The sequence below is a fragment of the Phocoena phocoena genome, chromosome 7, assembly GCF_963924675.1.
Source record: "Phocoena phocoena chromosome 7, mPhoPho1.1, whole genome shotgun sequence".
NCBI classification, from domain to species: domain Eukaryota; kingdom Metazoa; phylum Chordata; class Mammalia; order Artiodactyla; family Phocoenidae; genus Phocoena; species Phocoena phocoena.
Genome location: NC_089225.1, coordinates 79152076 through 79440433, shown reverse-complemented (window position 1 = coordinate 79440433; position 288358 = coordinate 79152076). Strand labels below are relative to the sequence as shown.

At 39.6% G+C, this 288358-nt stretch overlaps 1 protein-coding gene and 1 non-coding gene across 3 annotated transcripts; both read left to right on the top strand.

The window, feature by feature from the left end:
- The first annotated feature begins 29273 nt into the window (after positions 1-29273).
- Positions 29274-29380, top strand: LOC136126214 (U6 spliceosomal RNA). The gene has a single exon (XR_010656102.1). It is a non-coding gene; the product is annotated as a U6 spliceosomal RNA (small nuclear RNA).
- Positions 29381-67282: 37902 nt separating this feature from the next.
- Positions 67283-257463, top strand: SATB2 (SATB homeobox 2). 2 transcript variants are annotated; one of them, XM_065880456.1, is made up of 11 exons: positions 67283-67292; positions 71676-71903; positions 93426-93602; positions 142545-142671; positions 143793-143916; positions 157648-157750; positions 178913-179385; positions 200621-200833; positions 205049-205204; positions 221903-222100; positions 257002-257463. In XM_065880456.1, exons 2-11 carry the CDS (start codon positions 71735-71737, stop codon positions 257461-257463), a joined length of 2202 nt encoding a protein of 733 aa, XP_065736528.1. In that variant the 5' UTR covers positions 67283-67292; positions 71676-71734. The 2 variants fall into 2 exon arrangements, with proteins under 2 accessions (XP_065736528.1, XP_065736527.1); XM_065880455.1 differs by lacking the exon at positions 67283-67292 and having other exon boundaries at positions 71735-71903.
- Positions 257464-288358: the final 30895 nt, after the last annotated feature.

Sequence of the window (288358 nt, the reverse complement as noted above, 5' to 3'; positions counted from 1 at the left end):
TGGCGATGCACATTGTGTATTCTTAACTGCTCATTTAGATACATTTGGGACTTTCAGAAGTCCTTTTTTTTTTTCTTTTCATTGTAGATGCCAATAAATATGTCTGTAGAGGGAAAGGAATAAACTGTACTTTTATTCCTGGTTTGGGGATCCTAATAAGGTTTTAAAAATGTATAACCTAGTAACGAGCCATGTCTACCACTGCATCATATCAAAAGATTTTTATTTTCCTTAAAAGGAAAGATGCAGGATTTTTTAGTTTAAAAATGACCTGCTATAGTTTCCCATCTGGAAATTCTAACTGCCTTCATTGTTGGTATTTCCCTATTGTCTCTGCAAATTAAAATTATGGACAAGCTCCATTGAATGAGAGCACAAGATTCCTAGTTAAAGTACTTTCCTTTGGACTTCCCTGGTGGCGCAGTGGTTAAGAATCTGCCTGCCAACGCAGGGGACATGGGTTCCATCCCTGGTCCAGGCAGATCCCATATGCCGCAGATTAACTAAGCCCGTGAACCACAACTACTGAGCCTGTGTTCCACAACTACTGAAGCCCTCACGCTTAGAGCCTGTGCTCTGCAACAAGAGAAGCCACCACATGAGAAGCCCGCGCACTGCAGGGAAGAGTAGCCCCCGCTCACTGCGACTAGAGAAAGCCCACATGCAGCAACGAAGACCCAACACAGCCAAAAATAAATTTAAAAAATAAATTAATTAAAGAAAAAGTACCTTTTCACTGATAGCTAACTTCATCCTAACACCACTACATCTTTGTTCTTTCTGCCCCTTGACTTGCAGGTACAGTATTATATTTTCTCTTTGACATTGTAAGTATTAGTGAATGTTTTTGCCGTCACAGAGATTCCCGAAAATGCTCTATAATGAGTGAATAGGAATCAAGAAGAGCCAGAAGGGACAAGGAAGCTGCCAAGATGAAGCATGGTGCACAGAGTATTAGGGCAATGGACCCATCCTGGACAGGAGATAGAGGGGTACGGGTGGGCAGAGCTTAGGAGAACCTGGAATCCATCAGACCCAAGCAATGGGGCCTGACCTCCCTGGCTTCAGGTTAGGAGCCCCACGCTCTGAGCGCCTACATCTTAATCATGTTTGCATCCGCAGAGACTATGAGAGAACGTAAACAAATGGGTAGGACAATTGATGCTTAACGCTAGCCAGCGACCAAGGTCCCATCAGCTTTGAAGTTCAACCTTCTGACCTTTGAGTTCATTGCCTAGTGCTTCCAGTTCCTCCTTCATTTGGATTCCTACTGTCGCGGAGACCGTTTAAGTTAATCGGTGACACTTTGATGACTTGGCATATTTTTAGCCTCTGGAGCTTTGTGTGTGAGGGCAGAGGAGGGAAATTGGGATTGTGGTTGGGCCTTACTGCCAAGCATAGCATCGTGTGTTACCCTGACCTTTTTCTGGAGTTCTCGAGACCCTAATCGAGTAATCCTATTAGTGGTATCTTTTAGGAGAAAATATAGCAGAGGAAAAAACAAATACTGTTCCATAATCATGTAGATTAAACTTAATATTATAATAATCTATTGTCAATCATCATGCAAAAATGATATATCTTATTGACTTGGAAAACAAATCATTTGGAAGGTTTATTCTTTTCATTTTTTGCTGTTTGGAATTTTCTACTTCACGAATTTTAGTCATCCTTTGGGTCATGTCAGATTTGAACTGTCTTATTAAAGAAAAGATTTTGTCTTTTTTTTAAAGCTGATTTTCTACTATCTTTGGACTTTTATAGGAACGTTAATAGTCATGGTAAGGAGATATTCTTTCAGATCATATTTGATTCAGCTAGTCAGCTCCTGAATAAGAGAGTTAATTTCTGTTGATAACTTTAGGAAAACATTTTGTCCTTTGTTCAAAACCCTTTCACATTTTCTAACAAGTTATGTCTGAATTCTAGAAGAAGTAGAAATTTCAGAAAAATCAAATAGATAAGTGTGTGGATTTATGGAGACAGGAGATTGCAATTTCTTAGTTAACATTTGAGTGCATCAAATTCCAGACAAGAAAGTCTACTTTGAATATTATTGTGTAGACGGAATGATTGTATGTAAATTGCTTGGTATGTTTCTCTGTTTATATGCATGTATGTGTATGGAATCTGTGGGCTTTTTTGTGGGGGTGGATATGTGGTCAAATTATGTGGATGGTCTTGTTTGTTGGGAAGTATGGGTGTATACAGGAGATTAGGAATTAGAAGCCCTTACGGTTTTACTTTAACAGAGGTAAGGATGGATCGGAGTGGCTTTCATTTTTCATATAAAATCTTTTAGGCTGGCGTTATTCTCATAATATACCTCAACATGAATTCAAACCGGTTTTAAGAAATGAAATTCTTGCAGAGAAGGTAAGCTTACAAAACTGTGGAATTAGTGTGCATATTTTTTTAATTGGAACTATCTCACCCGGCACGTAATAATTATATATTTATAAAACTGACTCCCCTGTCATTGAAGAACAACTCTTCTACACCTTAAGTTCTTGAAAACCAGTCTGAATAATTTAGCCCGTTTCAGACAAATAGTTACATAGCCATCTGCCTAGATATGCTTTAACCCTAAGCCAATGAGTGTGGTAACCGTGCAGAGCTCCAAAAAGAGTACAGTCTGCACGTAGTGTAGAACTGAAAAAGGACACCAACATCCACAGATGGATTTGCCTACCACATTGAAATCAACATGGCAAAGAGGAGAGGAAACGAAAAGTGTTTATTTCCTCAGGAAATCACATATATTCACTCTGATGGGAACACATCCATGCAACAAACATTTACTGAGAGCCTACTATGTGCCAGACCCTGTTCTGTGTGCCAGAGAAGATTCCTAAGAGAGCCCCTCCTTGTCTGTAAGGATCACCATATACCTGGTATGTGTTTTGACAGAGTCTGGGCAGAGCCTGATTGCACCTCCTCAGGCAAGGTGAACCTCCCCAGGGCTGGGTCCTGACGGATGAGTAGGAGTTTCCAAGTGGAGAATGAGGAGGGCATTCCTGGCAGCAAGGTCAGTGCTGAAGAGGGGTACAAAGCACATGGCATGTTTGGGGAATGGCAGGAAGTGTAGTGTGGGTAGAGCAAAAGGCTAGGTAGATAACACTTTCTGGCTCTTACCAAAGAGGTCACAGTCTTAGCTGGCAGACATTTTTTTTTTCTTTTTGGCCCACACAGTGTTTTAAAAATATTTTGAATTAGTTGCCAAGATTTAAAAATTGGAAGATTTCTCATAAAATTCCAGATTTCTGGCTTCTCTTGAAAAAAAAAAATCAGAAGATCTGGCAACACTGGGCCCACATTCCCACATGGCAACAAATGACTGGAGCTGAGTAGCAGTTCCTGTGGCTCCTCCCTCTGTGAAAGAGGCATGTGCTTGCCGGTTCACACCCCCGCCCCCGTTTCCCCCCTCCACTGTCTCGTCTCTTTCATGTTATGTGCCTGGACATCTCTGAACCTGCTCTTCACTAGGGTAGAATGCTGAACAAAATGCCCATGATTCTTGTTTGTGTGGAGCCCAGACAATAGAAGACTTTCTGGAGAAAAGTGACAGGGCAAAGGGCCTGTATATCTTGCTAAGGAATTGGGGTTTCATCCTATAGGCCCACAGGGAGACAAGAAATATTCTTAAAACGGTGATGCGGTTGTCTGTCCTGAACTCTGACAACAGAATGAAAGATGACATGGACAGAGAGAGTCCAGGGCAAGGAAACGAGTAAAAGGCCATCACAGCAGCCAAGAGAATTCCAAACTAGGCCATGATATCCTACTTATGACCCTAAAAAAGCTATAATCAAACTTTAAAGCATTCTCCAGAGAGAGGTCTTGTAAAACTTCAAATACAGTAAAATGTCAATGTATGTATTTTCAATGTTCATGTATAAAAAGGAAAAAGAAACTTGACCAGAGTAACATGGCAAAGAAATGCCAACCTTTGAAGTTTTGTAATGAGTAGCAACATAAAGCCTCAGGCCTTCAGATTGACCCCACTAAACAGTCTCTAGACAGCCCCATGGGTCTTTTTTTTGCAATGCATAATTCACAGTATAGCATGATCTAGCGCCGCATGGAGGGATTCAGATATTAGACCAAGTTGACCCAATTGCAGAGGGAAGTTTTAAAATGATAGACATATTCCTTATACTTTTTCTAGGATTCCCTCAATGAGAGAATATATACTCTTTAAATTAACTACTTATTTAGAAGCCAGAATTCTGTTCGTCTTAGAAACTCTTTAGGACACAAGTAATTTAAATCTCTGCAAAACGTGCTCAATTTCATTCGTGTTCTTTCTTAGGGTTCTATTTACCTTTACCTGGAGTTGTCCTTTTATCATTCTCTTCATTATATTCTTTTTCTCAAACTTCTGTAAGTAAGGAAGGGGGAGAAGAAAGTTAGGAAGGAACAAAGATCGTGATGCCAATGGATCTTCCACTTCGAAAACTGTAAAGTTTTACACAAATGTACAGTTCTGTGGTTAAAAGGGAAAACAGATTGCTGGAGCGCTTTCTTGTAATAACTAAAAATTCTTCAAAACCCTAATGCTTCTACTCCAAGGGGCTCATTGTCAAATAAAGCGGCTCATAAACGCCTAAATCCTCCATCCATTCTGCCAAGCATTCCATCCTCTAAACAGCCTGAAACATGCTTCTTGTGTTTCCTGTCAACATTTTTCACAGAGAGATAAGTTCCATGTCTCCTGTATAGATGCATGGATCTACCTTGAATGAATGAGATCTCAGAACATATAACTACCCCAAGAAGAGGAGCAAAAACACCTCCAAAGGTGCCTTGTGACATTGTCAACACTCTGTGGTTTTTTTAATAAGATAGTAAAGCCTTAGAATGTTTTATTATCAACTAGTTATTAGATCAACATTCCTTGACAGACATGACACCCAACAGCATATAATGCAAATCAGTGTTCAGATTCTTTTTCTAAATTCTTGTGTGCAAAGGAATTATATGAGGCTTTTCAAAGTCGAAGCCTAGAGCATGATAATAGCAAATGCTTACTCTCTACCAGTAATATGTATGTATCAATTACTTAAACCTTACAACCCTATCAGATGAGGGTGCTATTAATACCATGGTCCCCTTTAGCGGATGAGAAAACTGAGGCACAGGGAGTTTTAAGTAGTTTTCCCAAAGTCTCTCAGCTGGGAGAGCTGGGGTTTGAACCCCTGCAGTTTGGCATTAAAGTCTGGGCTTGTAAGCACTGTGCTTCACTTCCACGCTATACAGATGTGTCTGCTTAAACTTCCAGAGATATTGATGATGTACAAATGCCAACCCCACCACTCCCAAATCTCATCATTTTGGTTAATCTGGAGACAATTTCAAGGTCCCTAACATCTGTCGTCTGAAGCTATGTTGCAAAACCCAGTGAAATTTCTTATAAAAATACAATATAAAAAATCCTTCTCACATATTTATATCTGGCATTGGTGCATCTAGTACAATGGGAAATAGCTTTGCCGTTAGTTTATTTAATGTGAAAGATCATGATAAATAATCTCTTCACTGTGCCATGGTCAAAATAAGCACCCATTGAGTATTTGCTGGATTTTATCCATAGTGAGGAAATGCAGGAGATTATCTCAACCCAGAGCAAAGTTTATCGTGGCTCCCAGAGTGATCTGTTATCCTACATAGAAACTTCGTGGCATTCTCAACCTAATTTTTTGTTTTCATTTATCTTTTTTCCCTAAAGCCATCATGTATTTTTCTTATTCTGTATAGTGTCTTGAAATTTATAGATTCAATTTAACACTTTTATTCAGAGTTAAAATACTTTCCTTTTAACTTAAGGTACTCAAACACAAGATTGTAAATCGATTAAAAGTGAAATTTCAGAAAAATAATCACTTGACTTTAATAAGTATCTGTAGTAATAAGTATTCATTAGTGAAAAGAATAATGCTACTTAAAATAAGACACGTGGTGTTTAACTTTTATCTCTGATAAATGATGATGCCTTTTAATATATGCCAAGATAAATACATTTTCTTCAAAGAGGAGTCTGAAATGAGATTCTGTAAGTGCTCAGAATATTAACTTCTGATGACATTAAGACTATCAGTGATTCAGAGAACTTTGTGGAAGCAGTAAAGTATATTGAAAAAGCAAGGGTTTAGAAATTCAGATTCCTAATCAATAGCTCAGTTTTTTCATATGATAAATGAGAATAACAATGCCTACCTCGGAGAAATGTTGTAAGACTAAAGACACTGCAGTGTGCTAGGAAGTCAATAAGTAGGGCTCATTATTATTATTATTGTAATCATCATTATCTTTTGATCTGAGAGATGTTTGATTTTATTTCTAGTATGAAGTCATTAATTATATTAAACTGTTCACTAAATTGTGTGTTCTGTCTTAGGCAGCCATTGGTATCATCTAGGAAACTAAAACACACTAATGTCAGTGTCCCACACTCAGAAATTCTGAATTACTTGGTCCGGCATTCAGGAGTTTTAAAATATCCTCAGGCAATTCTAATATGCAGTTAAGATTGAGAATCAGCTCTAAAATAATTCAACTCAAAAATCAACATACAGAAATGAGTTGCATTTCTGTACACTAACAATAAACATATCTGAGAAAGAAAGAAAACAATCCCATTTACAATAATATCAAAAACAAAATACTTAGGCATAGGCTTAACCAACAATGTGCACTGAAAACTATGACACTGATGAAAGAAATCAAAGAAGACACAAATAAATGGAAAGACATTCTGTGTTTATGGATTGGAAGAATTAATATTGTTAAGATGTCCATACTACTCAAAGTCATCTATAGACTCAATGCAATCCCTATCAATATCCCATTGTCATTTTCCATAGAAATAGAAAAAATAATCCTGAAGTTCGAATGGAACCACAAAAGACCCCAAATAGCCAAAGCAATTCTGAGAAAGAAGAACAAATCTGGAAGTATCACACTTCTTGATCAAAATATGTTACAAAGCTATAGTAATCAGAACAGTATGGTACTGGCATAAAAATAGAAACATAGACCAGAATCAAGAGCCCAGAAATAAACCCTCACATATATGGTAACTAGTGTTTGACAAGGGAGCCAATAATACTCTATGGGGAAATGATAGTCTCTTCAATAAACGATGTTGGGAAAACTGGATAACCACATGCAGAAAAATGAAGTTGAATCCCTATCTTACACCACTAACAAAAATAAACTCGAACTGAATTAAAGACTTCAAAACAGACCTGAAGCTGTAGAATTCCTAGAAGAAAACATAGAAAAAAGCTCCTTGACATTGACCTTGACAGTGATTTCCTGCATGAAACACCAAAGCACAAGCAATGAAAGCAAAAATAAATAAGTGGGACTACATCAAACTAAAAAGCATCTGTTCAGAAAAAGAAATGTTCGACAAAATGAAAAAGCCACCTATGGACTGAGAGAAAATATTTGTAAGCCATTTATCTAATAAGGGGTTAATATCCAAAATATATAAGGAACTCATACAACTCAATAGTGCAAAAATAAATAAATAAAAATGGGAAGAGGACCTGAATAGACATTTTTCCAAGAAAGACCTACAAATGGCCAGCAGATACATGAAAATGTGCTCAACATCACTAATTATCAGGGAAATGTAAATCAGAGTCACAGTGAGATATCACTCACCTCATACCTGTTAGAATGACTGTTATCAAAAAGGCAAGAGATAACAAGTGTTGCAGAGAATATGGAGAAGAGGGAAACCTTGTGCATTGTTGTCGGTAATGCAAATTGGTACAACTACTATGAAAAAAAGTAAAATATTAAAAATCATATTATCCAGCAATCCCTCTTTTGGGTATATATCCAAAAGAAATGAAATCAGGATCTCAAAGAAATATATGTACTCCCATGTTCATTGCAAAATTATTCACTGTAGCCAGGATATGGAAACAACCTACATGTCCACCCACAGGTGAATGGATAAAAATGTGAGATATATATGATATTATTCAGCTATGAGAAAGAAGGAAATCCTGCCATTTATGATAACATGGATAAAACCTTGAGGGTATTATACTAGTGAAATAAGTCATACAGAAAAAGACAAATACTGTGTGATCTCACTTATATGTGGGATCTAAAAAAGCCAAACTCATAGAAACATAAAGTAGAATGGTGGTTGCCAGGGGCTGGGGGTAGGGGAAGTTGAGAGATGTTGGTTAAAACATACAAAATTTCAGATAAGATGAATAAGTTCTGGAGATCTAATGTACAGCATGGTAACTATAGTTAGCAATACCATATTATATACTTGAAAGTTGCTAGGAGAGCAAATCTTAAACGTTCTTCCTGCACAAACAAAAAGAAAATTACGTGAGGTGATGGAGGTGTTAGCTAACCTTATTGCGGCAATCATTTTATAATATACACGTGTATCAAATCTTCACATTGAATACCTTAAACTTACACAATGTTACATCTCAATTATATCTCAATAAGGCTGGAAAAAATACAGTAAAATAACTCAACTCAGCAGTAGACATTCTTGTATACCATCAAACATTGCAATCAATATTCTAGTGACATTAGGACTTCTGGTTTAAGGTGGTACCAACTAAGCAGCCTCTGGTACACAATCCACCAACTGTCCATTTAAAATACCTATTTGGACACCTAAAGTTATGCAAACTCATATTACAAAGGAAAATAAAAGTTTACCACATGCCAGAATCTTCCTGGAATTTTCACAAGTAAGAGTGCTGGGGGCCAAATTCACAAACACAGTGGCTTTCCCACTCTGTCCCACTTCTGAGTCAGAGTAACACCTTTGGCTATTGAGTAGGTAGAAGAATGCTATATTGTTATTCTCTCTTCAGTGAGGCAGAAGCTAGCTCTATCAGAAAATAAGGCAGAAACTACTTCCCTACAACCAAAACATTTCCCTTAGAAGACCAAAACTAAATTTTACCTTCCCTCCAGCATCCGTGCATCGCGTTTTACGTCCATTCAGAGACCATTACATGGTTTTTGTAAAAAAGGGAAGTGATTAGGGTGCATTACTCTCTGAGAAGAATGTCCCTTTAGATGAAGTGTCCCAACAGGGCCAAGGAATGGTATGTGCTCTAAGACTACAATGCCCAGTATGAAGATCTCTAGTCACATGTGACTATTTAGATCTAAATTAATTAAAATTATACAAAGTTAAAACTTTAGTTCCTGAGTCATACTAGCCATATTTCCAGTACCCAGTGGTCACACATGACTACCAGCTACTGTGCTCAGCAGTGCAGATTATAAACCATCTCTGTCATCAGAGGAAGTTCTGTTGGACAGTGCCACTCTAAGATAAAATCTTCAATAAAATATGGAATAGTAATAATACCAATTTCATAGAATTTTTAAAGCCTCCCAAACAAAGACCACCAGGAACATACTTAAAGCCAATGTTTGTTGAGCTTGGTGAATAGGGAAGGAGGTATTTCAGAGGAACCCTGCGTTATTTCAAGAGAGAGCAGTTAAAGAGTACTTGCAGCATATGGGGGATTGGATTAATCAAAGGATGGCCTTGACAGGGTAAATTGCTGAAATAATCCATGGTCTTTAAACACATGAGTTTGTGCAGAGATATTGCCAGATCCCTTTGTCCATGACCTTATCTCAGAACATACGGGTCTGAATGAGCTCGTCATAAAAAAAGTTTGAACCTAGATACCCTGTGATGCCCAAGATGGTTCCATGCAGTTTATTTGTTTTGCAGTTTTGAAAATTGTGCCTTCTGTCTCAATTCTCAGTATCTCCCTCCCTCCACCACAGCCTAACTACCAGTAAGGACATTTTTCACTTTCTTGGCGATAGATCATTTTCTTTTGGGAATATGATCATTTTAGTTCTGCACCTCTGTTGAAAGTGTAGTACCTAACAAACTCTTAGGCAAAAAAATGAATGAATTTTGAGGATCTGATGTACAGCATGGTGGCTATAGTTAATGCCACTGTGTTGTATATTTGAAATTTGCAAAAAACAAACAAACAAAAAACCCCAACTATATCTCAAAAGAAAAAGGGGAAGAAAAGAAATTTGCTGAGACTAAGAGAGTAGACAGATCTTGTGTTCTCACCAAAGAACAAAAACAAAAACAAAACAAAACTATGTGAAGTGATGAGTGTGTTAACTGACATGACTGTGGTAATCATTTCACTAGAGATATATATATATTACATATACATAAAATCATTATACTGTACACTTTAAATATATACAGTTTTGTCAGTTATATATCTCAATTTTTAAAAAAGAAAGTATGACAAAAATTATTTAAAATAAACAAATAATAAAAAAGAAAGTATAGGATCTGAATCTATTAAAAAGGAGTGAACATTGATAATGGTAGTTGTTTTGAGAACTGTGCGCATTATACTTCCTAGCTATTTTTGTTGGATGATTATTTATTGAATCATTTGGTATGACAGTGACTATGCAGCAGTATTTAAGACTCTGGAGATTATGCACTTGGCAACTATACCAGAGATAAACATGGATACAAGGATTATTATTAATGGTTGAAACATGTCCCACATGTCCCACAAACTACTTGGATCTTCCTTAGATGATCAAGTGATTTTTCTCTTTAATTTGGATATGGGTTGTTTAGCTTTGCCAGTAACTAGAGATGTGGTCCAGTATCTGGAAATTATCAAGGATAAGGGTGTTGGCATGAATGAGGGAGTAGAACCAGCAAGGGAGAGTGAGATGGCTTAGAGGATAAAAAGCAAATGTGTAAAGAAGCACAGTTCTAGTGGCTTCTGGCCCCTGGTTTGGTGGGGAGGGATGGTTTTGAACCAAATCTGTCTACTTTATGAAGCCATATGCTTGTTCTAAGGATCTTGAGCTAGCTAGCTATTCCCATGAACCATCTGCTTCTGAAGATTCTTCAGCTTAATGTTTCCATTAAGTGTGGAAATTTTTTTAATGCTGGAGAATGGATGATGTTGTTTTATCTGGAAAACCTATCATTGGAATCTTAGTGCTGTGTTAGATGTTAACAGCACATGATAAGTTCTTTTCTGGTGAGGTTTAAGTGAAGTCTTTATGGTGATGGTGTTTCCAAAATACCTAAATACCTGATCTGATATGTTGAAGCTGATTAGATAGCTGGCAGGGAAGGCTGTTCATATCTTTTGGTGATAAAAAAGAACATTTCATGATAATTTATTATACTACACTACACTATTTGAATAGAGGAGAGTAGAATTCTCCTTTGAGGTATCACACAAAATTAGCCTATAGTGATTTAGTCTTATTCCTAGGAAGAAAAACATACGAACAACGAGAACAGTGATAAATATCCAGTGTTTTAATTTATCCAAAAATGTATACTATGAAAATCACCAATTGACATTTCCTATGTAAATCTGACAAAATCTTTATGTAGGCTGTTATTGTATCTATGTGTACCTATAGATACATACATTACATTGTATCTGTATGTTTTCTTTAATGTGAAGAGTACACAGTAATTGATACATATTTAGAACACATTTTATTTATACTTAACATAGAAATGCTGAATTTCTCTTTGAATTAGTCAACTTAGAAGAAATTTATCCTAATTTTAATAAAGAAAAATATTCTCATAATAATTTTGAGTTAATTAAAATAAAAATTGGCAGACAAATGGAGTCATTCCTATTACCCTTTCCTATATAAAGGAGAAAATCTTTATGTTACCTGTATCTGTTGATGAAATGCAAAGGTATTTCAGGGGTAAAAGGCTTCCGTGGTGGGGCAGTGGTTGAGAGTCCACCTGCCGATGCAGGGGACACGGGTTCATGCCCCGTCCCGGGAAGATCCCACATGCTGCGGAGCGGCTGGGCCCGTGGAGCCATGGCCGCTGAGCCTGCGCGTCCAGAGCCTGTGCTCCGCAACGGGAGAGGCTACAACAGCGAGAGGCCCACATAACGCAAAAAAAAAAAAAAAAAAAAAAAAAAAGCTCTCATGACATTTTTATTATTCTAACTTTGATGTCTAAATTTGAGAAAGACAAAATCAAATAGAGTCATCATAGGAGACAAGATATGCTTAAGGCAAGTAATAGTTAAAGCAGTAAGTGTAAAGCATCAGTTAGTGAAGGTCATCATTAAGAACTTAAACTTTTTCAAAAGTGAAAAGCTTTTTAAATTATTTAGAATACGTCAAAAGCAAAGAGAGTTAGAATAATTTATTTTATTAAATAATTTTATTATCTAGGCACAGAATAATTGAGACATTTTTAACGGAAAGAAAATCCATTCTAGTTTGAGCTTTTAAAAATATCATCCGTGGGGCTTCCCTGGTGGCGCAATGGTTGAGAGTCCGCCTGCCGATGCAGGGGGCGTGGGTTCATGCCCCGGTCCAGGAAGATCCCACATGCCGCGGAGTGGCTGGGCCCGTGAGCCATGGCCGCTGAGCCTGCGCGTCCGGAGCCTGTGCTCTGCAGCGGGAGAGCCCACAACAGTGAGAGGCCCGCGTACCGCAAAAAAAAAAAAAAAAAAAAAAAAAAAAAAAATCATCCGTGATCAATTTACAGATAAAGACCTGTAAGTGTTTTTCTCTTTTGAATAAACCTATCAGTTTAAACATCTTGGTAAAATTTTTAGCACATTTTTTTCCAACTCCTTACTTATAGATATTCTAATCCCAAGCTAATAAAGTTTACTCTTCAGGAGAGATTTTCTACACTTTTAAAATATGCTAAAAATCTGTCTTTTATTATTTTTTTATTCTGACATAACCAGATATTTTTTACTTTAGGACAAAATTATTTCTTTTTTTAAAAAAATAGTAAACTGAAATATATCCATTACTCTATGGAAACATCCTCCACTATCACATACTTTTATTTTAAAATGAACACATATGTTAAAATAAATCAAATGTATTTGTGTGTTTTTTAACCTTTTAATTAAAGACTGCTCTACATGTATTAAATAATAACACAAATATATTAAAATTATATGCTCAAGTATCTAAAGATTATTTCTCAGTAAAATCAAAATAATATTAAGATTTTAAACTGAGGGTCTTGACAAATCTTATGGTTTCTAGCTTTATATAAATTTATCTCTTTTCATAAAGCCTCTACCTATTATGATACAATATACTTAAATATATAATATTCAATTTTATATCTTAAGGGATTAACTAGCAAAACCAATAAAGTAAATTTAGGGAATTCAAATTAGACATTTTATGAAAAATAAAGTCTAGCATAAACTAGAATATTTTGTTAACATTGTTTTTAATATGGTGGTGAAATCAAGGGAAAAACATAAAGCAGTATTTAAAAAATTTTTTTATTGGCGTATAGTTTATTTACAATGTTGTGTTAGTTTCAGGTGTACAGCAAAGTGAATCAGTTATACATATACCTATATCCACTGTTTTTTTTTTTTTAGATTCTTTTCCCATATAGGCCATTACAGAGTATTAAGTAGAGTTCCCTGTGCTATAGAGTGGGTTCTTATTAGTTATCTCTTTTATATGTAGTAGTGTGTATATGTCAGCCCCAATCTCCCGATTTATCCCTCCCTCCCAACCGCCATCTCCTGGTAACCATAAGTTTGTTTTCTACATCTGTGACTCTACTCCTGTTTTGTAAGTTCATTTGTACCCTTTTTTTTTAGATTCCACATATAAGCAATATCATATGATATTTGTCTTTCTGTGTCTGATTTACTTCACTCAGTATGACCATCTCTAAGTCCATCCATGTTGCTGCAAATGGCAATGGAATATTACTTAGCCATAAAAAAAACAAAACATAAAGCAGTTTTTAAACCTGAAATGATTAAATCAGCTATTTGCCCAAGGAATCATTTTGATAAGAATATTACATGAAGTTTTTAAAAATATAATTTATAAATGTGTACACTTACAAGCCAAAAATTTAAATATTATAAATCATAGATAAAAGCTCTTGGCATTTTTCTTTCCTTCTTGTCTTGTTACCCAGAAACTAAGGCCACGTAGTTTGGGGTTTTTTTCAAGACCTAAATATATTGATGTTGTTTTTAAAAGTCAGCAAGAACTTGTTCCATTAAACCTAATTTCTGATATCTTTCCCTTTTGGTTAGATCTATCTAAATTAAACATTCCTAGAGTGACATATAGTGACAACTTTTTAAAGTAATTAGTGTTTAGAGTTTCCAATGAGATGGGGAAAAAATTAAATGAGCCAGCTACAAATATGGAAGAAGTCATTATAGATTGGGTGAAAGGGAGGGTCTGAGGGGTTTAAATACCCCTGTCAGCTACATGTAGACACTATGGCAGGACTTCTAGTTGAAAGTGCAGTGTCTGAATCTACTAAAAAGGTTTGTTTCTGTCCTCCTATCATTGGAGATAATTTTCCTTGCTGGTTTAAGGGGTTCGTTGGAAATTAGGTGCTGAAGTCTTGCTTGAAGCCTCTTTATTTTCCCACAGAATCTTCAAGTTCCTTTTTCTTTTTGGTGGAGTTCAGGGCAGCCTAAAGAATGTAACCATGATAAGTCTAAACTTTTAAATAAACTTTTCTTTTAAAACTGTGGCTATTGGCAAATCTTTTAAGGGGACCATTTTAGAATCCTAATTGCATTTGGAAGTTTTCCTATGTCAATTTAAAAAAATAAAGACCGATGGATAGTTAAGATTTTGTTTCCTTTTCTGTTCATGTTCAAAGTTCTCCAAAGTGGCCACTGTAAGTACAAATTGTCTTTGATTAAATTATGAGAGTAGCATTGACATACATACACTACCAAATGTAAAATAGATAGCTAGTGGGAAGCAGCTGCATGGCACAGGGAGATCAGCTCTGTGCTTTGTGACCACCTAGAGGGGTGGGATAGGGAGGATGGGAGAGAGACGCAGAGGGAGGAGATATGGGGATATATGTATATGTATAGCTGATTCACTTTGTTATACAGCAGAAACTACCACAACACTGTAAAGCAATTATGCTCCAATAAAGATGTTAAAATAAATAAATAAAGACCGTTGGATAGTTAAGATTTTATTTCCTTTTCTGTTCTTGTCCGAAGTTCTCCAAAGTGGCCACTGTAAGTACAAACTGTCTTCGATTAAATTATGCCATTTTGAAAGGTGTGCATGAGTTAAAAGTATAATTCAAAAAATATTAAGAAATCAGACGTTTGACCCAAGGTGACCAGCGACTTAGATCGAGACCACCCCATGTGCACTGCAAGAGTAAGAATGGTGTTTCTACAATCTCAGGTTTCTGGAATGTAAACAAAGGCCAGCCATCACTAGTGGTGAGATTGACAAATCCATAGCTCTGGGCAGATGAAACTGAATAAAATAGTTCTCAGGGGCACAAAGACAAGACTGAAGAAGCCCTTATAAAGGTTTTGAAGGATGACTCAAGGCAAAGTTTGTCCAAAGGATGCCAGTGTGATGCCAGCTTCTGAACTTGTCAGCCTTGGAGCCATCTCAAATATGAATGCATTGGGCCTATGTCTGTCGTGGCTGCTGGGCCTTATGTGACTGACCCAATTCTAATAAATCAAAGACCTTTCTTCCTGGACGGTTAGAAAAGATCCATTCAGGAGAAAGCAGAGACCAAAGATCAAATTTCTGTTCAGGCATATTGACATTGGAGATTTGCCACATAGGTTTATACTCCAAATGTCCAATATTTGAATTGCAATGTAACAACAGAGGAGAAATCCATATGAACCGGGAGTGAATTATATCCATAAATGGATATAAAAATCAGGGTCCCCACGTGTTGCTTTTTAGGCTACCTGAATAGCAGTTACTGTGTCCTCTTGTTTGGAATTTGTCTTTTAGTCTTGGGTAGTATACGATTCATTGTGCTTGACCTAAGTGGAGGAAAGAATTGCAGTAAATCTTAGTATCTCAACCTAAAGGCTTATGGAGTAATTAATTTTTTAGAGCCTGAGTGCTATTTAAATTTACTCTTGGAAGATCTGTTTTCATGTACCTGTGATCTGTTTGGACTCCGGGTCATGTGGGCTGGCCTCTGACTCACATGCTGAGCCAGACATCTCCGGATTCCCAGGGGAAGAAGGGAAAAGTTAACTACTCTCCTAACAGCACACGTATAGCAGCCACTGCCTGTGTCAGTTACATGTCATAAGTCTGAGCTGGCAGTCTTTGAGAGCAGAGTTTTTGGCATCCTTGACCGATCTGTTCCAGATGGCTCAATGGTCAACACTACCTCTACAGTGCTGCACTGAGGGTCAGGTCAGGGGATTCCAGTCTTACTTCCTCTTCACTCTCTGTGACCTTGAAGTTACCAAAGGGAAAAGAAAATAATCATGCACCCTCACCAAGCCCCCACTGACTGCTGGTTTCCCAAGTTTCCCAGCCTGGATAAGCAAATTCTTCACCTATCACCTTGGCTTGTTGGGATGTTTATTTAGCAAGAATGAGACCAGCTTCCTAAGTGGCTATTATTTCTCTGCACAGGAGGAAATAGAAAGTTGATTAGGAGCAGTTATTAACCTATTGTTATAGACGCTCTTAGGGCAAAGAGAAAAATGGAGTTGTCAAAAACCAAAGAGCAATATATGCAATAGACTATTACTCAACCATAAAAAAGAATGAAATATTGCCATTTGCAACTACATGGATGAACCTAGGGAATATTATACTTAGTCAAGTAAGTCAAACAGAGAAAGACAAATGCTGTACGATATCACTTATATGTGGAATCTAAAAAATGATAGAAATGAATCTATATACAAAACAGAAACAGGGCTTCCCTGGTGGTGCAGTGGTTGAGAGTCCGCCTGCCAATGCAGGGGACACGGGTTCGTGCCCCGGTCCGGGAAGATCCCACATGCCGCGGAGTGGCTGGGCCCATGAGCCATGGCCGCTGAGCCTGCACGTCCAGAGCCTGTGCTCCGCAAAGGGAGAGGCCACAACGGTGAGAGGCCCACATACTGCAAAACAAAAACAAAAACAAAAACAAAACAGAAACAGACTCACAGACATAGACAACAAATTTATGGTTACCAAAGGGGAAAAGGAGGGAAGGAGGGACAAATTAGGAGTATGGGATTAACAGGTAACAAACTACTACACATAAAATAAATAAGCAGCAAGTATTTACTGTATAGCACAGGGAATTGTATTCAAAATCTTGTAATAACCTATAATGGAATATAATCTGAAGAAAATATATATATGAATCACTTTGTTGTACACGTGAAACTAATATAATATTGTAAATCAACTATGCTTCAATTAAAAAAAGAAACTAAGAAGCCAAAAAAAAAAAATCCCAAAACAAACAAAAAAAAACCAAAGAGCATATCTTGCTCTGAAGCCAGTGACCTTCACTGTAATCACCACTGTGGCCCCTGTCCCGTGTGCAGAAGGTATGGAGACCTAGACTGGAGGTTAACTCTGGCTTCTCTTCTCTACGTCATGAAGGAAGCAGCACAGTCTTGTCACCATGGATGGCTGATGGGCCCTGGAGTCAAGGAGCTTGAACTTGGAGCCATCTCCACCCTCCTCAGATTTTGGATTTGGAGTTCCAGGGTGAGTGTTCCAGTTGTCCTTTCCCAGTGGAGTTATGCAACAATGTCTGTTTCTTGTAGCAACTATGTATGGCAGTACACACAGAATGTTGCCAACCAGAGAAGCTCACTTGAGCTTTGGTGTCCACAGATTTTATTAGGGATCAGTCATATAAACATGGTTGACTGGCTCCATCACTGACCTTAGCCTCTAGCCCTTTCAGAGGTTGAGCTAATACTGCATGGCTATATGGTGAGCTGATACCCCACCATAAATTACATTGTTAGCATAGACTGTTGTGGCTCAAGGGACCAAATAAACAAAAACACTTATCAAGCAGGACATTCTGAGGACTTAAAGGTTGCTTCCCAAGAGCAAAGGCCAAAGGTACAAAGGCCAAACCTCTCTTAGGGCAAAGTTAATCCTTTACTATAGACTATTGATAACCAGACCTCTTTTGCACTATCCATAAAACACTAAAATAAGACTTCAAATACAAAAATTAATTAATAATTAATTAATTCTTCTGATAAAAGGTATGTTTTTAGCACTTACTATGATCCATGTATCCTGATGGGCAATGGAGATTAAAAAAAAAAAAAACTCACTAAGCCAATGCCTCCCTTAATGAACTATTGGGAGAAAAAGATGTCAAGACCAATAATTACAATATAATCCACCAAAGTCTTCTAGGAGTCCAATGAAGAAAACACTTAATTTTGCTTGGAATTGTAGGGAAAAGCTACTTATTTCCCTTTGGGAGAATTTTATTTTGATGTTTTTAGCTTGAAAATTTGCTCTTTCTACATTGAAAAATGGCTTACCTCTGAATTATATTCCTAATCTGTAAGCGAGGACTGACAACAATACTCCAGTGATTGATATGGGTAGTCCCAACTTTTCAAAGCTTCTCACTTCATTGCTTCACCTATTGAAAACTCTAATTAATTCCTGTGCTTCACTTCCCAATATTTTTATGGACTGCTTCAGCCAAGTCCTTTGCCTCTGCTCTTGGGTAGTGGCTCAGGAATAAAACAGGAAGAAACACTATTTGTTACGTGTTTAGGAGGAAGTGATCCTCACAAAATACAAATATTTGCTCCTTTTTATATATTGACTATCTGGATCAAGGATCAGCAAACTCTTTCAGTAAAGGGCCAGATAGTAAATAGTTTAGACTTTGCAAGCCAGATGGTCTCTGTTGCAGCTACTCAGCTCTGCTCTGGCAGTGTGAAAGCAGCCATCTGCAAACATAAAGGAATGAGCACAGCTATGCTCTAAGAAAACTTTATTTACAAAAATGCGGCTGGCCAGGTTTGACTATGGGCTCTAGTTTGCAGACCCCTAATCTAGGTCGTTCATTATCACGTGAGTATTTGTGGACTTACCTGATGTAGAAACACTGAGGGATAAAGAAGGGTTTTCTAATAAACGCAGAAACATAAGTAGGCCAGAAACTAGGACTGTAGTTCTCAGCTTTCAGTGTGTTGTGCTAAATGAGATGGGATTCAGGCTATGTGAGTGAAAAGAATGACTAAGGCAAAAGAGCCCAAATCATCTTTCTGACCCATTCTGGCAAGCTCTGCCCTTTCTGCAAACTCCATAGGAAACACATGGGAAGTCCCTGAGGCTGTGTCTAGGCCTGCAGGAAAGAATGGAGGATTTGAGAGCTAAAGCTTGTTGTTGTGATATAAATTGTTTTGGGATCTTCTGATTATAGCAGGTCATATTTGAGGCTGAATCTATACAACATGAATGAAGTAAAGTAGAAAATGGGTCATTTATTTGGTCACCATAACGAGCCACATCAGACGTTTCAAGCACTCTTACTTGTCTACCCAATTTCTTTTTTCCTCCCTTCATCCTTACCAATGGAGAATTGATTTTATTGGGGGAAGCAAAGTACTTAACAAAAAGGAAGTTGATTTTCCAAGCTACCCTTTCAACTAGTGGTGGCCTATGTGAGACGGTTCTGGCCATTGAGATATAAGCAGAGTTCTACTGGCAGAGCTTCTAGGAATGCTGTGTTTGCCTTGTTAAAAAGGGGCAGACTCAGCTGGCATGCACTTCCTTCTTCCAGCTAAGGCCACAGATATTATGCCTAGAGAGGGAGCCACCATCTTGTAATCGTGGAAATCAAACACCATGGAAGATGGAGCAGGAAACTAGAAGGAACCTCAGTCTTTAGTGATTTCTTTAATGCTTGTAATGCTTCCTTCTGGACTTCTAATTTATTTGAGAAACAAAACTTTATTGTTTAAGCCACTGTTGGTGGGGTTCTGTTAAATTTAGCCAAATACAACTCTGATTGGATTAATTAGCTTCCGGGTTTTCAAAGCCATGAAAATTAGTCCATTGTCAGTGTTGAAATGCTGTCAAGGACAAAGCATAAAATCTTGGCTTTGCTTTGTGTAGTATAGACAGTAGAGTTAAGAGCAGGAGAGTGCTGGGTTGATCAATGCTCTGGTCCAGATCTTGTTACTCTTCATCAGCTCATTAGCAGCAGTTTGGGGATTCCTAGTGGCTACTGAGAAAGGCATTTATGATGGTGGAGTGAGTCTCATTAAGGAGTCTGGTTGGCTAAACGCAATCCAGGCTCTACATGTTTAATACAAGCAGTTTCATAAAAACTTGGGGAAAAAGTAGAAAATCTCGGTGTTTGGGAATTAGTACATCACGCCCAAGAGTGTTCCCATATTTTTTGCTGTTATCTATGAGGTGACCATTTCATATAAAAGGAAAACATATTTTGAAAGTTTTAATTATCCATTCCTTTTTCTTTCCTCAGCTTTATAAACAAATTCTATTGAAACCATGTTTATGATGAGTAATTCTTTGAAAATTTTCTCTTAAAAGCCTTTTGTCATTAATATTTCAGTTTATTAAAAATGCATTATGCCTTAATCCTTTGTTAAACGTACAACAGAATTAAACAGCATATAATATTGAAGTTGAAAGTTTCTTTGGAACTGGATGGTTGAGCTTACAATTGATGGTTTATTAATGTAAACCTATTAGGGGGTAAGCCAATGAACATTTCATGTTCTAATGTTTGCAAAAGAGATCAAATTTACAAGGACATTATTTTTTTCCTACTGAATTCCTAAACATTACTATTAAAAGACATAGAATATGTGTAATACAAACATGTGTATCCCAAGGGACAGTTCAAAAAGATTGCTAAACATGGAAAGTTTATGGAGGAATCCAAAATCAAATTAATATCCCAGAGCTTAGATACTAACTTGGATTTTGGAAATGTTTTCCCAGATTAAAAAGGAGTTTTGGTGTAGGGCCACATATGGAAAACATACATAATTTATTTAAAAGTCCAAAGCAAAAGTGAATTCACAGTTTGAAATCTGGTAATTATGCTATAATTAAAGGACTAGTTTGTTTTTTGTTTTAAAATTATTGTCTTCAGAGTCTCTACCAACCCCCTTCCCTCTATTCAGGGATTCAAAAGTTTAGAAAGAATTTTCTTCATAGAACTGAAAGTTATTATCTTTTCACTACAGTACAATAATGAAAATCTTTCTATCCCTTCACTCATTTTGACTTTCCACTTTATAGATTATATTTAAATAAGGCTGCAAAATCAATGACATTGAGTAAACTGGTTTGGTTGGCTACTTGAGTAAATGAATCAATTCCATACAGAATCATTATACAAAATCATTCATTCAAAGAAATTTTCCTATTTTAGGTATAGCAGTGTGTACATGTGTACCCTGCTATATTGAAAATAGATAACTGGACTTCCCTGGCAGTCCAGTGGTTAAGACCCTGAGCTCCCAATGCAGGGGGCACAGGTTTGATCCCTGGCCGGGGAACTAAGATCCTGCATGCCGCATGCCATGGCCAAAAAAAAAACGTTAAAAAAATAGATAACCAACAAGGACCTACTGTATAGCACAGGGAACTCTGATCAATATTCTGTAATAACCTAAATGGGAAAAGAATTTGAAAAAGAATAGATACATGTGCATGTATAACTAAATCACTTTGCTGTACACCTGAAACTAACACACCGTTGTTAATCAGCTATACTCCAATATAAAATAAAAATTTAAAAAAATGTCCTGAAATACTTTTGTATGTTGGCTCCAATGGCTACGCATTAAGGATCCAATCCTTGATCCCAGGAGCTTTACAGCCATAGTTGTATAAAAATTCCAAAATACTTCATCAATCACACAACACATCTTAAGCACAATAGATCTTCAGCAGAGACTAAACCCTCAGCTTATCTTCTCCCCACATTGTATTAAACGACAAGCAAACAAAAATGCATTTATGTGAAGGAGGAATAGGAAAAATTTTTTCCCAATATTTTAAGATTCTGTGTAATAGATTCCAATGATTAAACATATATTTTAAAATTCTTCCACAACCATAAAGAAATGGAAGTAATTATATATTCAAATGTAAAAACTAGTTTTGAGGATACATATCCAAGACTCAAGAAAGTTTAGGTCATATACAGTTGTGGTAGCAAATGAATTTTGGTTTCCACACTTCCACACTCCTTTCTCTCTTCTACATATATATGTCCAGTGCATATGTACTCAAATCATACAACAATTCTTTATCTATGAGAGTAGGTATTCTGTTAAATGCCCACACAGGTAAATTTTACCTGGAAGGAGTAGTTCATATAGTCTTTCTTTTGACATAAATCCTGGAAGAGTTTCTTTTCAGAGAACCAAACCAAGAATATAAAGTATATTATTCTGTGGTTACTGTTCCTGAAATCAATTTGATCTAATGCACTATAGACTAATGTCCCCTCTCATTGTTCAAACTTGAGTACAAAAGTATGCTACATGATTAAAAAGTCTGATGATTGAGCATAGGAGAATATAGTTGAGAGATGAAATAAAATATAACATGTAAGTAATGTTAGTCTGCCACATATTTAATGGTATGCATAATCATCTTTGTACTGCATACAGAACAGTACATAATGCATAAGCGGCTCTTGTAAGGGACAGTAATTAGTATTTTAAAAAACCAAACCTAGCATTTTGGGGGTCAACTGAGAACAGGGAGGAAGACAAGGAACTAAGAGGTGGATGTTGGAGGATGTCCTGAGATTCCTATGAGGACCTCGAGGCTCAATCCCCACGTGGGGTCCACATTCTCCCTTCTCTTGGCTGAGAGCCTCCAGGGAGATGGTATTTCCATCGCTGCTAGTTGGAAGATTCCACCAAGCTGATTATATTGGACTGGGGGAGGCAGCCCCATTCTCTCTCTCTCTTAAACAGAGAGAACCTGAGAACTGCTCAAGGACAGCACAGTTATACTGTACAACCCCTAACAGCTTGGTTCACAGTGGGCACTTGAAACATTTTTGCTAAAGGTTTGAATGAATGCAGAGTTGCCTCTTTTCATAGAGAAGCTGATTACCCTGAGCAGCCCAGTTTCAAGTTCCAGACAGGAACCTAAGGAGAAACATGCAATGGAGCGATGAACCATCCCTCCTTAGCCCCAAGACAGAGACCTGAGTTCTTAAACTCCTGCTTCTTCATCCCCATTCACAATACCCACATGGAGATTGAAAAGGTTGTCTGCCAAATTGCTTTATCCTATAGCGTCAAAAAGTCCTCTCGTTAAGGGACAAAACCACCTGTCTTTATGTCTGAACAAGGGAAGTAGATTGCTGGTTGGGGGTCTTAGGACTTGAGATAAGAGCCCGGGTTTAGGCTGGGGTTGTATTAAGGATCAGACAAGGGCTCTGTCCGCCAAAAAACACCAAAGTAAGAGGAGACCAGGAGGGAGATGAGGGGCAGAGCAAGTGAAGAAGGGAACAAAGGGAAGAGGAAGGGAAACTTAAGAAATCAAGAAGAAACAAGAAAAAAAAGTGCAAAGAGAGACAAAGTAAGTAATGAAGGAATGGTTGTAGGGGCAGCATGGAAACAAAGGAAATGAGAACAAGGAGAGCGAGGAAAATAGGAGATACTGAAACAGGCCAGTCCTGAATTATGAGTAGCAAGAGAAGGTATCCTCAGAGTCTACACTGTATGTATCTGCTTGAATGAAATTGTTATTGCATTTGACCTTACCCCTTTCATATGACTACTATTTGCTCCCATTTTATTACTTTAATAATATAAAACTCAGAACTTAAATAATTTTTAAAGCTGATTTTAAATTTTCCTACATTTTCTGAATGCTGCTGCTTTCTTATCAGTTGCAGATTGGATTTTAAAAACTATGTAAACCAGCCTTTTAGGTCCTGCCAAAGTTTAAAAAACAAAACAAAACAAACAAAAAGCTAAACTAAAATACCCCGCTCAAATATTTCAGACATTATACTGGTGGCTTTAATTATATTTCTAGTCTCAGAAATATAAATGTTTAATAAGCTCATGTCGATAGAATGACATAATCTTTGCCATTTATCAAGCTTTGTTTAAAAGCAACACAGGTGATATTATACTATAGTATTTATATTATAAACTGGGCATCAGCAAAGTAATTCCAAATTGAAATTAAGAATAAGAACCCTTTCAGATTGAAATTAGAAAGGATCAAATTGTAAAAGATGAGCTGAGTCATTGGTAACGCAGTCCCAAAGCAAGTCAGTAAATATGTGGTTAAAAGAGCATGCAAAACATAATCAAATTGACCTCAAGAAGGCAGGACTAAAGTGTGATTATAATCAAGAAAGCTTGAATCAAAATAATTGCATTGTATTCCATCTGAGAACGAGTAAGTTAATCTGGATATTAATGCACTGAACCTTGCAAATCTCTGAGTCCTAATAAAGATGAAGTTCCTGCAAAGCCCTCCCAGGAGGTTCCTCTCAGTTCTCTCAGGCATATTCACAAATAATTTTTGTTTGAAGATATGTTCACAGATACTCTTCTGTTTGGTATTTTAAAGCATCTCAGACTGGAGATCAGGACCTAGGTTTTAGGCATGTGTCAAAAGATGGGCTCTCTGCATTTTGGACTTTATTTTTCCATCTGTGGAATGGGCAGGTAGAGCTAAAAATTGCAAAGACACCTACCAGAGGTGTTGACTCTCCTTCCTTCCTTTTGCTTTTCTGGACTCTTGGAGCTGTCTTCCTTTCCTTACTGCCAACTTTTCTTTTATTCTATTCTGTCTGTTATGAATGCATCTCATTAATTCATAACAAAAGTGGCTGTTGGATATTAGATGAGTACTTGCAATGTGCCAGGGAGCACTTTGTCTGCTCTATTTCATTTAATCTTCACAGTAACCAATTACATTGTTTCATACCAATAGGTATTCATCTAAATCATTTCCTATATTGTATCACAACAATATTCCATATTCTTAAATGCCCAAATGTTGGCTAATCAGTTTCCCATATTATAATATTAGAAGGATAAATATTGACACGTATATGTGTTTGTGTGTGTGTGTATATATATATATATATATATATATAAACAATGCTATAATAAATGTATATATACATGTGTGTATACATGTATATATGTGTATGTGTATATATATATATATGTATATATATACACACACACAGTTCATTCATTCAACAAATATGTGATAAATGCCTGCTATGTGCCAGGCATTCAAGTTATGATGATGATCAAAAAAATCCTGTCTCTTGGCTTCGAGGACCTTACAGTGCATTGGAAAATGTAAGTAAACAGAGAATTACATGACAGAGTGAGTAAATAAATGGAGTATAAAAGAGGGGTGATCAGGAAATGCTTCCTGGAGTGGAGCCCTGAAAGATGAGAGACTACTGATAGAGATATATGACAAAAGGTTCCTGGAGAGGAGAAATGAAGGGTTTTACAGAAACTGAAAGATCTATAGTAGAGCTAAAATGTTTTACAAAGTGCTGGTTGCAACCCATTAGTTATAAAACCAATTCCTTTAGTCATGGCCAATATTTCATGTAAAATGAGATAGAATAAAAGAGAATGGAAAATACCAGAGTGTATCACTGTAGAAAGGTTAAATCTTGTTTTAAAAACTTTTGTTTCATTATGTGTAGGAGCCAAGTCAAAAATATTTGAGAAACACTGAGCTAGATAGAATGTCAAGAATGTGTAGGGGAGACAGCTTAAGGAGTGTCAGAGATGTGATCTGAAATGAATCTTACTATATCCTGAAGACAATGGAAGCCAATAAAGAGTAATTCAGGGAATGTTGTGATCACATTTGTGTTTTGGAAAGATCCCTCTAGAGAAAAGATGAAAGAGGAGCCAGGAGACTGCTCAGGTAGCTACTGCAGTAATGCACAAGAGATCAAGATGGGCTGGACTGGGACAGCAGCAATGGGGATGGAGAGAGAGCCCACTTAAGGTTGGCCCTCAATATATAAAGATACCAAGCTGTACTGCCGCATAATTAATTCCCTTCAGGTGTAAACAGTAGGTGATGTGCAAGGCAGAGAAGTCAGAATGATTGATCTTCACTGGGGATTTGACCAATAAGTAAGATGAGATGACACTGGGGCTTGGGACTACTAAGAGAGAAATGGAATTATTAGGCTGTAAAATCTAATCTGGATTTTAAAAGAAATTAAATCCAGAAGCTGATTTAAGTTAAAAATAGTGAGAACAAGACACCTACCAGAATAGCTTAAATTAAAAGGACTAGTATTGGTGAGGATGTGAAACAAGTAAAGTTCTCATATACTGCTGGTGGAAGTAAAAATTGGTACAGTCAATTTGGAAAACTGGTTGGCAGTATCTACTAAAGCTTATCATATACAAATCTTATGACCCAACTATTCTACTCCTTGGTCCTCCTCTTCCCCAAAGAGAAAAGCATGCATTTGTCCAAAAAGACATGGACAAGAACGTTCATAGCAGCCTTATTCATAATAATAAAAAACTGAGAGCAACTTGAAGTCCATCAATAGTAGAATGAATAAATTGTGATGTTTGAACATTAAAATATTATACTGTCTCTCTCCCCATTAAGTGTGATTACCAGTTATCAACTGACAACAGTATAGCAATCTGTAGTGCCTCAGTGCATGGAACTGCAGAGGATTACTTTTTTAATATGAATAGTACAAGATTACTATTCTGTTTCTTTTGATGAGTTAATTTTGCCATTAAAAAGTCATTTTATTGTTGTTCCTTACCAATGTACACTTTTTGATGGAATAGAGTCAGCAATTCAGTGAAGCAAAGTGAGGATTAGAAGGTCATTCACGTGAGCAGAAGAAGAAGATGCACTTAAGTAGAAGAAATAGGCCGGTGCCTTTGCTGAGCCTGACACTATGGTCCTGAACAGAGGAGACTTTAAGGCAAACATTTAAAATCTATATACTCATTGCATGAACGAATAGCCTCAGTCAGCGTAGATACTCTTATTGAATCAAGTAGGGTTTGAAAACAGAAATCTAGAAAAAAGCATGGACTTGTTCTTTGTTCTTCCATTACTGTAGATATTAACCGGTTTTGGTCTTCAGTTGTAAAACAACCGAGTAATGTAGCACCTGCAACCAGAGGGAGGTTACATATGATGTCTGTGTTGAAAGAAGCCTGGTTTGCATGTTATTGTCACGATATCACTTTGGGCCACAAGTTCTTTGAGTCTAGAGGCTATGTGTTGTCTTTGTATCACCCCATGGTCTGTTACAGAATATCTAGCATAGTCTCATTATCTGTAGGCTCTAAAGCTGTTATGTTAGTCTTAGCGACTTCTTTATTAGAAGTACTTGCATTTTCAGGATTCAAAGTTTGTTTTTAAAAATTGGCTATTATATACTGTGCTGGGTTTTAGTGACAATATAAGAACTATTTATAATTGATATGTTAGGTGTCCAAAACACATTAACATACCTAAGAAACTTTGGAAAGTTTCTTGACTATTTTAAACATACTCAAATTAATCCAGTTTACATGGTTAAAAAAAAATTATACTGTCTCTTGCAAAAACATGGGTTAATCTCACAAACATAATAGAGAAAGAAAGAAGCAGACACAAAAGAGATACCATTTATAGAAAGGTTAAACAGATAAAACTAATCTGTGGTGTGGGAGATCAGAATAGTGGTTACCTTTGATGGAGGCCAGTAATGGCTCAAAAAACTTCAAGGAATTGAAAATGTTCTGTTTCTTGATCTGGGAGTTGATTATATGAGTGTGTTCCTGTGTGGAAAACCATCAGGCTTTACGTTTAATCTTTGATCAAAATCAAAGATTTTTGATTGTGAAATATGTTTTACTGCAGGCTTTTAAAAAGTAGAAAATCAACAGAGACTACCTATTGTCATAGAATAAATTCTAGCAGAAGTACAATTTCTGGTTCCATGGACAGGCACCTCAGCTGCCCCAAGTTGAGTTTCTCACACACTTCAGTTCATGGCTTAGTAGTCTAAGTAAGACTTCTCTTATATGTTATTTCATGCTATTTTTATTCTCTTTATCCCCCATCTTCCTCTCTCCCAGGTACCCATCCTAGTGTATTTAATATCTATCCTTTAAATTCACTGTCCATTCTTCTATGTAGAAATATGTGTATCTGAAAAACTCATCGTGGTGTTGTATATATGTACTTTTAAGATATACAAGTGATGCTGCGCTAAAAATCTCATTTTGTTTCTTACATGTTAACCTTAAGTACTATGAATTTGAGATATGATCATGTTATATGAAAATATTATAATTGCTGCATGGCATTCCACTGTATGCATGCTTTTTTTTTTTTTTTTTTTTTTTTTTTTTTGCGGTACGCGGGCCTCTCACTGTTGTGGCCTCTCCCGTTGCGGAGCACAGGCTCCAGACGCGCAGGCTCAGCAGCCATGTCTCATGGGCCCAGCCGCTCCACGGCATGTGTGATCCTCCCCGACCGGGATGTGAACCCGTGTCCCCTGCATAGGCAGCCGGCCTCTCAACCACTGCGCCACCAGGGAAGCCCTGTATGTATGCATGCATTTTACTTCTTCATTCCCTAATAATGGACCTCCACGTTGCTTCCCACTCCTCACTCCATCCCACAAACTGTACACGTTTACTCATGGATCTGTGTGACAGTTAATGAAGCACATTGTACAAGCTTGTCATCTTTATCATCAATTTTTTTCCAGGAAGATTCAATCACATTCCTATCAGGTTTTATAATTCTTTTTAATTTTTTTCCCCAATCTGATAAGCAAAAATTCTCAATATATCTTAATTTGTATTTTAAAATAACTTTAAAAATTTTAAATAAAAAAAAACTAGTAAGATTCAATCTTTTTTTCATATGTTTTTGTTCATTTGTATTCTTCTTAGTCAACTGCTCATTCATGCCTTTAATTCATTTTTCTTCTGGGATTTTTTTCTTTTCCTCATTGATTCTTAAGAAAGATTCATATATTAACAAAATTGACCTATGTTCATACATTGCAGATATTTTTCTCATTTCATTTTGCCTTCTAACTTTGTTTATTATGGTGCTGCTTGTGGTAATTGGGGAGTTTATTTTGGTTTTTTTGCTGTTTTGTTATTTGGTTTGGTTTGGTTTTGGCCTTATAGCTGCCTTTTTGTTTCCTTTAAAAAAATTTTTTTTTTGTATTTGTATAATGCCTTCTTATGGTTTTGGTTTGGGGGTAATACTCAAGAAGAGCAAAAAAACCTTCTAATTCAGTTATACGTTAAGAATTATGGGAAATATAAGCGAGGGAGACTATGGTTGAGAGGAACATTAATCCTATCACGACACATCAGGGAAGAAAGTAACCAACCAAACCAAAAGGAACTGTGTTTGCAAAACAAGTTTTTGAAGTTAGAACCCACTTGGAATGTTTAAGATAAGCCAAAATAGTGCTGGCTTCAGCAGCATATATACTAAAATTGGAATAATACAGAGAAGGTTAGCATGGCCCCTGTTCAAGGATGACTTGCAAATTCGTGAAGTGTTCCATATTGAGGGGAGAAAAGGTATTTGGACCACAGTAAGAATTCAATAAATGGTAGCAGTTGTTAAGACAAAAGAAGACAAGATAGACCAAAATATACCCAGGATGTTGTTTTGATTGTACCTACCCTCTACTCACCTATACACTATGATAGTCTTGTTAGGCACTGAAGTCAGGGTAGGTTCCAACCGTCGTGACTTGAGATCCTGGGTCCTGTGTCATGCAGTGTCAAGAAGCAAGAAGTGGCAGCCTCTCGCCACATTGGCTGACTAGCATTGGTGGGAATTTTAGACCAGCAGGCTGATATCATCTGCAGTGTGTCACATGGTGAAGAAAGCAATGGTTCTTCTCTGGTCAGCATAACTGCTGAAGAAGTACAGTTACTTCTTTTTCTAGACACTTCAGTTAGAAATTCAAACCATGCCTTATTGAAAAGGGGATTTGAGATTGCCTACATGCAAAAATATAGTGCAAGATTTAAAGAGTAGATGAAGAAATTATGGAAAAGGAAAAATTAGAGTAAGACAAATAAGATAAAACCAGGGATAACATTATTACGCAAAATGCATACCTAAAAGTTGAGTACAAGTTGTGAAATAAGGGCAGGAGTTTGAGCTGCCTCACGTTAAAAGCAAAAAGAGTGAAGCCTTTTCATGAAAGTTGTTAATGAAAATTACAATCATTCCTGATACTGAGTTCTGAGAGAAATTTCTCCACTGAGTAACCATAAAGAGAATACTGCCCTATGACCTAGTTAATAAAACCCTCAGCAACATATAAGCAGCAACGGTATAAGCCCTCCAATGTAGGCAACTAAGGGGAGTACTTGATATTTTTACATCCAGTGAGTCTCATACAAAAAGGGTTGAAAATGTCTCCCCTTTCTTGATTAGAAGATTCTCTTAGATAAGGAAGAAAGATGTTATGAATGTTCATAACATTCGGTTCAAAATACACGTGGCAAATTTTGTTCCTTTGAATTTCTGTAGTCAAATTTTCAATGTTGCAGGGCAGGCTTGGATAGGAATTTTGTAGCAGAAAAGGACTTTCACATTAAACTGTGTAATTCCTTGCTGGCTTTTTATTCCTACCCAGTGCAAGCTATCCTTTTTATAATTCTGCAGGGTACTTAATAAACAAAATTTTATTGTAATAATGATTTGAACTACACAGTTGATTTGCTACCCACAATGACTACTTTTCTCTTCCTTCTATTAAGAGTGGTTTTGTATATGTTTTCAAATAAGTCGATTGAGCAATAAGAGTGATGAAGAGGGTAGCTTAGAGGAAAAGAGTTAACAGGAACTAAAGGGAGGGTGCGGCACGCATTTTTGTGTCATCTTATTTTTGTCCTGGTGCTCTTATAGACAGAAGTGGAGCGAATGCACACTTTATGGAACACAGTCGGCCTGGGCAAAAACTGTCCTGTATTTGGAATGAGTTTTGGAAGCAGAACAGAGGTGTGTTTTTCATTATGCCACATTGGATTTTTGCATTCGAGAGTATAATTACCAAACCCAGCCCTCAAACCACTGCAAAAACATCACATGTTTCTTACACACATTTTTTCCCTTCAAACTAGCACTCAAGTGCCCACCAAGGGCCCTGCCCACAGTAGGGTTCGTTTAAAATTCTTTTCAAACACAGTTGTAACATGGCCCTCATCCACAAAACAAGTATTATCAGCAGTTAAATCATAGGATTATTCTTACATTACAGATAACTAGGTACATTCAATGTATAATAGTTGTTATATTAAGACCTTGGGCCAGGCTCTCCCTGTGTATAAAATTGCCATCCAGACGGCAAGCTCTCATCAATGCACCAGTATCTCTTTCAAGCTTATAATGAACCCGTGCTATAAACTTGAAGTTTAGAAGGTCAATTCAGTTTGGAGTTTAACTTACATTTAAAGTTTAGAAGCAGTGCTAAGGAGAAATAAAGACAGAAAGAGGTAGATATTTTATGCTTCTTTTTTTCCCAGAGAGCTCTTTTGGGGTCAGTGAGAAATTCTAAGCATCAAGCCCTCTTACGATCCCCCTTCCTTACTGCATGTTGCAAACCCATGATTCTCCCCACTCACCCCTGCAGGCTGGGGGACAGCAGTTACTGAGGCTTCCTGGGCAGGAGGAGTTTCTAACTGAATCGTGTTCTAGCAGCTTAAAGATTTAATGCAGCTTTTTGAAGAACCTTAGTCAAGAGGAGTAGCATGGGAAAGGGAGTCATTTATCACCTATGGGTTAGTGTGGAATATACACTAATATAATGCAAGAAGCTTACAGGTGTTACATTAACAAACACTTATTTTAATAGTTAAGTGTTTAAAATAATAATAATTATTGCATTTAAATAGTACTTACTATGGGCCAGACATTATGCCTTATCTCTACTAACTCATTTAGTCCTCAGAACTCTAGGAAGAGGGTAGGTAATATTATTGTCCCCTGTTACAGATGAGGAGACCAAAGCACAGAAAGATCAAGTGATTTGTCCCTGGTTGTTTAGGAAGTTACAGGTAAAGCCTGGATCTGAACCTATATAATCTAGCTCCAGTGTCTATGCAGTTAAGCCCTCTCCAGCTCTTCTCAGCCGTATCGAGGGCATCCATTGTGTGTAACGAATTGCCTCCTCACCTATGCGTCTAGAATAGTGATAGCTAAGTACCATCCTTGGGTGCATAGTGTCTATCTAATGACTTCAGAAAAAGTCACTTAAATAACTTTCTGCTTAATTCTCACACACAACCCTAATTGGAAAAGGCCATTCGATTATACAGTATAACACGTATTAGAGAAATACATGACTAGCTGTATTAATTATTGCTATGGACTGAATGCGGCTTCCCCTTCATATGTTGAAGCCTAATCCTTAATTTGATAGTATTTAGAGGTGGGGCTATGGAAGGTAATTAGGTTTGGATGAGATCATGGGAGTGGAGCCCCCATGATTGTATTGGTGCTCTTGTAATGAAGAGCCCAGTGCTCGCTCTCTCTCTCTCTCTCTCTCTCTCTCTCTCTCTCTCTTTCTATCTCTATCTCTGCCATGTGAGGACACAGCAAGAAGATGGCCATCTGTGAAGCAGAGTAGCCCTCACCAGACACCAAATCTGCTGGCACCTTGATGTCAGACTTCCCAGCCTCCAGAACTGTAAGAAATAAATTTGTTGCTGAAGCCACCCAGCCTATAGTATTTCTGTTATCGCAGCCCAAACTAACAAAGACATTTAACCATTATTGTATTAAAGATTACTCCAAAACTTAATGGCCAAAACAGCAAATATTTATTATATCATAATTTATATGGGTCAGAAATGAAAACTTATGTTTACACAAAAACCCATACACAAGTGTTCCAAAAACTGGAAATAACTCAAATATTCTTCAGAAGGTGAATGGTTAAGCAAACTGTGGTAAATCCATACTATTGAGTACTAATGAGCAACAAAAAGGAGCAGACTACTGATACATGCAGCAACTTGGGCGGGTATCAAGGGAGTTATGCTAAGTAAAAAAAGCCAATTTCAAACGGTTACATGACTTCATTTACATAACATTTTCAAAATGACAGAATTATAGAGGAATTTGAGAACAGATTGGTGGTTGTCAAGGTCTAGGGAGGGCGAGGAAGAATGGTGGCTGTGTCTGTAAAAGGGTAGCACGAGAGATCTGTGTGATGGAACTGTTCTGCTTGATGTGACGGTAGTCATGTGCATCTACACACGTGATTCCAATTACACAGAATGAAATACACACAAAAGGAGTGCATGCAAATCTGGTGGATGATATCAATGTCAATTTCTTGTTTGGGATATTATTCTATAGTTATGCAAAATATTGTTGTTGGGGGAAACTGGGTGAAGGGTATATAGCATTTCTCTGTATTATTTCTTACAACTGCATGTGTAGCTCATTTAGATTAAAAGTACAACAGTCAACTTATTTTTTTAATCAATAAAATGAATAGGATGAGTACATTCTGAGAAAATCTACAGAAAGTAGGACAAAAAAAGTAAAGATGCAAAATATAAGAGACAAGAAAAATGATTATAGAATCAATCCAGGTGGGGAATAAGGAATGGCTGTTATTATGTGGTTTCTTTTGGGGGTGATGAAAATCTTCTAAAGTTAGTTTATGGTGGTGGTTGCACAATTCTATGAATATACTAAAAAATGATGAATTATACACTTTAAATGGGTGAATTTTATGGTATGTGATGCTTTTAAAAATAAAGAAAAAAGAATCAATCCAGGAGCGTTAAGACCAGACTAATAGAACTTCCACAAAAAGATAACATGAAAAATACTAGGGAGGGAATTTTCAAATAAATATTTCAAGAAAATTTCATAGAATTAAAAGATATGCTTTTATAGATTTAAAAGACCTATGTAAAAGACTTAGAACAACGAAAATAATATGCATACCAATGCACAACAATGTGAAATTTTAGAATACTAGGCACAAAGAGAAAATTCTAAGTTTCCCAAAAGAAAAAAAGTCACAGACAATGGATAAAGAGTAAGGATGTTAACCAGATTTGTTTAAATTTATTTTTGAAATTTACACACAGTAAAATTTGCTTCTTTTGGAGTATAGTTCAATGAATATTGACAAATGCAGAGTCATGTAACCACCACCACAATCGAGATACAGTTCTATCACCTCACAAATTTCCTTGTGCTGCCCCATTGTAGTCAGACCCTCCCTCACCAGTGTTCTCTGACAAGCACTGATCTGTTCTCTAACACTATAGCTCTGCCTTTCCCAGAATGCTATGTAAGTGGAATAGTGCAGTATGTAGCCTTTTGAAATTCATCCATGTTATTGCATGCATCAATAGTTGATTCCTTTATGGGGCTGAGTTGTAATCCATCATATAGATGTACCATAGTTTGCTTATCCATTCACCAGGTGAAGGATATATGGCTTCTTTACAGTTTTGGCTAGTATGAATAAAGCTGCTAAAAACATTCACGTATGGGCTTTTGTGAAAATATAAGTTTTCATTTCTCTTGAGTAAATACCTAGGAGTGGAATTACTGGGTCCTATGATAAGTGATTGCTTATAAGAGACTGATAAACTGTTTTCCAAAGTAGTATATATTTCCACCAATAGCATAAAAGAGTTCTAGTTGTTTCCCATCATCTCTGTCACTTGGTTTTCTCTCTTTGTTCTGTTTTGTTAAATTTAGTCATTCTGAAAGATATGTACTGGTTTCTCAGAGTGGTTTTGATTGGTATTTCCTAACGACTATTGATGATCAGCATCTACTTTGAGGAAATGTCTCTGCAAATATTGCCCATTTTTTACCAGGTTGTTTGGTTTTTATAGTAGAGTGTTGAGTTCTTTTTATATTCTGGGCACAAATTTTCTGTCAGATATATGTTTTGCAAATATTTTATTCCAGTCAGGGAGTTGTCTTTTCATTCTCTTGTGTACTGCATGAAGTAAAGATCTAAGTGGTTGTTTGTTTTGCATATGGCTAGTCCATTGTCTCTGCTCAATATATTGAAAAGATTATCCTTTCCCCATTCCATTGTTTTGGCATGTTGTTTGAAAATTGACAAATCATAAGTGTAAGCATTTCTTTCTGGACCTTTTATTCCATTCCACTGGTATATATATATATATATATATATATATATATATATATATATATATATATATTTTTTTTTTTTTTAGAAGATGTTGGGGTAGGAGTTTATTAATTAATTAATTTATTTTTGCTGTGTTGCGTCTTCGTTTCTGTGCGAGGGCTTTCTCTAGTTGTGGCAAGCGGGGGCCACTCTTCATCGCCGTGCGCGGGCCTCTCACTATCGCGGCCTCTCTTGTTGCGGAGCACAGGCTGCAGACGCGCAGGCTCAGTAGTTGTGGCTCACGGGCCTAGTTGCTCCGCGACATGTGGGATCCTCCCACACCAGGGCTCGAACCCGTGTCCCCTGCATTAGCAGGCAGATTCTAACCACTGCGCCACCAGGGAAGCCCCCACTGGTCTCTATTTTTATCCTCAGACACTATCTTGAATATATAGCTTTATAGTAAGTTCAGGTAGTGTACCTCTTCCAACTTTATTCTTTTTCAAAATGGCTTTGGTTATTTTAAATTCTTTGCATTTCATGTAAATTATAGGATTAGCTTGCCAATTTCTTAAAAAAACAAAAACAAACAAACCTGCTGGGATTTTTATTGGGATTGTGTTGAATCTATACATCAATTTGGGAAGAAATGACACCTTAACAATATTTCATGAACATGGAACATTTCTCCAGTTATTTAAATCTTCTTTCATTTGTCTTAGCAAAGTTTTGTAGTCTTTAGTGCACAGGTCTTGCACTTTGTTAAATTTATTCCAGAGTATTTTATTCTTTTTGATGCTATGGTGAATGAAATTGTTTTCTGATTTTCTCTTTCAGATTGTTTGTTGCTAGCATAAAACAATTGAATATTTATATTAATCTTGCATGCCATGACCTTGTTAATCTAGTTTCTAAGTTGTAATTGTATCATAGATTCCCTAGGATTTTCTACCCAAGGGATCATATTGTTTGTGAATGGTTTTATTTCTTTCATTTCATCTGCATGCCTTTACCTTTCTCTTACCTTGTTATACTGGCTAGAACCTCTAGTACAATATTGAATTTAAGCAGGGAGAGTGGAAATCCCTGCCTTGTTCTTGATATCAAGGAAAAGCATGTAGTCTTTTACCAGTAAATATAATGCTAAGTGTAGGTTTTTCATAGATGCTTTTTATCTGGCTGAGGAAGTTCTCTACTATTCCTTGTTTGCTTGTAATTAAGAGAGGGCATCCTATCTATATATGGGAGCTCTTTTCTCTCTCTCTCCTGGATTCAGCATAATTTCTTCTGCCTGTTGTCATTTGCCCGCAGTTATTCATGAGAATTCAACCTGGAGTGCTAAATTCAAAGAAACAGTCAAGACATTTTCAGTCTCTTCACTGTGGCCAACATGGGCTTCTAAAGCAAAGACAGTCTGTTCTTCTACAGCTTATTTTTCTTTAACAAAATCTAGCTTGTATGCAATTAGTAATTAGGATAAGGATATCAATATAATGCAGAAGTTGTGTTCACTTAAATGGGATTTTCCCTAGGTTTTTAACATTTTGTGCCAACAAGTAACAGCAATTGAAACTAAAGCACTTAACACAGCTGAAGACAGGAAAGCCATGGGGGTACAATCGCCCCACAGTCGTCTCCTTGGCTGAGTTTTACCTGATTGCCTGTTTCTCCCCATCACGGTATATTTTTCATTCTTTGCTGTAGTTCAGCAACCTCAACAATTCCTTTCAGATATGTTTCATTTATCTATTGCTGTATAACAAGCCACCCCAAAACTTAGTGGTTTAAAGCAACATAAATGTTTAATTTACCATTGTTCTGGCAATTTGGGTGAGGCTTGGAAGGAACATCTTCTCTTTGTTTCACAGTATCTGGGGCCTCAAGATGACTCCAGTGGATTGGAGGCTGGAAGAGCTGGGAGCTGGCTGGGTTTCTCTATTTCTGTCTCTGTTTCTCTCTCTCTTCCCTTTCCACATGAATAGTTCAGACTTCCTCATAGCACGTTGACTTCAGGGTGGTTGCACTTCTCACAGAGCAGTTGACTTCTCCCAGTGGCAGCATTCCCAAAGTCCGTGGTGGAAGCTCCAAGTTTTCTTATGATCTAACCTCAGAAGTACTAGAACATCCCTTTTGCTGCATTCTGTTGGTCAAGCAAGTCATCAGGGCCAGCTCAGATTCCAGGAGAGGGAACTAGACTCCGCTTCTCAATGGGAGGAATAGCAAAAAAACTGTAACCATCTTGCATCTACCTAAAGCCCCTTTCATCAAAACTCTTTGACTTTTTTTTTAAGCTTAAATTCCATATTTACTGGAATACTTTTATTAGGAATTTATCGTATCTTTTAAAATTTGGCTAGTATATTCATTTTAAATTGTGCTCGTTATTTATTTAGATGGTGCTCTAATTATCAAGTTCCATAGATTTTGGGTGGTTTATGCCAACTATATTTTGTCCACAAACTTTGTTGTTTTGAGTGCAAGATTTCACAGAACTCAACATTTTCAGGAGTACATATATCATGTATACCCCATTACAGCAGAAACACCTGTAAATCCATGTACTTACAGTCCTAGGGTCTTCACTGAGTGTTCCAGGCCTCTGCTTAGACCCAAAATTTCTTAAGGAGCCCCAATTTCTTATTTTACCCCTTGATCCCAATGCAGCAGGACATTGTTACATCAAACAACACTCATTCTTCAAGCAGAAACTGCCACAGAGGCAGTAATAAAACTGATCTTCTGTGATGAAAATGCAGGTTGACTTCAAGGCAAAACTGGGAAAGTGATTTTTTTCAGATTATTGTTGTTTCTGTTTTAGTCATTTAGCACATTGTTACGTATGTGGCATGGCAGAGAATCTCATGCAAGATTAGCTGAAGACATGTAAGGCATTCAGTGGGCATAATGCCCAGAGGAATTTGTGTTTGTGTGTGTGTGTGTGTGTGTGTGTGTGTGAGAGAGAGAGAGACAGAGACAGACAGAGACACAGAGAGACACAGAGAGAGGGAGAGAGAGAGAGGCTGGCTGATTTGTCATTCAGAGCTCTGCTGAATTCTTTCCATGCCTACTTGCATCTTCATCACTTTTTTGTTAAGTACTTTTCAAAACACAGGAACACTGTAAGGAAACCAAATACCATTTACAACTAAAGCTAAGATTGACTTTTCTTCCGGCCACTTTCTCTGTGGAAATAAAACCACACGCACGTACGTGCACATGTGCACTAGCGCACGCGCGCACACACACACAGAGCGTAGCGCTCAGAACTTGAGCACCACCAATGAAGGGTAGGTCCTAGCACCAGAGTTCTGACATAAAATTCCATATCAAGATAAGAGCGTTCATCAAAATGCCATATGATTGACTAAATTAGTAGCACTATTGAGATGAAAGTCAGGACATCTTATAGTCGCAGACCAAATTTCAACAAAAATTTCTTGACAACCTGCTGTATATTAAGCACCATATGAGAAGGATGTATGAAAAGAAACAAGAATTCATTTCCTATTACTCAGTTGCTGAGGCCGAAAACCTAGACTCCCCTTTGACTTCTCTCTTTTCAAAGCTCTCAGTAACTGCTGTAGAATCTACCATTCAGAACATATCTAATCCGGACGCTCCTCACCACCTCCTTGTGCTGCCTTCTTAGTTCAAACCACCTTCTCTTCCACGGACTATAGCAGGAGCCTTCTAATTGTTCTTCCTTCTCCCACCCCCCTTGGACCACATACTGTCTACTCTCCACACAGCAGCCAGGATGTCCTTCTTAAAAACAAAATCAGAGGGACTTCCCTGGTGGCGCAGTGGATAAGAATCCGCCTGCCAATGCAGAGGACATGGGTTCGAGCCCTGGTCCAGGAAGATCCCACATGCCGTGGAGCAACTAAGCCTGTGTGCCACAACTACTGAGCCTGTGCTCTAGAGCCCGTTAGCCACTGAAGCCCTCACACCTAGAGCCCGTGCTCCACAACAAGAGAAGACACTGCAATGAGAGTAGCCCCCACTCACCACAGCTAGAGAAAGCCCGCACGCAGCAACGAAGACCCAACGCAGCCAAAAATAAATAAAATTAAATCTTAAAAAAAAACAAACTCAGAAAGCTCCAACAACACTCAGAATAAAATCCCAACTCCTTACCGTGTCCTTCAAGGCCTCTGTCTCTCTCCTACCTCATCTTTTGTACTTTGCTCCTTGCTCACTCCAGCACACTGACTTTGAACGTACCTAGTTCATGTTCAGTTCAAGCCCTTTGCACTAAGCTATTTCTTCTGCTTGGAGTCCTCTTCCCCTCACCCTACCTCCTGCCCCAAGACATTCACTTGATTTGAGTCTCTACTCAAATGTCACTTCCTCAGAGGGGCCTTCTCTGACCTAAAATACCATAGCTTAAAATAGGAGAGGCTGCCAACTCCTCGCTCTGTCCCCTTACCCTGAATTGTTTTTGTCTTCCTAGCCTTTCATATTAAATATTTATCTTTGTTGTCGTTTTTCTTCCCCACTAAAATGAAACCCCAAGAGCTTCGTCCGTCTTAACTGCTATCATCCCAATGCCTAGAACAATGCCTGCCACATAATAAATAATAAATATTTGTTGAATGAATGCATGCATGAGTGAAAACCTGTCCTGGCAGAGCTCTGATCTGTATTAGAAGGCAATCTTGGAGACAGCCATGGTCATACAATGTGATTGTGCTGTGACAGGTGCATGTGCAAGGTGTTTGGGGAGCTCAGAGGACTGAGTCACTGGCTGCTTAGGGAGGGAAGGGCCAGAGTTTTTTCACCTGAATCTTAAGGATTCATAAGGGCTCACCAGATGAAGTCTGCAGAGGACATTTCAAGCAGAAGAAATAGTGGATGCAAAGGCCTGGATATAAAAACATAACACACAGGGAAGCTCGTCATTTCATCGTGCCTGGAAAGCAGGATGTGCAAACGTGCCGCAGAGGGAGATGAGAGACGAAAGTCGCAGAGGTGAGTTGATCAGCTCAGAGCCAGAAATGACTCTGCGAGAAACCTGGAAGGGCCATTGGATTTGAGGAAGATAAAATCATCCTCAGAGTTTCAGAGAGAGTTTACTGGCCTCTATGTGGTGGATAGTGTGAGGCAGAACAGTCATCACAGGGGGAATGGAGACAAGGTGCATTTTGAGAGAGTGTGGAGGGGGCTTGGTGACCTAGTTGTGGGGGACAGTGGAAAGGGAGGAACAGGCCAGCAGCATTTTAAACTTGGGTGACTTGATGACTGTATCCTAGTAAGGAAACCCAGATCTGGGGAGTAAGGAAGAGAAATAGTTTCCGCCCACATTTGCCCAGTGTTCTTCCTCTCCAAGCCCCTGGATAGCCATCTTCTACTTTCCAGCCGTCCATTAGTGGGGGAGCCCACCTGCCGGGTTCCACAGCAAACTGCACAGGGCTGGGCTCACACCTGCTCATCTCTTCCACCCACTGAGCCTCGGGGATTAGGTCACACATGTGTGCCTGCCTCTCTCTTGCCTTGAGACAAAAACCTCTCTCAGGTGGCTCTTTGTCTCGAACATAGATTCCTAGCAATTCTGCTCAGACAGAGCAAGTTCCAGCAGGGCGAAGACTTAAGCTCAAGCCTAGATCCACCCAAACTCAAGTCTAATATTACTGAACTTTTGTTATTATTTTACGTAATTTTTAAATTATACAACTAATACATGAATACTTTACCATTATAAAAAAATTCAGACAATACGGAAGTACACAAAGACTTGAGAGTTCCTTTCATGGCCACCCCTTGAAAAAGAAAAAAAGTACACTCCCCCTCCTAAGAGTAAGATGTTTCTCTTTTTCAGTCCTTTATTACACGCACACACACACACACATTTATATACACACATGCATACATACATACATACATATATACATATAGAAACAATATATGGTTTTATATGTTATCTTTGGGCTCAGATTATTTTGAAAACTTTTTCACTTAAATATATGTCTTCTAAGATTTTCACAGCAGTAAATTTAAATCTACTTCTTTCTTTGCAAACTACTGAATAGTATTCCATGGCAGAGATGTATATATTTGTCACTGAATCATTCCCCTTCTCATGGATACTTGGGTTGCCTCCAAGTTTGCAAGATTTTAAACAGTGGTACAGTGAGTATCTTTATACACTCTATTTTGTACACGTTTGCAAATGTTTCTCTAATGTGGGTCCCTGGAAGCAGAATTGGTGGGCCATCCTAAAGGTATTCCATTTTAATTTTGCTAGAGGCTGCCAGTTTTCCTATTCTATTTTATTAAGTGCTTCCAGATGTACTAAAACAAGAAAATTTCCTGAAATTTTCAGTTATATCTTGACAGGATCCTTAACTGAGGCTAACATCAATCCAGGGACAAGCCCAACACTCATGCTCATAGATGTGCAGTATCCCAGAAGGCTAGGGATGATGGGCTACAGGCACAGTTCTTAGGGCGTTATAGCTTTTCAGGGGCCTGCCAAAAGGTTTGGAATCTGAAAAAACTGTTTGCTTCAGTAGGTGAAAAGAAAAAGAGAACGTTGAGGTTAATACAGATTTATTAACTAATTATAAAATGTAGCATGTGTCAACTTCATGGCTATTAGATTTAGTATTCACAAACGTTTCCTTACTGAGCAACCTGGTATTCTCCTGAATTCTTTCCCTGACCTTCTCTACTCCCTAGTTTGAGGGACCAGCCCAGCCCTCCCTCTTGCCTTGTCTTTCTCATGTTCAGGGAAGATATTCACCCAGAAAATATTATCAGGGCTTCCTTTTTTCCCTTCCCTGCTCTGGGGGTCTTTCCAAGGGGATTCCTTTGTGATCCTCTTCAGGAAGGAGGCAAGTTTAACTTGGACAGCAGATTGAGGAAGGGAGCTCCTTCTCCAGGAGGGGGCAGTATTAGGGAAGGAACTGCATTTGTCAGGTGTCAAACACGGCGGCGGGCGGGGCAGGGTGGGGGGAAATTTTTCTCTCATCTGCGGGAGAAGACGAAAGGCAGTGAGGGCCTGGAGGGACCAGTCCCAAGCACTCAGTGGGTGGGTGGGGCAGGGCCTCTGGGTCACAGACTCTCTGCTATAGGGATGAAGAGGCAGGTAATAGTCGGGATCTCTCTCTGACCTCAGCTTTTATTCTGAATATCAACCTCTTTTTCAATGAATTTATTTTCCGCTAGTGCTTAATTCCTGGTGTGGCAGTGACATTGCACCTTACTATTTTTCATCACTAAAGTATCATATTTCAGCAGTACTGTGGGCTAAACAGTCCTTGCAGGACATGATGGGGACCTGATCCATTATAATGTTTCTATGGGAAAATGCTTTGGGGTTTCCAACAGTGGACTTAACAGAGGAACCTCCGGAGTACATCCATTCCTGACTGAGTGCTGTTCACGTGGCCCACATATGAGATGATCAGACGTTTCTGTTTTCCAAGGAAGTTCCAGTTTGTGATTCCCTGGGAAATGTCCCAGGTCAGGGAGTTTTTTATTCAAGTTTCTCTGTACTAAACTACATAGTACTGTGGATGTGAGATGCCTTATGGATTGACCTGGCTAAATTATGTTGTTTTTTTAAGCTGGTGACTTTGTAGTTTACAAAATGACCCATGGAGTTTGGCAGTGTGCAAGCCTTGAAAGCTCAAGATGCATTTCTAAGAGTATAAACATTCCCTTTGGCCACTTGGACTATAAAACCCAACAGGTTCCCCTGCTGGGGATTGCTGGTGGGCTTCCTTTCCTCCTTTTCTATTACTCCTTTTTTTTTTTTTTTTTGCGGTACACGGGCCTCTCACTGTTGTGGCCTATCCCATTGCGGAGCACAGGCTCTGGACGTGCAGGCTCAGCGGCCATGGCTCACGGGCCCAGCCACTCCACGGCATGTGGGATCTTCCACGGACCGGGGCACGAACCCGTGTCCCCTGCATCGGCAGGCAGACTCTCAACCACTGCGCCACCAGGGAAGCCCTCTATTACTCCTTTTTTCCTGCAGCCCAGCCTGGAGCTCTGGGGTCTTTAAAGATGTAGTGAACTAAGATCTGTTGAAATTCTAGCAATTGCCCAACTACTCGTCCCGATACCCTCCCCGCCCTTCTCCCTAGGAAAATGACCTGATTATAAAACTCTCTTTATAGATACATTCAAGATGTGGTGACCTCAGTTCCCTCCTTTGTTAGACAATGGAGGTTGAGTCTAGGTCTTCACCCTGGAATTCCCTCCCACACACACTCAGGAGAGCTCCATGTGGGCACGAAGGGTCCACTAACGAATTTCATGTTTGAGAAAACCTCCCAAATGTTTAGTTATCTGAAATAAAGCCGCACAGGAAAATGAAAACATCAAATGTCTTTTGCTTTTGGCTGAAATTGTATAAACTCACCAGTTGAGACATTGACCATACGGAGATGTGGAAGAGATGGACCTATTTTCAGAGTTTTCACTGTCTAGCAGGATACTTGGTAAGTACTAAACACATGCTTGTTGAATTAAACTGAGAGCCAAGAAACACTGGAGGTGATTACATTCACCAACTCTGCCACCCTGAAATTTCCAGAACCCTCAGTTATTCTTTGTCTTGGCCACTGCACTCAAAAGAAGGTAGCTGCCCATACCTTTTGCTCTGAGGAGCCCTCCAAGGGCTTCCCATACTCCCAGCACATCGGTCACTGTCTCTGCACAACTTGACCTGAAATTCTCACCTTAATACCACTTTGGGGGGTTAAGCCACTGTTCCCATTTAAATATCTACATTACCAGGAGGAGAGGGAGGAACCTGCGTGGTTCAAGTATGTGTAGAGATGCGTGTGTGTGGTGTGTAGTGGTTATTAAGGGAAAAGGAAGAGTAGAGAGGTAGAGAGGCTGGATGCCTGTAGTTCCCTCTTTTTACCATTGAGCCAAAGACTGTTTCTGTCAGGTTATCTCATTAGACCTTTGGAAGCCCTAGAAACTTGGCTTTGAGGATATAGAAAACGAAATGGCACTGGTGATGCACTTTAGTGCTACACTCTCCAGTCCAGTAGCCACCAGCCACGTGGGGCTCTTGAGCTCTTGGAATTCTGTTCCAAATTGAGATGTGCTGTACATATAAAATACACCAGTTTTCTAAGACGTAGCATGGAAAAAACCCCATAAAATATCTCATTAGTAATTTTTTTATATTCATTACATGTTGAAATGAAAATATTTTGGATATATTGGCTAAATAAAATCTATTATTAAAATTAGTGCTAATTTGTTTCTTTTTATTTTTTAATGATGGCTACTAGAAAATTTTAAGTTATGTATATAGCATTGTATCACTACTGAACAACACTGCTCTAGTGGTAGGAGGAAATATCCCACCCGAGAGGGCACTGAAATCCAGTGCACCGGCAGAGGTGCCAGAGGGATGAGACTGCAAAGGCAGAAATGTCACTAGGGGGAAAGGGTGGCCTCAAGGCAGGGGGAGTAACAAAGACTCCCTTGTGTGTCTTGTTGGCATCCTGGCTAAGCACACAGGGACTCCCACCGTCCCTTTGCATCCCAAGGTCTTAAATCGGTTGGCTGATCTCCCTCGTGTTGACTCCCGTGGCAGGGGAATGGGGCAGGGAAGAGGAGAAGATCCCTATGGCTCTAAGATTTGGCTCAGGGTTAGCTTCTGGGGTGATCTCTGTACCTTCTGATTCCCGGTTCTATATGTAGAACTTACACTGTAGGTTACTGACATGTTAGTTGTGAGCTCGATATCCCAGTCAGGCTTGGGAAGACTAATAATTCTATTGACTTGACTGATTTAAAAATTTCAGATAATACATTTTAATTGTAAGACCTTGTTTTACTGTTTTCCTAAACTGACTTTGCAGATTAGTGCATAGACTTTGGTATCAAGGCAGGAATAACTGGATTTTTCATAGTGGTTTACAGTTTTCAATGTCCTTTTCAGCAAATTATCACTTTTTATTGTCACAACATCTTGCAAGGCAGGCGAGGCATGTATAGATTTTTATCCATATGTTATAGCTAAGAAACCAAAAAAAAGGTTGCCTTGACCAGCATTTGAAAGCTGTTAAGTGACAGAATTAGGAATGGATCATGGATGATCTCATTGAAAACCTTGGCTCTGGTCTTTGGTGGTTTCTTCTGGTGTACAGAGGATCACTGAGTTGGGCCAGGGCATGAGTAGTTAACAGCTTCCTGAATTCAAGCAATTCTGCCCCCTTAAAGATCAGGAAAGTAATTTACAGGGCCTGCACATGCAGATTTGGAAAGATGCCATTTGGGGATCCAGAGAAGGAGACTAATTGGAGTACCACCTTCCACTCAGTGCGAATGCCTTTGAAGTCGGTGCCTCTGCTTAATTCCCTCAGGTGACCTCCCTGGTAGCACTGGGAGAGGCCCAGCCAGTTCCTCTGCAGAGAAAGGTTCTGAGCTGCAGGCAGAGCCCAGCAGAGGGTGCTGAGAGCCTACTATTTCAGGGTAAGATTGGTGGTGGGGGCGGGGGTGGAGGACTGTCTGCCTTGCAGGGATGGACGCTGGAAGAGGAGGAAACTTAAGGAAACAATGGTTATAAGAGATTTCCTATCCAGTAGAGCGATGAAGACGATGGTGAGATGTGATGATGATGATGGTGATGGTGGTGGTTGTGGTGATGACAATGATGATATAAGTGGTGGCCAGGACTCACCTGGTGGATGTGGTGTGATTTGGAAATGTTAGAGGATCTGGAACAAGTACTAAGTTTCCACCATATGTTTGAGTTAAGACACCTAGTTCTGAGTTGGCAGCCAACAACAAGCAGGAAATGTGAGGCAGAGAAATTATAGAATCAGAGGGCTGGGGGGAATAGTACAAATGATCTCTGGGTCAATGCCACAGAGTATTTCATTGGTCTTGACTGTACCTTTGTGATATTTTTAGAGATCACCATGATCACTGACATACTCCATGCTGGGAAAATAGTTTCAGTTATTTGTCTAGATACTCACAAATCATTGCACAACCAAAATTAGAGCCACAGTTATTCAACAGGATGACAGGGGACCCAAGTGACGTCCAATGCCTTCATTTTATAATTAAGAAAATGAGATCCAGACATGGGAAATAACTTGCCAAAGGTCACATAGCTAGTAGTGACCTTGGATAAGAACTAGAGACAGTGAAGTATCAATATCACAATCAGGAATACAGGCTATGGAATGAGATCTGGTTTCAAATCTGGGCTCTGACAATTATTTCTTCTGTAATTCGGGCAAGTTATGTGACTTTTCTGATCTTAGTTTCCTCATCTGTACAATAAGGATTTTAAAAAAGTATCTAGGGCTTCCCTGGTGGTGCAGTGGTTGAGAGTCCGCCTGCCGATGCAGGGGACACGGGTTCGTGCCCCGGTCCGGGAAGATCCCACGTGCCGCAGAGCGGCTGGACCCGTGAGCCATGGCCGCTGAGCCTGTGTGTCCGGAGCCTGTGCTCCGCAGCGGGAGAGGCCACAGCAGTGAGAGGCCTGCGTACCACAAAAAAACAACAAAAAACAAAAAGTATCTACCTCAAAAGTATTAAGTGGGATAATAGATGTGAAGTATTTACATATTATATGTTAATTGCAAACATTCAATAAATAGTAACTGATATTATTATTAGAATTCAATTTTTCTGACTTCCAGGTCAGAATTCATTCTTTATCAGGCAGCCTTCCCCAATCCTCCTCAAGTCTTTGGCATGCTTATACAGTTCCCTATTTATAAGTTCTGCTGTGATATCTCCATGGAGGATTGTTTGAATGATATTAAGGAAGTTATTTGACTTCACAGTTTCCTTACATACAAAATGGGAGAAAACTATCTGGGCTCAGGCCAGCTGATATAACAAAAAGACTCCTAAATAGAGTGGCTTAAGCAGAATGGGAGCTTGTTTCTCTTTCATGTAACAGTTCAGAGGTGGCAATACAGGGTTGGTATCTGTCACAGAATCCCAAGGGCCACCCCTAGAGCAGTGGCAGTGGGAATGGGGAGGAAAGGCTGAATTTGAGAGACCTTCCAGAGGAGGTCACCAGCAGGCATTCTTCTGATAACTGAAATGGCACAGCAAGTCCCCTGAGCCTACTGGAGTCCATCTTTAGCTTCAAAGTGACTTCTCCAGTTCTTGTATTTTCTCAGGCAAATGGGACCAGAGGGCACATGCCTGACACTTTCACCATCATTTCTCTCATTTATTTTTTTAATTGAAGTATAGTTGATTTACAATATTACATTAGTTTCAGGTACACAGCATAGTGATTCAGTAATTTTAGTTTGTACTCCATTAAAAATTATTACAAGATAATGGCTATAATTCCCTGCACTTGTACAATATATCCTTGTTGCTTATCTATTTTATACATAGTAGTTTGCATATGCTAATCCCCTACCTCTATCTTGCCTCTTCCCCCTTCCCTCTCCCCACTGGTAACTACTAGTTCTCTATATCTGTGGGTCTATTTCTATTTTGCTATATACATTCATTTGTATTGTTTGTATTATTTTTTAGATTCCACATATAAGTGATATCATATAGTATTTTTCTTTCTCTGTCTGACTTATTTCACTAAGCATAATATTCTCCAACTTCATCCATGTTGCTGCAAAGGGCAGAATTTCGTTCTTTTTTATGGCTGAGTAATATTCCATTGTATACCTATACCACCTCTTCTTTATCCATTCATCTGTTGATAGACGCTTGGGTTGCTTCCATATCTTGACTACTATAAATGGTGCTGATATGAACAATGGGGTGCATGTGTATTTTTGAATTCGTGGTTTGTTTGTTTCAGATATATGCCCAGGAGTGGAATTGCTGGGTCATATGTAGTTCAATTTTTAGTTTTTTAAGGAACCTCCCTACCGTTTTCCATAGTGGCTGCATCAATTTACATTCCTGCCAACAGTGCACAGGGGTTCCCTTTTCTCCACATCCTCACCAACATTTCACTTCTCTCATTTAAATGTCCAAAACTTAATCACATGCTCACACCTAGCAGCAAAGGGAGCTGGGAAATATAGGCTCCAGCTGGGCAGCTGTGTGACAGGAAAAAGAAGAATATTACACGAAAACCTGAAATTTGTCACAAGGTCCTTACTGTTACAGACTTGGGAGTTGCTGCTAATATAAGTGCCGATATTTCTAAAGATCTATTCACCCCACTTTTCACAGAAGAACCTAGAAAATTCTCTTCTCTCAAAATCTTCTGATTTTTGGCTTGTGATTCAAAAGAAATTTACAAGCAAGGTGGTTGCTGGTGGTTATAGAAAGAGTGATCAGGGATTACTAATGTAAAACTGAGCTGGAAAAGGAGTGGGGAAGTCATGAAGCAATTGAGAGAGGTGATGTTTTGATGGAGAGGCAGAGAACAAACAAGGAGGTGCTGTGCTGTGTTATGAAATACAGAGGCTGCTTTGACCGTTTGGGGGATACATTCCCTTCCAGGAAGGAGAGGATCCAGCACATGGCTGACCCAGAGACCCTCTACATCTGCTCAGTCTGGAGAAGGCTTCTGGAGGCCACTCCAAGAGTCTGGATCCATAAAAATTTTTCTGAAATGCTGGAAAATATTTTCCAGTATCTCTCTCAAGTAGATAATAATTTTCTAGAACTTTAGCACCCTTTTGACCTACTTTGGGGCCACCTAACCAGGATCAGACCAGTTTGTGAGATGCTGGGTGATCCAGGCTCTGGAAGAAAATGATTGGGATGGGAAAATCCAGGTAAGGATTCCGGAGGGTATGCCCTGGGGCTGGACTCCAGTAGGCTCAGGGGACTTGCTGTGCCATTTCAGTTATCAGAAGAATGCCTGCTGGTGACCTTCTCTGGAAGGTCTCTCAAATTCAGCCTTTCCTCCCCATTCCCACTGCCACTGCTCTAGGGGTGGCCCTCGGGATTCTGTGACAGGCTTGTTATCCTGTTTAACTTGTCTCCTTGCTACTTGCCGTTTGTTCCTCAAAGCCATCCTGCACATTCTTGCCATGATAATTCTCCAAAATCCTTTTCATGATGAGCCTTCTTTACCTTAGAATTTACCAAGCAGAATTATTAGGGTTCTTTTATATTTCTCTCTCTCTCTCTCTCTCTCTCTCTCTCTCTCTCTCTCTCTCTCTCTCTCTCTCTCTCTCTCTGTCTCTCTCTCCGGAGCTGGACTTTTTCTTATATGTACTTTTAAAAGCCTCTACAATAAACATGTATGATTTCTGTAACAATGAGAGGACAAAGTCAGTTTTAAATGCCTTAAAAATTGGGAGGGAGAAGTTGGGAGCCACTGTGACTCTCATTTCTTCTTCATCAAGTCTGTATCCTTTGGGGCACTATTTGAGGCCTCCATAGATAGTCCTACCCTAGGCTACCAAACACACTCTCTCTCAGTTCTTCAAATCTAGGCTGTTATACTTTCTACATGGCACCCAGCTTCTGCTCCTGTCAAAACCTGTCTTCTCAGCCCACTTAAGTTTTAGCCATCTTTCCAGAGCCAGTTAAAATTTCACCTTCCTGGGCTATTTTAATTCTAAAACTTATCTATCACTTCTTTGACATTTTATTTATGTCTGTACCTCACCCCTAGAAAACTGATGATACCCTTTTCATTGTTGCCAACTATTTTACGTGCGTGAATCTTGTCCCCTAAGTGAATTCCAAGTTCTTTGAGGACAAGGGTGAGCTCTTGTAAATTCCTTGCTTTCCTCTCACCATCTGGAATAATTCTAAATACATAATAGGTAATCCATTTATAATTATATTTTGAGAACTTTATTCACATCTTAGCTAAATGATTTAACATGTGTCAGACCACTTCCTACAAAATATTTGAAGGAGGATTTCATAGGGGTGGTAATCAAGAATACAAAGGAGTAAAAAGTTAATGGGGGAGTTTGGGGTATCAGTAACAACCTGACGGTGTGGCCTTGGGAGAAATCACCTTTGCCCTGACTTGCCAGCCAGTCGCTCTCTACGTAACTTGTTTGTTCTTCTGACCACTGCCCCGATGAGTTCCTTAGCAGATTGGGAACTCACTGTGTACACCAAGTTCCTGCCTCTGCCATTGTGGACAGCTCTGTCTATTCATTTGTCTCAGTTCCATCAGCATCTGAGGTACCCCTTTCTCCAAGAGGCAAGCTCGAAATGACCTCAGTGATCACACGTCCTCTAAGCCCGAATTTCCAAAGAGGCTACTCTTCTGCAATTGTCACTCAAAAACAGGAACTTGTGTCAGTGTACATTTGGATATAAAATCTGTTTGCTTACCCATATATTTTGTCCATGATCTGCGTGGTCAAGCAGGATATGGTTCTATTAACAGTTAATCTTAGATTGTCAGTTCTTAGAGGGTATTCAGGTTGTATTTTTTAAAATGCCTGGCCTATTTCCTGACCTGAAAACACCCTTCCAAAAGATTGGTAAATGGTGCCTTTAGAAAAGGTCACCTGCATAAAAACTCATCTCTGACTCTTCACTGTTAGGCTGATGATGGAACCAGATAGAAAGTCTAAGTAGCTCAGACCTACTCATTAAAACCACTCCTAATTAGCAGTGTGACCTTGTGACAGTTATGTAACTTCTCTGAACTCACTTTTGAAAGTGAAATGTGGATGATAATAGTACCTATCTAACAGTATTGTTTTAAGGATTAAATGAGATAATACATGTAAAGCATCTAGTAACATTCATAGCTCTTATTTTTCAAGTTGTTTCAATTATTCCTTGAGATAGAAGATAGCTGAACGATGGAATGTACAAACCAGTAGCTTCTCAGTATATTTGTTGAACTGATGTGGCTCTGAGTCCTGGGTTTTGAAGTCCCCAGTGTCAGCAGAGACCTGAGCCTTTCGGTCAATCCAGTTTGGTGGCTATCATTCCAGATCCATTTCCTTTTGCTTCTCCTTCTCCCTTCCACAGGACTGAAAATATAAACAATACAGGCACAATAAAAACAAATGGCTGTTATGCAGAAGGGGAGGCAAAGGGTGAGAGTTGCTACCTCAGGCTCCACAGCTGGGCTTCAGTTTATAATAACCCAACCCACCCCAAAGAGCCTGAGGGGTTTCATCCAGGGACAAGGGCTCCCCGTGTGTTAGTGGTGTCTGCCCTTAAGCTGCTGTAGAGAATTGATTGGTAAAAAGCAATCAATTTGTGTTTGGTTTGTGGGAGTGAACACACCGTCTGGAAGGTCATTGAAATTTTATTGTATGAATGTTTCAAACTAATGTAAATATCTAGGCAGAGCTCACAAAGGACAAAACATTGAATCAAAGAGAGAACCATACAGAACAGCGTCTTGGGTGTTTCCCTTCTGAAAGCCTCTTCCTGGGCCTCACGACTCTGCATTTTAACACTTACATCTGAAGTCAAAGGCAATGGTAGGCCAGGTGTCTAACCAACCTGCCGCAAGCTGATTTGGCCTAGTGTGTAGACTTCGAGAAATCCTCAGGAAAAGAGACACAAAGCCACAGGACAGAAGAAGGGGGTCTTTGGTGGTAGCCCGTACAATCTGCTCTGCTTTTGCGAAAGGCTGGAGAGGCCGCTCCTCTGAGGCTTCAAGCATGGCCCCCACGGGTTTGTGCTTGGTCTTCCAGGTAAGTGAAGAGAATTCCGATTTGGTGTTGCTGCCCCTGAAGGCTCTACTTTGTCATTGTGCCCTTCTGGGGCTGCTGGTGGCCTCAGTGTAGCTCAAAGAACACAACCCAGAGAAAAATCTGACCACAGTGAGAACAGCAGAGGAATTTATAAACCGGATGGAGAATACCGCCTCACCCAACAAGGTATAACCATTTTGTTCCCTAAAATCAGATGACTGTAATAGGAAAATGGCAATATTTTATTTCTTTGTCAACAGCAAACAAACAACACCGGTGCCTGGGCAAATTTAATGCAGAGAGATGTTTCTCATAGTAAGCCTAGGTCTTCTCACCATTTGGTATGACACCCTGTGTCCCTGTAGCAGGAATCAAAGAATCTTGCATTTCTTTTTCTTTACCCTGAACCAATATAATATCACAACTCTGAGGCCATATGATAAGTTCTACCTGCCTGAGCACAGTCCTCTGAAATGACCTCTTGGAAGAAAGTCCTGCTAACCTCTGCCCGTCTTGCCCAGCTGAGGAGCCTCCAGCGTAGGGGAAGAAAGAGTACAAAACAGCTGAGGAGAAGGCTCTAGACAGATGCTTAATACAGTTCAGAAAAATCTCACTGGTGATGAAGTGCTATAAGGTCCTTTGCATTATTTTGTCTTAAAAAAAAACTGGATCTAAGAGAACAATGTGATCTAACCTTCAACTCCTTGCTCACTCAATAATTTTTCAGTATGAATTAAGAGAGAAGGCCAATTGGATTAGGAATTCCCACATCATAATAATAGAGTAAACATTCTCAAGGTTTTTACTATGTTCTAAAAGCTGTTTTAAGCAACTTACATAGAGTATTTCATTTAATCCTCTCAGCTTTAGGAGATAGCTGTTAGTATCATGCCCATTTGACAGATATGAAAAATGAGGCTCCGAGAGGTAAGTTAACCTCCCCAGGTTTACACTGCTAGTTAAGTGGCAATGACAGAATTGATGTACACTATAGGTTTAAAATTCCGAAGCATAATGCTTCTTCCCCCCAATATTTACATTATTTTTAAGAATTTTTCATAGTCATTAAAGTTACCATTGCAGGAAGATGGATACTGTTGTTTAAATACGTTTAATCTTTTTAAAAAGAGACTTGTTTCCTGCACCAGCTCCCAGCACACACTGGCATAACCTCCTTAAGGGTGGTCAGAGTTCTCCTTTCCTTTCCATCATACTCCCTACCCAACATCTTATTCACCACCAGTCTTCTGGGTAAGGAAAGAGGTGCAGGCAGTATTCCAGATCCTTCTTCACAGGCCTCTCCATCCAATGTCTCTTTGAGAAGAGAATGCCTGGAGTCTAGCCTCCAGGAAGGGTGAGGGGGCACGACCAGGGTAAAGTGAATCACCTGTTCTGGAAGCTCACCCCTGTGCTGGGGGAATGAGAGAGAGAAACTCTTCACCGTAGACTTCCACCCACTCCCACAGACACAGGTGGAGAAACGTGGACTCACCTTAGTGGGAAGGGATTTCCTAGATCATGGTGCTAAACCCAGAGGATTGAGCTAAATGAATAGAAAGCTATGGAAGGCAAAGAGGTTCAATTCTTCTTGGAGTAGGAGAGGGAACAGGAAAAACAAAGTAGGTAATATGCAGTTGTGTTTAGAATGCATTCGAGTAAATCTTCCCTGTTATTCAACGCAGCTCACCCACACGGAGTGCCAAGGGAGAGGAAGTCTGAGGTTTGTTTTTATTCGTATAGTTTCAGCTTTGCTGTAGATACTGTTGTGTGTGGTAATTCCTAGGCAGAGGTTACAATGTAGAGTTTCTCCAGGCGGTTTAGTTGGTATTTTTAAGAGGACTCGGATTAAAGTCTTTCTCCTCAAAAACCGGTTCAGTGATTGAGGCTGAAAGGAGCCAGGCTTTGAAATCCTCTCCTACAGAACCAAAGACAATCAGAGCAGCCTTATATTCTTTTGCCATGAGTCTGCTGTGAACCATCACAGGTTTAGGCCACAGGAATCTCTCAGACCCCCCAGGTGGGAAGTCACTCCAGCCGACGGACCATGGAGACCCCTTGTGAGATCCACAGCAAGTGTCAGTCTTCAGGGATACAACAGAGCTCACAGGGCCCTAGAGCAGGGCTAACGGGATTGTGTGTTTGAAAGCAAACGTGTCTATTCTGTTCCCTTCCCAGAGAACCTCTTCTTTTTCTCTTGTTGCCATTGTTGTATGTAGGCTAACTGAAAACTTGGTGCTTTTTAACTTCTAAAAGGCTGAAATGGGAAGGGCAAATGACTGGGTTGGGGGGTTAGCAGGTCGATGAGCTGAGTTGCCTTAGTGTCATTCCATTATGAATTTCTATAAGCAGTGCTTCTGAATTGTCAATTTTATCAGCCAAATATAATTTTTGTATGTGTATGATAGAATAAGTATCGCACATCTCAGCCAACCTATGCTTTTCCTTCTTCTCCCCAATTCCCAAAGGACTTTGAAGAAGGGAAATCAATAAATCAATTGGTACCTTGTCCAATACCCATTTCAGTGACATAACAGCGCCATTTGCTAAAGATCAGACGTTAGTTATGGAAAGAGACAGACATTTCCATTTGATAATGTATCTCTTTGCCTTTGTGAATCAGATACAAAATAGGAATAGTGGAGTGTCCTTGTAAATAAGTATTTTGGTGCTGACCTTATCAAAAATTAATCAGAGGGTAATTATGGAGAGAATGATAAAATATCATTTATATCTCAGGGTTTATTACAAAAATAGTTGGGAATGTTTTCTAGGCTTATCTGATAATATTTCATTCAAGAGATGTCCCTACTGTCGCTAAATCAACTTTTTAGTAATTAGATTTTAATTTTTTTTCAAATCTGATTTTAGAAATGTATGTATTCTTTCCTCTTGGTCCTTAAAAATGACACCAGAATTTAACATTTACAAATCTATAAACAAACACTTAAATGCACTAAATTAGCTCTGATTTTTGGAGAAAAACTATACAACTTGAAAGAATGCGTTTATAATACCAGGAATCCCACATTTTTTGTTCTGTTTTGTTCATTCAGACACATATTTGCACATATCCAGTGTTCTTAAGTTGGGATAAAACAATACTATTTTTGTTTAGTCTTTCCTCCAAATGCTTCAATGCTATATGTAACTTCATTTCCAAAATTTCCTCCCTTTGAGCCTATACTCTTTTCACACAGACCTTGAAGATTTTATTATCAATATATTATTAAAGGAGTATGCCTTACTAAGAACCCTAAAATATGTGGGAACATAATAATTACAAGGATAATAACAAAGCCCCATAGTCAAACTGGACTGGACTGAGGGTCAGAAGAGGCGACTTTGAGGCATTTGGGCTTTCCCACCTGGCATGTGATTCTTTGCCTGTATTCAGCTCAAGTTCCTCACCAGCAAACTACAACTGTAAGAATAGATGGTCTTTAAGTTTGCTTCCAAGAGTGAAATTCTTTGTGTTTGTGGTTCCCCAAAGAGACTTTGATGACTTAGCATTAGGAGAGCTCTTAGAGGGTAGTGGTGAGTTCCTGGGGGAAGGCTGGATTTTGTATTGGAGAGCTTGCAGGCTTTTATCTGTGGGAGTATTGACCAGGAAGTCTCTGGTCCCTCAGCACTCCTGTGCGGCCACACTGGGCACAGTGTGGTGGTCTGTGGGCTAACAGTCCAGCTAACCTGGAATAGGGTTGTTCTCTAAACATTGGTCATATCTTAAAATGAAAGCTTCCAAACCCTTGCTTAAGCATATGGAGTCAGAAAGAAAAAGAGTCTGTTGTGATACTACTACAGCAAAGCCAGCAGGTCTCCTCTGAGCTCCTAGTTTGTGCTGGGACCATCTAAAGCTCCTGGAAATAAAGGACTTGGAAACACAGTGAGAAGGGATTAGATCACCTCAAAATTTGTGGAACTAAGGACAGTCCGTAACCACTGGGGGCGGGGGGTGGGTGGGAGATGGGGGTGAAATCTATATAATGAATATATTTCCCATTGGATATGGGCAAAGGTGATAATCTCGTCACCTACAAAGTTATTTAACTACATCTGGATCTAAAGAATATACTTCGGTCTCGCCTATGTTCTTCGCTATGCAGCAACCGGGAATTAGTGGGCTTGGCCCTGTGATCCCTTCTCTACTGGCAGCTCGCACCTGGAGAGCAGGTGAGGCGGCCACACGCGCTCCGCGTTCCGTTTGCCGCCGGCGGTGGGGCCAGCTTGAGGCCGGGACCCGAGCTGGCCTAGCGCCTGAGGCGGCTCCCCCTACCGGGAATCCGGAGCAGCGCCGGTGGCTGAGCGCAGGGTGGCAAAGCCGCCTCCCCGAAGCCCGTTCCTTCGTGGCTTCGCGGGTGGGATCCGCGAGCTGCCGCCGGCGAGGTCCGCCAGCGCAGGGCGGAAGCGTTCGGTCTGGGTGACGAGCATTTTCCTGCATAAGCACTTAGCTATGAATAAACATCTGAAACGATGGCTCCTTAAACCGAGTGGCTGCCGCGCGCCTCTAAGTGGTGTGGCCGCGGTTGGGCGGGGGTGAGGGTAGGGGTAAGACAGGAGAGTGGAGGGAAAGATGCGAGGCAAAGGAAGGAGGTGCATGCGTGCGTGTGTGCGTGTGTGTGTGTGTGTGCGTGTGAGTGTGTGTGTGTGCGTGTGCAGGGAGCTGCCCCAACACGCGGTCCCCGAGTTCAGAGGCGCTTAAGTTACTAACAAGTCAGGGCCGATTCCTGGAGAGGTAGCCGACCATCCCCGTTACACGGCGCCCTTTTCTCCGGCCTGCGATCCGCGCGCGCTGCAGGTAGTCAGCACAACCCACCTCGGGTCCGGATGCCCTCGGAGACCCGGCCCCCAGGATCGAGGGCCTCGGCCGGGGCGCAGCTACCTTGCACTCCTAGGCTCTGATACAACCGATAGTTCACTGGGGCCTTCGAATGTCTCAAGTTCAGGTGAGCAGAGGAGTTCCCAAGCTCCAGGCCTCGCCTTCTCCTTCGGGACTTCTCTCCCGGGTCTTGGGTCCTAGCAGTACCCCGAAGGCAAAGCCGTTTGGAGTGAAAGACAAGAGGGCGAATTGATTTCAAAGTGGGAGAATGCTTGCACGTGCTCGGGGCCCCCAGCTCGTTTAGGAGCGCGCGGTGCAGGAGCTCAGACTAGGGTGCATTTTGGGCGCGCAGATTTGAGCGATGCACACTCTGCTGGGCCAGAACAGCCATCAGTTCTGCCTGAGAGCTGCCGTGGGAATCCACGTGCGAGGTGGGTGGGTCGAGAACCGAATCTTGAAGATTGGTCACCAGGGAAGCCGAATTTGCAAAGCCTAGCCCAATCCTTGAGGCATTTTATGTAGGCTAAGACGCTGGAATATAGCAGCCATACACCTAACAAAGATGGGACATGAAAAAAAATGATAGGGAGTAAAGGGGTGAGGGTTTGACCTGCCACGGGGCATCTTGCCCTTGCCTCCTTCTCCTCAGGCCGAGGGCAGCCCTGGAGGTAACGCGAGGCGCAGTGGATGTCACCAGACCGCGCCCGGGGTTCCTGAGGTCGCACCCCCCTCCCCCCCACCCCAGGCAAGAACCTGGCAGTCTCGGAGCAGCCAGAGGCCTCCTAGGCATCCTCGGCCGAGGCGGGGCCTAATCTAAGAGCCCGGGTGGGTGTCTGCAGCCAGACTCATACCGCAGACCAAGCTCCAGGGAGTCTAGGGAAAGGAGGCCCAAGCTCCGGGCACTGCGGGCTGCTTCCCGGGAAGTCTCAGGCAGGGGCTTCGACCTGTGAGTGGAGAAGTCGCCTCAACGGCTTTAGCTGCAGGGAGGTTTCGTGGGTCAAGGGTGCCGCAGGAGACTGTGACGACCTTCTCCAGCCGCCCGCGCTTTCTTGCCCACCTGGGGCTGAGCCGGAGCGGGGAGAGCTGATGCTCTCCAGCACACGCCCGGTTCTCTGCCCGGGCGCCTAGGCTGAGGGCGCTGGGAGGGAGCTGGCGGGGAGGAGGAAAGGATTCGTTTCCCGCCTGCTTCCTCTTCCTTTTCAGAATAAGCCAGCGATATGGTGGTTGTGCTGTTACAGAGACTGACTTTCTAAACTCCCCTCCCTTCCCAGTTTTTCTTGAAGGTCTTGCAATATCCACCACCCCCCTAAAACACGCGCGCGCGCACGCACACACCTTTCTCCAACCTGCTCCTGCCCCCACTTTCGCCGAAAATGTAGTATGTGTGAAAGGCAGCTCAGTCCAGTGTCTACAGCAGAGCCGAAAACTAAGTGCTTGGGGAGGGGGCTTCCCTGAAGGGTTTGGTGTTTCTGAAGTTGCTGATATACCCCCTTGCAAAGGAGCTCGGCTAGTTGGAGAGTAAAACTCGAGCCCCGGGGTGGGTGGGGAGGGGAGGCTGTGTGCGCCTCTCCAGAGCACTGTCTGACCTCCCAGTCTCTGGGCTGGAGGCCCCTAGGCTCAGCCAGGGGCCAGGATCAGGTTCCTAAGGTAGCAGATGAATCAGACAAGTAATCTCGCTCCTTTATCCTCCCCCGCCTCCCACCCGCCCCACCACTTCTCCTTTTTTTCTTTTCGTAGACGGGCTGTGCAATAGGCAGGTAGCCAGAAGCTGCGATGTAGGAGTGGTGAGCGATCCCGGGTCTGGCACTGCCCTCTTGGATTTAGGAACCGTCTAGGGATGGAGGAGGGTCAGAGGAATATCCGTTTCTTTTGAACGAGGACGCCGTTTACTTCCCCTAGACTGCTCGCGCGGGGAAGAGCTCGGAGCGGAGGGCTCTCTGGGATGGCTCTCTGAGCAGGTAAATCTGCGGCGGGGTCGAGAGCAGGTGACTGACATTTTCGGTGATGGCAACCAGGCCGGGCAGCGCCCTTTCCGGTTATCAAGAGGATTAACCTCGGGGCCTTGCCTCTGGTGGGATCTCTGCTCCCCCTCGCAGGGATTAGGGGGCGCTCCTTTCAGAGGAGGACCCAAGGGTCGCGGCCTGGGCCCTTCCTTACCTCCGAGCGACCTCTCCTCTGAGCAGGGCGGAGAGAGGAGGGGGCGGCACGCAGCCCGGTCCCTTCTTGTCGCCCACCTCGCCGAGTAGGGTTCACCGGGCCGGTCCCCCGCGTTCCCCCGGGTCACCTTCCCCGCCCCCACCCCGCAAACACTTGTCTGAAACTTACCAGATTCCAACCTTTAGGCAGGAAAAAAAGTGTTTCATATACGAACCGATCAGGGTATTTGCAGATAATTGCGAATGTCAAATACTCGGGCGTGATGACAAAGTGCAGAGATTGCCAGGGCCCGAGCTCCGCCTGAGGGGCGGGGGCTGCTGGCGGGGCTCCCGGGCCACCACACGCCTGCTCAGAGGAGGGGAGGGGGCAGTCGGCCGCAGCTGCCCGCAGCCCATTTAACCGGGGCGGCTATTCCTTAGACCTCTCCACCGTGGAGCTGCTTCATGAATTCATTCACTGCGTCCTTACTCGAGCCCCGCGCGGAAGGGCAGTGCGAGGCTGGGGACCGCACCAGCCCAGCAGCCCTCACAGCCCCAAGAATGCACAAACACCCCAGGCAAGAGGCACACACGAGCGGGGCTACTGGGCCTCAGTTGGACGCCGAGGCCCAACGCCCTGCCAGGCTGCGTTCCCAGAGCTACTGCCAAACTGCCACCCTCTGCTGCGTGACGCACGGGAGAGGGGCGAGTCGCAGGTTACTCTGGGGCCAACTGCTGCACAATTTTAGCGCCAGCATCAGCCCTCTACAGAAGTAAAGACAAACTAAACTAAACTCAAATAAAAGACGCCCCCCCCACACACACCCTCAATTCTCCAACCCAGTCCTCCTATCCTGGTTGCAGGAGGCCATGGTGTCGGGGGAGGGGGGGTGTCCCTGGAGCCACAGCACGCAGCCTGCCAGAGCTGAGCCTGTCGAGAAGGTGGCTGCTCTCAGCAGCTTTCGGGACAGCTCCTCTGAGACCTCCTGCGGGCACGCTCAGAATGCTTCAGGCGCCCCAAATCCTAACATACTAAAGTTACCCTCGTTAAATTCCAGATCTACTGCAAACCGAGAGGAGCCCTTATAGATGGGATGATACAGTTAGTGGCAGATCTGCAGCTTCCCGGCGGTCAGAACAGCAGGGGTGGTGGGGTGATAGGGATTTGGGCGCTGGCCCCGGGGGCTGGAGAGGAGAGGAGAGGAGCAGTAGAAGTGCGCACAGTGCGTAAGGCATCGTAAGGAGCACCTCAGGCAACCCGGAGCTGGCTCTTGTGTTCTGGGAGGAGACTGAGAGACCTTGGTGCGATCGGTCCCTTTCCTTTCCGAGGGCCGAAGAAGTGGCGGGGATGCTTCCGAAGGCCGGGCAGAGGGGAGGGAAGGGTGGAGGAGTGCGTGGGCGTGTGCAGCTGGGCTACAGACGGCGGCAAGTCCAAGAGAGCGCGTTGGGACGTCTGTCCTGGGCGTCCCTGTCCCCGACCCTCACCCCGCCCCCGCCCCTTCCATTGAATGCCTGAAGTCAGCATATCCCTGGAAGCCCTTGAAGTTTTACACTACAGTTGTCTGAGGTTTCCAACGACGACAAATTAGAAAAACGCTTCGGCTGCAACCCAGTACCTCAGTCTGAGAGTTGGGGGGCGGGGACGTTACTAGATGCAGAACTGGGGAAAAGGAGAGACTGGCCTCCCCAGCTTTCTCTGCCTCTAAAACTGCAGGGTTGGGGTGAGGGAGGGCAGGGGACTAAGGCCTGGGGCCGGAGAAGCTCTTCCGCAGTTGGGAAGCCAGATCTGCAGAAGCTGGGCGCTTGGCTACTTAGCCAAGGGCCACCAGGAGTGCTCCGGGAGCTCAGCTTTCCATGTCCTTACCAGGAAGGCCTCGATCTTGCCGGAAAAGCCGACTGGAGGTCACCAGGGACAAACAGGGTGGCAAGCTCTGCAGGGGACTCATCCAAGTCCAGTGAGGCTGGTGTAGACAGACAACACTGTCTGTCCCCAGCCTGGGTGGCAAGCTGGGGCCCCACGAGTGCAAGATGTGATTCTATTTGACTTTCCAAATCAAAATGCATTGACTGGGGCCCAAAGAGTTCATGGCACATAACTATCTTAATTAAACCTGTTATAAACAGACAAATCACTTCTCCTCTTGCACATAGAGCTCTGGGAGGTCGCATGGGGTCTGGCAGAAGCCTGGCTTGGGAGGATGCTCTTTTTTTAAAAAGGAGCGTGAATGAGTCAAAGAGAAAAAGAATAAGAGTGGAGTTTCCACAGCCTCAGAAAACAGGTTAACTGAAACCAAAACATAGGATGGCAGGGAGGTAATGGCGGGGGTAAGGGGGTACTTAAAAGCCTAGGGACCACTTGAGTTCACAGAGCAGCTCTGACAGGAACCCGCAGCCCAAGGTGGGACCTGAGTGGAAGGGCAGGGAGGGAAGGGGAGGCCCTGGGCTTTTGGGGGAGGCGGGGGTGCCCATTGCTGAGATTCTAAGTTACCCTACTCAGCCCTGCTCTTTCCTTGCTAATCCTTCCATCTTTCTCTGCCACTGTTTTCAACTGCCTGTCACTCGGAGGACTGCACCAAGAGGACACATTCTTCCTTAATATGGTCAGCTTGGGGGACAAGGGAGCACCCCTGTGAGTGCCCTGAGCACTTGGAACCTGGATTTGGCAACACCGGGGAGGATGGGCGGGAACTGGAGGCTGGCCCACAGCAGATGGTAAGGAAAGTTGTCTGTAACCTTCTGGGAAAGCAGGGGATGGCGTGTATACACCCACAGCTCAAGGTTCGCTCCCTCTGCAGCGAAACACCAACACTGGGGCATTATCTGGAGAAGGGAGAAGCGGGTCGGGTGCTCTGATGCCCTCAGCCTGCGGGTGCGGAGGAGAGGTTGGGGAAGTGGTGGCTCAGAGAAGAGTCGGTAAGACGCCCTTCTCCGCTGCGAATGCTCAAAGGGCTGAGTCTATCACCAGGTAACTCTGGTCCTCCGGAAGTTACAAAGCAGAAGGCTACCTTCCGCTGACTTTGGGTCTCACAGACTAAAACAAGCTGAGCTAAGGAAAAGCTCATCAAGTTTTAAACTAAAAGTGGAAAGCAAAAGTTCTCCACAGTATGTAAACACTGAAGGTGTGAGCGCACAGGTTGGGGTGTGTTCCTTGGAACTTCAGAAGCCGATTTTCCCCTCCCCCCAACCTGGTTTGCAAACATGAATTCTCTTTGCTTTTCATTGAATAGCTTCTGACCTCAACAATAATCTGGTTCAGCAGTACTCTTCATTTCGTTTAGGCTGACGTTGGTGGGCACTAGCTATGTTGTATCTAGTGGGGAATTTAAGTTCAGGTAAATTTTAGCATAACACTTTTCTTTAAAGTATTTTAAAATACTTCTTTACTTCCATACAACAGTGATGAAATATATATATTGCTGTGATTGTAGAGAAACATGCTTATATTGCCTTTAGATTTCCGAGATTTTGTGTAGGCGCCAACACCTCTGTGGACACTAACGAATGGGCTATTTGCAGTTATTCATGAAAGGTCTTTTATATTTTTTAATTGAGACTTGTTCCCAGGTGGAAAAATTCCTTATGACTAAGAATATGCTTTCAAAAAGATTAGAAAATCAAAACAAAAAATTAGATGGCATTATAGTATAGAAGTCTTTACTGAAAACAACAGATATCATTACAATCTAGGAGTTGAAGTTAAAATGTAGTGAGACTTAATTAAAATGCAAACTATTACGGAAGCACTGCAAAAGTCTTTGTCACATTCAAAGGGAAAAATCTTAAGGACCCCTGCCCTTCTTATATTATACGTGTATTGTGAGACTTGAATTGTTGTTAACATTTTCCTCCTCTGAAATAACAATTCACCTTTCAAAACTCTTCACCATAGAACGACAATGATGATTGTTCTCCAGGAAAAGGACTTTTGAAACAACTTCTTTCACACACTCGCACACCCGACACAAACGCACCCACAGTTGCCGGTTTTTTAAAACGTTGCTTCTGAATGAGAGAGAGAGAGAGAGAGAGAGAGGGAAAGAGAGAGTAAGAAGGAGAGAGAGAGAGAGAGAGAGACTGGGAAACTCGAGCTTAGGTAACAACAAACCCAATTACTAGGCTTTATTGATACTAAAAGGAAAAGTTCCCCTCGTAAAATGTCTCTGAGCTTATTAGTTATTTAAATCAGCCCCAGGGCCGGACGAGCGACGCCGCAGGCTCCCGCTGTCTACTCCTGGAGGAGAGCAGACGGCGTCTGCGCCCTGACCTGCCGCCCCTCGCTCGGTCCTTGGCACCGGGGGTAAAGGCAGGCGCCGTAAGCAGAGGTGAGCCACTTGGCAGGGGTGCCGGGCCTGGCCCGCTTGGAGACAGCTCCGCGTGGCCTACGGGGATTAGATTTCAGAAATTAGAATTCAGAGACAGGTGATGAAGCGTGGATGAGCAGGCCAGGCGGACGCCCAGCCCCGGAACTCAGCAGGCTGGCGCAGCTTCCCTAGGGCGCCGCTGGGCACCGGCCGGGGCTGGAGCGCGCGAACTGGCGCGGCTGGCCGGGCGCCCCGCGAGAGTGCAGCTTCTGGCCGCCTCCCGAGCGGCCCCTTGGGCGTCCAGGGCTCGCTCCTCTTTTGTGTGGGGCTGGGAGCTTTGTAACAGGGTGGGGACCAGGTGAATTTCCACCTTTGCGTCGTTGTCCCTTTCCATAACTGACAGTCTCAAAACGTCTGTGCGCGTGTGTGCGCGCTAGCGCGCGCACGGGGAACAATTGAATTTGTTTAGGATAAGCCCCAGCCTACCCACTAAAGTCCTCTAAGCCCGACGTGGTGGCTCTGGAGTCCTGACGTAGCGGCCGGGCAGCGCCAGGTGACGCCCGGTTCGGCGGGGCTTAGCCTCTGGGCTCGGAGGCAAGGCATCGCGGGGTGGGGAAGAACCGAGCCCCAGGGCACTGTGAACAGAGCCCCAGGACACTAACGCTACCTGGGCCTTAGCCCGGGGGTCAAGCCTTGCCGGACTGAGAGAGTGGGCTTTGGGGTTCGTGAGACCGAGAGAACTGGCGAGTCGCCAGCCCAGAAAGCCCTCCAGGTTCCACGCCACTCCGGACGGCTTTGGGCCGCCGGATAGACCGACACCCGCTTGGTCCTCGGTCCCAGTAAGTGCCTGGGACCTTGGGTCTCGCAGCAAGCGCTCTCGCTCTCTCTGGCGCGGTTCGAGACCGGCGTGGGCCCAGAGCCGCGAAACGCTCCTGGAGCCGCTTGGTCTTGGGCTGCCTCGGATTCGGCTTCCTCGGCTCGCTCGCCCCAGCTAGGGGTGGGCGCGGATTTCACGACGCGGGCCAGCCTGCCTGGAGTTTGGGGTTCGGGTGGGGCGCCGCGGCCTGGACTTTCCAGGTGTACTTTTCATTACAAGGGGTTAGGGCAAACTGAGGGCGCCGGTGTTCTGTCTGCCGGGCGCGTTTTTGTGTTGGGTGGTCCGGTTGTGCCCGGGGCCGGGGACCTGCCCCTGCCCCACCGCGTTCTGAACCCCAGGACTTGGGGCGACGTGTAAGGCCGGCTCCGGGACGCAGCGGACTGAACCGGCGCCGCAGGTTCGGGCCGCAGCCCACGCGGTGGCGCTGTCGGGAGAGGACGCCTCAGCTCAGGTCTGGGACACGGGCCTTGACCCGGGCTTGGGGGTGACGGGGCCGCGATGACGAGTCGAGGCCGTGGGTTTCTTCGCCACCACCTTGGGCCCGGGATTTGGAGATGGGACCGACCATCTTCTTCCTGGCCCAGTGTTTCCCGACAGAAAAAGCAGCGGGTCCGGAACGCGACTCTGGGCTCCCATCCCGGCTGCCCCGGGGTGGGGGCGGGGAGGTAGCGGCGGCTTCTTTGGCGTTTCGTTTTCTTTCCCTCTTTGCCTTGTTACCCCGTGGTTGAAAGTCGATTTCTACTTAAAAAAAAAAAAAGAACAACAACAACAACAAAAACCCCAACTAGATTAGCAGGGCCGTCGTTCTCTCGCTGCGCGGCTGCAGCAGGAGATCCAGCTCTTAAGCTCTTAGGTCTGAAAAAGAATGAAGGGACCCGGGAGCCCCGGGGGCATTGTCCTGTGTCGCTGGAGTAGTGCTCGGTGCCCGCAGGCCCTCCGCCCTCCCGGGCCTCCCGGCCCGCCGCCACGGCGAAAGCACACCCAGCGACTTCCCTTGGCTTCGAAACCTGTCCGCTGACTTTCCTTGCTCCGGGCAGTCAGTGCCCACCCCCGACGCCCTCTCCCATCCCCTACATGTGGGACCCTGGTGCCGAAAGCTCTCCGTCTTCGCCCGAGGCAGCTCCGGGGGCCGACCTTTGCGCGTTCCCTCCCGAGCTCTGGGCCTCTGCACTGTCTGTTCCCCTGACCCCCGACCCTCTGGCATCTTGGGTGTTCCGCTCACCGTCTAACGCGGACTAGTCGCCCACCACCTTTCCCCAATCAGCCGTTTCCCTGGGACGCATCTCGCTGTCCGGGCTGCAGGGGCTCGTTCATTTGAGGATGGGAGCACGACCTCCACTGCCCCTGCCTTAGGCGGCCCGACGGTCTCCTCACCGCTCCGCCCCCGCCCAGGCCCCTGGAGCCGCTGGGGGAGCCAGGAGGAATTTATCTTTGACTGGCGCGGGCTGGGATTTGTCCGGCTCTGATGCCAACGAGGAAGACGTGCGGATAACGAAGTAAGTGTCCCCCGCCCCTGCGCTCCGGCCAGTCCCCAGACGCCCCGGGGCAGCCTGGGAAAGGGCAGGAGCCCACCCTGGTCGATCGGTCCTTCTAGGCGCGTTCCCCACGGGGCATTCTGGCGCCGGGCCCTTGTCCCCTCGGCGCATCCAATTTCCAATCCAAGCCCCGCGCAGTTATGCGGCCTGCGAAAATGTTGGTCACCCAGCTCTCCTCGGACAGTCAGTGGCGGAAATTGGCTTCAGAGCTGGTGTGGGCTTCAAGTGAAAGGAACGATTCCCTCCCGCCTCCTCTCGCCCCCAGCAGAGCAAGCCCCGGGCGGGGGGTGGGGTGGGGTGGGGGAGAGGCAGGCCCGCGTGGGTTCCTAGGAGCCGTCAAAGGTTTTTGACGCTGGCCATTCCCATAGAATTTTCTCCTGTGCTTGCGGCAGTGGAGGGGAAAGGCGGCACAACTTTCCCGTGTTCTCTAAGATGCAGCGCACGGCTGGGAGGGCCTCTTGGGTGACCGGACCTGAAATCCTGGGAGCCTGGTGATAGATGCTGGGCACAGGCCACGGCGGCCCAGCAGAGAGCCAGGATCCCACGCCCAGCACCCGGCACCCTGGGCCGGGGCAGTCGGGCCTAGGCCGTCCCGCGCGGGCATCAGGGAAGGAAGGTTGGCCAGAGTTGACAGCTAGCACGGCACAAACCTCGGTGTCGAGAGACAGAAATCAAGAAATGTCATTAAAAGTGCAGGCCATAAAATAAGGGAGAAGAAAGGCCCGACGAGAGATAGACAGAAAAAGGGAGAACATGGAAATAAGAAAAAGCATATATACTTAAGCCCAGCGTATGAAGACCCGTTGATTTTTAAAATAACAAATCTCGGTGTGATTATGAAAGACAGACGACCTTTGACTAAATAACATATGAAAAAAATTGGGAGTGGGGGAGGATGGGGGGAAAAGTCTGAGTAGATTCCCGACAAAAACGTCAGTGAGAAGCAATCTGAGGTATAAAAATGTCCCCCAAAGTGAACTTTATGCTTTGAGCACTGGAGCAAACTATCATGTAATGCGCAAAAATGCGTTCGGGATCAAATGATTTTTTAAAAAAGTAATTAAAAACAATTCTTTTCTTGAGTGTTATTTTGTTTTAAAACTGTTTGGAAATAAGCCACTTGAGGAATATAAAACAAAACCAAACAAAACTTTTGAATCATCATAATTTATTTACTGTTTTAAAAAGTAGAATATCCTAGCAAAAGGTAAAAATATTATTTAAAATTTCTTATTGTCGAAATTAAACATGCTGGAAATAATCACTTACTTCAGTTGAAATAAGGTCAATACAAAAATTGTGTAGTAAAAAGCTTACGTAATTTGAAACAGAAAAGGCCTTCATTAGAGACAAAACTCAAGAGGAGAAAGAAAAAAAAACCCATACCGGGCATATATCACAAAAATCCCTAAAATTCTTCCTTTTTAAATCGAAATAAATTTGTAAAATTTCTGAACACAAATCTCCAAACATTCAAAATACATTTTTGGTAATAATTCATAGTATTTGCCATTTTCTTTTACGTTAAATGCAATTAAAAATTTTTGAGTTCTTTTGCCCCAAATGATAGATTTGTTCATTACCAAAAATGATCAAGAGTAAACTCCAATTAAAAGAAAAATCAATGAATTAAAAAGAGTGCAGAATCTGAAAACAAACTAGCCACAATGTACATTTAATTGTACTTAACTGTAAACTTTATTTAAATCGCCCGTCTCAGGGGTTTAATAATTTAGAATCAATAGTTCCTTTCAAAACATAATAAAATATTTACACTTTATAAAATATTAACCGATTAACAATACGGCTGTGTTGTTTATAAGAGTGTAACTGAAGTCCCCATAATCATGCTGTTGACATAAGCCTGTGAGGTTAGCGAAGTGATCCTTCGCAAAATGTAAATGAAGATCTTCAGACAGTGGTGTTTATAAAATAGCTCATTAATGACTTAAGATTGAATCGCTCCAACCATTCGCATCATCAGATATAATAATAGTGACGAATCAGACAGGAAAGATCCTGGCTAAACCATTTGCATTTTTTTCCAGAAGTACTGAAGTCCTAATATCACCAATTCTTCTAAGTTCCTGGACATTGATCCGGAGAAGGATTCTGCAGTTCAACACCAAGGTAAGGAAAGAAACAGCATTATTATCGTTGTTAAGGTATTAATAAGAAATGCGCCTTTTCCCCATTTTGAAAACGGGCTTAAACTTTTGACAGTGGTAGTAGTTGGCTTTTGCAACACCCTCTTCCCATTCCGACTTGATATTACAGATTTTTAAAAAAAGTTTGTCAATCCAACTTACAGTTTGTTTCTTTGCAGCCCCAAACCTTTTAGCTAGCACCACGAAGTTGGTTTGCTAGAGCCACTTTGTTCTCACAGACTCCGAAATGTGCGTTTTCTCTAACTCGTTCTTTTGGGGAGGTGGGAGGGGGATGAGGTTGTGGAGGGCACAGGGAAAAGCAAACGCAGCCTAAAACCCCCAGGCTGGCTCCCCGAAGCTTTGCTATCCATCTCGCTTCCTTTCTCCGCTCGTCTCCCACCGCCTCTCGGGTCGCCTAGCGCTCCTTTGGAACTTGGTGGGCGGCGACTGGGTGCGGGGTCCTTCGGATTCTGGGCTCTGAGACTTAGGCCGGGGGCAGGTTTCACTTCTGGGACCCTTTCTCTTCCAGAGTCTCCCCCGCCTCCCAGTTTCCTGCTTTTGAGGGGAGGCCAGGTGCACGCCGCGCGCCGGTTCGTGCGGCGAGTGGACGGCGGCCTGGCCCCGGGTACACTGGGCTGACGCGGCTTCCCGCGGCGGGTGCACCCGACCGAGATTTCCATAATTGCCCCCCGAGCGCGTTTCCCGAGATCGAATTTAGTTTGGCCCTCTGGCGCCGCCGTAGAGTCAGCGCTTCTTAAGGGAGACCGGCGGCTCAGGCGATGAGATGGTGGGGAGTCCTCGGGGTCCCAGGGGTTAGGAGGGAGAACCAAGGTGTGCGGGAGCGACTAGAGATACCGCCAGCTCAGGAGGCTTCATTGGCCTCAAGACGGGCGGGGACGCGTCCACATTTTCCCGCTTCAGGTCGGGACCGGGAGTGTCAGCAGGCGCCCCCGGGGTCTCGCGGGGGCCGCGGCTCCTTCCCACGTGCTTTCTTTAAGGAGGTTCCGCGTCCAAGAGGGATCTTAGGGACAAAAGCGCGGTCAGAGCCCGGTCTGCTCGGCTAGCGCCCGGGCCACCTTAAATGAGCACCGCGGCCGGAGCCGGGCTACGGGCGACTGCGGCCGCGGGAGTCGGCAAAAGTTTGTGGCTCAGTTACGCCTTCTCGGGACCTGCTGGGGACGCCCCCGCACGGCCTCCCCCGGGATGGGGAGGCCGGGTTCCCACCGCACAGCTCTGACCGCGCTCTCAGCCTAGGGCCCGAGCGGCTTGGGATCCCAGGAGTCCCAGCCCAGCAGCCAGCGGACAGGGAGCCCCGCCGCCCTCGCTGCCACCGCGTCACGGCCTGCAGGCTGCCCGGGCTGCGCCGCTCGAGATGTCGCCGGCGCTGCGAGCGCTCCAGGGACGTCATCCAGGGATGCTCCCCGCCCTGCGACCCTCCTGCAGCCCCCTTCCCTGTGCCACCCGCCGCCCGGCGGGCAGTGCTGGTGCTCCTGCCATTCGGGACACCCGGGCTATTGTTCTGGACCCACGGCAGCGCCAACTGTGAGGGAGAAGCGGCCTTCCTAGCGCGTGCGGCAGCGCGGCGGGCCCGGACGGCTGGCTCCGCACGGAGGGGGAGCTCGAAGGCACCGGGAAAAGTTGTTCGGAGGGGCGGAGGCGGTGCGTGGTGGGCGGAGGCGGTGGGTGGGGGAGGTGATAGCCCTCCTATCTCCAAAGTCGAAAGTACTCCGCGTAGTTAGCAGAACCCGGAGCCGAGGCAGCCGTGGTTGCCTCCTGCGCGTGGGTCTGTGCCTCCGCCGGGAGACGAGGCAACCACTGCTTACCTTGCCGCCGCCTCCGAGCCGGGACTAGTGCGCCTCAGGGCTGGGCGAGGCGGCCGCGCCCTGGACCCGCAGCGAGGAGGAGGAGGAGGAGGAGGAGGAGGAGGAGGAGGAGGACGAGACCCCGGGCCCCAGCTCCCGCCTGTACCCGGGCGCACCCACCCACCAGCCGCGGCCACCGCCTCGCGAGGCCCTCGGTTCCCTGCCATAGGTCCCCCGCCGCGCCGCGCGCGCGCGGTCCTCGCCACACCGCTCTCCCACCGCCGACTCTCTCCTTCCTCCTTCTCCCTCCTCCCTGCTTCCCACCCGCCCCTCTCCAGTCGCTCTGCCTCCTCTGCAGCTCCGCCGCTGTTCGGTCGCCGGCCTCACAGCGATTGATTGATTGATGTTTAATTTCCTGCCAGGCGGGGCCCCCTCCCCCCGCAACCTCCCCGGCCCTCCTCCCCGCCCCCCCACTCTCCTCCTTCAATGCGGTGGACCAGTCTGGCTCGGGTTTAGATCTTTTCCCCCCAGCCCCCATCCCAAAATAACCCAGAGACTTCCCCTACCCCCACCCCAAATTATTATTTTGAAGGCGCTAGATCTGGGGACGGACAGGGGGAGGGGGAGAAATCGGAAACCGAGGACAACCCAAAAGGACTCACTTTGCCTGATGACTCAACGCAACTAATAATCATCTCCCTCTCACTGTGTCTCTCTGCGGCTTGTCAGTGAGTCCGGCTTCGGCTGCTGGCGGCGGCGGCCGAAAGGGGAGAGGCTGGAGGTGACAGCTTGGGCGGCCGCCGCTTTTCCTCCCGCGTGCGGTCCCAGGTCCCTGCGCCTTCTCGCTTCTCGGTGGCACCGGCCCTACGGCTCCGGCCGCGCCTCCTCGCGAGCTAGCCGCCCTGCGAAGCGGCAGCCCCGGCCCGCCTCCGCCGCCTCCCAGTTTTCAGCCCTTTCTCGCCAGAACGGGTCTCCTTCCCGAAGGTGTGAAAAGGCTTTTTCAGCCTCCTTCTCTCTTCTCCCCTCCTCTGTCGCCTCCTCCCGCGCTCGCTCGGGTGTTCCTTTGGAGGAGCCCTCCTTTCCCTCTTCTCCTCCTCCCTCTACTCCCCCCACCCCCCATCATCATCATCATAACAACCATCGCCGCACTAAGAAGACACCCTGACCCAGGACCCTAAACGTTTGGACCTGGGAAAGAGGAAAGGGAAAGGAGGAAAGAGAAAGGAAGACTAGGAGAACACTGCAAGGCAAATCACCAGAAACTTTCCACCCTGGATTCTCTACTTTTGCTCCATGGACAGAGCCCCAGCCAGCCAAGTTACAGACAGACTGTGAGCAGTAAGTACTCAGCGCGAAGGCGCCCGCGCCAGGCTCCGGAGTTCGGGGAAGCCCCGGGTCCTGCTGAGTTCCCTCCCCGCAGCTCTCGCGCTGTTCGTTAGACAGCGCAGCCGAGGGAATCCGGGCGGAACCTTCGCCCTCAGCCCTGGCGCTCTGTCTCTGCATCACTCGCATCTCTTCTCACCTCTCCTCTGCCACCCCCACCTTGTCTCCTTGAGCCGTGGCCACGCGGCTTCTCCCACGGCCAGAGCGCCCGCGAGGATTCCCAGCGCACTTTGTTGTGCCGGGTTCCTCCTGCTTCTTGGGGATGTCAGTGACAATGTGAGTGCCGTTTCATCAGGTGTTTCCTCCTCCGCCGCCCCCCAAAAATCCGGGGGTGCCGAGATCTGCGGGTTCCGTGAGGAGCGCGCTGCCAGCCAGGCGACCCAGGAGAAAACTTTTTGGAGAGATTTTAAGATTGGGTTTGATGAAGGCTGCTCCCGCACCTAATAATTTAAATGCTTTTGCTTTTGTAATTTATGCGGAAGAGCTTTTTAAAAAATCACTCAGGATCGGATGTAGATTAGAACTTTCCAAAATAATAACGATTGTAGACCCCGCTTGAGGTTATTTTGATGAATACCGCCAAGTGTTTGGGGATGCTTATTAATGTGGAATCAGGGTTGATTTTGTGCAGTGTGTGTGTGTGTCCCAGGACGTGCTCGGTAAAGGTAAAAAGCGGGGATTCAAGGGTCTTTTTGGCAGGCCTTTGCCTACTGCCCCGCGATTCAGAGCGCATTCTTCTTGTGGTTAATTTGTTTTCATATGGACTTACGTACACCCGCACCCACTCCTTGAGTGAGTGAGATGTCTTCTTAGGAAGTTCACTCCTTCCGCAGCCCTGACCCCCCGACAGCAAGGTCGGCGCACTGGAGAACGGTTTATGTCAACCCTGTCCCAATGAATGGATTAATTCTGGGCGCCCTGGGCGGACTTCGTGACCCAGAGCTAACTTCTGGGAGCAGCGACTGGGCAGAATCGCGGCACCCCAAGTTCTGGGTTTCCTTTGGGCCGCCCAGTGTAAGGTTGGGACCGGCTTCCCTGTTCGGGCCCCTCGGGCAGCGTGGGAGGAAGTTTGTGTGGCTTTGGTGCAGCGCTCTGCCACTGGCCTAAACGTCTATCACGTGTGTGAGCGGTTTTCCCTCTTTTTTTTTCCCTCCCCCTTTCCCCCCCCGCCCCCTCCCTAGGTCCCTGTGCATTTTATTGCGACCTGCCGGTGGGAACTTTGTCTCCGAGTCGGAGCAGCATGGAGCGGCGGAGCGAGAGCCCGTGCCTGCGGGACAGCCCCGACCGGCGGAGCGGCAGCCCCGACGTCAAGGGTCCTCCCCCGGTGAAGGTGGCCCGGCTGGAGCAGAACGGCAGCCCCATGGGAGCCCGCGGGAGGCCCAACGGCGCCGTGGCCAAGGCTGTGGGAGGTAACAGCCCGGAGCAGGGAGGCGCGCGCAGCCCGCGGCCGGGTGATAAAGGCCCGGGTGTCAGGGTTCAGGTTGATTAGGCGATGTCGCGGTGTAGGATTACAGGAAGTGAATTCCAGGTTGCCAAATAATGCCCCTGTCGCCTCTCCTCTGCAACTGGTAGCTTCATCTCGAGTTAAAACAAGAAAGTGGTTTACCCGGAGGGTGGCATTTTTTGGGCACTTTGCCACTGTGTGTTGAGGTGTTGGCAGGTTTATGTCACAGCCAGCTAACTGTTTCTAGATTTTCCTAGAGAGCTTTTTAGTGATTTAACTCTTTTGCCTTGCCTCAGAGTATCTGTTGTAGGGATGAAGTTTAGGTGCGTTCGCTTTTATGGACTAATGTTTAATGCTCAGGTTAGTACAGGAGCAAGTGTTGGTGTTACTTTGTAGTTAGGACAGTGCTTCGAGACAAATGATTAACAACTGGGAATATTTCCAGCCACATTTCAAGTGGGAAATAAGGAATCACTACGAATCTGTCAGGCCCTTAGAGACTTTAATGCTACCGTTTTTTTAAAAATAAAGTTTAAAGTCATATGCATTTGTAACTTTGTTATGAATTACAGCACAACAGGTAAAAATCGCATAGTAGTCTTACTGACTGCCTGCTGTTTTTCTTTCCAAGAATTTACTATTACTTAAAGTCTTGAGTAGTTTTTGCTATTTAAACAACCACTTTCTTTTAAAGTGGTTAGGGAAAGTAATTTTATAAAATAAAGATATGCAAGAAATTTAAACATTATTAAAATATTTTGAGGTTTATATGACATTTCCTTAGTTGTTTTTTAAATATAAATGCACAGTTCTACATGGCATGCAGTTTTTTTGTGTTTGATGTAAATTACTAGTTTAATCTTTTTTATTTTTTGCTTCTAAAGGTTTTTTCCCCCCCTAATATTTTCAGTAGTAGTCTGTTTAATAGAATTCTTATATTAGCCAGCCTGAAATGAAACAAAACCCTGGCAAAAGTTAGGGATGAATTCCCATGTTCTAAAGAGCCATAGTTTGTATTTCCAAGTAAAGCCTTAATTCGCAATATCCACTCCCTTTTAAAGACATTTTATAAACAGACAACAGACAATTTATAAAAGAACAAGTTTTTATTTTTACTTATTTTGCTATTACTATTTCTTCATGGTAGACATTCAAGAAGGTTTGCCTTAGTTCCTTACATTAATCATCTCCCTTGAGAAGCACTCATTCTCTCAGTTTTAACTAAATTATTTGACCATAGATTGTGGCTTATATATCTTTCATTTTAGGGACTTGAAGATATACTTTAATGAAGCAAAAGAAAACTTGATAGTTTTGTGACTCACTTTTTAGAAATAGTGTTTATTAATGTGTTGTCTTGAGATTGAAGCAATAACTTCGGACTTTTCGGATCATTTTTTAGTATATGCATATAAGAAAGAAAAATATATGGTGAATATGGTGGGACCCAATGTGAGATGGTTATGATAAGTGCTGGTAATGTTGGATTGAAAAACTTTTGGAAATCCTTGGAGAGGATGTGTTCTCAAAGTGGCCTTATGCATTAAAGAAAAAAACCTGGACTGAAATTTTGGTTTCTTTCTAAGCTCACTAAATTGAAAGAAGTCTCTAAACATTTTAGAATGTAATGGTTACCAATTGTGCTTCCCTACAAAAAGTTTTTTTTCCCCCTATATCTTACTGAAGGAAACTGCCTGATTTTGTTGACCTAGGGATACCCTCAGTGTAAAATAGTGGTTACTTTTCATATTTTCTGAGACTATAATTCACATTTGGCCACTTACCATAAATTTGATATAGACAAATATTATTAAGTCTTGGTGAGGAATAATAAATTTGTTTCAACAAGCTCGTATAGTCACTTTTTTCTGAGCTTTAACTTAATTTAGTGATATCAAAGGTCTTAGCTGCTTTCCGAACTGAAAATAAAGATGACATTATTTTGTCTCAGTAAGTACCATTTATGATACTTAACAGTAACGCGGTTACAATAGTTTACCTATGGTGGATTTTTAAAGATTTTTTTATAAGAAAGATTTTACTCGATAGAACTTAATAGATTGTTTGGAAAGATTTTAATTTAGAAAGCTTTCAAATATAACAACTGAGAACGTAAAATTTCAATAGTACAAAGTTTTCTTATGAATGTTAATGATTATTTTGTGGGTTTAAGTTTATATAGTTTCCAAATGTACATTGAGATGTTAATAATTTTATTTCATTATGACTTTTAATCATGTATATAGACTGGAGAAAAGCAAAGCCTTTTTAAAAATGCACATTCTAAATTTTAAAAATGTTTAAAATATATTTCTATTTAGCAGTTCTTTTATAATTGAAATAAGTTTTTTTTAGAACATAGAATAAATATAAAATAGATTATATTTCTATCACCCTACCTCCTTTTGTTTAAATTTTCTTTATGAAGCAATATAATAAGTATAGAAAGCTACAAAAATATTTGTAGCTCTGCATCATTTATTACCATTTTCAGATATATTGCGGTCTTGTCAATGTTGTAAAGATGGCTATAATCATATATATTTTTAAAATAGAGCTCAAAATTTGGGAGGATGTATTTGTCAATCTTCAGTGATTCTCTTTTTAAATGCTCTCCCTCTAAAAATAGGGGAAATCATTAAGTTAATTGGTTGCTCAATAAAATGTCAGTTTATCTTACTGCTTCTGATAAATAGGTGAATAAATGCTTCTGAATGCATTGGTTGCCCTAATAAATTCTGTTGCTGTTATTCTACCTTTTTTAGGGAGAGAGAGAGTTTGCTATGTTTTTGATGAGAACTAAAAAAAAAAGAGAGAGACATAATTTTAGTGTCTGGATTTGACTAGATGAGGTGGTAGAAACACTGTCACAGTCTTCAGGGTTCTGTTTTAATAGGGGACTTAAGAGTGTGTTGTTTACAATGTGGTTAGCTTTAGAAGACTATTAGAAAGTAGATCAATTTTGTTTTGTATTTCTAACACTTTGTAGGCTATATTTGCTCTTATCTAAGCAGTGCGTTTTAAAGCATGTATGTAATAAAATATAAGTGCTCATATGTGTATGACAGTCAGCTTTTATAGAAGGTCCTGGAAAAAAAAAAAGGCTAATATCTCTTTAAAAAACATATGAAGGCTGGGAGAGAGTTTAGAGCAAGCAAGAGCACCATGGTGTTGACAGCTTTATATCCCTGCTGGGTAACATTCACTTACTAGAATTGGCGTCCTCTCTCAGCTAGTAATTCACTCCATAAGGATTTTGAAAAAGGATGATTAATGGTGGGGAAATTTATATTTGTGAAATTGTTGATTAAAACTTACAGATCTATTTGAAGATTTAGAAAAAGAAAAGATTATTAAGGATGATGAATATAAGAATCAGATGATCCTTTTACCACCATTAGCATAAGTACCTAAAATGTTCTGCTGTATGTAATGCTTCAGCCACACAACCTACAGCATAAAATGAAAGTGATGCCAATCAAGTTTCCAGAGGAAGCAAGGCATTCTGCTTTCCTCCTGGACTGCTGAAAGGCGCTGGCCAGTTGTGCTTTAATAGCAATAAATTACTGTGCTTCATTCATTGTTAACACAAGCATTTTCATTTTTTAATGTTTGGCTTAAAGAAGAACTTTTCAGACAGCTTTATTTAAACTGAATGAACAGCGCTTGAGTATACCAGATGGTGTATTTGCTGATAGGAGGCATTAAACATCAGAAATCTTTTTGATATTTTTCATTTTCTTATGAATTTTGATGACTTTTTTGTGTGTTAAATCTTCTAGAGTTCAAGGAAAAATGTTTAAACACAGAATATCTTGATTTTTTTGAAAAAAAATAGCTTTTTGGGGAAAAATTAGTTTTTAAAATAACTTTAATTTTGTTGAAGAATTGTCTGTTGAAGTTATCTTGTAACTCTTTGACCCGAAGTAAACCTATTCTTCTTGCTACCAGGCAGCCCTTTCAAGAACATAACTGTCTTGTTGCAAGGGGAAAAAATATCATTATGCAATACACACTGATGTACTCAAATAGGGAAGCAAATGTGATCATGATTGTTGCGCAGGGCCTCATTTAGAGCTGAACACTGTCTACAACAACAGTTAGTTTAATTGTCTGCATGTGGAACATTTCCTTTTAGATAAGAGTAAAAGAAATGCAGTTCAGGTCAGGTGTAGTCACCATATGAGTAGTTGTAGAGAGATATTTTACTTTTTGAAAGGAGGGCAGATATGAAAGAGTATAGATATTGACCTATTGAAATGTATAAAATATTTAGAAATTTGAAACGTATTGTCAACATAGGCAAAATGGAGAAAACTCATTAAATTCATTTTAACCTAGGATGTTATACCATTATGCTTGTAGGGAAGACTCGTTATTACTTTAAAAGTGAAAAGGTTGTATTTCGGTCTTGTACTCCACTTTTTTTTTTTTTTTTTTTTTAAGGGTTTAAGATCTTTTAAATAGAATGAACTTAGGCTTTGGGGTCATCCAACAATCTAGCATGTCCTCTGTAGTTTTGCTGAGGTAGAAAAATAGCCCTCTCTAAAGTGTTTTCAGTCCTTGGCCTGTTATTAAAATAAAGATATACTTGGTTAAAAAAATATATGCAATGGAACATACACATTAAACAGAACATAGGGTATCCGCCCCTCAAAGTCTTGAGCATAATTTGATGTTTTGAGTAATTTTGGAAGCCTTATATTCCATCAGTAGAAACCCCACTGACCATTATATATTCAAGATCATCTGCAGTGAAATGTGTGTGTGTGTGTGAGTGTGTGTGTGTGTTAGAACTGCATAGATGTCCCTTAAGGCGTCTGTTTTCTAACCACTGCAGACAATAAGCAGTATCCTCTTTTTTCAGGGGGTTGTGACTAAGAGTGTCAGTCTGTACATATTAGATATCCTGTGTTAATTCTTTTCTCCTTGTGTGAATGTGTGTATATATTTTGCCTAGCTATCTCTGTAGGGAGGGAAACAGACTAATCATAATTTATTAGATATCTAAGAATGTTAATTTTGAGTTATTTTAAGAATATGGAAATCAGTTTTATTCCAGGCAAGACATGGTAATTATTTGGTGTATCTGACAAGGCGTATCTGGTAAGCAGTCAAATTTGGTGGTGCTACTTTGATAATTTAAAACTCTTTTTTAAGATTCAGTGTGGAGACAGTTTATATGATATATGAAAAAGACAAATTGACAGAGTTAGATGAATTTCAAATTGCATTATTTTCTTTTGTCTTTTTAGAGTTTTTAGGTTTCTTTTTTTTTTGACTGAAAATAAGGTAGAAAACTTATGTTTCCAGTATAGAGCAAAATGACAATTTCTCATCATTAAAAAAGTTTTTTATAACTAGTAATCTCACATTAGGTGCCAAAAACATGTACATAGTTTATTTCATTTCAAGAAGCCAAACTTTATCTTACATAGCGTGTAAATAAAGTTATTTATACTCTTTTACCTAATAAGTAGGCTTTTTTTTTTTAACCTATGTAACTAATGTGTGGTAACATAGTTTTACTATCTTCCTTACATGAATGCTGAGATACAATGGCATTTTGGAACATATTTAAGGATGGAGCATTTGACAAAAGTTGTATGTGTAACAGTTTGTCAGTGGAAAGTGACAAGTGGGAAATGACAAATGAAATGTTGGCATCATCACTCTTTATTTTGATAAAAATGTCTCAATTTGCAGTGATATAATACTGTTTCATTTTATTTCATGAGTTGTGTGAGATGCATAAGGGGAATTTAGATTTTGTGAACGGGAAATTAGCAGCCTAAACTCTCTTTTCTGAAGCTTTGGCAGCAAGTTCCCCCTCCCCCCCCAACTCCCCAAGAATAAGAACAGCAGTGAAATGTTGGATCTAACTCATACATTTTAACTCATTACTTTTTGGAAAAAAAGAAAGAAAGAAAGAAAGAAAGGAAGGAAGCAGGGAAGGAAGGAAGGAAGGGACAGGGAGAGGGAGAGAGAGAAAAGAAAGAAAGAAAAGAACTGAAAATGGTTTCAAGTAGGAGACATTTATGCTTAGCTCAAAAAATGAAGAAGCGCGTTTGCCTTTTGTTTTCTTTATAGGGATTTAAAAATGAGTGATTTCCTTCTGCTGACTTTGTATTGGGCCTTTCTCACTTGCAATTACCACTGCCCTCCATCCTTAATTTAGGGTGTCAATGTGGAGAGCCATGAATTCCTTTTATTTTAAGGTGCAACAGAGGTTTGGAAATGTCTATGCGTTAAAAATTGATTTTTATATACAGAGGATTCATCATCCTCCTACTTACGGATAATGTGATAGATATTTCAAAGTCAGAGTAGACTGCCCTGCGTGGAATTGAGGTATGAGTTAAAACAAAAGTCAGTTGAGAACTTACAGATTTCCAAAAAAGTACGGATGTGGCCTCCATAGGGTGTGATTTTCTTTATTTTCTGAAGTCAGTGAGCAACCAAACATTTATTTTCTTCTTTTACATGAAACAAGCCCCACAAGGACTTCATGCTATACAGTGTTTATGTAAAAATGCTCTATGGTGGAGTTTTCAAAATCATGGAACTCCATCTATACAAATAATTTTTTTTGCTTTCAATTAACAGAATTGTTTTGCTGTTTAATAACAAGTGATTTAAAAATTGTGGTAAAATCAGTATAATTACGAGGCAGTGAAAGGGTGCATCAAAAATTGTCTTCTACAACTTGTCTTTGGCTTCTCATTTGCAAAGTTTTACTTACTCCAGATTTTTTATTAACCAGGTAAAAATGACCTAAAATGGAGTAAATGTGCCATAGATATACAATTATGGCAGTTGGGCTTTTGGTGTGTATTTTTTCCATTTTTAATTGATGTGTATACCTTTGAAAATTTTTAAAATAAACTAGTGAATATTATAGTTATTAGTTTGACAAATGCTTAAAATGAAGAAAAATCCTTAATAGAAATTTCAAGAATTTGAACCTTGCAATAAAGTTATGAGCAAATTATGGCAGTCTTATATTGTACTAAGAATATTATTTGTGCTTATGACACATTAGGGTAGTAAAACTCTCTGAGGGGTGTATATTTCAATTTTAATTGCTCCCAGTATTATTACTGTTGGTTAGTGGGTGAGGCGGATTAGGTTCTGCCCTTAACTAGTTGCCTTATCATTGGAATGGAGTTCTACCTTAGCACAGTGGGCTGTTAAACTATAGCATAACGTAACAAAAAAGATTAAAAAGTTAAGGGGAAACCCTTCAAGCTACCGTATATGAAAAGGGGTGCATTTCACACCAGAGTAAATGTTTGGTGCCTACTGATGGTTGCACAGTTATTGAAATGTGCACAGCAACTCAGCGACTTTGTTTTGTTGAAGACTTGCACAGATATGAACAAATTAACAGAGACTCTAGTTAGAGAAAATGTTTTCCAAAGCACTAAGATCTGACAGAGGTGATTTTCACTTTTCATAGAAACAATTTTAATTTCATAATGTTAAGGACAGATATCTTTTATTTCTTTTAAAACTATTTTTTACTTTTAAAAAAATTTTTGGCTAGAAAGCAAGTGTATCCATTCTTTTATAACTGACTAAGATTGATTTTCAAATTTCCTGATTATTCCCCACATTAAAATTGCATGTTTTTCTTGCGTTGGTTCCAATTATTTATACACACATATAAGAAAAGCAAAAATTGATAGCTTGTAAGGAAAACGCATTCATATCAAGACTCTTCAAATAGCAATGTTTTCAAAACATTATTATTTCTTTTTGGTTAACAGAACAAGAGCTTTCTTTAGTCATAACCCGAAGATGCTAACAGAGCGGCATGATAAATGTCTCTTTAAGTGTCGTAGTAAAAGAAAATGACATGCCTTCTGAGGCAGTGGAGAGTTTATGTTGTTTCGGACCCATTTCCCAAGCAGTGATCGAAAACAGATTACAATAACAATTATACAGTCAGAAGATGCAATATCCATTTCTGCTTTAATTGAGTGAAAGAATAATAAAAACATCATTAAGAAAAATGAGGGGGACCTGTCACACGACGTACAAATTTTTAGTCTTGAAGAAGATGCAGAATAACTCAAGTACTTTTCACTTACTTTGCTGTATTTATTAGCTAAAATCTGTTTTGGGGAGAGACCATTTGGTTCTTGCTCCTCCCTGGGAAGTTCAGAGAGGAGCCCCCGGGAGGTAGTTGCTCAGGAGACATGAGAAGTGCTCGCTGATTTGTCTTCATATACAATTTACGATGGAAAATCAGTTTCTTATATTCCACCTGAGGTGTAACTACCTTCTCTCTCTCTCTCTCTCTCTCTTTCTCTTTTTCATCTATGTAAATGGAAGTAAAAAGTAATGAATGTTCCTCTTGTTACAAAGTCCTGCAAAGTAAGGGTTAGGTGTGGTCTCTGGATCTGCTGTTCTTCCTCCCCTGGCTGAAGGGGAGGGAGAAAGTTGAAGGTGAATAATGAGCACCCTTATTTTTTCTCGGTTCACGTGGGGTGTTGGGGACCCCGAGTTTCCACATGGACACATCACCTGACATTCATGTAGGTGACATAGACTGTCACCTGAGATGCACAGGATCTGGCCTCCATCTGCAATCATTGGAACCATTGAATCGATAATCCTTCACAATGCTGAGCCTCCAGCCCTCATTACCCAGAGTAGAGCTTTCAGCAACTTGGAGCGAGCTGGCTGGCAGCCGCTGAAATCAGTGGCTAGCGTTCTTTCACCCTAGGCTGTATTTCTTACTCTATTCATAGAATTGCGTGTGCCTGGAAACTTGGGTGATGACAGTGGAGTTAGCCCAGACAGTGGAGTTAACCCCTGCTCGTTGTGGGAATACTGAAACCGCAAATGGTGTTGGTCATCAAAGCAGCTGGAGCCCAAGGTTGGACCTAGTGGACAGAGATAGAGGAGACTGTTTCCTTGGTCTGTAGCCAGGAGTTTTCTTGGGTTCAATATTTAAAAACCTTCCTGAAAGCAAAATGAAAGGAATAAGATAGGCAGTATAAACCCTTCCTGGTGGAGTTCTCATGATCCCAGAATTGTCCCAAGCATAATCCCTTTCAGACTGGAATTTATGTCATACAGCTCAAAAGGCTTTTTTTTTTTTTTAAATTCAGTTTAGAGAGTCTAGTTAATAGTGCCTTCATTAAAATACTTTTGTCAGCAAAAGGTTTTTCAGTTTTAACATTTACATAACCTAACATCATCGACTAATGCCACGAGCTTTAAGGGTCTATTAGTGGTTCCGTTTTTTTTCTGGGCTTTATAATTTAAACCTAAACATTAATTCTGGGAGGAACTTGACATAATGTCTTTTTGCCTTGGAGGGAATTTTTGTTGTACAATCAAAAAAAAACCTATATATTTTTTTCATACAGTCACCTTCTCCGTGTCTCCCCTCCCCTAAGTAAATAGCAGGTAAATAGTCAAGGTTTTAAAAGGGCTTATTTAAATCAAAAAAAGAAGTGATTATTTTAGGTGAATTTAACAATTTTCCATTAGTTCATATTGCAAACTAGTGCTTTTGATATTAACAAAAAAGATCTGTGAGGCTGCTAATGTAATGAAAATATTTTTCCTCTCATACTAAAGTCATGTGGCAAATTTTTTTAAATAAAATTATATTTGAGAACCCTTGAAACTTACAAATCAGTTACCTGTCTTATTTATTAGAAGCTGAGAGACGTAAAAAATTCTTTATGTCACCTGAAATTATAGCACTGACTAGGAGGAAAGAAGTTGGGATCTCAGTATTAAGTAATAAAGGGACTAAATTTCCCAGTATTAGTTATTTTGGAAAACATACTTAAACTAGGATTCTTAAAATGATCTTTTAAATATATGATATTAATACTATGTTAAAGTTGAGTTATTATAGGAATCTGGTTACAAGGTAATTGTGAAATTAAGAAACAATTGAGGAAACCCTGTGATGATCAGTTGCCGTGATCTGCAAACCAGAAAGTGTTCAGAACCCTAGGAAGAATGCATGCCTGGAAATCGCTCATGGAGGAGAGTGAGGCTAAGTTAGGGTTCTCCTGAAGCTTTGCCGGCTTTCAGCTTACCAGGCTCCATTTAGACAGATTTTTTCCTGTATGTAGGTTTGGCAGATGTGGTATTAGATGACCAAATACCCTTCATTATTGAGGAGCGGTATTATAAGAGGAGCAAATTGTTCACTGAAAGGGAAGTTATTACACATTTAAGACCCAAGTAAAGACATTTTACAAGGGTAAACCAGGTGATTCTGATTTTTTTTTTCCTTCTCAAATGGATCTCCAGGTAATATTCAGCACAACTCACTCGATTTACAGGTCCATTCATATAGGAAGCTTGAGCCTTCAGCACGTTTTTACAGGTAACTTATAACCAAACCCCACCGCCCCCCAAACTAGAGCTTACTATTGAAAGCCTGCCAGTGCCGTCACAAACGGTCATTAGTTCCCAAGAGACTTGGAGGAAAAAAGAACTGGAGGAGAATGCCATGACTTCAGTAAGAACCATTTTGCTGCATGTGTATATTTTTGCTGCCATGGCAAAACTGTCTGGGGGCTGACCTTCATATTCAGAACTGATACCACACACTCTCCCATGGAAATGTATAGAATTCCAATTAGCACAGGGTCAGAGTATAAATGTACCTCTGTTCACACTGTTCCAAGTGGTTAGTGGAAGACAAGCTGCAAAGTAATTCCCTTAGTCCCCCAATAAAAAGATTTATAGCAAGATAATTCTCGCCCCATAATGGGAGTGTTGTAGGTTTGCGTTTGATATTTATAAGACTGAAATACAGTCCATGTGCCCAAACTAAGCATTTATTGTAAACAAGTTAACTGCCGAAAGGTTATATTCTGTCCAACATAATTATATTGAAGATTGATGTATAGCTTGAAAGCAGGTTTGAGGGAGACAGTTCTTTTTAACCAAGGAAGGCTTCTGAGACGCAGCTCTTTTCTTCCTTTGATGTGAGTCAGTGAAGTCGTCTTTCTCACAGCCAGCCTCTCATGTATATAATAAACACAGGCTTGCTCTCTGAAAACATATGTTTGTTGATCCTACTTCTATTAGCAAAATAAAGAAATGAACCTATATTCACTGAAGCTGTTAGGTATAGTTTCTTTTATCATCTTTACCTGGACCTGGGCAGTGATGGTGCTAAGATAACATAGTTGCTGTCAGTATGGCAGGCAGGTGAGTTCACACACAAGCCTAAACCTACATCTCTGAGTTAACCTCCAAAAGAACCCCTTTCTCCTTTAATGCAAATTTTGAAAAAGAGCCTTTGCCTTGTCTTTCTGTTATCTTGTGTTGAGCTTGTGAGATGAGAACTATTTTTGAAATTGTGGCCTCCCGGGATGGGGAGAAACTATACTAATAGGCTTCATTTTATGGCTCAGAAATTATTCTAGAGTTAAAGAACTTGTGAATCCAGGGAGTCTAGGGAGAATGAAATCTTTCTGAGGTTGAGATATTCCATATCTGAGATTACCCCCAATTTAAAATAGTACACTGCTCTTCCAGGGTTTCTGTGCTTTAAGGAAGGTAGAAACTTACATTTTCTTTAGGATAAAGATTTATGACTTTTTTTTCCAGGAGAAAAAAAGAGGGTTTTTGTGACACTTTTCAAAGATAGTTAAAAATGGAATAACATTCCTCCTTTGGTTGGGTGGTATCCTTTAGATAACATTAAGAATGAGAATAAGAGTTTCAATGGATTTACATGCAGTGGCTGAAATGGTCTCTTTGGTTTTTTAATATCAAACTTAATAGTGTCTTTTGGAAATGATATAAATTATAAAGGGGATGTCAGAAACATAATGTGAAAAAAGCAGTATAATAGTTTTCTCTGTTCTGATTTTCTTATTTAAATAATTGCTATAAATTGTACAGGTACATATAAGCTTAAAATATCTTGTGTGGGAAGTATTCCATCAGTGGGGACCTGAGTTTCCCCAGTCTGTGTGCTGGGTTTTATTAACTTCATCTCAGTCACAATAATAATACCCTATGTATTGCCATCCAGAGAGCCCAGTGTACCCTTAGGGAACTGCAGAATACACAGCATGATTTTGACTTTCTTGCTTTCTCCTCCTGTTCTTTTCTTTTTCTTCTCCCAGTGTTAGCCATTTCAAGGACCTGATTGCTGTTACATCTCAGTGGAGGCATTTGTTGGGTGTAAGAATGAGAGTGGCTTTTAGTGGTTGGGAAAGGATGGTAATGGCTGCCCGTCTGTTTAAGCTCGGCCTTGTGAAACCTGCATTCATTTCACAGTGACGATCTTTATACATCTATTAAACATCCATATATGTTTTGCTGTTTGAACCCTAAACATAGACAGTAGGATTTCCTCTTGTAAGGGAGAAAGTCTTTATTTTTCACTCTACAAACTTTACCTTTTCAGATTTTTATTTGATAAAAATCTCTCCACTCTAGTATGATTTCCTTTGGGGCTTTGCACCAGTGTTTGATCTCAACTTTTAATAATTTTGGTGAGTTAAACTCCCCAAAGAAAACATGCTCGTGCTCTGAAATATTCCCACTAGAAATCTGGGTAGTCTTGTCTTATTGAGAGCCGAGTGCTTGATTCCTTTATTAATTCCTTGCTAGAGAACCTCAGTACAGTTAAGCTTTCCTTACCACTACACTGGAGAAATCAATCAAGGGTTTTTATTTTAATTATTAAATTAGATAAAATAACATTTAAGGCAGAGCTCAAAACCTGAGATGACGAAGCAAATGTTAGTATAAAGATAATTTTTATTAACTCCTTTTTTAACTCCTGGGGCTCTGAGTTGCAAATAGCTTTTCCAGAGAGGATAATAAGAATGAAGGGAGCGGCAAGTACATCTCTAGTTCAATACTATTTAAAAAATTATCCTCCCAGAAACCTCCAGAATAAAATTTTACTTAACGGAGAAAGGAGATCCTAATGTTGATGAATTATGGTACAGTCATTTCAGCATGCCATTGAGTCTCAAGGCTTACTAATATATGCATTTCTAACCCCGTGAGAAAAGAACCTCAAGAATTTAGTTTTGAACTTGGGGATACTTACACAGTATGCCATATGTTTGCACTCTTCTGTGATACACAGACTTGCATATTCTACTTTTTTTCCTTTTGTTAATTTTTTTTTTTGATGCTGGGATCAGTAAACATTTTGTCTCTCTGTAGTTACTACATTTAGAAGAGGTGCCGCAGTCCTTCAGTGCAGGACTTGGGTAGGACTGCAGATAAGATGCCCAGGGCTCCAGGATGTGCACAGTCACAGAGCACAGTGCTGCTACCCAACAGAGTCCTACGCCAGTTGACTGTGATGCCTTCGTGGTGATAAACCAACAATTTCTGTGGACAGCGGTCGTGCAGGGCCCTGTGGTCTGGTGCGCTTCCCCCAGAGAACATGGAGTGAGCTCCTGAATCCACTTGTGCGGATCCTTTCCTAGACAGCTTTCCTTGTCTACCAATGCTGAATGCTGTGTAGTAGGGCCAAAGTGATGTGGACAAGTTAGGTGGCCAGGGAGTCATGAGACTTTAGAACCGACACTGCCTATTAATGGTGGTTACTAATGTCTAGGTGGAATTAACATTTTGTTAAAATAAACATTTCTTTTGGGCCTGCTGCAGGTCAGCCTGGGAGTGGAAGGGAGAGTGGGAGGGTGAAGACTTAATCTAAGTCCAGTTCATGTTGGAGAAGGAAAAGACCGGCCTCTCCTTCACTCTAACTGGACATTCTTGACAGCTGGGAATTTGGTTCCTTGGGTCAGGCTTACTGTGGCTGTGTTCCCAGGTGTAGCTCAGGCATTTTTGTTTAGATAAGTAGCCCCACTGTGCCTCCTGTGTGCCTGTGAAATCCCGTTTTGCAGATTGCCAGGCCAGCTTGATCCTGCCACTGCGTTTGTATAACTGAAGAGTATTGCGAGACCTGGAGTTTATCCTTCAGCCTTCAGATCTGACTTCAGGTTGAATTGTGGCCTCTCAGTTTGGGGACAGGCCTGGAATCAGAGGTCTGGAAGACCAGAACCCATCTCCCTTCCCTACCACTTTAAACCCAATTTGAGCCTTTGAGGTGCTAAGTGAGAGGACCAGAGTTTACTAGGCCATCCCTACCCCTGGCCTATTTTTCGTTCTTATCTTCCAAAGTTAAGATCTGCCCCAGGGGCTGCACAGTAGTGTCTGGTTTTACTAGAGAGATTTCTGAAAATAAAATATTTCTTGGTAGTCTTACCTCTCCCCACCTCCCCACAGAGGAAGTGGCATCAAGGAGCTATATTGTTAAAGCTTTACTTGGAGGCCTAATTCTCAGGTCTAAGCAACTGGGTCATGGATGAACAGGAGATCGAATTTCTGCATATGTGGCTTCGTTTGCACTTAGAGTAATTATTAAGTGCATTTTGCCTTCCCCATAATTGTAGGATTGACTGGTCTTCCACCTGTGAACAACCCAGGACTTTCAGCTGTCCCACCTCTGTCTCTGCTCCTGCTTCCTCTTCGGGAAGAGTTAATTAAAAACAAAACCAACAACAAAAACGAATGAATCCTTCTGAGAATCTGTAGTTCATAAGCAAAAGACAGAAAGGAACTTTGGAAAGTGGAGCAGTTTAGGGGAGCTTGGAGGTCCTCTGGGCTACCTATGGGTGGCTCCTTTGCCCCCAGATGTTTTTGCTCTTCCCCCTCAAGACTGGTGAAAGCATGTTTTTCTTTATGACAGTACCTCAAATTCTTTCCATTAGAAGTTAATGTGGGATACAATGTACTTCTTTTACAATGAAAATATATGTGAGGAAATTAAGGGGCTACCAAGCCGTTAAAACAGTGAAGTGTAGCATCTTTTTATCTATTAATCTCTTTGGAATTTCAGCCCCTGGGGGAATGGGAGGCTGGAGTGGAATGTGGAGCCTGGGGCCACCAGAGCTCAGGAGGTTAGTCCCTGGGAGTGAAGAGCAGAGGCAGAAAAGAAGAGAGTAGGGAAGACACACTTGATCCATTTTGAGATTTTGCCTGGGACCCCAAGAAGGAGGTGAGGAACACCCTATCCTTTCTTTCTATTTCTGGTAGCAATTCTTGGCGCTCAAACTTGCCTTTATTGTTTTAGGGTGGGAGGAAGCATCTACAGGTTAATATTGGCGAGTTCTTTCTATTCTTGTCTGTGACGCAGGGTGTGTGTGTGAATGTGAGTGTGTGCTTGTGCGTGTGTGAGAGAAACAGAGAGGGAGAGGATATGAGGTTAAAGAGCAAGGAAGTGGTTGTTTTGTTTTTCTAGTAAATTTGCAATAAGAAAAGATAGTTGCCACCCCTCACTCCCTTCTCTGCCAGTCCTTTGGAAAACCCTGTATTATTCACTTGGTCTCCAGGGTAGAATTTGTTTCAGTGTTTCTGGGGTTCTATGATTTATTGATTGTGGTGGCGTGATGTTTTACCCCAGGTTCAGTTTTATACAAAGAACAGATATTTATGAGAGACTCTGCCCTAAAGCCTTTGTAATCTTCAGTTAGCCCAGGGACCTTCTCAGGTAATAGAACCATATCTACTGCCAGCCCCAGGGAAGGGAGTGGGCCCTGTGGCCGCCTTTCTTTTGGAAACAGATGGTTTTAGGAGCCCTTTGAAAGAGGGGAGGAGGAAGGCTGGCCTCCTGTCATCTCAGACTGATTCCTGTCATTCAGGGGGCAGGTCCAGGAATGAAGGTGGACCCAGGAGGCAAAGGGGCTGGGGAGGAGACCAGAGCCTGTGGGCACCACACTAGAGAAGGACCCAATATTTGAGCCTTTCTCTGTCTGTGAGTGACTGAAGGGCAGGATCTGTGTTTGGTTCCTCCTCTGTGCCCAGCACAGTGCCTGACAGGTGATAGGCCATTGAAAGGTAAATTCACTTACAAGCCGCGCAGGTCACCCACTGGACACAGCAAGTGTGGTGAAGGGTCCTTTACTGAAAGCCCACACCTTTAGATTTCTGTGGACATGGGCTTTGGAGTGTTGTTTTCAACCCCCAAGAAAGCTGTGTGCTTGGGATTTAAAGTTGGTTAATCGGAGCTGCTCTGCTCTTTCCTCTCTTGGTTTCTTTGGACATCTTACTTATTTTCCTATAGTTTCAGCTTCCTCATTTATCAGATGAGGGTAATAATAACCCTCCCACAGGGTAAACGTGGGGAGGAAACAAAGGTAAGTATGTATGTCAGAGTACACGATGACTTAGGAGGCGCTGTGCAAATGAGCGTGTTGTTTTGTGTCCAGCTTTCGCAGAAGGCGGTAGAACCCTGTCATCTAGACCCCCCTGCCTCTGGACCTTCTTTCATCTTTCTCTGTTAGGTTAGATCTAGCCCATTAAAGAGTACTTGTTCCTCGGGTCACATTCATGCCAGTGTCTTGTCATTTCCTGAACACTGTAACTGTTCTCTAAAATGAAGGGAAGGGGGAAAAAAGCCTTTCTTTAATAAAGAAGTTGGATTAATATAATTAGGAATAAAACAATAGCCTACAATTTGCTCAGTGATGCGGAGAAGATATCACGTTAGATATTGGAGTTCAACCAAGAATACATCTGTACTCAAGTCTCCTAAGATCTGGAGCACAGAGGAAAGATAAAGCGAGGGGCATCAAGACAATCGCACAATTGTCCTGCTTATCAGTTTGTGGTGTATTTATCCTGGGTCAGAGAAACCACTGTATATGCTGGTATTTGGCAGATTGCTTAGAGCAGCTTTGTCTGATCGAAATGTAATAAGAGCTGCGTGTATAATTTTAAATTTTCTTGTAGCTTCTTTTAAAGAAATGGTAAAGAAACAGGTGAAATTAATTTTAATACATTTTGTTTAACTCAGTGTATCTAAAATATTATCTCTACATGCAGTTCATAAAAATTTTTTTGTGTTAAGTATAATTATTTTTAATTTTTTGGTATTAAATTGTTGAAATTGAGTGTGTATGTCACACGCCACATCTCAACGCAGGACTAGTCAACATTCAAGTGCTCCGTCACCACTTGTGGCTCCTGTATTGGACAGGCAATTTTAGAATATATTTTAGAATATAAAGTATGGTGCTTTTAACACTTTCACCCTTTTGCTCTGGGGCCTGTTGAACATTTTTGGCCTTAATTATTTGCATCTTCAGTAATTAGGCCATTCAGTGATTATTAGTATAATTTTTATTCTGAAGAAATGCTTTTTAGGAAGTATCATGAGCATTGATTACGGACCCTGAAAAAAATGATTGGTCTCTTTTTTTTCTCTGTAAAGTGGTATTAATACTGTTTTTGTAGAAAGAAAATCAAATAGGGACTTCCCTGTGGCGCAGTGGTTAAGAAACCGCCTGCCAATGCAGGGGACACGGGTTCGAGCCCTGGTCTGGGAAGATCCCACATGCCGCAGAGCAACTAAGCCCGTGCGCCACAACTACTGAGCCTGCGCTCTAGAGCCCGCGAGCCACAACTACTGAGCCCGCATGCCACAACTACTGAAGCCTGCGTGCCTAGAGCCCGTGCTCTGCAACAAGAGAAGCCACCGCAATGAGAAGCCTGTGCACCGCAACCAAGAGTAGCCCCCGCTTGTTGCAACTAGAGAAATCCCGCGCGCAGCAACGAAGACCCACAACGGCCAAAAATAAATGAATAAATTTATAAAAAAGAAAACCAGATAGGTTTCATTATTTGAGGGCTACATGTCAGACAGTTTAACTACCTTCCACTGTTTAATTGTCACAACCAGTCTAGGATGTAGATGCTATTGTTCGCATTTCAGCTGGGAGGAGTTTGAGCCTCAGAGAGGTCAGGTAAATTTCCCAGGATCACTCCCACAGGTTAGTATGGTAGTGCCAGGACTCCACCTAAGAGTGCCTGCCCCCGGGTGCAGAGCCGTCCTCTCCCCGCACGCCTCTGTTCCCTCTGTTCCCAGGGCTGTGCTGGTGAAGACCAGATTAACGCTTCATCATTATGCGCGCTTCTTCAGAGATCATGTCATAATGAAAGTGACAATTGAGCATCATAACTAATGACAGTTGGGAAAATGCATTTTTCCAGTAGAGAAAGTCCCGTTGCTTATTTTTCCTCTGTGATAACAGAATTAACCATTTATCCCAATTGTCAGGACAGCTCTTAATTTTTAGCAAATGGCTAGGGCTGTGTGCCTGTCCTCTAGATTAAACCATTTGCTTACCTCCTGCAATTGTAAAAGGCTTAGCGAGGCTTATAATCAAAAGGTTCAAAGTTCTCTCCTTGATCATCTGAAGATGGGTCTGTGCTACAATAAAAGAAAAATAATGCCATAAGCTGTAGGTATAGGGCTAGAACAAGAGTGTCTTTCTTTTTCTTCTTGATCATTTCTGAATTTTTATAGATGCAGTTTAGTTTTATTGCTGTTATTCTTTTGTTGGAACTTATCTATTAATTCTTCCCATTCTTTAGTTTTTGAAGTGCTTTCCACATACTCTCCTTATCCTTTCATCTATTGTCACATTTTTCTTTTTCTTTTTTTCCCCTCTTTTTTCCTGGAGCGAATGGGGGGACAAAATGGATAAATATATTTTTTTGATATATATTTCTACTCATCCTCTTATAGTTTTCTTTCCTAGGGATTTGCTGTTTTTAAAGGCATTTAAAACCTATGCCTTAATTTTCTTCTTCCTTACATTTGACTTCAATTGTACTGTTTTACCCGTTTTCATTTCTCTTGTCATTGTCACTAGTAACTGCATCTATTGTTCCTGCCTTATTCTTTTGTAAAAATTGCGTTTCATTGTAAAGATTTCATTGTTTAGGTTGCTCCAATTCTACTAAAAAGGTACATTGTTTAGTCATTAAATATAACCTGTTTATGATAGTTTTTGGTATCACATGTATATGTGCTTTCAGAACAGATTCTGTTATCATACACTTCTGATTAATACTGTTTTGTTTTATAAATGACTTCAAAGTCCTTTTTTTCCCTTCTTTTTTTGAAAGTAGGCGATTGCCTGTGAGGGACTGGCGCTTGCGTTTTGGCTGTGAGGAGTTACTGCTGTCACGTACTAACAATTGCTTCCTTTACTCACTGAACTAAAATATTTAGGAAATATTTTGGTCATTGCCATTTTCAAAACATAAGTCTCTACATGGTATATAGATCCTTGTGCTTTAGTATTGTATTTCATCTCTAACTCATGAACTGTTAATATTACTAAAAAAAATTAATGGGGTCTTAAATTTTTTCACTTGACCATAGACTTGAGGAAGATTTATGGTTCCTAAGTAATGAATACATGATAGCTTGTGGAGCAACTGGATTCATTTAAAGGTCTTATCTGTGATTCCCAGATGAGTGACACTTAGATGTTGACATTAGGAACTGCACATGGATTTTCAGCATTGAAACTTATGTACACACAGGTATTAGTGGTGAAGTAGCTTATGGCACCACTGACTGCACGGCCTTATGTGTGCTTACGTTTAAATCATTAAAAAGAGAAATCAACCTACTTCCTTGGACAAAGATCATATACCAGTATGTAAGAGTTAAAAGGTCTAAATGGGGGCTATTCCCTGCTGGTAAGGACTCTCACGAATGGGTCCTATAAAATGCCATTATGCTTGCTTAGGAAGATTTTACAACACTTTTCAACTGCACTGAGGGCAGGAGCAAGGTAAGGCTTGTTTTCATTTGTATCACTGGAGCCACAAGGGATACCTGGCACACAGTAGGTGTTCAGGGAGTAAGAGTTGGATAAGTGAATGACCACAGAGACAATTTGGAGGAAATCTATTTTATGTTATTCACTACGTGTCTTACATGCAATGGGGAATAAAGCAGACATGTAAGTAAATAAGCATTTGATATGCCAGTGCTGGTCACAGTTAAAAAAAATATTTTGTAAGGCACCACGTGGCTAGGCTCAATTCTCCTCTTTATGTAAAACAATCAGTCTGCTCCATCCTTATTTCCTATGTTCCGTGAGTCTATACCATAGATGGTATATGAGCAATGGACGATAATGCTGCTTTGTTGTTCCTTGGCGTGAACACTAAGTTAATAGTTGTCCCAGGTCTGGTATTGTGTGGCTTGCTAGTCTGTCGTTCAGGCTTAGTAATAATTACCGTGATCTTTAATGATAACAATTCTTAATGAGTATTATTAATAATGATTATATTTAATAATTACATCGAACACTTACTACCTTTAATAATAATAATTAGCATATGGGAACCAGTTGCACCACTGTATTATCTTTAGCAGAAAAATCTAAATCTGTGACCTGGTAGTTTGCAGAGTATTTGTTCCCACCCTCTGCTTTCCAGATCAGAGTGAGTCAGGAGGCTTCTAGGGTCTGGACAACAGGGAGGGGCTTCTAGAGAAACTCCTCTGCATTCTGTGTGTGAGAGGCCATACTTGCACGTGTCATTTTACACAGAGGTCTTATTTTTATTGTGAAGTGCCATCATCATGAACAGCCCGTCTTCCACCTCCCCCATCTCTCTGCCTGCCCACTCATCCTTCATAACCTTTGATTTTTCTTGCACGAAGAGAAGACCTGGAGCAGATCCTTACTCCGTAACATACTAATTTGTGTGAATTGTGTAGGGCAGAGTCCATGTTTATTACTCGTATGTTGGTAAAACTTTGATCTTCTTTTGCCATGGCTACGTTTAGATTTAAATACCTGTATGACTTTTTTAAAAAAATAAAAAACATTTTATAAAACACCTTTGGCGAATTAAACATTTTTTAGCTTTTCACATATTGATACAAAGGAGAGAAATATTTCAGTGGCAACAGATTTCAACAGATTTTCAACTACACTAGTTTGCTTTATTCTTTAGGGTAGTTTACTTCTTTTCTTTGAAAACCAAGCAGAGGTATTCCTTTCCAGTGATAACTGGTGTTATTATATAAAATAATAATTTTTTAAAAAGACAAAGTTTCATATTTGTATGTATATTTTGACATAAATGTCAGTTAAGACTTACATGAGCAGGGTATTTTCAGGTTAGTTGATGGCCTGTTTACCAGGATTTAGAAAAATAAAAGATACAAGAGGGGCTTCTTTTAAATTCCTATTGATTTTCTTGTACATATTCACATAATAGCTTAGGACCATTACTAGGTATCTTACAACATTTCTAGACAAAAGCAGATCTTATCTGAAAATACTAGTCCTGATTAATAGTTAATGATAGGACCATAGATTCGAGGATGCTAGGGTCTGGAAGGTCACTTTTATCTCACCTATGCTCCGGCTGTGAACTTGAGGTCTCTCAGTCAGGACACCTCTGATTGGTGTGCTCCACTTTTTAATGACTAGAATCTGAGGGCTCTGCCACTGCTCGGGGCGATTCTGCTGCAGTCTGATAGTAATAATGGAGGGGAAAAAACCCCCACAGTTTTCCCATTAGGCGCATCTGACTAAGAGGCTTGTTTAATCCAAACCACTGTCCACAGATGATAACTGTCTCTTCCCTTCTCATGATGACTGGGGTTTGCTTTGTAATGTTTGTGTTTTGTTCTTGGGTTTTGTCCCTGCAGGTTTGATGATTCCGGTCTTTTGTGTGGTAGAGCAGTTGGATGGCTCTCTTGAATATGACAACAGGGAAGAACACGCAGAGTTTGTCCTGGTTCGCAAGGACGTGCTTTTCAGCCAGCTGGTGGAGACCGCACTCCTGGCCCTGGGCTACTCCCACAGCTCCGCGGCGCAGGCACAAGGTATTCTCGCGTCTCCCCTCTCCTCCCCGTGCCTCGGGTGTGTCATGATTTGAGGAAGAGTGTGTTCCCTGAAATAATTCTCCAAACAGGGATCGGAGGAGAGTGGTTACATCTAACATCTTTCCCAAACAGTGAACAGCAGGATGTTTCATGGAGAGTCTGGTTTTCTGGTTGCATTGGGAAGCATTTGACCAGTACCTCTAGAGCCACCAAAATCCCATTTCAAGCCATCACTTGCATTTCAGAGTGATCATCATGGGTTTTTTTGCATTAATAACTCTCTTATTTTCTCTTAAGTCCCCAAATCGGTATTCTCAGAGTGCTGAGACATTTGACTCCTAACTTATCCAAACTTTAATATGTGAATTATAAGCTTTCAGTTTTCTAAATTTATTTATTGCTTTGGGCCTGCTGCTTTTACACATTATGATCAGCTTTTAGTTAAATAGAAAAAAATGTATGCCTCTTATATACTGTACTTTTGTATCTTTGAAAACCTCTCTGTAGTTCTGATGTGGTCCATTCATTAAAAAAAAAAAATGCTCAGTGTCTTTGTGATCAATTCATTTTACCTATTTAATTAAATATAATTAAATATTAAAATTGCATCATTATTTCAGTGTGAATTGTATAGCACTGGGGAATCCATTGTGAGCTTGTGTTGCCCATTGTTCTTTTATGCCAGATAATTGACAAAACAAATAGCAAAAAATCCCCAAACCTTGGAGAATGGGAAAATAAATTTTTGACCCAATGGAATGATTATCTTTGTTTTTTAGCTGAAATTATTGAACTGTATAGATGATGATAATGGTTAGAACGAAAGGGTAGAAACAAGTGACTTCCAGGTCTTGTTCCATATATTAATTTCCTTTATTACTGTCCTTACTTAACATTTGTGTATGTGCCATGGATTTTTGCTACTTTTTCAAATGAATTCCTCTTCATATACTTACTAAGAACTATTAGTCCAAACCTCTATTTATTGAGAGAAGGAAGCTATGAGAGATTAAACAGTTTATAAAAAGTTACAAAATATGGTGACCAAGGACATGGAATTTAAATTCCCCAGCTCTTGACTCTGATTTTGTAATCAGATGATTACTGTTTAAAAGAAGTTTTAATTAAATATTCAAATTATATCTTAGTTCTACCAAGAAAGCAACTCATCTGAAACCAGGAGGTCAAGGATGTTTTTCCAGGGCCATGGATTATTGTGAGTTGAAGTGCAGTCTGAATCCCAGCACTTGGCCTGTCTGGGTGCAGTAATACATACAGCTGAATCGTAGAGTCCACTGCTTTCAGAGCAGTGTGATAAAGGATGATTCATTTCCTTTCCCTGACAACTTTCCTTCTTGTGTGAGGGATTCAAGATTTGATCCCGAGCAAATTGCATAGTGGGCACCATTGCTTTTATTTCATGCTATGTACCTAAATGAAATAAAAGAATCCCCCCTCCTTCCCCCACCGTAAACTTTTCATGCCATTTTAGGGATATTTTTCTCTGAATGTAAAGGTCATTGTATCCCACTGCCTGCATCCTGGTGTGCCAGCTTCCTGTTTGACAGGGCTATCCATCTCAGTTAGCATGGCTGCTCAACACGCCGTGAGCTCACATGTGGAGCACAGAGCACTAAGTGGCCAAGATTTGATTCTTGGCACACGTTCAGGGAAGGGGCTCTCAGGAAATTCGCACGAGGGAGCCACACTGTTCCATTCAGTAGTGTGGCCTGAGAGTTCTGCTCACCCAGGTGAGATCCACTAGCAAGAAATATGGTCTACAGTGGAGGATTAAAGAAGAAAAAAGTCAAAAGTGAATATCTGCTTCCCCAGAGTTTTTGAAAACCACGGTTAAAAATGACTAAATATTACACTTTTTAAAAGTTGAATCAACATCCTGAAGGTGCTCTAGATCATGATATAGTTTATTTTGTAGGTAAACAAGGGTTTTATCGCTAGGTCCTGTACTATAATTTTACAGATGGGGAAGAAAATCACAGTTTGTTTATTTTGTTTTCAATTAGATTGCTGATCTCTGTTTTGGGTAAATGGAAAAACTTGGAATTGTTTATTTGGAAATGAATGTATTAGATCTCTGTTGTCATTCAGATCATCACACTTGTGCATTTTGCTGCATATTTATTACAGACGAAACAGAATGCATGATAAGACAGGTCGTTCATGTGCTGGAGAAACAGCAGAGTGGGAGGAATCTAGAAAAGGAGGCAGAACAAAATGTGACTGCGTATCTGAGGCCTGAGGTTTTATGTGTCTAGTTTTTTGTTTTGGTTTGGTTTTATTTGTTTGTTAGTTTAGGTAATTCCCCCAAGATGGGAAAGTCATTGGGTGACCTGCTAGCAAATGCATTTGTGGCAGAGAAACTGAGTGTTTCCGAACCTCTTCTTCCTGTGTTGGAAAAGTTGGGCCAAAGTAAACTTCAGGGAGAGCTGGTTTCGTGAGCCTATTTTACAAATTGAGACTCTTGAAATGTGATTTTTCATTTTGACGTGACCAGAAAAGGGCTTCAGTAATTGAATTGGAATAGTATTCAGATAAGCAATGTCATTATTTTGGAGTGATACTCACGTTCCAATGAGAGACAGCATACCCATGTTCTCGTGAGCATAGGATAGTCAGTTTCTTTTTCTGAGATGGCATTTCCTCCAGGTGAACTGAAGAGATTTCATTAAGAAAGAATATTTGCTTATAAAGAATGATAGAAATTCCACTAAAATGGAATTTAGGGGTTGCCAATCCTGCCCCCCTCCCCATTTTACAGTACCTTCTTTATTTGAAGCCAGATATTTGGACCCAAGAGAGGATAAGGGCACAAGATAATGTCATAAATCATGGGCATTATGTTTTTAACTGACCTAAACCCTCCGTATCCCAGAACACATACCATTTACTCTCTGTGATTCTCAAGGATATGAGATGCAGGATTCATCTGACCTGCTGTTTTGCATATGCAAAAAGCCTAAAGATGGCAAGCTCTTGGCTTTTTCCGGAATAGGTAGCCTAAAGTCTAATGAGCAACAAGCACGTTTTATGTTATATGTTGAACTATGAGTCAATATATGTGGATCAAAAGTAGTCTTCCAGTCTTTTGGAAGAGGAGTATTAACCTAGGGAACTGCTCTGCAGTAACCCTCCCCCACTAAACTCTTCATTCCCTTTATTCGTCTTTCTTGTTTCCTTTTCATCCTTTCAGTTTTGCTCCATAATGCTTTTGGTAATAGTCATGGGCCTCTCTGCATTGTCGAGAGAGTTCTTTATCTCACTGATTAAGTAGCTATTTGTACTTACCAAGATGGTTGGTGGACTCTGGGAGGTGGCAGTGATGGCAACGTGATTCCTCACTGTGTACATTTGACTTAATTTGTAAATGGATATCTTTTTCCTGCTTCCTATTTAAAATTTATTTTAAAATTTATATTAAAATTTATTTTTGACAAGAAAATTTTATTTAAGAACAAACATGCTGAACAATAAATAAGCAAAAATCCTTTCTGGCTGGTTATTTTTGGGGTCATGAGTATGTAAAAATTATGAGTTCAAGAGGAAGTGTTATTAGTCACCAGTTTTTCTTACTTGTGTTAGAATAATTAAGTGTATATAGTCATTTAAAGTGATGTTTTTAACAAGTGACACAAAAAAGCATTTAATACAATGTTATGTGAATCAAGCAGAGTGCCAAATACAGTCTCAGTTATATAAAATTTCACTTATATGCATAGAAAAAACCAAAGGAAATATATTAAAACATCAACTGGCTGGGTAGTGGGATTATGTGGGGTTTTCTTCTTTTTCTAATCAGAAAAAAAAAAAAGTACGAAATTCCACTTCCTCTATGAATTCCTCTCTGAATAAGTGGGAAGTTGTTATTTCCACCATATTATCCAATTTTGATGAACAGTTCACTTTGTCCCTAATTTATCCATAAGTGTGAAAACTTGTACATGATACAGATGCATTTCTGTTGTTTTTTCAGTTTAATATTAAAAAAAGAATCAGTAAGTCATTAATGAGCCCCTGTGTATAAAACAAGGGTTTCCTAGATTTTTTTAAATTTATTTATTGAAGTATAGTTGATGTACAAGGATTTCTTAGAGTTTTAATAGTGCTAGGTAACATAAATTGAGCAATTGCTATTTGTCAGACACTCTTCTAAGAGATTTACATGTACTGACTCATTTAATTCTCATAACAGCTCTTTGACGTAAGTTATATGTTTCCCATTTCATAGATGAGGAAACTGAGGCAAATAAAGAGAGAGAAGTAACTTTCCCTGGTGCACAGGGCTAGTGGATGGAAGAGTTGAGATCTGAAGGCTAGTTAACCGCCTCCTGAGTCAGAGTCCTTAACCACAGAACTGTCCAGTGACAGACCTGATCACGGGGAATGTAGACTTGGGGTAGGAGTCCATTCTTTTTTTTTTTTTCATTCTTATTTAATGCTTGTTCTTTTGATCTTTGACATAAGGCCTAAAAGGAAGGACTTTTTGGATTGGGTGCTTACTAAATATATAATAATTATATTTATTTGATAATGATTACATATATTCAATAATGATAAATTATACATATTTCATTTCCATCATGAAATATATAGAGATATTTCTTCAAGGTAACTGAGATAGATTTCGTTAAAAACAAAAACCTCACAGAATTGTTTTTTTTTGTTTTTTTTGTTTTTTGCGGTACGCGGGCCTCTCACTGTTGTGGCCTCTCCCGTTGCGGAGCACAGACTCCGCGGCATGTGGGTTCTTCCCGGACCGGGGCACGAACCCGTGTCCCCTGCATCGGTAGGCGGACTCTCAACCACTGCGCCACCAGGGAAGCCCCAGAATTGTTTATTGAAGCCAACTCCTAAAACTAAAAAGTGGACCCACAGTAGGTTGAGGAATTCAAATATACATTTTTTGCTTATGAAGCCAAAATGATTCCTGATATGCAAATAAAGCATATTCCTTAGCAATTCTCATCTTCAAATTAATTAATTCAGTAGTATGAAATGCGGGCTGTGTGTCAGTCATTGTTCTAGGTTCTGGGGATAAAGAACTGAAAAAAAAAGTCTTGTTTTCATGGAGCTTACAGAGAAAAGTTTAGTATGTGGATGACTAGTTGATTTTCACCCTCTGAGCTCAGAAATATTGAATATTGAGGCTCAGAGAATAGAAATGCATATAAAATTTGTTTACAGGTCTGGTGCTAATTTTTAACTAAATGTTCATTTTACTCCTGAAAAAACGCTCAAGAATTTCTCTTCCTCTTGTTAGCTTTTGGAAGTAGATGACGAGATGGGAAATAATGGGTTAAAACTTCTAGGAAATCGTACTTTGCATTATTAAAGCAAAGCTGTTTATTTGCCTCTTCTGTCCATTGTTGTCTTCATTTTAAAGATAGGCTTAATGTTGGCTTTGATTTTTATTGGTGAAACTCTTCCGCTCTCACAGGCCCATTTCTTCAGAACACAAGGGTGGTACTTGTGCTAGGCATTTAGTCGATGTTAGAAGAATGAACAAATAAACTTGAAGGTATTTATTACCCTGGAGAAATATGGATTCCTAAAAAGTGCCAGTTTACTGTCTTTAATTATTAGATTTGGACTCATGAGCTGGAAACTATTTTGTTCCCTTATAACAGAGTGATACATAGCACAATGTGAAGTCTGTAGGAATGCAGTAATTGTTTTCTAACTGAATGAAAACAGTTTTTAAGGTTCATTTTTGCTAAATTTTATCCATGAAGAATTTTTTTGTGTGTGTATCACTGTGAAGTTGGCTCCCATTCATTAGCTATTTTTATCAGAACTGAAATATAATTTAACTCCTTATTGATCAGCTATCACCATTTCTAGGTTATTCTATGTCATCATTCCACAGTCAGTGATGTTTTGGCTATGCTTGGGGTGGCAAAACACTCCAATAATAACTGTTAGACTCAAAGAAGTAGTTATTCAAAGGGTACTTAGGGGATTGCTGAGATCCAGATTCTTCTGATCAGAAGTTAGAGATGTTTTGTCAGTATTTATCTGGACCTCATCTGTTTGAAGGCATTGTATGTAGGGTGAATAATTTCAGTCTATGGACTAGTAACTATGATAAGAATAAATAGAATAAGATTTAAAACCAAAGCAGTGAGAATATTTATATAAAAAGGAATGGAAGTAGAGTTCCCTGTGCTATACAGCAGGTTCTTATTAGTTATCTATTTTATACATATTAGAGTATATATGTCAATCCCAATCTCCCAATTCATCCCCCCCACCCCCGCTTTACCCCCTTGATGTCGGTATGTTTGTTTTCTACATCTGTGTCTCTATTTCTGCCTTGCAAACCAGTTCATCTGTACCATTTTTCTAGATTCCACATATACGCGTTAATATATGATATTTGTTTTTCTCTTTCTGACTTACTTCACTCTGTATGACAGTGTCTGGGTCCATCCATCTTCTCTATACAGTAGAAACTAACACAACATTGTAAAACAACTATACCCCAATTAAAAAAAAAAAAGAACTACCATATAACACAGCAATTCCACTCTTGGGTATATATCCTACAAACACCCCCAAAACAGTAATTCTAAAAGATACATGCACCCAATGTTTATAGTAGCATTATTTACAATTGCCAAGATATGGAAGCAATCTAAGTATACATCAGCAGTGAATGGATACAGAAGAGGTGGTACATATATACAATGGAATACTACTCAGCCATAAAAAGAGAATGAAATTTTGCCATTTGCAGCAACAGGGATGGACTTGGAGGGCATTATGCTAAGTGAAATAAGTCAGACAGAGAAAGACAAATACTGTATAATATCACTAATATGTGGCATCTAAAAAATAAAACAAACTAGTGAATATAACAAAAAAAAAAGAAGCAGGCTCACAGATATGGAGAACAAACTACAAAATACCAATTGGGACGGGGAGGGGCAATACAGGGATGGGAGAGTAGGAGGTACAAACTATTTGGTGTAAGATAGGCTCAAGGATGTATTGTACAACACAAGGAATATGGCCAATATTTTGTACTAACTAAATGTAAAGTAACCTTTAAAAATTGTATAACAAATTAAAAAAACCTTTTTAAATAAAAAATATTTTATATTAAAAAAGGAATGGAATGGCTTAATTTATGTATTATTTATTTATTATTTTATATATTATTCATTTATTAATTATCATATACTTTCCAGTGGACTAGCTGTACAACATACCACATATTGGGAAGAACTTTACATAGAAGCTACTGTTAAGGTAAATTTCATCATTAGAAATGAATACACTTTCATTTTAAGTTATTCAGTGCTTGAAATGCTCTGTTCTTAAATTAATTCTCTAAAATGTTTTATTATGGGAATATATAACGTATACAAAGTTGAGAGACTAGTGTATTAAATACTCACGAACTCATCAGCTAGGATCACCAATTAGCAATTTATGGTTGATTTTGTTTCATCTATGCCTTACCCGTTTCGCACCTCTCTCCCACTGGATTATTTAAAATAATCCTAGACCTTGTATTTTGTCCATAAATATTTTACTAAGTGTCTCTTAAAGACTATTTTCAAAACATAACCACAATACCAGCATGACGCCTAAAAAGAAAGATAATGATTCCTTAATGTCATAAAATATCCAGTCAAGCCTCAAACTTTCCCAATTATTTTATATATATGTATATATTTTTAGTGTTTATTCACATCAAGAGCCATACAAATCTATATATTGCACTTGGTTGATGTGTCTCTTAAGTCTTTGAATCTGTGGGTATCCCATTCTCTTAAATTCTAAAAAACTCTAAAACTTATGTTTGCTGCTTTAATTCAGAATTATTTTTAGTTTGCTAAACTTAATGAAAACCCTAATCCTATAAATGCTTGCAAATACTATGATTTCAAATAAAAAATTAATAAGCTTAATCATAACCTTGGAAAGGAATTCAGAAAAATCACTTTTTGTTTTTCTTTTTGAGAGAGGGTGGTTAAAAGACATATGTTGTCTAGAGCTGAAAGGTTTTTCATGTTCTAAAAGTTTGACATTCTCCCTACTGAAAATGTTTTAAATGATCTCTTGCCTTGTCTTTCTTAGTTTCTTTGGTTCTCTCTCTTTTTTTCCTATGTTTTCTTCTTTAATTAAACTCTTATGTTTGGGAGACTCTCAGAAGTTTTTTCTTCATAAGGGCAATGTTGAAAAAAAGGTACATATTTAGAAGTTTTAGGCCTTGGAGCAACCTTTTAACAAACAAGCTGCTTTTTACAAAATTCTGTGGCTCTCAAAAGACAGCTAAGAAAGTTCCCCAAAATTGCTGTTAACCATGTTTCAACCCTCATTAGAGCTGGATGGGCCAAAATATAAAACACTGGCTGGGCTGACACAAATCTCTAACAAGCCCCCATGCTCTTCCCTCCTCTGCTATATAAAATTAAATATTCATGTATGTGTGTGTGCATACATATTTGTTCACCGGCACATAGCAAAACCTGAAACACTACTTTTTAACTAAATGCCAGGGGAAAAATAATGCTCATCTTACTTCTTTGTCTGATATATACTTAGAAATGAATATCTAATACAAGTGTTTATAGTTCTGTATTCCTTATATTTGTTTATATTGTCATAAATATGTTATTTAAAATATATAAATATGTAATTATGGCTCGTTTAAAGGTCAGCTGATGGAATTATTGTCTACAGGTAAATCTGTAGAGGGTGAACACCCCATCCAATTTGATTTGTGGAATGCCTAGCTGTTGGGTAGGAAGTACTTGATAAGTGTTAAGGGCAGTGAATTAAAAAACAAATCTTATCTCACTTTACATCTGACCTTGCAATTTCTGCCAGAATGTACAGTTGATAAAAACCATTATCAGTGGAAATAATTCATTTAAAAAAACAGGCTCATTATTTTCTCTATTATGATGGAAGGGTTTAGCAATGTTTACAGTTATCTGTTTTCTTTGGGGCAGTTGGCCATGGTGGCCATTAGCTTTGGTGTATTTTTAAAACTGCTTAAAATCCTTCTATTTGGAATTTGGTCATTAATGCCTAAGACCTGGAGGGGGCTGATCATCTTAGTTCTGCGTTTTGACATTCATGTAAAATGATCCAGGTTAAACAGATTGACCCACAGTGATATATAACTTATTTAATAATTAAAGTATGTCCCATTAAAAATACACAGCTCTTGAGGAGTTATGAGTAGGAAACCTACAATCTAAAACTGGTGATAACTCTGATACAGTTTATATTGTGATTAATTTTTTATTCTGTTCCCTTCAAGAGTATAACTGTCTTTTACTAATGTATGGATTTAAAATGCAGGGTAGAGTCATTTGCTGAAGACCCACTCTTTTTTGTGCTTTAAGAAGATGCAGTAACGATTCCGTTAAAGGAACTGATGCGGTAAAAAGCACATTCAATAATGATACAATAGACAGTGCTGTTACCTTTTGGGTAGATCCTTTATATTTAAAGCTCTCCATTGGTACAACTCTCCGTCTTGGTGCTATACCAATCATATTCCAACTCTTAATAAAGTCTGTTTTGACATTCATGATAAACAGTGAAAAATTCTTGGCCATAGAGCATTTTGTAATATTCCAACGCTTTTTAAAAACTCTCTGCTTTCTTTTTTTTTTCCTTTTTTATATGGATAAGAGCTCTGTCATCTAAATCTTTTAATTTCAGTTAATTCTTTGCGAAATGGTGAAATTTCAGAATTGTAGGTCCTTTTACTTCTTATTTTAGTGTACATTTTACTTTATACTTTGTCCAAATTTTCTCAGATACAATTATAATTGTATTTAAGCATTTTTATGGGATAACGACTCCACAGTAATTCATTCATTGCATAGTGTCAGTTGGTGGGCAGCTTATTTGTGACTTATGTAGGCACCTTGGCACACGAAGAGGAGCCCTGCAGTGTCAGGGGCCCCTTCTGTCTGCAGTGTGACAGAGCTCAGAGGAGGGCTGTGCGGAGGCAAGGGTATAGAGCAAGCGTGCAGCTGGCCGTTGGTCACTCAGAGGCTCCTTGGTTTGGTTTCCGAAGTGCCACGTAGATTTCACATGATTGTGATGAGCATTTAAAATCTAGTGCTTTGAAAAGCAATTTTTTTTTTTTGACAGTAGCTTTGAGAGTTTTAAAGAGTCTTATATCAAGGTTCTACTTGCTCAAAAGCAGTAATTGGCAAAATTATTTGTGTGTCAATGAGGGAAAACACAAAGGTTTTTCCCTGTCGGCCCCTTTTTGGTTTGAAGAAATACCACCCAGGACAGAACGGCGAATCTGCGCTCTTGTTTTACAAGCTCGTTACTCGGGTTGGAAAAGATCGCTGCAGGCTATATGCAAATAGTGCCGAGGTTTCTCTCAGTTTCCAGCTCCAGCTCGGCAGAGAAATGCATCCAACACATTCTTTCTGTCGGTTTTGTAAATCAAAGAATGAGATGCTGGAAGGCTCATAGCACAGTCAAACCTCTGTCCTCAGTGATTTGGCTCTACAAGGCCTAATCATCTCCCAGGTGTGAAAACTGGGCCCACCATCCTGGGAGCCAAGTTAAGAGGGTGGTCTGTTCTTAATCAAAAGCTTTGACCAGTTTTACCAGCTTAAGGTGATACTCCAGAGCCAGAGTAATAAATAAAAATTTAAGTGTCGTGTTTTATTATTATGAATACAGTAATTCCTTAAGGGAAGGGGGAGACTTCTTTGAAAGGGCGTCTGCTTTAGATACTCTGCAAGGGAAGAGAGATATCAGAATTATTTGGGAAGGAAGCACTTTCTTAAGATCGTTAGTCTTTTAGAGCATCGTTGGAAGAAATGTAGCTGAGTTTTACTGTTCCCTTTTCATGGAGAGGAACACAATACAGAAACTTTTAAAGATTATACCTTAATTTTCTGGTTCCTTCACACACTATGATATCATTCATTCACTTAACAAATACTTCTTGAGTGCCTATTATGTGTTGGGGACACAGTGAAGAACCAAACATACAATGCCTTCGCCCTCAAGATACATTCCAGTAGGAAAGATAGAAAATAAACTATAAATATATAATAAAATGTGTGGTAGGACCTGGCAATAAGTTATGCTTATGTTGACTCTGTTCTCTCAATCTTGTCTAGAAGGAGGTTTTGGCAAATTTAGGCTTCTGGAAAGTAGCCGTTTAGCCAGAACAAACTTGAAGGTTTTGAATGGGGTTGAGGATTAAAAATAAAATGATGTAGGTACTGAAAGGGTAAGCCTCAGTTTTCTGAGAAATTTACCTATTTTGGACTATCTCATGTTTGGAATAGGATAAATGTAATGTCAGAATTAGCTTAGATTAAGCCGTAGTTTAGTTTTTGTGAGGGAAACTGAAACTTTTACATAATAGACATGCTATGAATATATTTGATAGAGTTACTATTATTAACTAATTAGTAATATTAAGCTTCACTATTTATTTACTGCTTCTCATACACCAGGTACTGTTCTAGGTGCTTCACATATATTTGCTCATTCAATCCTCATAATAACCGCCATGAAGTACATGATATAATTGTCCACATTTTACCAGTGAGGAAACTGACATTCAAAGAGGTAAACAGCTTAGCTGACACTAAAAACCAGCTTCAGAGAATGTGTACTTAACCAATATCCCATTCTGTGGCATTATATTTGTAGTCTGCCAATTTAGTCTAGAATTCAAACTAATAGTAACTATATTTTACAGGCATAAACCAAAGATTGACATTTTGGAATTGGTAACTGAACATATATATGTTTAAATTGAGTGGGGAGCTTGTTTTGAGTTTAAATAACAAAATGGAACTTGCTGTCTTGCGATGGCATTTTATGAGAATTTATTTTGTGAGACCCCCATTTTTGTATACCTAAGCTCCTTATAAACTTATAAATTAAAAAACAACTTTTTCTAATAACAAACTAGTGCTTATTAATTATAGAAAACTAAAAAATACAGAAAAAGGAAAAAGAAGACAAACCCCCCACACCCCCCATTGGACCTACCACCTAGAAATAAATGTAGGTAACATTTTAGGACACTCCTCTTTAGTTACAGTGCTAGGCATTTTTTTACATAGTTGAGGTCATATATGCAATATTTTCATCTGTGGTTTTTCACTTAATATTATAATGTATAATTTGCATATTATTTGTTATTATTTCTAATATTTTATAATAGCCAAGTTTTTGGTTTTCAAAGCAAATGTGAAAGATTCATTTTCTTTTGATGATCTAGAAGGATTTAGGAGTGGTCAGTAAATTAGGTGTTAAGTACAGATGCTGTGCGTAGGCCGTGCTGGAGGATCAGAGTGACCAACTCCACTGTTTATGTGAGAACATAGTTATCGTTTGAAAATAAGTTTCTTGTAAGTTATTTCATTGCAGGGACTTCCCTGGCGGTCCAGTGGTTAAGACTCCAAGCTTCCAATGCAGGGGCCGTGGGTTCGATCCCTGGTCGGGGAACTAAGATCCCACATAATGCGCGGCCAAAAAAAAAAAAAAAAATGGCTAAGTTAGTTCATTGCAGGTGAAAGGCTGATTATTTAAAAAATAATTTTGGCATTGACCTGCTTTCTTCCTTACCTCTGCCTTGTGGTAAAGAGTTGTTTTTTAATGTGGGAGAAGAGTTAAAAGACATTGTGTCATTCAGGAAACCTTAGTTAATTGATTGCTTACTTTGTTTTTATAACAGTCTCGTTCTTACCACATTTTGGTCATTCTCCTCTTTAAAAAACACATACACAGCATTGTGTGGGTTAGTTACTGAGCGCTTAATAGTTTCACAATGACAGTCCTGTGTTAACGATGTCCCTCGGCCCAGGAATTAATAACTGATGACAGTTTGTCTATTTTTTAGCCTCTGGTTTTTGCTCTGTGCAGTAAGATGGAGATTTTCTGAAAGAGTCATTGGGGAAAACTCTTAGGGAAGGTTTCTCCTGTGTTTGAATTGACTGAGCACAGCTCACTATGGGAGGTAGGGAATTTGTCAAACAAATCATGAAAACTCCCAGGCTTGCAGGAGCAATGAGCTGTAATCCCTTTTTGGTGGTTTGTTTCTAGAGGACCTCAGATCCTGCTGGGCATGGGAAAGAGATGATCATCTCTCCGTCTCCCTTCTGTATTTTATAGTTCTAAGACTGACCCAACTTCTTTCCATAGTCTTCTCTGTAGCTTAGAAGGTGTGAGATGGTCCTAGTTAGAAGTCAAATGTATTTGGCCACCTACCCTGCACCCTTTCCTAACAGTGTCGTTGGTACCATTCCGATCATCTCCCTTTTGTGTGCTTTTCTGGAATCATTCAGCACACACTGAGGTCTGTCCTCAGAGGTAGGGATCACTCTCTTCCTATGTGATAATGTTGCTGGCTCTTGGATAGAAAGAAGTATTTGACTGCAATAAATACTTAGGTGGGTTTTCATAATGGGCATACAAGGATTGGTCAGGATTTATGTAACCCAAATCAGATAATAGATGTTAAAATGTACTCATGTGACCAAAAATATCAATTCATATGAACAAAGAGTTTTATTTATGAAACCAATGTTTTATCATGAGATATCTTACATAACACATTAAGTTATAATCTGCTACTATTTTCCTTTTTTCACTTGTAACCCCTAGTGGATATTAAAATGCACCCATTTGCAGTTTAAACAAATGCAGTTAAGATCAATAACTGCTTTTCTGTCTTACTTATTAAAGGGAAATTTCCTGTTGTGACTAATAAGATTATGAATTTGTCTGAGTCTCTCAGCAGATACTAATTCAGCCAGGTAAATGAAAAAGAATAGGCCCAACTCTGTTGTAAATCGGGGGGATTAAAACACTTATGGGTGTGGTGTGTTCCCCCAGGAGACTGAGGTGTCATTTCGTACTTGGTAAGGAACCTTGGCTGCATTGCCTTGAAGTTTACAAAATTAACCAATTTATCACCCCAAAAAGGACACACCAATAGGCTATTTTTCTCTTGTCTATCATTGGAATACCTCGGTATTAATCAGTAAGACATAGTTTTGTTATGTTTTCATGTATGTTTAGTCCTTAAAAGAAAAAAAGGAGTGGTGTGCATATTGTTGCTAATTATAGTGCTAGTGAACACAGAGCTTACTGTATGCCAGGCATGTGGCACATTTAATGCTCACAAACCATGTGTGGCATAAGTACGATTATCTACATTTTACAGCTGAGAAAAAAACTAAGGCACAGAGAGGTTAAGTGAATTACCCCAGGGCGTCCAGCAAGTAAGTGATGGAGCCGCGATTCAGATGTTCAAACCCAGGCATTCTGCTTCTTGAGACAGTGGCTTAGTCACTATCCCCTGCCTCTCTATGGCATCATTAGACATTGTTGTGGTAGTGAATATAAATAAAATCCTCTACAAGGCCTAATATAACTAGACTAACTCACTAAAATGCTACTTATTTTCCCCTCTTTTTCCTTTATTTATTTATCCTTTCTTCTTGTAGTAGATTGGGAGACAAGAACTTCAAAAACATTATGAGTGCATTCTACTTAATCTGAAATATTTTGATGCTTCTGGAAAAGTGAGATGAGTTAATTTCATATATAATTGCATGAGGAATTATAAATTATGTTTTCTAAAATACCTATGACACTAAACCACAAAATGAACAGACAAAACTGATTTGTTCTCTGACAAATCAAGATATATGGCAGTGTTTTCATTGCAAGTGCCGTTCGTGGGGATGGAGCAGCTGAGCGTGCTACAATATGACACAAACGTTCCCAGGCAGCACTGCTTTCACACGGGCATCCCGAGGTGATTTACAACACGTACTAAAAATTTTTTTAAAACAGTGTCGGGCAAAGCCCAGGTTGAGCTTCTAAAGTCATGGAATGCAGATATATTTTTCTAACTGGCCTTCGTTAGCATTAACTTACTCTTCAGAAATAAGGTTGTTTTATCCTGTGGAGAGAATGGACTATTTTCAGGGCCCTGGGGGAGTGACATTTAGAGAATTCTGTCTTAAGTGCATTTAATAGTTTCCTGGAAGGTATGTGTTGTTCTTCTGGAGGGTAATTTATTCATAGTAAGACTGAGTAATAATTCCTTTTTCTTCCCACTGGACTAAAAACAGAGTGTGTTGTAGGTCTCTGTGTGGTGAAAGGCTAAAAACTCAAAATTTGGATGTTGTGAGTTCAAGCACTTCTCAAAGGACCTGTGTCTGCAAGCTGCCATAGTCATTTGTTTGCCCTGAATTTTTAAAAGTCTTTGAAATGTGTGGAACCAAAATAGTTCTGTTTGTAGTACTAGGGAATCTGGGAAAATAAGTGTTGTCTTCTGTGTGGGAGAGACTGATATGGGTTGATTGCTGGTAGCACCTAATCACTGTGTTGGTTTTTGTTGGGCGGTGATGGATTTTTCACTGTCTGCCAAAATCACTCACCTGGTCCCTTTTGTGATCCATGACAGGTGATTTATGTTGGGTGGGTAGGAACAGGAGGGGAGATCAGATCTTTGGGTCAAAGACAAAAACAGAACTCCATAAGGCAGATCTTGGTTTATTTTGTATGAGATTCCAGTCTGATGGGTGAATTCAGACATAACAGGAGATGTTATTGTGTGTCGCTAATACTTGTATTAGATGCTTTATTTAATGTTTTCTTTTTGGGTACGTTTTTTATTATGTGTAACAAAAAGGTGGTTGAAAATGGTTGTCCAATTTAAATGTGAGAGTTTATTAAACAGACCAAATCAAACAACAGATAGTATTGTACAACAATGTAGAAGGAAACCAGGCTAAGTTTTGAAAGTAAAAGTCACTGATAACATTTCACAGTTGTACATTAGCTTTAAAAAAAAAATTTAACTTCCAACTTAACGAACATAAATGGTTAAAAGCACATGGATTTCCCAGTTTCTTTTCTTTAAGACATTGTTAGGAATTGCTCATGGTGAACAGTTGATCAAGTGTCTCCTGTCGGACCAGCTGAGAGCTATCTAATGTGGTGGGACGGGGCCTTGGGTCTCCAGTTCTGTGTCTTCTGTGGTGCTGCTCTTGTTGAGGACAGGATAGTATAGTGTGTTGTTAGGTGTTGAGAATTCGGGAGAGTGACTGCTGGGCTTTTAACCTTGCTCTTACCACTTCCCAGCTCTGTGACTCTCTGCCCCTCATCCTCATCTATAAAGTAGGGGTAACAGGGACTTTCCTGGCGACCTAGTGGTTAAGACTCCATGCTTCCACTGCAGGGGGTGCGGATCAGAACCCTCGTGGGGAAGTAAGATCCCACATGCCCCGTGGCCAAAAAAAAAAAAAAAAAAAAACCGGTAGCGCTGACAATAATCACCTCCTTCCTAGGGTTGTTTGGAAGATTAAATGAAACAATCCAGATAAGGAGCTTTACACAGGGTAAGAGCTGGGTACCTGTTAGTTGCTAGTATAAGTACTGTTGTTATTATTATTACTTTACAAAGCAGAAGCTAGACATAATGGGTTAATTTCTTTTGTTTTCTGTGGTCTCCATTCATATAACCCCTCATTCTGAGATTCTGGATGTGAATTACCAATATTATTTCCATAATCATTTTGATTTTCTTACAGTATAGGAAGAATAGATCTTCTGATATTCATTGTGTTTTGATCAACAAAATCCTATTCCATGGCTCTGCATCAACTTGGAAAAGAATTGATTTCTTTTTTTGTAGACAAAGTATTCTGTACTACATTGACTCCACTTTTTTCAAAGAATTTAATCTGTATTTTATATATGCTGATAGAAATTTTATAAAATTTCTCCCCCCAAGTCATCTGGTTGAAATTGTGTGTTTTAAAAAATGAAATAGCCTTATTAATAACAAATTTAAAAAGTTTTACATTTCACTAATGGCTTTGTAATAAAATGAGCTAGTTTTTAAGTCAAGTGACAAACACTTTGTGTCTGTTCAATCTTCTCCTTCCATAGCATTCTAAATATCAAGTTACCTCCGTACAAATGCAGCTTGACTACAGTGAAACCATCTAGTTTAACACAGCTTTTCCACAGTTGGATTGAAAACCAGGCTATTTCCCCTCTCATTCCTCTTCCAAAATAGTTGTTCATATCTTTTCTTCTGATGTGGTTCCACTTGTGGAACTGCCTCAAAGCAAATCTGGGGCTGTGTGGAGCGGAAGGAATGTAAATGTTTTCCCCGGGGACACATTGTCAATAGGTATTTGTGTCCTAGAAGATTTGAATGTCACGTTACCTTTGAATCACGGCTCCTTCTTTTCATTCTCCTTCCTGGAGCATCTCACAGGAGATAGCTTCGCTTTGGTACGCTTTTACCTGGACTAAATGATCACAGCTTAAAGAGAAAAAAGTAAATAGTGATATTTGTGTGACTAAAGAGCCCAGCTAGATAAAGATATTAGGTCACGTTATGCTATATTCAGTTACGTCGCAGCATGGTGCAGTTAGCTTGTAAATTAGGGCAATAAGAAACGAACTGGCAGTGAACTCCGAAGTAGCAGTTTTAATTTATTGTGATTTATTAATTTCTTTCCCCTGATTTCTGTAGTCTTCTTCCATTCTCACTGTTTCTCTCCCTTTTCTTAGTATTTAAAACATTCCTGTTTCAACGTTACTTTTCTGATTACATAAGTCAATCTTTCTTTTTTTTCCCTTAATATTGTTCTTTTGGGTATGCCAGATCCAGCGTCAATGTGAATAAAATTCAAAGTTTAAATCAGAAAAAAAAAAAATTCCTGTCTCCCCTCCCTGCCCTTTTTTGAGCAATATTCTATTATTAAAAAAAAAATTAAGCATGCATTTATTACTTGTGGGAAAATACAGCATGTGAAGACCTTTTTCCTGCCAGCTAGTAGATGTGTGGTCCCACTGTGTTTTGGTATGTGTTTATTTTAATATTAGAATTACCAACTGAAAGCTATTAATACTCTAAGAAAAGTATAATTATGAAGGTAAATCTGTATCAAAAATTGCATGGTATACCTCAAAGTCAAATATAATTATTAGGGGATAGTCTCCTATTTGATAATTATCCATTCATAGATTTGTACATAAAGTAGTGTTTTTAAAATTGTGTATTTTTAAAATTCATTCAATTTCCCACAAAGTATAATCCACTAGATTTTAAGCAAAATAACCCACTTTGGTATAATAGAACCACACCTATATCGAAATAACTAAAACACACTAAAATAGAAATATAATGTTTCTTCTGCCAAATATTATGATGACTCCTGCCAAGTCCTGGTGCCCACTCCCTCTGGATCCAGTGGTCCTATTTTTAACTTTCCCGAGTACTCACCCCTGCCGAGGCCTGTGCATATGACAGCTACCTCTTTACCCTGTGGCCATTTGCAGTGGCAGTGGGAGCAGCGGTGATGCTACAAGTCGGCTGACAGGCTTGATGGGGCTGGGAGCAGCCTGAAGAGAAGGACAGCTCACAGGGAGTGGTGCTGGGCCTGGAGGCTGCCCTCAGAGGGCTTGGAGAGTAGGATGGAGTGTCATGTCAGGAAGGAGACAGGCTAGACCAGGAGGGGCACAGTGCAGGTGTCACAGGGACTAGCTTCTAATCATAAAGGTTTACATGGCCACCGCAGACCCGTGGGGGAGGCATTAGAGACGTGATGGGTCACTGGACACCTAGCAAGCACGGTCTCATCTGGGGAGTGAGGGATGAATTTATTTAATGCAATTTCTCACGAATGAAGGAGCCACCTTCCCATCCAATCAAATATCTACAGATTTTAATGCAATTTTGATACTGTTGTTATTGTATTGTATGTTATTAATGTTCATTCAGTTATTTTTTAGCCAGTATGCATTTAGTATTAAATGCTTGTTAAAGCAGTATCATTTTTAATTATAGTATCTAATATGTTAAAACAATACTAGATAGCACTGTCAGTGTTACATATGGCTAACGATTAGCAAGTTTTCTCAGAGATTTACAGTAATATTGATGACTTAGTCTCCATTCCAATTAATAGTGTATGTAACAGTTACTTTGTTTTGGCTTACTTTGAACACTTACTTGGCCATTAGGCAGATGACAAACTTAACTCTTCTGGTGTTTTTTTCTTTTTGGCTGTGTCACATGGCTTGTGAGATCTTAGTTCCCTGATCAGGGATTGAACTCAGGCCCACGGCAGTGAAAGTGCTGAGTCTTAACCACTGGACCAGCAGGGAATTCCCAAAGTTAACTACTCTGTTACGGCAGATAACATTTTCTTTAGGGACTTGCCGTCGTGGAGCTAGTACGAGTTATAGTAACCCTGTACTGTGAGGAAGGACAGCATGTTTCTCACTTCAGGTCCTATATTTTAATATGTAAATTTTATGGCTCTCATTCTTATTTGAGTTATTTTGTTTTTTAGATTGTATTCAAATTGCACAGGCTCTCATCCTGTAGACTTTCCCTCCTTTTATGATTCCCAGCTTTTTGCCGTCTGAACTGAATGCTTCCTCGGTATTGCTAAGGTGTAGCCTTTACTTAGTCAGAACACGCTGTTCTTCTGCCCTTGGCCAACACGTCCTGCTCTTTACCCCTGTCTAGCTGCCGGTGATCATTTCTGGAAGGACAGGTGTGTGCTGACGGATCCCATTGAGACCCTGCTCCTGCTGGAATCATTCCGTTTCATTTGTGATCCACAGGGAGAGCAGTGACCAGCTAGAGGCTTTTCTGAAGCAGAAGCCACATGGTGCTCCGAATGGAAGGTTTTTGCAGACTGGGGTTTGTTACAGGCAGGAGAGGTTGGCACAGGAGTCTTGAGTGAGCGCTTTGACACACCGAGTAACAGCCCATTATCACTTGTGCTGGTGTCAAAACAATACCGCAGTTTACTCCTGCTGTCACACATGCTCCCTCGTAAGTCATTAGAGTGTTGGCGTGGACTCTTTCCGGGAGCAGTCAGAGATGCATTAGGAGAGGGGGAAGTGTTTATTAATTCAATTTAAGAAGTGCTATTAATTATCTGCTCTGTGTCAGGCACTGTGCCGGGGCTGGAGGTGGGGCTTCCATGCCAGAATGACAAGGTCCTGCCTTCAAGGTGCCTCTTGCCTAGGAGAGCACACGAGTGCAGGGGCTGTGGTAAAGAGTAATCTTGGAGGGGGCAAACAAAATTACTTTGAGGGTTCAAAATGGGGAGAAATATTACCAAGTTGGAGGGATCCATTTAGACTGATGAGGGAAGTGATATGTGAGAGGAGTCTTGACAAGACTATAGGATTTTGATGGGCAGAGATGAGGTGAGAGAGGCAGTTGGCAGGGAGTTCTGTTTAGCTGGTAGGCAGGATGTGTTTAGGGGAGATATCAAGACTCAAGAATCTATCATAAAGAGCTTTGGATGCCAGGTTGAAGAGTTAACATTGATTTAGTGGTCTCCTGCTTGAGACCTCCGCTGAAAGGTTTTTGAGTCTGGGCAATGATATGTTAGGAATATGTCAGTGCATAGTAAGATGTTAGTTTAGGTATTAATCAGTTAAGATTGCAAGTGACCACATGTAGCAGAAACTCTACGGTGGTAGTTTAACCAAATAGGGGCTTTATTTGTCTTACGTAGTGACCAATCCAGGATAATACAGTATTTCCCAGTGCTGCCAGGGACACAGCCTCCAGCTCTCTTCCTGGCTTCTCTTCTTATGTTTGCAAAATGACTGCTGTACCTCTAGATATCCAGTGCAGATTCCAGGCAGGAAGAGGGTGGGGAAAGAAGAACAAAAGGCCAAATACCTCTCCTCTTGAAGCTCTGTCTTTATTATTCTGGAAGGGATTTCATCCCCTAGGACTTTGTCCTTTATCTCAGTTTCAGGTCTAGAGAGCCTGGGAAATCAAACTTCGTATTTGACACAGTGCTTCTAAGAAAAAAATTGGGATTCTTTGGGAAGAAAGAAATGGGAGAGTGGATATTGGGTAGATAAGTAGCAGTGTGGGCCGCAGCTTGTTTGTGAATCTGTCGTGGGAAATCAGGGAAGACTGACAGCAGAGGGGCAGAAAGCTAATCGTGCCAGCAAGGATTTCTGATTCGATTCAGAGAGAAAAACTTCAGAGTTTGGTTTCAGTTTTAGGTTTGCTTAGTGAAAGACTATGGGACAATGAGTTAGGGAAACGAGGCTTTAAATCTGGCACTATTATTAAAAATGCATGTTTTTGAAGAAGTCACTTCTCTGAACTTCAGTTTTCTTATCTATAAAATTGAGGACTTCAAAACCTGTGAGCCAAAATCTATGATGCTAAGAAATGATTGCATATGTGCTTTTGAATACTATTCTCAGATTAAACACTGAGTAAGTTATAAAAATAAACATACAGATTATGAGAAGATATAAATTTTATTTAGAAATGTTTTCTTCTAATTTGAGGAACCAAAGAGCTAGCAAAAGCATTTCATGTATTAATTTTAAATAAATTTTTTAAAACAACATTGTAATATTCCTTGGCACTGGTGTTTTCTGTTATCAACTATACTTGCATTTAGTTACTGTTAAGGGAAGTAGGAGATAACAGATTCACTCCTGAGCCCCTGCTCTAACAGGATTATTTATAATGTGACAATTTATTACACGGTCTTTTCCTGATAAATAGCTCAATTACATTCTCCATGTATTTTACAGTTCCATCTGGGACAGCTCGTACCATGCGAAGCAAACTTGCACAGTTTCTATTTTTCATCTGTGACTTGTTCCCATTAGGGGAGGTGTTGTCTCTTTTGATCCATCCCTGATTTCCTCCCAGACCCACCGTGACAAGGTACACATGCCTAGCTCAGATGTGTCCACATTGTTTTAAGTAAGGAGGGAGATTCAAAGAAATAGGAAACCTGGCCACTGCCCCTGAGGGACTTATTACTTACTTGGGAAGAGAAGACAAAGACACATAGAATTGAGAACAGTACAAAAGACGAACTAACAACTAACGAAGTGCTGGAGGCTGGAGTAGGCATGTCGTCTCTGTGTGTTGGGGGGTGTGTGTGTGTTAGTGGGGCGAGCAGCCATATGAGGGGTCCTTTCCTGGCTCACTCACTTGCTTACTCTCTCACCTTTTTGGGGGGCTTTTCTTCATCATTTGTCCTGAGAGTTCTTGTAGCTTTGATTTCTCCCTTTCTGTCGCCTCTTTCTGTTTGGTCTACAGAAATGCTCAATCAAGACCACCCCAAACTGAAACAGAGATTCTCGGTATTTATTCCCTGACTCAGGCCACCACCATATTCTATATTTTCCTTGTTAAATGTATTCAAAGTTTGCATCACTCCATTCTTCTAATCTAGCTTCCATCCATCTCAAATCACTTTTCACAGTGCTTTTCTAGTCACCAAATTTAGGGGCCCCATGATCTAGCTTGTCTTCATCTCCTTCCAATCATGGAACGGCTTGCGTTTTCTGCCCGCATTCAGAGTTGAATTTCTCCTTGTTCCTCAGATGCACCATATTCTTTCATGAATCTTCATCTTTATGCATTTTCTGAAATGTTTGCTCTCTCTCCAGCTTACGTGGAACACTTAAGAACCAATTACAATTGTAGTTATCCTAGGAGGATCATCCACTGTCCATTCACCAAAGAGCATTAATTAGTGCTTTCTTCTCTATGCTCCTAGAGCACTTATCTTTGTAACAGCAGTTAGCACAATAGATTATAGTTTATCTGTTTACCTATCTTTTCTCCCCTGGTCTGTGAGTTATTCTAGTCTAGAGACCATGTACTATCCACACCCACTGCTTGCCATACAGTCCATACTATTGATACATTATAACCACTCTCATTGCTAAAATACTGGCTTTAGAGTCACACTGCCGGAGTGCATATGTTGACTACCACTTGCTTGCTTTGTGACATTGAAAAAGTGTGCAAACTTCCATGAACCTCGGTTTGTTTAGCTGTAAATAAGAATAGTACCTACCCTCATAATGCTGTGAGGATAAGATGACATACAAGTAATGTTCTTAGCATAGTGACTAGAACATGGTAGGTATTCATGTTAATAGAATCTTTGTTAAAAAATATGTTAATAAATAGAACAATACTCGTTTGATGGTAATACTGTCTGTGGCCTCTTTCACTTTTTGTCTGAATGTAAATAGAAGCAAGGAAAATTAAGGGCGTTGTCGTGCATAAATATGCTTGGTGAGCTTCTGGATGGCAGACTCTACTCAATAAAGATGAGATCTTTATCATAAGAAGAAAGAAACTACACAAGATCAGTAAATGCCATTTATTAGCAGTTACTATTTGGGCTTCTTTAATTAGAAAAAAGCCGCTAGGCATCTAAGATCACTAATAGAGCTTTAGAAGTAAGAGGCACAAAGGACTTTTATGACTTTTTAGAAAATGTTTTATTTTCGTATTTACAAAGGTGACTGTAAATGTTTTACCAGGCCTTGAGTGTATGTTTTGATCTACCTTTGCACTTATTAACTGCTTATAGTAGGAAAATTCATCATAGGTTTTAACACTTGCTTTTATGATAGCCTTATGATGTCATTCTTGTGTAGTACATTGCATTAAAAAATAAAGTGACCACCCTGAGAAGTCGGTTAAAATATTCCATAGTTAAAGTTATAACAACATGCGCTGGGAGGTCAGTTTTTCAGAGTTGTCATCTCCCTTCAAGATTGGAAATTGGTAAAGATGACGATCCCCAGCATTCTTTGTCCAATTCTTTGGGAAGATGATACGGGAAAATACTGAGTTCTGATAAATGAGGCATTAATAGGTCCTATTCTGACTGTCAAGTTATTTGCATTGAGGAATGGGTGGGTGATCTGTAATAGCAGTTTAACTCAAATGCCAGTTGAGATGAGAGTCTTCTGCCCGAGGAACAATGGCTCGTTTTACAGTGGCCACAAAATTCAGCATGGTTGATCCTAACTGCCTCAAATATCATTAAACTAATCTCAGAGCCTGGGATTAAGTTTGGCTGACCAAGTGTCCTTTTCAGGTCAGAGTTCAAGGAGTCCTGGTAAAGTTTCAGGGAGCAGGGAAGACAACCTGCTCTTGATATATTTTCAACAAAGATTTTGTTCTATAGAGTTTTAACAGTCCCTCAAATACCCTTAACTGCTAAAATAACACAGAGAAAGGCAGTTCATAGTCTCAAAAATAGTCTGTTTACACAGGTTATTAATGACTCTGGCCTATAGAGTGTGTACAAACCAAAAAGAAAAGTCAGTGGGGTGGGGGATGGCATTGATGGAGAGAGAGGGAGCCGTGCTGACGCACTTCCTCTCCGCTTCATTCTTTGCACTCCTGTGATTAAATCCAGACTTAGCAGCGGTATCATTACATTGGGAAGATGAGCTACAGACTCTTTTGAAGTTGAATTTCTTAACATTACCCCCTGCAGTAGAAAGGGCATTCGCACTGTGACCAATCTTTAAAAACAAACCAATGCTAGACAGTATGCATATTTTAAGCAAAGATTCCTCCTTTATAAAAGCTTGGCATTTGTTGCAGGTGGTGTTATAACACCATGGTATAGAAAAATCTAGTTTTGATTTTTTAAGTAAGGTATTGAAGATATAAAGTAGGCAGAGCTGTAGGGCACAGATTAATTTAGCCATGATAAATGTGTTAATTCACCATCTTGTCCATGGAAAAAGCTATTCCTCAGGGAAATGGTATTAACTATGCAATATCTTATAGCTGAATATTGCTCTGTAAAATGTTGGAGATTTACACATGATCTGAATTCAGCTTTCTACCTATTATTTTATTCAATGCCTTTTGTACATCAATAAATCTACTATAAATTCCCTCCCCCTCCAGTGCAGTGTAGATCACAGCTGAGTAGTGTGTAGGGCTGCCTGTGAAAAGGGAAAAACTGGAATGGACTATTAGGATTGGGGTTGAGCCCTAAAACATAATTAGAGATCATCTCTTCCCACCTCCCACCATATTCCAGAATCTCCTCCAGTTTCTCTGGTGGAGTGTTACTAGCCTGTGCTTCTCGGGATGGGGAACTCACTCCTTTTCGAGGCTATAGATGTCTGTCACGTTGCTCTAGTTTTATCATTTCCTGAGGATTGTAAAAGAAAAAAGGAAATAGTCTTCAGACAGAGTGTACCGATACTACTTCCTTTGTAGGACAGTTCAGATATTTGGAAAGTAACGATCATGCCCTCTCTAAGACTTCCTTTCTGTAGGCTAAACAACCACAGATGTCTGCGTGTATATTTGGTCCCTTTTCTATCCTTTCATGCTCTGTATCACCCTTGTCTTTGGTTGCTCTCCAGGTGTCCATGGCCCTTTGAAACTAACTCATCTCATTACCTCACATGTGATCTTGACTTTCTAGAAATGCATTAATTGTTTTTGGCAAATGTTCACAGTAGTGGCTCATGTTGAATAACCTTAATGTAATCAAGATTTTCGCTCTTTTGTTTTTTTTGCAAGAATTTAGGGAAGGTCAAAATTTATTTATATATATATATATATATATATATATATATATATAATATATACACACATATATATGTGTGTGTGTGTCATATATATTGTATATATATCAGTATACATGACACTAATATATTAATTCTTGGTAAATTTCATTTTGCCTTATCTATTCAAGTGTTAATGGCCCGGTGAGATAATTTTTTAATTAATTAATTTTTTCGCTGCGTTGGGTCTTCATTGCTGTGCGCAGGCTTTCTCTAGTTGCGGTGAGCAGGGGCTACTCTTTGTTGCGGTGCGCAGGCTTCTCATTGTGGTGGCTTCTCTTGTTGTGGAGCACGGGCTCTAGGCACGCGGGCTTCAGTAGTTGTGGCTTGCAGGCTCTAGAGCACAGGCTCAATAGTTGTGGTGCATAGGCTTAGTTGCTCTGCGGCATGTGGGATCTTCCTGGACAAGTGCTCGAAGGTGTGTCCCCTGCATTGGCAGGTATATTCTTAACCACTGCGCCACCTGGGAAGTCCTGAGATAATTTTTAATCTAAATTATATTATCAACTATATTGGCTTTGTGGACTCTACACATTTTATAAGCATCTTCATCCAAATCATTAGCAAAATGTTGAATGGGCAGGGCCAAACACAGAATGCTGGGTCATAACCCTGAAGACCACCTTGGAGGCTGACTGTTTACTTGGAGACTAGTTATTATTGAGCAAGGCACAAACTACCTAACTGTACTGTCTGTCTGGTCCACTAAGGTATCATGAAAGCTTTTCTCAAATATTTCTGCCATTCTTATACCCCTGGTCAAAGGACATGATTTTAATTTAGCTTTATACTTTCTTTGTGGACTGAACTTTTTTTACTTCTTACATTTTGAACTTGGAGTTAACAGTTTGACTTGTTCTAGAATTCGTCTATTTCTCCATGATTTTATGTATGTATGCATTTACTTATTTTTTACTATCGGATATCACATCTACAAATTCCTCCAATACCCTGGGATGTGAGTTTTCTGGGCCAGGAGGCTTACACTCATTTATAGCAGTCCGTGTTCTTTTATGGCTTTATTTTCTGTATTAGCTTTCAGGGCCTTCTCAAGCCATTGTTCTAGCATTTCTAGTTTGAAGCTTCTTTTGCTTTAGCAGAAGAAAAATGGGGATAGATGGGTAATTGGGTAGGTTTGCCTCTAGTCTTTTCATCTTTTTACATGATATCATCTCCCTTAAGCAGTTGTCCTGTCTTTTCGTAGATCATCATTTGGTCCCTGATTTTACCAAACACCTTTGTGAATGTTAGCAGGTTTCCCTTGTCTCAGGTGTTTTTGGGCTGTGACCTCTTCGTTAAGATTCTTTTAGAGATTCCTGCTTATTTCTCCACTCTACTTTCTACACTTTTTATGTAATTTTCAAGTTTTAAGCTCATAGGAGATCTTCCTAGGCAGCCACACAGAAGGCTTTCTAGTGCAGTGTTCAGATCCTGACCTCATTTCTTACTAGGGGACTGACCTTAGGAGAGTACCTGAAATTCTCTACACTTCATCTCTAGAATGGGTTCAGAGCCCACCTTACTTTAGGACAGTTTTAAAGATTAAGTGAGATTATTTTAATGACCAAAGAGTGGCATCATAGTCAATGAATGTTATTACTATTATTTTTCATGACGATGCTCATTCATATTCTTTCCCATTTTTGTGACTGTACAGGCATTTTTACAGCCTCACATCTCTTTTAAACCATCTCCCTCAAAACAGCACTATCCACAGAATCACACCCATACTTTCAGCTTTTTGATGTCTGCTTTCCTAAGCTATAGACTTACATACCTCTTTCTAACGTCATTGCTTAATTTACTGTAAGTTTCAGGAGAAGCGGGCTTTTGTACCTCTGAGACTCCTATGGCTCCATATCTTTCAAGTTTATTCTTTTGATTTAAGCCCAGCATAGTTTAGCTTCATAAAGGTGTTCCATATGCTTTCCATAGTGAGTACCATGAGCCAGATGACTTCTGGGGGTGGCTTATGGCTCTTAAGATACTAAGCTCTCAGAAGGCTCTGTGGAAACCTCTGCTCTTCAAGGGGGTAGACTATCAGCTGAAAATGTTGGTATTTCCCTGGATTTTCTCACAAAAGACTGCACATGGTGAAAACTAAACGTATTATTAGCATATAGGGCTGGGAATTTAATGGGCTTAGGGGAAAATAAGTAAGAATTGTGGAAACATAATTATGAAAATATAGGGTTTCACCGTGTTTACATTTTAACTTCCTACCTTGTTAGGTGTGTTAATTGTAAAGACTGCCTGCTTTTTATCTGTAGTATGCAGAGAATAAATAATAGTACTTACCACGGACCATGCAATATTCATATAATTAAGCATTCCTAAATTTTTGGAATTCCTAAGTAAGAATGAATTTGAAAGTGTCTGGCCCTGAGAGCTTTTTTCTTCTTTTTTCCTTTTTAAGAATATATATTTATATATAGAAATAAGCATGTGGAGTTTGATTTCTTTACCATGAATAATTGTACTAAAATATTTCTAGGACATGTTCTAAGTTTGCAGCTTATGTGCGAAGGTTCAGAGAATACTTTTGAGGAAACTCCTTTCGTTTTCCCTGAAAAAATGATGGTGGTGGAGTACTTAAAAAAAATGTAGCTTCCCTCTCTCACCCATCACTTTCCTGTTCCCTCTGGCCTTCCTATACTTCCCCTGGGGAGACACTCTCTATTCTAGTATCTCCCTGAGAGGCCTGCTTTGCTGTGAGGTACTTCTGTAAGCGCAGATTCTTGGGCTTATCCTGACCTAGTGCATCCAATCCCGTGGTGGCAGACCCCAGAATCTTCATTTTCGTAAATTATTTTTTTGGTGGGCAGGTCTCATGTCCCCAGGTTTTGAGAACCACCTCTCCAGTCCAATTGTCGCTGGCTTCAATAATGTCAGATGAAACCAACATTATGCAGTGTTCCTTCCGAAGTGCTTTGTTGTTGAGGAACAGGCTGCTGGTGGGCCAGAACAGATTGTCACCATGTAAATGGGGTGTCAAGGGACATAATTTTATGGGCTCACACCTATCTCTCAGCCAAAGACATTTCAGGTTAGTCGTGTGCCTGCACTGGTAAAGGAATATAGTCTCATTTGAACTGGGACAACCCTAGTTCTGGGTACATTCTGTGGTATTATATTTGCCAACTCCTATTCAGCCCATGCATTTATAATTACTCAACTGTTTCCATGCATTGAGTCATTGCAGAAAAGCCGCTTCTTTGTAGAACCTCATTAAGATTTCAGCTGCTAACAGATTTTATTTTACAGTTCCAGCTTTCATGATATTAAGATATGGAGATTTAGGCTTCTGGGAGGGGTTATTTACAAGTTTAAAACTCTTAGCTATGGGAGCATCACAGTTATTTTAAGGGCATACCAAAAAGGGGAAAAAAATGAGTAGTCCGGTATTCTAATCAAAGTAATGTAATACTTTGAAGGCAAAAATAAAGAATGCCAAATTGCCTTTTAAAAAATTACTTGTTTGGGGGCTTCCCTGGTGGCGCAGTGGTTGAGAGTCTGCCTGCCGATGCAGGGGACACGGGTTCGTGGCCCGGTCCAGGAAGATCCCACATGCTGCGGAGCGTCTAGGCCCGTGAGCCATGGCCGCTGAGCCTGCGCGTCCGGAGCCTGTGCTCCGCAATGGGAGGCCACAGCAGTGAGAGGCCCGCGTACCGCAAAAAAAAAAAAAAAAAAAATTACTTGTTTGGGATTTGCATGATTTTATTTGAAATGTCTTTTAATTTAACGCAATGTTTTTATAAATGTTATTTAAAATTCTGGGGGCCTAAAAAGACCCACATATCATTCAAGCACTATTCACAGTGTTTGTATTTTCTTAAATGAGTATACTTTCTTTATGCTAAGTATACATGGTAAATGAATCATCTCTGGCTTAACTGGCATAGATTTCTTCTGTGGTTTCACCCAAAATTATACTGAGCCATTTTATACCCTGTATTGCTCTTTACCATGGTATTTTAAAACTTTCTTCTAAATAATGTGCACTATTCTAATTAAGGTAAGTAACCATTAACTGAGAGTTATGGGTTATGTCAATTAGAGCTGCCACTTACATTTTATCTTCTATGTGTTAACATAATAATCATTCTTTAAGCCGCCCACAAAGGGAAGTGAGCTAAATCGGAGCAAGCAGGTCCATGTCAGGAGTTGGGAGTGCTAGCCTTTGAGAAGTTCTTATCTCCTTCCTTGTCACGGTGTTACCATTGCTTTCACTGAATAGGCATTGGCTGCTTGTCCTGTTTGGTAATCCTCTTTAGTATTTCCAAAGGGGAAGTCTTACTCATCCAGCGCTTAGGGGCCCTTCTTTCCCTCACTGGGCATCTGTCCAGGGATCATTTACTTGCTGATTTGTCCCTGGTGTCCTTGCCTTACCTATTGTTTCTCCAGCCAGGTGATAAGAAGCCCCTTGTTGACAGACATTGTTTTCTGACTTCTGTGTCCCCCTGTGGTTTGGTGTCCTGCCATCCCAGGAGGCACCGTGTAGATGTTGGCTGAATAGAGGATGAAGACTAGGAGAGGAGTTAATTTCTGCTAACTGACCAGATTCATTTAATTTGTTGGTGTTCCTATCCAGCCACTTTGAATATCAGGCTTTCTTCCTTAATATCCTTTTAGGCAACATCGGAACTGTTCATGTTTCTATCTAAAGGTTTCTAAATTGGACGATTTCTCATCTGAAAATAGCCTAGAATTTATAAAAGAACAGAGATTTCTGAATGCAGATAGCTTCCTTTCGTGTGTAGGTTGTTTTGCTTAATGATTTGCAAGGAAAGCACAGAATTTTAACAGTAATAAATTCATCCATTGTAGGAAGTTTGAAAAATACAAAACAGTGGGAAGGATAAAGTAAAATTGCCCTTTGATATCACCTGTGGTCCAAGATATTTCTTATCTTAAAAATTTTGCTGATAAAGTTAAAGATTTCTACATCCCTTTTAGTTTCTTTTCCTTTCCCTCCTCATAGACACAGGACTATATCTGTATATACTTAATATAGCAAACATTTTCCATGGCATTAATTTTTAATGATTTCCTAATGGTTGATGGTGTGGGTTATACCATAATTTACTTAACCATCCCGTTTGTTTTAGGCATTTAGGTTGTTTAGAGCTTTTCGTTTTTGCAGATAACTCTTTAATAAATATCTTTGTATTTGATGTCCTTCTATGTTTATGACTAATTGGAGTAATGTTCAATACTTTTTAAAATTCTCGACTATATTCCCAGGTGACAAATTCATGATTAATTTTCACTGATATTTAAGATGTTAAATTGTCAGACTTCAGGCTTTAAATTTAACTTAAAACGTAATGAGTTTCTTGTCATTATAGTTAACCTGGAGTTAGAAAATAAGTAGAATTCGGGCTGGTGAAGGGCTTTATTGTCCTGATTTAAGGGTCAAACTGAAGAATTTATAAAGCATGCCTGCAATTACAAGACAGCTATATCTGAGTATTCTAAGGTATAGCAGTCATTTAAAATGCATGGCATTCATAATATTTAAATGTTTTATTATGAAATACGGCACACTCACACAAGAATATGTCATGTACATGCTTAACACTAAAGAGTAAATAGTAAGACAAGTACCCTTGTATTCACCACTCTGCTTAGGAAATAGAATATTACCAGTACCTATGAAACTTCTTCATGTTCTCAGTAAGATTGGTGTTTTTTGTCATCTGCGTTTGTGTTTGTTTTCAATGTCAAGGAGCTCAGTGATATTGGGTAAGAAGTTTTGTAAATGTTTAATCATCTTCAGTTCCACTGCTTCCACCTCATCCAGTTGACCATCCCTTCTCACCTAGCATGTGGCAACAGCCTTCCAAACTGGCTTCTCTGCCTTTCACTCCTGAGCCACTTTAGTTCAGGACCTCAACACAACACTCCCTCCACCCCAGCCTGCCAGAGTCATGGCTTAAATACAAAAACTGAATAATGCCATTCATCTGCCCGAAACCCTTCCTGGTTTTCTGTTTGATTTAGACTAAAATTCAAATACTTGGCTGTGACCTGCAAAGCTCTGGCTGTCCTGGCCTCCATCCTTCAGCACTTACTCTCCCCATTTCTGCTCTCAGCCACACGGGCCTTCTTTAAGTAAGCCTAGGCCACATCTTTCCTGCTTCATGACCGTGTATACATTCTTTCGCCCACTTTTGCTCACTACCCTGCTTTCACCACGTTTCAGTGAAAACTTTCCTTTTCATTCCTTGAGCCGTTTCCCCTACCTGATTATTCTTTCTCGTAGCATCCTATTATTTTGTGCTTAGTACTTGTTGAATTTTTCGTTTTGCCTTTGTTTATTGGTTAGACCTTGTAGACTCTTAAGTTTCATGAGTGTAGGCACCATGCCTATCTTGTTCACTACCGTGTACCTCTGATACCTGGGTAAACACTCCAGAAATGTTAAAACAATTGAATGAAAAAATTTAATGCTGAATTTGGAAGAGAATATTAATATTACAAAGCTTTTTATGTTCAAAAATGATATATGTTATTTTGGTCCAACAAAATACAGCTGATTCAGTTCGTTGAATTAGGCCTACATCCCTGTACCATCTTTTGCTGCATAAATATATTATTTTTAATTCTGACCGACCCATTTATTAAATGTGAGCAATTTAGGTTTCAATACTCCATTAGGGATTTATTTTCTCTCAAGTGCTTATCGTAAGTATTTAAAATAGAAAGATTTAGTAGAAAGGATCTTGATATACTGGAAAGAATGTGGGCTTTGGAGTCATAAAAACTTGAGTTTAAATAGCAGTTATGCTGTTTGTTAGCTGTGTAATCTTTGGAAGCTACGTAACCTTTTTGTCCTCTGCTGTTCTCATCTGCAAAAGGTGATGATAACATCTACCTTATCGGTTTGTTGAGAAGCTCAAAGGAGGTAATATATGTTAAATCCTAGCACTGTGCTTCCCACAAAATAGGCACTTAATTCATGATATTATTATTTTCATAATTATTATTAGAAGCTATGTGCCTATAGCAAGCTGCTTAATCTTTTCCTGCTACTATTTCTTAATCTGTAAAATGAGGATAATTCTTACTTTATGGGAATAACTTGAGGATTAAATGATACAATGTATGAGTGTATTGATGTAGGACATCTAGAGCAATTCTACCTGACTCATAGTTGACCCTCAATCAACGAATAAGGGTGATTGATAAAAAAGGACTTGAGATCAAGTTACTTAGTGGGAATTTGGAGTCTTTAAATTCCATTGATTCGTTCAGTACATATTTATGGGGTGTCTGTTTTATGCCAGGTGCTTGGCTCAGTGCTACAGCTGCAAGGATGGCTAAGATGAAACTCCATGGAGTGGCCTACAGTTTAATGGGGAAAGGGGATTTTACGTGAACTGTTTAGTAATTTACCTCATGAATAAATACCAGCATAGTGAGTCTTGGTGGGGGGGAATAGGAAAAGGGCTGTTCCATCTGGAGGTATTGTTGGAGTTGGATTTCAAAGGCTAAGCAGGAGTTCTTCAAAGGGTAAGAGGTGCCATGATATGGGGAAAAAATATCGGCTATGGCATCAGGCACACCTGGCCTCCAGTCTCTCCCACTTAACACCCTTGTGATGTTAGGCAAGTTATTTAGCGTAATCGAAAATGGAGCCTCTCATATCTATGTCATAGGATTTTTGTGAAACTTAATACAGTGAGAAAGTGTTCAGCTCATAGTAAGGACTTATATATGTGGGCTCTTTGCAACCACCTGGAATTTTGTCCTCTATCACAGGAAATTACAAAATGACCTCCACTCCCATGGGTCCATAGTTATACTGTCTTGATCTGGTCAAACATGAATTTTTTTCACTTGGTTAAATCTTTTTTAGATCTTTGTTTTTAAAAGTTCAAAGATTGACTATTCACCACTTCAAATTCAATTTGTTAGAACATTTACTTGGCTCTTTAGGAGTTTCATTCTCACTCATGGTCAGAGAAAATACTGTCCTCCTTCCTCTGGGATTCTAAACAAGAAATCCGTCTTTTTCTTTTCTTTTTTTTTTTTTTTTTGCGGTATGCGGGCCTCGCACTGCTGTGGCCTCTCCCGTTGCAGAGCACAGGCTCCGGACGCGCTGGCTCACGGGCCCAGCCACTCCGCGGCATGTGGGATCTTCCCGGACCGGGGCACGAACCCGCGTGCCCTGCATCGGCAGGCGTACTCTGAACCACTGCGCCACCAGGGAAGCCCAGAAATCAGTCATTTTAAACTCTTTGTCATCCTGCTTACTCTTGATAATGTCAACAACAATGGCAGCTTACATTTGGTTAGCAGTTTAGAATTTACAGAGAACCTGAATTCATATTACTTCATTGAAAGCTCTCAACAACTCTTGAGATGGAGGCCATTATGATCTTGTTTACAGGGGAGGAGATGGAGAGGTACAGAGGGGTAAATGACTTGGTCTTCTGATTCTAATCCAGTACTTCTAACTTGATAGCACACCTGCCTTTCTCTTTTGCCTGTCTTCAGATCCCATCATTCCTTCCAAGGTTGCCGGCATTCATCCTCCTTTTTCCTTTAGACTGCAGCAGTCTTGTTTAGTTCTGTATGGCCCGAGTTATGCAGCAGTCTCCTACGACCTAGATTCTGTAGCTCTAGGAAAGCTTGTACCTGCCTTTTGTTGATTTTGATAGATTGGTATTTCTCCATCATTTCTTGATGCTCTCCAGTGGCTTCTCACTGCCCCGTGAAGCAACTTCAGGATCCTTTTACATTCCCCCTCCAAACCACCAGTGATTCTTCGTTCCTTTTTTAATTAAATTTTTATTTATTTATTTTTGGCTGCTTTGGGTCTTCGTTGCTGCACATGGGCTTTCTCTAGTTGCAGTGAGCGGGGGCTGCTCTTCGTTGCGGTGTGCAGGCTTCTCTTGTTGCGGAGCACAGGCTCTAGGTGCGTGGGCTTCAGTAGTTGTGGCTCGTGGGCTCTAGAGTGCAGGCTCAGTAGTTGTGGCTCATGGGCTTAGTTGCTACGTGGCATGTGGTATCTTCTTGGACGGAGGCTCAAAGCCGTGTCCCTTGCATTGGCAGGCGGATTCTTAACCGCTGTGCCACCAGGGAAGCCCCTGATTCTTCATTTCTTGACCTTAATTCCACCATCTTGTTGAGGTATGGAGTGTACTTAAGATGTGGCTTCTTTGAAGTGGAGCCATTTTTCTTGTAACATCCTTGGGCTCCTCAGCACCCTGCTAAGCACCTTCTACATGTCTTTCTAAAACAGCAGAAACCAAAGTCTTCCATGATGGCTCTCTCTTGGGACACCCATGTCTATATTAACTCCATTTAAAAAAAATTATTTGATATACTTACCTTTGTGAGTTTATTCTTCTTTTCTAGATTTTGTGTGGCTTACATTACTCATCATTCATTATTGCTGAGTTATTTTTCAGAGTCACCCAGGCTTGAACTGAATGACTTAGATTATAAATTCTTGGGCTATAACGAGCACTGTCATTTTAAATTATTCTACGAGCAGCAGAAGCCAGTGTTGAGATGATAATGGTGATACTTAATATAATGTTTTTCTCTGTTAGACAGATCATAGGTTTATAAATAATGGTTAGTCTTGGAATCTCTGCTAGCTGCAGCTTGTTTCCCACATTCAGGGTATATTTCCATTTAGCACATCTTTACAAAATATAAAAACACCAAATTCAAATTGATTAAAAATTATACTGTAGAGGATGTGAAGATCTATTACAAGATATGACTTTTTTTTTTTTTTTTTAAGCATTTGTGATCCCTGCCCACTCCTTTGCCTAGCACCTTTTATTTTGTTATCTTTGTTTTAGTAAATAGCCATTCAGGAAGATGGTTTTGCACAAAAAGAACGAAAATAAAGGCATGAAAGAAAATGTATGCACTACCATCTCCTTGTCTCTCCCTCTGAGATTTTATGTATGCTCAGCTTCAAAAACCAGTTTAAAAATAAAAAAGATGAGGGCGGTTGCAATCTGCTCCATTTTATGCAGATTAGGTATGGCCCTCAGGCACCTGCCAAATTGCTAATATGGCCTTCCAGTTGGGTCTGATTAGTGTCAACCCAGATCTCCTTTTCCATTGAAATAGAAATATATCTGCTGGGAATAAGTTAACAACAGAGGTGATATTTTCACTAATAACCGTGGGTATAATAACCGTGTTTTACTTGGACAGTTTCTCAGTGTAGATGAAGCAGACTAACCTGGGCATTTATGATTTCCTTCACTCTCATTTGGCTTCCACTCCCTGAGGACTTTGGGGTTTCCAGAGTCCAGTGGGACTGTGACTTCCCTTTGTGCTATGATGACTTTGAAAGGTCATTTTCCTCTGCATTCCAAATGCAAAGTGTTATTGTCGGGTTTTTTTTTTTTTTTTTTTTTTTTGGTAAAACACATTGGTAAGCTTTACATTTGCAAAAGCAAATACCTTAAATTGGCCAGAATGAATGTTTGTTTAAGGATACCCACTCTGGGCAATTGAATTTTTGGATTATTGCAACAGTTATTTTCAGTGCCTCAGGGTGAAGCATTAATTATCTTCCAAAAAGATAATTGAGACAGCAAATATGGAAATCTCAAGCATCTCTTATGACTCTATTAGAGCAGATTTTAAGAAAATATTTTGATAGCAATGATTGCATTTTGTAGGAAAAGAAGAATAAGAGGTTTGCATGACCAAGCAGGGGCTGGAAGTTCAGGAAGAAAAAAACTGGGGCCCTATCTCCAGATTTGGGTGCATAAAGAGTTATAGAAAATAGAGTCAACTTTGTCAGTCATCTAAATCAAGCCCATTTTGAAAATTGCTGCATATTTAATGTGAGCAGTATCTCCTATGGAGTCATTTTGTAACTCAAATTATTTTTTTGCCAGTGGAGGAGCAAGCAACATATTAAATAGTTGACATAGTCTACATCATCATGACTAGACCAGAGAGAGAAGTAACTGTGCCCCAAATACTGTAGTAAGTTCTTTATGTGGATTTGCTTCACATGGAATGGTTTATGGATGAATAAAAAAATTTGTTTTTTAGGGCTCTTATTCTGGTTTATGATAAGCATTATTACATGCACCGCCCCACCCCAACATTTTGCGTAATTAATTAATTACCATCAGGTAATTCAGTAGCAGGGACAAGAATTACAAAGCTCTTGTTTCTAATTTCTTTATTTTACTTGGTAAAATGCAAATTGAATGCTAAAATTAATAGTCATATAGATGTGATTGGGGAAGAAATTTGCAATCAGTTTGAACTCAGTTCTTAGAACATAATCACGTTTCAGTATTACCATGCCAGCGTTTTTTTGAGCCTCTACTAAGTGCCAGTCATCAGGTGAGGGCACTCAGATGAATGAGATAGTCTCTGATTGATTAAAACTAGTTTTGAGATGTTTCCAAGTGTGTAAAAACCACAAACTGATAAATAAATGTCCATGGCCATTTAACTTAAGTACATTTAATGAACTGTGAATGATATGGAAAAGTATTTTATCAGAACTTAAAATTTAATAACTTATTCTTTGTTTCTGGTATGAAATAATTTTACTGTGATATTGGATAACTTGGTTAACTGCTTTCTTCTAGTATAGCAACATAACAATACCATGATAAACATAAAATAAACACCCAGTTTATTGCTGGATCATTATAAAGTGAATATGATAATATACTCTTGAACAGCTAAAGTGAGCATAAAAGGAAAATTTGGGCCCCTGAAAGTACATGCTGCTCATCAATATATGAAAGAGTAGACATGAAGAAAATCAGTCTTCTTGTAGTGAATATTTTCTGTACTCCTCCCATATATTGTAGAATATATATGTTAAAACAACAAAATAAAATAACAAAAAATGAAATAAACTGATTTTTTTTTTTTTTTTTACATTTGACTTAGTGACCTATGTTTTTAAGATTTGTGATTTTTCCTTCCTGTTAGAGGTGGGAAGGTGATGGTGGCTTGATAGAATCAAAACGAAACACCACTCAAGATGTTTCAAGAATAATTGAATTAAAAGTCCACTTGATATCACAGCCCCTGTGAGCTTCTTTCCAGCCTTTTTTCTAATGGAACACAACAGAAATTTACAGTATTAGGTCTCATATAATTCCTGTCTTCTCCTTGTCTTCCTTACCAATTTTTATTTTTTAATGCCCTGAATAAAAATAAGTCTGTTTACATTTTGAGGATCTTGTGTATCAGTGATTCCTAGGGAATTTCTTAGTATTTATAATTAGATAATTTTGAAATTTCAGTACCTTGCTCTTAATTTTCAGAATACTTCCTGAATGAATTAGATTTATTTACTTATGTGGGTTATGCTAGGGGCTTAGTTCATATACAAATATATCTTTAAGGAGAGGAAATTACTTATTTGTGGAGGCATAAAACACTATATTTCTTCTATTTTGTGCTATGGAAATGCAAAATTGATCTGAGTGTAACTTACTTTTCTAATAATTGTGTTATTGTCTTTCATTCACATAAAATAATCCCTGGGGAAAGCCACTCTTAGCTAATAATTTTAATGTAAAGAAGTGATGAGCACAATTATATTTATTCAGGTAGCAGTCCATTAGTAGTCTGTAGGCAGCAGCTTTGTTATTTTAGTTAGAAGTGCAGTTGGCAGAATGATATTCAGTTAAAAACATTCCTGATTGAGCCACGTTCCCTTTTTTGGTTGATGTGAAAGCCATTGTTGTTTTGCTCACCAACTGGCAGACCTTCAATTATCCTGAATTTGGAAGTTGTTTACCGTACTTTGAAAGTTTAAAAATGGGCCCTCCTTGAGAAACAAAGAGCTGGGTGCTTGCCATTTTAAAATTTTTTTATAGAAAAGTAGAATTTTAATGAAAGAAAAATCAATCTACCAATTCAATGTTGAGTTTATTTTCAGTTTTGAAGTCTTAATGTGTTTTTTAAATGCTAGTAATCAAAGCCATCATTATTGGTCCCCAAAGTATTCGGGCAGTGTTTTGACTTAGTGTCAGAGCTGTGAGGGGGAGATCATCAGTAAGTCTCTGTGGGTGGGGTGGATCCCTTGAGAAGATTTGGTTTGAGGGTTTCAATCCCTCAGGCCTTTCTCCGTGGCTTCAACAGCTGTCTAGAATATCTGGTCTTCCTGGATGTCCAGGGTGCCAAGAGTGTGAGGGCTCAATTTTCTACCTGTTGAGGGTTAACAGGATGCTAGGGATGGAGTCCGGGTAGGAAACATCAGTTGAACCTGCCAGGTGAGCTAGTGCTGCCCATTGGCCATTGGCAGAGTGGCCGGCCCCCCTCCCTCCTCCCTCCCTCCCCCTCCCTTCCTCCCTCCCTTTCCCTCTCTCCTTCCCTCCCTCCCTTCCTTCCTTCCTCCCTTCCTCCCTCTTTCTTCCCTCCTTCCTCCCTTTCTCCCTCCCTTCCTTCCTCCGTCCCTCTCATATCTTTGTGCCTCCACCATCTGCCAGGAACTGTGATTACAGTCTAGTGAGGAATCGAGACAGTAAGTATTTACAAGTACAGAGGATCTCTGGGATGCTTTGCATCAGAGGGCAGGGGTGAGATGCAGTTCCTGACATCCCTCTCAGACTGCAGCCACTCCTAAAGATGGTAAGATTTCCTGCTCAAAGAAATTAAGTGACTTGCCCCAGGCACTGAGAGAACAATTTCCAAGCCCAGGCTCTTTTGACTACGTCAGGTGACTTGCCATGTTGGCCAGTGACATTTTAGAAGATTCACGTTTTTGCTTAAGTAAAAACATTGTAAAAAATGTAATGCTTATCTCTTTTATGTTAACTTACAATTCATGAATGCCAGCATATGTTTATGCAGCACTTTATAATTTTCAGTGCCATTTAGCTCATGTTATTTTATTATAATTACCATTTTTTGAGTCAGGCAGGGGAATTTTTGTTGGTGGTGGTTTTATTCTGGTTTTGCTTTTAAATCCCCATTTTATAGAAGAGAAAATAGGTGCCCAGAGAGGTTAAGTGAGTTCCCCATAGGTGCAGAGCTACAGCCAACGAGGTTCAGATCCAACACCAGACCTGGGTATCCTGATTCCCAGTCTGCTGCTCTTTCAGACAGAGTGGCTTTCTTGTTTCATGACTGTCATGCACACACTGTATTTTAGGCATCCTCATGCTTATGGGCCTGTAGCTAGGGTTGTATGAACAGTTAAACTGACACGGCCCTTGCCTTCTGGCAGCATATAATCTAAATAAGGTAAAGAGTTCCTGGAGTTTATGCCTATACAGGAAACCCTTTTCTTCTGCTATCACCTATTCTGCCCATGCCATATCCCGCAAACTTAAGGAGGTCTGTAACTGTGTTACAATGCACTCCTAACTCTATTTTCCTTCTCACGTGCCAGAACTTTCTCCTTTCTCTTTGCTTATCCTCCTTGACAGTAGTGAGGGTATTTGCTGGTGAGTTGGAAAAAGGGCATCTGGGAATCTCTTGGTTTCCTGCCCTTCTTTTGAGGAGAATAAGTGGATTGATCTTCTCCTTGCTCAGGTTCTCATTTTTACTAGACGCTTGGGCAGTGCTTCCCAAACCTGGCTCATCCTCAGCATCTCCAAAGATCTACTCTGGAGCTCCTGTTCCGCAAGTCCGGGTGGGGCCCACAACTGCTCTAGGGATAAACTTGATCTTGAATGCTTTAGCCATTCACTTAATATGACCACTCTCAACAGGACAGTCTTTACTAAACTGCAAATTCCTGGGAATGGGGAGGAAAAAAAATCCATTTCTGACCTTCCCCTACCCTCCAGATCATCTGAAACTGTTCAGCCCAGCTACCATGGGATAACTAGACATCCTGTCAGGGATAATTGTTAAGTCTGTACTACAGTTCGGTTACCCATTGATTCATATGGCATTTTTCTGACATGGCTGAATATTTTAGGGGGCTCAAATAGACCACTGTCATCATTCATCACCTTGTATGTTGTGACTATAGATCTACCTTTTATTCACTTCAAGAAACATTTATCTAATGAGCGCATACCTCATATGTATTGGGCCTTTCTCTTCTTTAGTATAGCTGTTAAAATGGTAGTGCCATATTTAAAAGTTTGGTTTGCCGCTTCTAAATACATTTCCAAGAAAACGGAAATCAAGGAACTATCAAAACTTCTTTGAATGTAAAATATCTGAAACCTGCAAACCATGTACATTTTTAGATTTAATAGTAGAGTATATGTGAAGATGTACTGAAAGTAAAAATTATTAAAATGTTCTTAAAGGGAACTCCCAAGAATTTAAACAACACAAAACCCCTCCAAATTAATAGCAGTTGCCATTTTGTAATCATTATAGCTGTATTTGCTTCCATGTTTTGTAGTTTCTTAACAAATTACTGTGAAATTAGGTTAGTTGGAACATGAATAAATGTACAACATAAATGAGTATACTTTTGCCTTCATATTATATGGCAGCATTTTCTTTGATAATCGACATGCCCTCATAATATTGCCCTTAAGATCAGATATTATATAACCTTAAATTATAGGAAACAGAATATGCCTGAAGGACAATTCTGCAATATATAATTGGGAGCATGCAGTTGATAGAATTTTCAAGGGTGTTGAGCCCAGTGACAAGGTACCTGGAAAGCTGGGTCCTTAGGGAAAATTTGTTGCCACATTTGAGCTTCCATCTGAAAAAAATACATGTAATTAATTAAGATGGGAAATATTCATGCATAACTGTATTTTTAGATCTTCAGTGCATACTTCTTACCCCAGAGGATGCAGAAACAGTGGCTAAACCTAAGTTATGGATAGCATCTGCTAGAATATAGCAAAGCATGTTTAAAAGAGTATACATTTCCCCTGTGTCTTTGATTATTGAAGATACTTTAGGGGGACAAATGCTAGAGGAAAATCTCTTTATGCAAATGTATTTCTGAGTTGAAAGGAGGAGAAGTTTGTTTGTGTTACCTGCCAAAATTAATCATTTAATTCTAAACTCTTTCAGATAATGATTAAACTGAGAACAATAATAAGAAAATATATACCAGATGAAATAGTTTTTAAGCAGTGGCAGAAGCTTAGAACTGATCACAAATAATTTCTCATAACGCTTTTCTTTCTCATTTGTCCTATTCCCCCATGTAATAGTTTTAAATGGCACTCTTATGAAATAAATAACTAAACACCAACCATATTTTTTTCATATCCTGAACAATATTTTGGCTGTTTTTCAGAAGAATCGGAATTCTGAAAATTAAATAAAGGTTTCTAAAATACCAACTTCAGAAAGTTTTATTTAATTTGTGGAATAATTTTGTTCTCTCTCTTTTTTTTCAATAGGATCTTTATTAATTTAGTCTAGTTACTTAGTGCTTATATTAAATAATCTAATAAAAGTAAGGGTTATAACATAACGTTTCCCAAATGTGAAGCAGCATCTATTACATGAGACAAAATCTTTATGCTGCAAAATGTAAAAACCATGTATAGAGTTACAAGGCATCAAATGGTACTGTATGTATTTTTTTAAGTAGAACATTTTTGTAGCATAAGGGGGTAGTCAGCTCAAGAAAAGATTGGCAGACAGCTGTGTATCACTATAGTTTATTCAGAAAATGCTCTAAAATTCATATTTCAATTTTTCAAGGCCAATAATATTCCTTATGATCAATTCTCCTGATACAGATATGATTTAAGATTAAAGTTAATGTCCTAAAGAGTAGAAACCTACCTTCTTTGTGTTTGTCACTAATACCCAAATTGCTGCAGGTAGAGCTTTCTCTGTGTGTTTGTGTGTGTGTGTGTGTGTGTGTGTGTGTGTGTGTGTGCGTATTTTTAGATAAATTCATTTAACCAGTACAGCCTCAGTATTTATTCTGAATTGTCCAATCTTCTGTTTTGGTCCGGTGTTTTCTTTTGTATTGTTATAAATACAGGATTAAGTGTATTGTAGGTTCCCAGACAAGTATGTTTTGAGGTTTCGTTAATTTGTGTAAGTTATAATGGTACTTGAATAATGTAAAATGCTGGAAGAATGCTATTTCATTTACCATTTACTTTTCCCTCAATACAAGACATTTGAAATATAGATAGTCTTTAAAATAAAAACTGAATATGTAGGAGTTTCAGTAAATTGTACTGGGGTACTGCTAAGCTGTGGATTAAAAAAGGAAAATATGTACACTTCAAAAACTATTTTTGTTTTGCCTTTTTTCTCTTTCCTCATTGAAAAGTCATTCCTACCACAGGTTTCACAATAATAACTACAATTTATGTCCTTATGCTGCTACAGTTTGATGATATACCACAGTCAGGCCACAGGTTAGAAACACAGGCTGAGTTATTATATACTGCTGGGTAGTGATTTCCTGTGAACTGATTTATGGATAAATAATTCTATGTTCTTATTATATAGGACAGTTTTTAATTTCTTTAACAAAGCATAGCTGAACAACAGAAAATTACACGCTATAGCATAGGGACACGACCACTCTGAGGAGGATAAACAGATGCGATCAATGTCATGAGTTCTCCTATTTTTAAAAGGGGCCTCATCAGCAGTTGCTGTATTGTGGAAATAATACCGCTAACCAGAAGCCCCAAGGCTTAGTTACTCTGAGACTGGGATTTTTTTTTATTGATACTCTTTTGCTGAGATCTTTTCAGGGAGTTAATGAAATGTATAAACCCAAGCCTTTAGATATTAAAGCTAATGTCTCATTTTTTTCCCAGGCTGAGTTTTCATTTTGCTTTGGAAATTAATGTTAAAATGCACCTGGAATAAAAGAAAATTATTCATTGAGCTGTTCTACAGGAATACTGCTGATATCTTGCTGGTTTCCTATATCTGTCTCACAGATAATCTGTGGGCTTTATCCTACAATATACCCAACATATACCTGTTTTATCAGCATCTATCTGTATGCTACCACAAACCGTGAGAGCTGTTGTCCTCTTGTACTTTATAGGTGATCTGTTGCAGGCCTTCATGAAATAAATATTTCTTGTATTTGAGGTACAGGGGATAAAACTATCATTTTGGTTTATTTTAAGAACGGTTTCACTTAGCTATGTGTTTAGCAATAATAAGCTTCTCTACTCAGTTGTGAGCTCCATAATTATAGGGATAGTGTGTACTGGGTTATCTTTGCATCTTAGTGACTTATGCTGGAGACACAAAAGAAAAATCTGTTAAATGAATGACGATTAATGCTTAATACAAACCCTTGTGATGTTTTATTGCTTATATTGTATTATCGGCACATTTTATTTATCACTCAGAAGTGGTCGACTTTCTAAAAACTTGAATCAAATATTGATGAACTGTAACGTGTATTATCACCACTCTTGTTTTCACATAGTTAGAGGTATGAATGGTATGAATGATGCATCTACTGAGAAGAGTATTTGGTTTCTTTGAGATAGGCTATCAACTGATAAAAATAACAAATACATATGAACACAAACAGCTATTGATATTTCTCATTGTGATACGTCCAGTCTGGCAGAATACTGCATTGAAAGAGTGAAAAACTGGTTTCCATTATTGCCTCTTTTTAATTTTAGACAAAACTTGCCTCCATTCCCAACCTAATTTTATGTCACTAATGGGAAATTTACCTACAATTGCATTTTTTTCATTTGGTCTAAAAGCATTACATGAAGAGTGGATTGGTCCTCTGTATTTTAGTGAACAGATTTGTCTAGATATAAACAATTTTATTTATATTATGCTCAATTCAATCATGTTAACATTTGTATGAATTTCAACCCCAAAATAAAGGCCCATAATTTGGGACTCAAAGACCTTGATATTACATCTTTAATAATCCTCAGCACCAGGCATTTTGTAAATGTTCACAGATGATAAATTCTTTGGAAATAGGAAAGATGATGTGGAAAACAATGTTTATGTCTGAAATGGCACTGTTGAGGGAGAAGATTTTTTTCCAGAGAAGCTGTCTCTTCAGGCCCTGTCACCTGTTTGCTCATTGGTCTCATATGTTCCTTTGTTTAACATGAAATGTCAAGACCCTGCCCCATGTGTGACTGTGTGATTGGGCACTGGCACACGGGCAGAGCTGAGTAGAAAGGATATCGGTCCAGTAGTTAGAAGACTTGTCAGCTGAAGCCCTGGGGCCTGGTTCTGGCTGTCACCCACAGATGTCCTTGAAAGCTCACTCTTCTCTGATCTTCACCTCACTTTCAGGTGTAATACTGACCCCGTGCTCTCCTCGTGAAGCTGAACTAATAGTTTGGAAAAAAACGCTTTGTAAACTGTAAAGTAACATAAAGGGATATTGTGATAAAGTAAGCTCCTTCTAAGATACACAAACTAACCAAGAGTATTTACTGTGCAGTTGTATAGAGAAAGGAATTACTTCAGGCTGGGTTGATCAGAGTTGGAATTATTCTTGGTGCAGAATTTGAAGAATGTGTACGATTTCTAGAAGTGAATGCATGGGATCAGTACTCCAGACAGAGTGAGAGTGTGATATATATTCAGAGAAGAATTGGGAATTGCCATTTATTGAGCATGTACTGTGTGCCTGGCTGGGCTTGAGTGTGTGTGTGTGTGTGTGTGTGTGTGTGTGTGTGTGTGTGTGTGTGTGTGATTCCTCATATTTTGGATTGGGGCTATAAAACCTACTCATGGAGTGTAAGCATTAGAAATAATTCTGTATACTTATAGTTATGCTGTTTTTATTGAGATTTCTCCAGCACTGCGAGTCAGATATCCCCAGTGGGAACATAACCTCTCTTCCTTCTTTGTTCGCCTTCACTGTCCTGAAGCATTTCTTGGGGTCCGTATCCCTCCTTAGAGGGAGCCGGGAAGAGGCTGTTATAGTTGTTAGATATACCTATCTGGATTATTTCAGCTCTTTTTTTTCTCCCCTCAGAATGCTTCCCTTTTTTAATCCACCTGAATTCCAGTATAGGTTAATCATCCTAAAGCTTTGATGGTGTTACATCTACACCCAATAACTTTCAAAGATCTGTTTTCCCCTAACTTTTACTGAGCACTTCTTGTGTGCCATCCCACTGCTACATTCTGATTCTCATTTTAAGCCTCGTGGCAACCCTAAAGAGTAGGCACTGTTATTATTCCCATCTTACAGGTAATGGAAACCAAGCCTTAGAGAGACCAACTAAATAACTTGCCGCAAATCTTGCAGCTGACAAGCAGAGGAGGCTGGGCATGGACTCACCTCTGACTCCAGGCCTTGCTCCTGACCTCTGAACCATATGGTACATTACTGAGTTGGGCATCTGAGGCCTTCCACACTTGGAACCAAGATCTTTTCCAGTCTTAGCTTCTGAAGTGCCTCACACTTGAACCAGTATGACTTACAGGCTACTAAGAAGAGCGAGTGATTGATGTACAGTCTTCCTTTGTGATTTAAAATAATGAGGGCCTTTTATAGGCACTTGACTAAATTAAAGATTAAATGATATTGAAGTCATCCTTGAGTAAATATTTTTGAAATAAATTGACTGTATCTTTCTTTTAGGGAGCATTAAAAGATGTCTAAATAATTACTGTAAATGATTAATTGTTGGGATTAATGATATCCAGGCTCTGTACTAAGGGCTCTACATTCAATCTACACAGTATTCCTATGAGGTCAGTACTTCTATTGTTCCATTTTACACATGAGAGGACTGAGGCATAGAGAAATTCAGTAACTTGCTACAGTTACATGGTTAGTAGGTGGAGGAGGCAGGCTATGAACAGAGGCAATTTGGCTTGGAAGCCGGAATTCTTTGTCACTATGGTCTACTGCTTCCCATTTTGATTTCCTCAATTAACACTTGACACGAGCCCAAGAAATATTTTTGTCTATTTTATATCAGGGAAGGAGGACTGTATTTCCAAAGAGGGTTATTAATACTTTAGACAGAGACCTTATTTGGAGGAAAGGCTTATTAAAAAGAGTTACTCCAAGTCCCTGCCAGGCTGGAGGAGAGCAGCCTCTGGACATCACTGTCCTACCAGATCTGGTTCCTGCAGACCCTGGTAGGTAGTTGAGCAAAGAGCATGACTTCTAGGTGCAGGTTAGTCAATATGGTGCGAAAAAGAAAAAGCACACGCACTTCCCATTGCCTGAAAATAGCACATGTCAGCAGCTCTCTTCCAAGATGTAGAAACCACCCTGTAGCAGCTGCTCTCTGTGGAGGCATTAAGTGTTGTGAAGACACCTGTATGTGTCTAATTCCAGCCCAGACAAGTCTCCTTCCAGCTCATCAAGGTGGGGAGAGAATTTATCTAAATGGAGATTACTATTTTCAATAGAGTGACTTGTCTGTCATTTCCTGTAGAGATTCTTCCCCCTGCACCTTTTTTTAAATTGAGGTATAATTTACATACAATAAAATCTATGCATATTAAGTGTTCGGTTACATGGATTTTGACAATTTTCATACCCGTGCAACCACCAGCCAAAACTAGAAAATCCCCTTTATGTCCCTTTCCAGTCATGCCCCTGCTGTCTGGAGATAGCCGCGTTCTGACTTCTCATAGATGAGTCTTGCCTGTTCTTGTATTTTATATAAGTGAAATCATTCAGAGGTATTCTGTTGTCTCTGGCTGCATTGTGGTATAAACTCACAGCGAAACACTCCTCAGCAGTAAAAAGGAATGAACAATGACACACACAACAGCACGGATGAATTGCCTCTAGAGTTATGCGTTAAAGTTAACAGGATTCATTTGCTTCATGTTCTTAGTAACCAAAATGACCCACAAAATTGGCTTCTTCTGCTTGCCTATGATAGTGTGCAATTGCTGACTTCATTTTTTTCTCCATCTAATCTCTTATAATAAAATATCATCTTTAGAAGATGGTCAGTTTATACTCAACTTACGGGCTATCACGATAATGATGTTTTAAGGGGATTAAAATTGTGGAGTGATCTTTTAAAAGAAGGAACTATGTTAGACATGTTACGTGGTATCTTTTTAGTACTTTCACATGTCAGAAGGAGTAAAGGAAGCGATGAAGCAGACCCAGCCTCTCCTGGATGGCTGTCCAGTGGGCCCCGGATGTTCATTTTCATGACTACTACATTTTCATGACTACATGACTGCTGTGTGCTGTGCACTTTTCATTGTCATGAGAGAGAATGTTAGGAAAACTATCCCCACAAGAAAACAGCTTTTCTTGGCAAGTGAAATATGACTTAGGGAGCCAGAACTGGAGACATACGGTGCTATGAATGAGAGCTGTGTTACTTTACTGGATCTGAGTCCAGGCACTATTTATACTACAGCATATTCAGCACCAGATTGTTAAATCTTAATACTGAAACAGGGCATCATTTTAATATTTTTGTTCTGTTTATTCCCTGTTTTCAAGCATTATGTCAAGCATTGCGCATTCATCGATTTCATCTTGGACAGGACGTGTGCCCTGACCAGAAAGTTCATTTCCTATTATTGAAATTTCGGCCCATAGCTATAAAGCAGCATTTTGTGAAGCTTTTCAAAGTTCGCTTGTGTATACAGGTGTTCTGTCTCTTTGGTGATAAAATATATTTTTTGAAAGGACAGTGTAGTTGGACTCACCTGCATTGTCAAAAATAAAAATGCTGTTTCTCTTCTATCACTAAAACATAGCTGTTTTGGATATGGGACAATTTTTGATATCCTGGGGACCATTGGATTTTTCACAGCATACGAATAAAATGTCTGTTACTGTGTTGTTTGTGAAATGGGCTTCTCTTTATTTTTCTTCATCTATGTTATATGCACCCTGTGCACCGGATAAGATGGGTCCATCTTGTGAATAACTTAGAATTTTCACCACGTGTTGCTGAAGCTGTCCCATGAGTCTGCCCAAGTTTGACCAGGATTTTTATTCTCTCTCCATTGTCATGAGTGTTTACCATATGTAGCAGGAAACCCGCAGGGAAAGGGTACCACTGTCACTGTAAAAAGAACTGAGGAATTAAAAAAGAAAAAAAAAGGAAGTTGAAAGCATCTCTGCTATTTCTGATCTGTGGTCAATCATTGTGCTATGGAAAACAAGCCCTGTGCCTCGTGAAATGTGAATCTGGAAGTGAACTCTCACTGCTTCTTCAGCTCCAGATGCTATTCGCACTGGGGTTCACACCACAACCAGGATGTGACTGTGTGTGTGCTGAGCCCACACACAGGAATTTTCTTGTACAATTCAAAACCGAATCTTATATTTACTTAAGCCTTGCTTTTTTTTTTTTGTCTATGAAATCAGCAGTTCGGTATATTTAGCATCAGTCTTAAGTTAGACTGTGAAACAAGACTTTGGGGGAAGGAAGTAACCGTATGGTTTTCTAAGTAATTTAAGAAAGAGGAAAACATAAAAAAACTGATTGTCCATGATTAAACCTCATCCTTTCATTCTCATCTTCCTGTATAGTTAACTCAATTGTCAGCCAGAAAGAAAGAGTCTGTTGCACTGGGTTGTAAAATATCTCTGAGTGGGCCTTGAATGTTGACTATTGGATGACCTTCCTAACATTGAACAAACAATGGGAGGGTTTAATAAATAGCAGATATGTGTTTATTATGTTTTTCTTCCCTGTGCAGGAATAATCAAGCTTGGGAGGTGGAACCCTCTCCCCCTCAGTTATGTGACAGATGCACCCGATGCGACAGTGGCCGACATGCTGCAAGATGTCTATCACGTTGTGACGTTGAAAATCCAATTACAAAGGTGGGTGTCTCTGAACATCTGCCCTTCCTAACTCTCAGAGCTGCTCCATTGATCATAGAGTCGCTACAGAGATCAGCTCATCCTGTCTTTGTTAATTTCTAGGCATTGGATGAAATGAAAAAAAAAAAAAAGAAGGGGGGGGCTGTCACCAGGCATCTTTATAGTCCACATTCCAACTGTTTTATGTTTTGTTTTCAGAAGCAGTGAAGTGGTAACCTAGGGGAAGCTTGATAAATCATTAAAAATCTGCAGCCTTTAAAGGGGAACTTTCCACAGCCCCTAATTTAATGAGCCCTCTGGTTAAATGCTTAGCACATAATATTTGAAGAATAAACACCTCTGCTGTTTCAGGCTTGTGTTTGAGGGGCGAGTTTGGTGCCCTTGTAGCCTGCTTACCAAGAAGCTGCTGGTACTGGACGCCTCTTGCTTTCCTCTCTGGTGGCCTGTAGAAGTTCTGGGGATGATTTCTTTTTTTCAGATACAGCATGCAGAACAAATTATGCCTCTAAAGAATCTAGAGTTTCTCTGCAGAGTCTTGTATCGTGAAGTGCCAGTAGCTCATGTGATTTAATGAATATTGTCCTTTACTGTAAAGGTTTTGAATCTACCCCTTTTGGAGAATTTACACTGTAATAGGGACCCACCATTCCTGTCCATGTCTAGGAATGCTTTAATGTCTTTTCTTTAGTTTTTTTGTTAGCGAAGTGACATCTCTGGATTGTTCTATGAGGGTGAAGGGTAGACCTTCAAATTTGATGAAGTGTTTGTTTACATTTAACCTTAGGAATGTCCAATAATTAAGTTTAAATTGTGGAAGTTTATAATCACACTGTCATGCCATTTCTATCAGTAGATTGGAGAAATCCTATTTTAAAAAATTGGCATTTCTTCATATCCGAAGTGACCGGTTTTCTCAGGCTAGTGTGAGAACCAACTGAAAGAGACCGTGATGGGCTCTGTCAAGGTCCTAGAGAAGCAGTTTTGCTCCCTTTCCCTCATTTTGGGCCCACAATCAGCCCTGTTCTTTGGTGGTTCTCCTAATGCTTCACAGGACCCAGGGGTGACTGCTGTACTCTTCATTTAAGGGTTTGCATGTCATTCGTTCTTGCTCTGTTTTCCAGTTGTTCGAAGTTGGAAGACTTGCCTGCGGAGCAGTGGAACCACGCCACGGTCCGCAATGCCTTAAAGGAACTGCTCAAAGAGATGAACCAGAGCACATTAGCCAAAGAATGCCCTCTCTCCCAGGTCAGTGTCTTCAGGAGAAATGAAGAAGCCAAGGGTGGGCTGTCTGGCAGGAGGGGCACACCTGCTCAGACAGCTGTCTTTTATTTTATATTCACACTACATCTTAGGTGGAAAAAAATATGGAGGTTGTGGTGCTTTTTTTTGTAGAGGAGAACTTATCACTTATTGAGAGCTCATATAGTGGGAGTCACATTAAAACATTTTACACTCACAGTCTTTAACTTCTCACGTATGTCGTAGGTATCAGTGTCTCCATTTTATAGATCAAGAAAACAAGGCTCAGAGAAGCACTTTACCTGCCTAAGCTTCCTGAGCTGGTTAAGTGGCAGGTTGCAACCCCAGCTGAGACCTCCCTTGCCAAAGCTCAGGCTTCAAATCACTGTGTTACTTGGTCAATGAAATGGGCCAGCCATGCCAAACCCATCTTAATTTGTTTTTATTTGTTTATTGAGCCTTTTCTAGGTCTAGCAGAGAGAGATGATCTTTGCATCATACACGCTTGTAGAGATTTGAGAGTGAGTTCACCACATGAAAATGTACCACAAGAAAAAGTGATACTCTGTTTTTACTGAACTGATCATAAACTAAAACAAGCCACAAAAATAAGAGATTGAGAGGATCAAAGGGAGGAACAGCAGAAGAAAGGGCTTGCGGTTCCATTTGTGTTCATGGGTGAAGGCCCCACTTTTGCTAATAAGATAATATTTTGGTGGCTATGGGGAGTGGCTTAGAACTGCTGTGAAATGAACTCAGGTTAACATTATTTAAAGCCATGAATGGAAATCCATTTTCTGGTGTGAGTTGCTACACTTGATTTAAGACAGTAGACTACATGTCTGTCAAATTCAAGGGAAGATGACAAGAACCATAGAAACTTGATGTGTCCTGAGCTACGTTCCGGGATAATAGTCTTTGGGGCCTAGCAGGAAGCCTAGTGGTTAAGAGCTTGCATTGTGGAATCAGTCAGATCTGGATTCGTGTCCTGGCTTGCAAGCTTTTGTGACCTCATCTTTATAAGCCTGTTTCGTTGTGTGTAAAACCAGGAGAGTAATAGTTCTAAGTCATATAATGAGGAGTAATGAGATAAATCACATAAATTCTTGGCCTGGTACGTCGCATACAGTGATACTCCATAAATAGTACCAGTTGTTATTCCTGAGACATGATATTATTGGTGTGAACTGAATAATTTTTATATACGTCTTGGAGAGTGTTTTGGAATTGAGATCCTCTGAGACAAAGCCTGCTATTCATATTTTTGCTTCCAGAAAATCAGGACGGCATGTGCCTGAGTGGTAGATTGAAGGGGACCCATCAGTTACATCCCTACTTTTGTGCTTACAGCTTTCACATAGGCCATTTCAATACCTACCTGTAGGTATGTCCACAGGTGCTAAAGCTTGTTGCTAGAATTTTGATTTATTCCAATGTGATCGCTTATGAAGTTCTAAAAATAAATATTTTGAATTATTCTGATCATATACAGGGACTGGATAAAGAACAATATAGGGAAAAAAATTTTCAATCATTTCTCCTAAATTTTACGATTCGTCACAATTAATTTTCTCTTGGATTTACTTGAAAGTCAAATTGGGCTTTGCCTAGAAGTGGACAAGCTCCTAACAATATCACCAATTCAGAATTTTATCCAGGGCTTTTGAGGCCTATGGGAATTTGGTCAGAATTGATCTATTGTGATTATTAGGTTTGGTTATAACTATAAAATGTGGCTAGAGGGACAGCCTGAGCGGAAAGAACCCACATTAGGGGCTGAGCACCCTGAGCTCTCATCTCAGTAATTTTTTTTGTTTGTTTTTTTGGCCATACCACGTGGCTTATGGGATTGAACCCGGGCCCCGGCAATGAAAGCACTGAGTCCTAACCACTGTACCACCAGGGAATTCCCGAATCTCAGTTCTTTTATGTTGAATGTGTGATCCTGGGCAAGCCCATCCACGCTCAGAGCCTCATTAAACTCGTCTGTAAACTGGGCATGATTGTATCCACATAATGTCACATAATTTGCAGGGTTGTCTTGAGATTCAAATGAGAACATCTTTACCCCTGCTGTAAAAATCCTCTTTTCTCCCCCATTTTCTGTTCTCATTGCTTGCCCACCTAGTTGCCCAACCTAAAAAGTTTCTTTGCTGTCACTCTCATATTAGATATACTGGATTCTACCACCGCTGTATCTAAAATCTTCCTCCTTTGTGCCATTGCCTTGTTTAGACTTTTGTCACCTCTCATGTGAAATATTTTCAGTCATCCCGCATCATAATCTTTCTCCTGCCACCTGCTTCTCCAAAGCTAACGTTGTGCCATTTCCTCGTCTACAAGCCTCCAGAGACTCCCCCTGCTCAGCCTGTAGGAAGAACAGACTGCACAGCATAGCCCGTGTATACCGTCAAGATGCCACTAACCTGATTTCCCACCAGTCGCCTTCCTCCCTCTACCTACATCCACTCTGTGCTCCAAACCGTGCAACTAATTGTTCTGAAACATTAAACATTGCTCAAACTTCACCAAAATATTCCCAAGGGTGGGAGCAACCTAATTAGTACCATTAGCACTTCAGGTCTGACAAAGCAACTTCTTATGTTACTTTTACAATTCATGAAAAGTAATACACAGTTTACTCCATATACCTGTGTTTCTGCTCTTTTTAAAAATGCCATAAAAATCGCTTTCCTTGTTAAATTATTAACCTCCCCTGTGCACATGAGAGTCGTCCTCAAGGGAGATGTACCATGTTAATCTGTGGCTTTGCTGGCCCCTGCACACAATGATGGTGACCTCAGAGTCCTGCAGTGTGACACTACCTTGCTTTTGCTGTGCGATTTCTCTCGACTAGCAGGCACCACTCTCTTCTGCTTGAGGAAACCTTTCAAATTCCAGCTGGAAAGTCACTGCTGGTGAAGAACCCTGACCTTCTGATTAAAGTAGTTGCTTCTTCTGCTTTTAGTAGCCTTTTGGACACACCCCTGTCACAGCACTTATCACAGCCTGTTGTCAGTGTTATCTGCCAGTTCTTGTCACTTACTGGACTGCCCAGATAGCAGAAGCCATCTCTTATCTCCGTGTTCTCAGCATTCAGTACAGTGTATATCTTCCATGTTGTTACTCTAATGCAGGAGTTCTAAACTTTGGCCCAGTTGAGCTTTGGGGCTGGATATTCTTAGTGGTGGGAGAATGTCCTGTGGTCCTGTGTATTGTGGGATGTTTAGCAGCATCCCTGATCTCTATCCACTAGACGCCAGTAGCATCCCCCCTACCCAAACCCCCCGCCCTGTGACAACCAAAATGTCTCCAGACATTGCCAAGTATCCTTTGATGGGAGGAAAATCACTCTTGGTTGAGAGCCACTGCTCTCTAATGTATTAATTTAATAAATTCAATATTAAAATGTTTTAGAAAGTTTTATAAAATGTAAAGTTTTATTATTTACAGTGTTCTTGGCAGCTCTAAAATGTTTTGAGTGAGAAACAGTGAATACAGTACTTTGGTGGTTGATGCCCAGTACATTTTCAGTCAAACAGGGGCTCAGTTCTGTTGCTTAGATATGGAGGAGGTTTGATTTAGGCTTCCGGTATGCTGTGTGATTATGGAAAATCTCACTGGGGGAGTCCTTCTCAGCCAGCACGGGCATGTAATGTGGGCACCTGAATTAATCCTATGGCTGTTACCCTGAAACGTTCTGGATTATTCGCTTAAATTGCATAGCTGGATTGCATTTTGGTGTGGAGATAAGCTCACTCATTTTGTTGGTGGTTGTCATAGAATAGGTGCATACATTTTTGTTCAATCTGTGCAGTGTGAAAGAGAATGACTTTTTGTTCTGAGGCAGTGAATCAGTAATTAAAAAATGTATTTTACCAGCTTTAGTGGGGTCCCAGTTAAGAGTCAGGTACTTTACAATGGACTGGGGGTGCAGTGGTGAGGATGAGAGAGAGATGAAGCTTTCAGTGTAGGAAGAAGAGAGTGGGGCACCAAATACTACTTCAAAGCAGAATGGTAGACGATTGGGCTATCTAAGATATTCTCAGTTCATGAGTAAAAGATGCCTGCCTAACATAATTCTCCCTTACTACCCCCAAGCCAAATCATATTAGGTATTTCCTCACTTAAGTTGGGCAATTGCATAAAAGAATGATTTAGTGGCTAGTATATATTTTCTTGAACATCCCAGTGGTCTACATTTCAAAAGAGCAGCCTTAAAGGCAGAAGGAAAGAGTGGAAAAGTCCATAAAAGGGCAACAATTGTAGGCTGAGGCATATATATTTAAAGGGAGGGAAGTCATGATTTAGCTGTATTCTCTCTGGCCAGGTGCTTGGAAAGTATAGATTGTGTTTGTGTGTCTGTGTATTTATTTTTGATTTCACCTTTCAAAATGTGTTTAAGTGCTGACAGCCTCTTCCTTTTCCTCTGATGTCCCCCTGAGTCACCACTTCCAGCCTCTTCCATCAGCCCGTAGTCTGTCCCAAGCATCCTAATTTCCTATACTTTAGACCCAGGTCTCCCTTATTAAAATGGTCTCTGACTTCCAATTTGAAAACATTATGGACACACCTTTCTGTGGCTCACTAATTTTTTTACTGAAGGAAGAGTTAAAAGACAAAACCCCAGGTCCTCAGGGTTTCAATCCATTAAACTAAGAAGAGCTAACAGTGCCTGCCTTGATCACCTCATAGGTTATTAGGATGATCCAATGGAATGACAATTTGCAAATGTAGGCGCACCTTCCAGTGTCCCCCTGCCTCCCCTCCTAACTTTATCTCTGCGACACTAGACATGCTTTAAAAAATTTTTTGTGGTAAAAATATATAACATGAAATTTATCATTTTAATAAGTTTTAAGTTTTTAAGTTTACAATTCAGTGGTATTAATTACATTTACATGTTGTACGACCATCACCCCCCCGCCCCCCCTCGATCTATTTCCAAAATTTTTCACCGCCCCAGACAAAAGGTCTGTAACCATTAAGCAATAATTACCCATTCTTCTCTCCCCCAACAGCCCCTGGTAACCTCTATTCTGTTTTGCGTCTCTATGAATTTGCTTATTCTAGACGTCTCATAAAAGCAGAATCATAGAATATTTGTCCTTTTGTGCTGGCTCATTTCACTTAGCATACAGATACGTTTTTAAAACAGCTCTGTCCCATGCCCCTAGTTGAGGTTTTATTGCCAAATATTTGAGGAGCAAGATGACTGATGGGAGTTTTTGAACTGTGAAAAGGTTACTAGATTTCCAGTATGATGGTGATGTAGTGTTTATATAGTCTTTTAAAGACATAGATTGTAAGATAATGATTTCTGTCATCCTAGGCAAGTCTTGCCCATTTGGGGATCATTAAAGGAACAACTTAAATGTACAATATGCCAAAATAATGAGGCAGTGAAATCAAGCAGCCACTTGGGTCAATAGAAAAGAACAAATTGATCATGTGCTCATCTACAGACAAGTGGCTGATCAACTGCCTGGACCAGTATTGTCTTAACCAGTTGCCAACTGTTCATTTCATTTAATCTTAAATTCACGGGTGTCGTGGGGATGCATCCTGTCCCGTGTGAATGAGGTGCCAGCTGTCCATTTCAGTTATTTTCATGCAAGGTTGTTTTAGATCATGGCCCAACCTCATGAACTTTGGTCAAAGAGGGCTCACAGGTGACAACTTCTAAATAATTTCCAGTGGGTGATTGAGATGACCATCTGAAATGATTGCACGGAGAGGAGAGAGCTGGCGTCCGCTGGCTCCACCTCTTCTGTGCTAGGCCTTCTCTGCAGACCAACTCTGAATCCTTACAGCCTCTGAGGCAGGTATCAGTATTCCCCTTTCACAGACGAGGGTGCCCCTGTCAGACGAGCAAACCATTCGTCAGTCCCCTAGAGGAGGAGCTCTCGAATAAGCCTAGAGGAAGTGTTTCTTTCAACTAGAATGGCAAAAGCTTTCCATTCTGATAGTATAACTCAGAAATGAGGCTGGAAAGGGACAGTAGAAAGTGGCCAAGTACCATTAATTTCTCATGATAAAGTAATTCCTCCAAATTATTTTTTTCCCTTTCCTATAACCTTAATTGGAGTATCATTATGATCTCATGTTTAATATGTTATTTAACGTATTACCAAGCAGAATGACAAGGCTGAAAACAAGCAAAGAATGCATATATCATTCATTGCCTGCCTCATGCTCTGTCCTCTGTGTTCAGGTGGGAAGGGGGGCCGTGAGATGCCAGCTTCTCCCCCTACTTCTTGCTCAGACAGGGCATTCTCACCTATGGACCGCGTAACCATTCACTTTGGTTTTAAAATGTTCTCTTTTACAGTGAGTGTATTATGCATCTGAAGTTTAGCTACTCTTAGTATAATTTTGCTGTTCAAACAAATCTCACTAAGCCAAAGGAAAAGTGGTGAGAGATACACAATTATTTTATCTTTCTTTTTTTGGGGGGAGGAAAAGGGGATGCTCAGATCTCTGTCTTTCCAAGTATATTGTACAAATCATCTTAACCTGTGTTTATTGTTTTGCTTTTTCTATTAAGTTTTAAATTGCCTTTAGGTTCCTTAGCTTTCTCTGATTCTACACTTCTTAACTCATATAAGGGGCTGAAACTTTTTGTTTTATTTTTTGTCACCTTGTTTCTTGCTTTGTCTAAAGCATTGGTTGCAAAATCCACTTGGAGCTTGTGCTAGCTGATGGAGATGGTGATGAACATTTCCCATGAAACAGTGTGGCCTGATGGTAGCATCTCTTTGTGGTGCTTCCTGATGCTATTTGACTTTGGGCAAGATGCTTCTTCATTCTGAGTTTCTGAGCCCTTGGTTTGAAAAATGCAACCATACTTATAATCACAGGTGACATCTCTTTTCTGGGCTAGTCAGAAACAAACAAGTGAGTTTAAAATTTGTCTCAGGAGGCTAAAAGAAAATTTATTTTTCTTAGCTATAATTTCTACTTAGCTGTAAAAAGTATTAGTAACAATACTATAATATTCTCTTGCAGTTGGCTTAGAGCAAATTCAAATGAGCTAATAAGCTTGGCAGTAACTAATTCTGATATATTTTGATTCCTCAGAACCTTATTTTATTAAAAAATAACTTTTAAATATAAGTGGCAGATGTGTCAGAGTGACTGCAAATGAGGAAACTTAGATTTTTATCCCCCATCTACATTCTTCATATTTAAAATTTCATGATTGATTACAAAGAAGCCTGAAACTTTCAAAAATTTTTCTGTAGTTAGGAAGACATGTTAAACCTTCCTATTTATTTTAATACGTAATATTTTTCATAAAATAGCTTTGTCTACAGTCACTGTCTTTGTGCTGTTTATGGCTGTGACTAAGTGTGAGAGGGGCTGCCTCGATTGCCCATCGTACACATCATCCTCCTTTCTTTCTCACATCCCACCACCATGAGAAGTGAAGCATGCTTCCTAAATGCAAAGTCATTTTAATATTATTAGTCATTTAATATTAGCCTATTTAATTATAATATAAATATTAATATTTAATAAAACATAGTCCCTTTGTTTAAGTGTTAAAAATAACAGCACACATATCTTCTGGGTTATTTGAATCAGTATTACTTTATATTAACATGGATACTGAGGAGGTGGCTGTATTCTGGATTGAAAAAGTAACTCATATCATGTTCATTTATCAAAAAGATGGAGGTATTCTAAAAGGCCAATTGTATGGTTGCTCTCGAATGATTGGAAAACATAAAAGAGCAATGTAGACTACAAAATTATATACATATTTTTAAAAGCAGTGAATGGAAATTAGATATTTTTTGGCAGGGTGGTAGGTGGGAGAGATTTTAATTATTACTCATCCCATTTTGCAGCAACTGTATCTCATCAGGTCTAAGACGCTACTGATTGTAAGATGCATCCCAATTTCAGTGATATTAAAGTACAATCATCCCTTGGTATCCCAGGAGATTGGTTTCAGGACCTCCATGCGGATACCAAAATCCTCAGATTCCCAAGTCCCTTGTATAAAATGACATAGTACTTGCATATAACCTATGCACATCCTCCCATATACTTTAAGTCATCTCTAGATTAAATGCTATGTTAATAGTTGCTGGGGTGTGTGTAGAAAATTCAAGTTTTGCTTTTTGGAACTTTCTGGAATTTTTTTTCCCAAATATTTTCAATCCACAGTTGTTTGAATCCCTGGATGAGGAACCATCCAGGGATACGGATACCGAGGGATGACTGTATTTTTAAAACGTGGCTGTAGAATGGATGCAATGTGGTAAATACAGATTCTCTGTGCCCCAGGACCTCTGGAGAACACTATTCCTTGTAGAGTAAAAGTCAGCATGTGCGGGGTCTGTGTTAGCCCCTTTCAATTTTGTTTATAATGAATTAAGTTTTGATGTTTTAAAAGTAAATTGACATAACATTAAGATGACCTTGTAGTGTGCGTCCAGAGTATTCTAGCGAGGCCTAGTGGTTCAGACTCAAGCTTTGAGAATATAGCAGTCTAATTTAGGGTTAGAAAGTGTTCATAATTGAAACTGTAATGGTAAGACATAACATGACCTTTCATCTTAAATATCCCCAAGATGTACCTCTTCTGTTTTTAAAGCTCTCTCAGGTTGAATTATAAAAATTTGTATCAGTAGAGCTACTTTAAGTGTCAACTAACTGTAAAGACCTGCAGGGAGTTAATATGAATAAAAGGTGCCACAAATTTGAAGAGACATTTCTGGTGACTAAAGTTTCTCATGTTATAGGAAACTGTCTTTATTTGCTACCCAGATCCTTTGCTCGGTTCATAGCTTAAACCTATTTATTTTTTGTTCTGTGGTCAGCAGAGTTAGAAACTCACTTATAAAATATGGGGAAGAGAGCAAACCTGACTGAGTCTTTGGGTAGCTAACTCCTTTTTTTTCCTATTACCTTTTAATTATTATTATTATTATTATTTTATTATATAAGTTTCAGATGTACAGCATTTACTGTTTGACATCTGTGTGTACTACAAAGTGATCACCACCACAAGTATAGTTACCATCCAACACCATACAGTTGAGCCCCTTCACCAATTTCAGCTACCCCAAAACCCTCCTCCCCTCTGGTAACCACTAATCTGGTCTCTGTATCTATTAGTTGGTTTTTATTTTATTTTTTTTTAAGATACCACACGAGTGAAATCATACAGCATTTGTGTTTCTCTGATTTATTTCACTTAGCATAATGCCTTCAAGGTCCATCCATGTTGTTGCAAATGTCAGGATTTCATTCTTTTTTTATGGCTGAGTAGTATTCCTCTGTGTATATATACCACATCTCCCAACTCCTTTTTATTTATTATTATTTTTTTATTTTTATTTTTTTAAACATCTTTAATGGAGTATAATTGCTTTACAATGGTGTGTTAGTTTCTGCTTTATAACAAAGTGAATCAGTTATACATATACATATGTCCCCATATCTCTTCCCTCTTGCATCTCCCTCCCTCCCACCCTCCCTATCCAACCCCTCTAGGTGGTCACAAACCACCTAGCTGATCTCCCTGTGCTATGTGGCTACTTCCCACTAGCTATCTATTTTATGTTTGGTAGTGTATATATGTCCATGCCACTCTCTCACTTGGGCACAGCTTACCCTTCCCCCTCCCCATATCCTCAAGTCCATGCTCTAGTAGGTCTGGGTCTTTATTCCTGTCTTACCCCTAGGTTCTTCATGACCTTTTTTTTTTTTCTTAGATTCCATATATATGTGTTAGCATACAGTATTTGTTTTTCTCTTTCTGACTTACTTCACTCTGTATGACAGACTCTAGGTCCATCCACCTCACTACACATAACTCAATTTCGTTTCTTTTTATGGCTGAGTAATATTCCATTGTATATATGTGCCACATCTTCTTTATCCATTCGTCTGTTGATGGACACTTAGGTTGCTTACATCTCCTGGCTATTGTAAATAGAGCTGCAACGAACATTTTAGTACATGACTCTTTTTGAATTATGGTTTTCTCAGGGTATATGCCCAGTAGTGGGATGGCTGGGTCCTATGGTAGTTCTATGTTTAGTTTTTTAAGGAACCTCCATACTGTTCTCCATAGTGGCTGTATCAATTTACATTCCCACCAACATTGCAAGAGGGTTCCCTTTTCTCCACACCCTCTCCAACATTTATTGTTTCTAGATTTTTTGATGATGGCCATTCTGACCGATGTGAGATGATATCTCATTGTACTTTTCATTTGCATTTCTCTAATGATTAATGATGTTGAGAATTCTTTCATGTGTTTGTTGGCAATCTGTATATCTTCTCTGGAGAAATGTCTATTTAGGTCTTCTGCCCATTTTTGGATTGGGTTGTTTGTTTTTGTGTTATTGAGCTGCATGAGCTGCTTGTAAATTTTGGAGATTAATCCTTTGTCAGTTGCTTCATTTGCAAAATTTTCTCCCATTCTAAGGGTTGTCTTTTGGTCTTGTTTATGGTTTCCTTCGCTGTGCAAAAGCTTTGAAGTTTCATTAGGTCCCATTTGTTTATTTTTGTTTTTATTTCCATTTCTCTAGGAGGTGGGTCAAAAAGGATCTTGCTGTGATTTATGTCATAGGGTGTTCTGCCTATGTTTTCCTCTAAGAGTTTGATAGTGTCTGGCCTTACATTTAGGTTTTTAATCCATTTTGAGTTTCTTTTTGTGTATGGTGTTAGGGAGTGTGTTCTAATTTCATACTTTTATATGTAGCTGTCCAGTTTTCCCAGCACCACTTATTGAAGAGGCTGTCTTTTCTCCACTGTATATTCTTGCCTCCTTTATCAAAGATAAGGTGACCATATGTGCGTGGGTTTATTTCTGGGCTTTCTATCCTGTTCCATTGATATATATTTCTGTTTTTGTGCCAGTACCATACTGTCTTGATTACTGTAGCTTTGTAGTATAGTCTGAAGTCAGGGAGCCTGATTCCTCCAGCTCCATTTTTCGTTCTCAATATTGCTTTGGCTATTTGGGGTCTTTTGTGTTTCCATACAAATTGTGAAATTTCTTGTTCTAGTTCTGTGAAAGGTACCAGTGGTAGTTTGATAGGGATTGCATTGAATCTGTAGATTGCTTTGGGTAGTAGAGTCATTTTCACAATGTTGATTCGTCCAATCCAAGAACATGGTGTGTCTCTCCATCTATTTGTATAATCTTTAATTTCTTTCATCAGTGTCTTATAATTTTCTGCATACAGGTCTTTTGTCTCCTTCGGTAGGTTTATTCCTAGAGGTTTTATTCTTTTTGTTGCAATGGTAAATGGGAGTGTTTTCTTAATTTCACTTTCAGATTTTTCATCACTAGTGTATAAGAATGCCAGAGATTTCTGTGCATTAATTTTGTATCCTGCTACTTTACCAAATTCATTGATTAGCTCTAGTAGTTTTCTGATAGCATCTTTTGGATTCTCTATGTATAGTATCATGTCATCTGCAAACAGTGACAGCTTTACTTCTTCTTTTCCGATTTGGATTCCTTTTTCTTCTCTGATTGCTGTGGCTAAAACTTCCAAAACTATGTTGAATAAGAGTGGTTACCAACTCCTTTTTAAATGAGTGTGAACCGACTCTAGTGTAAGACCATCTGGTGATGAAACCAGCAGAAGCCCAGATACTCATTTTCTTGCCACATAGATTGACACTCGCCACTAACACAAGAGTGTTAATGAAGATGCATCTGGAGCAAAGACAAAGTAGGAAGTCCAGGGAGTGGGGGAAATGTGGATTATCTGAGACCAGAGTAATATGGATTTGTGTCCTGGTCTTAAGGACCAGGAAGAGTTGAGGGGCAGCTCCAGGCAGTACTTAAAACACTTTCCATTTTAATCTTTCTAGATCACTTTGTGATAGAAGGTTTAGCTCTGACTTCTGCCATGGCTATATATCTTATGCCTTTCCAGAGGGTAACATTCATACAAACAACGTAGAAAGATGACAAGTACATTTGCAGTTATTCACATAAACCAGAGTAGCTGGTGCATCTGTTATTAGGCTGCTTTCATGTTAAATTTTTTATTATTTTGACATTTCAGTTTGGCATTTTTAAATTTCATCTTTGTCCCTTTTCATCTGTTATATTTCAGTGACTCAGATATCCCACATCAGAGCTGTGTTAGACACAAGGGAGAGAAAAAAAAAGAAACAGACACTGTCCTCAAGGATCTCACAAACTGGGACAGAGAGAAAAGCTCAGCCCAGAGAGGGAAGGAACTAGCCCAGCTAGCCAAGAGACTTCTTTACTCCTTTGTTAATAACATACAAAAGCAGAGCCCTGCCTCAGGAAGATTAGGATTCCATTGATCCTTTAAGGCAGCAGGCAAGGCTCCAAGTTCTGTGATACACTCAGGTGATACTGGCTCTTTGTGTTCTAGGGCTGTGTTCAGATCCTCAGATTAAAAGAGTTCTCTTTACTATCTCCCCTTAGAGAACAGAATTGTCATTTAGAGATCAGCAACTGCAGGGAGGATAGCCATCTGCTATATAGAAAGAACCAGAGGTTTCTGTGAATTGAATTAGGACCTCCCTCCCCCATCAGTACTGCATAGTGATTAAAAAAGAGGGAGTCTGTGGGCTTATAGAGGAAACTGTCTTAAATGGGAGTCTGTGCAGGACTGTCTACTGGCATTTGAACCTAAATAACTTGTCAATGCCTTGATTTATTGTTATCCTTTTTATCTTGACTACTTTGTCGAAATGACATTAGAAGTTCCAAGATTTCCCTCAACTGTTCCATATCTGGGGAAAACTTTTTTAAGAAAGATGAGATTTCAAGGCAGGATATAAAGCCTTACGTAGGTCTATTTGGATCTCTTGACTCGTTTATGTCCATTTGTTTTTAGACAGAATTTGCAGAAATAAAATCTATGTATAAAACATACACATGTACTGTCACAGTCATTCAGGTATAAGTTAACATCTGCCACGAATGTTGGTCCGAACATGCCATATTGACTGGAAACATATCTCTGTATGAAATTGAATTCAAGGTGTGCAGTTTTAATTTTTCAGTGGTAAGTTAGGTTATGCTCCCTTTCTCTTTCCTGTTAACTGCAATTTCAAACAAATCAGCTAAAGGGTTGAGCTGAGGAGCGAGAGGAATATGAAGAGCAAGAAGGAATCAGGTACTTAAACACTCAAAGTTTTAGCTTTGATGCATTTTTGCTTGAAACACAGAACAAGTGTTATGTTTAGTTTCCCCTGCTCTAAAATAGCACTGTTAATTTTTTCATTTGGTGAATTTTCACACAAGTGCTAATCACACGTTTCTATAAATTATATTAATTTAACTTATTTCCCTAAATGTTGTTCTGTAGTGTGTAGCACGGATGTTCTCAGATTCTTGGCTATGTAAGCTTGTTGCAGTTGGAAGCGGAACAGAAACATCTGAGAGGCATTATTTGGATTACAGATGCAGGAGCATCTGATCTCACCTTTTGCTCGGGTTCCTAAATCACAAGTGTTCTTTCCCTTTGCATTCAATGTGTGTCCTGCCCCCTCCATCTTTGACATTGCTCCAGGGTTGGTTTTATGGAGAATGCGCTGTCATTGTACAAGTTAAAGGATAGTAAGTTTCGTTAATCATATTTAATAGTTTAGTTTGCAGGAGGGTGACTGCTTCAAATTTAAAAGACAAAGGAGATTGGTATGGACTAAAATGTGCCCTTTCTTGTCCCTGACAAGGAATACTCATATTTATGGAAAAATAACTTTTTTTTTTCTTTACAGAGTATGATTTCATCCATTGTAAATAGCACATATTATGCCAACGTGTCAGCAACCAAGTGCCAGGAGTTTGGGAGATGGTATAAGAAGTACAAGAAGATTAAAGGTAAACTGACTTTTATTTTTGAAGCCTATTTTCAGTTTCTTAGGTCAAGGAGTTGTTGATTCTTGGGAATTTATGCTAATTTAGATACAATTTTTAATAAAATTTTATATACTTTTTTATAATTGTAGGATTCTTTTTTTTAATTGAAGTATAGTTGGTTTACAATATTGTGTTAGTTTCAGGTATATAGCAAAGTGATTCAGTTATACATGTATATATATATGTGTGTATATATATATATGTGTGTATTTTATTCAGATTCTTTTCCATTTTAGGTTATTATAAGATGTTGAATATAGTTTCCTGTGCTATACAGGAAAGCCTTGTTATTTGTCTATTTTATATATAGTGGTGTTTATCTGTTAATTCCATACTCCTAATTTATCTGCCCCCTTCTCCTTTGGCAACCACAGGTTTGTTTTCTATGTCTGTGATTCTGTTTCTGTTTTGTAAATAAGTTCATTTGCATTATTTTTTCGAGATTCCACATATAAGTGATATCATAAATATTTGTCTTTCTGAAAGTCTGACTTCAGTCAGTATGATGATCTCTAGGTCCATCCATGTTGCTGCAAATGGCAATATTTCATTGTTTTTCTGTGGCTGAGTAATATCTATTCATCCGTTGATGGACACTTAAGTTGCTTCCATGTCTTGACTGTTGTAAGTAGTGCTGCTATGAACATTGGGGTGCAAGATAAGATTCTTAATATTTTCATCAAGAGATCCAGATTGACTCCCTTAAAACTAAGATGGTGTTAGAACTAAAGTAAAATTCTTAGCATAATATATGAAGTGTGTAGTTTTCACAAGAGATGCTTGTGAAGGCTGAGATCTTTAAAAATATTTTGAAGTTGTATACTTCAGAGAGGCATGTCTACTTAAAAAGCTCAATCAATAAATCATTTTCATTAATTTATTAATGAAAAAAGCAGTCATTCTAGGTTAAATCAGCACTTATAGTTTAAGTACCAATTATCAAATTGAAATGACTGTGTGGTATCAGGAAATCTTTGGTCAGAAATGGAGTTTTGATGTTGTGTTTATTTGGAGACAATTCCAGAACAGTGGTTAAAGCAAAGGGACTCTGCAGTCAGGAGGACTTGTATTCAAATCTTTGTCTTCTGTTTACTAGCTGTGTGAGCCTGAACAAATTATTTAACTTCACCAAGACTCAATCTCCTTATCTGAAAATTGGAAGTAATAAAAGTAAGTCACTGGCTAGCTGTGAGGACTAAATATGTTAATACTGGCACAAAGTAATCTCTTAATAAACAATAGCTATAATATTGTAACAATAATTAATGGTAGTAATTCTACTAGCAGCAATATATTATATATAGAATTATATCTGGTCCTGAATACACCATTCTCATATAATAAATGGCATGCTATTTAGGCCATCCAGCCCTTTAAATATATGTGATATTTTGCCTTTGCAAATTTGTCAATGCTGGAAAAATTCTGCTGTTCTCACCCCACTTCAAATGCTATTCAATTCAAGTGCTACCAACCCCTGAGGGGATTGGGGGATAGCTTGGTAACAGAACAGGTTGATGTTTGAGGGTTCTTCTAGTTCTTATTTTGCCTGATGATGACATCATTCATCATGCTTTATTATAGGTATTCAGAGACTTGCTGATGGTTCACTGCCCCTGTTGAGAGGGTTAAATGACAATTTATGGTAGGCAGGTAAAAGTAAAGGATTAATTTATTTGTTTTTACTACCTGTAGTTTTCCTCTAGGGAAACAGTATGGAACTAATGCCTCTTGGCTGTTGAGTATTTGGGAGTTTGTTTACAAAGTTACCTTTTGAGAAAATGAGCTTTATTTGCATTGGTGGCACATTTCTGATTACAAAGGAATGAGAGCATTTTATGCTAAATATACAATTTATAAGGAAAGTCAAGTTGTTGAACTACCCAGGAGAAATTAAGTTCACTAAAAATTGGATTAAGATCCATTCCTTTTCAATATATTCTAAAATTCTTAGGACCCTCTAGTTTCTGGCTTGGGTACTTGCTTTACAATGTTATTAATATTAACTCCTGTACAGGATAAGATGAATAACTCCTTCTCATTATAAGACATGATTGTGTGGTTCGGAAGTGTTCCTTTTCTGTAAGTGTTGTCTCCAAGTTTTCCCTTTAAAATCAGATTGTTAAAGTGCTTGAACAATATCCTCTTTGCCTAAAAATCAAAAGAATCACGCAGCTTCAAGGTCATTTGTTAGATCCAATTTACTTGCTATTATAAGAGAAAGGAAGAGAGCGTTCTCTTTTAATAGTCTGGAGTATAATTCCAGATTCAAAAAGACTGGAAACTCTTCACTCTAGTGTTTTCAGAATCGCCACTACAGAATCTGTGTGTGTGTGTGTGTGTGTGTGTGTGTGTGTGTGTGGTCTGTGTGTGTATATATCTGTTCACACACACATTAACACTTATGTCTTCTACTTTTCTCCTTTCTTTCTTAGCAAGTCAATTCTTCAAGCTCTATTTTTTTCTTCAAGATAGTAAATGCACAGTTAAATCTTTAAGTGTCATAAAAGCAGACTGAGACCTTGATTTCAATCAGGAGGTCAAGGATCCACACCTGAAGAGGCGGCCAGATGCTGTGTACACATGCTATTCAAAGAGATGGAGCTAGTCATTGCTGTTAGAAAGTGTGTGTGTGCATGTGTGTGTGTCACTAGGAGGAGAAAAGGGAAGGTTAAGGTATGTGTGAAGTAAACACAAGCTGCCATAAAACAGTTCAAGTGGTGTTGATTCATCAACCAAGGGAGTGGGAGGAAAAACAAAGAATTCATGACAGGTATAATGGTGTAGAGAAAATAAACACCCCAGAGAAGTGCATTTTATTAACTTTCCACCTTCAGAGAAAAGGAAGTGTTGGACCTATTCAGGAACATTTCAGTCCATACAAGCTTTATGCTGTGAATAGATGTCACTGTGGGAGTTCCTATCTAGTAGAATCCATTTCTCATGAGAAAGCAATGATTTTGTTTGTAAAATTTCTATTTGTGTCTATCCATTTTCAAAAAAAGTGGTGAATTTCAAATCTGGAAATAAAGTAGCAAAACCAGAATTCTACCTTAGGGCTCTTCCTGAGAGCGCAGAAGTCAGAGTTCTCTGTCTTTCCTTGTCTCCCCTCCCCCACCTTGTTTCCATTCCATAGTTACCAGTTTACATGAATCATTGCTGATGTTCAGTATAGAAGAAAATCTCAAGCTAGCTTACTGATGTCTCAAACTAAATGCAGGCTACATTGTTAAATATGTTTCCTATTATCTGCTAATGTCTGTTTTAATAAAACAGTGGGAACTAAATGGTTGCTTCTTAATCAAAACCATGATTTCCCAAACATAAGCTATGTGATTCTGTTACAAATTGCCACATATAGATCTCCTAGGTCAAATTTTTTTTCTCTTCTCATAGAAATAAACAGTAAAATAATTATATACTCTGAAAGATCAAAGTAAACATGACTAAAACCTGGCAAAAATAAAAGTCTACTGAAAGGTTTTAGGAAAAAAAGATCAGATTGCAAATTCTATAGTTAATGCTTAAATAAATATGAGAAAAATGAATAATCAATAATTTGATATCATTAAAAACAGATGTAAAGACTATATACAAATGGAATTGTCTAAATTTTGAAGTAAACATTTTAATGTGCATTTTTTGAATTTGTTGTTATTATAGCTAAACTATTTACACTTATTCTTTAAAAAGTCCTAAGTTGGTTTGGCTTCGCATGTTAACATTATTTTCCCCAGTGATCACAGCAAAGCACATTCTGTTTACCTTTTTCCTTTAATTTCAAAGGCAATCATAGTTGACACAGACATATTTGAGTTAACATTAGTGTTAATTCAGGATAGATGGGGAGACAGTTTGTGTACTCTGGTTTTAGAGTTCAGAACCATGAACCTGCTTCCCAGGAGTTTTTGATACTGAAGAAAATGAAGTGGTTGAATGTGGTAGTTGGTTGGTTCAGATGGCATTTTTTTAATTGCTGTTCATCTCATACTGTAATTGCTTCTGGCCTAGATTTTACAATGTAGCGCTCATAAGCTCCCAGGATTCAGAAAAATACATACATTTTGTGGAAAAACAAAACAAAACAAAAAGACCAATATTAACGGTTATTTAATGTGTAGGAGTCTTAGTGTTGGACCCAAGGATAATCCACCGGGACCTAGAAACATTCATGCTATTAATTATTTTCAAGAATTTTGAGAGTTATGTGGGATTTACCTATCAATTTTTCTTTCATAGGTTCTACGCATTTTATTAAAACAATATTTTTAACCTCACTCTTCTTTTGGATTAAGTCTATTTAGACATACACTTGCCCCATCAGTTTTATGTGCAGTACTATTATTAATCATACTATTATGGCAATCTAATTCTGCAAGGGATCTTATAAGAATAAGAAAGTACCTTAACAAAGAAGCACTCATATGTTTTAAATGTTTCCTAATTAAAAATTAATAATTTAAAGGAAAATAATTTTATATTTAAAGTGTTTTTCATCTGGCACCAAAAGCAAAATGAACTGCCGTCTTTGGTCAGGTCAGTTTCAAGTATTTAATATGTCACAAGAATTAAGGGGTCATTGAAAGTTCACACAATTCTAGTGGATATCTCAAAATTATTTGTGTCATAAAATAATACCACTAGAATGAATGGACCTAACCAAAACCTGTACTGTGGCCAGAAAGCAAAATTATCCCCATCACTTTCCTTTTCTCAGTCATTGCTCAAGAAGCCCCTGATTGCTAGTTGTCTTAATTTTGTTTGTTTATTTGAGCTTATTTTGCAAAATATTAAAAAGCTGGGAGAAATGAGGATTTTAAAAACCAGTGTTACTTCCTCAAGCCTGGTTTATCCTAGTAATCAGTATTTTATCTGACCCTGTCTGATCTAGTCTTGCAAGATCAAACGTCCAGGCCAGCAAGCAGACAGTAAACAAAGCCTGTGAAGGGTTTCAGTAAACACAAAGATTAGATGTTGAATGAAAATTAAACTCCTTGAACTAGTTCTCTGTACTAAAGTGGTTAAGTGGGTTGTGATTAAAAGAAATAAGTAATTATGATCATTATAGCTGAAATGATATAATGTTACCACATTTAAAGCACCTCTTGTACCCAAAAATGATTGCGTCATTTACAAAGTGGTGCCTCGAAGTTGGATAGAGAAATCAGTGTCCCCTGACCTGGTTCCATAAGGCAGCCCTTGCTTAGCCATGGTGGTCAGGACAATGCCTTTAATCAACTGCTGGTACTTCTGCCTCTGCTGTTGTTTAGCTCTGATGAGGTAAAAGTAACTTAACTTCTTTTGTTTTTTAACATCTTTATTGGACTATAATTGCTTTACAATGGTGTGTTAGTTTCTGCTTTATAACAAAGTGAATCAGCTATACATATGTATATCCCCATATCTCCTCCCTCTTGCGTCTCCCTCCTACCAGTAACTTAACTTTTGTCTACCTAATTCTTCTGGGTCGTGAAAGAAATTTGCTTTCAGTTTTGGATCTAAATTAAGGTGCTTGGCAAGGAAGTTTGTCTGCCCTCTGCCTCTATTGCACCTTGTGTAAAATAATGACAACATCAAATCCTTGAATTTTATATATGTATTAGATTAATTGAAACAGAAACATCACTTCTGCAAACAATCACTTTCCTTCTTACTGGTTTTCCAAAAATTGAAAGAGCCTTGTGCATTTACACTGGTAAACACTGATGTGCCTTCATTGATCACCTTACCCTTCCTAACCTTCCAATTAGGAGCTTATTGGTAGTGTCACCAAGTGGAAGAATGGTACGTGGGGAATGCCTTGGACCCTAAGCTCAGATGTGGACTCATTTCTTGCTTGAATCTTAAGAAGCTTATTCTAGCTGTACTGGTAGCTGCTTCTTTAGCCTGAATGTGTTTATTCATAAATGTTTAAAGAAGTAAAAACAATCATTTGTCAACAGTGTGGTTTGTAGATGGAAAGAAACAAACTTGCTATCTTCTCATATTTATAAGCCATTTAAAAAAGAATGGAAAGGGAAAAAGGATCTGCTTTTCTAACCCCTTCCTTTCTGCATCCATCCATCCATCCATCATCTATACTTACTATTTGAAAGAATTATAAGACACAATTCCTGGTTTCAAAAAGCCTACATTCTCTATGAGATAATTAACAATATAACATATTTTACTGTCATTCAAAAAGAAATTTGAGCATCTACTATATATACCTGGCAGGATTTTAAGTGGGGATCATTACCTAGTCCTTCCTTGCAAGAAAGTTACAGTCACAATTAGATAATTAATTTTAATAAAATGTTTACTGAGTATCTCTACTACAGCCCATATTCAGTGCTAGAAGCAGTGAGAGACATTCAGAAACACTTAAGATATGGTTCCTACCTCTAGTTGTGTCGCCCTTAACCTAGCAGGCGGTGGCCGTATAAGTATATCTGGCAAATATATAACAGTGGTATAAACTAGTATAGTGGTAACACAGAGAAAGGTCCATAAATTATACCTGCTGGGTGTCAGGGGATAATTCGAGAAGTAGCACATGAGTTATACCTTAAGTACAGATAGAGTTTTGCAGAGAGGACAAGGAGAAGGAAGAACATTTCAGGCAAATGCAAGTTCATGAGTATAGATGCAGGGGTGCAGAAGAGCATGATATATTTTGGAAATTATGGGTGGTTGTCCAGTACGTCTAGAATGGCAGTGCATTTATCATGATGCTGTAGTATAACATGCCCAGAATGGCTAAGATTTTTGATTGGTGAAAAGGAAAAGATAACAGCATGGCAGGGTGTGGGACTGATGGTGGCACCAAACATTGGTGAAAGAGCAGAAATGTTTGGGACCTGGCTGTGGGGAGTGTTCGTGTTATAGTGATGAAAAATAAAGTTGGGAAGGTAGTAAACACATCTTAGGGAACTCTGAAAGCCCAGTTGAGATAGACTGAGAATCATTGAAGGTTTTTCAGCAATGAAGCAATAATGAAAATGGTGGTTTAAAAAAAAAAAACCAAACACATCCTCTAGAAGCCATCTAAAACCATGTATGGATATGAATATGTTTATGGCAGGAGGGGAGGCAAATGGGAGGGAGAAGGGTGGTGTGCACACGCTGGAGGATGCAGGCAAAATAGAATCTATTGCAGTAAGATGGTGAGGGAGGTAGAGCTTTGGCTCTGGTGGCAGGAATGAGAAAGAGAGAAGTGACCAATGCAATATGTGTGTGGGAAGAGAAAGGGAAATCAAAGTAGAGTCCAAGGTTTTGAGCTTAAGTGACTCTTGATGGTTTTGACAGAAATGGGATGATATAAACTGAGAGGAAGTTGCTGATATGCTTCAGTGAGAGTTGGTGAACTAGGTAGAAATATCCACTGGGCTGTTCAAGGTATGGAGCCACCTGACCAAAAGACGGGCCTAGAGAATAGATTCTGGAGCTAATTTTTTAGATGTAATAGTTAAAATGATACCAAAAGAGGATTCTCTGAAGGGGAGGGTGAGGACAGGAGGGGTTGGAAAATTTGAGAGGTAAAAGGGCCATGGGTTAAGAAGACATGATTAGGAAGAAAGTGAGACTTCATGGAAGCGAAGGGAAGATGGGTTACCAGTGGAGAAATGTTATCAAGGGTGACAGGAGGAGGAGAAGGAGAAGAGGTGATTGGAGGCTCTTAACTTTGGCAAAAATGGGACCATAATGACATTGAAGGGAGCTATTTCCCTGTCGTGTGAGAACAAAGAGAAACTATATGCATCTGAGATGGAAGGTGGCAAGGAAATGAGGATAGCAGATACTGCGTGAATGAGGAAAGGATATAAGAGCAGCTAACGGCAGCAATAGGGTTAAGTGTACCCATACTTCCACCCCACCCCAATACTCAGGAGAAAGACGATGGAGCCACAGGAGGCCAAGGGCTCTGAAGGGGAAGAGGGGTGGTAAGCAACAGTTCACAAACTAGGAAGGGATGGGGCACAGAGGATGCTTTTGTCTTTGAAAGAAAGAAAAATAGCTTTGCTTCAGAACCTGGAGGAAAGGAAGGAAGATGGATAAGGAGACCAGTTTTTGGAGACGGAGTGAGTGGTAGAGAATGAGGCAGCTCATGCCATGTGGTAGGGGTGGGGGTGGGCTGTTGTGATTATCTAGCAGAGAAGGAGAGAATGATTGGTATGAGGGCTTGGTGGCGAGCCCTGAAACAGGTTCTGGACCAACTATGTTTGGAAAACAATGAGAGAGAAGCAGGGAGTTGAACTGAGATGACATAGTTAAGGGTTGTGGTCCAGGTCTCTTTAGTTCTTAGCGTTTTCTTATAGTGAGCTTTAGATTTCTCGTAGTTTCAGATTTCCTTTTGTCTTGCTGAGAAACAAAATTAAAAACTCAAAAACAAAGATCTGCTGGTGCTTGATGAAGAATCTACAGAGTTGTGAAATGAGAGCTTTTGTGTGTAGACAAGGAAATATCCAGCTTATTTAAAATCTGGTATGATTGTGGTGACATCCTCTTATTTGGGGGAAACCCATAGGTTAAGATCAGAGAATTCTTTGGTCTCTTGATCGACTAAATAAAAATTATTACTTGTGTTTCCTCAGCTGATTTACAGAGTTAAAAGCTGAAAAGCACTTATGTTTGCAAGGTGCTTGAAGCTCTTAAATATAAGTGCTATGTAAGATGCTAGGACTACCATGACAATTGTCTATGGTAGATAGTTGTTTAACGTGCTCTTTGTCTGACTGGTGATATGATTCTTACCCTATGCAAGAATTTGAGATTATCTGACCTTGGACTTCTGAACTCTCAAGGGGATGGACATAAATCTAGAATCATCTGGGGTACAAGCCAGGCTATGAGTTCTAACATTTGGCCTTTCAAGCGTCACCTTCAAAGTTCCATGTTCTGTAGTAATTTTGATTCTTGAATAATCTCCCTACTAGACCAAAAATCCCTTGAAAGAACATCTGGGGGACTCATCCATTTTGTGCCATCCTCCAAGCCCTGTGAACATAGGACTTTGTATATTGTCAATGCTTAGTAAATATTAATAGAATTGAATTTAATATAGATGAATTTATTTGAACATATGCACTAGAACAGTTTTATTTTTGGACATATTATATTGTTACTAAATCTTATTTGCTATCGAACGTCTCAATTGAGAGAAGAAAGAAAACCTTTGTCTTATTCCTGATCTTAGTGGAAATGGTTTCAGTTTTTCACCATTGAGAACGATGTTGGCTGTGGGTTTGTCATATATGGCCTTTATTATGTTGAGGTAAGTTCCCTCTATGCCTACTTTCTGGTGGAGCCCTCATCTCCCAAAGGTTAGAAGAGACTTATGTTAGGAGTGATAAGGACTTGCGGTAGGAAGTCAGTGGGTAAAAAGGAGTATTCTGTGGGGACTTGTGTCAGGTTTGGAGGTTGGGGCAGAAGTGAAAGATGTCATAAATACATCAAGTCTGATGAAAGTTGTAACATGTTATAATCACATATAAATGTTCATAATAAACTCAGAAGGTCTGGAAAAAATATATATTAAAAAAAGAGAAAACCTTTGCTTGTTTAATTCATATTACAAATGTCCTTAGCAAATTAGTTATCGGTTAAAATCATTCTTTTTTTCTGTTAATTAGTTATTGAGCTAAAGATTTAGTAATTGTTAATCAATTCCACTGAAAGAGACAGTAACACCTTTGTTAAGTAAAAATTCGGGACCATTTATGTAGCCTAAGAAAAACATCCCTTTGAGGTGTTTCCAGCTAGTGTATTGAGTATTTTACTTAAAATAATGGCCCCAAACATTTAAGTCCTGTGAAATCAGAGAGAATGGCCAATGGAAAGTAATGAATTATGGGTTGATTATTTCTTTGATTCACTTTTCCTTATTAGGTTGAATTAAAGAATTAATCCACATAGAATGCTCCTGAATGATAATGTTAAGTTTCTGAAATGTCATTTTTTTCCTATCATGTGTGAATTCACCTCTGAAATTATAGTTTTAAATTAAAGCAAAGAGTAAAAATCAAGATATTATTAGGTAAGTAGCTTTAACCTATACAGAAAGCTATAGAAATATTTGAAATGATCAGTGTTATCAAAGTATTATGAAGCATTGTTTTTTGGGGTTTTTTTTGCGGTACGCGGGCCTCTCACTGCTGTGGCCTCCCCTGTTGCGGAGCACAGGCTCCGGACGGGCAGGCTCAGCGGCCATGGCTCACGGGGCCCAGCTGCTCCACGGCACGTGGGATCTTCCCGGACCGGGGCACAAACCCGTGTCCCCTGCATCGGCAGGCGGACTCTCAACCACTGCGCCACCAGGGAAGCCCATGAAGCATTGTTTGAAACCAAAAGGGACGATAGCATTCAGACACAGTAAAGGTGGACAATGCTTACTTTTTCCATGGAACATAATCGGTCCTATGAACTTTTATTGTCAAAAAACAAAGGTGTTCAGCTACAAGTTGCTCTATGGTAGATAATATATGTTTTTGTGGATCTTAATGTGATGGGAAAAGGAAGTTGATAATAAGGGGAAAATATACCTAAGAAAACCAGTCATATGGTATTATCACAATGCCGGCTGGTACACTTCGCTTTTGGGGCTGGAAGCATTTTCCTTCCAAGTCTTGTTTTATTAGGAGTTAACAAGTTGGCTCTGAATATCTTGCTCTAGGCAGAGACTTTGCAAGCAAGTTCTCAACCCGGAGACAGATTCTCTTTAACAAATTTAGAGGAAAAAAACCTTTAGGTTTCATAGTCCTAAAAGACTTATTTTTTTTCTTTTGCCCTTCAGCCCTTTCAGACTCCTAATATTTTCTTTAATTATATATAGTGAACTCTTCTGGTTATAGTTTTGTTTTTAATTTCCAATAGTGTGGGATTTGTATCTGGTATATATGGAATATTGGCTTTAGCTCTTGAGATCATGTCTGTCTATGTTTGTGTTAACAGAAAAGCAGTTTTTATATAACAAATTGACTTTGTACCTACAGTTATTGACTAGGAGAGAATAAGTCAGAAGTATTTTCAGTGATTGGGCATGGTCATTGTTGGCAGACAGGATGCTGTTCTGGTTTGTCAGGAAAATTAGTGTTATGTTTACATTCTAAAAAGAGTTTTAACTCAGTGAAAGACTTTGGGTGGACAGTAGGGCTTTTTAATGTTAATGTGTAGCCTGGTTCAGAGAGAGGAGTCTAAATAAATATCAGGTTGAATCATATGTAAATGCCATTTTTGTAGGTCAAAATTGTATGTCGCCAAGTTCATATAGTAGTTCAATCATATATGAATTTATTGTGATTGCCTGAGATTCTCAGGTTATTACCATGTTACATGAGTGTGCCTACCCCATTTTATTTTTTGTTGGTTACTTGTTTCAGACAAACACTTCATATTTACAGAGTTTATAAAGAGTACTTGCAAAAGCTCTCAGTTGCGTGATTCATGTCTTTCATCAGTCAGGTGGGACTCCGTGCTGATGACACTCATTTGGGGACAAAGCCTTTTGGCTGCAAGAAAAATAAAAGAATGGAAGGATTCATGAAAATAAATATAGTGAGTGTGAAACTGTATTACAGATGACTAGAATGAGCTGCTAAATAAACAACAAAATAGGGATTAAAAGGAGCTATGTTTTATCATCAAATAGAAATGCATTTTATATCATAGGCAGTTGTTACAGGCCCATCTATACTCAGTTAAATTGTCTGAAGCAAATCTATAGATGGAGTTCTTTCATGCTAGTATTATTCAGTACTGTATCTGTAGGGGCTGTCATCATTCTGGTACACAGTAGTTGATTAATAAATGTCTATCGTATGAATTAAAACAATAAACAAGCAAACGCGAATAATCCTATTTTAGTGATTAGCTCATTCAGTTGGGAACAATGCGTAATTTCCTCACTGTTTAGAACTGACCGGTTTCTGTAGTCTGTCACATCAGGAAGGTTTACAGGGCATAGAGTGGAGGCTTCAGGATGAGCCCTCACCATTCAGATAACTCACCCACTCATCATGTCACCTATGCATCTTCATGCCGCATGTGCACATGCATACACATACAAACAGACACACATACAAACAGAAAGCAGGGCTTGTCTGTCGGAAAGTTGATGAGTCCTGACTTGAACCCTAAAATTAATAACAACCACATGTCCCAAGTTGGGCAGGTTAGCGTAAGCAGTGGAACAAAGACTTTAAAGGTCCTAAAGACATCGGTTTGATTTCTGCTACTTGCTTTAATAGGTTAGTGACATTGTTTTTTTCTGAGCTTCAACCTCTTCTTCAATAATGTGGGCATAATAATATCTATGTCATACAATTGTTATGTGAGAATTAAATGACAGTGAGGTGTAAAGGGTTTAGCTCAGTGCCTTAGCTACTATATAAGTGGTAGAAGGCTTGATGTTACCTGCAGTCACTTATAATAAAAACATTTTTCTCTAAAGGAAATACAACAAAAGTACTCGTGAAACATTTAGGCCCCGAGAACTTCACTTTGAGTTATGCAGAAAAAGAGGGAAAAAAACCCACTAGTTTTCACTGGTCGTGTGATTTATTATGCTTATGAGGCTAGAGCCAGTAGTCCTAATCATTTTAATTTTTCCTAACTATTTGTCTATATTTGGACTGCTATTTGTCCCTGAACAAGTTACCTGACTTCTCTGGTATTAGACAGGATCATTATCCTTAAAATTGGGGCCCAATGTTGGGGTTTCGTGTCACGGGAGCAGGGAACTTGGGGTGGAGGTTTGGAAGTCCAAGGCAATGATATGCTCAAGAATATCTTTTCCCTATGCTCAAGGTTTGGGTGCCCATTCAGAATTGTCGATTTGATTGGCAGCTTCCCCACCAAGAGTGCCAAATGGCCAGCCTGTGTCTTACCTTGTAGAATCACATCCAGAGAACTTTTTGAGGCTGAAGGAGTCACAGAGAAACACACTATCCTTTTTTATTTGGCTTATATTCTTCTATCCAGGGTTTCCAGGATTTGTTCTGCAGAATACTGCAGTGTTAGCTTATTAAGGAATCCATTAGCACTCATTCTTGCTAATCTGTTTACATTTGTGTAAGCCTCTTAATGGTTTAAGGAAAAATCCATAGGCCAGAAATTCCAGAAATTTCTCAGTGTAAAGCCTTTTACCCAATTCATTTCTTTCCACTCATTATAACTATGGACAAAACCCCAGGGCTTATTTCTCAAAGGCAATTGTGTTAAGGTTTGCATTGAAACACTAGGTTCATAGTTCTGGAAAAAATTATCAGTCTTTTAAGCAGTATTGATAGATAACCTTGCAAGAGCAATACTACAACTGCTGGTATTGCCACTGTAATCCACTATTATTCCTGTTGCATTGGGGAGTTTCACAAAGAGAGATATCTTGGGAAAGTCTTGAATTTTTGCCAAAGAGTCAAAAAACAGAAGCAATTATTCTGAGAAAGGGAATTGTTTTGAAAATCCTAGCAGCAGTACTCTTTAAGATGCTATCAAGATGCTGGAAGGTTGCTTTAAAACCAGTTTACAGGTAATCTTTCTCATTTTACAGGTAATCCCAAGATCACCCAGCTAGTTAGAACTCAGGTTTAAAAATCCCAGTTTGCTCTTCTTTCCACCTATCCTATGCTGTCTTGCTTTGATTGACAGACATCTCTACATATCAGATGCTTTACCTTTTGCTCATAAATCCTCTTCAGAAAGTGTACTTCGGGGCATAAAGTCATTGGAGTATATTTGGAGTATTGAAATTTTACTGGGTTTACTTTATATAGCATGTACAGCAAATATAGATGTAATAAAAATAATGAAATCTAACAGAGAAACACTAAACTGAAGAAGAAAAACTAGTGTGTGTGTGTGTGTGTGTGTGTGTGTGTGTGTGTGTATTTCTTTTAGTTGGGACCTTTTTGATACCTACTCATTCCCTGGAAAATAAAAGCAATCCATTAAACATTTGCTTTTTTAAAATACTGTTATAATAAACTATAATGGAAAAGAATCAAAAAAATATAGATATATACATATATATGTATAACTGAATCACTTTGCTACACATGAAACCAACACAATATTGTAAATCAACTATGCTTCAATTAAAAAAACTGTAGGACACTCTCCTTCTTTCTTTTGGTTAATGTAAATGTAACACGTATACCTTTGAAGCATGTTTTATTCCTTAAGTTTTCTTTCCATTTTTTATTTATAATAAATTTTGGAACTTAAAGCCATATTTATATAGCATTCCTGTAAATTTAATTTCAAGAGTTGTGAGATTGTCATTTTATTTCCCATCTATTCTGCTGTCTCCTAATTTGAAGGTCAGGATATGAACTATTAAGCCTCATTTGGAGAAGCTGAATCCAACATATTCCTGCATATGCCATGAAGCATGTGATTCTAAATTGACAACGAATTCTTCTAAACTGTAGGGATTTGTTTTAAAAAGTAACATGATGTAACATGGCATAGTTACTTAAACCAAAGGAAAGGTTGCAATTCTTCAGATGACCTTTGGGAAACAGCAGACATTGGTCAGAATGTCCTAATCAGGAAATTTTGAAATGTCAAGCCTAATCTGTTAATCATAATTATATAGCTATTTTGTGAAATTTACAGTAGCCCTTTAATAAAGATCTTTCACATAGACACTGATCATCTAAAATTTACAATTCTAAGATAATAATATTTTCCCTATGGCAAAACTGAGATCCAGAGAATCTCCAATTTGCTCAAAGAGACCCCACGGCTAGTAAGAGTTAGAATGTACATTTGAATGCAGTTTTCTAGTATCAGGTCCAGTCAATGCTTCTTCAGTATAACAAAAACTAAACTAATCATCAACAAGAACTAAAAATATATCATAGGGAAGAAAATTTTAAATGTTTAGATACATTTATAGGATAGTGAACGTTCAGTCAGATTGAATCCTTAATGTCATTAGGGTTTAGAGAAAAAAATGGAATATGACAGTTATAAATGTCTGGTATAATCTCAAAAGACAACAACAGCATAAAAGCAAAGACAGTATAGAACAGCGATTCTCAAACTTTAGCATACATAAAAATCACCTGGCAGCTGCATTTTGTATAATCTCAAAAGACAATAAGTAAAAGCAAAAATGATACAGACATTGATTCTCAAACTTTAGTGTACATAAGAATCATTGGAAATTTGGTATACATAAGAACTCTAAGAGATCCTGAATTTGTATTTCTAAGAGTCTTCCAGGTAATATGGATGTTGATGGTTCAAGGGACTATATTTTGAATATCTCTGACCTAGCGCAAAACTGAAATGTACAATTTATGTCCATCCATCTATGCCAGTACACACACAGACACAGACACAGACACACACAGGCAAGGTGAATGTAATAGTAATGGTAAACTGCATAGTGCCAGATACTGTGCTAAGTGTTGATATATATTCTCATTTAATCACACAGTAATCCTTCATGGTAGGCATAAGTTTTAACCCACATTAAATATACAAGGAAACTAAGGCACAGGGAAGTTAAGTAACCTACCTGAGGTCACACATCTACCAAATGGTAGAGCTGAGATTTAAACCCTGGCAGTCTGGCTTAGAAATCTCTGCTTTTAACTATTATAACATGCATCTTTCCCAACAGCTGAAAACATTTTTACCCAAAATTGCCATAAAGAAATTATAATAAAAAATTAAGTGCCAGAGAGGAATATAAGACAAGATTTATATATAGACATATATTTTCTTGAGTATTTAGAATGTTCTTGCAACCACCTAAGACACATGTGTATATCAGGGATTTGTGATTATTAAAATAAGTACTTGACCTCAAAATGTACTTAAAATTGCATGAAATAAAATGAGATTTTTAAACCAAATATCTTTTCATTGTAATGTGGATAAATCCCTGGGGAGGAGTGTCCCTTTCTTGTCTATGAGCAACCTGCCATAGCCAGCGGTCTTGGACATTGAATAGCTAATGTTCATAGGGTGCTCTTGGTTAGAACATCAACTCTCTGAGCTTGGGAAGGCTTCAGGAGCCCATGGGATTCTAATACAGGGCTACAAAGGCCTCTCCTACTTTGGAGTTATATAGAACTCCAGAAGCTCAGAGGGTGGTTACATAATTGTTTCCTAGTCTTTGCAATTTTCACTCAATCCCAGAAAGCTCAAAGGAATTGGCAAGGTCCTACTGGAACTGTGAGTTTCTCAGAAACCTGAGCACACTCCAGATCCTAATTATGCACCGGCAAGGCCCCAGGACTGGGACCCTCCTCCGGAGGTGAAAATAGCTACAGAGAGCTGCTCAGCTACCCAATGTAGAGATATTTCAGCCCCACTTGCCTCAACAAACTCTAGCCACACTCTGTTTGGGGACTTGTACTTGAAGCTGGGGTAATCATTCCTTCCCAGGCACTTCCCACCTCACAGATTGCCCTTTAGGACTTTGCCAACCGTAGAATCGAATTCACTGTGAATTAAATTGCAGCTCTGATGTAAAGTCCTGGAAGCAGTTGTGTTTTTAATGTCTCTTTAATAAGTAAGCATTTTGGCTTTATTGAGAATATTTTCTGTTGTGAATGTGAGCATTGCGCTCGTCATGAGAGGCAGTGCTACCTTTTATCCTTCAGGTTTTTAAGGATTTCTGATCCATGGCTGAGTATTGCAGAGATAAGATGGGCCCTCAGAGCCAGGGAGTTACCTTTGGTCTTGGTTTAGTTTAAAGTAGACTTAACATGATGTTTTCTATCAGAATGAAAAAGCAAAACACAAAATCAGGCACTGCTGTTAGGTCTACATTTCAGTCATTGTGGTTACTTTCAACAAATTTAACAAGAAAGAAAGAAAAAGGGAGGAAGAGAGGGAAGGAGGGAGAGAGGGAAGGAAGGAAGGAAGGAAGGAAGGAAGGAAGGAAGGAAGGCCAGAAAGAACAGGGAAAAGAAATACTGAAGGCCCAGGCTCAGCTTTCAGACTGAGTCTGGTACATTGTTGATGCTCCTCTGACTTTTTTTTAAGCATATGTATTTCATCTGCTGTGACATAAGAGGTTAAAATATTATTCTGATATTATCTGTGTAAGAGTGGCAGCAGAAAAAAGAGAAAAAAGTTTTTCAGATTTGGCAAAATCTGTGCAAACCGTTCCTGAAACCATGAACCTTGGTGAGAAGAGATGTAACCTGTTGGTGAGCATTTGATTTTTAGGCATTCTTAAAGTTGGAATGATTGGTTTGTTTGTTTGTTTTTCCTTTATTCTTGGAAATAAAGAACTTGGCTTTTATTGATAGAGCTGTCAGGGACTGGAGAACATTGACAAAGATTCTTCGCTTGACCAAACTTTAGACAGGCTCCTGAACCTTCTCCTGGGCCCATCTGTGCACTTCCTTGTAAAATCCAGTTTTACAAGAACCCTGCTAAGTCAGTTTAACCAGAAACCCCCAGCCTTGTATCTGATCACCCTGGATATCTCATTCTCATCAGGTTCCTCATCCTCCACCACCCCCAGGTGATGTCTGATCACCCTAGCCTGTCTTTAGCAAAGAATCCTGTTAGGTTGGTTTAGCCAGAATCCCATTTACTCCTGATGTTTCCTTTTAGTAATTTTCCATCCCCTGACCTCCACCCTGCTCCTTGGCTATAAATTCCCACTTGCCCATGCTGTATTTGGAGTTGGGCCCAATCTCTCTCCCCACTGTAAAATCCCGTTGCTGTGGTCCCTATACCTATTGCGATGGTCCTGGATAAGGTCTGCCTTAACATCTTTAACAAGTGTTGTTGAATATTTTTTTCTTTAACAACATAGTCTTTAGTCTCGTAGACAAAATTTTGACACTGGTAGCCCATGGATGGGCAGGATCTAGTTTTCAGAAATGTTTTCAGAAATGTTTTGTTTGGCTTTTATTGTGTTTTGAAAATAGAATTATTTGCCAACACCTAAATTTAGGAGCTATCATGTAAAAATCCAGGTTTTTCATTTTTTTGAAAAAACATCTAAAGAAGATGTGGCACATATATACAATGGAATATTACTCAGCCATAAAAAGAAACGAAATTGAGCTATTTGTAATGAGGTGGATAGACCTAGAGTCTGTCATACAGAGTGAAGTAAGTCAGAAAGAGAAAGACAAATACCGTATGCTAACACATATATATGGAATTTAAGAAAAAAAAATGTCATGAAGAACCTAGGGGTAAGACAGGAATAAAGACACAGACCTACTAGAGAATGGACTTGAGGATATGGAGAGTGGGAAGGGTAAGCTGTGACAAAGTGAGAGAGTGGCATGGACATATATACACTACCAAACGTAAGGTAGATAGCTAGTGGGAAGCAGCCGCATAGCACAGGGAGATCAGCTCGGTGCTTTGTGACCGCCTGGAGGGGTGGGATAGGGAGGGTGGGAGGGAGGGAGACGCAAGAGGGAAGAGATATGGGAACATATGTATATGTATAACCGATTCACTTTGTTATAAAGCAGAAACTAACACACCATTGTAAAGCAATTATACTCCAATAAAGATGTAAAAAAAAAAAAAAGAAATGACAATATGAGAAAGACAACTGGCTGAATCAAGTTAGTGGCTGCTTTGTTTGGAGTGGGCAGATTTTCTCTCTCTCCTCCTAGTATCTCTGCGGTGGGCTTCTCTGGCTGTTGTGCTCTACCTGCATGTGTAGGCATTTGTTTGCAATGCCTTCATTATAGCTTACTAATCAGTTAGTACTTCATGGTGTTACCACATGTCTCTAAGGATGCTTCCGTAGTTACTGTTCTTAACTATATGAGACTATAATGCTCTGGGAACTCATAAGGAAAAGGAGAATTATTATGTATAATCTTAAAGGACTATGGACTGACGTTATTCTGATTCTTACTGCACCAATTTCATAGAGGTTTCATGGAGCTCTGACATTTGTTTTTTTATTAATGATGGGATTTAGATGTATCTTAAGAAAGTAACTCAAATGTAATTAAGTCATTGAAAGATGAAAATACTGACATTTTGGAAAATTGGCTTTTGATCAAAGAATGTATGCATTAAGAGGGTGTTTCTATGCTTTTTAAGTAGAAAAAGAAATGGATAAACCGTCTGCTTCCTAAGTACCCAAAAACATAATTTTTGCTACTTGAATTTGCCTTTATTTTGGCTGAATTAAAAAGCAAACAAACAAAAGCGAATCAAATGTCTACCTGAGGGCAAATATTTCTGCCTATAAAGTATGACTTTACTCTGGAAGCAGTCCGTGGTCTCTTTATTTCTTTCAATAAGGAACTTACAATAGTAACTTCTGTTCTATGAAAACTGTGTTCGATTACCTTGTTTGAAGGCTCTTAACCATTTGCTTGGTTTGGTTTTCCAGATCGTATACCTTAAGGTTTAATTAATACAATGACTGAAAAATGTTTGCCTTTAGAGAATAAGATTAAAATGATTTGTTCACCTTGAACCTTATGAAGGAAAGTTGAATACAAACTATATGAATTACATTGAAAGGATTAGGTTGGAAATTGAACTCTTAAAGAAGTTTGAGGTAAACTTTTGACTTATTTAGGGGTTCATAGGAAAGTTAAGCAATCACTCAGTTTTTTTAAAAAGCAGGAAGAAATACTGTGTATGTCTGAATATAAGGTGCTCCCAAGATGTGGATGTTTATGTATTTTCCCAATGAGAAGTTTTAAATATATAAAACCTTTAGAAATATAGATAAAATGATCAGATATCTATTTACATATGGTTAATGTATTAATTTACTTCCACATATGTATTTGAAAATCACATATTACAAAAATATTAATTTAGAAATATCACTTTCCTTGCCTTTATAGTTCATTGGTTGATTTTATTCAAATTTTTTCATGTGATTTGGTTCTAGTGACTTTGTCATCACTTTGAGTCATCTCAGCTAGTTTTCCAGCACACATAATTTCCTAAATTTTTTGAGACTCAGCACTTTTTTGATCAAATATGATTCTGTCACTGTAAACCATATACCAATTTACAAGCACTATTTGCGTATAAGGGGGGCAGTTATTTTAAAAATTTGTCTTATAGGTGAATACTTTTCTGCTCTCCAGCATGTAACCACTCAAGTCGTGTTCTTTAACATTATATTAATACGCTTTTGCATTATCATATCAAACACTTTCAGCTGTAGGAAAAAATTACTAAATCTGTGAGGAATTTTTACTTTAAAACACAGATTTTGTTAGATTACATCTATAAGCATTTAAAGCTAATAAGGATAGAGGTTGTTTCAGCCTAATGAGTTTTCCCCAAACAAACCTTTGCTTTACGTAATAAAATAATACAGAGTTTTAGGAAAGGATTTGCCTCTGATGTGACTCTTTCCTGAGGAATATTCTTGAGGGAAGAAAAGAATCTGCCTCATGTATGAACATATATGATACTTCCTTTTTTTCTCCCTTTCAGGGTTATTCCTTAAATCTTTAGTTAAGTTCAACAAAACATAAAAGATAGATAACCTGGAGAAAGGGAGAATTTTATTTAATGGCAAATCAAGGCAATGTTATTAATTTTGTGAGACTTTTTTCTTATCCTAGTGCATATCACAATCATTAAAATATCCATTTCTTAAAGAAATAGTCCTATAAAAAAGATAGCAGGTGAGGAGATGAAAGGATATACTATGTGACAGACATTCTGTATAAATGTTTCCATAGCTGTAAAGTAGTATTTATGTGAGATTTTTATTGGGAGGTAGCAGTTACTTTGACAGGAGACGTTGTCCTTGTCATTTCCTGATAACCATGAACTACACCATTAACCACAAACTACAGAAGATGAAAACAGCTGGTGTTTTTGTCACAGAGGGAGATGATACAGCTTGGGAATATGAGAGGATTTAGAATTTGTAATGGTTAGTGGTTTCTGTCTTGGCTATTTAATAAAATGCCTAGTTTTAGGAATTAAAGAAAATTGAAGTAGCAAATATTTTTACTTTCATACCATAACCTATGGAAAAATCTATTATTGTAACATTTTCCAGGAAAGGATAACTCACTTTTACTCTGGGGCTTCCAGCTTTGTATGAAAAAAGTCTATGTCATTAATATACCAAAAATATAATTTAATACTACATGTATCAGAAACAAATTATGCCAATGTTGATAATGACGAATTATCATTTTTATCTTTTAACAGTGGAAAGAGTGGAACGAGAAAACCTTTCAGACTATTGTGTTCTGGGCCAGCGTCCAATGCATTTACCAAATATGAACCAGCTGGCATCCCTGGGGAAATCCAGCGAACAGTCTCCACATAGCCAAATCCACCACAGTACTCCAATCCGAAACCAAGTGCCCGCGTTACAGCCCATCATGAGCCCTGGTCTTCTTTCTCCCCAGCTCAGTCCACAACTTGTCAGGCAACAAATCGCCATGGCCCATCTGATAAACCAACAGATTGCCGTTAGCCGGCTCCTGGCTCACCAGCATCCTCAAGCCATCAACCAGCAGTTTCTGAACCATCCACCCATTCCCAGAGCAGTTAAGCCGGAACCAACCAACTCTTCTGTGGAAGTATCTCCAGATATCTACCAGCAAGTCAGAGATGAGCTGAAGAGGGCCAGTGTGTCCCAAGCTGTCTTTGCAAGAGTGGCATTCAATCGCACACAGGTACCGTTAGCAATGAACGTCATAATTGGTGATTCAGAATAATACTAAGGACAGATTGTGGCAAGTATTAGTTCTTTCTTATCTCTTTAAAATTTTTTTTATGGATCTCCGAGCATGTAGAATTAGATCAATTAATAATCCTTAGTTCATGAAATACTATCACCATTGATCCATACTTGGCCATATTAATTAATCAATTTCAGTAATGTAATGAATGTCTGTGAACCCACCACCCAACTCAGGACCTGAAATGTTACCAATGACCTGGGTCTCTTTGTGTGTTCCTCCTCTCCTCCCTTTTTTTCATTTGCTTTTCCCCAGATGTAACCCTGATCTTGAATTTTGTGCTTATCATTCCTTGTTTTTTAAAAAAACTAGTTCTAGAACTATTCATGCCCAAACAATCTATTATTTACCTTGTCTTTGCACTTTATAGAAAGAATATCACTATATGTCATCATTTCTATAATTTTTTAATAAACCCTTCACAATGTACAAGTTAGATTTAAGATATTGAGAAAGTAAAAATGGATAGATTACTCATATTTTTAATGTTTTGAGGGAATTATATGCCAAAATAATATTAAATGATAAGACGGTAAACAGTTTATTTATGTCTTATTTTTTTGAGGGCTGCTTATAATTAAGTTCTTTCCCACCAGTGCTAAACGTGAGTGTGCGTCAGAATCACGCTGTTTTAAGGCAGTTAAAACACAGATTGCTGGGCCTCTTCCCAGAGTTTCTGATTCACCAGGTCTAGGGTGGGACCCAGAAGTTTGCATGTCTAACAAGGTCCCAGGTGATGCTGATACTGCTGGTCTGGGTCCCACTTTGAGAACTAGTAATCTAGCTCTTGTACTCCTGTCCCTCTGGTATCTGCACGGGATTGGTTCCAGGAACCCCCCATGAATCCCAAACTCCACAGGTGCTCCAGTCCCTTATATAAAATGGTGCAGTACATTTGGTCCTTCGTATCTGTGGGTTTCACATCCACAGATACAGAGCACCAACTGTATGAGTAACAGAAAAGGAAAAGTGCCTAATCTTAAGGAGCTAACCAACCTGGTAGTGGAAAAAAAAAAGTACCCAGATAATTCGAGTAATATGTGAAGTAAGGTGAATGATGCAGGATAATGTGTGCAGCGATTACAGGGGCTGTTCATGAGGAGTCATTAACTGTCAGTAGAGCGAGTGTGGTAAGTCTTCAGGAGGACGGTGGGTTTAAGTTAGCCACCCTACTAAATGCATGGCAGGAAGCCAAGCTCTGTGCAGATGCAAAGGTGAAAAAGACCATGGGTGAGCACATATGTGAACAACTGATTTGAGTATGAGGTTGCTGGGCAGTTAGACCTTGAAGGGTAAATAAAATTTAACAGGAGAACACGGAGAAGAAGGGTATTTTAGGCTAAAAAAAAAAATGCACAAGAAAAGTGTTGATTCAGCAAAAGGCGGGATTAGTTGGTAGTTGATAGCAAAGCTAGATAATAAAACTAAAGGTGGTGGGAACAGATCTGACAAGGTCTTGGGGCCATGCTAAGAACGTTGAACTCTATTTAATAAGCACTGGAAACACTGAAGGTTTTATGTAGGAATATGCTATAATCCAGTGATCAGAATTGGATCTTAGGAAGACTTTCTTCCCCTTAATGATCACAAGAGGGTTAGGAATATCATTTAGGAAGCCGCCTTAAGCGTCCAGCTGAAATGTGTAGAAGTTTTGAACAAGACTGACGGCGATGGAGTAGACGGTACAGTCAAAAAGCATTGTGAGAGTAGAGTTGACAGTGCAACTGCCTGGAGTGGAGGTAACACCAAGGTTTGAGCCTGGTGACTAAGAATATAGTGAAATTATTTAGAAAGTCAAGGAGGGCATTGAAAGAGATGGTTGGAGTAAGGTTAAAGTGATTATTTTGGATTGGGCTATTTTGACTTTGAAGTGCTAGCAGACTTCTTAAGTGAAGATGTGCAGCAGTCATTGAAAATAACAGTTTAGTGCTAAGAAGAGTTGTCAGGGTTAGAGAAAGAGATCAGAAGTTTATTCACAGAGCCTGGGATTTAAAGAGACAGGGGAAGGAGGGGAGAGGCCACCGGCACTACTAACACCAGAAAAAGAGACAGAGAAATGCCCAGAGAGGTGGGGGCAGGTAGAGGTGGAAGAAAAGGGAGATGCTGATAAAAGTATAGAGGACCTGGGTAAAGAGTTTCCAGAAGGAGACTTGTCCGTGTCTGGAAAACTAAGTCTGGGAAGGGGAAGCTTGAAACAGTGCCATGAGATTTGGCGATTGGTTGGGAGAGATCTTTGGCAAACTTTAGAGTATAATTTCATTAGAGTGGTGAAGGCAGGAGAGAGAATTTAGGAGTTCAGGATGGATTAACTCTTGAGGATACAGAAACAGTGGCTGCAAATTACTCTTTCCAAAATTTGGTGTTGAAAGGGAGACCAGAAATGGGTTGACAGTTTGAATGTGAGAGGGAGTCAATTTGAGATAGAAGAATTTGTGAGGTAGTTTGGGGCCTCAGCTGAAGTCAAACAGCATGAACTAGTGATGGAACCAACCACTGTGGTTTGGTAACAGTCTTCAGCCACGCTGGAACTGCAGGGGTCGGAGCAGGGGAGAAACGCAGTGGGATTGTTTGAGGTTTGGTGCTGACAGCTTAGGTATGGCAGGAGACCAAGAGGGGTGAAATCTCTAGCTCCCTTGACTCCTAGCTAACTTATACATTCTGTTATTCACAGAGTCAATACATCATTTGAAAATGAGTTCGGAGGTTCACAGAGGGCTGCACATGTTCCAAACATCACTCTACCACTATTCTCTTGTGACTCAAAGTACTGGGGCTGCATTTGTGTGTCCACAGTTATCTGAACCGGGGTTATGAAGAACTCTGATCCTTTGGGGCAAGTCTGTTGCATACTATTATAAAACACAAAGTAGAAGGATGCGTCTTTTAGTCTGTATCTTGCAGTTCTGTGAGTGTGTGTGTGTGTGTGTGTGTGTGTGTGTTCTTTCATCTATCATTCATGTGCATGAACAGGCATTTCAAGGCTAGCCAACATTTTATTGCTGGTTATTTATACCGCTCCTTTGGATAAGGATAAAATTGAGAGCATGGTCGTATTGCTTTGGATTTTAGAATCAAATACAGTATACATTTCATCCAAATAGCATGGAGCATGAGAGAAGAAGGCTCACGATGAGGCTAGACAAAAGGCGGGCTGTGTTGGTGTGAGGAAATGCTCTGCCAAGGCCCTAGACTCCTGGAGGTCTGTCTTCTCCTGCCCAACTCTTTTTGCCTATTTTTGGGGATTAATGATTTTTCTTTGGCATTGCCATCTTTTAAGTGCCAAGTTATAAAAGGTCTAATTGAAGCATGGAACGCATTTTATTATTTTCCTCCTGCCATTAAATTTGTAAGATGGCTACACCCAGAAAGAAACATTCGCATTCAATCAACATGAGCTTGAGTTCATGGGCAAGTCTTGAGGATATCAAATGGAAACTGCATAGGAATGTATGAGTATTTCCTTTTAAATTTCTGCTTTTAATTTGGGAAAGCTTTTCATCCCTCTGGGATCATAACCTGTTGTGTATAAAGCCCAACCTAATCAAGGTAGATGGTATTGACAGAATGACATAGTTTGAACTTAAGCTGGAGGTCAACAGACAGATTGTTTCTGCTGTATATACTGTAGTCACTAACAGCAAGGTTGGACAGCCAGGTTTCACCAGCAGCATTGTTAAATGGAAAATGTGGTGTACTATGCCCCATGAAACCAACTGTGGATTTTCCAAATGGTAGGCTTTTTTTTTTTTTTTAATCACATGAGTGGTAAAATGATTTGTCAGCTATAATAAACAAATAAGAATTAACTTTATAGGTAATAACATAACTTGTTAATCTTTGGATAGAAAAGAATCTCAAAACTTTTTTCTTAAAGCAAACAAAATCAGATTTTAGATGGACACCTAAGGCCAATATTAGTCTTGTACTCAGTTGTTTTACTGATATGTAGCATATCCTCAGTTTACTGAATATTTTTCAGAAATAGTTCGTGATAACTATTATTCATTTATTATCAAATTCAATAAAAAGCAATTTGATTTGTCACCCTATAGTTTGTGCTCCTGGATTTGTTTTTGATGATTAGACCAAGAACAAATCTAGCAATTAGTTCCTCTGTGTGTGTGTGTGTGTGTGTGTGTGTGTGCGTGTGTGTAGAACAAAAATCACATGCACAATATTCATAAATGAATCTAGAATTGTAAAAAAAAATAGTCTAGTTTTTCACGTTTAAGACTTGCAGACGAAAAGCTCAAATTCATAATAAATAGCATTTGAAAATAACAGTTCTTCAAAGAAAAACTATTAATTACTTTGTGTGTCTGATCCATTGCCACTATATCATTTGGTATTGTAAAGTAACATAATTAAGGGAATGGAGCTATATTTCCAAGAACTTGCTTTTTAATACATTTTAATCTTAATCCGTGTGTCTTTTAAAAACATAAAATATATTTGTTTGATAAAATGATCCCCTACCCATACTTCGTGGCAAGGTCATGACTTCTGCCAGAGTCAGAGATAGACAACCTTTTGCCAATCTGATTTTATTATTTATTATTATTTTTTACATTTCTATATTGGTTTCTTAATACTGTCCAAACTAAGAACGTAAATTAAGTCACATGTTCTGGGCAAGGGAAACAGCACGTTTGAGATCATGTAATGCCAAGATGTTGAATCTTCAGCTTGGGCATGAGACTAATGTAATTATAGATGCAGGGAGTAGCAGAGCATCACATCCTATCTGAGCCATCAGCATGGTAGAAGCCTATTTTTTCCTTATGACCTTATATAAAATATACTCGGAGCACCATCGCTTACTTCTTTGCTAGACTTTTGAAAGAAAATGTTAGCCCTGCTTTTCATGTCTCTAAAGACTTTTATAAATGGGACCCTATGAGAAGAGTAAGATAAACGTGCTGTTTTCTGACCTGATCATTAATATTCAGGCAATCCTATGACAGATTTCTAAGCATTTCTGTTACCTGTGGTCACAAAGTAATGTGATACACCAGAGGAGGCTGAGGCAGATAACAAGCCAGCCCTTTTTTCCATGCTTCACGCCTCCCCCAGCACCCCCACACTGTCCCACCCCATGATTTACTTCTTTTTTAAAAATTTAATTTAATTTAATTTTTTATACAGCAGGTTCTTATTAGTTACCTATTTTATACATATTAGTGTATACATGTCAATCCCAATCTCCCAATTCATCCCCCCGCACCGAACTGCTTTCCCCCCTCGGTGTCCATACGTTTGCTCTCTACATCTGCGTCTCTATTTCTGCCTTGCAAACCGGATCATTTGTACCATTTTTCTAGATTCCACATATATATGTTAATATACGATACTTGTTTTTCTCTTTCTACTTCACTCTGTATGACAGTCTCTAGGCCCATCCTAGAGACTCTACAAATGACCCCATTTTGTTCCTTTTTATGGCTGAGTAATATTCCACTGTATATATGTGCCACATCTTCTTTATCCATTCATCTGTTGATGGACACTTAGGTTGCTTCTATGTCCTGGCTATTGTAAATAGAGCTGCAATGAACATTTTGGTACATGACTCTTTTTGAATTATGGTTTTCTCAGGGTATATGCCCAGTCGTGGGATTGCTGAGTCGTATGGTAGCTCTATTTGTAGTTTTTTAAGGAACCTCCATAGTGGCTATATCAATTTACATTCCCACCAACATTGCAAGAGGGTTCCCTTTTCTCCACATCCTCTCCAGCATTTATTGTTTGTAGATATTTTGATGATGGCCATTCTGACCGATGTGAGATGATATCTCATTGTAGTTTTGATTTGCATTTCTCTAATGATTAATGATGTTGAGCATCCTTTCATGTGTTTGTTGGCAATCTGTGTATCTTCTTTAGAGAAATGTCTATTTAGGTCTTCTGCCCATTTATGGATTGGGTTGTTTGTTTTTCTGATACTGAGCTGCATGAGTTGCTTGTATGTTTTGGAGATTAATCCTTTGTCAGTTGCTTCATCTGCAAATATTTTCTCCCATTCTGAGGGTTGTCCTTTCATCTTGTTTATGGTTTCCTTTGCTGTGCAAAAGCTTTGAAGTTTCATTAGGTCCCATTTGTTTATTTTTGTTTTTATTTCCATTTCTCTAGGAGGTGGGTCAAAAAGGATCTTGCTGTGATTTACATCATAGAGTGTTCTGCCTATGTTTTCCTCTAAGAGCTTGATGATGTCTGGCCTTACATTTAGGTCTTTAATCCACTGTGAGTTTATGTTTGTATATGGTGTTAGGGAGTGTTCTAATTTCATTCTTTTACATGTAGCTGTCCAGTTTTCCCAGCACCACTTATTGAAGAGGGTGTCTTTTCTCCATTGTATATTCTTGCCTCCTTTATCAAAGATAAGGTGACCATATGTGCGTGGGTTTATCTCTGGGCTTTCTATCCTGTTCTATTGATCTATATTTCTGTTTTTGTGCCAGTACCATACTGTCTTGATTACTTTAGCTTTGTAGTGTAGTCTGAAGTGAGGGAGCCTGATTCCTCCAGCTCCGTTTTTCTTTCTCAAGATTGCTTTGGTTATTCGGGGTCTTCTGTGTTTCCATACAAATTGTGAAATTTTTTGTTCTAGTTCTGTGAAAAATGCCAGTGGTAGTTTGATAGGGATTGCATTGAATCTGTAGATTGCTTTGGGTAGTAGAGTCATTTTCACAATGTTGATTCGTCCAATCCAAGAACATGGTGTGTCTCTCCATCTATTTGTATCATCTTTAATTTTTTTCATCAGTGTCTTATAATTTTCTGCATACAGGTCTTTTGTCTCCTTCGGTAGGTTTATTCCTAGATATTTTATTCTTTTTGTTGCAATGGTAAATGGGAGTGTTTTCTTAATTTCACTTTCAGATTTTTCATCATTAGTGTATAGGAATGCCAGAGATTTCTGTGCATTAATTTTGTATCCTGCTACTTTACGAAATTCATTGATTAGCTCTAGTAGTTTTCTGGTAGCATCTTTTGGATTCTCTATGTATAGTATCATGTCATCTGCAAACAGTGACAGCTTTACTTCTTCTTTTCTGATTTGGATTCCTTTTATTTCTTTTTCTTCTCTGATTGCTGTACCACATCTTCTTTATCCATTTGTCTGTCCATGGGCATTTAGGTTGCTTCCATGACCTGGCTATTGTAAATAGTGCTGCAATGAACATTGGGGTGCATTTGTCTTTTTTTTTTTCAGAATAAACTGGATTTAATCAATTTTATCAGGTTCTTTCATGAGTCTCAGATATTCTTGTATCCTGTATTATTATTTTTTCTTTCAATTTCCATATATATATATTTAATATCTTTATTGGGGTATGGTTTCTTTACAATGGTGTGTTAGTTTCAGCTGTATAACAGAGTGAATCAGTTATACATATACATATGTTGCCATATCTCCTCCCTCTTGCGTCTCCCTCCCACCCTCCCTCTCCCACCCCTCTAGGTGGTCATAAAGCACCGAGCTGATCTCCCTGTGCTATGCGGCTGCTTCCCACTAGCTATCTAGTTTACATTTGGTAGTATATATAAGTCCATGCCACTCTCTCACTTCGTCCCAGCTTACCCTCCCCCCTTCCCATGTCCTCAAGACCATTCTCTACGTCTGTGTCTTTATTCCTGTCCTGCCCCTAGGTTCTTCAGAGAGCTGGAAATGCTTAACCAATGTCTGATAGGTGCAGGAGGGTGAAAACCCAGCTCCTTGCCTCCATCGTAGGGACAGCACTGAAGTGTGACTTCCCCTCCAGAGCTCTCTGCAGGATCAGGCTGAGGCTGGGACTTTGTTTGGATCTCCTCCCTTCTCTGACCTGCTTCTCCCACTCCTTCACCAGTTTCCCTCAGAAGCATTTCCTGAATAAATCACTTGCACAGAAATCTTTATCTCAGGATGTGCTTTTTATCCCAGATTATAGATCAGGGTCATTGCTAGTCTAATTGGCATTTGGATATGCCATGGAATAGTAGTTTGAATAAAAGTTATCTTCAATTTTATACCTACTACCTTCACAAATCTAAGGCAAGATGTTATTATGGGAATAGTATAGAGATTTTTATTGTACTACTTTGTTTGAAAATATTATCAGTATTCATAAATCATGAGCAAGATGTTGTTAAGGAAATAATATAGAATTGTATAGAATTTTTTACTGTACTACTTTCTCTTGAAAATATTATCACTATTGTTATTTTAAACGGAGTCCCCTGAATTCAGTGGGATGATATTGATATTAGCCAGATTTACTTGTGGATATTGAATGTGTGGGGGGGGGTTTGGTTAGAAGGATGGGGGAGAGAGAGAGAAGGAATAAGACAGAAACAGACATTGGCTATGAGGCCCTATGAGATCTTTCAAACTTGACTTAAAGCCATCCTTACTGAGTCTCAAAGATGAATTATGTGATTTATGTGAGTTTCAGAGTAGCTTTGCTTCTCAGCCCTGCCGAATCGCCAGTGCTCTGTCAATGATGCAAATGGGTCTGTTAGGCTGATAATTTCAAGAAGTAATAGGACCAGTGCTCTGTCAGGTTTTATTTTTTTGCGTATTCATTTTTCCTTGCTTCTATCCCAAATTTATTTTAGTGTTGGCACACTTTCGCTTATCAGTCCTATGGACATGAAATAAGTTGCTTGGCTATTTACTGTGTTTACATCTTTGCATTTTGACAGTTTAATTATGAATCCTAACGTAAAGCATTCTTTTGCCCCTGTCACTTTATGGACTTAAAAAAAATCAATCAGAGGCTTATGACTATATGAAAAGGTTTGTGACTATTTTACAAGGCTTAATATTGCCCAGGAATGGTTAGGGGATGTCCACTGACCTATAATAAGAATGGTTTCATGAAATATGTACAGTAAATCTTCCTTAATAGATAAACTATTCTCTAATTTATTTAAAAATCCAATGACCTACATATTCATATGTTCAGAAATCCCCCATTTACTAACATTATTTCTCCTTTGAGACCTTCCATCTGAGCAAATCTGTTAAATGAAGTAGAGGAAGCTTTGATCGAAACTAGGCTAAATCCATCGGAACGAATGCCCTGCCATGTGTGAATGGGAGCATTAGAATGCCAGCAAAGGGAAATGAGGTGTGATTCTCTGCCCCTGTCTGCACCACTATCCCCTTACCTTGAAGGTGGGGTTCAGGAAATATCCATACACAAAGAATTGGCATTAGGAGGTTTGTATTGTTTGAAAACGAGACTTACCACATTCGTTATTTACACAGTATAGTTATTTTTCTTTTTCCTCTAGCAGATTATGACATAACTCAGAAAGTTTGGGTTCATTTTGTGTCTCAGGTAGCTCTCCTGAGCCAATTCTTAGAAACATGTTTTCAGTAGAAGCCCTTGTGTGTTTTGCAAAATGTGTTATTCTTCTGCAACAGAAAGGCCTCTAATTTGGTGTCTTGCTCCTTCGTTAGTTTGATGAAAAAGTCACAAAGTTACACAACTTACAACCTTTTGTCAAAGGCCTTTTTTGAGAAAGCTGTTCATCTTGGTTTTATCTGATAGAGAAGAGGATTTTTTAAATCCTTTGGGAACTCATTTGGTTGACCTGTCCTTATTTGCCTACTTTTTATTTTTTATGAGACTTTGCAAAAAATCTGCTGTTTACATATCAAAGCCACATCATTTGAAAAAACTTAAGGCCAGGGTCATAAATACAGCTCATGAAGTCACTCAGCAACCAGAGAATGTTTTCAACAGATTGGAAAATTAAATTGAATTATGTATCAGAAAAATTGGCAGTAAGGTCAACAGCTAGAAATGTAAATGTCTTTGTGTGAAATGACATGGACTTTGCTTTTATGCTTTATTGGCATGGTGTTTATAGTATTTGCCCACCGTATTATTAAGGTTAAAAATGTCTAAGGACTTACTAAACATATTTCGAAATGGCACAGTTAGGAAGAGATGTGTAGCAACAAAATGAAAATTTTAGCAACCAAAATATTTGAAGTCTGAGCTTTTAGTGTGTTACCAGTTAGTTTTTTCGGGGTTGGGGGGATCTTCTCTTTTAACTTTGTGTTTGATTTATACATATTGTTAGCCAAAGGTAGGCATGATTTAATTACATGTACAGTTTATATTTGTAGAAAACTTGACCTCCAAGATATGTAGAATTCTTTCTCAGCTGACCTCTGGTCTCAAGTCATTACTTCTCAATATCCAGTTAGAGATATAGGCACTCAGCAAGTCATACAGGAATAGAATACAATGTAAATCCAGGGGTCTTGACTCCATGGTCCAGTAAGCTGGTTATAAAATGACAAGGAAACCTGTGAGAAAAAGGAAGTCCTCCAACTGAAAGATGGGCTGTAAATATGAAATGCTGCAGATCAGGCATGAACATGTTATTGGGTTTTGAAGCAAATAACATACCCTCTTTTGATTTCAGCATTAAATTAATAAAGTAGGAAAAGATGGCCCTGCAAGCTTCATAAAACAGGTACTCTTTCATTTCAGAATCACTGGCTTGAATTCATAGATTTAAAGATTGTAGTAATATTAATATCTCCTAGGATAGCAGTGTCTCCAAGTTATTCAGTGACTTAAGGATGGCCCTCTAGATAGTGGTCTCAATTTAGTCCTCCTTACATATAAAGACTATAATTAGCACTTTTTAGGCAATTTCAGCCAAAAAGCGTGGGGGAGATGCTGTCTCTGTTTGTGCTCTGGGTAAAGAGAATGTTGATTCAGTAGCTGTCAAACGTATACCACCCCTATTCCCATTCCTAAATCTAATTGAAATAGAGCATTTTACGTAAAAGAAAATATGAAGACTCCTTTTTCCCCGTCCTTCACAAAACTTGTACCAAAGAATTAGAGGAAAGAAATGTGACAGCACACTCTTCTATCTATTCCTTTCATCCCTGATCAGTGTGCAAAGTCCTTAAAAATTAGTTGTTGCTGGGCTTCCCTGGTGGTGCAGTGGTTGAGAGTCCGCCTGCCGATGCAGGGGACATGGGTTCACGCCCCGGTCCGGGAGGATCCCACATGCTGCGGGGCAGCTAGGCCCGTGAGCCATGGCTGCTGAGCCTGCGCATCCGGAGCCTGTGCTCCACAACGGGAGAGGCCACAACAGTGAGAGGCCCGCGTACCGGCCAAAAAAAAAATTATTTGCTGAACTATTATAGAAAATTCAGGTTTTTCTACTTTACTCAAAAAGACTGCCTTTTGATGATGGTTTTATAAGTTTTTGTCACTATTCTCTAACAAGGAGTGATTGACTCGTTTCACACAGATGAGGGGGTCTTTGTCCTAAATAAGGTATTTCACTTCTAGTGAGCGTGTCTCAACAGAGACCTGCACTTTTAGTGGAAAGCCTAGTTTTATTATTTATCTAGTTTCTCCAAGTCCTGGGTGATGTTTATAATTAAAGTAGAATTTTTATGGAAGAAATATAAGGAAACACTAGCTTTAGATTCCATTATTTATATGCTTTTCACCTTTGCTTATTCAAAGTAACTTTAAAAAATACATAAATGGTTCCTTTTTTGGCCATTGATTGAAATGATGACCATTTGGCCTGGGGTTAAGTGCATGTTTGTTCAAATAAAGTGAATTAAGTTTAAAGGCCAAAAATTCTGTGTGAAAAATATAACTGAATCACTTTGAAGTCAATTGGAAATTACAAGGTTGTTTAAATTCTATCTGCCAGTTTTGTGCCTAAAATTATTCCTGTAGACAACAGTATTTACTTTCAAATTTTCTGACTACAACACCCAGTAAGAAATAATTTTTACATCATGAGCTAGTATACAAACACACACTCACACATTTGTTCACATATGTATGTCTGTCTGTTTTGAGTTCTATCTCATTTCCAACTATATCTTTATCTATCTGTATATTCATGAAAGAAAAAAAAAGCCTTCATGAAACAATACATGTATGAAGCACTGTGGTAATTTTTAATCTATTTAATTGCATTTTGTTATAAAAACTAGTTATGGTATGCTAAATTAATTTTATCATCCACTAATAATTGTGGCCCATGCTTCAACAATAATGCAGATTAAGGCTGATTTTAAAAGTTACTTAAGAAAGGAAAGTGGTTTTACTTCCTTGAAGTATAAATGAATATCTTAGTTTAGTGCTGTCCTGAATGTCCATATGCTCATTTCACTTTAGATAATTTATTAAACTTTTTTTACATTCTCCTCTATCCCAAATAATTTTAATTATTCTTCTTCCTAAAAATTTTTTTAAAAATATTTTCTGTGTTCTGTATGGGAAGACATCTAGCAAAATATAAGTGGAGGGCCTTGAATATTTGAAGTTGCAAATTTAGAATAAGAAATGTACTTTGATGTTAGTTCTGTCTTTATCCATTCATTTAACAAGTAATTATTAAGCATTCAGAGACTATGCTGGGGTTATAATGAAGGCTAACGGTTATTGAACATTTAACACATATAGGGTACAGTTGTAAGCTCTCTAGGGAATCCTATGAGGGAAGTGCAATTATTATCTCAATTTTACAGGTGAGGAAACTGTGCCATAAGGAGATTAATTAATCCTTGTCCAGTTGAAGCCCAGTTTTGAACCCAGCAATTCTAACTTCAGAACTCATACTCATATCCCCTTTTTTCTCAATCATTTCTGTTATCATAGAGCAGAAAGACACAGTCCCTCCTTCAAGGAGGTATGAGGAATAAACAGACTTTTAAACCAGTAATCCCACTGTGGTATGATAATATGTAATGTGTTGCATGTACTGTGTAAGAACAGATGCTTTTGACCCTGGAGGTGATTGAAGCTAAGGCAGAAAATGTTCAGCAAGAAAAAATAATGTTTTATAATTATTTCAGGACAGAGTCAACTCATATGTTAATAGACTGCTTTTCTTCTTATATCTGAATGTATTTGATACATTTGAGATATAAATATGCAATAAATGTATGTTTTTGTTTTGTTTTTGAAAGTACTATTTTTGCCAATGTTTTGACAAAGTAGCCAAAGCTAGTAAATTTTTTGGAAGTTTGCCAGCAGTTGTTTCACAGAATACTCATGGAAACTAGGAATAACCAGGGCCCAGCACTTTGTGAATTCAATAGTCATGGTGCCAGGTACTGGAGGTGTTAGTAGAAACCATGTATGTGCCCAGAGCTGAGAACACCACTGGTAAATGTTTCCAAAAGGAACCTGTTCAGTTCTGTACTTGCTTTTGCCTTTCGGTGCTAATGTGTTTAGAAAATTTTGACTTAGATTGTGCACCATCCCCCATTCCAGTACCTAAGACTTCCTAGAGATAAGGAGGGAAGGAAGAAAATGAGACAGGACTCTTTATTTAATTGCATCTATCGTTGTATAGATTAGGTAGGTAAAAAGTAGTAAAGTTGCCAGGAATCTGGGTTTGGCTAAGTTCCTCCATGGTACATGCTCAGGTGTGGCTTGGACAAGGGGATTGCAGTTAAGAAAGCACAGACTGCTTTGTTTTCAAGAATGCTCTGTTGCATCTACTAACTTTGTTTTGCATGCTTACAGTATTCTGATGTGTCAGATGGCACAAGCGAAGTTTTATTTATACTAGAAAGAAACCTGTCTGTGAGGGAAGTGTTTCATTTAATAAATTGTAGGTTTGGGGTGCATGGAATATTTGTTCTAAAGTGGAGTTTGCATGGCACAAAATTTTCAGTATTTATTATCTTACCATTTTCAATAGGTTGTATGAGAAGATCTTGAGTTATTGTGAGTTAGGCTTTTAACATATGGTCCATCAGGGCCTGCTGCTGACTGTTTAGCAAAGATGGGACTCCCACTTCCAGAAAAATGAGAAATATGCATTTGATGCTTTCTTAGGGCTCTATATTCCTGTATATCCCCAACTAACCACTAAGCACAAAATGTACAGATTCTCCTCCCAAGGTGTTTACTATATGATGGGAGAAAGAGGTTTTATAGTTACACAATGTAAAGATGATAAGTGTCATAAATGTGAAATAGAACTAGTGCCATCTCCCTTCAAAGGAGGGAGAAAGTATTGCCAACTGCAGTGTATATACATATACAGATATATACATAGTCTTTTAGTGCATTACAGAATACATCTCTACAGCAACACTTGTCTGCAAATGTTACTTTTGTATATGCATTTATATTTGCAGAGTACATTAATTCCCTTTAGATGCTCAATTCTATCTACCCCCATGGTACAAAAGTGCTATATGCATAGGCTGTCTTTTCTAATAAAGAAATATTATAGTAAAAGAGAGGTGTTTATTAAACTAATGCAATAACAACATTTTCTTTGAGGATTTAACACATCATTTTTAATAATAAAAATCAAATTGTCATTGTTGTGCCGTGTATACCTTTTATTCAAATCAGACTAAGTACTCTGGCTTCATGGCTGAGCAGTACTCTAGGGGGTGATGGGGGAGGTGAGTATTTTTTAGCATAACACAAATGAATTTCAGTAGTCGGCTTTGTAGTGGGGTTGTAGATTATGAATATGGGACCCAGGGAAACCTGTTTATATTTGTGAGCAGAGGAGAACATGCCTCTCAGGAACGTCTAGAAGGAAATGAGACTGGAGGTTAGGAGAGAACTGATTTCGTTAGGTCAGCTTTCAGGTGGTAGGATGTCAATACTCTGTTCAGCCAAGAGCTCGGTTCACAGCTTCAACTAACTGTGCATTAACCACTGAAACTGAAGAGTTCACTTTGTACAATTAGGCTAAGAATTTGGTATCACCTGGTTTTCATCAGAGGATACCACTTTTTGGCTCTCGCGTCAGCTGGAACCAGACATTTCAGAATTGTATGAAGTTAAGGCTAACCAATAAGCATGGAAAAGGGGTGGTGAAACGTGAAGAGTACCTTCAGCGGGAACTATGTGATAGACAGGTCATGCTCAGTGGCACGATGTGGGGTTAGCCCATATGGGTGCCAGGGCCTCTTCCACCTCTGACCCTCTGTAATTTTAATCTGTAAAATGGGGGTATATGTGCCTTTGAAACTTGATTGGTTAGGACATCATTTGTTTTAAGCAAATGATGAACTAAAATATATTTTCAGACTCACTACTACAAAGTAAATATGTTTCAACCCATACACCCTTAAAGAGATGTAACTTGATTTCTGAAAAGGACCTTCATTTTAAAAGCTTATATACTTTATTATTGATACATCCAACAATTAATAATTAAAATACATTATAAAGGAATAGAGCTAATTTTCTCTAAAATAACCAGTCCAAATGATTCTGTAGAAGTGGCAAGCATATATTTTTCCCTTTGGCATTGCAATCAGTAGTACATATAAGCTTTCTTTGGGATTTATATGACATTCTAATATCTATCTTTGGGTTGTAACCTAACACTTTCAGACTATGATATGCTATGTATGTTATATGATATATGAGTATTTCGGAGGTTAACTTCAAGTTTATGTTAGAATAAATATGTGAACAGAAATATAATTTACAGAAATGAAAATAGTCTCCGGCTAGTTTGAGGCTTTTTCCAAAGCATAGCACTGGGGTTTGGCTGGGCCAGTTTTTTCAATACACACCTGGTGTATATCACTTTAAAAAGTAAATTATGCCTCATTAAATTACAATTAAATGGAATCATGATCATTTGTTTTCCTGGAAGGAAGATGTTTTGCATATTGAAAGCCTAATTTGTTGCAGGTGACAAAAAGGCTGAACAGATTAATATCACTTCATTTTGGGGGTAGTGTTTGCTGGTTAGTTTGTGTATACTCCAGTAGTTCTGAATTATATTAATGTGGACTATATTATTTTCACTTCAGAAAGTCTTCTACCACTTTATCAGTTTTTGCACTTTTTTTTTTTTTTAAGCTTTTAAGGAAACAGAAACTTCTCTTGGTATTCTGGATTAGTCATGCTCTTTCTTTTTCTTCAAGTGTTCTAATACTATCCAATCCCTCATTTGCCCTCTCCCTTTGCCTGGTCTCATCACTATCTCTATGTCTATGCATTATATACATTTTGAATCCCCGCCAAGTTAAATACCACCTCTTCCAAAACGTTTTCCCTGAGTCTTGCGATGGCAATACTTTCACCCTCTTTGGAACTGAGATGGTACTAGTTCTGTCTGAAATTTATGACACTTACCTTTCACATTGTGCTTCTGTAAACCATTGTATAGTAAACTCCTTGGCAGCAGAATCTATGTCTTATTAATCTTTCCATTCTTTTATGAGCTTTGAACCAAGTTGTAAATAGGGAGTGAATTACTAGACTGATCTGTCATTTTTTGGCAATAGGCGTATTGAATTTGGGGGTTCTCTAGATAATCAGTGGGAGATATAACCTAATCGTAGAGAATTACAAATGTCTAGGAAGTATGAAGAAGAGATATCTGTTAAAATCTAGTCAGTAATGATCTTCAGTGACCTCCCCTGGAGTGACCTGGGAGGTCTGATGGGCTCAGCTCAGATTCCTAAAACCTGGCCCAGGCTTGGGTTCTCTTCTTGTTCTCTTAAAGGATTTAAGAGGATTTAAGGGCCCGTCAAAGGCAGTTTCTCACCCGTCCCAGACGAAGCCTCAAGGGCTAGTGCAGAAACTTGGAAGTAAATTTTATAGAGCCAGTCATGGTAATGTTTCCCAAATATTTCTGAGTATCAGCATGTATTTTGCACACTAACGATTTGGAGCAAACTATATAAATTGTTGAAGGAATATGAAAATCATAATAAAAAGGAAAGCTCTTCAAATAAGAAAGCTCTTCAACAGAAATTGCAGATTCAGAAACTCTAAGGTCATTTAAGGTGTCACAAATATTATTAAAATACTAGTAATAAAAAGCATAGCAATTTTTTATTTAAAAAATTAGCCCTAGTTCTTTTTTTTTTTTACCACATCACGTGGCTTGTGGGATCTTAGTTCCCCCATCAGGGCTTGAACCTGTACCCTCAGCAGTGAAAGAGTCAAGTCCTTGCCCCTGGACCACCAGGGAATTCCCAGCCCCAGTTCTTTGTTTTGTCTGTAGAGATAGCCTGTATTAGCAATGAAGCTAGATGGCATTATATTATCTCTTGTTTTGTGCTTTGAATTATTTTGCTTTTATTGAAGTTTTCTGCCAACCTCATGTATTCTTTGCTGGTGCTGGAAATAATGTGGAGCTTACAAAATCCTCCATTAAAAGACTAGGGAGAAGGCCAATTTGAGGCTCTTTTTGCCCAATTCCCTTCTTTTTTCAGTGACCTGTAACCCGAAGGGTAGAAGGTGCCTTTCTACCCTGTGCAGAGGTTTGTTCTACTCCTTTTCAGTCAACACGTTTCCTGGTCTTACACAACCTCAGCTAACACCATGGAGAGAATTGTTTATAATCTCTCCCTTGAGAAGGCTCTGTTGCCTATGATGAGGAAAACACTTAATGACCACTTTACTGAATACTTGCAATATGTTTTAATAAGATTACTGATATGAAATTTTAATAAGCGATATCCTGGTTAATTTATTAATTTCCCTCAATTTTCACATTCTCAATATTCATGACCTTTCTTTTCATAAAAGTACATCTTTTTTTCAGTGCCCAGGTGCCATGCCAGGTTCTCTATATCTCCGGCTGCATAATGGGAATGTCCAAGTGACACCTCCTGCCTGGCTGGTTGATAATTAAATGCCAGACAACATAGTAGCAAGGGCTTTAGAAATAGTTATGCAAGATAAATTATTAATTTATGTTCTATTCAAGACAGTTTCAACATGATAAACATTTACTTATCTTGATAATTAGATGGGGTGATTTGTGGTATACTTAAGTTATGCCGTACATTTTCTTCCGATCTGTTTCCCCTATGATGATTTTAAACTAAATAAAACGTGCTTTACATTTATGTGCCCACAGAATTTTGACTATGTTTTTAAAAATCCCTGCTTAAGTCGTTAAAAGCACATAACCAAAATGAAGAAGGCTCAACAAAACAACTAAAACTCTTCTTGTGCCCACCAGTTAGCCACTTGTTATTGAAAATGTCTGAGGTAAAAAGAATCTGCTTTGGGACCAGGGTTACACAGATGAGACTTTAATACTTTAGAACAGTGTTCTCGTTCTCCAGGGCAGCAGTGGCCACCTTGTTGGTTTGAGACTTTATCTTCAATTAGGCGAATAAAACAGAGGCAACAGTATAGTCCACCAACCCCTTAAAATACAAATATTGTGTCTCATTCACTTCAGAAGTGATGCTCATGAGCAGTCATTTACAAGGATGCTTTGTCTTGATTTTTCTTAGAGATGGATTCATTTCCCTGTAAGGTTGTCCAACATGTAAAAAAATGCAGGGGAAGGAACTCCACAATTTCAATGTGGGAAAAAAAGGTAAACCAAGCTGAACAAAAAATAAATAAAAGAACTCTATCCTTAGGAGTGATTTTGTTTTCTATTGATTAGGAATAAACAGACTTACAATTTTGAACTTCGTCCATTAGAACAATATTTTTTGTTTTTTCAATATTTTGTACAGAATTTTTGCCATAGTGTCCTCCACGATTTGTGTAAATAATTTCACGGAAGAAAGAGTTTACAGACTTTGCCTTTGAGAGATCTTAAGTATAATCATATAACCAGCATAAAGAATATATCCATGTAGATCCTAAAACTTTTCCAAATTTGGTAGTCTGACATTTAGTAAAATGCTAAAGTTACTTATGAGAGAGAGAAAAAGACAGAGAGAAGGAGAGTGGTACCAACTTGTCCTTCATGTGCAAAGTTCATTGTTAAAGAAAGCTCAGAAAATATCAATCTTAGTATCTTATTAGTAATGGAAATTGGTATTGATCGTCTTTTATGCTTTAATTTTTTATTTAATTTTAATTTTGTTGAAGTATAGTTGATTTACAATGTCATGTTAGTTTCTGGTATACAGCAAAATGATTCAGATATATATATATATATTCTTTTCCATATTCTTTTCCATTATGGTTTATTACAAGCTATTGAATATAGTTCCCTGTGCTGTACAGTAGGACCTTGTTGTTTATTTGTTTTATATATAGTAGTTTGTATCTGCTAATCCCAAACTTCCTCCCCTGCCCTTTCCCCTTTGATAACCATAAGTTTGTTTTCTATGTCTGTGAGTCTGTTTCTGTTTTGTGAATAAGTTCATTTGTATCATATTTTAGATTCTACATATAAGTGATATCATATGGTGTTTGTCTTTCTCTGTCAGACTTACTTCACTTAGTATGACAATCTCTAGGTCTATCCATGTTGCTGCAAATGGCATTATTTCATTCTTTTTTATGGCTGTGTAGTATTCCATCATATATATAGGAAATTGGTATTGATTTTAAATTCACATCCCTCTTGCTTCTGCACACATTAATTTGGAGAATTTTGTCTTAGAAACAAATTTGTTATTAATATTTCAGGTTGCTTAGTCCAAGTGGAAAGTAGGATAACTTGAGGCAGAGCTGACTTTTAATTTCAGAAAGAAAATTAATACTTAGATTGTATAACATTTTCTGGAAGGCAAGTGTCTCACTTGTTGCTTCTTTCTGAAAGCATGACAAGAAATCAAGATTTTCTTAGAATCATTTCAGCAGTAGGGTAGTTTTATATACATGCCCTACTTTGACCTTTCCTTGGGCACACAGACACACACTTGTTAACATTTTTTTTTGGCTTCATTGTATGGCATATTATAGTCTCACTTGGAAAGACTTCTCTAATCAAAGTAATGACAACCAAACTGGCAAGAGGTATCAGATGGCATGCCTCTTGTAGGTTCCTTGTAGTAAAATTGTCTTACATGATGTTTTGAGTGGTGATTACTCCCGGAAGCTGATAACAGTGTGATACACATTCCTGTAAGCAACATTTGCTTCACTATATTATAATGCATTATTTTTTAAAACCGCCTACCTTACCCTGAGGATTTTTGGCCAACTAGAGATGGTATATTTCTTTGGTATCCAATGCCTTTTTGGCCTATTGGCCAAAGACGGCCTATTTAGCCATCTATTACAAATCTGATAGTGTTTCTTTGCATTAATATCCCCTAAGTGGAAATGCCTTTGGCATCTACTTTTACGATTTGGGGTTATCCCCATCTGTTGTAAGATACAGAGGTTAATATCTTAGCTCTTTCTGGGGGATAATCCTAGGCCCTGATCTCATACTACCCTGAGAAGGGATGTTAGCTGGGAATGTAAAGTGATGCCTCTGTGTGATAGTCCAACAAGTGTGCAGAATGGAAATGGATCTGCTTTTGCCCCAAGTACTGCAGTGTTCTAACTCAGGTCTCTAGCCTTTTTTTTGCGTCTGTACTACTTTTCTTTAGACTTGTCAACATTTTTCTTTTCTTTGTGAATTCTCTGTCAGCAGGGCAGCACATGAAAACACCAGTTTTTTTTATGTAAAGCATTCTATTTGGATGGGTCACATAGTCAGAAATTATCTGAGCCTATCATGGCATTCTCTGAAGTGCGCTGTGGCCTGTTACCGGATGTGACTATACTTCCGTTGCTTTAATGGTGGGCTTGGAGCGTCCCCATGAGGGCATCTCAAAGAAAGGTTTGGGTGCCCTCTGGTACATATGCAAGGAAACCTATTATGTGTGTGGATTGGGAAGTTAATAGAGGCCAAGTTATAGCCATTTGCTTTGTGTCTTTTTTATTTTCTTCTTCTTCTTGCCATAAGAAACATCTATATTGAAAACAGTGTCCGGTCACACAGAAATTCAGCCAAACTTTTTTTTTTAAGTCGATGTAAATCTCCCATGCTGTTTAAATGTCGGAACTAAATTTACCAAACTTGGCAGATTTGTAAAGCTGAGCAGGACTGCCAAGTGTTCCCAGTTTCAAGCAGAGAGAGTTCTAACAGTTCCTGAAATACTTGCAGGAGGCACCTGGTGGTAATCGCAGTTTCACAATTCTTCCGAGCGCCTACCTTGCTAGCTGGCATCTCTGTACACTGATGACTATTACAGTGATGATAAAGTGTCAGAATAGAATGTTCCCAAATAAGGCACAGCCCCCAGAGAGCAAGCACGTTCCCACCAAATCTTCCTGCTGGGGAACCCGCAGGAATTAGACTGAGGCTCTTGACATCACAGCCAGCTGGTTACACCAAACAGATAAAGGGGAAGAGGGGCGCAATACGGAAACCACACATGCATACCTGCAGATATAACTTGGCCTACTTTGTTTTTTTTTTTCCATTTAATCAGGGATTGTTGTCTGAGATTCTGCGTAAGGAAGAAGACCCTCGGACAGCATCTCAGTCTCTTTTAGTAAACCTGAGGGCTATGCAGAATTTCCTCAATCTGCCGGAAGTGGAGCGGGACCGCATATACCAGGATGAGAGAGAGCGGAGCATGAACCCCAATGTGAGCATGGTCTCATCGGCCTCCAGCAGTCCCAGCTCCTCCCGAACCCCTCAGGTGAGATATTCGCTCCACTGACTTTTCACTCTTAGCCTTGGAGATATCTTGCCTTCACTGCTACTGTGTTTTCCCTCAAAAACGAAGAGACATAATTCCAAGACTTTTTAATCCACTGAACATGTGGGTCAGAAGATATGAACCTCTGACCATATGCTAGTGGTTATCTTTTTCTATATCATCCATGCCATTTCTGTCCCTTCAAGAAAGTCCCATTCTTCCACATGTGGCAGGAGGGCAGCAGTGGGTGGAAGGGTAAGCACTAGATGTCTACATACAGCTGTTTGGTTATTAAAGAAGGGGCTAGCGGATTTGTATTGAAGCTGAGTTTGCGAAGCATTGCTTTTCCTTCAACTGTGTATTTATTTGGATGGGGGCAGGGGACAGCTAGCGTAGTCCGAGTTCTGCTTGATGCAATCTGAAAGAGACAAAATCAGGGAGGAACCTGTGTGTGATGGAAGCATGCCAATGCAGCGGCTAGATCCGAATGACTGGGAGCTCGTTCAGTGATCCCTTAGAAAATGGTAGTGGAAATGTAGGCCTTAATTATTTTCCTTCCTACAGTGATGTCCACAGGACCCTGACTCAGCTTTCCATCCCTCCTTTGTTCATACTTTAAAAGCATTCTGTTCTCAGGTCCTCCTGCAGATGCATACATCTAGTAATGTTGTGTGATTTAAAGATTTTAACTGAAGGGTCAAGGTCTCAAGTCAGCCAAGAGTCATTTCCAATTCAGATCTGAGCCCACTTATTTTTAGCCTACTCCCTACTTCCCCTAAACTTTTACTAATCAACGGATTTATGGTAAAGCCACCCCATTTACTGTTGCTAGCATGGTTGCAGATTCCTTCTTGAGTGATAGTTTTCAAAAAAATATTTAACAGGTACACAGTTGTACAAATCAGAAAAATGGGTACTTTGAAAATAAAGGTTTTTTTTTTTGCTTAGATACTATAGTTTTGGGTTTAGGAGTTTGTTTTCTGTTAAGTTCTAAGGAACTGATTAAGCAGAATCTTCTAATAGAAATATTTGAGCTTTTTCAAGTATATCCATTTTTTCACACATCTTAACTCTTTTTATATTTTGCACTCTGCAATAGATTTTTTAACTGAAGATAATTTTCTGTCATGCACTGCCAAACTGTGATACTTAGACTTTAGTGTTTAGTGAATTATGAATTTTAGTTACTGTTAAACCAAAAATAAGTCTCTTGACTGCTTACTTTGGACCACTGTAACCAAGCTTTTTTATCTTTATTTTTATTTTTTTAAAATTTTGGGGCATACATGTTGAGCTATTGAGTTGGACGAGTTGTTAATTTGCACTAATATTTACTTCTATTAAATTCACCAACATTTTTGCCACTTTTGAAGCCCATTAAATCATTACAGGAGAATCCAGCCATGCTTCATGGCCATTTAATTGGGCAGGTCTTCTCAGAAAATCACTCCTCCTTGTTAGAAAATCACACAGGTCTGTGTGTTTTGTTTTCCACTCGTTTGTAATATTTTTCCAACAAGATTATATCTTAGGCATCTTTTCAAAGACCTGGTAGCTTTCAGAGCCAGACCAACTTACAACACCACACAGTTAAGGTCAGGACCCTGACTCAGGACCCTGACTTTGCTTTTTTAAACAGCAAAAAATCCTGTCTAGAAAATTCCTAGTTAAAGGTGCCCTTTACGGACCAGTATACCAGGGAAATTGAACGTTTAATTTCACAGTTTTGAGATTTCTGAAAATAAATATAAAATGTTTTTCTCAAAATAGTTTTGAGAATACAGTCATGGCACTGACATTTTTACATTGTATGGAACATTCTTCTTTTTCTGCTGGTTAAACATTGAGAAAGTTACTGAAGACTTTTAAAATATTTCATGATTACCTACTTATCCAAAATTCTTTACAGAACTATCTCAGTAGCAAAGATCCATAGTACTGTAAGGCTTTCATTGTGCAAATAAATGTCAGAGGGGTACCCACTGATTCAGCCTTTGAGTTGGAGGCAGCAGTGCAGGGCACACACACGCAGAACCTTGCATAGGTCCATGGAGATTATTTTCCAGACCCCGTCAGTACTTTGTTATCAGTTTAAAACAAATTGAAGACTTTTCAAGTTTTAAATTCAACCTCAAGAGCCTCTTCTCATAACCTTCAATTGGCTAGTATTCCTCAATGTACTTAAAAATAACAAAACAACAGTACAAGTATAAGAATAATCATTTATTGAGCACTTATTGTATCAGGTATTGCAAACATTTTGCATGAATTGGATCCTCACCATTTTGCACTGTTGTTCTCATTTTACATGAGGTTTAGATGAGGTTTACATTTTAGATGAGGAAACTGAGGTTTAGATGGGTTAAATACCTTGTGTAAGGTCACACGGCTGAGTGATAGAGCTAGAATTTGAACTCTAATTATTCTGATTCCAAGGCTGGGCCCCTAACCATATATTTCAATGCTTTGCCTTTAGCCCTCAGTGTTCTAGAGAAGATCTGACCAGTCAGATGAGATTAGTCAGTGAGGCTAATAAGAAACCTGCATTGAGAAAGGCAGAAATGGTATGCTAAAATATGCACTTAACAGGAAAAGCACTGAACGTTAATTAGAAGTTTTAAGAAGAAAAGGGAGTTTTCTTGAAAAAGATGAGAGAGGATTGGACTATTGAGGGAATAGCTCAAACTTGAGGGCAAGAAGAAACATGTAAAAACAGCACCAGAACGAATTGGAGGTTTTGGAGGCAGAGTAGCACAGTGATTCCTGAGCCTGTGCTTTGGAGCCTGAGAGACTTGAGTTCAGATCATGGTTATTTCACTTGCTGCTAGCAAGTTAAGTATCCTCTTTTATTTTCAGTTGTCTTCTTCTGTAAAGTGAAAATAATAATGTCTAACTCACTGTGTTCTTAAAAGAATAAGATGTGATAACAACAACCAAAAAGCACTTTTTGGAGTGCCTGGCACGTAAAAAGTACTACATCAATTATTCTTATTATTACTTTGCAGTAATTAGAAAATAGTATGAGACAGGGAATTCAAAGGAGAATGGCAAAGGTCACTGAGCGCTCTTAGGAATCAAAGCCTTCCTGGAAACTTAGGACATAACTCCGGCTTCAAGACACTGTTGAGAATGACCCCATGGTGTCCACCCTGCATGCCATGTCTTTCTCCAAACCTGCGTACTGTCAATCCAGCATACTGTCAGTCCAGCAGGGGAACAACAGCTCAGGACATCCACAAAGGGAACATAGTGGTTTAGGATTCTAGGGTGGGTGGGGATGAAAAGGGAAAACAATCCACTTTAGACCAAATCAGCTGGCCATGCTCAGGAATGCAACGGTTGGGGCAGACTTTTCCCTTTGTCCTGTTGCCCTGGGTTCTGGGAAGGCTGCCCAGCACCGTCTCCTTACACACCAGAGCAAATGCTCTGCAGTCTTTTGGATCAAGTAGATTCAAGCGTTTTAGGGTTATCCTAACCCCAAGAAGTACAGACACCTTCTATATTGTCCTTCATTTGTCTCTGAAACTGATGGGAAATCATTCAATTAAAACGAGCACGGCAGAATACATAAAACCACAATATGAGTTTAAGAAAATGAAGACGGCACTTCAAAGGCATTCTGAAGCCTCGTTTTATGAAATGAAATTTTGTTTCATTTCCACTGATTTCCTAGGTGAAATTAGGTGACTGTCTGGGTAGCATAATGATGATAATGGTGGGAAGCCATACATACTCGGATGACATACGTAAAGCTTTAATAAAGAATGAGAGACTCAGGGGAGTGCATTAAATTGAGTAATAATTTATTATTTAGAGACCTCTACCCATTTACTCATTTTTTCTGGAAGAATTGGCTCTTCCTCCAAGGTGTACTATTTTCAGAAAGAAAAAGGTAACTGTGTGTGTGTTCTGCATGCTCCTGTTGCGGGTAGGTGATCGCTTGAGTTTGGTGCCCAGAGTAGCCATCGTACCTGTGAACTGTCTCAGCTACTGTGAGGGAAAGAACAAGGTTGACAGGACTCTGCATGTCCTATAGGAATGCACTGCAATTATTTCCAATCACAATTAACCTGATTAGAATAATGGACAGGAAGTGTCCCTCTGTAGCTAATGCAGTTTGGCATCAGCTGACTGAAATCCTTTGATAATTTCTGCACAGATGGCTGGGCTGAATGCAGCACTTTTTAAATTATTATTTTCATGGTCTCTTGGTAGGCCAAAACCTCGACACCGACAACAGACCTCCCCATTAAGGTGGACGGCGCCAACGTCAACATCACAGCTGCCATTTATGACGAGATCCAACAGGAGATGAAAAGGGCCAAGGTGTCTCAAGCCCTGTTTGCCAAAGTGGCTGCAAATAAAAGTCAGGTGAGTGGTTTTTAAAAGAGCAAAAGTGAGGGCTGGAATTAGACCGTTCTCCTCCTCCCACCAATAAAAATACATCTGTTCCTATAATAATAATAACAACAATAATAATAATCCCTAGAGAACCTGCCGTGTTCTGCATTTTGCTCTATGGTTTGCTTTTGTTCCCATCAGAGTTCAAAATGAAGACTGAGTCAAAACCCAGTTTTTTTTTCTTTTATTTTTTTTCCAAAAGGAATCAGCCTTGAATGATTTCCCTCCTAATTCTGAATATTGCTATGTATCCTTTCTTTCTTTCTTTTTGGTATTTGAGCAAAACTTAGTGTGTTCAAAACAGCATCTTCCTGAGACCAAGTTTTAGCCAGGTCTCATCACCTCTCTTATTCCCACCGGGGAAATGGATGACTTTGTTATAATAACTGCTTTTCCTCAGCCCCAGAGACACCTTGCAATGTCAGGTGTTTCTTTTATGTATAGAATACAGTTGTTTTTCCAGGAGAAAACACACATTGGGGAGTGCAGAGTGAGTGCTAAAATCTTTAACAGAAAAACATAGACGCTTATCCAGTACAATTTTTCAGAGTGCTGGGATTGTGGGGAATGGAATGCTCCAGGGAAAAGGGTAGACAGATGCTTAGGTTTTTTATTTCTGAAAGCAGAAACAGTTGATGGGATCTACTCTGTTTCAATTCATTTAAAGGGACAACTACCGCCCTATCCTAGAATGGGTTAGGTTGAGGCACCTACTTATTTATTCCTGGGTTGAACAATTACCCAAATGCAGGGTAGAGGAAACAAAAGTTAGTTAAAGCTTAATTTTGAGAGTCCTTTGATTCTGAGCTTGATTTCCTCTGTGGCCTTGCATGACAAATGTTTTCGTCCCTACATATGTAAATGGTAAAATGGTCCACCATCTCCCTAACAAATCTTCTGTTGTGTGCTATAAAGGAAGGAAGTTACTGAATATTGTATTAAGCAAGGTGGTTTTTAATGAAAATTAAGTTTTTAAAATGATAGTCAGATGCTATATTTATACTAGTTATATGGTTTTGGGAATAGCCTTTTTTTCCTGTGGTTTTGCAGTAACCTGACTTAAGTTATTTTTCAGATGTTGATAAAGGGAGAGCAGTAGAATATCCAGCAATTTCGAAGAGGATTGAAATATTGGTTTCCCATTTCAATTTCGATGTAGTAATTCTTCCAGATTATTCTTTCTCTCACAATGAAGTCATTGAAATACAGTTTGCTAAGATATAATGTCCAACCATAGTATGAAATACATGAAAAGAAAATACCATAGAGCTTTCTTAAACTGTTAAATGCATAAAATCCCGTGTACCACATGGCAAAATATAATGAGAGTTGGAGCTGTTAAACGAATAAAGCTGTTAAATGCATAATGCCACTTGGCAAAACTACTGTGCATTTAATGGTTTTCCACTGTGTAATAAAGGACATATGTGGTAAATGTGCAGTAAGTATAAAGCTACACAATGGATTCTGCAAACCTGCCCCTTAGTTGTGACTTGACGTAAATATCAAAGCTTCACTCAGTCCTCCTTTTATAAGCAGCTTTCAAGAAAATCTGAAGGCCACAGTCTGAGAACTTGACTCAGAATGCTTGTAATCTTCCTGTTGACTTGGCACTATTGCTTCTGGAAATGGTGATGCCTCCAGCCTCCCCAAGTAATTCAGGTGGCTGATTGAAAAGTGTGCTTGCCAGTTGGACAAACTTAGCTCTCCAAATTTTTGTTGCCTCCTGAAGAACTCAGTAGCCCTGTTTTTGCCGAATCTGGAGGAAAACATAGTACTAGGAATTAATATGCTAAGGGATGAGATTGAGCCTAAATGGGGATAAGATGCTTTGTTTTTCTTTCTTCCTTTGGGACAATGATTTCATTCTCATTTATGAATAGGGAACTTTATTTGTAAGTAGCTGACTAGATTTGCAAATCAGGCATTAAGTTTTTTAAAAATGGCATTGCCAAGCAAAATGAACTTAACTGACAGTTTCAAAGGCAATTTAACATAAGTTATTCACTCTACTTTGTAAGCACTACAGCATTTGCTTGATAAAAAGCATACTTAGTGAAATCAATTGATGTGATACTTTGCACATGTATTTGGTGTGTATCCATAAGGTGTGTGTGTGTGTGTGTGTGTGTGTGTATGTGTATGGAGTGGCTGAGAAGGCAGACAAAGAGCAAGGGCACTCCATTCTCTTGGAGGTGAAATTAGGAGAACCTTTAACAGGAACTCTTGTGAACTCTAGTGGGTTTGGAGCCTGGGAGGCCCAGTTCAAACATATATAGTAACCCCTCCCCTTCCATTTTAAATGTCTTTTAAAATAGAAAGGAAACCCTCATAAAATCTCATTCACTGCATGGTGTGAATTACTGTCACCATATTAAGAATAATACCTAACACTGCCTGTGTGTTAGGCACGCTTTGAATGAAGAGTAGGAAAAAGGGAGGACATTTTTAGAGATTAAGGGTGGTGGGCCAAGATGGTCCTTGAGGGCTGTAAGTGTTTAGGGAACAGGCACAGTTGGAGGAGGGGTTCAGAAAAGGAATTGAAAGAGTGACAAACGTTTGCAGTTTTGCCTGTGGTCCTGTTGGGGAAAATAGTATTACTGGAAAGTGTGTGTTATCTTAGTGGGTGGGTTACATCAGGGCACGTTTGTAGGGTCGTAGACCACCTGTTCCTTTAATTGGGCTTCAGCTCCTTTGTCATGGCCAGGCCAGTCCATCATCTGATTCCATTGAGTGCCTCCTATCTGACCCTTGCCCCTTTCTTCATAGGAGAGAAGTCAAAAAAGTAAAGCAGGGGTAAAAATAAGAGGGAAAAGCATGCTTATGCACATTTCACCTTTTACTTTTGCTTCATTTTCAATTTAGGATCAATTTTAGGTGTTGTGTGTGTGTGTGTTCTGAAGACTGTTTTCCTTTTCTTTCTGCAGAATGTTCAGATTATTGGTCTTCATGGGATAGGATGTACCATGGTCCATGGTTGATCTCTGTGAACTAGGAGTGGGAGTCCTCAGTAGGAGCCATAGTGCAAAGGCATATGGCATTTTCTGCACCCCTTCAGTATGGCCCTTACATACAAAGGGCCTCCAGGGAATGAGTGCCCCAGCATGCAATTTAAGTGGCTATGGGAACTCCTTGTCCCTTGATAGCTTCTTGTAATCTCCCTGTCCCTCTTACTCAAATTCTGTAGGGTTACTTTCCCCTTTCCTCCCCAACTGCAGCTTATCAAATGTGATCTGGGCAGTGGAAATCCAGTAGGGAGCAAACACAGTGACCGTGGGCACCCTCACTGCAGTCCTCCAAGGTCGGCCATCAGTTGCCCCCTTCCCCAGACATTAATTCACGGTTTCTCTCCTGCCCTCTTCTCTTTTTTATATAGTTCACAGTATTCAGCTCATGGAATGCTGAGGATCACCCGAGGCTGGTTTTCTTTTGGAAAGAGAGTGAAACTTCCTTTGTTATTTGTATACCCAAAGACCCAACTCTACATATATGACTGTCTTTTCCTACTAGGTTTGGGTGAAGACAGAGTAGGTAGAGGAATGGGAAGGGGCTTATTTTAATCCCTGTTCTACCTTGCCCCCATTAAAAAAATAAAACGAACAAAAATGTTAGAAGGGCCCTGGGTTTGCTTTCTTTTTTCTTTTCTTTTCTTTCTTCCTTTTTTTTTTTCTTTGGCGGGTGTGGGGTCTTACTTTCTATATTAGGAAGGTAGAGAGAATCTGAGACATTGCAAAAAGGAGAAATAGACAACCTGGTTGTAAAGCTCAGTTGGTGGTAATGAAAGGGCCAACCCCAGAGTCTTCTGGGATAAAAGAAAGGGAGTGATCTGGGAATAAATGGACCCAGAGGGGTCTCTGATGAGATGACGTTGGAGATGCCCTCATCTCCACCAAGATTTAAAGACCCCTGCCAATCCTCCAGTTCTGCTCCCTGCCGCGCACACCTTCCCAGGCCCACAGGTTGCAGGAGCTACCACTGGGACCAGTAATGGGGGGGGTCCTCACTTCTACTACAGAAGAGGGAGGGAGGCACAATTGTGACCCCACTGCATCTGGGGAGAAGGAGTTTCTGGCCTTCAGTATACAATTCTGAAATCATTTCCTCCATAGAAGCTGTGTTCTTCATGGTGACTGGATTTCAATGTGTTCTGTGCTTTACGTACGTTAGGATTAAATAGATTTTGTTTACTGACTGGCCTTTATTCCTTATCACTGTCTCACCAAAAAAAAAAAAAAAAATTCTGTGTTCTCACCTACTGACTTAACAAGTTATAATCCCAAATAGAAGGCTTCTTAAGCTTTAGATGTAGATTACAAACTCAGATTTTACGGACATTCATCTTTATTGTAAAATATCTCCTTACAGATGATCTACTTTGCTTAACAGGCTAAATGATTTAAAATATACAGGTGTTTCAGACATAGAGAATGGACTTCAGGACACGGGGAGGGGGAAGGGGAAGCTGGGATGAAGTGAGAGAGTGGCATGGACATATATACACTACCAAATGTAAAATAGCTAGCTAGTGGGAAGCAGCCACATAGCACAGGGAGATCAGCTCAGTGCTTTGTGACCACCTAGAGGGGTGGGATAGGGAGGGTGGGAGGGAGACGCAAGAGGGAGGAGATTTGGGGATATATGTATGTGTATAGCTGATTCATTTTGTTATAAAGCAGAAACTAACACACTGTTGTAAAGCAGTGACACTCCAGTGAAGATGTTAAATAGATAAATAAATAAACTAGAACAAAATATATACAGGTCTTCATGGCAGATCCTTTTATAAGCAAAAATAAAGACAGACAGCTGTACATAAAGAAAAATAATTGGTATATTATTTGGTTTGTTTCCTTCCTTTTATCACTCTTTGCTATTGGAGTTTATATCACATTCAGTATATGTGCTAACATATTTTTTCCTTCAATCATGGGTTACTATATTAATCTTTGCTTTTGTGTCTCTTCTTAAAAATATCCCAGGCACAAGTTAGTTGTACATATTTCCTTTTTAAAGAAATAGCTTCTATTTTATGATTACTTAAGTAAAACATCCTCGTTTTATTTTGTATTTTTTATTTTTAATTCTCAAAGGCATTTCTTTTCTTCTTTAATGTTATTTATTTTGAATAGGTAGCATATGTTCATTGTACAAGCTTCAAAAAGAAACAGAAGCGTATACAGTGAATAGTTTTCCTCCATCCCTCACCCCCTTAGCCATCCTTAGAGGCAGCCACTGCTAACATTTCTCCTCTATCTTTGGAAACACAAATGTATATACTTTTTTTGTCCCTATGCACAAATGACTAGCATACTTTACATGTGACTCTGCTTGATTTTTTTCTTATAAATCTCAAAGATCTTGCCACATCAGCACACAGAGCCCCTTCTTCTTTTAAGCTGCTGTATAGTATTCAATGGAATGGGATGCACCATGATTTATTTGACTCTCTTCCTTTGGTGGATATGTAAATTGTTTCTAATCCTTCCATACTAAAAATGATGGTGTTTACATTCCAATTGACCTCCTTGCCAGCAATGCCCAAGGGTCCCAGCCCCTATACCCTCACCTAAGACATTTTAAATGACTCAGCTGACTACAGTTTCGGCAAATATAAAACATTTACAATAAACAAAAACGAAACAAAACAAAACCCTGAACAACTGGAACCTCCCGCGTCTCCCTCTCCCATGAGTTGTGCCCCTGAAAGTGAAGCTAGGGCTTCCGCAGGCAGGTCCCAAGCTAATGGTCTGGTCTGGCTCCCCTGCACGTGCAGCGGCATCTGGGGATGGAGCCGCACGCCACCCTACTGCGCTCCTCCCGGGGCCCACCTCCCCTCTGGGGCCTGTGGGCCCATGCAAGCACTGCAGAGGCCCATCACGCTGAGTGCCACCTGCCATTTGTGGGGCGGCAAGTGACAGGAAGAGACCGCGCACCCCCGAACTGTCACCTGCATGCCCCAGCTTCATTTTTAAAAATGTAGAAAATGAAGAAAAGTGTAAAGGCAAAAACATGAATCACCCATAATTCCACAATCCAGAGGTAGTTGCCATTAACCTTTTAGAGTCTTCTAATGTGTAAAGCGTGGGTTTGCACATGCGTGTTTATATCCTAGTTGGGATCACACTGTAATAAGACAAGTTAAAACTATAATTTTCTTAAGGTCAACTTTTCATGTGGGAGAGTAAATTTATGAATTATAAAATATCTTCAGTTTCATTATTTTGTTTCTTAGCCTTTAGAAACTATTGCCCAAGGATCGGTTTTGCCACTTTGCACAAAATGTGGTTTGACAGTTACCTTATTTATTAAGCTCTCTTTATGGAGATGGCTTTATTGGGGCTGGGATAGCTCGGGCTATTGGAAGTAAATGTTTGACTACCCCAATCTCTGGTATAAAAAGTGACAGGAAAAACTGGCCGTATGATGCCATTGGTGATGAGCTGGTGGTCTAAGTCTCGCTCGCAATGCTTTTGCTTTTGTCGTCTTGTCTTCAGTATGTAAGGCAGACTGAAATGAGGCATGTGGCCTTGACTGAGTAGCTGCCCCTTGCTGCTGGGCAGGTTTCTTTGGAGCACATTTTGACAACCTTTCAAAAAGCAGTTTCTACTCTTGTCAACTGGGGCATGTATGCTACAATGTCAGGTCTGTCCACCAAATTCAAATGAAAAAAAATTAATATATTCACACTACAGTTACCTTTTTTTTCTGTGGCACACGGGCCTCTCACTCTTGTGGCCTCTCCTGTTGCGGAGCACAGGCTCTGGACACGCAGGCTCAGCGGCCATGGCTCACGGGCCCAGCCGCTCTGCGGCATGTGGGATCTTCCCAGACCGGGGCACGAACCCGTGTCCCCTGCATCAGCAGGTGGACTCTCAACCACTGCACCACCAGGGAAATGCTACAGTTACCATTTTTAAAAAACTGTTATACCAAGTAGTGAAGAAATTAGGCTTCTCAATATTCTCAAATGCCAAACTAAGTGGGCAGTCAATACAGTGATGCCCAGGCATCAAGTTTGAACCCTTCACTTTTTTCCTTTATCTCTCAGCATAATTCAAAGGATTAGATTCTTTTGAGAAGTGATCAACAGAAATTCCCACAAGATCTCAGTTTTTACATCAGTCTTCTAATGAGGAATTGGGTTCTTATTACCACTTCTGCAATTAATTATGTTAACGTTTCATGCCCTAAAACTAGCGTTTATGGGAACCCATAATTAGATATCAATGAGGGTTAATTACAGTTTGTATGCAGTTCATAAAATGTCATATACCTTTATCCATTGCTAAAGTTTCTGTACCGGTTTTAAGCACATTTTTATGTACTGCAGAAACCCTGAGTTGCATTATTTTGACATGGCACCTTTAGGAACTTGCATTTGACTTTGAAGCAAATCAGGTTGACATATTAAAAGCCATCTTTCTGAACTCTGCAGCCCTTTTTCAAAGATGACATTGAGCTAAACCATGGTTCTTACAGTTGGAGAATGTTGGTGCCTGTGAGTGGTTCCTCCTGTTTTGCTGTAGAGACCGTTTAATCATCCTGCTTGGGACTTCCCTGGTGGCGCAGTGGTTAAGAATCCGCCTGCCAATTCAGGGGACGTGGGTTTGATCCCGGTCCCGGAAGATCCCACATGCCGCAGAGCAGCTAAGCCCGTGTGCCACAACTATTGGGCTTGTGCTCTAGAGCCCGTGAGCCACAACTACTGAGGCTGCGTGCTGAAACTACTGAAGCCTGCGCGCCTAGGGCCCGTGCCCCGCAAAAGAGAAGCCACTGCAATGAGAAGCCTGCGCACCGCAACCAAGAGTAGCCCCGGTTCGCCGCAACTAGAGAAAGCCCGCGTGCAGCAACAAAGACCCAACACAGCCAAAACAAAAAAAGATCATCTTGGGCTTCCCTGGTGGTGCAGTGGTTGAGAGTCCGCCTGCCGATGCAGGGGACACGGGTTCGTGCCCCAGTCCGGGAAGATCCCACATGCCGCGGAGCGGCTGGGCCCGTGAGCCATGGCCGCTGAGCCTGTGCGTCCGGAGCCTGTGCTCCACAGCGGGAGAGGCCACAACAGTGAGAGGCCCGCGTACCGAAAAAAGAAAAAAGATCATCTTGCTTTCACAGGGCCAAGACTAGGGTTGGGCATGTAGGCTTGCTAGGTCTCGGGTGCAAAATTCAAGGAGACACACTTTCAGAGTCACATTCCTTAAATTTTGCATGTTAGTCACTTGCTTGCCTCACACTAGTCCCAGCCCTGATCTTTCAAACAAGTCTTATGCCTGGTTTTCTGCTGTGTCTGCTTTTTTTCCCCCCTGCACTTATGGGTTTTTGAGGCAGTGTGCATAATATGTAGTTTTTTTTTTTTCTTTTTGCAGTACGCGGGCCTCTCACTGTTGTGGCCTCTCCCGTTGCGGAGCACAGGCTCCGGACGCGCAGGCTCAGCGGCCATGGCTCACGGGCCCAGCCACTCCACGGCATGTGGGATCTTCCCGGACCGGGGCACGAACCCGTGTCCCCTGCATCAGCAGGGAGACTCCTAACCACTGCACCACCAGGGAAGCCCCCATAATATGTAGTTTTGTATCATAGGTATGCTGGAATTTGGACCTGAAGTCAGGGACTAGAAATGTTTCGGTTGTTTTCTCCTTGATATTTTAGTCTAGTACATTTTGCTGTTAATATCTTTCTAGTATTTAAGTGGAGAAGACTCCAGATTCATTCTTTTTGACAGATAAGGATGTTTTTTTTCAGGTACATGTTCCCATCTATGTGTATATGTATGTGTGTACATACTTATATAAAGTCATACTAAATCTCTGTCCTGTTGTATAGCTATGTATACCCTGTATTTCTACGGTAAGGAAGGCAACAAGATTTTATGAAATCCCCTCTTGACTTGGGCCCTTTATAACAGAGGTTAAGGAGTTGTTCAGAATAAAATTTTCATTACTCTCAATTACAGATTCACTCTTTGCAAACACATCCATAGAAATAGGAGACACATGCTCAGCGACAGCTGAAAATTAGTCCCCATGAAAATACAGTTTAGAACTTAGTGTACAATTTTGAGAAATAAAAAGAGAAGCAGATCATTTTTACTTATTACATTCAAGGTATAAAATAATTAACCTTGAACTGTAGCCAAATGCTCAGCACAAATCTTTTTTCAGGTTTAGATGACCTCCTTGTCAGGGATTCATTGAAGCCCTTGACAAGTCTCCCTTGCAGTTTAGCCTTTTATCCATTTCAGTTTTCTTGATTAGGTTATCTTGAATCATTAGGGGGTTTATTTATTTTAATAGACACTTATTGGATTCATGAAAGGAGAATTCGGTGACTAAGAAACAAGAGCTGAATATTATCTGGCTCATTTCACACTTCAGAAGAGTCTCAACCAGCTGAAGAGAAACTCTTCCACAGTTACAAAAGTTTGTTTGGGGACTTTATGTGCTTCCGTTTAGAAAGTGAACTGCCTGTAGTTAATAATATGAATTTTCTTTTGAGTCGCTCAGAAAACATTCCCTTTCGGTTACATATGCTGACATTTTCTGTATTGAAGATGTGGGTGAGTAAATGGCCTTTTACATTTCTGTTGCAAGAAGCCTTGTGTCATTCACCTGAAGAACTGTTCATTTGCCGACTTATTCATTCATTGGGGTTCCTAGATGGGCAAAGGGGGAAGGGGATTCTTACTATTTGTAGATTGAGTTCACTCGTCAGCTCTGTGATAGGTACATCAGGGGGCACAGTAATGACTGTGACAAGGCCTTCCCTTCAAGGCCAGTACAACCTTACTTAACAGGAACAAACGTATTTACTACATCTCTTTTTGGAGATCAGAGCAGACTGTGAACTTGCATTTGTTTCTTAGCAAGTCCTGGTTTGTATTCGTTTTGAAATATTATAAAAACTAGGAGATTTGTCACTAACACAGAACTTAATTTTGTTTTTAAAGGAAAAAATATGGGAACAGGGACATGTTGGAGTTATTACCTGTGTCCTGGGGTAGGAAAACAAGTAACTTAGTACACAATGAAATTTCAGTACCACGGACAGGAACCCCACTCTTTCCATCTCCTTCCCCTCCCCCATCACTTAAACCTAAGGCTTGGAGCTGGGATTCAAACCCATATCTGATGGGCTCCAGATTCAGACCCTGGGCTGTATTATTGTTTTCTGAAAGACCTCCTTGTTCATTTGAATAGTCTCAGCATTTGGTATGTAGTTTGGAGAATATGTCACTCATTTATTATCTACTTGAGTTTTTAAACCTTTCAATATTTTTATAAGTGTACTAGATATTGTCCTTCCTCATTCATTTTCAATGTGAGAGAGCTTTACAAATTCTCATTTGAACAACAACAACATACACATGCACACACACATACACGAAAATGGTTAAAATGATGAGAATAGATTTTTTTAAATGATTGATATAGTTTGGTACTTATGAATATGTCATTTTTTTAAGAATGAAACCTTCTGGAAGATGAAGCTTACCAAGTATGTAATTTACCACTAGCAGGCCACTGTGGGCCTTCATTGATACCCAGCAACATGATTTCACTATGAAAAAAAAAGATATCTAGGCTAGGGTAAGTGGTGTTCTTGACTTTATCATAGTCCTTTCTCCAAGAACTTCTTGTTAAAAAAGAAGGAAGGAAGGAAAGTAGGAAGGGAAAGGAAAGAAGAAAGAAAAGAATTCTTTGTCATGTCAGTTTAAGAGCCTTCAATGACTCCCATGGCCCATAGGACTAACATGAAATTTCTTTGCATGGTATTCTTTATGACCTGACCCCCACCTCCATTTCTAGACTGTGCTTTAGCCACACAAAGTTGTTTCTGATTCCTTGAATGTGATAATTGTATAAGCCCCTGCATTTGCTGATAATGTTATCTCTGCTTGGAATGTGATTCCAATCACTTCCTCTCCCCACCTGGTGAAATTCATCTTTATCTTTCAAGGCCCACCTTATGAGTCCTGTTCTCTGTGATCACATATTCCCTGAACTTCATGGTCAGAATTACCTACTTACCCTTTGGTGATCTCAACTAACCTTTTAAGTAAAAAGCATGGCCCACAGTAGATGGGTGATCAGTACAAGCTTATAAACTAATGTTCTGAGAGACCTCTGTCACTGTTTGCATTTATATACTGTGGTAAATTGGATCACCCTCTTTTCTTTATCTTATTCTTGCATTAGAGATGGGGGAAAAAGAGCCCTCAGAATGTTGTCATGGTTGCTTTTGAAAACTAGTGCTCTCCCCCAACACTAACTCTTTTAATTTGAGGCCATGAAACATTCGTCTGGGCTAATTTCTATGCACTCTAATAATTTCAATTCAATCTATTGAGCATTTATTGAACATCTGTTATGTGCAAGAAACTATACCCTAAAGTGGGTAAGAAACCAACAATTTCCCTCCATCCCCATTAAGAAGCTGACTGTTCTGATAGGGGTGCAGGCATGCCCAGCAGTAACAAAATAATCATCAAATTGTGAAAAGGTATAAGCAACATGCTTTCAAATTATGCAGGAGTGAGTAAGCAGTTCTTACAAGAGATCAGGTGAGACCATGTCAGCTGAACTTTGAAGTACAACTTCTCATAGCAGGGGTAGAGGGTTGAGTGAGATTTTCCAGGAAAGGGAGTAACATAAGCAAAAGCATGAAGATGGGAATATACCAAGCCTATTCAGGGACTGTGAGTAATTCACAGTGGCCAGAGGACAAGGTCCATGGGGAAATTGAGGGGAGATGAGACCATGAAGGAAAAACAGGAGCAAATTGTGGTTCTTATTGTTGCCTCTTCTAATGCTCTTGAATTGTGAACTAGAGGTGTCTCATTTAAGTAAATCCTCAATAAAACTATCAGTTTACTAAAAGATAAACTATGGGGTTATTACTCATCTTTCAAAAAGAAATAATGATACCTTTCTTCAAGTAGTAAGGATTCCTAATACATTTACAACATTATTTGCTTTGTAAATTTAGATTGATGTACAACTTTGTAGGAACATGTGGATTGTAAACAAAATATATCTTGACTGGTGTGTCACCTCACCTGCATAGTTGGGCAGAGGTGGTCAGAGTTGTTTTTTCTACTGAGGGAAATATAGTTGTTTAAGAGGCTGATGAGATGACTAAAATGAGATGTTAATAGGTATTATTTGCTTATGCCCTGAATGCTTGGGAACTCTTTATCCATTGATCACAGGGATGTAGCTTTGAACTTACATTCTTTCTCTGGGTTCAGATTTTGAAGGTAAAGGTGTTTTAATCATAAATTCCCTAGCGTCATTATACTTAGGTTCCATGTACATTTTCCTGTGTAAGTTCCAGGTATTCTCTGTATTTTTTTAAACTTTTTATTTTGAACACATTTTAGACTCACAGATTTTGGAAAATAGTACAGTTTCCATATATTTCTCACCTAGCTTCCCCTACTGTAACAGCTACATCACCATAGTGCAATGCTCAAAACCAGGAAGTTAGCATTGTTTTAATACATTAACTGAACTGAAAACTTTATTCTAATTTCACTAATATTTTTAATTAACATTATACTAAATATTAATAGTATTTCCACTAATGTCCATTTTTTGTGCCAGGATCTCAATCAGGAACCATACTGTGTTTAGTTATTTATCCTTAGTTTTCTGCAGTCTGTGACCATTCTTCAGTCTTTCCTTTTTTTTTTTTTTAAATGATCTTGCCACTTTTAAAGAGTGCCGATTGGTTATTTTGTTGAAAATCTCTCAGTTAGGGTTTGTCGTGATTGGACTGAGGTTATGCATTTGGGGCAAGACCTCAGATACTGTGTTGTGTCCTTTGCAGTGAGTCATATCACAGAGTTCATGGTTGTGAATATGTCATCACTGGTGATGTTGACCTTGATCACTTGACTAAGGTGGTTTTATTCTTTGTACTTTGACCCTGATGGCTAATCATTATCTGTTGTTTCTGACAAATAACAAGGTAATAGATCATGGAATGTGGACCTGGAAGGGAACTGAGAGATCATCTTTTGTAAACCCCTTCTTTTATAGTTAAGCTTCCAGAAGATCCAAGAGGGTAACCACTTATCCAAAGGTCACCCAATAATTTAATGTCAGAGCAGGAACTTAGCAGTTTGGTCTCCAAATTGAATATTCTGTGCTTCCTAGCTGTGCTCTGGCACATGTAACTTACTTAGCCTCAGTTTTCCCATACTAAAAATGCGAAACTGACTCTATGAATATTCAGCCAACCTTTGGTCAAAGCTTACAACCAGACTAAAAGAGAAATCACAGCTAGGTATATATACCACAGCTCCTGGTGCCCACTCACAAGGCTGGCCAAGGCTGGAATCAGATGAACTTCTGTATCAGCATCTCCGAAATGAAAATAATTCTCCTGGAATGCTCCACATAACACATAGGGAGCAACAACAAAAAAACCTACTTGAGATTTTAACAGAAAAAGGAGATTTGTTTATTAATAATTCATGAGTTCCCATTGAACATGCACGACAGAAACAGTGCTATTCAATAGAGAATACTGTCATCTGTCACTGTTTTATTTGACATTTACACTTTTTTTTTTTTTTTTTGCCTGATACTGCAAAACTTTCTTGGATGGCATGCAAAAATTATATAAATGAAAAAAATCCCAGTGTGGGGACTCTTTATCTCTTCTGTGATGGGTTCACTCAGTTACATATGTGTGTGTTCAGGCAATAGCGTGGCACTTTCTGGCACATTCATTAAGCCACCAAACAAGCTAATAAGAGACACTATTGAGAAAACAGAGATAAGCCTCCCAAGTGGGCTGATGGAAGGATCATGTGAATAAAAAGATGGAGGGTGAGATGGGAAGTGAGGTGGAAGAATAGATTTCCGGGAGATAAGCGTACAGATTTGTGGAGTGAGCAAGTGAGTCAGAGTGAGGGGAAAGCGAATCATGGCCGCCATGAAGAAAACTGACAAAAATACACTGCCGTTTCCGATGCAGAATAAATATTTATAGATGGCATCAGAGGAGCTCCACCAGCAGGGAATATCGGCATTTAGTAGAAGAGCAAGTTAGACTTAGGGGCACCTTGCAGTTTTGTGCCACCGTAAGGCTCTTGACAATGTTTCTGCTCAGTAGGTTAGTTATTATTTATAAAAATCACAGAACCAGCTGATACATTCATAAGCTAATTATTGAAGCAGCTGGGTACACATGGTGCAATATGTCCAAGGCTGTGAAGTATCACAGATTTCTTGGGGCCTGCTGTGGTGAGGGTGCGCTGTTGAAGGCTCCATCCCTTAATCTGATCAGCCAAGCAAACACTTTGTGGGGAAACTAGATTAATAACCCTCTAAATACCATGAATGTGCTTCGTCTTCAAAACTGGGTTCCCTTAAACATGCTATTAGCTCAGCTCCATCAGGGATTTGAGGAAGTTCTCTGGTGCCCTAAGAACAGGGTCTTGTCGCCTACCTCCCTGTGCCAGAAATTAATTTGGTTTGCTTATGTCTGCACACATGATCACACTTGTGTCTAATCCGCTCCCTAATAGCTTCAAGGTCAGGACCTTGCATGTCAGTGGGCAAATTGAGCACTACACTTCTTAAAGACTGATGGCAGACAGCACACAGTCCATAACGAGGTCTGTAGTTTGTTCTAAGTGGTTGTAATGAGTGCAGATTATAACAGCGCATATAAATCAAATGCGGCAATGAATGTTGTGCGAGACATTCCGAGTATCATAAGTGGAGATACCACTCAGCTGTCACCTGTCTCATTTCAAGCTGTGGCTTCCCACAATGCAATTCACTCCTCATGCGGAACAGCAGGTGCTGTCCTCCTTAAGGTCTGGGTATCTCAGAACTTCATCTTTTAACAGATGCAGGTTTTTGTTTTTATTTTCTGTTAAACAATTGGTCTCCATGCTGTAGCCTCCCCTGGGAGATGTTAAACATACCTGTTTGAAACATTTGAAAGACTTCAGTTGGAGACTTATTCAGATCTGTGAAAAGACAGAGAAATGGAGCTTACTTTTTCCACAGATGGTTTGTTTTCCATTTCAAGAATTCTTTGCTTTGTACAAAGAAACCCTTGAGGAAACACTTTGGGACTAGGAGATTTTTTTAAAAATACAATTTATTTCCTGATGGGGATAAAAATTGAATCGTCTTCAATTTTCATATATGTTGCACCTTGAAAATCAACCATTACCTGTCTCTCAATTGAGTTGGAAAAAAAGAAATCTATGAAAATACTTGGGAAAACATTTCCAAGCAAATGATTAGATATCTTGTTTTCATTCTTCCTAACCCTCTAACTCTCCCCAGCTCCCAGTTTATTGCAAGAAAAGATCAGGTCTGCACAAATGTGGCCTCTCACTTGTAAAAACAAGGCAGTGTTGTGTTACAGATTAGTTTATAAATCCCCAGTGGCTTCACAGTTCAGTGCCTACAGCTGCTGCAGATGGGCCTGGGTTTTTGTCTCTTTGCGGTGCTGCAGCCGGCAGTTGAAGGAGAAAATGGAATGATCAGGTTATTAACATGGAGGCCGCGAGGAAGAGGCTGCACAATGAGAACAGCTGGTGTTGCTGTCTTGGCTGATGCAGCGGAGATAATCAAATCTTGCCTTTTTTTGGGTAAAGGCAGAAGACACAGTGGAGAGTTAGACAAACAACAGCTTATGATATTATAAGGGGTTTTTATAATACGTGTCAGGAACTTTCATTGGCTTACAAGTTATGATACAGAATTTGTTGAGGTTCGGGATTTATTTTTTACAAAGTCGTTGGTGTTTACTTATGCACCTTTTTAGAAAAATTCTTACTCTTGCAGGAGGCGTGATGTGGGACAGTTCTTGTTTTTAAAATTAGCAACGTAGCTTGGAAATTATGGGTTAGAAAGCTACTGGGTAAAATATTTTGACATGAGCCAGTGAGCGATGTTGACAGCATCCTCTGTATTATTTTCATATAATCCATCATTATTTGCATTACATTTTCTTTCTTGTGCAGTTGCAAGAGAACATCCGGATGCCAGAGTTGGGAGGCAGACATTTGCAGGTGTGACCCGTCCGACTGCCTACCTTCCTGCAGGTGTGGCTGAGGCAGGAAGGCGATGGTTAAAAGGGCCTGGAGCCCATGGCATTCAGAGATTGAGCAGGGGTACAGTTTTTCATTCTAGCTAAGGTTGTTATGGAGGAGTTATTGATAACTGTGAGGCCATTTCCTCCCTATTTATACTTAGGTATTTTTTCTTCTTTAGAATTTGCCATTTTGCAATACATGTTTGTTCATCTTCACTTTTTTCTTGGAATGGAGTACTGTCCAATCGGGTAATTTTTAAAAACTGTTGCTGACCAACGTGAATTACTCTTGCTGAGAATTGGATAGCTACAATCTTCCTCGAGTATCTTTTACAAAGGAACTGTAAATTAATTGAGAATATATTCAATAGGAAGGGTGATAAGATAATTAATAAAGACCAAAGATTCTCAGGTATTGGTGTAACTATATGCGTGGTCATTGGTTGGTTTGCAGAGTTGTCAGGCTGTATCACTATTTTCCCAGTTTGGTGGGAACAAGTTTGATGTAAAAATATGATAAACCGGTATGGTACTTGACTGCGCTCAAACCCGCCTCTGCTGCTCTGCACTCTTCAGGTTAATTCAAGTGACCTTCTCTGTTTCTAGGGCTGGCTGTGTGAACTGCTCCGCTGGAAGGAGAACCCCAGCCCAGAAAACCGCACCCTCTGGGAGAACCTCTGTACCATCCGTCGCTTCCTGAACCTTCCCCAACACGAGAGGGATGTGATTTATGAGGAGGAATCAAGGCACCATCACAGCGAGCGCATGCAGCACGTGGTCCAGCTTCCCCCTGAGCCAGTGCAGGTGGGCGTCCCCTTCTCCCACAAACCAGAGCAAAGCTGTTGGTGCCAGTAGCCGTGAAGGGTCATAGGGGCACACCACATCACCTCCCCTCGGAAGGTGTCTCATGCCATGTCCCCAAAAACAGAGGGCCCTGTTTTCACAGTGGGCACAGTGTGTGTGTGTGTGTGTGTGTGTGTGTGTGTGTGTGTGCGCGCGCGCATGTGTACACATGCTCTCTCTCTCTCTCTCTCTCTCTCTCACACACACACACACACACACACAAATGACTGAGAAGTCTAATCCAAAGGCAGCTGCTTTCCTGAGAGCATTTTACTTGTGGGATTGTGAAGCCAGAGAACTCACGGAGAATTAAATCTCCCAATTGGAAGCCATAGTTCATTGTTTCCATCAGTTCATTTTCTAAAGAAAAAACTCTGAAGTAGCCAATGAATTGATCCAAAATTCCTCAAGGAATATTTCATTAGGCTGAGGAAAAGAAATTTCCACATGAGCTAGGGAATACCACTGAACTCAGTTGAACCTTTGAGAGAAATTGTGACAGATCTTAGTATTTTTTAGATGAGTTCCTGCTGTGTTTGGTTTCCTGTCCTTTAGAAATCTACCTTCATTTGGGTTGCATGTTTCGTTTGCTTAGATTTTTGCTCTCACTGAGAGAAATAATATTTATTTCTGAGAGTCATTGATCTTAACTACTGACGCTTGCTGTAGTCTAAAGTCAATTACTTTCGGGAGGAAATATTAATGAGGGTTTCTACAGTTACACCTCTTCGAGTTGTGCCACAAATTGTTTTGTCAGACTGTGAGACTTATCCTCCTGTCCAATACCACCAATTCCAGCTGCCACCAAAGAGGATGCTCTAAGGCCTGTCTGAATCTCCTTGTGTGTAGCAAGAAGAGGGCCATTGAGGCAGGAGTGCATGCACGTGTGCACATGTGCGTGAAGAATGGAAGATGAGGATGAAGGAAGTGTGGGGCATGGGGTCTTGATCAGAGAGCATAGGAGAGATGGTAAAGGACACAGTGAAATGCTCTGCCTGAGGTTTCCTGTCACCTTTCCCCTTACTCCACCTTCACATCCCCTGGGGAGAAGCCAGAAGCCAGTGGGACCATTATATCACTTTTCATCCAAATATTGACATCTCAGTCAGTGCTCTCATGCTCTCATTGGTCACTTTCCAAAGTCATGGAGTGAATCGCCCAGATCGTTAGACTCATGAGTTCATAGAGCTATACACATGCAGGAGTCTCTTATAATATCCACAGTGAACTCAGAGGGGAGGTAAAAAGGGATACTTGGTTAATAAGTGGGAGAGCCCGCTGTCCAGGCTCTGTATTAAGTGCTTGGGTGACTCATTCCCCGGAGATGAGCCCCAAGTCTTACCCTTCAGGACCAGCCTTCCCTCTCTTGTCCTTTCCTAGCTGGGGCCTCATCCAAACACCAGGGCACCTCCTTATAGATAATTAGACCAATGTGCGTCACATGGAGCGGTGGTTTTTAGATTTTGAGATTTAGTAGAAATTAAAATTAAACAGGGGCACATTGTAGGTTCACCAACCTTTTATTTTAGAAAATAAATTTATTCAAAAAATTCAAGGTGGTGGAAGTAAGAGCAAATACTGAAATGGAATGTACTTTAAAAATATTATTTTGGCTGAATTAGAAAGACCATTAAAATTAGTTGTTATAAAATATATTTACAAATAAAAATTAATAAAATTGTCTAAGTAAAAAAAAATTCAGTGGGCACTCACGTTTGTTATTCATATATCTCATGCAATAAAATAACAAACAAACTAATGAAAAGGATAGCCTTAGGCAAAAGATCTTACAAATGTATAAGTTCAGTCATATGAAAAACTCACCATCACCCTTGTTTTTCTCATTTTGATGTGACTTGATCCAGACTTCTGTGTTGAACCAACACAGGGCCAATGACTAGCTTCAGGAAACTACTGACTTTGTGTGGACTTTCGTTCAGGGTCCATCTTAGTCAATCCAAGCAAGATAGAAACAGAACAGGAGTGAAAAAAATTGATTTATTATAGACATTAGTAGCATTTCTTTTTTATCATAGGATGATGACAAAGTTGAAAATTTAGAGAAGTTTGAGATAAGGATACTAATACTTGTTTTCCATTAAAATGAGGACCACCCTTCATTTGGATGATGGCTCTTGTATATTCCTGTCTCCATTCTTTGTCCAGAAATTCTCATCTCTGTGAGGTCCCTGTGTTTAGGTAGCTAAAATGACGTTCAACATCATATTTTGTCTTTTAACTGACCATTCTGAGTAAAGTAAATCTTAGAAGCAGACAGCCAATTGATTTATGAGTTTTATTACCTTTTATGTTAGTGTGTCAGAACTAAAGAGTGCTGACAATAATGGCTAAGAGTCAGTCTGTAATTTTCCTTTTTAGTTTTAAGCAGTCTGTGGCTATTAACATTAACTTCTGATAGCACTAAGAGAATTCACTTATTTTATAAAAGATTATTCCAATCACTCAGCTCTTAGCTAAAGAGTTTACAAATAAGGTAATTTTCTCTACACTGACTTTGTCTTAGCCGTTGACCTTGATCCCAGAACAACTATGGAAGTCTCCAATACATCACTTTTTTTTTTTTTTTTTTACGTCATGCCTGTCTCAGTGACACTGCTTTGAATGCTGTATTTCTCTTTCGTGATATGAAAAATGAATAGAACTTGAACTAACCAGCAAAACTCTTTTTTTTTTTTTTTTTTGTTGCGGAGCACAGGCTCCAGACGCGCAGGCCCAGCGGCCACGGCTCACAGGCCCAGCCGCTCCGCGGCACGCGGGATCCTCCCAGACTGGGGCACGAACCCGTGTCCCCTGCATCAGCAGGCGGACTCCCAACCACTGCGCCACCAGGGAAGCCCAGCAAAACTCTTGAGACTGGAGAATAGAGTTAGCACAGCCTCTGTGATTTGGGAAGGACTGTATTCAAAAAGGTCCCAGACTACTTAAAAATGTCTGTAATCGTCCAGAAGTTAAGCTGTTGGACTCAGGGTTGGGATTCACTTGTGCCTTTGTATCAATTAAAATTTTAGGAAGATACAATTGCTTACATGTTTTAGGAATTTAAAAATTCATATGTTGGTAGTACTAGTTTGGTGACGTTACATTTTGTCTAATTAGGCAGAAAACGCGCCATTTAAAAAATTTTTAACCTCTTTATTGGAGTATAATTGCTTTACAATGGTGTGTTAGTTTCTGTTTTATAACAAACTGAATCAGCTATACATGTACATATATGCCCATATCTCCTCTCTCTTGTGTCTCCCTCCCTCCCACCCTCCCTATCCCACCCCTCTAGGTAGTCCCAAAGCACTGAGCTAGTCTCCCTGTGCTATGTGGCTGCTTCCCACTAGGTATCTATTTTACATTTGGTAGTGTATATATGCCCATGCCACTCTCTCACTTCGTCCCAGCTTACCCTTCCCCCTCCCTGTGTCTTCAAGTCCATTCCCTACATCTGAGTCTTTATTCCTGTCCAGCCCCTAGGTTTTTCAGAACCATTTTTTTTCTTTTTTAGGTTCCATATACATGTGTTAGCATACAGTATTTATTTTTCTTTTTCTGACAGACTCTAGGTCCATCCACCTCACTACAAATAACTCAATTTCGTTTCTTTTTATGGCTGAGTAATATTCCGTTGTATATATGTGCCACATCTTCTTTATCCATTCATTTGTTGATGGACGCTTAGGTTACTTCCATGTCCTGGCTATTGTAAATAGTGCTGCAATGAAAATTGTAGTACATGTCTCTTTTTGATTTATGGTTTTCTCAGGGTATATGCCCAGTAGTGGGATTGCTGGGTCGTATGGTAGTTCTATTCTTAGTTTTTTAAGGAACCTCCATATGTTCTCCATAGTGGCTGTATCAATTTACATTCCCACCAACAGTGCAAGACGGTTCCCTTTTCTCCACACCCTCTCCAGCATTTATTGTTTGTAGATTTTTCGATGATGGCCATTCTGACCGGTGTAAGATGATACCTCATTGTAGTTTTGATTTGCACTTCTCTAATGATGAGTGATGTTGAGCATCCTTTCATGTGTTTATTGGCAATTTGTATATCTTCTTTGGAGAAATGTCTATTTAGGTCTTATGCCCATTTTTGGATTGGGTTTTTGTTCTTCTGATATTGAGCTGCATGAGCTGCGTGTATATTTTGGAGATTAATCCTTTGTTAGTTGCTTCATTTGCAAATATTTTCTCCCCTTCTGAGGGTTGTCTCTTCGTCTCGTTTATGGTTTCCTTTGCTGTGCAAAAGCTTTGAAGTTTCATTAGGTCCCATTTGTTTATTTTTGTTTTTATTTCCATTTCTCTAGGAGGTGGGTCAAAAAGGATCTTGCTGTGATTTATGTCATAGGGTGTTCTGCCTATGTTTTCCTCTAAGAGTTTGATAGTGTCTGGCCTTACATTTAGGTCCTTAATCCATTTTGAGTTTCATTTTGTGTATGGTGTTAGAGAGTGTTCTAACACCATACATAATTTCATTCTTTTACATGTAGCTGTCCAGTTTTCCCAGCACCACTTATTGAAGAAGCTGTCTTTTCTCCATTGTATATTCTTGCCTCCTTTATCAAAAATAAGGTGACCATAGGTGCGTGGGTTTATCTCTGGGCTTTCTGTCCTGTTCCATTGATCTATATTTCTGTTTTTGTGCCAGTACCATACTGTCTTGATTACAGTAGCTTTGTAGTATAGTCTGAAGTCAGGGAGCCTGATTACTCCAGATCTATTTTTCTTTCTCAAGATTACTTTGGCTATTTGGAGCTTTTGTGTTTCCATACAAATTGTGAAATTTTTTGTTCTAGTTCTGTGAAAAATGTCATTGGTAGTTCGATAGGGATTGAATTGAATCTGTCGATTGCTTTGGGTAGTATAGTCATTTTCACAATGTTGATTCTTCGAATCCAAAAACATGGTACATCCCTCCATCTGTTTGTATCATCTTTAATTTCTTTCATCAGTGTCTTATAGTTTTCTGCATACAGGTCTTTTGTCTCCTTTGGTTTTTAAATTGTTAAATATGGGTGAAATCAGTGATTATTAAGAGGCTCTGATGATGCAGCATATTAAAATACACACAGAAGTCCACTTCACTTGTGGTCACGGAAAGGTGCCATTTAAGTTTCTTTAAGCAGTTAGGGTACACTATTTCCCAATTTTTTTAATTATAAAGATATGAAATGGTGACCTTTGTGCATAATTACTCACCAGATATAGTCTGTTAAATTAGGGATCCACAGATGTACTGGATAAAAGAAAGAGCTTGGAATCACCCCCTCCCCATTCAGTGCTTTCTGTGATGTTGAGAAGTCCGTTAGAGTCAGAGCCTCTTTCCTCACAGAAGGAAGGAAAATCTTCTTGCCCTTGGTTTGCAAATAGTTTACTAATTGGTAGTCTTATATTGCATGCAGATGTGTTTCTTTTTTTTAAGCCCATGAAAGGTTTGAAAAATTTAAGCCCACGTTTAGAAATTAGGATATTTCATTTAAAATCTGAATTTCATATAGCAATCCAGAAATTCAGAAGATCTGACCCACTGGGCCACATGCCTGGAGCTGACATACTCTATTCAGGACACATCCTTGCCATCCTGCTGCAGGATCCCCACTGCCCACATGCTATCTCCATGCGCATATGTCCCATCCACTTTGTTCACTTAGGCTGCTCCTGTCCCGTCACTCTGTCCCATTGAGACCAGCTTGCCCCACGAGTCCTACATCTGAAGCTGCCACACTAAAGCCACACACGCCTTTGCCACGTGCTTCTGATTTCTTCCATGGTAGCCATTGTGTGTCATTTATTTTTATAATTTTAACACCTAACAATCCTTGAAATGCATATTTGATGGAATTTCTCTTCAGGGATGAAGCTAGGTTATAGTTGGGTTTGGGTCCGCTAAGGGGTATAGTCGGCCCTAGAGACTTGGGGGTCCTGGAGGAATGAGATGTTTTTTCCTTGGGAATTCAGTTCTCTCCAGGTGATGTAGATTTGATGTCATATGGAATTATCCCGTTTCTCCAGTTTTCTTTCTGATATTCTAAGTCTCTTTTGAACCCCCATTTAAGTTCCTACTGTCTAAAAAGTGATTTTCCAGGCTCTGAACACACCTTGCAAACTAGATTCACCTACACTATGGACCCTCAGTGGGGGCAGTATTGCCCCAGGGAGTAAAAATTGATTCTTGGGGGCATAAAAATCTTGTTTACAGTTGTTTATTGCCCTCCAAAGGGACATAGTACATAAAGAGATATTCTGTATATCTGGTACTAAAATTTCATGATGCAGGGAAAATGATTAGGAAAAAATGCCTACAAAGGCTCCTTTGGGGAATAATAATGAAAAATAAATGTTGCAAAATGCTAATATACGTAATATTTCTGGTTCATGTATGGATAGCACAAAGAAGACCAACATAGGTGAGATGAAATGGTATGACAAACTAAAACATTCCATGAAAAAGGTGAAATAAATTCCATTGTTTACCTCAAACGGTTGGAGACAAAATGATTTCTTGTGGTTGTAGTGATTTCACCCCTAGTGGTTATTATGACCTGAGGCCCTATAGTGAGGGGCCTCAAACTTAGAATCAAAAACTAGTTAGGTCAGGGTATTCATTATTACCAACTCCATTTTACAACTGGAAAACCTGGAGCAGAGACGAAGAGCCTTGCCTGAAGCCAGGATGGCCAGCTGAATGAAAACACAGGCGTTTTTGGCATTCAGTCTTTCCTCTGACTTCACTCTCAGTGCAGGAGAGAAGAAAGGACGTCGCTCATGCTATGACTAGGTCACTGAGTGGGGTTGATTGGGAAGCATTTGCCAAACTGTTCATGTCTGTGCAGTTTGTGCTTTATTGCTTTATTATATTTCCACCACAGTGTTTCCATGGGTTATTTTGTAAGTTCAGGAATTCTGAGCTTGCTGCTATGTGGTTTCCTGACAAGTACTTGTTTTAAAATTCCATGCCGTACACTGAGGAAGAATGTGAGAGACCTGGTGTATGACAGCTGACACCAGCTTTATACTTCAGCTTGTCTGGATTGCCACCCACTCAGGGTATTCTCAGCATTTTCTAAGCTACCGAATCCCTGTGCTGATGTCAACCAGTGGTTCTCAACCAGCGGTGACTTTGCCCCCATGGGATATTTGGCAGAGTCTGGAGACGTTCTTGATTACTATAACTTGGGGATTCTACTGATATCTACTGGGTGGAGGCCAGGGATGCTGTCAAATGTCCCATAATGCACATGACAGCCTCCCCACCAAAGACTTATCTGTTCCACAGTGTCAATAGTGCTGGGGCTGAGAAACCCATGTAGAAACCCCACCAAGGTTGGGGGGCGGGCAGCATCTACTTGCACATGTGAGAAACTGAAGCTTAGAGAAGTTTAGTAACGTGCTCAAAGTGGAACCTTAAATCCACATTAGTCTACATTCAGCGTCTGACTTTTTTCTCTGTGCTAGAAAGAACTGCTAAACATGCAGCAGCCAGCCTTCCCTGAATACTTGCTGTTAGCTGTCTGGTATTAGGCAAAGCTGTTTTATGTATATCATTTAATTTTTAATCTTTCTACTGAATAGATCTAGTTTTGTTAGCTTCTTTTTTACAGGATATTCAGTGCTGTGAAACCTGTAGCTCATTGGTGTGATGTCAAAGAACTGATGTGACTGAAATTTTCACTTTCTCTTCAGCTTTTTCGGCATTTTTGAGGTAGCTTTGGAATGTGACTCTCATTGCTAGTGTTTAAGGGTATTTGAAATCTATGATTAAGCCCTGAGAATTTGATCATGGCTTTCTGCTTCAGCTGTAGGTGTATTTTGATTTGTGAATTTGCTTTCAAAAGGACAGTGTCTAAGAATATAAATAAGCTAATTAATTAATCAATTAAGGATGTTTGCAAATTCTTTAACCAGGTTACTAGAAATTCTCCCATTTTGGATTCATTCCAAGCTCCTATTCAAAACCTGCTATCTGAATGTGGCTCTAGAGGTTTGAAACTCTACCCTAGTTGTGAGGAAATGTGCAGATAGACACCTGCCATTTTAGATGAAGTATTATAGCAGTTGGGTATACGTAGGTCCTCAGTTGGGAAAACTTTGGGAGTCCCTGACCATCAGTCAGGAGTCACGCTAGCCTTTTTCTTATTAACGTTATGCTATCCTTCATGCATTTATTCAACTTGGAGAGCGTTCCTCATTTCTTTGTTACCAGTTAGCCTTTCAGCACATCCAAACTTTTAAATTTGTCACCAGGAATATAGAAAGATTTGGAGGTTATTTACAACTAACTCTTTTTATTCTAGAACATGGACATTTCTATCTTGGGTTCAGCTTCTTCCAAAGTGTAGTGAACAGGTTTCTCTTGGTGGTGATGTGAAAAAGTTGAATAACCTCCTTAGAGTTGCTAGCTGATAGATTGGACATTAGCTATGGCTTTGTTTTCTCTAGAGATTTAAGCAAGTTGCTTGTCTACTTTTTAAATTTAAAGTTTCTTAAAGTGTTTTCTTTTCTTTTGCAAGACACAGAAATTCCAGCTTAATTATTGGAGACATATTCAAAGAAATTGAGGGTGAAAGAACTTCATGAAAATCCAGGTGTAGGACTGTGAATATGGGTAGGTTTCTCCGAACCTGGGACTTGTAATTCAGCCGCTGGAGTTCGTGGATTCACCCCCTCCTTTGCAATCCTGGATATAACATACCCCCTCCCCATATCAGCTTCTTCCTGCTATCAGTCTTTTTCTTTCTGCTCTCATCTGATTTACCATTTACTCTATAGTTGTCTACCATATGACTTCTGCTTACTATGCATAGTTTCTCTGAATTATAATTCTACCTTCTCAAAACTTTGACCTGCCCACGACCTCTGCTCTACCTCATGACTTTTTGTATGCCTTTATGAAATCCAGCTTCTGTTACCCACTCTTATTTATTACTTTAAATACTTATAAGAGAGAAATTGGCTGGTCCACCTTATCCCCATGAAGGCAAACTTTCTTGACACTTAATTTCCAACCAGTAATGTGAATGCTTAATTTGGAAGTCACTGCATTTTAGAGAAAGGGCTTTGTTGGGCACAAGGTTAGAATGACCTCAAGGAGCATGGGAAGTGAAAAGCTAGCTGGCTGCAGACCACCTACAGGTAACCTGTGAATGCCATGTCCTTGGGCTGGGAAGTTAGGGCCCTTTAGGAGCCCCGCATTTGTCAGGATAGATGGTAGCAGGTGTGATTAACAAGTCTAATATAAAGTTCTCGTGGGGCTTCCCTGGTGGCGCAGTGGTTGAGAGTCCGTCTGCCGATGCAGGGGACACGGGTTCGTGCCCTGATCCGGGAAGATCCCACATGCCGTGGAGCGGCTGGGCCCGTGAGCCATGGCCACTGAGCCTGCGCGTCCGGAGCCTGTGCTCTGCAACGGGAGAGGCCACAACAGTTAGAGGCCCGTGTAGCGCAAAAAAAAAAAAAAAAAAAAAAAAAAAAAATTCTCATATCAAGGGAGATTTATATGACTTTTTAAATGTAAAGTGCTCTGGACATGTAAGCAGTAAGGAACTAATGCCTAAGAGTGATTTTAAGTTTGTGTGTATCCAAAGTATTATGCCTTTATATTTCATTGCAGTTTTTCTAACATTTATCATGTACATCCATGCTTTCAGGCACTGTGCTATAGATCCTGATAGGAATCAAACTTAAAATTTTATCATACTCTGTTCTGGGTCTGCCTATTTACTGCTTTAAAGCAGGTCCAACATTTTACCAGGCTTATCATTTTAATAATTGGAGTTAGCTTTCTATTCCTCATTCTTCATGGGGTCGTTCCAGTGTTTTTGCCAAGCAGAGCTTGCCCTGTTAGTGACTAAATCTTCACAACACACCACCTTCCAAATTAAACATCCAGGGTTAGCTATTGGTTGGAAGTGAAATGTCAAGCAGCTGGGTTCCACTTCTCCCAGTCTTTTCCTGTCCTGTGGCAGCATAGAGAACCTTGGTTTCCTGAGTAGCTTGCTCTTCCATAATTGCTGTGTTCTTTAAATAATAGTCTAATTGCATTTTTGAGAGGCAGCACAGTCCCTTCAGCTCATGCTGTGGGTTACTGATATACTCCTTGTTTCTCAGATCCTAAAACTGAGTAGAAGGCACTTTGCCCAATGCCACTCTATAGGTGAAGGGAAGATGCAGGATTAGCTGTGTCACTTACATCAGGACAAATACTCCTCACTGATATGAGTTTCTGCACTGCTCAGTGCTCAGAAACCACTAAGATCACTAATATAAATTACATTTATTTGTGTCTGTTTTTAAAGGTTTTGAGACAGCAAGGTACTCCTCATATATATTGTCATATTCTTTTCCTTCTGGTAAAATTAAAGTAAGAATATTATAAAACGTTTAGCACCTTGGCCTTTTCTTGATGTTCTGATAGAAAATGAGACTAAACATAATACTTTTGAACATAAAGCTTAGTTGTCTTTTGAAAAATATATATTGCTATGGAATAGTTAGAGAACGTTCTTGCTATTGTTCTGTTGGCCAACTCAGTGTAGCTATTTTCTCCCTCCCTCCCTACTTCCTTCCTTCCTTTCACTCTCCTTTCTTTCCATAATCTGAAACGTCTGAAACACTTTTTTTTTTTAAGCTGAGAGAGCTTAGGGCAACGACTAATAAATTTTGTGATGGGGCAAACTGATTAAATGTGAGCAATGTGGAGCAAATTGCGAAAGAGAGGCAAAATAGACCAAGTCAGTGCGTTCACATGCATCCTGCCTTCTTCTCCACCCACAAAAAAAAAACAACAATAAACTTAAGGCACTTGTGGACATTGATGTGTCATTGTTCTAATGAAGGGCCTTGCCATATTTCATCTGTGAGAAGGAAAATACCTCCTTTATACTTTTATAGATATATAGCAAAGTCTGGCTTTTGGCAAGGCTGATTAAAATTGACTGATAAAACTGTTTTCAGACCCAAGCTGCAGACACAATTGAGCGGTTGCCATTTTTATTCATTGATTCAACAAATATTGGTTGGGTTCCTTCAGTGTGCCAGGTGGCGTTCTAGGCACTACGTATATAACAGTACATAAAACAGAATTTCACACATCTATTGAGCAGCTCTCCCCTTTACTCACGTAGATCGCATTTTTAAACAGACTTCATTTTCCCTCTGGCTGCCTTGCCTTAACCTAGAATTCAGACTACGATTTAGTGGAATCCATAGATTGTATTCCTTTCTCCGATCCCGACCTTGGGTGCCATCTCTGTGCCTCTAGCTTTTTCCAGCTGTTTCCCGAATGTACTGGGTAATATCTTTAAAACACACAGAGCCTCTCAGAGATGACATTACCTTAAAAAAAATGTTTGAAGATACCAAAGCTAACAGATCTTCTGAGTCTATTCTCTAGAGTCCAAAGAACTTCATCCATGTGGAGAAGCCCTTCTCTGCAGATGTACATTTCTGTTGCTTCTGCAAAGACAACGAATACCATTCATATCAACAATTAACTATGAATGAGAAGCATTCCAGTAGAAATTTTAAGGAGGTAGTGAGAAGCAGCTCCCGTAGTCCTTGAACAACACATTTTCTGCCGCAACAAGCTCATTATTAAGAGGGACTAGTTCACACACCTGACCCTCCAAAGGCCCCAGCTTTATCAACACCAGTGAGCCAGGTGGTTGGTTCAAAACAGTGAATTAGCCCATACCCCAGTGCCAAATAATAAGGTTGCCACTTGGAGAAATCACCCTGGGTGAGGAGAGAGAACATGACCAGGACAAAATAAGAAGTGTCTGTCTGTGTGGTCGGGGTGAAATTAGGGGTGGAGTAGACATGCTTATTATCCATCTGTTTTTCATCAAAACTGTCTTTAAAAATGCTACTTGGGTCACTAATCTACATATGCAGCTCTTTGTAAAACTATGTTAATCACTTCTGTAACACATTAGAATCCACAAAGTTGTGAAGGTGCAGTAATGATGTTTTAGTCTCTTTGGTCCAGTATTAAATAAGCATTTACTATCAGCAGCTCTGTACAGGCTCTGACAGACTTAAGGAAAATGAAATTTTCTCTGGTCTTGAGTCGCTTGGAGGCTACCAGGGAAATGAATACAGACTTTTGCAGAACAGGCTATGTGTTCGTAGGCTGAGCAGAGATACAGAATTTGCTAAGATCTTAAGACAGTCTTTAATGGGTCCTACATACTGAAAATAATAATGGGTGGTTTTCGTGTTACTTCAATTCCTGGCATCACGACCTGGAATTCTACCTCTTTCCTTCCTAGATAAGCAAGTAAACAGAAGAGGAAGTATGTATGAATAGTGTCATTGTAGAAGAATAGAAATCAGTTCTAATTTACCCAAAACAAAACAAAGGTAAAAAAGTAAAACATTTGCAAATTTTTCTATTGATGGTAGTGAATTATTTAAAGTGTAGTTCATGACAAATGTGTCATGTACTCCATGATTGAACGACACAGGGTTAAGAACCTGATGATAAATATAACCATTTGATTTTAATTTTGAAAAATCATGATGCCTTGCTCACATAATGGTAGAAACAAACATAAATGCTTCTTTTGAAGTCAGCACCTTCTGATTATGATTTTTAAAAGCACATATAAAGTAGATGACTGGGATTTGCTTAAATCTGAGTGTAGTTGAAAAGTTCTTAAATACAAAAAATTTTTCTGTGTATGTTCGTTAAGCCTTTCTATTCAGTGTTTCAGGAACTAGAGCATCTTGTAAAGAAAGAAACTACTTTCTATTTCCAATGAACCTTTGACCAAACGGGAAAAAAGATGATAAGGTAAAGAAAAGGGCCTGTAAGTGACGTTGACTCCAGTCACAGGGTTGTGACCTTGGACAAGGGGTTTTATCCCTTAGAATTTCCTTTTACTGTTTTGTAAACAGTTATAACCTGGATTAGGTGATCTCAGAGACTCTTCCGATCTGAAACACTCATTCTGTGAGTTGTTCATCTATTTCTGATCCCCATTTGAGTATTTTCATGCAAATGTAAAAAACAAAAAATAACACAAAAACACATGGCCCCTGGGAGGTTTAAATGCATTTTGGAAAAACAAATTAGCATCAACGTAACAAATTATGAACACCTTATAGGGGCTCAGAGAGATCCAGTTGATTTTCTTATGATTGATAGTTACGACAATTACAAGAGAAAGCCAGCCACTGAGTTTTAAACTATCGTAGCCAAACCTACCTACTGTGGCTTTTCAGCTGTTTCTGTTTAGTGTGGAAATCTAATGTAGCTGAAAACTACTGCTGATTTTTATTAAGTTGAAGTCTAGAACTTCCCCTTGTAATGATAGACAAGCATACTTTCAATTAAAGGAAAACTGCCAAAGTCCTGAAATTCATTTATTTTATTATTACTCGGTTTAACCCTAGAAATGGGAGATCAAGCAAACTAGATAGATTTGACAGTTCCGAGGTCACAAGTTCAATTTCCTCACAAGTTGTTTCTAGATCTAATTCACTGCAAATCATATAGCCCTTCACTTTTTTATATGGAATCTTTTAGGGAATTGTATATCACATCAAGTTCATCCTAATCCCTTTGGGGCTGGGAAAGTGACAGGTAAGTTGGGCCAGGTGAAGGATTCCCAGTGACCAAGTCTGGAAAGCACAGGAGGGACGGGTATCACTTTCGATAGCAGATCAGGGTGTGCTGGAGTAAGTTTACACCAGTTAGCAGGAACTGATGGTTAAGTTTTCAGGAATTTTGGAAGCTGGTTTTTACACCATTAGTAGAATGGAACTGGCCGTGGTTGAATTATTCACACTGTAAGAACTGGCAAATGATTCAATTGGAGCTTTTTTTCTGTAGAGAGTCTGTTGTTAAACATTTACCAGCACAGCACTGAATAGACTCCAATTAGCTTTTTTTTTTTTTAAAGCTCTGTGGATATCCATGTATTTATTTTTCATAAGTAAGACATGCCAAAAGCCATTTTATGAAAGAAAGGTTTAGGTGTTTCCATAGCTGAATGGCTGATGGGTGTTACAGCTAACATGATCACACAGGTATCAGAAATAGTTATATATTTAAACAGTCGTCGTTTCTACTCTTTCCTCTTCATGCTCTCCTTTAGCTTACATTTATTGCTCCATGTTCATGGCATTTGTCTTTGTATTTCTTTCTGTGTGTGGTATACAAGGCTAACTGAAGTACCTGGTTAGATTCATTTTGCAGAATCAGAGCCATGTAACGTAATGAGTCCATTACGTTGGGATTCCCTAGTGCCAAACACCCAACAGGTTTGGGTAGAACACAGGGGAAGTTATTTTAACAGAGTTACTTTGTTAGATATGGTAAAGTGAACCCTGACAGTGCACTTCAAAATGAGGAGTCAATTACTTTTTCAAAGTACTCTAAACTTAGGGAGCTAAAATCTATGATGTGAATGCTTAAACATATGTGGATATGGAAAGGTCTTTTTATTTCTATTATGATCTAAATAAACAGAATGTGCCAAAGTGAGCATATACTGTTTAAGTGCAATATATACATGCAAATGGTTTCTTAAATATAGTTTTTCTCATTTCAGTTTTTTGACAATTCATGTCAACAGTGTACTCAAAACTGTGGTACTAGAAGAGCAGAAAGGGAATTGTGGTTGACACATGTCAAATATTTCCATGTAGGTATAATTTAGGAGTATACTTTTGAGAGAAATCCTTATTTGAGTTTGTGCCTCATGTGAAATGAAAGCCTCCCAAAGAGATAAAGCTAAAATAGTCAAACAGTGTGTGTAGTAAGTTAATACAGTCATTTCCTTAGTAATGAAAGGAGAGAGGCAAATTGACGGATTCTTTTGCTTGTAAAACATAATCTGGATCAAATGCATCAGTGTGTTCTATCAGTTGATGAGTCTTTGATATATCTTCATTTTAGAACTACTGAGGTACCAGAGGAGAAGTTTTCTTGTCACTTTATTTGCAAGAAATCAACCAATTTATTTTGAGCTCCTAGCATAGATAGGCTAGAGACGGCATGCTGTACTGTGATGATCTCTTCATGTTTGCATATGTGAAGCACAGTTGTCCAGTACACTCTATGAACATGTAATGTCCTCTGTGTTCTATGTCACCATTACTCACGTATAGAACGTGTATGTAATCAGTTCCTATTTTATGTCCCATTCATCTGCATTTGCAGCATTTCAAAGACTAGTCTGAAACATCTTGGCGCAGATGGGGAAAGCAGAGTTGCTTATAAGTTCCAGAACTACAAAGACACAGATCAAACATATGATATTAATAAATAGCTTGGATGGGGGGAGGGGAAGGATTAAAAATTAGGTTATTTATTTAGAAAGTTGAAACTCTCCATTTGTGATCATTACTCTGTTCTTGAAAGGAAATAGGTGCTGGATTTTGTGTTTTGTTTTTTTGCTCCAATCCTCACGTTTCCCTCCTCCCCCTTCCTCATGTTTTGAATTAAAACCTAAAGACAGACTGAAAGAGTATATATAACTGCAAAGAGGATGTGGTAAATCATGGCAGAAGTTTGTGATCTCACAGACATGGTGGTGTCAGGGGCTGAAGACCAAAGGCGAATCCTTAGCTTCCAGTGGATTTACTTGAAATCCTTTGCCCTTGTAGCCTATCATGGATAATAGCATATCATGGATAATTACATTTTTACAAACGGTAGAGAAAATCATTTTGACACACACATAGTATTTTCTAGCCAGACCAGCTTTTCAATCTTTTACAGCTTTCATGCATTAAGGCTCATATTTTCTTTGTTTATTTTTAAAATATTATCATTAATAATAGGTTTGTTCTGCGGTCAACCTCTGAGTAGAAGATACTGAGGAAGACCCTTTTCTCCCTATTTGCCCTAAGTCAAACATTCGATACCTTTTCCTTTGTAGAAGTTCGTGTTACTCGTGTTTTTCATTTAAAAAGTTATGGCAACCAAATTTTCATGGAGATTTTTAGGAGTTTTGGTCATTTTTCAGCTTATTGCTATGTGAAACAGAATGAATTGTGTTTAGTGACCAATCACTGGGGGAAAAAAAACAACAGACGAAGAAGTCATAGAAGAAATAGTGTCATTGACTTTGCACTACCATGAGATGATGTGAATTCCGACCAGGTGAACCTAAAGAAGGCTGTCCCCATTAGCCACTTAGCTGCTTCAAAATTCCAGGGCCCAGAAGAAACTGGGGGACAATATTCACTTTCTTAACCCTTTCTGATCAGATGTGGTATTTCATTTTGAAAATGAAATTAATTCCCCTGAGGCCTTTGAAACTTTAATAATACCCAATAAATAAAATCATATCTAATAACTCAACGGTTTCATTTGGCACCATCATCATCTTCTAGATGTACTGCAACTGCAGAAACATAAATACTTGCAGGCTTCGAAAGCCCAGTTTCTATTTGCTAAATAAACTTAGCTGCTTTAAATTCCTCTGTGTATAGTCATTAATACAATCCACTTTGACAGCATTTAATTAAAGTGCTTTTCTCTATTAAATTCATTAAAAGTTCTCCCCCAACCCCACAATGTGTAGAACTGCTTTCCAGATGCTGAGTGGCAGGGACCTGTGAGGCTCACTTTAAATAACTTCTCATTTCTCTTTGAAAATGTTTATTACATACACTTTAGAAACTGTTAAGTATGACTTAGAAAGTCAGATTTCAGGACATGCTCATCCCTTCAGCAATTTCTTAAAAAAAAAAATTAGTTTAACTCATCTGAATAAGCATTTATTATTTGCATATTCTTCTTATACTGTGTCAACACTCCCAGGCACTTAAGCTGGGAGGTAATAAAGATACGATTTCTGTATCAGAGTTGGCGAATTTGCATTAGTTCTCAGCAGGTCTTGGCTTGAATGCCTTTTCCTGCAGATTCAGGGAGAGTGAGCTGAACAGTCCAGTATTAATAGATTATTGACAGTTTAATGTCTTGGCACCTACTTAGCCCATGAAGTATAATAACCAGGAAGCTGTCTGATATGAAAGCAGTCAATAGCATTCAATCAAAACCTTTCAGTTAATTGCTGGTTGACCTTAGAGATTTCCTTTAGGCAATGCCGTCTTCAGTTTAGACCAAAAGGACTGTATTTATTTGTAGAGTTTATTCAGAGATGATTATTTAATATCCATTGCTCCAGTATATGTGGTAAAATTTGCCTTTTCTGTGTCTACCACATGAATTGTCTTTTTGGCAGTGCTTTTCACAAATATTCCCTTTACCAGTTCTACTTTGAAAATATCTCATTAAATCTGTTCTCTTCTCAGAAATAGAAAGTTGGGAATCTTGAGGGAACACATGATCAAGTGTTTTAATATGATAATAGAGTTTTTTTATTTTCTTTTTCTGCGGTACGCGGGCCTCTCACTGCTGTGGCCTCTCCCGTTGCGGAGCACAGGCTCCGGACGTGCAGGCTCAGCGGCCGTGGCTCACAGGCCCAGCCGCTCCACGGCATGTGGGATCTTCCACGGACCGGGGCACGAACCTGTGTCCCCCGCATCGGCAGGCTGACTCTCAACCACTGCGCCACCAGGGAAGCCTGATAATAGAGTTTTGATAGAATTCTTTGCTTGGTCTGGAATTATAATTCCAACGGAGAATCTGACAAAGCTAAAAAGTATGCTGTCAATAAGGGTAATTATATAATCCCTTAAAAGCACTGCACCTGAAAACAAAAATGTTCTTTAATGCCAAAATGCTTTTCTGGTCTCTGTAAGTATAAATGAGATGGCTTATATTTAGTTTCTAGATTCTTTCTTCATGGATTTTTTTCCCCCATGGTTTATTTAGTTTTAGTTGAATGTTTCTAAAAACAAATTTTAATAAAATCTAAATAAACTACAAAGGTGGCCAGGAAGCAGCAAAGGCCATTTCTGGCCCTTACTCGCTTTGGACTGTGTGGTGTTGGAACCACAGTGGTTGACTCAAAGTGGCGGCAGAAATACATACTTTGAAAATAATTTTGTTACTTTCCTTTCTTTTTGGTTCTTCCCACGCGAGTTAACGTCACTGTTTCTCCTCTAAGGATAGGCATTTAATATTTGTTTTGGAAAAGACCTACAGTGCTTTCCGTAGCATTGTGTAGATAGGCAGCATTCCTTCACATTTCATTCCATTGAGGGCCATTACTGTCTCAGGCTTTATTGTGCTACCTGTGATCCATTTTTAAGCAAATACATCTAGTTTTTATAATTTTCTCTCATTGTTACTTGTTGTTTTGCCGCCAGCAGCTTTTTTTTTTTTTGTCATAGAAACTGTCTGCTGCAGGCCTTTTGAATTCTCTTGATAGTAGAAATATTTCTGGAGATTGGGGAGGGGGAGAGTGAAGCAAGCTGATGAATATGTCAGTTTTTATCCTCGACAACAGTGACACCCAGAACGCATGTCTCTGAATGTCAGTAATTTTCAGGCAGATAATTGGGTCGGGGCGGGGGGGCAGGGGCGGAATTAAAGAACTGCTTGAGCCGCTGTATGGTACTGGTGGCTTGTGCCAAGTGTGTGTGTCTGTGAGTCTAGTAAGTCATTACGAACTAGTGTGATTTAGCCCTTTTCAGTACTAAGTGTATTTTTAAATGAGTGTCGGTGTGAACTGACCACTTTTTCCCCCCTTACAGCTATTAGACGTTTTCTAATTTTTAAGAAGACTTTTGGTCTATATAATATGGCTATTACCAATACAGAAGTATTCTGGAAGTTTTAGGATAAATTTTAAGTTTTCACTATTCTCTCAAAACACAGTGCCTGACCCTGTGCTAAGTGCTGAGTGTGTGGAGGAGAATGTAACACAGAATCTATCCCTAAGGAGCTCACAGATTCGTGGAGAGACAGGTGTGTGGACAGATGACTGTAGTACAGCATGTAAGTAAGTACAGAGGAAAAAAAGCACAAAAGATGGGCACATATGCCCAAAACCGAGTGGGCCGGAGGACCCAGAAGGCTTCCAGGAAATAGTGCTGCTAGGGTTCCTTACAGAATTCCTTACTGGAGGAGCTTTCCAGGTAGAGGGGACAGAGGAGGCAAAGGCACTGAGATTAGAGGGGTAAAACAGCACGAGGGTGGGAACTATAGCTTTTAGGATCATTGGAGCACAGCCTGAAAGGCAGGGTTCAGGAACAAGGATGGAGCAGGGTCACCTGCTGCACTCAGGTCATGGAGCTTTCTTGGATGTGCGAGAGGCCTTGACCCATCCTGAGACCACTGAAGGCCTTTCACAAGATGCTGTGTTGGCTGTGGCTGGGAGGCCTTTTGCGAAGTAATGGTTACTAATTCAGGCAAGAGATTTTAAAGTCTAAATAACAGCAGTGAGAGAAGAATGGAAAAGGGAAAATTAACCAGCAGCACGTGGGATTGGCTAGATGTGGAGGCTCGGAGGAGGGGGAAGGAGTCAGCGAGAATTCTCAGATCCTAGCTGGGGCAATGTGGGGTCTTGGAACACCAGTCGAGAGCAGTAATGATTAATTCCCTGATAATGTCAGTTGTAAGTGTGTTTGTTTTGTACTGAGTTTTCAGCTATTAAATTAAATCCACCCCTAAGCAGATTCACATTTGGAAGTGTAATGACTTGACAGTTCTAGTTTCTGAGGACGACCTACACAGGATAAGAAAATATGCTTAGAAAAGCCAAGGCAACGTGGCACAGAGACAGAATTGGACTTGCTTGGTGAATCTGAGTAGATAAGGATGCTGCATGACCGGCCTTATGGGAGTATAATGGTTCATGGGCAGCTTGGAGACTAGAATCTTTCTTGTGGGAAAAGGAATTGCCAATCCAGTTACTTTGCCCCGGGGAATTAGGAACTGGGATTTCTCTTCCCAGTGACCATCCTTGGTACCCTGGGAGCAAAAGACTTATTTTCTTGAGTAAACCACGGTCTAAGTAAGAGTGCCTGGCCCTGTCTGCTTTTCCTCTCGCACCTGGTGTATCTACCACAAAGTTTAGAAGCCAAAGTTTCTCCATACCTGATTAGTAAGATGATCGATGTGGACAATGTAAAACCAGAATCCTCATAATGAATTAAACGTGGTTTCAAATTTAAAAGAATATTCTAGAATTAACCTTTTGGAAGTTTCTCCTCACATGATTTAATTTTTCCATATTCTTTTTTCCTTGAAAGAAAAGAAAACCGAGGAAGCCAGTCTCTGATGAAATTAAATGAAATTGAAAACTAAAGGCTGTGTTTGATAAGCTCTCATTTGACACCTTTTCACTGCTAAGTCACAAGGAATCTCTGTTGACACTCCCTAGAGATCAGTGGCCCTTACCTCACAGTCTGAGGGGAAAACCCTTCCTTGATCATTTGACTTTGTTTACCCAGTTTGGACGTTAGGGAATAATAAACCATAATACGTCCGTGGTGTGGTATTTCTAGATACTTTGTCTTTTACCAGAGTGGTTGATTATAATGCACTGCTTAAGATTTGCTTTCTATAAAAGGAATATTTGTACTTTTATGTGTTTGATTCACACAGTGCAGTTTTCTCAAGTCCTGTTATTAAGTGGTTACATCCAGAAAGCAAAAAATATGCTGAGGTAGTATTTTGTTGGTGAACATCTAATATTTTCACTAACCATAACTGTCAGATTGTTCTGACTTCTGAGTACCCCAACTGTAAAAATTATACAGACAATGTGGCCTATCAAGGGATTCTAAACAGCCCCATGTGAGACCTCAAACACATGGATTACCTTCTTTCTTCCCCCCACCCCCCTGGTAAAAAAATCTAATCCAAACACCCTTTCTCCTTAAATAATTTAAACACTCTTCTTTAAGAAGCTGGAATGCAACATAACTGCAGTGTCACTAGTGCCATTACAATTATGGGGATTTTTCATCTTATACTGAGTCTTGGCTGAGTTGTGTCAGGCAAAATCTCTCTTTTTTGTTCTGGCAAATTTTGACAAAATTGGGTATATATATATATTTTTAAATGGTATCCAAAGATAGAAAAAGTAAAAATTCCTTTATTACCCACTCAAAATTAACATTTGGGAGAGGAACTTCTCCATAATGTATTATAATTTTTCTTAACTTGTTTGTCTTCACTTTTAACCATACACTTGAAACATTGAATAGTTTCCTCTGTCATTTTTAGTGTTATTTTTATATTTTAATTGGAAGATGTTTATTCACACTAAAATGAATTTTTGTTCAAAACTTTTAAACAGAATAATTTTTGTATTTTTCCCAATTTTCCACCTAAACAGCAGTAAGGGCATGTTTGTTATATGTTAGACTCAGGGGTTTGTGATTTGTGGATCAGAGTTCAATTTTGTGTATGCATTTTCTCATCCGAAGAATAAATACAACAGGACCTATCGCCATTGTGAGATTAGTTTGTTATTGTTTTTAAGAAACAAGAAGACCAAAGGATGGCGAACCACTTTGAATACATACTAATTATAGGATTTGAATGATTAAATTTAACATACAACCCCCAACTCACATCATATAATCTGTATGTAAATCAGGAAGAATGATGTTTTAGTTCAATGAAGCTTATATAATTTATTGAGATCCTATGACTTAAAGTGTACACATTCTTTCCCCCATATCATCTTTGTTTCTAAGTCATTCTTTACCAAATAGGTGTTTTCAAGTTATTTTTGTCATTGGATTTCTAAATAGTAAGAGATTTCTAAGTGGATTGAATTTTGACTCTAGTGCTTTACCTCAGGAATCATTATTTTAAGTCTTCGTTGATGCAGTTCTTGGCTGCCTACATGATGTCTGTTCTTGTAGAATATATATATTCTCTACCTCCTTTAACTTAACATGTTTTCACTTAAAAGGAATTGAAACTGCTCTAGTTAAACTTGTTGGATGCAATTTATTTATCTGAAGCAGTTTCTGTACAAGCATAACTCGGATATTGCCAGTTCAGTTTCAGACCACCACAATAAAGCGAATATCACAATAAAGCAAGCCAGTGTATATCAAAATGATGTTTACACTATACTGTAGTCTATTAGTTGTGCAGGAGCATTTTGTCTTAAAAAGAAAAAAAAACAATGTATATACCTTAATTTAAAAATACTTTACTGCTAAAAAAAATGCTACCCATCATCTGACAATGTGGGGTTGCCACAAACATTCAATCTGTAAAAAACGCAATATCTGAGAAGTACAATAAAGCAAAGCTCAATAATGTATTCTATTCTTTTAAGCTTACCTTGAATCTGTTTTAAAAAGTCAAATTTCAGAGCTTACTGGGTCATGCATGTATCACTGGCATTTGATGAAGTTGTTTTCATTTGGTTTACATTTTTACTTCACTTGAGAATTATTTAGCCAACTAGATTAACTGTTTAAGAATTCTAATGGATCATTCTTATCCTGAACCTTTGCACATCTTTCTCTCTTGCCCTTTTGCCATTGATGAAGTGTCATGAATTTCCACGTTGGTTCTTTTAATACCATTATGAATTCCAGGTACGTATATCGTCCTAACGTTTTACACTCTTCATTATCTTTAACTTAAATTTAACTTGATGTAGGAGCTCTTCTTTCATCCATGCTGGTGCAAAAGCCACTCTTTTCTCAGCTATACCAATGAAACAAGTCATGCAGTCATTTAGAAATCAGAATCCCAGAGGTAACTGTCAGCTCTGGTCATGTTACTCTTTACTCATTTTAACTCAAATATAAGGTCTTTAAAGACACTTTAATATTATCTGTACCTTGAATCTGATCTTCAAAATATAGGCCTTCTCTATTCATTTTGAGGCAAAGTTTTGTGTTTTGAGACGACATTGTGAAAGGTGGTGGAGGTGTATGGAAACAGGAGGAAATGGATGCTCATGGGTGTCAGGCAAATGGGATTGGGGTAGGTGGGCTGGGAGATGGTTTCTCCCAGGAAGAAGGACACATGGTTGTGGCCTGGACTTTCCTGAAGAGTCTGCTCTTCCTGAATTCTCCCATGAATTCTGTTATGTTTGTGGAATGATTTTGGTCACGTTAGGTCCTAAATGGGCAAATAAACCTATTTATCATATGACGCTGATGAAGGGAAAGTTATAATTGCCATTAGGTTCAATATATGTCTGTGTTTTATCTCTCTTACATTCTAATAGGAGAGAGAATTGTCTTTTATGTGTCATGGAGTCTATCTGATTGAAATATGGCTACTCATCTTGACCCTGCTTAATTTGCTATCAGCTCATCTCCTTATATTGGAAAAGCAGCTCACCCAGCTAGCTACCTCTTCAGGGTTTACAGATTCTGGCCACTCCCCAAAGTCAGATTGATGACTATGACACATTTTTAACCCAAACCATACTAAAGTCGTTGGTATAGTTGTTCTCAATTTGTCACCAAAGAGGAAATGATATAAGCCAAAGGCTGTTTTAAGAAGCTTCCTCTAAACCCCCAAGTTTATTTTAACAGATTATTGTGTCACAGTGTTTTTATGCTTTTATCTTTGGCCAAAGTGTTTATTTTGAGAAACAATTATTAAACTGCATTAAAAACATACACGATGTTCCAATACCATCTTGGTTACAATATTAAAGGAAACTCAGACTAAGGCTGGATGAAATTGAACACATATTTCCATGTTAGACTTCCTACCGTTTTGCTTGTTTGTATTGATTTCTCTCGACATGATCTTCTTTTATTGAACTCTACTCTTTTTTTTTTTTTTTTTTTTTTGGTTCTTATTCTCTCCCCCGACCCCCGACCCCCAACCCCCTTCCCATAGCTGTATGTGCTAAGAGCAATTGTAAAAGGAGACCAACTTATATTAAACCTGCCTGGAGTCAAAATGTAATCTAACACCTGTAGTCCGCAATTTGTCATCGCTTCATGGATACATTTTTTTTTTTTTAATAACAGATTTCCTGAGTTTTGACCTTAGGATACTGTATAATCCAAAAAAAGCAACAAAACTAAACCACGGTTTTTAATAAGTCTTATAATGTTAGGATGTGAAATTAGAACCATAAGAGCCAACTCAAGTAACATCATTTGAAGTTAGAAATAGTGCTGAGTTGTGTACCTAGGCAGATATGTTTTGCCTGTGAAAATGTCTCTGAGAGATAAAGTCAAGAGGCAAATCGTAATGCATGTGTACTTTCTCCTACACTCATGCTTTCAGACTTTCCTAGGTGACTGAGATCAAGTAAGGATGTTATTAACCGTAAGGTCCATTTTGTATTTTATAGTAAAGTGCTTGGTTTTCATTAGGGGAAAGACAAGGCTATATATTCAAAGTGATTCATGTGGTACAGAGTTTTCAAACTTTTTGGTGTCAGGGTCCCCTTTCACTCTTACTATTAAGGACTCCAAAAATATGCATATCTATCAATATTTACCATATTAGAAATTAGTTCTGAGAAATCTTTTAAATGTTTGTCTGAAAATAATTATAAATAATATTTACACATAAATGATATATTTTTATGAAGATAACTATCTCCAAAACAACAAAAAAAATAAGAGTCCCATTGTTTTATATATATATTTGCAAATACTTTTAATGTCTGACTTAATGGAAGACAACTGGATTCTCATAATTGCTTCTCATTCATTCTGATACAAAGTGTAGTTTTGGTTGACGTAAATGAAGAAAATCAACCGTCACACAGACATGCAATTAGAAAAGGAAGGGATATTTTAATAGCCTTCCCAGGAAATTATGATCATTCTTCTTCTGTACAAAACTCTACAAGTGGTAGTTTCTTAAAGGTTGGCTGCCAAGTAGAATCTAAAATCATATCAGTGAACTTTCATACTTTTTTACCTTATAATTCATTGGTCTGCCTTGCACTTTGAATGGATCTTTTACCTGTTCATTTTATAGTGTCATGCAATGCTCATTTAGAAAATATTGATATATTGAGTTATTCAGATCTTCTAAATGTCGACACATTTCATTGTATGACATATTTTTTTAAATTTCTTAAATCACCGCCAGTATCATCAGGGAAGTCTTTAAGTATTAGGGAACTGTGAAGCTTTTAGTGGAAGCTACAAGTTTTCCAAAATTCTGATTTTTGCTTGAAAGGTAAAATTTAATCATTGGCAACAAATACTACCAGGTTTTTTTTGTTTTGTTTTTTTTTTGAATTGACGGGTTTACTTTATTTTTAAGAAAATATCTGCCACATACCCAAGTCTGAATAATCATAGTTTGCCTGTTGGTTGTTCCTTCAAGTAAAAATGATATTTATTCCAAGACAAAGGTGCTAGTTCAGCTGTCAGCTCATAGCTTCTCACAAATGCTCTTTCTCACGAGAAGCATCTTAACTTCAGTATGCCACAGAAGTGCATTATGTGTATTTCCCAGTTCCTCACACAGACTATTAAAATGAAGTATACTCAAGAGTTGAGATTTAATATAATTAATACCACATTACTGCTTCATCAGGATGTTCTTAAATGAAAGTTGCATGTTTACTGTGTGTATGTGGCAGTGAAGAACACAACTACTGGTGAAGTTTGGTGCCACTGACTTGACTTATGCTAACAGGCCGGCAGTTTCCCCACCATGGCTTTTGTACCATCAGTATAAGTTTTAGCACCGTCAAAGAGGCAACTAATGTCTCAGTTTTGCTATGAAAATAGTTTTGATTCATGGACCTCTCTGTGGGGATATCGGGATTCCCCCAGGGGACCGTGGATCACATTTCTAGAACCGATAAAGGAGGTCATCTTAAGAGGATCCCAGGTTGTGCACATAGAAGGTGTCACCCTGAAAGGGATTATGATTATGAGGTGTAATTCCATGTGACAGATGCTTGAGCGGCAACTTCCACGTGCTAGGTGCCACGTGGAAGAACTAAGATGTGTGCAGTATATGAATGAAAGAAATAAGACAGCTTATTGGTGGACTTTCTCCTTTGTAGATCTGTAGATTTTTGGAGTGAAAAGGACAGACAAATCTCTGAATTTGTTGCTAATTTTCATAACAAGTGTAGTTACAGAAAACTACGTGAGGCATTATACTGCTGATTCTTAAAACCTCATCTCATGTTTTAATGACAGAAACTACTTCCGGAAACCTTACTTATGACAAGAACTCTGCTAAGTACTTAGCATGCATTATCTCACTTAATCCTCATAAAACTACAAGGAAGATTTTACAGATTAACAAATGCTGTGGCTCTGAGAAAGAAACTTGCTCACAGCTGCAAGGCTAGTAAGCATATGTGCTTTGGGGGATAAAGACTGGATTCAAAACGAGAACTTTGTGACCTCACAACTCCTGCTAACAAGGTTTATGTAAAAGCAATCTTAAGGATTACGTGATGCCCTGGAATTGTTTTTAACACACAAAAAAATGGTTAAAAAAAAAATATACATATATATATATTTGCTCTCCGATACCTGCTAGATGTAAGTTCCTATAATGAGTGACAGTTTCTTTACTTTTAAAACCTAGTTTTGCTACAAATGAATAATAGAAAGAAAAAACAATAAGTTGTACAGAACAAAAATAGTAACTGGTCTGCAGTTAAAGAAAGAGAGAATATGGAATTAATGCAGTGCAGCAAAGGTGCACTGAGCACTTCTGTGTGCCAATATGTAGCTTAGAGTCCAATAGTGAGATAGAGGTAGAATAGTTCCGTTAATTATTGATTACTAATGCTAAATTCTCCCCACTGAGCTTCTGAGCTAAAATTAACAGTCTTAAGTGCTGATTTTGAAAAAAAGGGAAAACTAGGGGGTAGAGTTAGGTTGCTGAAACTTAAGACAAATATCTCAGTTATATGGTATTTTATATATAGTATATTTTAAAAACAGCAGCACTTATTCATTTAACAAATTCTAATTGAGTTATGCATGAGGGCTTTCCAGTCGTGCTAACCAATTGTTCTTATTGCCTGGTAAATATATTTTCTCAGGATTTTTAGTGGAAGAATGCTTTCCTTCTTCGGATCAACTATATTACATTCTGTTATTTTAGATGAGGTAAAATTAAACAAGTAAAAATATTCTGATATTAACTCAAATGCGGTTAGAAGTCATCTCCTGTTGATGCACATCACCACGAAGGACCTGAAGCTCTGGTGAGGCTCACTTCTATGGGTGAGGCTTGTCAGAGAGAGGGGGATGTGGCCACCTGGGAGCCAATTTTAACCTATTGCCTATTACCGCACTGGATCAGCCACCCTATACAGTCACCTCCTTAATAATTTCTCATTTTCTCTATATAAAAAAGACCACAAAGTCTTGGCATATTATAAGTAATCCAGTTCACCCCATAATGATACAGTGAATTATATACTTTCCTAAACTTAATCATTTAGGATCTCACTTCCTTCCCTGCAGGCAAAAGCCATTATTTTTTACACATGGCTTCCAGCTGGTTTTCATTGAGGCCTTCAAAATCTATTTGAACACTGAGCGGTTTAAGAAGAGCTGCTTTATCTTTCTTAGTCAGCTTTTGTCACAGTACCATTTTGTCCTTGTGTTTTTAAACTTTTCAGTTTCGAAGGCAGAAAAACAACATATATCCTTATTACGATTGTGTAATAATCGTGTAACTGGGCAAGAAGGTGTTGGGTTTTATTTAGAAGTTGATATCTCTTTTGAATATATTTACAACCTTTCTTCCTTCATCGCCATCTTCATGTTCATTTATACACATGTATGTCATATTTCAGCCCGATGAGATTTTAGTGAATAAATAGGAAGGCAAGACTTATTAAACTTTTAAGTTTCTATTTGATTATGTCTTACCCATAACTTGTTCATCAACACCCAACTGTTGGAGACAGGACTCCTTACTAGAAAGCTTTGTAAATTAATAGGTCCAGTTACTATAGACACTCCATAAATATTTGATAAATGGAATTTTTTTTTTTTTACTCAACCCGGGGTCGATGGTTTTAAACATAATTTCTTTTAGACATGGTAAGCACTTCTGATGAAGAAGGCAGCCATCAGTTAAATGTAAGTTTACCATTCGCTCTTTTTTTTCCCAATTTATTTATTTATTTTGGCTGCACCGGGTCTTCGTTGCTACGAGCTTGCGGCGAGTGGGAGCTACTCTTCGTTGCAGTGCGCGGGCTTCTCGTTGCGGTGGCTTCTCTTGTTGCGGGGCACGGGTTCTAGGCAACAGGGCTTCAGTAGTTGTGGCACGTGGGCTCAGTAGTTGTGGCTCACCAGCTCTAGAGCGCAGACTCACTAGTTGTGGCCCACGGGCTTAGTTGCTCCGTGGCATGTGGGATCTTCCCGGACCAGGACTTGAACCTATGTCCCCTGCATTGGCAGGCGGATTCTTAACCACTGAGCCACCGGGGAAGTCCCCGTTCTCTTGAGGATAGAAGTGCCGATGCATCCTTCTGGTTGTTTTTATGATAGTGTTGCTATTTGTGATACTATGTTGAAAGTCCAGTAATATATTGATATTATGAGCTGAGTATTTCTTACTTAGTGTGTGGATACATGAATATTTCTCTTCTCTCTAGTGTTAGTGGTTGTTTCAAGTCCTACCGTGTTTGGGGCTAGATCAGAGGACATGACTGCAGGTCACAATAAGGGTAGACCTTACTGACAGTAGAATGCCAAGGCCCTGCTGCTCCGGCTCCGGCCCTGGCAGCCCCTCAGTTGTCATTTCTCTCTAGCGGAGGGCTGTCCGAGCTGTTCCTGTGATGGCAGTGCTGGTGGCAATGTGCTGTATCTGTGCTGTCTAGTATGGTATTGCACAGGGTGGTTATCTAGCGCTGGAAATGTGGCTCGTGTGACTGAGGGAACTCAGTGTTTTCTTTTTTTTAGTTTTAATGAATTTAGATGTCAGTAGCCGTACGTGGCTAGTATCTGTTGTACTGGGTGGCACGGCTCTAACATGCTGCCTTCCTTGCGGTTCTTCAAACATACCAAGTGTACTCCTGCCTCCCTGCCTTTTCACTTGCGGTTTCCCTTGGTCTGCTTTGCTCTTTTTCATGGTTTGGTCCTCACTTCCTTCAGGCCTCTGCTCAAATCCTACCTCCTTAGGGAGCCTTCCTTGAACTACCGAATCTAAAATAACTTCCTCTGCCCCCAGTTCTCCTCCTTATGCTTGGCTCTATTTTTGCTTATAGTATTTATTACTACCTGATATCTTATTTATGGTCTGTCTCCTCTACTCTAGAGCCTTTGTTCAATTTTCTTATGTGAGCTTGCGCACAGAAGACAGGAGAACATAATGTTTAAGGGTATGGGATTTAAAATCAGATATGTTTTAGATATCCAGTCCTGCTAATTAGAAGCTATGAGGCCTCACACAAATTACCTATACTCTCTGAACCACAATTTTCTCATCATAAATGGAGTAAAAATGCTTACTCCAGGATTACTGTGAAAATAAAATATATTTATAGCATTTAGGCTCATAATAAACTTTACATGAATGCCAGCACCTATCATTAATATTAATAGTATTATTATTGAAGCCACCTTGGTATTTCACTGCTGCGAACCCTAAGAAACTAACAATAGAAGCTACAAAAAAAGAAAGAGGCTTTTAAATAAACCTTTTAAAACTCTCTTTGTAGAAATTATCAATATCAGAAATGAATTGCCGACCAGATTAATTTAAGTTCAGTTGTGATGGAGAAAAATCCAAAGCAAAATGAGATAGGATGAATTGTCAGGCTTCAGTTTGCAAAGGTCAAGAGGAAAGGGATGGATAGCTATCTTTACAGAATGATATATTCTGTTATTTGGGAAAGTCATGTGAAGAGAGATGAGAGACTTCAGGAATAGAAAGGTCAACTGCTAGGCCCATTTTGAAAAAGGGGAAAAAGGATGAGTCTGGAAAGTGTGCAGACTTGGGCAGATTTACATAAATATCTGGGTAGCTGCTCCATTATACTTACCTTTTTTTAAAAAAAAATACCAGAGAACAATAATCTGGGCTTGGGAAGAACTTGTTAGGAAAGAGCCTATCTCTGTTCAGATGGCAGGGCATCCTCTGTCTTGGTTGCAGTAATTGTAAATTTTGTGGTTTCAGAAAGTCAATCAGCCAGAAATATATGCGTGAACTGTCAGATGAGCTGAGGAACAGGATGGCGTGTAGTCCATCCAGCGGGAATCAATGACATGGCCTCAGGCCGGGGTTACTCAGGGCACTGGCTGGGGACAGGGACCAAACTTGAGTCATTCTAGTTAACAAACAAGGAGTTTCAAACATCTCTGAGAAGTTCGGACAGAAAAACTAAAGTTCACTTAAGTGGGTGTTCAGAAACCTGTCCTATGAAGACGAGACTAAAAGAGTTGGCATTAGTTAGTCAAGATGTGGGAAAGTGCAGAAAAGGCGACTTGATCCCGCTCTTTAGATGGAGGGTTTGGGGAGAGCATTTGGACTGATTTCCCCGCCTGGGGAATACCACATCGTAAGCAGTAGGCTCTGCTCTGTTTTTGTTCAGAGTATTCACACCACTGGAAGAAGCACTACACGACAGTAAGAAGAATTTCCTGATCGTTTGTCATAATAATAAGCTACTGCAGGTGGCTAGTGAGGAAATGTATGCCGTTCTTTTTTTTTTTTTTTGCGGTACGCGGGCCTCTCACTGTTGCGGCCTCTCCCGTTGCGGAGCACAGGCTCCGGACGCGCAGGCTCAGCGGCCATGGCTCGCGGGCCCAGCCGCTCCGCGGCGTGTGGGATCTTCCCGGACCGGGGCAGGAACCCGTGTCCCCTGCATCGGCAGGCGGACTCTCAACCACTGCGCCACCAGGGAAGCCCTGTAGGCAGTTCTTTTTGCTAAAAATTATAGAAGACAATAAATAACTCTGTGCCTGGAGTAATCCGAACATTTCAGGGGAATGAAGATAGCTGGGACACAGTAGCTTGGGGACTCTTTTCATCTCAGATATTATGAATATTGCGCTCCTTCCTATCTGCTTGAAGATACCAGAAATATTATTTAACCTTCTTCATGCAAATATTGTCATGGCCCCCAACTCAATATAGAGCATCGTCTGACCTGACACAGGATATCTCACTTTGTAGATCATTTCCATTGCTGCTAGCTCTCTGAGAAACATCTCCCTCTCCTCTGATGGCAGCCACATTGTCATTGTCCCGAGGAAACCTACTGTCTTAGACTGACAGCTCTCTGTGTTTAAAATTTCCAGTTTTGAGGGTGTTCCTGAGATGCTCCATGTTTCTAGGTTGTTCTGGATCCAAGTAGCACCTTCACAAGGAACTGTGAGGACTAAATGAGTTAATCGATGTAAAGTTCTTAAAACTGTCTGGCGCAGAGTAAGCGTCCAGTAAGTGGTGGCTGCTATGATTATTGTTTCTCTGTTTCATGTGTGGCTTCTCTGTGTCTGTGTGTTGCTACTGCTAGGTTCAAAGTTAGAAGTGGGGGGTGAAATAGGCCAATTGGTGGGACCTCAGGAGAAGAACGAACCCTATCGTGCAGAAAGATTATAGTAACTTCAAAGTATAGTTTTGGAAAATCTCTTTAAATCTAACCAATGCACAATGGAAAACCCCTAAAGAACCAATCTAATTATTTAATTAAGTGGAACCGTTATGCTGACTTTTACTACAGAAGGCAAGCATAATTTAAAAAATGGGGCATTTTAATTCTCTTTTGTTTTCCAATTATCACAATTGCTCTAAAAGGGGGTCCTTGTGCTTGAGTATACATGTTGTGTGAGTACATATTCCTATGTAATTTCAGTCTCTCTCTCTCCTTACCGACCCCCCCAAAAATAATCTTCACCTGTTGATGTAGAGGTTCATTTATTACAGTGTTCAAGCTGCCCAGATTACAATCTTACAAGCTCAGAGCAAATATCTTCTGCCATCAAAGCTGCCATGAGCAGCGTGGGTCCACCGTGCAGACCTCCTCTCCCTGCCAGCTATAATTAGGATGTTGAAGTAATGGAGCTCTCACTTTTTTGCTGATGCCTGCTTACCACAGCAGACCACATACGTTTACTCTTAGTTGAAAGGGGTAAAGAAAATGTCAAGAACATTCATTTTAATTGGTCGACACTATATGGACCTTCAGTGCCACTGTTTATGGTCTTCTGTTTTAGATTTCTTTCTGCCACCAGCCATCAGCTTATTATAATGGGTATTCTTATTTGCATTTGATTATCCTTTTATTGTTATATTGATTGTTACTTGTTACGAATTATTATTTTAAAAGTTTCATCCTCTTCTGTTACCTAAGTAACAATGTCATCTGCCCTAATATCTATTCAATTCTACAGAAAAGGCTGACATTTTCACATCGGTAAGAAATTAGTTTTTCATCAGGTAGTGCCTGAGACTAGGATAAATGGCAGAGACTGTTTTCTTAAATGCTTGCTTTGATGTTGATGTTTTGTAGTTTTAAAAAAATTTGTCATCTGGGTAGTGTGTGGTGGTGCTGGTAGTGGTGGTACCAATGTTTCTCTCGTGTAACTAGACATGTTTTCTTCTTCATTGACTGGACTGAGTTCCCCCTGAGCTTTGGAAAATGTTTAATTTGTTACTCTAACATGGAAAACACCACCTAAAATAGGAGAGAATGGTAAAAGAGAAACATGTGTTTTTTAAAAAAGTGAACTCACTATTCTTAAAGGTCTTGGGAACTTCCAGGATGTTAGACACTGACCTGCGTGGAGGAAATTCGATCTTTGCCTTTGGAGTTGGCATGATACTTTCTAATGGGAACCTTCCTGGTAGCCTTTTGCTGTTATAGCGCTGCCGCTGATGTTGCAAGGTGTGAGCAGCGGCTGAGTTCCTCTTCAGGGTCCCGTGCGCCCTCTCCAGGAAGTCCTTCTCACATAGGCCTCTGAGGGGGACAGGGGCGAGTTGTTTGGACAATCTCCTCTGTATTGCTTTCTCTTTCTTTAGTCAGATTGAAAAAGTTCATAAATATTAAAATGGGAAACTTTTCCATGCAGAGATGACGCTGAAGAAGCAGTTATGAGGGTCAAGAATAAGCTTGCCTAACTAGTGTCAAATGACAAAACTAAACCAATGTAGTAATCAGTTTGATGTCCTTTATTCAAGGGGAACAGAACAATCCATGGGTTGTACGGGGTACAGTTCCTCACAAGCAGTGGAACACTCTTCCGGAGGGATTTTGGGCCAGTTTTATAGAGCATTAGAAGTGACGACACAGAAAACAGGGCATGATTGTCTGGGGTTGCATATCTGACCTTATTTAGAAAGATCAGAGAGCAAAGAAGTGAGTGTGGAGCCCAGAGCTGGCGTGGCATTTGGGGATTTGCTGACAGGGTACTGTGTTTCTGGTCAAGCAGAGCATTTATAGCAACACGAAAGTTCAATCTGCTGACGTGGCACCCCAGGCAGGAGTGGCTCCAACTTGGATCTAGTGTTTAAATACTAGAGGTTTTTGTTTCGGTTTTGTTTTGTTTTCTAATGAGTGGGGAATAGGTAGAAATGAAAGAGAAATTTAAATTAATTACAACTAGAAAACCTTGACATGAAGGATAACAAAAAAAAAAAAGGAAGTGGATTGCAGAACAAAGGATGAATAGTTTGTTCTCTAGCCTCTGCTGGACTGGTGGCTGGGATTCCTGGTTTTCACCCAGGCTACCCAGGTTCAATTCCTGGGCAGGGAACCCAAATCTTGCTTCAAGCCACCACTCACTGCTGTCTCCTTGACATCAGTAATATTGAGGAGGTCCATTTATATGAGTATAATCTAGTCATTTAAAGGGCATAATTTAATAACAAATTATGTCTTTTAATTAAGTTGGAAGTTTTTATATTTTTAAAAAACATTCTTGTTTAAGGATTAAGATCAGGGCTAAAAGAAAATAAACAAAAGTTGTTCTTAATTTTATGGAGAATTGATTTTCTGACTCAAATACTGACTTATTCCACTGTTATACTCTAAGTAATTATGAGGCTGATATAATAATGACTGTCATTTATCAGATGTTTGCCCTAAGCCAGAGGTGAACAAACTCTGGCCCATGGACCAAATCCAGTCTGCCACCTGTTTTGTTTTTTTAAAATTAATTAATTTATTTATTTGGTACGTTGGGTCTTAGTTGTGGCATGCAGGATCTTTCATTGCGGCGCATGGGCTTCTCTCTAGTTGTGGCACGTGGATTTTTCTCTCTCTAGTTGTGGCGTGTGGGCTTAGTTGCCTTGCGACGTGTGGGATCTTAGTTCCCAGACCAGGGATTGAACCCGAGTCCCCTGCATTGGAAGGCAGATTCTTTACCACTGGACCACCAGGGAAGTCCCTGCCACCTGTTTTTATAAATAAAGTTTATTGGAACATAGCCATGATCATTTGTTTATGCTCACACTATAGAGATGAGGCATCACAACAGAGACGGTATGGCCCTGCTAAGGCTAAAATATTTCCTATTTGGCCCTTTGCTGAAAAAGTTTGTCAACCTCTGGTTTAAGGCAAGCACTGTTCTTTACATGCATTATGTCATTTAATCCTTCCAACATCCCTAGGAAGTCAGTGTCTTATCTTTCTTTCATAGATGATAAAATTGAGGCTTAAAGATGTTTAGTGTCTTGCACAAGGACACCCAGCTAAGGGGAAGAGTCTGGACGTGAGCCCGTGTGATCTCATTTGTAGAGCCTGCACTTTTCCTCTGGGTCCAGTTTCTTTGTCATTGGGCTTCAGAGAGGTAGCACACCACGCTAGCTAACAGCAAGGCCCTGGAGCCAGATCCTTTGAATTCGAATGACCTTTGGCAACAAATGACTTAACTTCTTTGTGCCTCAGAATGGAAACATTACTATTATTAACCTCTTGCTTTGTAGAGGAGATTCTGAATCTCCAGAAATTCTTTTAAGTTTTCAGAAGACCTGAACTTACCATGACTACAGCATCACTACAGTGCTAGCTAGACAACACATATTTCACTGGGCGGATGGCTTTTGAAAGGTAAGATTGTGAATCACATGTTAATTTTGTTTAAATTTTAATTATCAGGTCCTGCACAGACAGCAGTCTCAGCCAGCCAAGGAGAGCTCCCCTCCCAGAGAAGAAGCACCTCCCCCGCCTCCTCCGACTGAAGACAGTTGCACCAAAAAGCCTCGGTCTCGCACAAAGATCTCTTTGGAAGCCCTAGGGATCCTCCAGAGCTTCATCCATGACGTGGGCCTGTACCCTGACCAGGAAGCCATCCACACTCTTTCTGCTCAGCTGGATCTCCCCAAACACACCATCATCAAGTTCTTCCAGAACCAGCGGTACCACGTGAAGCATCATGGGAAGCTCAAGGAACACCTGGGCTCGGTGGTGGACGTGGCCGAGTATAAGGACGAGGAGCTGCTGACAGAGTCGGAGGAGAATGACAGCGAGGAAGGCTCGGAGGAGATGTACAAAGTGGAGGCTGAGGAGGAGAGTGCGGAGAAGAGCAAGGCGGTGCCTGCTGAAATTGACCAGAGATAATGTGAACTGCCACCAGGCAAAGCAATACATCGGTCCAAGGATTTTCTGTTTTAGTTTCTTTAAAAAGTTTTTTTTGGTTGCTTTATTTTATTTTTGTCTTTTTTGGGTCTGTTTTGTTTTCCTTACCTTTTTTTGACATTTCTCTGTTGCACAGGGTACACCTGTAGACTGAATAAGTTCAGTATTTCTGAATCAGACATCGCCTTGGCAAAGACACTAAAGTGTTACGCTTTACAATGGACTGGACCGTAGTCATTATAATCACAGGAGACTCTGCCTTCATTATCCTTGCACTTATGGAAGAGACACCAGGCAAGTTCCAGGATGAAAAGACCTATGAAATAAATGAAGGAAGCTACAAGTGTGTGTGTATATGTATATGTATATATCTATATATTTACATATATATATTAAATTGCATGGGACAGAGAACTTTACAATCCGAAAGAATAGACTGTGAAATGAGTTCTTAAAGAAGAGACTTGTTTATGTATTAAAAAAAAAACCACTTCACAGTGAGTCGCTTTGGCTTTTTGATAAACTGCGGCCTGCTCTCAGGGTGGGGTGACTATTTTTGAATTCCTATTTATTTTCTGTGTTTGTCCCTGATTTTTTTTTTTTTTTAATTCTATGGCTTCCTATCTGGCAGCTTGATGGGTAATTTTTGAGGTATGTATTTAACAAAACAAATCAACACTGCCAAAAAAAAAAAAAAAAAAAAAAAGGAAGGAAGAAAGAAAGAAGAAGAAGAAAGTAAAGTGAAAAAAAATCAGGGCACCTTAAAATGATACCAGTCAAATTAATCCTAAAGACACAATGCACACTTAAAATGACTCGCATTCCGTTATTCAACTTGTCGTTACTGTAGTGAACAGATGTGTTTCTGTGGACTTCCAAATGAGTAAAGCTGAAATTCAGTACAGAGAAAACTTGTCCGTTAGTGCAGTCTCGATAAAATGACATACTGATGTCAGACAAATGGAATTCACGGTATGAGCCACATATTATTGTGAAATTTATTTACCTGCTTGTGGCTTCAGATCTTAAAATTAGTAAGCCTGCTCATTTAAAACTTGTTTATTGTTGCTGTTTTCTTTTTCTTTTTTTTTTTAAATAGAAAATAGTTCAATGTAATATTAAGTTAGAAAAGAAGTTGCTGCCCAGTTAAAGGGGCTCCCTCTCGAATAAATCTCCATCCCTTCATCTCCCGAAAGACGTTTCTCATTTCTGTTTCACTTCGGGCTTCCTCTTTGTACGTATTCCATGCACCTAACCAGACGTTTTTAGTCCTTGCTCTCACGCACCTCATCCCTTCCCTACTACGGGGGCAGCCCTAGCAAGAACCTGTTTTTGAATCATTGTGCAGCTCCAGGCAATAGAGTAAGCGAAGCAATTTCAGTGGAATCACCTACTCCTCATAAATGGAAACATTTTCCCAGTTACCTACATAGCAGTTACCTTACATAAAGCAGAACTAATGCCGACTGGCTATTCAGTGGAGTGAGCATTAAAGCTGCAATCTACTATAGTCCTCCCCCGCCTCTAGCTTCCCATCAGAAACCATTACTTCCCACTTCTACTTCTAGTCATTGCAAGAGGAGACCTCACCTTCAGGACTGGCCGAGTGAAACTAATCTCATGCTTCAAGGTGGCCGTCAAACAGTCCCACACGGTTGGATCTTTTTTAGAGTTGTGCTCTCATGCAGCCTTTTCAAAGACCTCACGCAATATCACTTTGAAAGTTATTTTCTGTTTACGACACAAACATTGTAATATAACTGTTAATACTATTTATATATTTGAAAGGTATAAAAAGGTCAGAGTTAAAAAAAAACAAACCTCTATGTGTAGATATTAACTCAGAACTTACAATATACAGGGAGAAGACATGTTGCAATACAAGCTAATTCTAGCTGCTCAGTAACCTCTGGAGTTTTTAAAGGGACATTTTCCTGTACTTTTTCAAATAATGATGTTTAAAAAATTATCTTGACATGAGCATCATATACCTTTGCAAAAGGATGGTTGTTTGCAGTCAAGCCCTGGGCCCATCCTTCCTACTTCTGTAGTATGCTGCAGCTTTAATCAGAAAGTCCATGGTTGCTGCTTCCTAATATCCGAGTTACTCTTTTCCAAATTGTCTTCTTACACTGTTGCTGAAGGTCACTCTGTACACGTAATGGAAACTGATTTTGCCAAGCTCTTACAAGGTGGTTCATCTATCGATGGCATCCGCATTTGGTATCTTTTACACTTCAACCAAAAATTTATTAGGTATTTTTCAATGCTAAGTCTTGCCTTTTATTTTTTAATTTCACTGCCAAGTTTGCAGTGGTTCTAAGTGAATCTGTGGGCATTTTAGCCTGTGGTCTTGCCAGATCTTTGCGAATTACAATGCATATATGTCTATTTATTCAATATCTGTCATATAATATCTATTTGGAAGAAGAAACTTTCTCTTGTAGTGCCTCTTGACAAAGCACAATTTCCCGCCTTTTTTTTTCTTTTTGTGAAATGAAGAAACAAATTGTGTTTTATTGCGATATCAACAATGTGAATAAGGATTAACATATTGTAAATGTTCTTTTTTCCATGTAAATCAACTATCTTTGTTATCACTAAGTGATAATTAATTTTTAACTTATGTGCATTGTTAGGCTGTTAGAATTTTTTGGTTGTTAAAATAAAATGCATTCAAAAAATATGACTTTGTCAAGTATTTTACTGGGCATTGCCCGCTTTCCTACTTGGTTTTTTGTGTGGAATGCGACCTGGTGAGTGTAAGGAAACTCCATGCCTTTACTTACAAGACAGCTTGTACCTGCAATTACAGGTGTTTGAGTCCCGTCCAATGCAAGAATTTAATTGCACATGTGAATGTATGTCCACCTCTGTGTGTTTATAAACGTATGCGCGCTCACATCCTGGAGCTGGCAACTGGGGGAGTCATTTGCCCAGATGTTTTGTTGTATACAAACAAAACTCAATTTATGAAGATATATTGATGGGCTTGCTTCTTTATTTTTCTAGTGAATATTTTCTGTTTATAATTAAAAACCCACAAATGACTGCGTGTCAGGAAACTTTTGGAGCACATATGTCCATGGTTAATGGACATAATAAAAGTCTTTTATATTTAGAGCCGGCTGCCATAATGCGAGCATAGAGGAATGCCGGAAGGATTGATGGATCTGAGAAATGTGTGAAAATGATTTTTTAGAAAGTGCTCACAACGGAAAAAATTGCTCTAAAGACTAAAGTTAATAAGGAAGGAGCAAGTGCTTAGCTTCAGAACTGACAAAGAGAATGTCAATTAGAAAGTGTTTTCTTTTTCTTTTTATATGGTAAATTGTTTTTCCCGTTTTTTTTTTTCCTTTTTCCTTTTTTTTTTCATTTGGTTGGCATACAGATGTAATTTTTCTTTCCTTTCTTCCCCAGTTTCACTTGCCTTTTTTCGCATGATAGTTGATAGCCCGTGGACTGTGTAGATAAGTTTTAAGGACAGTTTGTGGAAACTGGGTGTTTGCAGAAAGGCGGACAGCCCCACAGCACGGTGCTAAAGGTTTTTAAAGAAAAATTAGAGATTCAGTAGAGGGTGAAACAAGTTGCTTATGCAAATTCACATGAATTCTGCATTTGGGATAAAGACATAGAAGTAAAGCATGTGTGAGATAGTCTGCCTTTTAACACAAATTCTTTCCACCTGCCTGAGGTTGTGTTCTGTTGGGGGGGGGGGTCATAATTCACTGGAGGTGACAAACTCAAAACCGGGTGGCTCTGCCCATGGATGGATTGGCTTTGGCCTAGAAGGTGGTCTCTGTGCTAACAACTTTTATTTCCAAGAAAACAAAGTCAGAGACTTCTTGACTATATGTTAAGTCATGTCATCTCAGAGCCATCACTTTATCGGTTGAGTTTTTGTCTTTTCTTTCTTTCTTTTTTTTCCTTAGAAGAGATACTTTCCTTTACTCTGTTATTTCGCTTTCTGCAAAGTTTTAAACAAAGATTTAAAAGTCCCCACATTTTTTCTAAAGAGCAATCATGGCATAATTAGACAGTAACACTTATTTAAACATGTACTCTATACCAGATAATTTGCTAAGAGCTGAGGTGACAAGGAAAACTGTATGATTTAACACTCTCCCCTCAAGGAGCTTATATCTTATTGGAAATGTATGATATAAATCCAGGAAAAGTGATATTATCATTCAGCGGTTGTCTCCAGACAGATGTTTATTTGTTTAGTGAGTGATACAAATATGTGCTAAAATGTAGAGAAAGAAATTATCATTATTTGTGAGCTAGAATGGTCTTGAAAGGTGCGTTACTTAGGATTGGCTGCATGTAATTTTAAAAAATACAAAGTAATCATAAGAGAAGAGTTTACCTATTTCTTACATAAAAGAAATTGCTGAGGTATTCCGGCTTCACGAAGTTGTCAGGGACTCAAACTCCTTCCAGCTCCCAGCTCCATTTCTCCCTATGTTCCTGTGTTCCATCTTCCTCTTAGTCCAGGATGATTGCTAGAGCCTCGCCATCACATCCACCTTTCAGACACCAGGGTGGAAGAAGGAGTAAAGAATGGCATACTCCCTTTCTTTTATGGGACTTCTTCAAGTCCCCCACCTAAATGCAAGGGAGACTGGTAAATGTTTCTAGCTGTTCCATTAATTCCAGAGAGAAGGGTAGAGTGGATATCTGGTAGGCAACTCACAGCCTCTGCCAGAGAAGATATCCAGAAGGATGTTGAAGATAATAGTAGATAAGAAGAAGATAGCGAAAAGGCACATTTATCCTGCTGCTACTTCTGGTACCTTGTACCTCTTCCTCCTTCCCACCCTGAGTTCTTTTCCTTGCTAACTTTAAGAATCAGCCCAAGCACCACTTCTTCCAGGAAGCCTTTCTGATCCGCCCTGCCAGTGTGGTTACAAATCCTCCTGTGCTCACACAGCATTCAGAGTATTCCACATTGACAGAACTGTCCCAGTTCTTGTGGCATATTGTGGTTGCTGTATTTGCTCAGTGGGAAAGTGTGAAGTTTTTCTTTGCATTCATCCATGCAGAGAACGAGAGTGGGCTGGTGGAGGTGACATGAGCCCTGGGGAAATAGGTGTGACAGTGTTTCCTCTGGATGAGCATGTCTAGGGCTGGCACATTGAGTTGGAGACAGAAATGAAGAATGAAAAGTGCAGCGAGGGCCAGGTGATTTAGAACTCTGCCAGCGCAATATTTCAGGGAGACGGTAGAGCTAGGACCTAAAGCCAAGCCTGCATGTCTCCAAAGCTTACATTTCCACCCCCAGTATCACACCACCTCTCTTTATGTCCTAGTGTGTCCTAGAAAGGCTGTATGAACTGAACATCAATTTATTGGCCAACATATTTTGTATGAAATGACCTTTTGACTTCTCTTCACACACTTTTTCATCATCTTGTCTGAGTATGACATTTCTGATGGAGTTTTGTTCTAAAGGAAAAACCTATTTTAAAAACCACCATGCTCTGCTTGTAAAACTGTCCCAGAAAAAAATCTAGAAGTAGCTTCTTAGGAGACATTTTAAGAGATTTAAAGTGTTACCTTCACATATGGAGAAATAATTACAAAAATATTCCATTAGCACTGTAATGAATAGTGCAGAGCAATGATTAATTAAAGAGAGAACTATAATTTATTCACTATCCATTAACAACTGTAATCCCGTTTTAACGCAAAACAGCACAGACTAAGGGAGTCCTGGTAGTCTCTGTAGCAACTTTGGACTGTGCAGTCAGTCCTAGGAACCCTCGCCCACCTTAAGGAAAAGGTAAGGAGAAAATTCTTTCTAGATTTACTCTCAAGTTGATTGTGAGAAGGCAGTGAGCTATCCTAGGTTCTATTTCTTACCAGTTTTGCAGCTTGCTATTTTTCAGATCCTCAGTTTCTTCATCCATAAAATGGGGCTGATAATTCAGAGATCTCAGAACTGTTGTTATGATTAAAGAAAATAACTAGGTAGAAGCATTTAGAACAAATCCTTCCTTTCTTTCTTCCTTCCAAGAGAGAAAGAGAAGCAGGATATAGTAAGATGCTATAAATGACTTAAAATACTTCAGATGAGTTTTAGAGTAGGATTATGTCTAATGTTCTTAGAAGTTGTTTTACACTATTGAGAGCATTTGTGCCTGAAGGGCTACTGTGTGCGCCGTTTACGTCCTGCTTTTGTCCCTCTCTTTCTTCCACTGTCTCTTATTACAATCTCTTTCGTTCCCTCCCTCTCTTCCTCTCTTTCCTTCTTCCTGTCAAGAGCTATAATATGGTTTTCTTTCTAAATGAGTAAGAAAATGAAAGAGTCAGTTTAGTAGCCTTCCGAAGTCTTCAAAATTAGATGTTTCAACACGAATGGCACCCGCTCTCTTGTTTTCCTCCTGCTTCACTCCTGCTCGTTTCTGCTGTGTTTTGCAGATTCCTTCTTTTCCCTCCATGAATGCTCAGGTGCTGCAGGTGCCTTCTTTGAGCCTCCTCTTCCCAGATCCACACTCCTTCCTCATTCGCTGTCGGGACACTAAGTGTCCCCGTGTGCCGACAACCTCCACTCTCTACCTGCAGCCTAGACCTTTTCCGGGTCTCCAAACTGTCCAGTTGTACTGCCTGCTCACACTTCCACTGAACATGTCCCCAGGTGACCTTATCTTCCTCCCCAAATGTGGTCCACCCAGCTGATGGCAACTCCAAACTTCCAGTTGCTTGGACCTAAAACCTTGGCTTTATCCTTTATTATTTTTCTGTCAGCAAAGTTCTTTTGGTTCTACCTTCAAAACACATTCACGGTCTGACAGTCTCTCACCTTCAATACCGCTCCCAGCTCGGTCAGAGGCACCATGCTCTCTCACCTGATCTGACCCTCTCTAACCTCCTTCCCTTCCGCTTTCCTCCTGCTTCCTGGGCTCCGGCCACATCGGCCTCCTGGCTGTCCCCGGAATAAAGGGCTCACTCTGGCCTTAGAGCCTTTACTCTTCTCCCTCTTCACTCTGCCAGGAGAGCTTTTCCCCCAGACAGCTGCACGCTCACACCTCAGTCCCCCTCAGTCTGCTCAGACGTTACCTCCTCAATGACAACTACTCTGACCACCTTATTTAAAATTGCAACAGGGCTTCCCTGGGGGTGCAGTGGTTGAGAATCCGCCTGCCAATGCAGGAGACACGGGTTCGAGCCCTGGTCTGGGAAGATCCCACATGCCGCGGAGCAACTAAGCCCGTGCGCCACAACTCCTGAGCCTGCGCTCTAGAGCCCGCGAGCCACAACTACTGAGCCCACGTGCCACAACTACTGAAGGCCGCGCACCTAGAGCCCCCGTGCTCCTCAACAAGAGAAGCCACGACAATGGGAAGCCCGCGCACCGCAACGAAGAGCAGCTCCCACTCGCCACAACTAGAGAAAGCCCGCACGCAGCAACAAACACCCAACGCAGCAAAAAATAAATAAATTTATTTTTTAAAAAAATTGCAACAGACCCCACGCCCACCTTCTGGATCCCTTTTATCCTACCCTACCTTATTTTTTTTCATAGCTTCTAACATGTATAATTTACTTATTTTTCATGTTTTTGTCTACTTGTCAGTTCCTTAACCCCAGTGAAAACACGAGGAGGGCACAAAGCGTGTTTTTTTTTTAAACCAATCAATAAGTAGACTACACTTCATAACTGTTTTCACCTAGTTGGATTTTTCAATTTTCCCAACTTCAGCCTGGATTAAGGATTTAAATTACTTTCTAGAGATGAACTTCATCTGAATATTTCTTTAGTGCATAACCAAGGTACCTGAGACCTCAGGAACTTCCAAGACTGACATTCGCAAGCCCACATTTGGATAATTTATGGCCTGTGATTCTATGCTGTCTTGGAAGACAGAATCACTGAACCACGGATTCTGTTGTCTAGCGCATTCTCTATTCAAAGCAGAAATCCCTTTTCAGGTTGGAGGCGTCTTTGGCTGGAGGCCAGGCAGTCTTTGTCGCTCCACAACTAGGAGTTTATGACTTTGGAACTCAGCCCAGCCCACCTTGGGTCAGCTCTGCTGTCCCTGAGCTCTTATGGATGCCGTCTAAGACCCCCGGGCTCTTCCAGTAACCACCTCACATATTTGAACCCACATTGGATTTATGACCACTAAATCCTTTAAGTTCTTAGGTTTCTTTTATTAACCATGTGATGTAGCCACAAAGAGAGCTTATGTCATTCAGACTGCATGAATAGAGATACACCACTTAGGTCAGGGAAGTGATCACCCTATCCTCTCCAAACCTATCAGGCCACATTATGGCATTTTTTCAATTCTGATGACATTTTGGAAATGTATCAGTACATTGAGGTATATTCAGAAGACACAGGGTGATCAGGATGGCAAAGGACCTTGAGAGCTTATTTTCTACTAATTTATTCGATTCAGTCATTTTCTTATTCATCGACCAACAAGCCAGATTTATGAAATGTCTATTGGATTGAAATCACTGTGGGAGAAACAAAGTTAGGATCTTTAGTTGACAACAACAGAACTAACTCTAGCTAGTTAAGCAGAAAAAGGAATTTACTAAAAGACATGAGAGCGCTCAGAGAATTTCTGGGAGGGTCAGAAAATCAAGTTCAGAGGTGATGGTCCAGGTCTAAGACTACTCCAGTGGAGACTACGCTGCCATCCCATGAGGTGCAGGCATCAGAACTTGGCCCCCTGATCCGGGGCATGGATGCCACCTGTAGAACCTCTACCCTTGCTGCCTCTGAAGGAAGGGGCTCTGCTACTGCCCTTTACAGAATGGAATCCACGTGGCACATTTTTCTTCATTCCACTTCCTTCCAAGTTAATGTCTCATGCAGATGTGGATGAATGGAATAGTCTAAGTCATATGAAAGGAAGGTTGGGAAAGTGAATTTCTGTCCTCTGTCTTGGGGAAATACAGATTCATAGGTGGGAAATTCTCTAAACATAGGAGAAATAGTTAGAGGTACTCAGGGCCCCAAAGCATGCCAAATGCCAACAGCAATGCGATTACTAGACTGTGAGCTCTTTGAGGAAAGATACTGTGTCTTATTCAGACAACATGGTGTTTGGTCTGAAATCAGAAAGATCTGGTATGAATCCTGACTACTCCACCTCTTAGCTCTTTGTGACTTTGGGCTACTGTTTAACCTGGATCTCAATTTCCACATCTGTTAAAAGAGGAAAATAATACCTACCTTGCAGTGTTTTTGTGTTTGAGAAGCATGGTTAAAGCTTCTAAAGCACAGTGCCTGCCTATAAATGAATGTTTTCCCTTAACATCTTCGTATCGCCATTACCAAGGATGGAGCCTGGCACACAGTGTTCAATTTGTTTTAAATGTGGGAATGTTTGTAGAAGTCATGGTATTTGTCTTCAAGAAAAATATTTCAGTGGGTAGGTAACATGTAAACCCCAAAATACTAAAACCCAAGATGGAACAACTTAGATCCACTGTGGATGGGAAAGTTAGTGTCCTCCAAGGTACTGATGACTGCTCTATTAGCAGAAACCAGGAGTGGCCTCACACCATACTCAGTCCTGCTGTCTCACTCCTGTAAGTGTGACTCAGTGTGCACTTGGTCAAAGGTAAAATTATCTCCATGAATCATTCTTCTTCTTTCTTCTGTATTCAATTCAATCTACTAAATATTTCCTGATGGCAGGCCAACTCATTAGATTATCCGGGGACATGTTTTATAACTAATTCCATGGTGGGCAAGCATCAGGTTGGGTGCTTAATAGCAGAGGATGGTCAAAACATAGGAGAATTTTTTCTATATCAAAGACAGGTCACAGATGACACAGCTTTGAAAGCCTCCAGACTCAAATCATGGAGGGAATTCCCTGGCGGTCCAGTGGTTAGGACTCGGTGCTTTCCCTGCCGGGTCCGGGTTCAATCCCTGGTCAGGGAACTAAGGTCCCACAAGCTGCAAGGTGTGGGGAAAAAAAAAAAAAATCGTGGAACAATGGGGTTTCGACAAATTGCATGTCAAGATGTTTGCACGTGTCCAACGTTGCTTTCTTCTTGAGGCCCAGGTCTGGTGGCCGTGAGGAGGCCCAGCCCTGGGAATAGTGGGGAGACTTTGCCATCTCCAGCATCAGTGTAGAAAGATGCACTTATGCCCAGCCCCTTGTCAGCAAGTATGGCTCTCAAATATTTGCTATTTTGGGAAATCCTGTGTTGGGAAGATAGTCCATGGTTATCACTGCCAAACACCGGGATTTTAGGGAGCAGTAATAGCCACCCCTCAGACGTGGTGGCCAATAGTGTTGTCAAATTCATATTGGCAAATAAAGACATTCAACAAACAATAAAATTTATAAAACTACCATCTGCTCTACCATCATTACACCAGAGAAAGGACCTTTAGTCACTCCCAAATTTGGGGCACGTACTCTTACAATGAAGTAGGTCCTAAACAAGTGAGGAAAGTTAGCCAATTTGCAATGAAATGTTTGTCTCGCTCTTCTTTTTCTCCTTTTTCTGGGGAGCAGTGAAAACTTTGTCACCACCCAGAAGTTAACTGCAGATGGACATTTGAGAACCACTGTTCTGAGTATTAGGCTGGATATGTACTTCCCCAGAAACTCTTATCTTTTGATTGAATCAGGCACCAAAAGATCCACAGTGAAGCCAAAATTAGCTCAGCCTTCTCAGAATTGACTCAACTGTGCTTTGCTGGTATCAAGGTTTGTTACAAGAAACCACTTATACGGACCTTGCTATTGCACTTGCTGTTACATTTTTGATGCCACTTTGCCTGTAATGTCTCTCAGTGGCTCCCAAGTGAAATTCCACTTGAGAAATTTCTTTTCCAGTTGAAAGTAAAAAAGATCTTTGTCTCTCCAGTAGAATGGATATGCTATTTACTTTTTCTGTTAATGAGAACAGCTGAACTTCTTGAGTTGCCTTGTTTTGCCCTAGCCACTAGGAAGCTCAGCGTTAACTCGAATGTGTACTCATAGCTGCTGAATTACCCTGACTTCTAAATGGGAAGGAGGTGACACCTCGAATTACCCAGAAAGCTGAGTTCGGAAAGTACAAGGGTTTTAGTAGCAAGTCATTAAAAATTTAACCTAACAAAATTTCTTCATACAGGCAAATCCATTCTTCTAAAGAAACCAGAGAGCTCCCCCAAGTTCATACTCGGGACCACCTCATATGAATGTGCCATTCTTCATAGCACAGGTGTGCAGGAAAAGGGTCAAGTGGAGGCTCACCAAATCCTGTGCTCTGGTGTGGGGTGTGCTTCTGACCAGAGAAAGGGACCCTTCTCTCTAATTAACACCAAGGTACAGAACGGGCCAGGAGTGCCTCTGCCTGTACTCGTGAACAATCCATTTGCGGATATGTATCTCATTCCAGCATTTGCTCCTCCGAGGTCAGAATGCCTCCTGTAAAGATCTCATGATCTGTGAACAGGGAAGCTCTCCTAGGCTGTCTTGGGCTTTGCACTCTGTGGGGCGGAGCCACATCTCTGCTTCAGTGGCCTTTGGACAAACGACAGAGTTTTGACTGAGTGAAATCGTCAACCTTCTTTTTTCTTTTTTTCTTTTTTCCTTTTTTCCCATCTAGGCTTTAGTAGACAGGCCAAGACAAGAAACAAGAGAGCTACCAAAAGCAGTGAAAAATTGTTAGTCAGAACTTTTGACTGATTGGTGCCTCCAGTTTCCCGCAACATGCCAGATGTACAGCTTCTTACTGTATGTAGTTACATATGTGTCCTTTGCATAAAACCTCTCTGGCTAAACCTCAATCCCTGACTATTATATATTCTGAATAAAAGCGAAACATCTCAGCATTTGCAAAAATTCAAGATTTATCAACATATTGAGCTTTTACTAAGTCATGAATTCTTGATTTGTATTCATAGTGCTTTTGCATATTCATAGCCCTCTTTAGCCAAAGATCTTCAATATTCATTTACTATGGAGTGGTAAGTATATATTATTCAACTCCATTTACCAGTGGGTAAACTGATGCCCAACGCAAGGCCTGATCAGAGAAGCCGAATAAAGAGCAAGATGCTCTTAGCCCCTCAGAGAGAGAGCTCCAGCTGTCTCCCTCCAGAAATAAAGGCCCACGGCCTGCTTGTGATTCTCACTTCTCAAGCATCAGGGGAATCAGGATTTTTTCCTTCTGGATTTGTTGGAATGTCTTGGATAGAGTTTTCTCTTAAAGTGCATGAGACAAAAGGATAGCCCAGAGAAATGAAAAATAGCCTTCTTCCAAATTGCTTCGAATCCATGATGCCAAAGGTTAATTGACCAGATCAGTTCCTCTTAAACCTAGAGGAGAACAGGTAAAGAGAATCATTCGTTTGGTCCAATAACCAATTAATGGCATTGATTGGGCTGTAAGGATCCTCTCTCCCACTTTTATTAGAGAAAGAGAGGTCGATTTTCTTAATACCTTCCTTTAATACAATCTATTCCTTTATTTTCTAAGTAATTTATTGAGGATTATAACTACAGATTTACCAGGTGCTGATTGAAGAGGAGTGTACAACATAAAAAAATATTTCTGACTAAATTTAGAAAATTATAAGAGAAGAAATCAAAATGATCCCTTGAAAGTAACCAGCTTCTAACACACACGTCAAAAGAATGTCGACTTATGATTATTTTTGAAACTGTACAAATATGTATTAAACATTTCTCTATGGAGATTGCATTTTGCAATAACAGTTTTTTTAAAAGAATGCCTTGTGTGATATTGAAAGGAAGACCATCTCAAAAGGTATGTTGTTGGGAAAAATGACTATCCAGCTCCCTAAAATGTTAACTTGAAAGCTGGTGTCAGGAAGCTCAGTCTCTATTTCCCCTTAAAAACAAATAAAATAAATGTAATTGCTCAGACCATCAACTACAGCAATGCCTGTTTTTATCCACGTGTGTTGCCCTTTAGACAGCAAGAGTGTGATGAGTAACATTACTGTTGGTTTTTATTACTAATAAACACATAATGTAAACCGAGCTCATAACAATCTAGAACAAAGCTCTCCAATAGAATTTTCTGCAATGATGGAAACGTTCTACATCTTTGTTGACTAATAGCCCCTCACACATGTGTAGAGTTGCCAGATTGAGCAAAAACAAAACAAAACAGAGCCTCCAAATTTAAAGAAGCAGGGCACCTAGTTAATTTGAATTTCAGATAAACAACAGACAATTTTTAATATACATACGCCCCATGCATCGTTTGGCTCAATAAATGTTAGCTATTATTATTGTTATTGAAAATTATTATTGATTCATTTGTTTGTGTTTGACTGGAAAGGAATCTGTAAGCTATAAAGTGTGAAAGGCAGCAAAGTCAAGTTCTTTGAGGTGATTAAAACAAAAAAGAAACTGAAATCAAAGCCCTACAACTTGGAATAGAATGGGACTTATTTTCTTCTGGGCTATGTCGGCTTTCACTATTTAGTAGCTAAAACCATGGCTAGAGACCAAGGTGCAACTTTAAACATTTCTTCAGCATCAAACTACAATTTCCAGGATCCCTCAATTTATGCAAACAGGTGTCTCCTGAAAAGTTGCTTTAAGTCAGTTTTACCTGAATCAAATAATTCAGGACTTACTCTCTGTTTAAAGGAATATTAAGGGAGTAGATATGTAGACAGATGATAGATAGATAGATGATAGATAGATAGATATGACAAGTTATCATATATAACAAATAACCCCATCATTTAAAACGTCTTTGATATCCATATTTAATTTCTTTGAAGCGTTGTGTTTCTATGAATGCCTGTGCAGGGAACAGATAGCAGATGCAAAGTATTTAACCAAAATGAGGTTAAATGAAGGGCCCGTCTATAAAGGTGTGGCTATTGTTAAAGGAACCAGGAAGGGATGTTGGGCAACCCAGGGAGTAGCAACAGCGGAAGCTGTTACCGCAAGTCGGTCTGAAGGAGGCAGGATGTGGAAACGTAAGAGGGGCCGCACGACAGGATCTTTGGTCTCAGAATATTGAAGTCCTTCAGAACCACGGCAAGGTAAGGGCATAAACCATCGCTTCTCTCCACGTTCCAATCTCCTGTCGGTTCCTTCCATTTCCAGAACAACCTGAATCCAGAGGGCAAATGGTCCTGGGTGGTGAAGCAACAGAGATCAGTCTCCGGGACACAGAGCAGAGAATGGAGGGTGTGGGGTGGATTTGAGAGCCGAATAGAGAATAACCAGCACACTGAGTACACCTTATCTTTCTTTAAAACTCAGATCACATGTTCATGAACATTTTGGAAAAGGACTACCTATTCTTCTTGTGTATGAGTTTTCATCACTGAGTTAGTTAGGAAAATTTTATGCAAAATTAAGCCAGTCTTAGAATGTCTAGTCAACTTTGTTGAATGTGGGAGTCAAATTATTTATATGGAACACAGACAAGAATTTTGCCCTAAAGTTGTATTGTGTGTGATATGAGTATTAACCACACTAAAAGCAATTATTTTCACGTGTTGCAATATATCAAGATAACAGTCCTCTATCTTGATCTCAGGCTCATGTGCACACACTCTCTCTATTCAGAAGAACCAGATGGTTAAAATGAAGATAATTCTCATAGTAATTGGTGGTTTCTTATAAGATTTTATTGGGAGGGGTGAGGGAATATCTAACTTGCTTATGGAAGTTTATGTTACTGAATGCTGCTATCTTTCTCATTGTATAGTAAGGGAATATTTTTAAAAATTAATGAACTGTTTCCTTTGTCAGGAACTATTATAGATATTAGATTTAAAAAGGAAGGGGCATGCGTCATGGTAATAAACTTTTCAAAATTTAAGCCCTATTAAAAGGAATTTACCCTGAAAAAGAATTTACCCTGGAAAAATAGGACATTCCTTTCGCATGTTTGCTTCCAGAGACACACTTCTCATTTTATCAGGTTTTCCTTTAGAAATCATAATTCCAAAGAGTCCTCAACCCCCTCCATAATAGAAATGCTATGGTTCACTTATTTAGAGTGGAATGATTAAATGCAAGGGGGCCAGGTATGAGACCTTCAGTAATTTATTTAACCTCTCAGTGCATTCATTTTACCCATCTTTGAAATGGTTATAGTTACAGTATCAGTCTCATTGAGGTGATGGGAATTTAATAAGTTAACATATTCCTGGCATGTGGGAATTTAATAAATTAATATAGACCTGGCATGTGATATATGCTCAAGTGTTAACTATTATTGAAAAATTATTCATTTCACTTGTGTTTGGGTAGAAAGAAATCTGAGTGTCAAATGCAAAGGGCAACAGAATAGAGTTCTTTGAGGTGGCAACGGAAATAACAATACATCAGAGCCCTACAACTGGAGTAGGATGTGTCTTAAGAGATTACCTACCGTAACCACTAAAGCCAGAAGAGTTCGGCAGGTTGCCTACAGTCTCTAAACCAAAATCCAGGGCCCGTTTTCTTACTGCAATGATTGCTCCATTCCTCCACCATGCTGCCTTTCCAGAGCATGCTGGAGCGCACTCAAACCAGCTTGGTGATCGTTACAGATTTGGGAATGTTGTGAGCTAATTCTTAAAAAGTAAATGATATAAACTCAGAATTAAATGAATTATATTGTTGATATATAAGCTTATAAATGTGCAAAACTTATCACTACATATTTATTTTCCAACCAGTTACTATCGTTTGTGCTCTTGAGGTTTTTTACACCTGTGTATGATGGAAACACTGTAGAATGATGTGCTGCTCTGAATCTCTTCCCAACTCAACACTTGGTGATGTCGTGTTGGTAGTTCAAAACTGGCCGTGGTGGCCGTATTTGTAGCCTATGCATTGGCAAATGCTACAAATCAGCAAGCTCTCTTTTTTGGGGAGAGGTGCTTGTTAAACACTTACCAGTACACCATTGGTTAGACACTGATCCTTTTTCTTAGTGCAAAAGTGGGATAGTAGGTATTAAGTTGAACCAACTTGTTAAAAACCTAGGCTGAATAGTTGGTTTCAGGGCAGTAAAATGCACAGAATGGGAAATTGATTTTAGCTGTTAGTGAATTCTAATGAATAGCAATGGTAGCAATAGCAATCAGTATTCTACTGATCTCCTGATGTAAATTGATCCCTTATAGAGGGCTGTTTAGATCAATGGGTGAGGTACTAATTGGGAAGTCAAGGTTTTTGTTGGTTTTCTTGTTTTGGGGGTGGGTGCGGTTTTGCCAGGGCTCTTCCTAAAGACAGCACGCACCAGAGAGGTGACAAGGAAGGTTTGGAGTGACCACCGAGTCCCTTGACACCATTCACTCCCTGTAGTTCCCATGGAAGAAGAATCCTCAGAAGTCATGTGCCATCCACTAGGAGAGAATCGAGAAAATGGCTGAGGCCACTAGGTCTGTGGGCCTGAGCAGCTGGTCTTCGGGGAGGACTTGTAGTTTCTCACCCTCACCTGGGGCCTCTCCTGGGACAAGAGTGTCTTCCCTTTCACTGTGGAAAGGAGATCCGGCTTTAACTAGCCAGGAACACCGAGACCCTTAATTTAACGCTATGTCAAATTAATCGCCTTGTTTGTCTTTATTCACATTTTATCATTGCTGGCCCCAGGAAACTGATTGAACAGTGTATTCAAATCTCTGATCATCCCCCTTGTTAGGACAGGATCTCAGACCCATTCACAGACTTTGTTAAGTGAGTGTGTGTTGTTGTTAATCCACAAACAAACATTTTTGTTGTTGTTAGCTCACAACTCATCTTTTAAATGTTTTTCTTCAAATTTTTCATCTGTAACTTGGGTGAGGTCAGGATGGGAACTCTAAAGCATCAGTCAGGGGTGTGAGACAGACTAGGGGACAGATGTACCTGGCAGGCATATCTAGAAAGGCTAGTGAATTAAAATAATCGAGTGGCTCCAAAGCCATCAAGCTGCACAGAGTCAAGGATATCTGGCTGCAGTAGCAGGACTTCAGCCGTGAGATGGGTATGGAGGCCCGAGTCCAGCCCCTGGGATAAGAGGTCAGAAAAAGGCAGGGTCTGGTGAAGGTGGGGCTGGATTGGGTGGGGACGTTGATTATGCCAGTCTATGCAGGTTTGAGTCCTCGATGAAGTTTAAAAGCTCTATGTACCTCAGTTTCCACCAGTATAAAATGGGAATAATAATTTTGCCTACATTATAGCATTGTTGTGAGAATTAATTAATATATGTAAAGTACTTCTGAAAGTGATCGATTTTCAACAAGGCTGCCAACAGTACACAGTGGGGAAAAGATAGTCTCTTCAATAAGTAGTATTGGAAAAGAATATCTACAAGCAAAAGAAAGAAATTGGACCCTTTTCTTACACTGTACACAAAATCAACTTAAAATGGATTAAAGACTTAAACATAAAACCTGAAACCATAAAACACCTAGAAGAAAAATAGGAAAACTTCTCGACATTGGTCTTGGCAATGATTTCTCGGATTATGGCACCAAAAGCACAGGCAGCAAAAGCAAAAAATGGACAAGTGGGATAACGTCAAACTAAACAGCATTTGCACAGCAAGGGAACATATCAACAAAATGAAAAGGCAACCTACAGGACGGGAGGAAATGTTTGCAAATCATACCTGATAAAGGGCTAATATTCAAAAAATATAAAACTCCTATTCAATAGCAAAAAGACAAATAACTCAGTTTTAAAAATGGGCAAAGGAAGGACTTCCCTGGTGGTCCAGTGGTTAACACTCTGTGCTCCCAATGCAGGGGGCCCGGGTTCAATCCTTGGTCAGGGAACTAGATCCCACATGCTGCAACTAAAAATATCCCACACGTGGCAACTAAGACCCAGCGCAGCCAAGTAAATAAATAAATATTTTTTTTAAATGGGCAAAGGAATTAAATAGACGTTCCTCCAAGGATGACATACATGGCCAACAGGGGGGAAAAAAGGTCCCAACATTACTGATCATCAGGGAATTGCAAATTAAAACCACAATGAGATATCACATCATACTTGTTGGGATGGCTATTATAAAAAAAAAAGATAACAGCTATTTGCAAAGATGTGGAGAAAAGGGAATCCATGTACACTGTTGGTGGGAAAGTAAATTGGTGCAGCCACTATGGAGAACAGTATGAAGTTTTCTTAAAAAATTAAAAATAGAACTACCATATGATCTGGCAATCCCGCTTCTGGGAATATATATATGAAAGAATTGAAATAATTCTCAAAGATATCTGTACTTCTATGTTCATTGCAGCATTATTTACAGTTACCAAGGCATGGAAACAACCTAAATGTCCATAAATGAATGAGTGGATAAAGAATATGGTATATACATACAATAGAATATTAGTGAGCCTTAAAAATGAAGGAAATCCTGCCATTGCAGCAACATGAATGACTGGAGGACCTTATACTAAGTGAAATAAACAAGACATAGAAGGACAAATGCTATAAAAATGTATATGATGACTCAAAAGTAGTTAAATGCATATAAGCAGAGAGTGGAATGGTTGTTGCCAGGGGTGGGGGGGTGGAGGGGAACAAGGAGGTATTAGCCAAAGGGTACAAAATTTCAATTATACAAGATGAAAAAGTCCTGGTCACCTACAGTACAGCGTAGTGCCTATAGTTAACAATACTGTATTGTATATCTAACATATGCTAAGAGGGTTGATCTTATGTTAAGTGTTCTTATTACAAATAATTAGACGGAGAAAACTTTTGAAAGTGGTTAGATTTTTTGCATAGATTGTGATGACAGTTTCATGGGTGTATACTTGGTTTCATGGATGTATACTTTATCTCTAAACTCACCAAGTTGTACACATTAAATATGTACAGTTTTCTGGATGTCAGTCATGCCTAAAGTTTTTTTTTTACATATTTATTGGAATATAATTGCTTTACAATGTTGTGTTAGTTTCTGTTGTACAACAAAGTGAATCAGCTATATGTATACATATATCCCCATGTCCCTTCCCTCTTGAGCCCCCCTCCCACCCTCCCTATCCCACTCCTCTAGGTGATCACAAAGCACCAAGCTGATCTCCCTGGGCTATGCGGCTGCTTCCCACTAGCTAGTTTACATTTGGTAGTGTATATATGTCAATGCTACTCTCACTTCGTCCCAGCTTCCCCTCCCTGCTGTGTCCACAAGTCCATTCTCTATGTCTGCATCTTTATTCCTGCCCTACTACTAGATTCATTAGTACCATTTATTTTAGATTCCATATATATGCATTAGCATACAGTATTTGTTTTTCTTTTTCTAACTTACTTCACTCTGTATGACAGACTCTAGGTCCATCCACCTCACTACAAATAACTCAATTTCGTTTCTTTTTATGGCTGAGTAATATTCCATTGTATATATGTGCCACATCTTCTTTATCCATTTATCTGTTGATGGACACTTAGGTTGCTTCCATGTCCTGGCTATTGTAAATAGAGCTGCAATGAACATTGGGGTGCATGTCTCTTTTTGAATTATGGTTTTCTCTGGATATATGCCCAGTACTGGGATTGCTGGGTCAAATGGTAGTTCTATTTTTAGCTTTTTAAGGAACCTCCATACTGTTCTCCATAGTGGCTGTATCACTTTACATTCCCACCAACAGTGCAAGAGGGTTCCCTTTTCTCCACACCCTCTCCAGCATTTACTGTTTGTAGATTTTTTGATGATGGCCTTTCTGACCAGTGTGAGGTGATAACCTCATTGTAGTTTTGATTTGCATTTCTCTAATAATTAGTGATGTTGAGCATCTTTTCATGTGCTTCTTGGCCACCTGTATGTCTTCTTTGATGAAGTGTCTATTTAGGTCTTCTTCCCAGTTTTTAATTGGGTTGTTTGTTTTTTTGATATTGAGATCCATGAGCTGTTTGTATATTTTGGAGATTAATCCTTTGTCTGTTGTTTCATTTGCAAATATTTTCTCCCATTCTGAGGGTTGTCTTTTCATCTCATTTATGGTTTCCTTTGCTGTGCATAAAGTGTTTCTAAAAAGACAAAAGATCTCAATAAATGGAAAGATATTCCATGTTCATGGCTAGGAAGATTCAATATTGTCAAGACGTCAGTTCTTCCTAAATTGATCTATAGATTCAACACAATCCCAGTCAAAATTCTAGAAAGTTATTTTGTAGACATTGACAAACTGATTCTAAAGTTTATAAGGAAAGACAAAAGACCCAGAATAGCCAACACAACGTCGAAGGAGGAGAACAAAGTTGGACGGCTGACACTACTTGAATTCAAGATTTACTATAAACCTACAGTAATTAAGACAGTGTGACAGTCATGAAAGAATAGATGAATAGATCAAAGGAACAGAATACAGATCCCAGAAATAGATTCACACAAATACAGTCAACTGATCTTTGACAAAGGAGCATAATCAAGTTAATGGAGAAAAGACAGTGTTTTCAACAAACTGGACATCCTTGTGCAAAAAAAAAATAAAAAAACCTGAGACACAGACCTTACACCTTACACCTTTCACAAAACTTAACTCAAAACAGATGATAAACCTAAATATAAACATAAAACTACAAAACTTCCAGAAGATGACATAGGAGAAAATCTAGGGGACTTTGGGTTTGGTGATCAGTTTTTAGATACAACACCCAAATCATGATCCATGAAAGAAAAATTGCTAAGTTGAACTTTATTAAAGTGAAAAGCTCCTGCTCTGTGAAAGACACTATTAAGAGAATGAAAAGACAAACCACAGCCTGGGGGAAAATATTTGCTGAACAAATATTGATAAAGACTTGTATCCAAAATATAAACAATTCTTAAGAGTCAATAATAGGAAAACAAACAACCCAAATAGAAAATAGGCAAAAGAGTTGAATAAACATCTCATCAAGGAAGATATACAGATGACAAGCACGTGAAAATATGCTTCATATCATATGTCATTAGGGAAATGCTAATTAATACAACAATAGGATACCACTACACATATATTAGAATAGTAAAAATTCAAAACACTGACCAAATGTTGGCAAGGGTGTGTAGCAACAAGAGCTCTCATTCATTGCTGATGGGACTACAAAATGGTACAACCACTTTGGAAGAGAGTTTGACAACTTCTCATAAAGGTAAACGTAATCTTACCATATGCCTGATCCTGGGTATTTACCCAATTGAGCTGAAAACATGTCCACACAAAAACCTGCACAAGAGAGTTTATACCAGCTTTATACATAATTGCCCAAACTTGGAAGCAACCAAATGTCCTCCAATAATAGGTGAATGGATAAACAAACTGGTACATCCATACAATGAAATCTTATTCAGTGATAGAGAAATGAGCACAAATCATGAAAAGACATGTAGGAAATCTAAATGCATATTGCTAAGTGAAAGAAATCAGCTTTAATGGGCTATCTCCTGTAAGGTTCCAACTATATGACATTCTCAAAAGACAAAACTATGAAGATAGCAAAAAGGTCAGTGGTTGTCAAGGGTTCGAATGAAGGAAGGTAGGAAGAAGGAATAGGTGGACATTTTTAGCACAGTAAAACTAAAAATGTGTCATCATTCTGTATGACACTGTAATGGTGGATCAAACCCCACAAAAGTGTACAATGCGAAGAGTGAACCTTAATGTAAACTATGAACTTCAGTTCCTAATAATGTATCAATATTTATTCCTTAATTTTAACAAATGTACCACCCTAATGCAAAGTGTGGGGAAACCGTATGGAGAGACACTATATAGAAACATATCTGCTCAATTTTTCTGTAAATATAAAACTGCTTGAAAAAAGTATTATTTTTTCAAGAAACGTGTCCATTTCATGGATGAGAAATCTGAGGCTCGGGACACAGAGAAATTAAGTAGCTTGATAAAGCCACTCAAGCAATTACCGTGGAAGTAGGTTGTCCAGAGAAGAACTCAGGAGCAGAGGCTCAAAAATTAGGAGCCAGTTTTCCTAATCTAAGTACAAACTCAATTTCTTTAAGCCCTAAGCAGAAGCTCTTTTATTAAACAGGTATATTCTGTTGTAACGAGAATGTGGGGTCCCAGAAGCTATTTTAACAAGCGCTCCATGTGATCCTGATATGCATTAAGACTTGAACGACTGTCCTGGGCTACTGATGGGGAATCAGGAATCAAGGCAGGGATAGAACCACGCTTGGCTTGACGGCATGAGGAACAAGCTGGAGCTCCATGTGGACACCTGTCTGCTCCAAGAGACCCTTCCTGCCTGTTACCTGGAGTGGCTGAGCTTGCTCGGGCTGCAGAGGGTGCCTGCAGAAGGTGTTAGGATAGAAGGTGTCCCCTTCCAGGTGCGAAAACTTGTCTATGGAGTTTAGGAGAAAAAACACTCAGTTTAATCCCGTTTCTTTGCATGGAGACTAAGGAAATACGTTGTACTTTTCTTCATCTTCATGACTTGGTATTTGAAGGAGGAATCTTTCATTCATTTAACATGTATTTATTGAGTATCTACTCTATGCCAGGCATTATTTAGGCTCAGGGATACAGCTTGAACAGGCTGTACTGGTCTCACAGAGCCTTCATTCTCAAGGGGACAGACAGGCAAATAATAGAACAGATTTTCTTTTCTTAATTATGGTGTTTCTAGGTTCCTTGCCTCTCATAAAGCTTGTATGTTTGCATCTCTCCTGAAGTGTATGTGAGAGAGCCTCACAGGAGAGTTCCCCCCTCACTTACTCTGTGTAAAGGTACCACATTGTTCTGTAGATCTGGGCTGAGCAGATGTCCAGCATCTTCCATGCAGAGAAGAATTACGTGCTTGAGTTGTTGCTGAGTTCATTCTCCATGTGATGAAGAATGTACGTTTCACAGCGTTTTGAATATTAAATGACAAAAAAGGAAAAGAAAATAAGCCATACAAAAATAACTGCATGACATTAGGCGAAGGATTTAAATTCACCAAAACAAGGAAATTCCAAATTAAGGCCAGATATTCAGGACTACACTGCCTTTTCAGCCACATGGATGTGAGCGTTACCAGGATTCTTTCTTCACTTGTTCTCTTGGCTTTTCATTTTGATACTCAGCAACGTAGTCACTACTCACGGAGAAATGATCTCCACTCCCTCAGGTTATCCTGTTTTCTTTGCTGGGATTGGTATTTAGAATTTTGACGAAGCAACTTCAAACAGAAGGGTTTGTTTGTTTCAATTTTGCCTGAGAGTTGACCCTCTTTATTAAAAATTGATGCATTGCAAAAGAAAGATCATAATTGATTTCAATACTGTCTTAAAAATACCTCCCCTGTAAATAAAAATCAAAGAAAACTAAGGAGTAAACTCCATAAGAAAGGAGACTCCCAGGGAAACTGTAGAGGTAGTCAAACCCTAGAACTTTGTACCAGTGTGTGCTGGAGTATATCAGGAATTGCCAGTTGTAAGGCTGCTTTACCAAAGAGAAATCAAGATATCTTTATCCCTATTATTATAATTTTCTCCCCCTGACTTGCTAAATCTACTCAAACTAGTCTTTAAGCTCTAAATCAGTAGCTTTCAAACTTGACTGCATTTAGAACCCCATAGGGAGCTTTAAAAATTCCCAGTGTTCAGGCCACACTCCAGATGAATTATATCAGGATTTCTGAGGATGGGATCTGGGCATTAGCATTTTTAAAGCTCTCCAAATGATGCCAATGGGCAGCCAAGTCTGAGAGCTAGTTCTCTAAGTAACTGGTTAATAAGCCTTGTGTTAGGCAGCTATTTGCCAATACCAAAATAATTGTTCTGTGTCAGAGAAGGATGAGCGAGAGAATGTAATTGATCTAGCTTTTCTTACTTTCCCCTCTGAGAGAGAGGGAAAAGAAAAAGTAAAAGAAGGCTCAAGAGAGATTTGATACTATCAAGGAAAAAGAAACAAATTTTAATGTACTTAATAAACCTTGAGCCGAAAGTGAGCCAACTGGTTTTTCTTCTCAGTAAGAATGTATGTCAGTCAGACTAAATGGAAGAAATTAGGAGGCTGTGAAGATGAATTACAATTTAGGCCGATAGTATTATTTAGCAAGCCAAGAATGACAGTGTTTGAACATATCTTTTATCCATTGTAGGTACAAATTTTTACCAGGTAGACAAGGTGGAGTGGGGAGCGGGGGAGGAGTAGTACATTGCTAATGGGTGGCCCTGGGCCTGCTGCTGACAAGTTAGGGTGAAGATCCAGGAAAAAAAAAAAACTATTCCTGAGATTTTCTAATTGAGGTATTCATGGAAGTAAGTGACAGAATTTGCATAAATAGTAACTTTCCTAGTATTTGATGGTGGACTATGAGGGGGCATATTATTTATTTATTTATTATTTTTTTAAATTTTTATTTATTTTTGGCTGCGTTAGGTCTTTGTTGCTGTGTGCGGGCTTCCTCTAGTTGCAGCGAGCGGGGGCTAATTTCTGTTGTGGTGCGCGGGCTTCTCATTGTGGTGCCTTCTCTTGTTGCGGAGCAGAGGCTCTGGGCGTGCGGGTTTCAGTAGTTGTGGCACGTGGGGTCAGTAGTTGTGGCTCGCGGGCTCTAGAGCGCAGGCTCAGTAGTTGTGGTGCACGGGCTTCGTTGCTCCGCGGCATGTGGGATCTTCCGGACCAGGAATCGAACCCGTGTCCCCTGCATGGGCAGGCGGATTCTTAACCACTGTGCCACCAGGGAAGTCCGGGACATGTTCTTATTAACGCTAATAAAAGGAAACTGAAATGCTGGTAGCATTAGTGTATCAAATTGTGTAGTACTTGATATTCCTGACATGCAGATATGGTTTTCACCATATCCCCAATTGGTAAACTGGGTAAAGAGATACTTGGGGCCTTTTTCAGGGTAACAGCTGATAGAAGAATAACTGAGCCTGACTCTGAGCTCAGTGGTGTCCACAAAATAATGTGAGCACTCATTACGTGGTTATAGCACCAAGGGCCACTTTGGAGTAAGTGTGTTTTTGACTCATCAAAGCATTACTTCTGATACCCTATCTAAGAGGTGAGCACCACTGGCTCCCTCAGTGAATTTCTATTTTATGCTTAGAGCAGATGATGAATGAGAAGTGGTTTTCTGATCTTTTTGGATAATCTGGATTTAAAACTCACAGATTCTCCAGAGGCAGGGTTATTTAATCAGAATAGTCATAACCGATGGTAACTTTTCATTTTGTCTCCAGAAAAAAAAAGTGTCTCCAGATAGCAAAAGTGATTTAAATGGAGTCAGAGGTAGGACTCCAGACTCTGCCCAAGTCACTGTCTACCTTCTTATCTGTCTTCCAGGTCAATACCCTGATAATGTACCTAGAGAGTTAGGGCAGTGAAATTGTTAAGACTTAGACTGTTCTCTGTTGGAATCCTAGTGCTTCCTTTTACTGGCTGTGAGGCCACCAGCAAGTTCTGACATCACCTGAACATCAGTTTCTCCATCTGTTAAATGAGGAACTTATGATAGTTTTGGACATAAGAGTGCTCAGTATTGGGTCTGGCACATGATTAAGTAGACACTCAACCAATGCCAGATGTTCCTGTTGTTTTGTTGGATTATTTGTTCCTATTTAAATAATCTTTCATCAAGTTGTACTGCCAATAGATGTAGTATTTCTGTGTGACAGAGTTAAATAGACCCAGATTTGACCTGATGTCTTGAATCACCAGAGACCTGGAACTGTAAGATATTTGTTGTGCAACTGTGCATTTGTTGTAAGTTTCTTTTTGCGCCCTTTATCATAAAGGGAATGGTAGTTTGACTAATAGCTATAGTTGACCTGAAGTCAAAATCAACCCTCTGGGGGCTTTTAAGTATAAATTATCAAATGATGTTGAAAATAACCTCTGACTGGCTCACTAAGAGTTTAAAAATGAAGTACTTCAAATCAATGGAGAGAGTATAAACACCACCAAATGACAATCAGGAGTTTTGTCAGTATTTATACATGTGTGTGCTGACCAGTCACGCCACAGAGCTCAAGTTTGCCTGGTTGAGAATGAGAGCTGCCAATCTAATCAGGAAGTATCCAAGCATCTTTGTCACAGCATTTAGGCTTATCCCATATTACACAAGAGGTGGAAACATCTAGCAGAGGGAGAATTGGGCAGTGCTGAAGAATATGGGGCTTTGGATTCTACAAACCAGGGCTCAAGCTCTGTTCCTCTTACTCAATGTTTTATCTTGAGCAACTGACTTATATCTTCTGATTTTGTCTATTCATCTCCAAAAAGAATAGTACCTACTTCAACAGACCAATGTGAGGCTTAAATGAAATAAAGCACATAAAAGTTTTGGTACAGTGGGTGGCATATGGTATATGTTAGCTCTTATCGTTGTTGTTATAATCATAATCATTATTATTATTAGATCCAGGGACTCTTTCCGGAGCAGACGAGGTTTAGGGAAAAGGAAATGTAAAAATTACTCAAAAAGAAGAAAACTGAGCTGAACATATACTAAAATATACCCCAACCAGCTTGGCATAGTAATTTGACATAGGTTGCGATGTGGACGTGTGTCTTTGTATATTTTGACCACACTCACCGTTTTGTCATTTTGTTTTAAACCAAAAACTACAGTCAGCTTAGAAAATTATGTTAAGTTTTACCATCACAGAAAGATCAAAGACCTACCTAAGTGATCTCTGATAACTCTGTAATAGCTAATTACTAATGCAACTAAAATGAACATGTAATAGAAGATTGTTGCCCCCTTTCCTTGCTTTCCTTTTGGAAAGTTATTTTGTAACGTATAAAAATATTTTCATGAGATGTCTCTTTCTCCTCATGTGCATAGCACATCTAAAGAAATCATGATAACACTGCAGACAAATTCCAGTCTAGTTGCTGAAGTCGGGTTGGCTAGTGGCTGGAATTCTTACGTGCTAGCTCACAGGTCTAAGGGGAGGGGCCCTGAGGTCAGTAACGAAACTGGGGCAAGAGGTCATGACAGCTTCCAGGAACACCTCCCATTCCAAGTTGTATTAGTTTTTAAGGGCTACCTAACAAATATCACAAACTGCGTGGCTTAAGACAACAGAACTCTGAAACCAAGGGGTCATCAGGGCCATACTCCCTCTGAAACTGATAGGGGAAGCCTCCCTTGCCTCTTCCTAGCTTCTGGTGGTTTGCCAGCGATCTTTGGTGTTCCTTGACTAGTAGATGCGTCATCCAATCCTCTGTCCTCACGTTAACGTTCTCCCTGTGTCTTTTCATAGTCTTCCCTCTGTGTGTGTCTATATGTCCAAATTTCCCCCTGTTATAAGGACACCAGTCATAATGGATTAGGGTCCACAAATTAGACTTCATTTTAACCTGCTTCCTTCTGTAAAGATCCTATTTCTAAATAAGTTCACGTTCTGAGGTATTGAGGGGTAGGTCCGCAACATATCTTTTTAAAAATGATTTTTAAATGTTATGGGACATAGTTTACCCCATAACACCAGGAATCCTCATTTTAGACTGGATGGATCTCTGAGGCTCTACATATAGTTATGGCAGTTGAGGGAGGACAGAAGACATCAGACAAATTTAAATGTCTCCAACTACAGGGCCTTACATTTCAATTTCTTAAAAGTAAATCTTGTCGTTATGTTGTGAATACACTCCATTGTATTTTTTTGTGTTAAAAATGTAAATTTGCAAAAGGTAAACATTTAGAATTCACTGTAAGTTTTGTAATCCTTGTGGCGTTTCTCTTTCATTGGGAGCCTCAACAAATAAAAATAGCTAAGGTCTCTGAGCACGAGTCAAGTGTGTCTTCATGACTTAACATGACTTGAATCTCTTTTTCAAAGATTTATCCCAAGGTGGCCACTATCTTCCTTTAATATTTGCTTTCCAGAGAAGAAACATTCAGACCAGGAAAATCTGTGACATATTCCATTATTAAGATCAATTTCAGGAAAAGAGAATAATAGTTAATAATAATCACAGGTTCGTATATGAGCCAGGCACTATACTAGGGGCTCTCCTTATATTACAAAGCCCCATACTGATAGTTGTTAAATTTAATGAAATTTAATAACATTTAGCAGTGAAAAATATTTAACTCATAGCGTTATTGACTGTCTAACTTTGAGAATAAACACGGAAAGATCTCTTTTTAAATTCTTGTTTACTTATTCTGATTTTCCCCCCTTGTGCTGCTTTACTCCATTACTTTGTATGATGTATTGTTTCCAAAGTTTCTCTACTTCTTGTTTTAAGAATCCAAACACAGCATTGAAAAGGAAGTCAGTTTCTGCCCTCCTGACACCTGACATGCATTGAACATTGGCCAGTTGGCTGTATTTAAGAAATGAATACTCTATTTGGGCATTTTATTGAAACATATACATGTTTAAGCACTGTGTGAAAATATCCTCCTGTATCCTATGTTTACATTTACTTTGAAACTTCCTAGTCCTTGAGGTATTTTTATGGTCAGACACATATGCATGCAATGATTGTATGACCGTCCTTGGATTATATATTGTATCTAATGACATTAGCTTTTTTGCTCACCCCTGGGCAACCTTTGAAAATAAGACAATAGTCTCAGTTGTTTGTTTCCTGGAGAAATGTTAATGATTAACCTGAAAAAAGAAGAATTTCTTTTACCTCACTGCCTAATTTTTCATGATTCCATACAATTGCTGTGTACCTTATCTTTGTTTAATATATCCCATGCAAGATATTAACTTCTATAACACTAGTGTACATTTATTTTTGGCAAAGGAGAAAGCACTACCCTACCTAAAGACTTTAGTTCTTTCCACTTGGGGTGGTTGGTTTTTTATATTAAGTCTTGTCTGCAGTCAGAAAATGTTGCATTCAGGCTTTGCTTTAATGGTGGTTAGATAAAGCATCAATCTGATTTGGATACTAACTACCTTTTGCCTGAATCCACATAATAACTAATGTTTTCCACATGTGCCCAGCAAATATTTATGGGTGTACTCCAGCATGACGTGAAATACTAAAGAAATGTGAATTACTACGACTGGGCTAAGAGTTTGCAGCATCTGAGGAGCGTTCTTCAGGGCATGCTTAGGTGGACAACTCAGTGTAAAATGTGGGAAGTGACTTTATTACCCTGGGGAGGATGAAGCATCTGCAGGGTATTTAGTGGAGGGTTGGGTCCTCTGTTAGGCTCGGGAAAGTGGTGTCTGGGCTAATCCAGAAGTCCTGCCTGATAGGCTGGGCTGAATAGAGAAGACAGTTTGCTTACCTGATGGCTTGACGTCTGGGTGTCTGGACTGGGTACAAGGATAAAGGCATAGCCCTGAGCCTTGTATAGTACGGCCTCTTTCATTTGCCTAACAACACTGCTAGGTAGGTACTAGCATTTGCTCCCATTTTATTCTGAGAAAATAAGATTAAATGTCTTCTCCTTCTTGGTCATGAATAGCAAATGATGGAGCAGATATCTGAAGCCTGACAGTTTGACCCTGTGTACCCCTTTGTTTGCAGTTAGCTCTTTATAATTCCCTAAGTAGGCTATATGATAGAATGCAAAGTCTTAGGTCTTATGAATAGACAGCCCTGGGTTCAAATTCCAATTCTACACTTAATAGGTGGGTGTCTTTGAGTCCATTATTTAACCTTTCTGGGATTCCATTTCCTCATCTGTAAAATGAGATTGCTGTGATGATTGAATGAGATCATCTATATTAATGCCCAGCCTGACAGTTATTAAATGTTCAAAAATGGTAGCTGATTTCCCTTCGAGCTACTGGCTTATATTCCATCCAGCACCTTAAGTGGGTCTCCCAGTATGGTCCTTACCTGTCGTGCTGGGAATGGTACCATCGTTATGCTGCTAACCTGCCACTGTTCTAATAGATGCTTCTCAGATTTAGGGCCTTGGCCAAAGTTCTAGGAGTTTTGTTTCCCTTCAAGCAGAGGTAAATCCACCAGACACCCTCCTTTTAAGTACTGAGGGCTGCATCTGTTTTAGACCAAAAATAATACCATGTGATTGGAAATGTTTCAGTAACATTATTTTTGTGTTTTATTGAAGCAGAGGTTACAATTATTAGCGACACCAGTAATTTCAGACATTTAAACACAGTCTTGACTTCTCCAGAGCAGCCCACATCCCTGTGCAATTGTTAGTTTATCTAAATACCTTCCATCCAGACTTTAAACTGGAGCCGGCCTCTGTGGGAGGTGGTCCCTCTGAGGACACACTCTACCGTGCGTGTGTCAGTGGCAAGGCAGAAAAACCTGGAACTTAGCTGGGGGTCGCGATAAAGGTGACTTTGTTCTATTAGCTAGTAATTTGCTACCTGGCTTGGGTCACTTCCTAGTCACTGCCAATTTGGTTAGGTTATCCCAACTCCCTATTTGAAGCTGACCTTAAGGATTTAAAAGAATTAAAAGCAGGGTTTCCTTCCCTTGGAGTCCACTCCTTTTGTCACATGATCTCCTGACAGCACCCATTTCAGCCAGTCTCTCACATCCCAGCATCTGTGCAAGAGAAGGAAACTCAAACAAATAAAAAACCAGCTTATCCTACAGAGACTCCAAAACTTCCCTCCAGCTGTGGACTAAACATTTTTGCTGTTGTCTTTGCTTATTTGTTTCATTTTAACAATAGTTTTTAATAGAAAGAAACTATAATTCCTTTTAAATTTGAGGTAAGTAATTATCAATAGCATGCGTAGGCATATTGTATTACTAAGAAGATGAGTTACGTCTCTTCTGAAAAAGGCATACCTACCACTTATCCTCAAAATTACTATGATATAGGAATTATTATATCTACCTATAGGTAAGGAACCAAGGCTCACAGAGTAAGGCATTTGTACATGATCATACATAGGTGGGGCCAGGATTTGAACCACGGCCCGTGCCGTCCAAAGCCAGTAGTTTTCCAGCCACTTCCTGCGTTTAAATTTGGGAGAGGCAAAGAGGCAAGGCTTGCAACCTGAACCACAGGCCCCAAATTCCTGTCACAAGAGTGGGGGCCTCTGACAGGCTGGTGTTTTTTTAATGTATTTATTTTATTTTTGG

What these genes read in the sequence shown, in the direction of transcription:
- SATB2 (XM_065880456.1), top strand. Translation starts at nt 71,735, where the DNA reads ATGGAGCGGCGGAGCGAGAGCCCGTGCCTGCGGGACAGCCCCGACCGG. An exon ending in TTGAAAATCCAATTACAAAG is followed by an intron (nt 142,672 to 143,792) that starts GTGGGTGTCTCT and finishes TCTGTTTTCCAG; the next exon opens with TTGTTCGAAGTTGGAAGACT. An exon ending in GCTCCTCCCGAACCCCTCAG is followed by an intron (nt 200,834 to 205,048) that starts GTGAGATATTCG and finishes GTCTCTTGGTAG; the next exon opens with GCCAAAACCTCGACACCGAC.